This window comes from Bos indicus x Bos taurus, chromosome 11 (genome assembly GCF_003369695.1).
Source record: "Bos indicus x Bos taurus breed Angus x Brahman F1 hybrid chromosome 11, Bos_hybrid_MaternalHap_v2.0, whole genome shotgun sequence".
NCBI classification, from domain to species: Eukaryota; Metazoa; Chordata; class Mammalia; order Artiodactyla; family Bovidae; genus Bos; species Bos indicus x Bos taurus.
Genome location: NC_040086.1, coordinates 40,358,740 through 40,647,097, shown reverse-complemented (window position 1 = coordinate 40,647,097; position 288,358 = coordinate 40,358,740). Strand labels below are relative to the sequence as shown.

Here is a 288,358-nt window from a genome sequence, read left to right as displayed (position 1 = left end):
TGGTCACACTGAAAGTTAATCAAAATTAAAATGCACAGCTCTGAGTTCTCAGGCTATTGCTCAGCCCCTTGAGCTATGCCACTTTGCACTATAAATTGTCTGTATAATTTAAATATTTATAATGTCTCATCAATTTGCATATCTGAGTGTGAATTACAAACATTAAAATTGGCTACAACTCATCATCATCCAATTATTAACAAGAAGCACCTAAAAGGTCAAAATCATGAAAGACCAAAGTAAATGATAACTGTGCACCTTTTGCCAAACACTGTGCACACAATGCAACATGTATTCTTTGTTTTTCTGACACTGGGAGGTAATTCAAAACTTGGTTTATTCATAGTCATTGACTATGAATTATTAGAAGAAATCAAAATGGTATTCTAAAAATTATTTTAGTATGATTCAGACTTGATATCATCTTTAGATACCAAGTATTAGGGGTAAATACTTATGAACACACAAGTCACTAATAAGATATGCTCTGTCAAATTAAAATCAGCATAATTTTTAAAAAGCCAGTAATATATAAAAGAATTCTATATCAATATAACTTGTATTAGGCACTAATGAAATACATTGTGATTTAGAATTTCTTGATTTCTGTGGACATTTCCTATATAATGAGGAATTTTCCATTTTTCTACCATCAGCTGATGTTCCATTCTTTGTCCTGTTATGGTTCCATTGTTTGACATCTCACAGAACCAATTAACCATATAACATTGATAAGAATACCAACTCAAAAAGGGTGTCAAAAGAGCATGGAAAATTTAGGATCTTTTTTGAAGAGGTTGGTAGTCGCACTGAAAACTGTAATTAAAGAGTGTGTAATTCTGTTTGTGTGTTTGTTATACAATTCTACTAGTCTAGAGTTAAAGAAACATGGGACCGTACAGTGGATTACAATGAAAAAGAACTTTTATTCTCCAGTTGATGATAATAAAGCATAACTCCTTAGAGAGGGACTTTTTTCCCTATAGTATTTGTACCACCTGCTTTTAAAATGCTACTAAGTGTGAAATTAGTGTTGTCCCTCAAAGTGCATAAGATTAATTGTTAGTAATTGAACACAGTTTGGGGACTAATTATATAAAAATTGATATTAAAGAATATGACCAAACTGATTGAGTTTTACAGTTTGCATTTTGTTTTCAAATTACATGAGTTGAAAGGCAATGGTAAGAATAAAAATCCATTCAAAGCTGTGAAAGCAAATTAAGGTTTACTAGTCCTTTGAAAGACAAATGAGTCAAATGCTGTAATGTAGAGAGAGCAGTAAAAATGATTCTGAAATTAACTGTAGAATTAAAATATCAACTGTTCTAAGACTGCATGGTTGACCACATTCAAGGAGGTGACCTGCCTTTCCTTGTGTGTCTGGTTAATTGGGGTCTCAACGCTCTTCTTTGAAAATATAAATTACGATGATTTGGTTAGAGAATGGGGAAAAGTACATACAATTCATTGCCTCCCATTATTCCTTATTTATCTTTAAATTTTCAGCAAAAGACTCCTGCTTCCTGAAATATGGACTGAATGCCCTTTTCCCTATTTCTCCCACTATGTACAGTTAAAAATGCTGGACATTTATATAAAACAAATGTAAGACGACTCTGAAAGGCAGACAAACAGTCTAGGTAGGGAGCTGGTGATCAGAGGAACAACATGGTGATGAGTTCTTTGGGTTTTCTTTATGCCTCGTATATTCCAGACTGGGTGGAGAAATCCCTGAAAATGCCAATGAACGCAGAGCTACACCCACACCTAAAGCCTGATCTGTCTTGCCAAAGGAATAGAAAGAGACAGCCTAGCCAGGACAGAAATGTTTAGACAATGACTGCTCTACCACAGCAAATGTCACAGAAAAAAAATCCTTATCCCTTCCAGCAAAGGCCAAGTGGGGAGCCTAAATTTTAACACTTCCCTAGTTGTCCAGGGCACCCCAAGCTACCTTCCTGAGATTATCTGCCATTTCCTACTCCAGGGATCAAACCCATGTCTATAGCATCTCCTGCATTAGCAGGCAGTTCTTTACCACTGCACCATTTGGGAAGCACAGAATAAGATGAAAATCACATTAAATAAAATGGAATTAGCTTTACTATAAACAGAAAAAAAAAAATAAGGTTTAAGACTGTGCTGTGCTGTGCTTAGTCGCTCAGTCGTGTCTGACTCCTTGTGATCCCATGGACTGCAGCCCTGCAGGCTCCTTTGTTCATGGGGATTCTCCATGCAAGAATATTGCAGTGGGTTGCCATGACCTCCTCAAGGTTTAAGACTACAAAGAACCAAATCAATGACACGAAGGCTAAACTTGAGAAATATTCCCAGATACCTAAGTGGCCACATAAACAAAGAAAATGTGAATTAGAATCTAAAGAGTTATAAAGAACTGACTAAATGAATCAAAAACAGTAAGAAAAGATACAACAACAACAACAAAGATCTGACAAGATCTTTAAGCTTTTTAACAAAGCTAAATATGTAGCAGAGAAAAATTAGGAACAGAGATTAATACCTAGACATAGGCTGGTAAAACCTTAAACTTCTTGACTGACAAAAGAACTTGGTAAGTGATCAATGTACACATGCACACAGACACATTTGTGCCAGAAATAATGAAAATTAGACTGGCATCTGCAAAAAAAAATCAGGAGAAAATTCAGAAGTTCCTATAGAACTTTTAGAGAAAAGTCAATGTTCCAATAACTTTAAAATCAATTAAATTGCTTTTCATATGCAATGGTAACCAGAAGACATTCTCAGATACCAAAAGCCATAGAAAGAAGACATTCTCAGATACCAAAAGCCATAGAAAATTTATCAGCAAGGTATAATTTCTGAAAAGCTACTAAGAGATGTCCATGCGTGTGTGTTAAGTCACGTCAATCATGTCTGACTCTTTGTGACCCCACTCACTGTACTCCTCGTTCATGGGATTTTCCAGGCTAGAATACTGGAGTGGTTGCTATGCCCTCCTCCAGGGAATCTTTTCCTGACCCAGGGATCAAATCTGCATCTCTTACATCTCCCACATTTGCAGACGGGTTCTTTACCACTAGCACCACCTGGAAAGCCCCAAGACATGTTCTCACTTAAAAAAACGAGTCAACAGTAAATTGCGTCAGATAGGGATGAGAAACAAGAGGCAAAATCAATGAAAATTATAGCAGTAAGTGGAGAAAAGAAAAGTAATCAGGAAAGGGTTTATATTGTCACCACGGTTAAAAATAGAATTTAAAAATCAGATAAATGTGACATTTTTTAATGATGGTAAGTGTGGATTCAGATTAAATTAGCCAGGACTAGTAAAAAGAAAAAGCTTTAGAGTAGATTGCAAAAACACAAAATTCCTTGTCTCCCTAAAACAAAAAGTCATCAGTCATTATTTTAATTTTGCTAATAAGATAAATATGGGTTTAGCCTTAAGGCAATTAGTATATTTTAAAAGAAGGTGTTTATTTCACAAATCATTGACATATACAACAGAATATAGAATGACGCTGCACATACCACAAAGGAGCTTTTAACTGAATAATAAACAGTAAAAACCATAAAAATAGGAAAAAGTAAACAATCGTGTAAGTTTGGATAACATTTGCCACTGGAATAATTTCTAACATTTCAGTGTTTTTACATACTAGACGTCTGGTTTTTGCTCACAAAGCAATCCAGTGTGTATATTAGCAATAATCGGCTTCTCTGGTGGCTCAGCTGGTAAAGAATCTGCCTGCAATGTGGGAGACCTGGGTTTGATCCCTGGGTTGGGAAGATCCCCTGGAGAAAGGAAAGGCTACCCACTCCAGTATTCTGGCCTGGAGAATTCCATGGACTGCATAGTCCATTGGGTCAAAAAGAGTCGGACACAGCTAAGCGACTTTCATTTTCTTTCATTAGCAATAAAGGATGTAAGGGTTGCTGCATCTAGTCTTACAGGGGATTAGCTGGCAGGGTTCTGCCATCTTCAGTTTCAAATGTCACTCTCAGTACTGACCTCCAGCTACAATATGGGAAAAGAGTGAGGATAGAGAAAACACAGCCCCTCTGCTCACATTTATGACACACAAAGATTCAGCCTTGGGCTGAGGAGACTTTCAGGCAACAAGTCTACATTATAGGAGAGGGGCACCTATCTTCAGTGAACAGCTAGTGGTCTCCACCAAAACCGTAGATATATGGTTTCATTTAACTAAAAAGGGAAGATTCCCAAGTCGAATATTTTTTTTTGTCTAGTAGTTGTCTGGTTCCAAAGGACATGGCTTAAACAAAATAATACAGAGAGGCCAAGCATAAAGTAAAAGGAACTGAGATAAAACAAATTCAAGCAACTTGAAAGTGACAGTGTTAATTTCAAACAAAGTTGAATTTACAAGGTAAACTGAACTATAAGAATATTCCTTTTTTCCCATTTTTCCTTATGGGACAAATTGGGAGAGCAGGATTGATATATATACACTATTGTGCATAAAACAGATTTAGCCAGTGGGAAGCTACTGATTAGCACAGGGAGCTCAGCTTGGTGCTCTGTGACTACCTAGAGGGGTGATTTGTGGGGGGTGGGGAAGGGGGAGGGGTGGTGGGAGGGAGGCTCAAGAGGGAGGAGATATATGTATACATATAGCTGATTCACTTTGTTGTACAACAGAAACTAATACAACACTGTAAAGAAATTTTACTTCAATTTTTTTGGGAAAAAAAGTCTTCTCCATCATTCCAAAAAATAAATGTTTTTTTTTTTTTTTTTTTAAAGAAAGAAAATGAAACAAATTCAAACGAAAGTCAGGCCTTTCTTTTCCAACAGGTTTCTCAGCAGAGCAAGCTCAGTGTTTCTCCTCCCCGGTCTCTTGCTAATATCTTCTTGGTTCTACTGCATTCTTCTGAAGCTGCTCAAACTTCCTAACTTCATATTTTCTCTTATAAAACATACCAGCTCTCATGCCAGGCTACGTATTCTTTTGTATGCACCCCTTGCCCTCCCTGACCACCCACTCCATCCCTAGCCGCCTTTCTGTTCTAACAGCCTCAGCATCTCCCAGGGCTGTTGGCAGTATCATTCTTTCCTCATCAAAATATCTTCCCAGTCTTCTGCTGATTTCACATTTTCCGAGCATCCTATGGACCGGCCCCAAAGATGAATTTGGACCTACCTGAGCCAGTCATCACATGGGGACTCAGACTGAGTGCCAAATAACAGAGCCAGGATGATACGATACCTAAAGAAAAACATTGTCACCAAACCAAAAAGAGATGACCAGAAATACAATCATTTGAAGATATTTTAACATAGTGCTATCAGCCTAGGACAGGACAACTTGACTAAAATAAACAAGATCTTATAGAATCAAAGCAAAAATTAATAACTTAGAATTTCAGTGTGTGGAAAATCATATCACCCAAAGGCAATATAACTTTTCTCAGGATCTTCTAAAATAATACATTGGCAAGAGCATTTTTTTAATTCTGGGGGAAAAAATGTAATGAATGTATATCAGCCTTATTACAAATGAAAATATTTCTATACTAGTTAAAACAATAAAGTTCTGGTGTAAAAATAGATAGGTTAATGGAACAGAAAGAGAGCTTCCAAACAGAGTACAATATGTATAATAAGTTAATATACCATAAAAGTTTTATAAGTCAGTGGAGAAAAGTAATTTTACCAATGACAGTTTTTAGATAGTTGTCATCTTAAGAAGGATCAGCTTTTAATTTCTCTTTATACTACATACCAGTGCTTTTTAATTTACTTCTCGAAAACTAAGGACACTCTCAAATATAGGACCAAGATGAAAGCAAGAGAGATGGATCTGAGTATTGACCTAAATCATTCCATTTTCTCATTTTATCAATTAGATTTCCATGTAAGATTTTGCTTGAAGAAAGAATTTTCCACCAAAAAAGGATATAAAAAGTTTGAAAAGTTGTCATATACCAAACTACATTTAGAGGAGTAAAATGTTATTGAAAGCAAAACACGAAAAATACCAGGGAACACAATTAATTATAATAAATATTTTAAATGAGTAGAATTTTCCAAAGAGAGATGCAATAGAAAACAGGAGAGACTGGGAGATGACTAGATACAAGCATAACTTTCTTTACATCAAAATAAACCGAAGTAAAAAGATGATAAGGAAATATTTGTATCATATGAGAATTTTAATGTGTTGGTGGTGGTTTGGTCACTAAGTCATGTCTGACTTTTGTGACCCCATGTATCCCTCCAGACTCCTCTATCCATGGGATTTCCTGGGCAAGAATACTGGAGTATGTTGCCATTTCCTCTCCAGAGGATCTTCCAGACCTAGGGATAGAACCCAGGTCTCCTGCATTGTGGGTGGATTCTTTACCGACTGAGCTATCAGAGAAGCCCCTTAATGTGTTAACTCCTTAAATTTATAAAGTTTTTATATAAATGAATTAAAAATAGAAAGATCTCAAGTTCAGAATAAAAGCAAATTATTTTGACAGCAATATCCAAAAGTGAAAACCCTGATAAATATCACAACAATAAAGAGATTGTGGGTGAGAAATTTCAGCCCATTTTTGCAAAATGAAAGATGGGTAGAGGAATGTTGACTGGTGATAGAATGAAGAGAAAACAGGGCCTGACTGATGCAAAGCCCCACGGTTAGACTCAAACAAAAGGGAATGAGATTTGGAGCTGCAAAGAAAGGGCTGGTCGGCAGCACGAACACAAAATTCAGTCACTGCTCTCTCTCTGCACCCAGTCTCATTCCCTCCTGCATATACCTGAACACATGAACACAGGTGTAGCATCCCCAGAAGTCAAGAATTTATTGCCTGTTTTAAAAGCAAAACAAAAACAGAGTTGCCTTTTCCAAAAAAAATGAACCACTTCTCTGGGGGAGAATCAAGGGTGTGATGAAGCTGTGTGTGTGTGTGTGTGTGTGTGTGTGTGTGTTTATGTGTGTGTGTTAGTTGCCCAGTCATGTCCTACTCTTTGAGACCCCATGGACTGTAGCCCTCCAGGCTCCTCTGTCCATGGAATTCTCCTGGCAAGAATACTAGAATGGGTTGCCATTCCCTTCTCCAGGGGATCTTCTTGACTCAAGGATCAAACCAAGGTCTCCTGCATTGCAGGCAGATTCTTTACCATCTGAGCTATCAAGGAAATAATAGTGATGAGCTACCCAATAGCAACACGTTCTTTCCTTGCTTTAGGGCCTCCCAGCTCAATGGCTGGCTCTCAACCTACTCACCCTAAAGCAAAGCGTGATGATCAGTGGATAAACTTTTCTCCCATACACAAAGCACATAATCATTACATTTTTTGTCACATTCTTAAATACAAATAGGTAAAAAAGGATCACTTGGTAATGAGGGAAGCCAGTGATGTGAAAGAGAATGATCACGAAGTATGAACAGAAATGACCATCAAATAAAGGACCAAATTCAGACTAAAGAAAATAAATTAAGAAAAGTAATCTTTGATAATACCCCCTGAATATTTCGTGTAACACTGTATCCATAAAGCACGATTGGGATGCTATTAAAATAGGGTCAAGGGACTTCCCTGGTGGTCCAGTGGTTAAGACTCTGCCTTGCAAAGCAAGGGACATGAGTTTGATCCCTGTCAGGTAACTAAGATCCCACATTGCTGCAGAACAACTAAGCCCACATGCCCCAACTAAGAAATAAATATTAAAATAGATAAACAAATAAATAAAAGAACAAGAAAAACTCATGGAAATAAAAATAGGATAGCTGAATAAAGAACTATTGTACGACTAGTAAATATATGGGAAAATGAGCAGTACCACAAGTATGCAAATTATCCAGACTAACACAAAAATGACCAGCTTTGTTTCATTATTAAATTAACAAATGTCAAAGAAAGTTTTAACATAAAAGTACTCAATGCTTGGAGGGAATGTAGTAAATCTCTGCTTGTGGTGTTAAATAACTGTAAAACTCTTTGAAAATAATTTGGTAATATGTTTATAGAAAGAGACAGGAAAACTAACTTTTGACCTAGTTATTTTGTTTTGTTTCCATCTGAATGCAAGATATAAGGACACTTAAACAAAATACAGAAACAACGAAGGGACCAAATAGATTATCACAATGGTATTTAGCCGCATAAAATACTTCCTAGTAAAACCTCGCTCACTGAGGATGTTTAAAATCTCACCCCAAACTACCTTTGTAGTCTATCCTGGAAGTGAATCACTTTGGATTTTCTTCTTCTCACAATTACTGGTTAATAAAAGTTGTTGCTGGAAGGAACAATGTCTGGAATAGATGTTGAAAGATGAATAAGAGCTAAACAGAGCTTTTAAAAAAGAAAGTAATTAGCCTCAAATTAAAATAAATAAATTTAAATTAAAAAAAAAAGAAAGAATAGCACTTTGGGCCACAGAAAAAGCATGAGCATGTATGCAGAACATAAAATAATATAAAGTGCATGAAAAACTATAATCGGCTTAGACTTCCTAGTGCTTAAACCATTAAGCTGGGAGTGGTTAGAGATGAGATCAGGGAAGTACATAGGGGAGTGCCAGGTCAAGGAGAGCCTTATAATATAAGACTAAAAAGTTTGGACATAAGGTAATGAAGAGCCATGAAAGGGTTTACGTAGAGGAGTGACAACTGCAGATTGTGGGGATTTGGGGGTTTTTTGTTTGTTTTTGTTATTGGGGTTTAGTTGCTTTACAATATCGTGTTAGTTTCTGCTGTACAATGAAATGAATTAATTGTATATATACATATATCCCTTCCCTCATGAGCCTCCCTCCCCTCCCTCCATCACACCCTTCTAGGTCATCACAGAGTGGTGTGAGCCCATCACATACCAGACTGGGCTCCCTCTGTTATACAGCACTTCTCACCAGCTATCTATTTTACACATAATAGTGTATATATCCTGATGCTGCTTTCTCCATTCATCCCACTCTCTTCCCCCGTACTGTGACCTCAAGTTCATTTTCTACATCTGTATCCATTCCTTCCTTGTAAATAAGTTCATCAACAGACATTTCTCCAAAGAAGACATGCAGATGGCCAATAAACACATGAAAAGATGCTCAACATCACTAATTATTAGAGAAATCACATCAAACTGCAATTGGGTATCATCTCACATCAGTCAGAATGGCCACCATCAAAAAATCTACAAACAATAAATGCTGAAGAGGATATGGAGAAAAGGAAACACTCCTACACCATTGATGGAAATGTAAACTGATATAGTCTTTACTGAGAACAGTATGGAGATTCCTTTAAAAACTAGGAATAAATCTACACTTGATATTTTGATATACATTTCCAAGTAAAGTCAATACCCTCCAAACCGCCTGAGAAAAACTATTAGAATATTCAAAGTAATTCTCTGGTTAATGGTAGAATGCTGTGTGAGAAATGATAGAAATCAAAACATCTGTCATAGACAGATATGGATTAATTAAAGCATTATTAACTCAAATATCCAAGTCTCTCATTACTAGAAATTACATTAACTAAAACTAAAGATGTTTGGATTACACAAAGTTTTTTTTACCCTGAAAGAATGTTTTAGGGGAAAAAATGCTTATGTATCATTTTGTGCACTGGCATTAGCATTTGCTAGTTCAAATCTAATAAATTCTTCTCCATGAATGCTTCATTAATAAAAATCTTCAAAATGGCTTCTCTCAACATTTTCTTTTTGATTTTTCATGATTTAATTAGAAACATCTTTAAAAAGGCTGGTTTTACTATGGTAGTATCGTATCTGCATTTTCAGCAATATGCTGTTTAATCACAATGGGTTATAAAGCGAAACTCCCAGTACTTATTGTATTATCTAGTAGAACCCACACATTTCGTACTTTTAGTGCCCCTGAGTCATCATCTTATATTTGTTCATCAACATTTTAACTGCCCCTCTTTAAAAAATGTAATTTTGTAGTTAATTTTCTAAACTTGTTGTTCTTTTATTTCTTTTCAAAGTAATGACATTTCCTATGCCTTTGTTGCTGCATCTTATACCTGAACCTCGTTGCCTAATAAATCAAAAGTTATTTCTTTTTACCTTATACGAGTTTTGCAATTTTTGTTTAGAGACTTAATCAACTTAAATCCTTCTAAGCTTTCATGATCATCAATAAAAATGAATTAGCTATTTTACCACATTGTTGGATAGTTTTAGGATATACATAAACGTGATGACGGTGGTATTGGTGAGATTAAAGGTTTACTAAGAAAACAGGAGATCAGCCCTGGGATTTCTTTGGAAGGAATGATGCTAAAACTGAAACTCCAGTACTTTGGCCACCTCATGCGAAGAGTTGACTCATTGGAAAAGACTGTGATGCTGGGAGGGATTGGGGGCAGGAGGAGGGGACGACAGAGGATGAGATGGCTGGATGGCATCACTGACTCAATGGATGTGAGTCTGGGTGAACTCCGGGAGTTGGTGATGGACGGGGAGGCCTGGCGTGCTGCGATTCATGGGGTCGAAAAGAGTCAGACAGGACTGAGCGAATGAACTGAACTGAACTGAACTGAAGTATATATAGAGAGAGACATACATATATGCAAAGAATATGTTGGTTACTTTGACAGAAAAAAAATTTAAGTTACTTTCAAAAAAAAGATTTCTTTTTCTAATAAAGAATAACTCATATGTTTAATACTCAAATGATTTAAAAATTATGGATTAAATGATGATTTGAGACTTTTTCACTCATGTTGTTTGTCTGGAACAGAATCAAACATGAATAGAATGAATGGGTCACAAACCTGCTGATGAAGAACTAGGTGTTTCCCACCTCTCACCCTACCCTTGTCCCTTCCTTTCCTCTCTCTCCTCTTAAATTTCAGAGAAAAAGAGGGAGCAAGTTACTCAGAGGAGCTCCCTTCAAACCCTGTTCTTAGCACCTCCCTTGCCTCCTCCTAACACTGTCCTGTTGTCATTGCCTGTACTACTCAGAGTAATAATTTATAGCGTAGGTTCTGGAATCCAGTTGCCTTGACTTCAGTCTTGGATCTGTCTTTCTAGATCTGTGACTTTGGACAAGTTGCTAGACCTTCCTTTATTTTGAAATATAGTAGTACTATTAGTATTATTTTGGGCTCCTCAGGTGACTCAGAGGTTAAGAATCCACCTGCAATGCAGGAGATGCAGGAGACACGGGTTTGATCCCTGGGTTGGGAAGATCCCCTGGAGAAGGAAATGGCAACCCACTCCAGTATTCTTGCCTGGAGAATCTCAGGGACTGAGAAGCCTGGCAGGCTACAGTCGTGGGGCTGCAAAGAATTAGACATAATAAGGAGATCAGCCCTGGGATTTCTTTGGAAGGAATGATGCTAAAGCTGAAACTCCAGTACTTTGGCTATCTCATGCGAAGTGTTGATTCATTGGAAAAGACCCTGATGCTGGGAGAGATTGGGGGCAGGAGGAGAAGGGGACGACAGAGGATGAGATGGCTGGATGGCATGCTGACTTGATGGACGATGGACGTGAGTCTGAGTGAACTCCGGGAGTTGGTGATGGACAGGGAGGCCTGGCGTGCTGCGATTCATGGGGTCGAAAAGAGTCGGACACGACTGAGCGACTGATCTGATCTGATCTGAGCATGCATGTACTAGTAGTATTTCCCTTACAAGGCTGTATGAATTAAACACTACCATTAAAGCATTTAGAACTATTTCTAATACATAGCAAGAATTTAATCATTGTTAGCAACATTATTATTTCTTCTCTGTTTCATTGTGCTAAGAAGATAAATTCCTTTTCTTTTTAAAAATGTACTTATTTGACTCAAGCTGTTTTCTAAGTAATTTATTCATTAATTCATTCATATCTTTAACAAGTATTTTTTGAATACTTGCCATGTCCTAGGAACTATACTAGATTCTGATGCCTTAAGAGTAAGCAAGAAACACAAGGCCATATTTTCAGGCTTGAGAGTCAAGAAGGAGCTTCTCAATTAAACAAGCAATTACAACATAGTGTTAAGTGTTAGGATAGGAGTGGTGAGGAGTAGTATAGAGCTGGAAGGTGTACACCCAACCCATCTGGCAGAGAGTAGCTGGTGACAGAAATATCCCCTTATTGGAGAATACCATGCCACTCTCTCCTCAAACAGCCCTTCCTCATCTTAGCAAGTGTCAGTAGATTCACAAATTGGATTTATTTGGTCCCAAAGAAGAACAGACCTTAAGGAATCTGTATAGTTAGAAAGCATTCTAGTTGATTTTCATGCAAGAGTCTGAAGACGCCCTGCAACAAGTCTCAGGCAAAATGGGCAAGACAAGAAATACTGGAACAAAATCCCAGTGTGGCTGCAGTGAATCTCAACTGTAACAAATTGGTACATCTTTCCAGCAGTGCATTAAAGAAGGTCTTTCAGGTGTGATGCATTTCAAAGAGGTTTATCGTAGACAGAACAATTACTCAATGTCATCAACTTCTGTTCAGTGGTACTCATAAGCCATGCCTGAAAGACCCAAGTAGCCTATTTTAAAAGGGCTTCCCCAGTGGTTCAAGTGGTAAAGAATCCATCTGCAATGCAGGAGACACAGGAGATGCAAGCTTGATCCCTGGATGGAGAAGATCCCCTGGAGAAGGGCATGGCAACCCACTCCAGTATTCTTGCCTGGAAAATCCCATGAACAGAGGAGCCTGGCAGGTTACAATCCATAGATTGTCAAAGAGTTGCACACGACTGGTGTGACTGAGCAAGCACAGCCTATTTTAAAAGACTTGCAGGTAAGAGAATTCTGTAGCATGCCTTGATAACATTTGCTAATGATTATGATGAGTGTTTATTTGGGCTGTTTAATTACTAAGATAATTACTTTTCTAGTCCCCATCACTGTGTATGTGTTATCCTAGTTTGAGTGTATAACATGTGCTGAGCACTCTGCTCTGAGGTATGGGAGAGCAAGATGAAATTATCCACAATGGTTTTAAAAGCCAATTGTTACTCTTTATCCATGGCAGAATAATAATAATAATTGTCACCACTTAAATAGCTCCTTTCATTCTCAGACCTCAAGGCGCTCCAACGTTGTTCCTTCACATTATTTAAGTGAATTTCTTTTGGAAGACAGGGCAAACTGAGAGACACATAATACGTGGTTAGCTATGCTAATTTTGTTTTCTTTAACAAATGCAAAATAAATAGCCTACTAAAGAGCCAGATAATATCGTGACGATAAACCCTTTCTAAAGTAGGTTATTCTAAACAGATGTGCTTTGTTTTATATCAATGTTATTTTTGAAAATTTTATTCACATAGACATAATCCTAGATGTGATTAACTAATACTGATTTTTTTTTTTTGGCTCGTATTTTGTCAGAAAAATGGAAACAAGCAACTTGCTTGCACATACACAAAAAAATGGTTTTAATGAACAGTGAAACTACAGATTTTTAAAGCCTTGCTGCTTTCTAAATTTTATGAGTAAATTTTGTGGAAAACTGTGTAAATAGAGCATAATTGTTTTAAAAATAGAAGCCTTTGTTATTAGTCATCTAACTGTCACAGGTATACAAAGCAGCCTGCTGTATAGACAAAGAACCAGAAAAAAGTTACCTGCAGAGAGTTTTTGCTATTGAATAATAAAAACTAAAGCAATGAACTTTTGGTTCACGTTTGCAAATACTGAATGCTAAACCTAGCTGAGGGAAAATCACTTTAGCCTGATAACCGGATTACTTAGAACAAAAATAGAGAAAATTAAGAACTGAAAAGCAGAAAATTAAGGTGGAATGCAATTTAAAGAGTAAGTAGATGATGTAGGCTTTCATTTTCTTCCCCCCAGTGTCCAGCTAATTAAAATCACAATCAAAATGAAAGAGTCTAAATGTGTAAATATCTTTAGCTAATGATTTTGTTTTTTTTTAATCATCTTCACATTCAAAGTCTTCTTTTATTCATTTAGGTCTTTACAATAAAATAAAATTGTTTTTCCCCTGTAAAAGTCCTCCTTTTAATTTTCCTTATCTGCTTCTCTTTATATTATATAATTCTTCAGTTCTTTTTTCTCTGCCTCTCCTTATGCCATATTCTTTCAGCTTTTTCTTTAACTTTGAACCTACTTTACAGAAGGCAAAGTTGTATAGGTGTAGAGGTTATATTATTTTATGTTAGAATTTAACTGCTGATCCAAATACAGCTCTTTGAGGCTGCCTCACACACAAAGGAATAATTACTTGTGGCATAATATATACCTTATAAAATTATACTTTCAAAACTTAAGTGGATTCCAGTTTTCTTAGCAGAAAGATTTCTTCATTGCCTTTGCCACCAGGAATATCTTTTATATTGCCAAGTAAAATCACAGCTAAAGACATTACCAATCTACGGAAATTTTCCTTTGTATCTGTGTTTACAAATATATTGTGCTTCAAACTCTCCTAGGATCAGTGTTTGGGGACCCAGGAAATGAAAAAGTACCTAAGAAGCATGAAGTCAGCAACTATGGAACACTTTATTTATCAGTTTTAATGCACATTAATCAGGCACCCATGAACAGAGGAGCCTGGTGGGCTACAGTCCATGGGTTTGCAAGAGTCGGACACGACTTAGTGATTAAACAGCAATAATCAGGCACCACCAGCCATTCACCTTGTTGGAGGACTTGTTCCTAAACCTAGAGGTCAGATCGGGGCTTTGCATAGCATCACATCCATCTCTTGATCAAGCTCTGCTCTACTGTTTAGAGAAGTTTATTTTTATTATTATTATGGCTATTTTATTTTCTGCCTTGCTAGCCTGCCTATATAAGCTAAACTACTAATAAAGTGTGGGCAGCAGCATTCCCATATCCTGGGAACTTGTTGAAAATACAGAATCTTAGACAGTAGAGCAGATGTACCGAATCATCGTCTTAACAGGAACCCCAGGTTAATTTACAGACACACTAAAGTTGAGAAGTCCTCCTTGAAGTAGTCTCCTCTAAGCACTCTAGATCTCTGACTGATCCTTCTTTGCCCTTCTGTACTCCTTCAACACCCACCCATGAGTGGTGAACATATCATGTCTAAGATAGGAAAGGAAGGGATTGACTTTCATGCCTTGTCAACACAGGACCTAACTTAGAATGTCATTTCCCATGACCAGGGTCCCTTCATGATAAGCAGGCTAGAATGCCAGCAGGGTGGGGATTATGGGATGTCAATGAATAGTCAATTTGTCACTATCAGTGCCAGCCTCCTAGATAAAGAGACCAGCAGGAGCCATTCACATCCAAGGCTAAGCATGAGGGCAATGAGGGTATGTATTTGGGGGCTGGAATAGTGTATTTCGGGCTTCCCAGGTGGCTCAGAGGTTAAAGCATCTGCCTGCAATGCAGGAGACCTGGGTTCAATCCCTGGGTTGGGAAGATCCCTGGAGAAGGAAATGGCAACCCACTCTAGTATTCTTGCCTGGAGAATAACCATGGGTGGAGGAGCCTGGTGGGCTACTATCCACGGTATTGCAAAGAGTCAGACATGACTGAGCAACTTCACTTCACTATAGTGTATTTCTGCTTTCTACAGCCCAGGATGAATATACCCAGCAGATGCACTGCCAGGGGTCACTGGGTTCTGCTGATAAGGGAGGAATTCAGCACTATTTCCTCAGAACTCTCCTGCATTCATCTTCTCCATAAACATGTAGGCTGATGCTACTTGGTTTTCATCCCACCTCTCTGATAACTTATTTTCATTGCCTTTTGATGGCCCTTTCCTTTTAATTCAACCTTGAAATGTTTGAGCTCCTCAAGGCAGCCTCTTCGTTTCTTACTCAACATATTGACACTTGTCTGGACTCCCATTCTCTGTCCATTCCAATAGCTTCAATTACCATCAATGCACAAATACTCCCATCTATATCTCTAGCCCAGATTTCCTCCAAGCTTTGAGTCCATTTTATTTATCACTTGGATGTCTCACAGGTATACTGAACCTGCAATTCTTCGTCACTAATCAGTTCTTTCTCGTCCATGAGCCTAGTAAAAACTCAACTGTGCTTCCAATTAAGCCCATCTCACCTCATAGCCAATTAATCAGCAAGCCTTATTGATTCTCTTTTAGAATCCTCCCATTCTTCACATCTTCATCATTATGACTCCAGTCCAAGCATCCTCAAGCTTACCCAGATTATTTTAATAGCTCAACTGATCACTCCCTAACTACACTAATATATGCAAAAACGTGATTTAAAAGATAGCCCTAGGAAATCTCACTTCAGATTATTACTAGAGACAGTCAATGGCCTGGTGAGCAGTTAGCAAAGCAGTTGTCTAACTAGACTCTTAAATGATCTCTGCCTTCACTCTTCTATCATCAACAGCACTACAGCCACTAAGATTTTATATGCCAAGAAATATTATTAATTATACCCAGGATAATTTTTTCCCCTAAAAAACAGGTTCTAATTATATCTAATCATGTCAGACTCCTGCTTAAAATCCCACAAAATTCTGTTTGTGATAAAATAGAAAATTCCTTGCTTTGACTGTAAGGCATTCTAAGAACCATCTCCTACCTCACACATGAGAATCATTTTACTCCTCTCTACATTCCTATTCTTTATACTGTAGTTTCTTTTTTATTTTAATTTGGCTGCATTGGGTCTTAGTTGTGGCATGTGGTGTCTTTGTGTGTTATGTGGGAACTTAGTTGCAGTGCACAGACTCTCTAGTTGTGGTGCGCCATTTGCAGCACATAGACTTCTTTGCTCCATAGTATGTGGGATCATGGTTCCTAGACCAGGGATCAAACCCATGTCTCATGTATTGCAAGGTGAATATTTAACCATTGGGCCACCAGGGCCCAAAGGTTAAGGGAAGTCCCTATACTCCAGTTTCTTGAAAGTAGCATGTATCTTCCTACCTCAGACTGCCACATTTGTACATAAGATCCTCCTTTCTTTTGCCTGCTGCTGCTGCCGCGTCATTTCAGTCATGTCCGACTCTTCGTGACCCCATGGACTGCAGCCCACCAGGCTCCTCCGTCCATGGGACTTTCCAGGCAAGTAATGAATTCCTATCCATCTTTCACATCTCTGATCACTTCCTGTGAGACTCTATAGCTTATACCTCAAACTAGGTCAAATCCAGGTAACATACTTTCTTATCAACTTCTACTTCTCCTGGGTAATAGACATCATTATTGTATTATGCTATATCTACAACTCCAACTAGAACTATGCTCCATCCAAGCAAGGCCTGTGTTGGCTCTTGTTCACTACTTTAGCTCCAACCATGCCTTCTACAATTGGGTTCTCAAATATTTCAGAAAAAAGAAACAAAGTATGGAAGGAAGGAATGAGCATGCCAGGTGCTAGTAAAGCAAAAGAATCTGACAGGATGAGATTGTTTTGACCTCTGTCAACCCACTAATTAGAACCGGACATGGAACAACAGACTGGTTCCAAATAGGGAGAGGAGTACGTCAAGGCTGTATATTGTCACCCTGCTTATTTAACTTATATGCAGAGTACATCATGTGAAATGCTAGGCAAGATGAAGCACAAACTGGAATCAAGATTGCTGGGAAAAATATCAATAACCTCAGATATGCAGATGACATCACCCTTATGGCAGAAAGTGAAGAAGAACTAAAGAGCCTCTTGATAAAAGTGAAAGAGGAGACTGAAAAAGTTGGCTTAAAACTCATCATTTAAGAAACGAAGATCAGGGCATCCAGCCCCATCACTTCATGGGAAATAGATGGGGAAACAGTAGAAACAGTGAGAGACTTTATTTTTGGGGGCTCCAAAATCACTGCAGATGGTGACTGCAGCCATGAAATTAAAAGACACTTATTCCTTGGAGGAAAAGTTATGACCAACCTAGATAGCATATTCAAAAGCAGAGACATTACTTTGCCAACAAAGGTCTGTCTAGTCAAAGCTATGGTTTTTCCAGTAGTCATGTATGGATGTGAGAGTTGGACTATAAAGAAAGCTGAGTGCCTAAGAATTGATGCTTTTGAACTGTAGTGTTGGAGAAGACTCTTGAGAGTCCCTTGGACTGCAAGGAGATCCAACCAGTCCATCCTACAGGAAATCAGTCCTGAATATTCACTGGAAGGACTGATGTTGAAGCTGAAACTCCAATACTTTGGCCACCTGATGCAAAGAACTGACTCATTTGAAAAGACCCTGATGCTGGGAAAGATTGAAGGTGGGAGGAGAAGGGGATGACAGAGGATGAGACGGTTGGATGGCATCACCGACTCAATGGACATGAGTTGAAGTAAACTCCAGGAGTTGATGATGGACAAGGAGATCTCGCATGCTGCAGTCTATGGGGTCACAAAAAGTCGGACACAATTGAGCGAGTGAACTGAACTGAACTGAACTGAAACCCACTAATCACTAAGGTCGATTTGACTGGTGTGGCCTGATGTTATTCTCCTCCCCCACTGCTCCCTGTGAACTCTACCTAAACTATGGATTCTGGTATAAATAGAAGTGCATGTAGCCAGGACCTGTTTGTAAGTCCATGCAATAGCAGACTCTGATGTATTAAATAACTTTATCAGGTAATATGGTTAGTTAGTACTTTATCAAGTTAGTACAGTAGGCCCTGTTGCCAGTATCCACTAAGAATACTTTGTGATTAATTATATCTGACTAATAAATGCCTCTTGCTCCAAATCACCACCCATGACTCAGTAAAGGTAAGACTAGGAAATGTCCTTAACCTTCAAGAGATGAAGTGATGAAGTCCTCAGTCATGGTCACCTTCATCCAGCATTATTCCCCAGGGGTAATGACCTGGGTTCAGTTAATAACCATTAGACCTATATGATCCACTAAACTTACTTAGATCACTTAAATTCATTTTTGTCTGGATCTGGAGATTTATCTTAAAATTTTTTTTTAATTTATTTGGCTGTGTCACGTCTTAGTTTTGCCATGTGAGATCTTTCCTTGTGGCATATGGATTCTCCAGTTATGGTGCTCAGGCTCAGTAGTTGCAGAACATGGACTCTAGTGGTGCACAAGCGCCAGAGTGCTCAGGCTCAGTAGTACAGAACATGGACTCTAGTGGTGCACAAGCTCCAGAGTGCTCAGGCTCAGTGCTTGCAGAACATGGACTCTCTAGTGGTGCACAAGCTCCAGAGTGCTCAGGCTCAGTAGTTGCAGAACATGGACTCTAGTGGTGCACAAGCTCCAGAGTGCTCAGGCTCAGTAGTACAGAACATGGACTCTAGTGGTGCACAAGCTCCAGAGTGCTCAGGCTCAGTACTTGCAGAACATGGACTCTAGTGGTGCACAAGCTCCAGAGTGCTCAGGCTCAGTACTTGCAGAACATGGACTCTCTAGTGGTGCATAAGCTCCAGAGTGCTCAGGCTCAGTGCTTGCAGAACATGGACTCTCTAGTGGTGCACAAGCTCCAGAGTGCTCAGGCTCAGTAGTTGCAGAACATGGACTCTAGTGGTGCACAAGCTCCAGAGTGCTCAGGCTCAGTAGTACAGAACATGGACTCTAGTGGTGCACAAGCTCCAGAGTGCTCAGGCTCAGTACTTGCAGAACATGGACTCTAGTGGTGCACAAGCTCCAGAGTGCTCAGGCTCAGTAGTTGCAGAACATGGACTCTAGTGGTGCACAAGCTCCAGAGTGCTCAGGCTCAGTACTTGCAGAACATGGACTCTCTAGTGGTGCATAAGCTCCAGAGTGCTCAGGCTCAGTGCTTGCAGAACATGGACTCTCTAGTGGTGCACAAGCTCCAGAGTGCTCAGGCTCAGTAGTTGCAGAACATGGACTCTAGTGGTGCACAAGCTCCAGAGTGCTCAGGCTCAGTAGTACAGAACATGGACTCTAGTGGTGCACAAGCTCCAGAGTGCTCAGGCTCAGTACTTGCAGAACATGGACTCTAGTGGTGCACAAGCTCCAGAGTGCTCAGGCTCAGTACTTGCAGAACATGGACTCTCTAGTGGTGCATAAGCTCCAGAGTGCTCAGGCTCAGTGCTTGCAGAACATGGACTCTCTAGTGGTGCACAAGCTCCAGAGTGCTCAGGCTCAGTAGTTGTACTGCAACTGATAAAATTAAGGTAAAATTTGTGTATGTAACAGCTCATTCGACAGACAGTTATTTGACTTTCTATTATGTTCAGGGGACTAGTCTGAGTGCTGAGGATATGACAGAAAATAAAACAGAAAAAATATCCTATTTCTTGATGTTTATATACACTCTTGATGGGAAGAGACACACAATAAGCAAAATAAACAAGTGAAATTTATAGTTATTAGAAGATAATAAGTCTAGGGAAAATTTAAGTCAGGCTAAGTGATACAGGATGTAGTGGAGGTAGGCTACAATTTTAAACAGAGTTGGCCAAGAGGTTTTACTGAAAAGATATTTGGGAAAAGACTTGAATTTGGGGAAAGGGGAAGAAACCATGTGGGAAATAAACATTGCAGGCAACAGAAATAACAGTACAAGAAGGATGCCTTCTGAGATAGGAGGATGCCAGTTGTTCAAGAAAAAGCAAGATCAATGTGACTCGAGCAGTGAGCCAGAAGAATAGTAGAAGTAGGGATGAGAGAGAAAAAGGAGGTGTTAGGAGAAATCTGATGGGGCCTTGTAAACCAATGATGAGGACTTTGGCTTTTGCTTGATCAAAATGGGGAGCTATTGGAGGGATTTGATTCTTACAGTGACTTGATGTGATTTCCATTTAAAAAGGATCTTAAAGGCTTCTGTGTTGCTAATAGAGGGCCAAGGGTGGAAGCAGGGCTCAGTTGGGAGACTAGTTAGATAACTAGTTTCACTAAAACTAGGCTATTATATGTCTCCAGGAATAATTCTTCAGCATTATTGGCTGGGGCATAGACTTGGATTACTGTGATATTGAATGGTATTGCCTTGGAAATGAACTGAGATCATTCTGGTGTTTTGAGATTGCACCCAAGTACTGTATTTTGGACTCTTTCGTTGACTATGATGGCTACTCCATTTTTTCTAAGGGATTCTTGCCCACAGTAGTAGATATAATGGTCATCTCAATTAAATTCGCCCATTCCCTTCCACTTTAGTTCACTGATTCCTAAAAATGTTGATATTCACTCTTGCCAGCTCCTGTTTGACCACTTCCGATTTACCTCAATTCATGGACCTAACAGTCAAGGTTCCTATGTAATACTATTCTTTACCACATCGGACTTTATTTTCACCACCAGAAACATCCATAACTGGGTGTTGTTTTCACTTTGGCTCAGCCTCTTCATTTCTTGTGGAGCTTTTTCTCCATTCTTCGCCATTAGCATATTGGACACCTACTGATCCGGGGAGTTTATCTTTCGGTGTCGTATCTTTTTGCCTTTTCATACTGTTCATGGGGTTCTTAAGGCAAGAATCCTGAAAAGGTTTGCCATTCCCTTCTCCAGTAGACCATGTTTTGTCAGAACTCTCCAACATGACCCATCTGTCTTGAGTGGAAAAATGTCAGTTTTCATTTCAATTTCAAAGAAGGGCTATGCTAAAGAATGTTCAAACCACTGCACAATTGCACTCATTTCACATGCTAGTGAAGTAATGCTCAAAATCCTTCAAGCTAGGCTTCAACAGTATGTGAACTGAGAACTTCCATATGTACAAGCTGGATTTTAAAAAGTCAGAGGAACCAAAGATCAAATTGCCAACAGCTGTTGGATCATAGAAAAAGCAAGAGAATTCCAGACAAACATCTATTTCTGCTCAATTGACTATGTTAAAACCTTTGACTGTGTAGATCACAATAAACTGTGGAAAATTCTTAAAGAGATGGAAATACCAGACCACCTTACCTGCTTCCTGAGAAACCTGTATGCAGGTCAAGAAGCAACAGTTAGAACTGGACATGGAACAATGGACTGTTTTCAAATTGGGAAAGGAGTACAACAAGGCTGTATACTGTCACCCTGCTTATTTAACTTATATGCAGAGTACATCATGCAAAATGCCTGGCCTGGATGAAGTACAAACTGGAATCAAGATTGCCGGGAGAAATATCAATAACCTCAGATATACAGATGATACCACTTTAATGGCAGAAAGAGAAGAGGAACTAAAGAGCCTCTTGATGAAAGTGAAAGAGGAGAGTGGAAAAGCTGGCTTAAAACTCATCATTTAAGAAACGAAGATCAGGGCATCCAGCCCCATCACTTCATGGCAAATAGATGGAAAAACATGGAAACAGTGATAGACTTTATTTTGGGGGGCTCAAAAATCACTGCAGACAGTCATTGCAGCCAGCTTTTCCACTCTCCTGGAAGAAAAGCTATGATAGACCTAGACAGAGTACTGAAAAGCAGAGCCATTACTTTGCTGACAAGGTCCATATAGTCAAAGATATGGTTTTTCTAGTAGTCATGTATGGATGTGAGAGTCAGACCATAAAGAAGGCTGAACGCCAAAGAACTGATGGTTTCGAACTCTGGTGTTGGATAAGACTCGAGAGTCCCTTGGATTACAGGGATTGCAAACCAGTCAGTCCCTTGGATTACAAGGATTGCAAACCAGTCAATCCTAAAGGAAATCAAGCCTGAATGTTCGTTGGAACAACTGCTACTGAAGCTGAAACTCCAATACTGTGGCCACCTGATGCGAAGAACTGACTCATTGGAAAAGACCCTAATGCTGTAAAAGATTGAAGGCAGGAGGAGAAGTGTGAGACAGAGGAGTAAATGATTAGATGGTATCACTAACACAATGGACATGAGTTTGAGCAAATTCTGGGAGATAGTGATGGACAGGGAAGCCTGGCGTGCTGTAGTTCACGGGGTGTCTAAGGGTTGGACATAACTCAGCGACTGAAAAACAACATAGAATGAAATATACATGTTCCTAGCCTTTAGGAATATATTAATAATGTAATTTCATGATACATAATTAGAATAAGTATAATTTTTATATAGATAATTAAACTTACTAACTTATGATAACATTTATGATGTGATACAGTCTTGTTCCCTGAAAGTTGCTACAATCAGATTGTGTTTCAAGAGATAATTGTACTAGATTTCATGCCTAATTGATCTTTATATGTGGCAACAGAATTGACCTTCAGTGTAGATATAGATTGTTCTTGCAAAATAAAAGACACAGCAGTTAAAAAGTGTCTATTGTTAGCAGGTGAGATTAGAAATGCTCTTCGGGATATTTTCCTAAAAGTTAAATGAAAAACAAATAGGGCCTATACTAACAACCTAAAGTAGCAAGCTGCAACACTTTATCCTGAATTTCCAGACTTAAAATATAAGTCCTAAAATAACTTTAAATAGCTAAAATTTGATATAAAAGTCAATTTTAGTAGAAGGCAAATAGTGAGAATTTCTAAACTTTAATTGGCGGTTGGGGCTTCCCAGGTAGTGCCCCAGGAAGTGGTACAGAACCTGCTGCTGACACGAGACACAAGAGACACAGGTTCAATTCCTGGATCAGGAAGATCCCCTGGAGAAGGGCACGGCAAGCCACTCCTGTTTTCTGGCCTGGAGAATCCCATGGACAGAAGAGCCTGGCAGGCTATAGCCCATGGGATCGCAGAGTTAGACATGACTGAAGTGACTTAGCACCCATGCACTATGGTTATAGTGACTTCAGTTCAGTTCAGTTGCTCAGTCGTGTCCGACTCTTTGCGACCCCATGAATCGCAGCACGCCAGGCCTCCCTGTCCATCACCAACTCCCGGAGTTCACTCAGACTCACGTCCATCGAGTCAGTGATGCCATCCAGCCATCTCATCCTCTGTATAGTGACTTATTAATCTCATTTTTAGAATCTGTTGTAAAAATTTCATAATACGTACCAAATTATGTCATAAAATCAGTACATTGCCACATATAAATATGTATATTATACATGCAATACACACATACATGCATATCTGGAAGACCATAGCTTAACCTGGTATCATGATTCCTGTCCTGGTGTTTTGTCTCCCTCATTTATAGATTCCAGTAACAAAGAGATCAGCAGAAGTGTCTGTCTTGTCTAGTTTTCCCTTTAATGGAGAGTTCCCTCTATATAACCCATCACAAATGAATAATCCAGCTACAATTTACAAGTGAACATTTAAATTGTATTAAGTTTAAAAAGCTTAAACTATTATTCTAAATCAGACTTAAATGATCTACTTAGAACAGGTTCAAACGGACAGTTTCTTGAATGCTAGATTATTTTCAGATACATGTGTTGTTGGTGAACAAGTCTTTTTAAACGTAAGGCTCAGAATCTTTGATGCATCCCATAAGACATATAAGCCAAAAGCAAATAGCAAGTTATTTTGAGGGTTGTTTAAAATAATAGAGTTTATCAAACCCTGCCAAAATCTTTTATGAATGGAGTAAACAAAGTGATTTTTCTAAGAGAAATATTTTCTGTGACATTATAAACCAGCATTTGTCAAAATGAAATCTGTTCGAACTCAAGGGTTCAGTTTGTAAGAGGACCTTATAAAAAAAATTAGTAGTAAATTAACTAACATTGTTGACACTAAGAGAATAAAATAATTTATGGTACAAGTCTATTTTATTAGCACCTTAGATTAATTTACATTCTCCTCTTTAGTGACAGTTGCAGCATTTTTATCTATAATTTTTTAATTATGGATAAAATTTTCTTTAAAAAATGATTACCGTTATTCCTTCTGTGGTATAATCTTAATTGTATATTTTCATGCTCCTCTGCTGAATCTCAAGTTAGAGTAAAGCATTCTAAATGTGTATTCTATTGGTTCCAGTACTTCTGAGTTTTAAAGTTCACTGTTTTTGCCTCCTGGAAAAAATACCTTTGCAGAATGATTTAGTTTGTTTCATAAAACAGAAATACAAAATTAAAATTCAAACTTTTATTTTTCACTTCTTATAAAAATATAAAGTTTAAACTTATTAGTGAAATCTTGGATTTAACAATTCAGAACCTATCTATGTGAGTGAAATCAAATTAAATATATTTAATTATTTTAAAATCTCTTTAAATCAGTTTTCACTGGTAAATCCATTATGCCAGAGTACAAAAGAAAACAGAGAGTACTTGCAATTTTTTAGTTTGGATAGGGACACAAAACAAATGCACATGAAATAAGTGAAAAGTCTTTCAGAGAAACATCAACAAGTACTCGTTACTGTAATGCAGTCTTCAGATCACATGCTAGTAAAGTAATGCTCAAAATTCTCCAAGCCAGGCTTCAACAGTAAGTGAACCGTAAAATTCCAGATGTTCAAGCTGGATTTAGAAAAGGCAGAGGAATTAGAGATCAAATTGCCAACATCCATTGGATCACAGAAAAAGCAAGAGAGTTCCATAAAAACATCTATTTCTGCTTTATTGACTATGCCAAAGCCTTTGACTGTGTGGATCACAACAAACTGTGGAAAATTCTGAAAGAGATGGGAATACCAGATCACCTGACCTGTCTCCTGAGAAATCTGCATACTAGTCAAGAAGGAACAGTTAGAACTGGACATGGAACAACAGACTGGTTCCAAATAGGGAAAGGAGTACGTCAAGGCTTTTTATTGTCACCCTGCTTATTCAACTTATATGCAGAGTACATCATGTGAAACGCCAGGCTGGATGAAGCATAAACTGAAATCAAGATTGTCAGGAGAAATATTAGTAACCTCAGATATGCAGATGATACCACCCTTATAGCAGAAAGCGAAGATCTAAAGAGCCTCTTGATGAAAGTGAAGGAGGAGAGTGAAAAAGTTGCCTTAAAACTCAAAATTCACAAAACTAAGATCATGGCATTTGGTCCCATCACCTCATGGCAAATAGATGGGAAAACAATGGAAACAGTGACAGACTTTATTTTTTGAGGCTCCAAAATCACTGCAGATGGTGACTGCAGCCATGAAATTAAAAGATGCTTACTCCTTGGAAGAAAAGCTATGACCAAACTAGACAGCACATTAAAAAGGAGAGACATTACTTTGCCAACAAAGGTGAATCTAATCAGAGTTATGGCTTTTCCAGTAGTCATTTATGGATGTGAGAGTTGGACCATAAAGAAAGCTAAGTGCTGAAGAACTAATGCTTTTGAACTGCAGTGTTGGAGAAGACTCTTGAGAGTCTCTTGGACTGCAAGGAGGTCCAACGAGTCCATCCTAAAGGAAATCAGTCCTGAATGTTCATTGGAAGGACTGATGCTGAAGCTGAAACTCCAATATTTTGGCCACCTGATATGAAGAACTGACTCATTGGAAAAGACCCTGATGCTGGGAAAGATGGAAGGCAGGAGGAGAAGGGGATGACAGAGGATGAGATGGTTTGATGGCATCACTGACTCGATGGACATGAGTTTGAGTAAGCTCCAAAAGTTGGTGATGGACAGGGAAGCCTGGTGTGCTGCAGTCTATGGGGTCTCAAAGACTCAGATATGACTGAGTGACTGAACTGAACTGAGTCTTCAAATAGCACAAAATTGAGATGTAGATTAATGGTGGGCTAAAATTAAGATGTAATTAGGGTGCTTCAAAAGATACTTTTCACAGCTAAGTTTTGAAGGTTTTGAAAAAGTTGTAATATATGAATTTGCAGGTGGGGACCAGGATTTCAGTGAGAATAGGGCAAAGACATGGAAAGGAGCAATTATGAGTCAAGAAAATACTAAGGGCTGGAGGCAAGGTGAGTTGCAAAAACCATTTAGACCCCTGTACTCCCTTAATTTTAATCCCCTTTCTTTCAATCCATCATTTAACCACTTTTTTGCCCATTGGCTCAGAGGTTAAAGCATCTGCCTGGAATGTGGGAGACCCCGGTTTGGTAGCTGGGTCGGGAAGATCCCCTGGAGAAGGAAATGGCAACCCACTCCAGTACTGTTGCCTGGAGAATCCCATGGAGGGAGGAGCCTGGTGGGCTACAGTCCATGGGGTCGCAAAGACAGGATTGAGCTACTTCACTTTCACTTTCACTCCCTTAATCTTTTAATCCCCTTTCTTTCAATCCATCATTTAACCACTTCTTTGCCTATTCAGGGACTTCCCTGGTGGCTCAGATGGTAAAGCATCTGTCTACAATGCGGGAGACCCAGGTTCGATCCCTGGCTTGGGAAGACCCCCTGGAGAAGGAAATGGCAATCCAATCCAGGACTATTGCCTGGAAAATCCCATGGACAGAGGAACCTGGTAGGCTACAGTCTATGGGGTCACAAAGAGTCGGACACGACTGAGCGACTTCACTTTGCCTATTCAGGTTAGACTTCCTGGTGTATTACTGCAACCAACTGTGTCCAGAACTCTCAATGCCTTAGATCCTGTTCTGTTCTATTGCCAGCCCCCCTCCCTACCAGGGAATGGTTAATTTCAGAAATCAGGGGAACAAGCTTTGTAGTCAGACCTGGGCAGTGACTGCTAGTGAACTGAACAAGGGTGACAGGTCACTGTCTTGTCCTCACATTGCTTCCTCTTCATCTTTTCATCATAATTGCAACAAAAAAATTTGGAGGGAGATAAATTGTGTTGGAAAGCATAAAATTTTCTCAGGAAGAATAGCAATTCTCCAACTCCCTTTCTAACACCCTCTACAAGCCATACTTCCAATTATAACTACTGGTAAACCCCAAATTTGGATCAATTAGCTTTTCTGTTCTTAAATCCATGTTTAAGGATGTTGAACAAAAATTCATACCTGCTCATGTTGCAACTACATATCCATCATCTCTGGTTTCATCTGGGCTTTCAAAATCATTCAGCAAAAATTCTATGTTTCCTGTCTTTTGCAGTGCCTTTTTCCATTTTCCAGCTCTCCCTTCTAACTGCCCTCCTCACTTATCCCGCCCCAACATCACTCTGTTGATGAGATCACTGGCCAGCTCCTGAGTCAGAAGGTTATCCGGTCCACATGATTATTCAGGAGCTTCTTCTTCATTGTGGACCTTCTGTTTGAGTATTAGCTTGTGTGTATGTGTGCTCACTCACTCAGTTGTGTCCAACTCTTTGCGACTCTATGGACTATAGTGTGCCAGGATCCTCTGTCCATGGAATTCTCCAGGCAAGAGTACTGGAGTGGTCTGCCATGCCCTCCTCCAGCTGATCTTCCTGACCCATGGACCAAACCCATATCTCTTTTGTCTCCTGCATTGGCAGGCAGGTTCTACACCACTAGTGCCATCTGGGAAAAACCAAGTATTTGCCTGAGGCACAAGTGTTTCCAGGCTCTGGACTTTATTAAGAGATCCATCCCAATCATACACCCATTCTGTCAACTTGGTTTTTATCAATCCTATGAGAGTGAAAAAGTTGCCTTAAAGCCCAACATTCAGAAAACTAAGATCATGGCATCTGGTCCCATCACTTCATGGGAAATAGATGGGGAAACAGTGTAAACAGTGTCAGACTTTATTTTTGGGGGGCTCCAAAATCACTGCAGATGGTGACTGCAGCCATGAAATTAAAAGACACTTACTCCTTGGAAGGAAAGTTATGACCAACCTAGATAGCATATTCAAAAGCAGAGACATTAAATTACTTTGTCAACAAAGGTCCATCTAGTCAAGGCTATGATTTTTCCAGTGGTCATGTATGGATGCAAGAGTTGGACTATAAAGAAAGCTGAGAACCGAAGAATTTGATGCTTTTGAACTGTGGTGTTGGAGAAGACTCTTGAGAGTCCCTTGGACTGCAAGGAGATCCAATCAGTCCATCCTAAAGGAAATCAGTCCTGGGTGTTTATTGGAAGGACTGATGTTGAAGCTGAAACTCCAATATTTTGGCCACCTAATACGAAGAGCTGACTCATTAGAAAAGACTCATGCTGGGAGGGATTGGGGGCAGGAGGAGAAGAGGACAACAGAGGATGAGATGGTTAGATGGCATAACCTACTCAATGGACATGAGTTTGAGTAAACTCTGGGAGTTGGTGATGGACAGGGAGGCCTGGTGTGCTGCGGTCCATGGGGTTGCAAAGAGTCGGACACATCTGAGCGACTGAACTGAACTGAACTGATGATCTTGTCCTTCCAAATTCAAGAAAATTTATACCATTAGCCCCTGCCCAGGATCAAGATATATCTCAATCAGGCCAGATCTTCGATGAAAAGAGTCTAACGTGGAAATACAATTCTGCCTCCTAAAGAGATATCTATTCTTCATTGTGCTAGGAGCCAACAATCTTCTTCCATGTGATACAGGAATATTGTATGGAGTCATTCTTAAAACAAGATGCCCCAATACCTCCACTATTTAAATCAGAATACAAAATCAATTTTTACATCATCAATCAATTGCTTATGGGAAACTCCCTTTAGACTATAGAGTTGAAACAAGTGTAGCAGTTTGCAAAAGGCATAAGAATGTAGAACCTGTCCAGTTATTAAATTACTGGGCACCACAAACTTTATGGCTAGGTTGGTTCATCAACTGAAACTTGAGCCAAACAGAATGCCACAGTCAGTTTCCTCAAGAGCTAACAGTGTCAGGAAATTTTCCACAAAATGTAGATACAGAAGAGAGCATGGTCTTTGTCCAAATTTTAGGCTCCTCCTCTGTTAGCAAGAATCCTAACTTGGCTTCCTAAAAGGTGTAGATTTGGTGATTAATAAATGGCACCCCACTCCAGTACTCTTGCCTGGAAAATCCCATGGACGGAGGAGCCTGGTAGGCTGCAGTCCATGGGGTTGCTAAGAATCAGACACGACTGAGCAACTTCACTTTCACTTTTCACTTTCATGCATTGGAGAAGGCAATGGCAACCCACTCAGTGTTCTTTCCTGGAGATTCCCAGGGATAGGGGAGCCTGGTGGGCTGCCGTCTATGGGGTCACATAGAGTCGGAGATGACTGAAGGACTTAGCAGCAGGCTAGTTTGGCTTCTGTAACCTCATAGTTCTTGGAAAATGACAGTGGACTATTGGAAACAAAATCAGTGGAGGCGCCAGTTGTGGCTGTCATGGCAGTTTTTTTTTTTTTTTTTTTTCTCCTTGCTAAAATAAATGAATGTATCTGTTACCGTTTATTGTGCAGTTACTGATCTTGTCAAAATATTTTTTTATGTATCTTGGTGGGTAGGCACCATCAGCAGTTTGTCCTCATTGACATAAATACCAATAAATCTAGGATACTTCTAGAGTTAGCAAGCCCATTCAGTATCTCAATCTGCTAGAGAAAGTTCAAGCACCGTGAGAACTTCCAGGTCACAAGGACCAGTTGACAGTTACTTGCTGTAAAACCCTGAACCTAAGTTTTCCTTCACTATGGACCCCAATCATGGAAGGATAAAATTTAGATCATCTTGTCCATGGTCAGAGTAAGACATAAAAAGATGCTGCATCCAAAATTTAGGATATTCATTTTGAAAGGAGTAGCCTGGAATGCCACAGATCCTCAAACACTCAGGCCCTTTACTTTCGTATCAGAACTCTTTAGTCTTATACACTTTCACAGTTGCATATATGACTTACAACAGCATCCAGGAACATTTCTACTTTCTGATCTTCATGGCCTATCAGCATGAAGTTTTGTGTATATTGGATCAAAATGGTACCTTGATCAAAGACTCAGCAAATTAGACTGTAACACACAGCCAGAAAGCTTGTGTTTCCCTAAGGCAGGACAATAAAGATTTATTGGTGTTTATGTCTCTCAATGAAGACAAACTGCTCATGGTGCCTATGCACCAAGATACATAAAAAATATTTTGACAAGATCAGTAACTACACAGTAATTGTTAACAGATACATTCATTTATTCTACCAAGGAGGAATAAAGAAAAAAAACAAACTGCCATGGCAGCCACAACTGGAGCCTGCACTGATTTTGTTTCCAATAGTCCACTGTCATTCTCCAAGAGCTGTGAGGTTACAAAAGCCAAACCAGTCTATTAATCACCAAATCTACACCTTTCAGGAAGCAGCCTCCATGGTTGTAGGGTTCCTGTTCACTCCTTATTTTGGCTAGGGAAGAGAGTACCTAATGGCCTGTCATAAAATAACAGCTATGTCTTTAGAGGGGGAAGAAAGAAGTTGTGGGGTCTGCCAGTTTCCTAAAATACCCATTCCTACAACTCACTCAGGATCTGAGAAAATGAGCCCAGGATAGTTAGGGGAGTCCCACTCGGCCAACCATGAAATAAACCCAGGTCAGAACATCATTTATCACCTGGACTCCACAATGATCCCCGACTCTATCCAGCTGACTACAGTGGAATTATAAGTCCCCAGGAATCAATGATAACTTTGAGCCAATATCCAATATTTCCCAAGTTCAAGTATTTCCCCTTTCCACAGTGTACAAGTATGCAGGTTAAATGACTGCCAGCCCCATTAGCAAAGACAAGGCAGAAGGTTAAACGTGTAGGCTTGTGTAGTGTTACAGCAGTATCTTTCCTCCTGGGTACCAGCCTTCCCTTTCATTGGGTGATGCTGAGTCTGTGAACCCAAAATTCTCTAGCACGTTGGTTCCAGTGAGGCCTCTGTTCACCAGACTTAGAATAGCTTTGGTTAAATAAATCAAGACACACCTTAATTGGCTGTCTGTCTATTTCATTCCAGGGGACCCCATGATTAATTAACCACAGTCAGAGATTTCTGCTACTGAAGCCATTCCCTGATCCCTGAGTGTAGCATCTGGCTATTAAAACAACACCCACTTTGCTTCAGACTGTTAACAGTCATCACCTAGGCTAGGCCTCAGCTGGCTTCTCACATCCCCTGTGAGATCAGGAATACCATTTTCATTATAGCTCCTTCCACAAACATTCCCAACCCAGGAAAAAACAAAAAGTCAGTAAAGCATTTTAAAATACTTCGGGTATTTCCTTTTTTGCTGTATTTTTATTGGCAAGACAGAGGCGTCTTTAGGATCCTGTCAGGATATAGGGGTGAGAGACATGATCCATTTAATCTACTTTCTTGTCTCCCCAAATCTTTAAATGATTTCCTCTATGTTGTGCCAAGGACTTTCCAGCCTTTTATTTTACCAATAGAGACCAATTTGCTTTAGCAAACCCAGAAAAAAACTACAGCTAACTGCTTGAGCTACCACACTGAATGCAGTATGTCTTGTGAATAAACGTGTTCAGAAAAAAAGAAAAAACAACTTAGATTTTCTATAGTGGCTACACATTAAGAGAAAATGATATGAAGAGTTTTTAAAGATATGAGGCTTATCACCCTCCCCCCACCACCTGAGATTTAACTCAGAGTCTCCGGGCTTAGACCAAGCATCTCTGTCATCTCAAAATTGCCCCAGTGGTTTTGGTCCACAGTGCGATTCAAGGACCACTGCTCTAGAAGTTCTCATTCACTCCCAAGCTTCCTAATATCACTTATATGCTAATGATGTATATTTATAAAAGCTAAGACCAGCTAAGCTTCAGCCCACTTGACACAGTATTTCTCTCTTTGTCTCTTTCCCCCAGTTGTTGAAGAATCTGGAGATTTACACAATATAAAGGGATTATCAAATACTAGGGTCTTCCCAGGTGGCGCTAGTGGTAAAGAACCTACCTGCCAATGCAGGAGACATAAGAGATGCGGGTTCAGTCCCTCGGTCGGGAAGACCCCCTGGAGGAGGGCATGGCAACCCATTCCAATATTCTTGCCTGGAGAATACTTATGGACAGAGGAGCCTGATGGGCTACTGTCCAAAGTGTCATAAAGAGTTAGACATGACTGAAGCGACTTAGCACACATCAAATATTAGAGCTTACCGTACGCCAGGCCAAAGTAAACAAAGCAACCCTGGTCTCCACATTCCTTGTGTAGACATTTGATTGCCTCTCATGGGGTTTCTTAACCTCAGCAATATTGCCATTTTGAGCTGAATCATTCTTTATTGTGGGTGACTGTCTTATGCATGATCGTTCATTAGCCTCTACCTACTAGATTTCAGTAGTGCTGTACACCTTCCCAGGAGACAACAAAAAATGTTTCCAGGTATTGCCAAATGTCACCTGTGGGTCAAAAATTGCTCTTGGTTGAAAACAATTGGTCTATGGGCACCTCTATATAAAAGTTCCACAAGAACTTACATCTTAACATGTTATATACTAAAGTGAAAGTGAAGTCGCTCAGTTGTGTCCAACTCTTAGCCGACCCCATGGACTACAGCCCACCAGGCCCTCTGTCCATGGGATTTTCCAGGCAAGAGTACTGGAGTGGAGTGCCATTGCCTTCTCTGATAACAGCAGCAAGGCATATTATATTTACTTGGAGCTGGTATACTTGGTGACAGCTTTAGTGCCCTCGGACACGGCGTGCTTGGCCAGCTCCCCAGGTAGCAAGCACACAGCTGTCTGGATCTCCCTGGATGTGATAGTCGAGCGCTTGTTGTAATGCGCCAGGCGCGATGCCTCACCAGCGATGCACTAGAAAATATATAAAAGTTCCACAGGAACTTACATCTGAACATGTTATACACTAAATATACCAATTTTCTCTCTATTATGCTAGTCTTAGTTATTTGTACCATTATCAAGACTTAGGCCTCCCAGGTGGCACTAGTGGTAAAGAAGAGACATGGTTTGATACCTGGGTTGGGAAGATCCCTTGGAGGAGGGCATGGCAACCCACTCCAGTATCCTTGCCTAAAGAATCCCATGGACAGAGCAGCCTGCAGACTACAGTCCATGGGGCTGCAAAGAGTCAGACATGAATGAAGTGACTTAACATGCACATACTTCAAGACTTTACCAATTCAGAAATCTCTTTTTTCCAGGACCATTGCATATGCATGCACAATTGGTTTATTCAAATTACCATTCAAACAAAGTTTCAAATTGCTCTTAAGTGTTGTTTCTAAGTCTCTTTTTAAAATTGAACCATTTCTCCTCTTGCTTTTTTTCCCCCCATACCTTTGGGTGAAGAAATTGTATTAGTTGGCTTTGAGGACTTCCCTGGTGGCTCAGAAAGTAAAGAATCTGCCTGCAATGCAGGAGACGTGATTTTGATCCCCGAGTCAGGAAGATCCCCTGGAGAAGGGAATGGCTACCCACTTCAGTATTCTTGACTGAAGAATTCCATGGACAGAGGAGCCTGTCAGGCCACAGTCCACAAGGTTGCAAAGAGTTGGACATGACTAAGCAACTAACACTTTCACTCATACTTGGCCTTGTGAACTTGCCTGATCTTTTCCTTCTGATCTCATTCAACTTGTTTCTCTTTTTTTCTTTTTTATTTAACCAGTAAACTGGAAGTTACATCCAAAAGCTTGGTTAGATTTGTATCCAACACTTGGTGCTGTACTTCATATTGCAGTATCTCAACTCAATTCAGTTCAGTCGCTCAGTCGTGTCTGACTCTTTGCGACCCCATGAATCGCAGCACACCAGGCCTCCCTGTCCATCACCAACTCCCGGAGTTCACCCAGAATCATGTCCATCGAGTCAGTTATGCCATCCAGCCATCTCATCCTCTGTTGTCCTCTTCTCTTCCTGCCCCCAATCCCTCCCAGCATGAGTCTTTTCCAATGAGTCAACTCTTCACATGAGGTGGCCAAAGTACTGGAGTTTCAGCTTTAGCATCATTCCTTCCAAAGAAATCCCAGGGCTGATCTCCTTCAGGATGGACTGGTTGGATCTCCTTGCAGTCCAAGGGACTCTCAAGAGTCTTCTCCAACACCACAGTTCAAAAGCATCAATTCTCCGGCGCTCAGCTTTCTTCACAGTCCAACTCTCACATCCATACATGACCACAGGAAAAACCATAGCCTTGACTAGACGAACCTTTGTTGGCAAAGTAATGTCTCTGCTTTTGAATATGCTATCTAGGTTGGTCATAACTTTCCTTCCAAGGAGTAAGCATCTTTTAATTTCATGGCTGCAATCACCATCTGCAGTGATTTTGGAGCACAGAAAAATAAAGTCTGACACCGTTTCCACTGTTTCCCCATCTATTTCCCATGAAGAGATTGGACTGGATGCCATGATCTTCGTTTTCTGAATGTTGAGCTTTAGGCCAACTTTCTCAATCTCCATTTTCACTTTCATCAAGAGGCTTTTTACTTCTTCTTCACTTTCTGCCATAAGGGTGGTGTCATCTGCATATCTGAGCTTATCGATATTTCTCCCAGCAATCTTGATTCCAGCTTGTGTTTCTTCCAGTCCAGCATTTCTCATGATGTACTCTGCATATAAGTTAAATAAGCAGAGCGACAATATATAGCCTTGATGTACTCCTTTTCCTATTTGGAACCAGTCTGTTGTTCCATGTCCAGTTCTAACTGTTGCTTCCTGACCTGCATACAGATTTCTCAGGAGGCAGATCAGGTGGTCTGGTATTCCCATCTCTTTCAGAATTTTCCACAGTTTATTGTGATCCACACAGTCAAAGGCTTTGGCATAGTCAATAAAGCAGAAATAGATGTTTTTCTGGAACTCTTGCTTTTTCTATGATCCAGCGGATGTTGGCAATTTGATCTCTGGTTCCTCTGCCTTTTCTAAAACCAGCTTGAACATCAGGAAGTTCATGGTTCACATATTGCTAAAGCCTGGCTTGGAGAATTTTGAGCATTACTTTACTAGCGTGTGAGATGAGTGCAATTTTGTGGTAGTTTGAGCATTCTTTAGCATTGCCTTTCTTTGGGATTGGAATGAAAACGGACCTATTCCAGTCCTGTGGCCACTGCTGAGTTTTCCAAATTTGCTGGCATATTGAGTGCAGCACTTTCACAGCATCATCTTTCAGGATTTGAAATAGCTCCACTGGAATTCCATCACCTCCACTAGCTTTGTTCGTAGTGATGCTTTCTGAGGCCCATGTGACTTCACATTCCAGGATGTCTGGCTCTAGGTCAGTGATCACACCATCGTGATTATCTTGGTCATGAAGATCATTTTTGTACAGTTCTTCTGTGTATTCTTGCCACCTCTTCTTAATATCTTCTGCTTCTGTTAGGTCCATACCATTTCTGTCCTTTATCGAGCCCATCTTTGCATGAAATGTTCCCTTGGTATCTCTAATTTTCTTAAAGAGATCTCTAGTCTTTCCCATTCTGTTGTTTCCCTCTATTTCTTTGCATTGATCGCTGAGGAAGGCTTTCTTATCTCTTCTTGCTATTCTTTGGAACTCTGCATTCAGATGCTTATATCTTTCCTTTTCTCCTTTGCTTTTCGCTTCTCTTCTTTTCACAGCTATTTGTAAGGGCTCCCCAGACAGCCTGTATGGACTATGGCTTTTAGCTAAAGAGGTATCAGGCGGTGATGACTTGATTCCACCATTATAGATTTGAGACCTTAACCACTGGACCACCAGGGAAGCTGCTGGAGGTCCATATTTGACACATCAATTTGAGATGACAATTAGACGTCTAAAGTGGATAGATCATGCTGTCATTAGGGAGGCAAGTCTGAAGTCTGTGGTGAGAAAGATAAGTTTAGAAGTCGTCAGTATATGGAAAGACATTAACCTTCATAGACTAGATGGGAATCACTAAAGGGAGAGAGTATATGGCGAAGAGGGTCCAGATCAGATCAGATCAGTCGCTTAGTCGTGTCCGACTCTTTGCGACCCCATGAATCACAGCACGCCAGGCCTCCCTGTCCATCACCAACTCCCGGAGTTCACTCAGACTCACATCCATCGAGTCAGTGATGCCATCCAGCCATCTCATCCTCTGTCGTCCCCTTCTCCTCCTGCCCTCAATCCCTCCCAGCATCAGAGTCTTTTCCAATGAGTCAACTCTTCGCATGAGGTGGCCAAAGTACTGGAGTTTCAGCTTTAGCATCATTCCTTCCAAAGAAATCCCAGGGCTGATCTCCTTCAGGATGGACTGGTTGGATCTCCTTGCAGTCCAAGGGACTCTCAAGAGTCTTCTCCAACACCACAGTTCAAAAGCTTCAATTCTTCAGCGCTCAGCCTTCTTCACAGTCCAACTCTCACATCCATACATGACCACAGGAAAAACCATAGCCTTGACTAGACGAACCTTTGTTGGCAAAGTAATGTCTCTGTTTTTGAATATGCTATCTAGGTTGGTCATAACTTTCCTTCCAAGGAGTAAGCATCTTTTAATTTCATGGCTGCAGTCACCATCTGTAGTGATTTTGGAGCCCAGAAAAATAAAGTCTGACACTGTTTCCACTGTTTCCCCATCTATTTCCCATGAAGTGGTGAGACCGGATGCCATGATCTTCGTTTTCTGAATGTTGAGTTTTAAGCCAACTTTTTCACTCTCCACTTTCACTTTCATCAAGAGGCTTTTGAGTTCCTCTTCACTTTCTGCCATAAGGGTGGTGTCATCTGCATATCTGAGGTTATCGATATTTCTCCTGGCAATCTTGATTCCAGCTTGTGTTTCTTCCAGTCCAGCATTTCTCATGAGGTACTCCGCATATAAGTTAAATAAACAGGATGACAATATGCAGCCTTGACGAACTCTTTTTCCTATTTGGAACCAGTCTGTTTTTTCATGTCCAGTTCTCTCTGTTGCTTCCTGACCTGCATACAGATTTCTCAAGAGGCAGATCAGGTGGTCTGGTATTCCCATCTCTTTCAGAATTTTCCACAGTTTATTGTGATCCACACAGTCAAAGGCTTTGGCATAGTCAATAAAGCAGAAATAGATGTTTTTCTGGAACTCTTGCTTTTTCTATGATCCAGAGGATGTTGGCAATTTGATCTCTGGTTCCTCTGCCTTTTCTAAAACCAGCCTGAATATCAGGAAGTTCATGGTTCACATATTGCTGAAGCCTGGCTTGGAGAATTTTGAGCATTACTTTACTAGCGTGTGAGATGAGTGCAATTTTGTGGTAGTTTGAGCATTCTTTGGCATTGCCTTTCTTTGGGATTGGAATGAAAACGGACCTTTTCCAGGCCTGTGGCCACTGCTGAGTTTTCCAAATTTGCTGGCATATTGAGTGCAGCACTTTCACAGCATCATTTTTCAGGATTGGAATTGCTCCACTGGAATTCCATCACCTCCACTAGCTTTGTTCGTAGTGATGCTTTCTGAGGCCCATGTGACTTCACATTCCAGGATGTCTGGCTCTAGGTCAGTGATCACACCATCGTGATTATCTGGGTCGTGAGCAAAGAACTGCCCCAGCTATTATAACTGGATGAAGAGAAGGAGCTAAAAGATTTCCAAGAGGCAGGATCTACCTCATTAAACATGCGTTCTCATAACTTTTTCCTCAGCACCTTCCCTGTACTGTGATAATCATCTCCTACATGATATTACTGCATCTAGTTCTGCGTCTTCTAATTCATGTTCCATAGCACTCTCTGATAAATGTTTCTTTTTTTTGTTTGTTTTTGATAAGTGTTTCTAAAAGTGAAGTTTATTAGTTTCCAGACTAAAAGCTTTTAATAGCTCTGCTTTGTTTTTAGGATCAATCCCAAATTCCTACTCATGTGTTTCTTTCCTACCTGCTCAGCCTTACATCATGCCAATCCCCATCCCTTACCTGTAAGCATCTCATGGCAGTTTCTCAGATATTCTAAGCTGTTTGTTTCTGTAACTTTTATTCAGCTTCTTTGCAGGATAATTTATTTCACTTGGTGGACACATAACTCCAGGATTATGTGCATGAGTACATGCTCAGTTGCTCGATTGTGTCAAACTCTTGCTATCCCATGGGCTGTAGCCCACCAGACTCTTCATCCATGAATTTCCCAGGTAAGAATACTGGAGTAGGTTGCCATTTCCTCCTCCAGGGGATCTTCCCAACCCAGGTATTGAACCCTCATCTCTTGCATCTCCTGATTGGCAGGTGGATTCTGGAAGACCTAACATTCATAGTTTAGGACTGATCTAAAAGTAACTCTCTTATTAAGCCTTTACTGACACCAGTGAGGAGGAATTGATCACTATTATTCTGCCCCCACTGAAGTGTGTGTGTGTTTCAAAATGTGATCTTAATGCACTGCTCCACAAGCTGAGCACAAATATAATCACTTATTTCCAATGAATTACCAAAAGTAGGTAATTCTCTGGTAGATCAGACAGTAAAGAATCTGCCTGCTGTGTGGGAGCCCTGGGTTCGATCCCTGGGTTGGGAAGATCCCCTGGAGGAGGGCATGGCAACCCACTCCAGTATTCTTGCCTGGAGAATCCCCATGGACAGAAGAGCCTGGTGAACTATAGTCCATGGGGTCACAAAGAGTCAGACACGACTGAGCGACTAAGCACCAAGTAGACCTTAAATGCCATATTAGGGGGAAAAAAGCATTTTGCACTCTATCCCTCCCTCAAATTTTCCAAGGTTCTACAGGTTAACATAATCTAAAAAGAATAATCAGAAGGATATTCACTGTGTGATAATCAATAGAACTGTTGAAAAAATCCTGGTTCTGCTTCCACACACGTAGTGAGCATACACTTTTCTGCTCCCTTGAAGAAAGAGGTGTCCATGTTATTTGCTTTGGCCAATGAAATGTGAAATGACGTGATTCACTCCTTGCAGGAGACTTTAAGTTCTGGTATCTGTCTTTACCTTCCCTCTGCTGCAGTGACTATGCAAGCACATGGTGAAATAGTTTTCATCAGCCTGGGTCCCTGCTGTGATAAGCATTTCAACCTGTGTTGGAATGTAGCATGAGCAGGGAATAAGCTTTTTTTTTTTATTTAGCCACAGAGATTTCGGAAGTGTTTGTTCCAGGGAATAATATAGCAAATTCAGTGATATGTACACTAAGCAGGGAGAGTCTGAAAATTCTAGTAAATAAGGCATTAAAAAAAAACATTTAATGCCTCTGGAAATTGTCCTAAGGGAATACATTACAGGAAGAAATAGTTATTCAAAAATATCAACTTGAGCCATGATTTGCTTTCTCTCTCTGTCCCAGCTTCCTTAGCTCAATATGATGGTATCTCCAGTTTGGATGGTATTATTGTTGCAGAAACCAGTACTCAAGAAACCAAGCACCACACTCAGAGAGTTGGAGAACTCAGGTTTATTTCGCCCGTGGGCCCAGAGGAGTTAACACTCCAAGTTCTGAGCCCCGAACAAAAGGGTTAGAGTTTTTATACACGGACAGGCATGATTAAGTGGTTTGTGGGTTTGCAGGAGCTGGGCGATTGCAAAGAGCAGGACAAGAGTGAGTGAGATAAACTCCAATTCCTAGTATTTTGAGTCCCCACTTTCTGAGACCTATGTGATCCAGACTCTGCAAGGAGCAAGCTGAGTTACAAAGGCAGAAGGAGCAGGAGGTTATGTAAAATTTTAACTTTTCCTCTTCATTACCAGGAAGACAGGGCTCCTTTTCCCCTCAGCTCACTGTCAAGGGATACAATATCTCACAGAGAGGTCAGTTCAGTTCAGTTCAGTTGCTCAGTCGTGTCCGACTCTTCGCAACCCCATGAATTGCAGCACGCCAGGCCTCCCTGTCCATCACCAACTCCCGGAGTTCACTCAGAGTCACGTCCATCAAGTCAGTGATGCCATCCAGCCATCTCATCCTCTGTCGTCCCCTTCTCCTCCTGCCCCCAATCCCTCCCAGCATCAGAGTCTTTTCCAATGAGTCAACTCTTTGCCTGAGGTGGCCAAAGTACTGGAGTTTCAGCTTCAGCACCATTCCATCCAAAGAAATCCCAGGGCTGATCTCCTTCAGAATGAACTGGTTGGATCTCCTTGCAGTCCAAGGGACTCTCAAGAGTCTTCTCCAACACCACAGTTGGAGAATCAGCATCAATTCTTCGGCGCTCAGCCTTCTTCACAGTCCAACTCTTACATCCATACATGACCACTGGAAAAACCATAGCCTTGACTAGACGGACCTTTGTTGGCAAAGTAATGTCTCTGCCTTTGGATATGCTATCTAGGTTGATCATAACTTTCCTTCCAAGGAGCAAGTGTCTTTTAATTTCATGGCTGCAGTCACCATCTGCAGTGATTTTGGAGCCCAAAAAATAAAGTCTGACACTACTCATCTATAGCCCACCACTTACTTCCTCTGACTCTGAGTTGCAGAGGCTAAATTCTGTCAAGTGTAGCCAGGAAGTCACAAGCTCCCTACTTCCACACACCCCGACTCATAGGGTGGAGGTTACACCCTAGGCTCAGCATGGCCCAAAATACAGGGGCTTCCGATCACCTTCACCCCAGCTTGTTTGTGGTGTGGCAGTCCCATGCTGGGAACCAGAAAATGGGGAAAAAATGATATACAAATGGTGAATTAAGCACATGAAAAGATGCTCAATATCATTAGTCATAGGGAAAATGCAAATAAACCACAATGAGATACCACTTCACACCCACTAGGAGGACTATGGTGAAATAGGAATATAATAACACGTGTTGGAGAGAATGTGGAGAAATTGGAACTCTTATACACTGCTGGTGAGAATGTAAAATGGTGTATTTTAGATAAGAGGCTGGTGATTTTTTTCAAATTCTAAGAATCTCTAGAATTACCATGCTACTAAGTCGCTTCAGTCATGTCTGACTCTGTGCGACCCCATAGACAGCAGGCCACCAGGCTCCACCGTCCCTGGGATTCTCCAGGCAAGAACACCGGAGTGGGTTGCCATTTCCTCCTCCAATGCATGAAAGTGAAAAGTGAAAGTGAAGTTGCTCAGTCGTGTCTGACTCTTAGCGACGCCATGGATGGCAGCCTACCAGATTCCTCCATCCATGGGATTTTCCAGGCAAGAGTACTGGAGTGGGGTGCCATTGTCTTCTCCCATATGACTCAGCAATTCCACTTGTCTACACACCTGAAAGAAATGAGAACATATATGTATATATAATGTGATACATGAATGTTCATAGTAGTACTATGTTTAATAGTCGAAAAATGGAGACAACCCAGGTGCCCATCAACTGATTACTGGGTAAATAAACAAAATGAGGCCATTCCATACAATGGAGTAATACTCAGCCATAACTGAAGTACTGATAGACGCTACATTGTGGATAAATCTTGAAAATTAGGTTAAATGAAAGGAGCTAGGTACAAAGGACCACATATTGTACAATTCCACCCATATGAAATATCCAGAACAGGTAAATAGATAGTGGCAGAAAGTGAATTTGTGGTTTCCTAGGAGTGGGGTTGGGAGTGGCTTTCTTGGTGGCTCAGACAGTAAAGAACCCACCTGAAATGTGGGAGACCTGGATTCAATTATTGGGTGGGGAAGATCCCCTGGAGGAGGGCATGGCAACCGACTCCAGTATTATTACCTGGAGAATCCCCACGGACAGAGGAGCCTGGTGGGCTACAGTCCATAGGGTCATTAAGAGCCAGATATGACTGAGCAACAAACACACACAGCTGGTGGATATGGAATTGCACAATTTAAATTGGTGAGTTATGCATGAATTATATCTCAGTAAAGCTGTTTATGGAATTTAAAAATATTCAGCAAAACCTAAAAGTTGAAAGTAATGTTTTATTCAGTGGGAAGTTTTAGGACTTCAAGTAATCCTGAGAGAACTGCTCTGAGGAGGCAAGAGGAGGAGCCAAGTTACTTAGAAGTTTTGCAACAAAGGGCAGGTAGTCTGAACATCAAAAGATTGTTGTTAAGTAAAGAAAACCAGGTATCTCAAGTTAAGGAATTTAGCACTTTACTATGTATGGGCTCTTAGTTTTCTGAATGTTGAGCTTTAAGCCAACTTTTTCATTCTCTTCTTTCACTTTTATCAAGAGGCTTTTTAGTTCCTCTTCACTTTCTGCCATAAGGGTGGTGTCATCTGCATATCTGAGGTGATTGATATTTCTCCCAGCAATCTTGATTCCAGCTTGTGCTTCTTCCAGCCCAGTGTTTCTCATGATGTACTCTGCATGTAAGTTAAATAAGCAGGGTGACAATATACAGCCTTGACGTAATCCTTTTCCTATTTGGAACCAGTATGTTGTTCCATGTCCAGTTCTATCTGTTGCTTCCTGACCTGCATATAGGTTTCTCAAGAGGCAGGTCAGGTGGTCTGGTATTCACATCTCTTTCAGAATTTTCCACAGTTTATTATGATCCAAACAAAGGCTTTGGCGTAGTCAATAAAGCAGAAATAGATGTTTTTCTGGAACTCTCTTGCTTTTTTCGATGATCCAGCGGATGTTGGCAATTTGATCTCTGGTTCCTCTGCCTTTTCTAAAACCAGCTTGAACATCTGGAAGTTCATGGTTCACGTATTGCTGAAGCCTGGCTTGGAGAATTTTGAGCATTACTTTACCAGCGTGTGAGATGAGTGCATTTGTGCGGTAGTTTGAGCATTCTTTGGCATTGCCTTTCTTTGGGATTGGAATGAAAACGGACCTTTTCCAGGCCTGTAGCCACTGCTGAGTTTTCCAAATTTGCTGGCATATTGAGTGCAGCACTTTCACAGCATCATCTTTCAGGATTTGAAAGAACTCAACTGGAATTCCATCACCTCCACTAGCTTTGTTCATAGTGATGCTTTCTGAGGCCCACTTGACTTCACATTCCAGGATGTCTGGCTCTAAGTCAGTGATCACACCATCGTGATTATCTTGGTCATGAATATCTTTTTTGTACAGTTCTGTGTATTCTTGCCACCTCTTCTTAATATCTTCTGCTTCTGTTAGGTCCATACCATTTCTGTCCTTTATCAAGCCCATCTTTGCATGAAATGTTCCCTTGGTATCTCTAATTTTCTTGAAGAGATCTCTAGTCTTTCCCATTCTGTCATTTTCCTCTATTTCTTTGCATTGATTGCTGAGGAAGGCTTTCTTTTCTCTCCTTGTTATTCTTTGGAACTCTGCATTCAGATGCTTATATCTTTCTTTTTCTCCTTTGCTTTTCACCTCTCTTCTTTTCACAGCTATTTGTAAGGCCTCCCCAGACGGCCATTTTGCTTTTTTGCATTTCTTTTCCATGGGGATGGTCTTGATTCCTGTCTCCTGTACAATGTCACGAACGTCCATCCATGGTTCATCAGGCATGCTATCTATCAGATCTAGTCCTTTAATCTATTTCTCACTTCTATTTCTCACTTCCACTGTATTATCATAAGGAATTTGATTTAGGTCATACCTGAATGGTCTAGTGGTTTTTCCTACTTTCTTCAATTTAAGTCTGAATTTGGCAATAAGGAGTTCATGATCTGAGCCACAGTCAGCTCCCGGTCTTGTTTTTGCTGATTGTATAGAGCTTCTCTGTCTTTGCCTGCAAAGAATATAATCAATCTGATTTCGGTGTTGACCAGCTGGTGATGTCCATGTGTAGCGTCTTCTCTTGTGTTGTTGGAAGAGGGTGTTTCCTATGACCAGTGCGTTCTCTTGGCAAAACTCTATTAGACTTTGCCCTGCTTTATGGGAAATCACTTCATGGAAAATAGATGGGGAAACAGTGGAAACAGTGTCAGACTATTTTTTTGGGCTCCAAAATCACTGTAGATAGTGATTGCAGCCATGAAATTAAAAAACACTTACTCCTTGGAAGGAAAGTTATGACCAACCTAGATAGCATATTCAAAAGCAGAGACATTACTTTGCCAACAAAGGTCTGTCTAGTCAAGGCTATGGTTTTTCCAGTGGTCATTTATGGATGTGAAAGTTGGACTGTGAAGAAAGCTGAGTGCCGAACAATTGATGCTTTTGAGCTGTGGTGTTGGAGAAGAGTCTTGAGAGTCCCTTGACTGCAAGGAGATCCCACCATTCATTCTAAAGGAGATCAGTCCTGGGTGTTCCTTGGAGGGACTGATGCTAAAGCTGAAACTCCAATACTTTGGCCATCTCATGCGAAGAGTTGACTCGTTAGAAAAGACTCTGATGCTGGGACAGATTGGGGGCAGGAGGAGAAGGGGACAACAAAGAATGAGATGGCTGGATAGCATCACTAACTCGATGGACGTGAGTTTGGGTGAACTCCGGGAGTTGGTGATGGACAGGGAGGCCTGGCGTGCTGCGATTCATGGGGTCGCAAAGAGACACAACTGAGCGACTGAACTAAACTGAACTGATGTATGGGCTCACTGAAATCATTCTTTTGATATGCACCTCAGCTATCTGGGGCTGATTTCCTGTTTTCACATCCCGAATTTCCTCAGGGCTCACCAGCTCACCATCTGTGGTGGCTGCAATTGCTGAAATTGCAATTGGTAACTGTGACATCATTTGTTTACTGATATGTCAGGAGCGACTTGGGTTTGATTCCTGGGTTTGGAAGATCCCCTGGAGGAGGGTATGGCAACCCACCCTAGTATTCTTGCCTGGAGAATTCCCATGGACAGAGGAGCCTTGTTGGCTACAGTCCATAGGCTTCCAGAGTCAGACATGTCTGAGCAACTAAGCACAGCACACAGCATTCCATTTCTCATGTTATAAATTATAATCAGTATTATAGCATCTTCCCATACTAGATAGTAAATCCTTAAGAGGAGGAGCCATGTCTCATTCATTTATCTTCTTCATTTATCAGAAAGACCTATTTTGAGTGTGAAGAGTATACTTTTGGTATTAGGACAACCTCAGTTTTGTAGGCTTGAGAAAATTATTTCAGCTCCCAAAGCATCAGTTTCCTCAGCTGCATAATGGAAATGATAGAACGAACATTGTAAAGTTTTCACAGGGGTCCACTGAGATAACACATAAAAAGCATTTACTTCAGTCCCTGACACATAGTGGGTTCTTAATAAATGTTATGTTTCATTTATAGCAGATACTTGAGACACATATTTTGAAAGGACAAAAGAAGGTAAAATAATGTATGCATGGCCTTGGGATTTGGGGGATAAGAGCTTGGGAAAATCTGAATATGTTGATGGTGTTGAATTTCACACTGCCAGGAAGACAAGTTGGGAAATATAACAAATTCTGAGAAGCAGTTTTATAGCAATTATGAATAAGAATCTTTTAGAGAAGTGGTAATATATGCAATGAAGCAAACTAGAAGAAAACATGAATTATAACTGCTGTCTGGAATCAAGAAGTCATTTCTCCCCAAGTATCTGTTTATAAAGCTATAATACGTGGATAGTAATCCTTGTCCCAGATACCTCACAGAATTACCGGGAAGCCCCATTGAGAGAACAGATATGAATGGGGTTTGAAAACGATGCAAATGAAAGTACTCTCCTTTATTAAATGATTAGTTCTTTACAACAGTTGCAGCAATCCTGCATACATAATTATTCAGGTATTAATTGATGATGGCCACAGGTTGGGTTCCCCACGAAGCAGATGATGAGGGGAAAATTTCTTAGGAGGAAGTTTTTTAGAGAGTTGTCGGGGGATCAGCACTTACGGGGAATGGAAGGAAGGCGGACTGGGTGGAGGGAAACAGGCTTGCGTGCTCAGTCATGTCCAACTCTTTGTGACCCCAGGGACAATACTCTGCCAGGCTCCTCTGCCCATGGGTTTCACCAGGCAATAATATTGGAGTGGGTTGCCATTTTCTCCTGAAGAGGATCTTCCAGAACCAGAGACTGAACCCACATCTCCTGTGTCTCCTGCATTGCAGGTGGATTCTTTATCACTTGAGTCACCTGGGAAATCAGCTGGAGGGAGAAGTGGGAATGTAATTCAGGCACAAAGAGTCCTCAGCTGATGACAGGGGGAGCTCTGAAGCTGAGCTTGCCCTTCAGAGTGTCCCTCACTGTGGAAAGAGAGAGGAGCCTTCTGTACCCCTGCATTATCAACCTGGGAACAAGTACGACCTTGGGCCAGTCAGCTCACTTTTCAGCAGAGGGCAATTTGCAGAAAGGGCTGACAGTTAAGAGCTGTCCAACCTTCTCAATTGGCTGAGGAACATCAGCTGGTCCTACAGGAAATTTTGACTAGCACAACACATCATCCACAATGACAAAGTAGGGAGTTGATAGTCAGTGAGTGCCGTGCTGCACTGTTCTTTGTCGTTCAGTGGTATCTGACTCTTTGTGACTCCATGGACTCTAGTCTGCCAGGCTCCTCTGTCCATAGGGATTCTCCAGGCAAGAATACTGGAGTGGGTTGCCAGGCCCTCTTCCAGGGGACCTTCCCAACTCAGGGATCGAACCCAGGTTTCCCACATTGCAGGCGGATTCTTTACCATCTGAGTCACCAGAGAAGCCCAAGAATACCGGAGTGGATAGCCTATCCCTTCTCCAGCAGGTCTTCCTGACCCAGGAACTGAACTGCAGTCTCCTGCATTGCAGGCAGACTTTTTACCAGCTGAGCTACCAGGGAAGCCTTGTCAATGAATACAATCTACCAAATGATTTCCAGTTTGGATAAATTAGGCCAGTTGTGTTATGTGTGCCTTGGCTATTTAAATTAAAAACACACACACACTTTTCTTTTTGCCTCAATGACAAAGAAAAATCAGCTCTGTCCATAATTGACAGTTTCTAATAGAAATAGTTTTGGTAATCAGGATTATTAAGAAAATAAGAATTCAAAATGTCTAAATATTACATCATTTTAGTTGGTTAAAAAAAAAAAGAATTTCTTTTTATGGAGTAAGTTCATTAGGAAGGTCTGGGGACAGAGAAATTATTGATTACATCAAAGATACATTTTACTGCCATTAAGTTAATGTTGATGTTAAAACATTGCATACAAAATAATCTTTATAACCATTAGAACAGCAAAACAATGCTGATTTCAAAATGTTTTGATAAAGAACCAAATATATCAAGACACATGCAAAATTGTCTGACTACATCATGAGAAAAATTGTTATTTTTGACACAAGTCTTTTACCAGATTTCTTGAAGAGTAAAAATATGCTAACATTTTTTGTCCATTGGAATCATACATTACAACTGCTATTTGAAAGATTTTAAAAGCTGGTTTAAAATTTATTTTTTCCTCAAAGCTTAAGACCTTATTCTTGAAAAACTTTTCACCTTTTAATGACTTTTTTCCTCATGATATTTTTAAATGTCCAGAATTATTGCCATTAGAGGTAAAAAAAAAAAATGTAAGAACACATTTATGTACAATAAATTGTTACTGAAATTTAGGATGAATTTGTTACTAATCTGTAGTGCTAGCTATTCTTAAAGATATTCAATTTTATTATTCCCCAGTAAGAAGAAGCTGATAAAATGTTTCAAATAGAAGTTTAGCAGAAAAAATATTTGATAAATAGATAAAATGGTTTATGGTTGTTTATTCCAGGATAGGTATTTCAGATTTGTTGAATGTGTTTAAGTGTAGATTCTTACTCTACATAATATCACCTGGGCTTTATCACAGAAGTTAAGTGAAGAAAAATAGTGGAGTTTCAGAGAAGTGGTCTTCATATTTTCAACTCAAATATTACCCAGATTAAAATTTTTAATTGCACATATTTCTGACATCTAAAAATTTTCATTATGTTTAAATAGATCCTGAGATATAATTTTAGCATGTTATAAATGTTGGACTTTTTACAATATAGCTCTTGCTGTACTCCTTTAAATGATGAAATGAAATCTAAATACCATAGCGATTTGCTCTCCACTGTATTAGAATAACGTGTGCTACATGCTAGTGTAACAAATGAACCCCACAATTTCAGTGCCTTAACTATAACATGGTTTATTTCTCTTCCATATGAAGTCAATTGGAAGACATTTCAGATACAGCTTCTTTCTACCTCATGCCTCCATCATTCCTGAGGGCTTCAGAATCCTTTGATTCAAGCCAGTGGACAGGAAAATAGAATGTTGAATCATGCATAGAAGGTTCCATTGACTACAACTCAGTCACTTGGCCACGTCAAATAGCAAAAGGGACTGGAAATGTTTAGTTACAGGCCCAGGAGAAAGAGGAAATGGGTTTGGTGAGTCCTCAGTGGTCTCCGATATAGTTTGCTCTTCTGATCACCAAATATCCTTCCTCTTCTCAAGCAAAAGGCATATTCATCACCTCCCCCAAGGGAACACCCAAAGTTTCATCTGTCATTGCAGTCATCTCAAATTCCAGGATCTCTCAGTGGTATATAACTTCTCTATTAGAATCTGGAGTTAGATTTCTCAGTCACTGCCACCACCCCTTGCCACTTCAACACACACACACACACACACACACACACACACAAAACACAGTGGTGAAGCAGGGACAGGTAAATATATTAAATTTACTCATTTGGCAAAGGGAATAGAAGATAATAGAAGATAACTGTGTTCATAGAGTTTAGGAAATCTTGCAAGTTAGGTACTGTAAGGAGCCCCTACTCTGACAGAAGGAAAATTTTCTGGGTTTTGATTGGGTTTTGATTCTGCTTATCAAGTCCAGTGATTTCTGTGGCTTCTGCCTCTACACAGATTCATTTTTATCCATTTTTCATGGATAAAAATGGATAGTCACATTTGACATGGGCATAGCTTCATTTAGATGGCTGAAGGACTATGGGCTTTAGCTCAATATATTCTATACAGCATATACAGTTGTATTTGACTGAAATGAGGTTAGTTGAAATTTAACTAACTAAAGCTATTTAAGACTATTCTGGCAGAGGGGTTATCTGTAGGGCTTTATGGTTGTTGGATGAATTTCTTTGCTGTCAATTTTTATATTCTTCTGAGTTTGCATCTATTTTTCAGAGTATCAGGACAGCCGAGGAAGAGAGAATAATTTCAGTGGTGACTTCCACCAAATCATGCACAGTAAAGTAACAGAAGATACTTTTCAAAATACTGAACAAATTTTAAATACAGAAAATACTTCTACACTATTACAATTTATAAGAAATGTACAAAGTACATTTACAGTACAGAGCTGTAAGTATACTTATATTAATCTATAAGTCTTGTGAATAATAATCTAAAGAGTTCTACAAATTTGTATGATTTCATCTCTTGTCAGTCAGGTTTTCATGTGAAGTCCCAGCTTTAAAACTTTGACTTCACCAACCTCAACATGTGACACCTTTTCCTTTGTGCCTTTTCGCTTTCACAATGTCCTTTCTTTTGTACCTTTTTTAGGCTATAAAGAAAAATCACATTAAAATGAATCTTCTTCAGATGGACTATTTGAAGGTTTTAACTATTTTACAAGAAACAATTTTATATATATACTTGAGAGGATTTTGAAGTTACTTAAAATGTTTTTGTCATTTTGAAATAATATATATATATATATATATATATATATATAGTTACTATATATATATAATTGGAGAAGGAAATGGCAACCCACTCCAGTGTTCTTGTCTGGAGAATCCCAGGGATGGCGGAGCCTGGTGGGCAGCTGTCTATGGGGTCGCACAGAGTTGGACACGACTGAAGCAACTTAGCAGCATATATAATTACCCCGTATTTTGGAACGATGCTATATAATCATTTCTGAATGATAAGCACCTACAAATGGGGAAATTATCTACATCTGCCCTGATAAGGTTTATGTGTGTAATTTGAACATGATCATCTTAAGGATTTGGCGAATTCTTAATTCATCAAATAAAATAATTACTATGTAAAGATGTTTTGCTATAACTCTTTGTTGCAGCTCAGTCTAGACTGAACATGAACTTCACCCCCTGTTGCAATAATTGGTTCATAACTTTTCATCATTTCCTGAAAGCATTTATTGTCCACCTGAAAATATGCAAAATTATCTTCTTAATTGTTGACAAAATAGTAAAAACATCCAATTTCAGTATTCTACTTTAGATTTCAGAAACATATTCTTAATTAGGCAGATAATTCACAATATGAATAAGATTTTTAAAGTTTTTTTCAGGTTTATTATTCAGATAACCCATATTTGACTGTGTGTGTAGGTTTTATTTTTTAACCCATTCATTTCTTACAAATCCACTTTCAGAATTGCAAAAGACCTTAGAGATCATTATGTGATTTATACAAAAGCAAGCCTTTGAAGTTTCTTGACTCTCTTTTCATTATACTATGTTTCCTCCAACTTGATAGATGACTTTATACCTGATAATATTTACATTTATAAAAATATTTGCTAATACCTTCTTTTAAAAAATTTTATGGTACTGTTAAGTAACTGACTTCACAAAGAAAAATGAAGAATCTTTTATTTTTAAAATATCAACTAATTATGCAAGTTCCTTCTTTTTCTCTTGACACTGATTTGCTCTTTGATATACTGGGATTTCATATACACTTTTTATATATTAATATTCTCTACATGGGTTTACCTGGTGGCTAGGTGGTAAAGAATCCGCTTGTCAATGCAGGAGACATGGGTTTGATCCCTGGGTCAGGAAGATCCCCTGCAAAAGGAAATGGCAACCCACTCCAGCATTCTTGTCAGGGAAATTCCACAGACAGAGGAGCCTGGGAGCTACAGACTATGTGGTCACAAAAGAGACCCACATGATTTAGTAACTAAACAACAACAATTGTATACCCAAACACACATATACATGCAATTTTAATGACCTTTAGACATTCTATTGTTTTATATAACAACCATTTCCAACTTACTGGACATTAGGTCATCTCCTAGTTCTATAAACTTTTAAAAGTTATTTTCTTAGGATATACTCCCATAAATGGTACTTGCTCAAAAGAAAATAATTTTATGGTTCTTGCTACATATAAGTAAGTTTTTTTTTAGAAACAGTTTGCAAATTATACCTACTGTCAGAAATATATCATTCTAGGCTTCCCCATAGATCTGCTAACATTGATGATTTTGAATATTAAGATTTTGAAGAATAAAGTATTACTATTTTTTTTATTAAGACAGTTGAAATTATTTTAGTTTGAAATGACCTACGTGTAAAATCACTTATGAATTTTAGGGTGATTCTAATTTAGTTTTGTTATTTCTCAGAATTTTGTAAAATTAGCTATTTTCACATTACAGATAATTCAGGTTACTTTATTTACTCTATTTGTCTGCTAATAAAGCAAGCAACATTAACTAGAAACCAAATTACTATTTTAGTAAATCCTATTCTATCAACAAAGGAGTCTTTAAAGGAATAGCATGAACCACACCATATAATATACTTTCATAGTTCTTTTATTCTATGTGTAGCATATTTCATTACTGTATAGTTCACACATAAATTTACAAAAATGAAGTTCTGTATTGCTTCTTAACTGATATTCAGTTAGTAAATAAGATATAAATTAATTTTAGTATTCTTTTGAAAAATCAACTTATAAAATTTTAAAAAATACAGGAAAACATACTGTTAGATCTTTGGAAATACACTTATTTATAATGGACCTTCAGGTTGAAAGTTTGTTGTATGAAGTATGCATTTCATTAAAAATTAGAAGCCGGTAAAGTTCAAATCAGGCTACCCAGGCAGCGCTAGTGGTAAAGAACCTGCCTGCCAATGCAGGAGAACTAAGAGACTCAGGTTTTATCCCTGGGTTGGGAAGATCCCCAGGAGAAGGGCATGGCAACCCACTCCAGTGTTCTTGCTTAGAGAAGCCCCATGGACAGAGGAGTCTGGCGGGCTACAGTCCATAGGGTCGGAAAAAGTCGGACATGACTGAAACCTATTTAGCACACACAAATGCACACAAAATTCAAATCATTTTTGTTGTTGGAGGATTCAGTGTTGCAAAAATGAGAAATGGCTCATCTCAACCATTCTCTTTTATTCTAACAGAATTCTAAGCAATGTGTTAGCTGAAAAACTGTACTTTCCAGACCTTTTGCATATAAGATGGCCAATCTGATGTAAGATTGTTCAAACAGGCCTCTGGGAAAGCTCTCATGGCCCTTCCATCTAATGATGTCAAGAGTTCTGGCAGTGATTTTGGGACCATGAGAAAAAAGCCAAGAAAGTTTCAGCTCCCTAATATTGATATCAGACCCAAGTTGGGACTAATCTTTCACCTTTAAAATATGTACGTTTCTATATATTTCTGTTACAGTTATTAAAATTATCTCTGTATGAAGAGGGTCATTTAAATATTGGTTTGACACTAACAAACTATGTTTTCTTCTTTAGCTAATATCCTCTAAGCCTTAACTATGTAGCCAGCTAACTGTGAGTGTGGAACTGTAAAACGTCTGTCTGAACAATTATTTGTTTGATTAGTGCAGTGACTTCAACTGGCTGCACAATAGTTCAGTTGCTCAGTCAGTCCAACTCTTTGCGACCCCACGAACCGCAGCATGCCAGGCCTCCCTGTCCATCACCAACTCCCAGAGTCCACCCAAAGCCATGTCCGTTGAGTCGGTGATGCCATCCAAACATCTCATCCTCTGTCGTCCCCTTCTCCTCCTGCCCTCAATCTTTCCCAGCATCAGGGTCTTTTCAAATGAGTCAGCACTTTGCATCAGGTGGCCAGGGTACTGGAGTTTCAGCTTCAACATCAGTCCTTCCAGTGAATACCCAGGACTGATTTCCTTTAGGATGGACTGGTTGGATCTCCTTGCAGTCCAAGGGACTCTCAAGAGTCTTCTCCAAGACCACAGTTCAAAAGCATCAATTTTTCTGCACTCGGCTTTCTTTAGAGTCCGACTCTCACATCCATACATGACCACTGGAAAAACCATAGCCTTGACTAGACGGACCTTTTTGACGAAGTAATGTCTCTGCTTTTTAATATGCTGTCTAGGTGGTCATAGCTTTCCTTCCAAGGAGTAAGCGTCTTTCAATTTCATGGTGCAATCAACATCTGCAGTGATTTTGGAGCCCCAAAATAAAGTCAGCCACTGTTTCCCCATCTATTTCCCATGAAGTGATGGGACCAAATGCCTTGATGTTAGTTTTCTGAAGGTTGAGCTTTAAGCCAACTTTTTAACTCCCCTCTTTCAGTTTCATCAAGAGGCTTTTTAGTTCCTCTTCACTTTCTGCCATAAGGGTGGTGTCATCTGCATATCTGAGGTTATTGATATTTCTCCCAGCAATCTAGATTCCAATTGTGCTTCTTCCAGTCCAGCACTTCTCATGATGTACTCTGCATATAAGTTAAATTAACAGGGTGACAATATACAGCCTTGACGAACTCCTTTTCCTATTTGGAACCAGTCTGTTGCTCCATGTCCAGTTCTAACTGTTGCTTCCTGACCTGCATATAGGTTTCTCAAGAGGCAGGTCAGGTGGTCTGGTATTCCCATCTCTTTCAGAATTTTCCACAGTTTATTGTGATCCACACAGTCAAAGGCTTTGGCATAGATAATAAAGCAGAAATAGATATTTTTCTGGAACTCTCTTGTTTTTTCGATCATCCAACGGATGTTGGCAATTTGATCTCTGGTCCTCTGCCTTTTCTAAATCCACCTTGAAATCTGGAAGTTCACGGTTCATGTATTGCTGAAGCGTGGCTTGGAGAATTTTGAGCATTACTATACTAGCGTGTGAGATGAGTGCAATTGTGCGGTAGTTTGAGCATTCTTTGGCATTGCCTTTCTTTGGGACTGGAATGAAAACTGACCTTTTCCAGGCCTGTGGCCACTGCTGAGTTTTCCAAATTTGCTGCCATGTTGAATGCAACACTTTCACAGCATCATCTTTTAGGACTTGAAAGAGCTCAACTGGAATTCCATCATCTCCACTAGCTTTGTTCGTAGTGATGCTTTCTAAGGCCCACTTGACTTCATATTCCAGGATGTCTGGCTCTAGGTGAGTGAGTGATCATACCTTTGTGATTAACTGGGTCGTGAAGATCTTTTTTGTACAGCCCTTCTGTGTATTCTTGCCACTTCTTTTTAATAGCTTCTGCTTCTGTTAGGTTCATACCATTTCTGTCCTTTATCAAGCCCATCTTTGCATGAAATGTTCCCTTGGTATCTCTAATTTTCTTGAAGAGATCTCTAGTCTTTCCCATTCTATTGTTTTCATCTATTTTTTTGCACTGATCGCTGAGGAAGGCTTTCTTATCTCTCCTTGCTATTCTTTGGAACTCTGCATTCAAATGGGTATATCTTTGCTTTTCTTCTTTGCTTTTCACTTCCCTTCTTTTCACAGCTATTTGTAAGGCCTCTTGAGACAGTCATTTTGCTCTTTTGCATTTCTTTTTCTCGGGGATGGTCTTGATTCCTGTCTCCTGTTCAATGTCATGAACCTCTGTCCATAGTTCATCAAGCACTCTGTCTTTCAGATCTAGTTCCTTAAATCTATTTCTCACTTCCACTGTATAGTCATAAGGGATTTGATTTAGGTCATACGTGAATGGTCTAGTGGTTTTCCACACTTTCTTCAATGTAAGTCTGAATTTGGCAATAAGGAGTTCATGATCTGAGCCACAGTCAGCTCCCGGTCTTGTTTTTGCTGCCTATATAGACCTTCTTCATCTTTGGCTGCAAAGAGTATAATCAATCTGATTTCAGTGTTGACCATCTGGTGATGTCCATGCGTACAGTCTTCTCTTGTGTTGTTGGAAGATAGTGTTTGCTATGACCAGTGTGTTCTCTTAGCCTTTATCCTGCTTCCTTCTGTACTCCAAGGCCAAATTTGCCTGTTACCCAAGGTGTTTCTTGACTTCCTACCCTGGCATTCCAGTGCCCTGTATTAAAAGGACATCTTTTTTGGGAGTTAACTGTAGAAGGTCTTGTAGGTCTTCATAGAAGTGTTCATCTTCAGCTTCTTCAGCGTTATTGGTCGGGGCATTGACTTGGATTACTGTGATATTGAGTGGTTTGCCTTGGAAACGAACAGAGATCATTCTGTCGTTTTGGAGATTGCATCCAAATCCTGCATTTCGGACTCTTTGTTGACTATGATGGCCACTCCATTTCTTTTAAGAGTTTCTTGCCCACAGTAGTAGATGTAATGGTTGTCTGAGTTAAATTCACCCATTCCAGTCCATCTTAGTTCACTGATTCCTAGAATGTTGATGTTCACTCTTGCCATCTCCTGTTTGACCACTTCCAATTTGCCTTGATTCATGGACCTAACATTCCACATTCCTATGCAATATTGCTCCTTAGAGCATCAAACCTTGCTTCTATCACCAGTCCCATCCACAACTGGGTATTGTTTTTGTTTTGGCTCCTTGCCTTTATTCTTTCTGGAGTTATTTCTCCACTGATCTCCAGTAGCATATTGGGCACCTACCAACCTGAGGAGTTTCTCTTTCAGTATCCTATCTTTTTGCCTTTTCATACTGTTCATGGGGTTCTCAAGGCAAGAACACTGAAGTGGTTTGCCATTCCCTTCTCCAGTGGACCACATTCTGTCAGACCTCTCCACCATGACCTGCCCATCTTGGGTGGCCCCACATGGCATGGTTTAGTTTCATTGAGTGAGACAAGGCTGTGGTCCGTGTGATCAGATTGGCTGGTTTTCTGTGATTGTGGTTTCAGTCTGTCTGCCCTCTGATACCCTCTCTCAGTGCCTACCGTCTTACTTGGTTTCTCTTACCTTGGATGTGGGGTATCTCTTCATGGCTGCTCCAGGAAAGCACAGCCACTGCTCCTTACCTTGGACATGGGGTAGCTCCTCTCAGCTGCTGCCGCTGACCTCGGGTGTGAAGTAGCTCCTCTCAGCCACTGTCCCTGACCTCGGACGTGTCAGCTGCACAGTAGATTCGTATGTAAAATGTAGATTCACTAAGTCCAGGGCAATGGAATCAGAATCGAATGTGAAAAAATAAATTTGTTAATCACTGTTGAGCTTGTCTCCCAGATTTAAGAGATTCAACAGGTCTGGAATGACATGTTCCCAGGGGATGCAGGTCCAAGGACGAAACATTGAGAAACACTAGTTGAGGATAAACCTGCACACCTGTGTATTAAAATAATTTAATATGATTCAGTTCAGTTCAGTTACTCAGTCATGTCCGAGTCCTTGTGACCTCATGAACTGCAGCACACCAGACCTCCCTGTCTATCACCAACTCCTGGAGCTTGCTCAAACTCATGTCCATTGAGTCGGTGATGCCATCCAACCATCTCATCCTCTGTCATCTTCTTCTCCTCCTGCCTTCAATCTTTCCCAGCATCAGGGTCTTTTCCAATGAGTCAGTTCTTCGCATCAGATGGCCAAAGTATTGGAGTTTCAGCTTCAGCATCAGTCCTTCCAGTGAATATTCACGACTGATTTTTGTTTAGGATTGGCTGGTTAGATCTCCTTATAGTCCAAGGGACTCAAGAGTCTTCTCCAACACCACAGTTCAAAAGCATCAATTCTTCACTGCTCAGCTTTATTTATGGTCCAACTCACATCCATACATGATTACTGGAAAAACCATAGCTTTTACTAGACAGACCTTTGTCAGCAAAGTAATGTCTGCTGTCTAGTTTGGTCATTGCTTTTCTTCCAAGGAGCAAGCGTTTTTTTTAATTTCAAGAATGCACTCACCATCTGCAGTGATTTTGGAGCACAAGAAAATAAAGCTTGTCACTGTTTCCATTGTTTCCCCATCTATTTGCCATGAAGCCATGGGACAGTATGCCATGATCTTCGTTTTTTTAATGTTGAGTTTTAAGCCAACTTTTTCACTCTCTTTCACTTTCATGAAGAGGCTCTTTAGTTCCTCTTCACTTTCTACCTTAAGGGTGGTGTCATCTGCATATCTGAGGTTATTGATATTTCTCCAGGTAATCTTGATTCTAACTTGTGCTTCATCCAGTCCAGCATTTCTCATGATGTACACTGCATATAAATTAAATAAGCAGGGTGACAACATACAGCCTAGACATATTCCTTTCCTAATTTGGAACCAGTCTGTTCTTCCATCACCAGTTCTAACTGTTGCTTCTTGACCTGCATACAGGCTTCTTAGGAGGCCGATAACGTGGTGTGGTATTCCCATCTCTTGAAGAATTTTCCAGTTTGTTGTGATCCACACAGATAAAAGCTTTGGTGTAGTCAAAGAAGCAGTAGATGTTTTTCTGGGATTCTCTTGCTTTTTCTATGATCCAATGGATGTTGGCAATTTAATCTCTGGTTCCTCTGCCTTATCTAAATCCAGCTGGAACATCTGGAAGTTCTCCATTCATGTAGGCTTGAAGCTTAGCTTGGTGAATTTTAAGTATTACTTTGCTAGCATGTAAGATGAGTGCAATTGTGTGGTAGTTTGAACATTCTTTGGCATTGCCTTTCTGTGGGATTGGAATGAAAACTGACCTTTTCCAAACCTGTGGCCTTTGCTGTGTTTTCCAAATTTGCTGGCATATTGAATGCAGCACTTTCACAGAATCATCTTTTGGGATTTGAAATAGCTCAACTGGAATTTCATGACTTCCACTATCTTTGTTCGTAGTGATGCTTCCTAAGGCTCACTTGACTTCGCATTCTAGTATGTCTGGCTCTAGGTGAGTGATCACACCATGATGGTTTTCTGGGTCATGAAGATATTTTTTGTATAGTTTTTTTTGTGTATTCTTGCCACCTCTTCTTAATTATTTTCTGCTTCTGTTAGTTTCATACCGTTTCTGTCCTTTATTGTGTCCATCTTTGCATGAAATACTCCATTGGTATCTCTAATTTTCTCGAAAATATCTCTAGTCTTTCCCATTCTATTTTTTCCTTCTATTTCTTTGCACTGATCCCTTAGGAAGGCTTTCTTCTCTCTCCTTGCTGTTCTTTGGAACTCTGCATTCAGATGGATATATGTTTCCTTTTCTCCTTTGCCTTTCTCTTCTTTTCTCAAAAACCATAATTGAGAACCCAGATCACAAAGAGTCAGACACAACTGAGCGACTGAACAACAATAAAAAGATCACAACTGTTCCCTCAAGTCGTGCCTGCTAAGTCACTTCAGTTGTGTCTGACTCTGTGTGACCCTATGGAGTATACCTTTCCAGGCTCCTCTATCCAAGGGGATTCTCAAGGCAAGAATACTGGAGTGGTAATACTGGAGTTGGGATCTTCCCAACCCAGGGATCGAATTCCAGTCTACGTTTCCTGCATTGGCAGAAGGATTCTTTACCACCAGCACCACCTGGGAAGCCCATCCCCTCTCACCCCCTTTTATTTCTCAGCTTCAGTTTTCCAGAATAAAAGTGAGGACTTTGTGAATCTTCTCTTTGTGTGCACTTTTTTCGCCCTCCTTTGGTTTTTCATTGAGTATTTTTTCATGATCTATTGGACATTTGTTTATTTTCTTTAGGAAAATGTCAGTTCAGGACTCTGTCCATTTTCTAATTGGGTTGTTTGTTTTTGTTGTTTTGATGTTGAGTTGTATATGTTCTTTTTGTATTTTGGATGTTAAACCCTTATTGGATGTATTGTTTGCAAATATCTCCTCCCATTCACTAGGTGGCCTAATAAGGTTGCTGATAGTTTCCCCTCACAGTGTAAAAGCTTTTGTTTGATGTAGTCCCATTTGTTTATTTTTGGTTTTGTTTGCCTTGCCCGAAGAGACATATAAAACAAATGTTTCTAAGACCAATATCAAAGAATTTACTGTCTACATTTCCTTCTAGGTGTTATATAGCCTTAGCTCTCACAAGTAAGACTTTAATCCATTTTGAATTTATTTCTGTGCATGGTGTGAAAGAGTAGCACAGTTTGATACTTTCTCATGAAGCTGTCTAGTTTTTCCAACACCATTTTTGAAGAGGGCTGTCTTTTCTCCATCGCATTTTCTTGCCTCCTTTGTCATAGATTAATTGACCATATATGTATGAGTTTATTTCAGGCTCTGCCAACAAAGGTTCATCTAGTCAAGGCTATGGTTTTTCCTGTGGCCATGTATAGATGTGAGAGTTGGACTGTGAAGAAGGCTGAGCGCCGAAGAATTGATGCTTTTGAACTGTGGTGTTGGAGAAGACTCTTGAGAGTCCCTAGGACTGCAAGGAGATCCAACCAGTCCATTCTGAAGGAGATCAGCCCTGGAATTTCTTTGGAAGGAATGATGCTAAAGGTGAAACTCCAGTACTTTGGCCACCTCATGCGAAGAGTTGACTCATTGGAAAAGACTCTGATGCTGAGAGAGAAGGGGACGACAGAGGATGGGATGGCTGGATGGCATCACTGACTCGATGGACGTGAGTCTGAGTGAACTCCGGGAGTTGGTGATGGACAGGGAGGCCTGGCGTGCTGCGATTCATGGGGTCACAAAGAGTCGGACACGACTGAGTGACTGATCTGATCTGATTCTGTTCCATTGATCCATGTGTCTGTTTTCATGCTGGCACTATACTGTTTTGATTACTGTAGCCTTGTAGTATATTTAAAAATCAGGGTGCATTATACTTCCAGATTTGTTATTCTTCCTCAACATTGTTTTGGCTACTCAGGGTCTTTTATGTTCCACACATATTTTAGAATTATTTGTTTTAGTTCTATGAGAAATGCCATTGGTATATTTGATAGAGATTGCATTGAATCTGTAGATTGACACAATCCCAGAGGTCTCTTAAACTATCCTCCTTTTAAAAAATTCTTTTTCCTTTTTTCTGTTCAGCTGGGACAATTTCCACTACCCTATTTTCTAGTTCAGTGATTGTCAAATCCATTCCTTTGTATCATCTAATCTACTGTTGAGTCTTTCTAATGTATTATTTATTTGTTATTGTGTTCCTCTGCTCTGTTTAGTTCTTCTTTATATTTTTGAACTTTTTGCTTATCTTTTCACTGAGTTCATCCATCCTTGATTTATGATTATAAAGATCAATGTTCATCCATTAAGCATATTTATAATCATTCCCTTGGACTTCTTATTGGGTGTATTGCTTATCTTCATTTAGTTCTTCTGAAGTATTGTTTTTTTGTTTTAAACACATTCCTGTCTCTCCTCATTTTACCTGATTTTCTGTGTTTATTTCTCCTGATCTTAGAGAAATGGACTCATGTTGGAGAGGTTTTATGCGGCCCAAAAGCTCACTCCATTTTTACTAGAGGTGTCCCCTGTGCTTCAGAGGTGCCCCATTTGTGTGGGCTGTGTGGCCCCCTTCTCTTGTGGTGGGGCCAAAAACTGTGAGCACAATGGTAAGCAGTGCCAACCTTAAGCCTATCTGGCTGCCAGTGTGCTGCCTTATGTGGTAGCTGCTTGCTTGCTGGTGGGCAGGGATGGGTCTCTGCACAGCTGACATCTTGAACCAGGGGGTCTGAGGACTGACAGTGACTCACTGGTGGATGCATAAGCTTTTGGCACTAACAGGCTAGAGGAAGGACTCCAAAATGGTGCTTGCCAGCATCAGCATCCTTGTGGTAGAACATACTCCCTCAAATGCTCTCACCAGCATCAGTGTCCCCAGGGCAAATCCCAGTTGACTCTTGCCTCTCTGAAAGCCTCTCCAAGATCAGCAAATGTGTCTGATAGGATCCTTTCAAATTACTGCCTTTGTGCAGGAACTTGGAGCCTGTGAGAATCTGTGTCCACCTTTTAAGAGCAGAGTCTCTATTTCCCTACAGTCCTCTGGCACTTCCCTATGCATGCCCTGTTGGCTTTCAATGGCAGATGTTTTGGGGTTCCATGTTCTCAGGTCAGGACTCCTGGGCTGAGGAGCTCAATGTGGGACTTGGACCACTTGTTCCTTATAGAGAACTCTGCAGTTGTGATTATCTTCCTATTTATGAGTGATATCTATCGACCCAGGGTATGTGTGTATTAATACATGAGTATATCCCTCTACCTGTCTCACGGTGGTTCCTTATATGTTTAGCTATGGAAATGCTTTTCTGCTAGTTTTCAGGTTGTTCTAGTAGGAAATCGCTCTGTAAATACATGTCATTTTTGTGTGCCCATGGGAGGATATAAACTCAGGGTCTTTCTACTCCATCATCTTTGCCAACAACCTAGAGGGCTCTTCCACATGGCTGCTCTACCCCATTCTTCCTTAATGTTGGCATTTACCAACATTCTTACTATCTTTCTTCAATAATCTCAAATAAACTCTCCCATATTATTCTCACTAATGTCAATGGTTGGCAGCCTACTTCTATATTGATAGGAACTGGGAGAAGAAACATGTGGGACAAAGCTGAAAATTTGGGCAATAAAATAGTGTTAGACCCGAATTAGAATGGTACAAGTACTTAAAGTTCAGTTCAGTTCAGTTCAGTTGCTCAGTCCTGTCCAACTCTTTGCAACCCCATGAACTGCAGTACGCCAGGCTTCCGTGTCCATCACCAACTCCCTGAGTCCACCCAAACCCATGTCCATTGTGTCAGTGATGCCATCCAGCCATCTCATTCTCTGTCATCCCCTTCTCCTCCGGCCCTCAAACTTTCGCAGCATTGGGGTCTTTTCAAATGAGTCAACTCTCCACATCAGGTGGCCAAAGTACTGCAGTTTCAGCTTCAACATCAGTCCCTGAAATGAACACCCAGGACTGGTCTTCTTTAGGATGCACTGGTTGGATCTCCTTGCAGTCCAAGGGTCTCTCAAGAGTCTTCTCCAACACCACAGTTCAAAAGCATCAATTCTTCGGTGCTCAGCTTTCTTCATAGTCCAACTCTCACATCCATACATGACCACTGGGAAAACCATAGCCTTGACTAGACGAACCTTTGTTGGCAAAGTAATGTCTCTGCTTTTGAATATGCTGTCTAGGTTGGTCATAACTTTCCTTCCAAGGAGTAAGCGTCTTTTAATTTCATGGCTGCACTCACCATCTGCAGTGATTTTGGAGCCCCCAAAAATAGTCTGCCACTGTTTCCCCATCTATTTGCCATGAAGTGATAGGACAGGATGTCATGATGTTAGTTTTCTGAATGTTGAGCTTTAAGCCAACTTTTTCACTCTCTTCTTTCACTTTCATCAAGAGGCTTTTTAGTTCTTCACTTTCTGCCATAAGGGTGGTGTCATCTGCATATCTGAGGTTATTGATATTTCTCCCGGCAATCTAGATTCCAGCTTGTGCTTCTTCCAGCCCAGTATTTCTCATGATGTACTCTACAAATAAGTTAAATAAGCAGGGTGACAATATACAGCCTTGACGTACTCCTTTTCCTATTTGGAACCAGTCTGTTGTTCCATGTCCAGTTCTAACTGTTGCTTCCTGACCTGCATACATGTTTCTCAAGAGGCAGGTCAGGTGGTCTGGTATTCACATCTCTTTCAGAATTTTCCACAGTTTATTGTGATCCACACAGTCAAAGGCTTTGGCATAGTCAATAAAGCAGAAATAGATGTTTTTATGGAACTTTCTTGCTCTTTAGATGATTCAGCAGATGTTGGCAATTTGATCTCTGGTTACTCTGCCTTTTCTAAAACCAGCTTGAACATCTGGAAGTTCATGGTTCACATATTGCTGAAGCCTGGCTTGGAGAATTTTGAGCATTACTTTACTAGCACGTGAGATGAGTGCAATTGTGCTGTAGTTTGAGCATTCTTTGGGATTGGAATGAAAACTGAACTTTTGCAGGCCTGTGGCCACTGCTGAGTGTTCCAAATTTGCTGACATATTGAGTGCAGCACTTTCACAGCATAATCTTTTAGGATTTGAAATAGCTCAACTGGAATTCCATCACCTCCACTAGCTTTGTTCGTAGTGATGCTTCCTAAGGCCCACGTGACTTCACATGCCAGGATGTCCAGCTCTAGGTGAGTGGGAGTGATCACACCTTCATGATTATCTAGGTCGTGAAGATCTTTTTTGTATAGTTCTTCTGTGTATTCTTAATATCTTCTGCTTAAAACTTAAGACAAAATTTTAACTTAAAAATTTAAAGGTTTTTTAAATATTACAGATAAGGTGAAAGTCTCCCCAGGCACCCCCATTCCTTGTCTCCTATCTCTTGCCCCAAAAGTAACCATTGCTAAAAACACACTGTGAGTTTATTTAAACATAAATGGTATAGTAGTAAACATGTTATTCTGGAACTTGTACTTTTCAGTCATGAGAATGTTTTCAGATTTTTTCTATGTTAGGACATATAGTTCTTCCCTAAGAAATAGCATTTAACTACTAACTCTTGCAGCAGAATATATAAGAAGTCACAACCCACTCCATTATTCTTGTCTGGGAAATTCCATGGACAAAGTAACCTGGAGGGCTATAGTCCTTGGGGTTGCAAAGAGTTGGGCACGACTTACCTACTAAGCATGATGTAAAAGAAGTCATGCCTAGACATCTTGAAGAGCCTGAACTTTGGTGAGGGTCTGTGTGAAGTTTGTTAGAGTGATAATTCACTGTCTTTCTGATTTTTAAACATACTGAGTATACCCTGTGAATTTGAGGGTGGCTGTTTTAGACTGGGCTATATGATACCCCACATTCAAGGTAAGAGAAACAAAAGATAGGTGTTGCTAGAGGCATCAGAGGGCAGACACACAAACCATAATCACAGAAAACTAGTCAATCTAATCACACGGACCACAGCCTTGTCTAACTCAATGAAACTAAGCCATGCCGTGTGGGTCTACCCAAGATGGGTGGGTCATGGTGGAGAGGTCTGACAGAATGTGGTTCACTGGAGAAGGGAATGGCAAACCACTTGAGTTTCTTGTCTTGAGAACCCCATGAACAGTATGAAAAGGCAAAAAGATAGGATACTGAAAGAGAAACTCCCCAGGTCAATAGGTGCCCAATATGCTACGGGAGATCAGTGGAAAAATAAATCCAGAAAGAATAAAGGGATGCAGCCAAAGCAAAAACAATATCCAGTTGTGGATGGGACTGGTGATAGAAGCAAGGTCCGATGCTGTAAAGACCAATATTGCATAGGAACCTGGAATGTTAGGTCCATAAATCAAGGCAAATTGAAAGTAGTGAAATAGGAGATGGCAAGAGTGAACGTTGGCATTCTAGGAAACAGCGAACTAAAATGGACTGGAATGGGTGAATATAACTCAGATGACCATTATATCTACTACTGTGTGCAGGAATCCCTTAGAAGAAATGGAATAGCCATCATGGTCAACAAAAGAGTCCAAAATGCAGTACTTGGATACAGTCTCCAAAACGATAGAATGATCTCTGTTTGTTTCCAAGGCAAATCATTCAATATCGCAGTAATCCAAGTCTATGCCAAACCAGTAAGCTGAAAAAGCTGAAGTTGAACGGTTTTATGAAGACCTACAAGACCTTTTAGAACTAACACCCAAAAAAGATGTCCTTTTCATTATAGGGAACTGGAATGCAAAACTAGGAAATCAAGAAACACCTGGGGTAACAGGCAAATTTGGCCTTGGGTACGGAATGAAGCAGGGCAAAGACTAATAGAGTATTGCCAAAGGAACGCACTGGTCATAGCAAACACCCTCTTCCAACAACACAAGAGAAGACTCTACACATGGACATCACCAGATGGTCAACATCAAAATCAGATTGATTATATTCTTTGCAGCCAAAGATGGAGAAGCCCTATACAGTCAGCAAAAACAAGACCAGGAGCTGACTGTGGTTCAGATCATGAACTCCTTATTGCCAAATTCAGACTTAAATTGAAGAAAGTAGGGAAAACCAGTAGACCATTCAGGTATGACCTAAATGAAATTCCTTATGATTATACAGTGGAAGTGAGAAATAGATTTAAGGGACTAGATCTGATAGACAGAATGCCTGATGAACTATGGATGGAGGTTCTTGACATTGTACAGGAGACAGGAATCAAGACCATCCCTGTGGAAAAGAAATGCAAAATAGCAAAATGGCTCTCTGGGGAGGCCTTACAAATAGCTGTGAAAAGAAGAGAAGAGAAAAGCAAAGGAGAAAAGGAAAGATACATGCATCTGAATGAAGAGCTCCAAAGAATAGCAAGGAGACATAAGAAAGCCTTCCTCAGTGATCAATGCAAACAAATAGAGGAAAGCAACAGAATGGGAAAGACTAGAGATCTCTTCAAGAAAATTAGAGATACCAAGGGAACATTTCATGCAAAGGTGGGCTCGATAAAGGACAGAAATGGTATGGACCTAACAGAAGCAGAAGATATTAAGAAGAGGTGCCAAGAATACACAGAAGAACTGTACAAAAAAGATCTTCATGACCAAGATAATCACGATGGTGTGATCACTGACTTAGAGCCAGACATCCTGGAATGTGAAGTCAAATGGGCCCTAGAAAGCATCACTACGAACAAAGCTAGTGGAGGTGATGGAATTCCAGTTGAGCTATTTCAAATTCTGGAAGATGATCCTGTAAAAGTGCTGCACTCAATATGCCAGCAAATTTGGAAAACTCAGCAGTGGCCACAGGCCTGGAAAAGGTCAGTTTTCATTCCAGTCCCAAAGAAAGGCAATGCCAAAGAATGCTCAAACTACCGCACAAATGCACTCATCTCACACGCTAGTAAAGTAATGCTCAAAACTCTCCAAGCCAGGCTTCAGCAATACGTGAACTTCCAGACGTTCAAGCTGGTTTTAGAGAAGGCAGAGGAACCGGAGACCAAATTGCCAACATCTGCTGGATCATGGAAAAAGGAATCGAGTTCCAGAAAAACATCTACTTCTGCTTTATTGACTATGCCAAAGCCTTTGACTGTGTGGATCACAATAAACTGTGGAAAATTCTGAAAGAGATGGGAATACCAGACCACCTGACCTGCCTCTTGAGAAACCTATATGCAGGTCAGGAAGCAACAGTTAGAACTGGACATGGAACAACAGACTGGTTCCAAATAGGAAAAGGAGCACATCAAGGCTGTATATTGTCACCCTGCTTATTTAACTTATATGCAGAGTACATCATGAGAAACGCTGGGCTGGAGGAAGCACAAGCTGGAATCAAGATTGCTGGGAGAAATATCAATAACCTCAGACAGGCAGATGATACCACCCTTATGGCAGAAAGTGAAGAAGAACTAAAAAGCCTCTTGAAAGTGAAAGAGGAGAGCGAAAAAGTTGGCTTAAAGCTCAACATTCAGAAAACGAAGATCATGGCATCTGGTCACATCACTTCATGGGAAATAGATGGGGAAACAGTGGAAACAGTGTCAGACTTTATTTTTTTGGGCTCCAAAATCACTGCAGATGGTGATTGCAGCCATGAAATTAAAAGACGCTTACTCCTTGAAGGAAAGTTATGACCAACCTAGATAGCATATTCAAAAGCAGAGACATTACTTTGCCAACAAATGTCTGTCTAGGCAAGGCTATGGTTTTTACAGTGGTCATGTATGGATGTGAAAGTTGGACTGTGAAGAAAGCTGAGCGCCGGAGAATTGATGCTTTTGAACTGTGGTGTTGGAGAAGACTCTTAGAGTCCTTTGGACTGCAGGGAGATCCTATTCAGTGCATTGTAAAGGAGATCAATCCTGGGTGTTCTTTGGAAGGACTGATGCAAAAGCTGAAACTCCAATACTTTGGCCACCTTATGCTAAGAGTTGACTCATTGGAAAATACCCTGATGCTGGGAGGGATTGGGGGCAGGAGGAGAAGGGGACAACAGAGGATGAGATGGCTGGATGGCATCACTGACTTGATGGACATGAATTTGGCTGAACTCTGGGAATTGGTGATGGACAGGGAGGGCTGGCGTGCTGCAATTCATGGTGTTGCAATGACTCAGACAAGACTGAGCTACTGAACTGACCTGACCTGAACTTAATAAATAAAATATAATAACTTAGGACAGTACATTTTCTGGACTTCATTTCTCTAATCTGTGAAATGACGGTGCTGTAGTATAAACTCTCCAAGGCTGCTTTAATGGAAAAACTTTAGTTTCTAATGAACCTGTTGGACAAAATGTTCTTAGGATATTTTCTCACATATGAGGATTGTAGGTAGAAAATGTTATGATTATATTCAGAAGAAATATAGTATTTTTGTAAATCCATTATCAACTATCAAAATTAAATTCCTGAAACCCCACAGCTAGCATGAGTCATTAACAACTTTAGATTAACTTCCTCTGAGTTACATGATGGGCAGTGCATCTGTGCTGATTTAATAGAAATTTTATTGAATCTAAAATTTAGAACACTGGAATTTAATCATTATACAAGTCACTAAGTTACTATATTAAACAACTTATTTAATATCATTAAATCTCAGTTTACTCTTATACAAAACAGACACTATGATGCTGAAGCTGAAACTCCAGTACTTTGGCCACCTCATGCCAAGAGTTGACTCATTGGAAAAGACTCTGATGCTGGGAGGGATTGGGGGCAGGAGGAGAAGGGGACGACAGAGGATGAGATGGCTGGATGGCATCACTGACTCGATGGACGTGGGTCTGGGTGAACTCCGGGAGTTGGTGATGGACAGGAAGGCCTGGCGTGCTGCGATTCATGGGGTCGCAAAGAGTCGGACACAACTGAGCGACTGAACTGAACTGAAAGAACACTATCACAAAATATGAATATATATGAAAGTCCTTTACACATGCTAGTTTTAGTATAATTTAAATAAATCAGATAAAGTCTATAATATTGCTATGCAGCACTATTATGATTATTATGATATAATGGAAACCAACTTAAATATCTTGTGAAAAGTTCCTTAATTCTTCTGAATTGTCACAAGACTTATTTGTAATCTGCCTATAGGACTGCTGCTGTTGCTGCTGCTGCTGCTAAGTCACTTCAGTCGTGTCTGACTGTGGGACCGCATAGATGGCAGCCCACAGGGCTCCCCCGTCCCTGGGATTCTCCAGGTAAGAACACTGGAGTGGGTTGCCATTTCCTTCTCCAATTCGTGAAAGTGAAAAGTGAAAGTCAAGTCGCTCAATCGTGTCTGACTCCTAGTAACCCCATGGACTGCAGCCTACCAGGCGCCTCTGTCCATGGGATTTTCCAGGCAAGATTACTGGAGTGGGTTGCCATTGCCTTCTCCGGCATATAGAACTGCTGGATATTAATTAACATTCTAGTAAATAGTTAATGAACACCAACAATGTACCAAGAAATATAGCAAGTGATTAGTGAAAGCAATAATTTTCATCAATTAAGAAAAGGTTTCTAAAAAGAGGTAGCAGTTCAGAAAGCCTTGAAGGAAGGGGCGAAGTTCCATGGGGAACTGATAGTGGGGGTGGTGGACAAGTTTGAAATACTGGAAACAGCCAATTAAAAAAAAAATTATTTATTTACTTATTTGGCTGCTTTGGGCCTTAGTTGAAGCATGTGGGATCTAGCTCCTTGATCAGAAATCCGGATTGAACCTAACCCTAACCCTGCAATGGGAGGGAGTAGTCTCAGCCACTGGACCATCAGGGAAATCCTTGGTAACAGCAAGTGTTTTAACTCATAAGTCCTTGAAGGCAGTGTCTATACGTGTTTATAATCTTTGTGTTGGTCCTACTGTTTTAACGACCTTCACTTTATGCCCCTCACAAAACTTGTAGCCTGTCATCTTTAATAAACGAATTGCATAACTTGAGTGGAGGCATGCCATGCCTCTGGGGAGATTGTCTAACTTTAGCCTTTGCAACATAGTACCTCGAGGGCTTGTTGTAACACAGATGATTGGGCGTCACTCTCAGAGTTTGGGACTCCCTAGGTCTGAGACAGAAGGCAATGGCATCCCACTCCAGTACTCTAGCCTGGAAAATCCCATTGGATGGAGGAGCCTGGTAGGCTGCAGTCCATGGGGTCGAGAAGAGTCGGACACGACTGAGCGACTTCACTTTCACTTTTCATTTTCATGCATTGGAGAAGGAAATGGCAACCCACTCCAGTGTTCTTGCCTGGAGAATCCCAAGGATGGTGGAGCCTGGTGGGCTGCCGTCTATGGGGTCGCACAGAGTTGGACATGACTGAAGCGACTTAGCAGCAGCAGCAGCTGGTCTGAGACAGAGGGGTGAGAATTTGCCTTTCTGTAAAGGTGATGTAAAATTTCCCAGGTTATGCGAATGGATCCAGGATCTTTGGAAAGCCACTGCTTTAGAGTAATTTATATTTACATTGCTAACGTTTTCTCTAAGCATCCAGAAAACTTACAATTCTTGTCAAACTAAGAGTCTTGAAAAAGTGTCATCCGATTTTGAGGGCAATCAAAACGTTTGGGTGTGAATCTTACTCATTTTTGCACAACCTGTAGCCTACTGCAATGACGTTTAGCAAATACAAGGGTTCAAAAATACAATATTTAATACTGAATTGACTGAATATTGATTGTATTGATTGCAATATTGAATATTGCATTGAATATTGATTGAAATCAAATGTGCAGTAAATATTAAGTTCCTTAATTAATCACCCCTTAGTAAAAATAAAAAAAAAGAAGGAATGGATAAGTACCATTCCTGAGTTAGAAATATGTATACCAGTATCCTTGCCTGGCGAATCCCAGGGACAGAGAAGCCTGGCTGGCCACAGTCCATAGGGTCACATAATCTTTGTGTTAGTCCTACTTAAGTGGCACGACTTAAGTGGCTTAGCACGGCACATAGAAAGGATTGTTAAAGAAAAATTAAATTCGGTTCCTCAAGTCCATTAGCAATTTCCCCTCCTGTTTTGCCTTAGATATTCGCAAGTGTAACCCACTAGAAGCCTGGTGTTGAGCCTTGAGTTTGGATTAATATAAACATCCAACACGGTTCTTGGGACAATCAAAGCTAGAATGATCAGGTTCGGTCAGGTTCAGAAAACAATCTTTCCTCCTGCCTCGCGTTGGGTTCAATGCTGCCTCCTGCTGAGCCGAATTTACTCTGGCTGGAGCTGAGCCCAGGCATCCCGACTACCACCGGACCTTGATTTTTGCCCAGGGAAAGCTCGAGACTTCCCGCCAAACGCGCGGATGTACGTCTCTCGGAGCCCAAGGCGCAGGCAAGACTGCGCATGTGCAGGACCAGCGGCCGCCAGTACCCCAACGTTGCCACGGACCGCGAGCTATGGCGGAGACGGAAGCGACCCTGCTGCGCCAGTTTCCGCTCTTTCTGCCCCAGAACCGGTCGAAAACCGTGTATGAAGGCTTCATTTCGGCTCAGGTATTCGCCCGGCTGATGCTCTTTCGTTCGGAGAGCTTTCCTTCGGCGGCGCAGCCCGGGCGGTGGAAGTCTGTGACCTGAAGGGTTAGGGGAATCGGACTTGCGGTTTTTGAGAAGGGTGGCCCGCGAGGGCTCCTCGGAGAGTAGAAGTTTGAGAATTGTGGGCTGTTGCTGGAAATCCGTTCCTCGCCGCCGTTTGCACTCCTGGGCCGGGGTAACCGCCTACAGGAGACGCCAACAGTTCCGCGCGCGCGAGGAGAGTGGAGCGTTGGGGGCGGGGGGGAAACCGGCTGCGGGCCACGCCCCCTCGTCCCCGCCCCTCTCTGCCCGGCTCCTAAGTTAGCGTTGGTCGCACGTTTCACGTTTTGAAAAAATTGGTCAGTTTTTGCTTGCCGCGATAGTTAACATTCGCCCAGCCCCGCGAAGGTTGGAGGCCATTCAGAGGGGTGTCTGCGCTCTCTCATTATATTGGTATTTCCTGCAGAAAGAACATTTTTGGGGAGAACCTCATTTTAGCTCTCTGCCAAATCCAGTGTACCAGAGCACATCCAGTTGCGGTATTTTGTAGGAACTCACGACAACGGCGGAGAAGGCAATGCACCCCACTCCAGTACTCTTGCCTGGAAAATCCCATGGACGGAGGAGCCTGGTAGGCTGCAGTCCATGGGGTCTAGAAGTCAGACCCGACTGAGCGACTTCACTTTCACTTTTCACTTTCATGCATTGGAGAAGGAAATGGCAACCCACTCCAGTGTTCTTGCCTGGAGAATCCCAGGGATGGGGAAGCCTGCTGGGCTGCCGTCTATGGGGTCGCACAGAGTCGGACACGACTAAAGCGACTTAGCAGCAGCAGCAGCAGCATGACAACCGAATTACCTTTGCCGATTCCAGGTGGCCTCTCTTGTAGAGTTTATTACACATAGTAAACACGTGTAGGGCTTTGAAGTTTTACAAAGCGCTTTCCAGCTACAATATCTCGCCTAATCCTCAGTCTTTTGAAGCAGAAAAAAAAATTTTTTTTTTCTCGTTTTATTGTTGAGTAAATCACGGCATGGGGAATTGGGGGGGATTAAGTTACTTGTCCTTGATCGCAACAGACTCCTTTAAACTCAGTATATCTAATGCCACTCGTAGGTTTTCCTCCTCTACTAAGCTACCTTAGGTTAGAATTCTGAGTATCGACTTTGCTTTCTGGACAAATTGGCCCTCTCCCCAACTAGCGCACGTATTTTTTTGAGGATAGGGGCCATGTTCTAGCAATTACCACATGTTTCGAAGTTTCCTCAAAACACAATCAAGAATATTGAGTGAATTATTTAAATTCACATGCTAAATGAAGATTTTACCTATTCCTAAGAATATTAGCTGTAGTTCAGTTCAGTCGCTCAGTCGTGTCCGACTGCGACCCCAAGATTAAGAAAAGATTATAGACCACACACTTGAACTTCATTTGTTTTCAAATTCATTGTGACCATCACAGAAAGTAGTTTTCATCACGAAAGGTTAAATTTCGTTGTTACTTCTGGAATAAAGTTAATCCACCTTTTCCTTCCCCAGTTGGAAGTATTGGTCTTGAATTACCGAGTTGAAAACTTTCACAACATTTAGAAAAGTTGAAGAGATATTGCTTGTATCTGCTGAAGCTTCTTAGAAAACATGTAGCCATCAGTAGTCAGATTAGATGAAATTTTATTAGGATCCTTGCTACAATTTTCATTTTACTTGGCTTAAGCAGCTTGTTGAACTCCTAACCTGAAGATCTTATTTAACATTGTTTTGGTGAAGCATGGTTTTTCTAAAAATGTTTGTCTTGTGTATAATTTCAAATTTACAGAAAAATAGCAAGGATGTAGGAAAAATTTGTGTATACATGTGAGGAGATTCACTATTTTCTATTTGTGTCATTTGATTTATTCTGAGTCTGTGTATGTGGGTGGGTGTGTACACACATTATTTCCCTGAACAGTTTGAGATTAAGTTGCAGACACAGTGCTCCTGTATTCCTAAATACTTAAGTGTGTATTTCATGACAAGGACACACCCATAACATAGCCTCAGTACCATTATCAAAATCAGGAAATTTTATCATCATATAATACCATTATCTAATCTGGAGTCCAAATTCAGATTTTTTTTACTCTTGCCAGTTATGTTTTTTATACCCCTTCCCAGCCCCTAACCATCTGATGTAAAATGTCACATTATATTTAGTTGTCCTGTCTCTTTAATCTGGAGTAGTTCCTTAGTCTTCCTTTGTTTTCCATGAACTTGACATTTTTGGGGTACAGGCTGGTCATTAGGTAGAATGTCCCTCAGTTTAGATTTGACTCTTTTCCTCATCGTTAAATTCAGGTTATGCAGTTCTGACACACATGCCACAGAAAGAATATCGTATCCTTTTTAGGGCGTGGGATGTCAGCAGGTCTCATTATTGATGATGTTATCTCTGATCACAGGTTTAAGGTGGCATCTGCCAGATTTTCCTCTTGTAATTATTAAGGACTTAGAGGAAGCTACTTTGAGACATCAAACTCTTTTCCCTCCCCACCACCTCCATTGTAGCAGCCATTGACTCTTGTTCCAGTCAGTTAATTGATGTTTCCCAATGATGATTTTCTTCTATATTTATTAATTGGCGTTCTGTGATAGAGTGACTTTCCCTTTACCATTTATTTATATCAGGCTTATGGATTTAAAAAGTAATTTATCTAATGGATTATAATCCTTTCTTTCCTATTTGATGTTTAAATTATTCCAGATTTGGCCAGTGAGAGAATATTTTTCTTGATGTGTTTTTAACAATCTGCATTTTCCCCTCATTACCGTTTTAAAGGTATCCTGTAGATGCTAACATGTATGTTTTATTTTTTAGAACTTAATTTTAATTTGTAGTTCCCCTGCACCTGGGAGTTATTTAATAGAAGATCTAAAATTTTTCTCATGGAATTTTTTTTTTCATTTTAATTTGCTATTTCTGGTTTTATTGCATTGTGAATAAACAGTGACGATTGTAAAAATAAGATTTTATTTATTTGTGGGTGATCTGTGTGTGATTAAAAGGTGTTTTCTCTGTTATCAGATTCTTTATCTCCCCTTGAGTAAGCTTTGGTAGTTTGTTTCCTTTGAAGATTTTCATCTAGATTTTTGAATTTATTGGTTTAAAAGTTTATGATATTTTCTTATTATCCTTTTAATGGCTTTGGGATCTGTAATGATGCTCCCTATTTTGGTTGCCTTTTGCTGTATATGACTGTTCCACACCTTAGTGCTTTAAAACAACAGACATTAAATTATCTCACCTTTTCTGTGGATAAGGAATTTTTGTGGATCAATGACTCAGCTGGATGACAGAGAAGGTTATGGCACCCTACTCCAGTACTCTTGCCTGGAAAATCCCATGGACGGAGGAGCCTGGTAGGCTGCGGTCCATGGGGTCTCGAAGAGTCAGACACGACTGAGCTACCTCACTTTCACTTTTCACTTTCATTCATTGGAGAAGGAAATGGCACCCCACTCCAGTGTTCTTGCCTGGAGAATCCTAGGGGTGGGGGAGCCTAGTGGGCTGCCATCTACGGGGTTGCACAGAGTTGGACATGGCTGAAGTGACTTAGCAGCAGCAGCAGCTGGATGATCTTGGATCAGTGTTTCTCCTGAGATTGCAGTGAAGATGTTGGCCAGGATGTCTGTTATCTAAAAACTTGACTAGAGCTAGAAAATTTTGCTGCCAAGTTTGTTTATTCACACAGCTATAGATTCAGTTCAGTTCAGTGCAGTCGCTCAGTCGTGTCGGACTCTTTGCGACTCCATGAATCGTAGCATGCCAGGCCTCCCTGTCCATCACCAACTCCCGGCGTTCACCCACACTCATGTCCATCCAGTCAGTGATGCCATGCAGCCATCTCATCCTCTGTCATCCCCTTTTCCTCCTGCCCCCAATCCCTCCCAGCATCAGAGTTTTTTCCAATGAGCCAACTCTTTGCATGAAGTGGCCAAAATATTGGAGTTTCAGCTTTAGCATCATTCCTTCTAAAGAACACGAGGACTGATCTCCTTCAGAATGGACTGATTGGATCTCCTTGCAGTCCAAGGGACTCTCAAGAGTCTTCTTTAGCACCATAATTCAAAAGCATCAATTCTTCGGCGCTCAGCTTTCTTCACAGTCCAACTTTCACATCCATACATGTGGATGTATGAAAAAACCATAGCCTTGACTAGTTATAGATTAGAGGCCTCAGTTTTTTACTGCTGTTGATAGAGGCCTCAGTTCCTCACATGTGGACCTCTCATAGTGTTGTTTGACTGTCATCACAACAGGGCAGCTGTCTTCCCCCTGAGTGACTGATAGAGAAGTTAAGCAGAAAGCTGCACCTTGCTTTTTCTCTCCCAGCCTCTAAAGTTACACATTTATTTCTGTTTTATTCTGTTTGTTAGAAGCAAGGTCTCAAATCTGATTCATATTAAAAGGAGATGAGGCACCAATGCTTTAAGGTAGAAGTGGCAAAGAAATTATGAATATACTATATAGATAGCTCTCATGTCCATTCCTGATATTGGTATTTTGTGTGTGTCTCTCTTCTTTTTCCTGATGGATTTGGATATCTGTAAGTCTTACTGATTTCTTCAGAGAACCTTCTTTGATTTTTTATTTTTCTCTGATATTTTCTGTTTCTGTTTCGTTGATTCCTGATCTTAAATTTCCTAATTTGTTTAGGTGGAAGATTAGGTCTTTGATAATGAGACCTTTTTCTTTTGTAGTGTAGATACAATATTATTTATATAATATGAATTCTGTTAAATTTAATAATAATTGGATCGCACTTTATGGTGTAGAATATGGTTTATTTTGGTAAATGTTCTGTGTATACTTGGAAAGATGTATATTATGCTGCTGTTGGGTAGAGTGTTCTATAAATGTCAGGTCAGATTGGTTCATAATGCTATTCAAGTTTTGTATCTCCTTACTGAGTTTCTGTAGTTGCTCAGTTAATAAAAGAGGGCATTGAAATTTCCAACTGCATTCAGTTTGTTTAGTTGCTCAGTCTTGTCCAACTCTTTGCAACCCATGAAGCACAGCACGCCAGGTCTCCCTGTCCATCAGCAGCTCCCGGAATTTACCCAAACTCATGTCCATCGAGTTGGTGATGCCATCCAGCCATCTCATCCTCTGTCATCCCCTTCTCCTCCTGCCCTCAATCCTTCCCAGCATCAGAGTCTTTTTAAATTACTCAGCTCTTCACATTAGGTGGCCAAAGGAGTTTAAGCTTCAACATCAGTCCTTCCAGTGAACACCCAGGACTGATCTCCTTTAGGATGGACTGGTTGGATCTCCTTGCAGTGCAGGGGACTCTCAAGAGTCGTCTCCAACACCACAGTTCAAAAGCATCAGTTCCTTGGCCCTCAGCTTGCTTTATAGAGCAACTCTCAAATCCATACATGACTACTGGAAAAACCATAGCCTTGACTAGATGGACCTTTGTTGACAAAGTGATGTCTCTGCTTTTTAACATGCTGTCTAGGTTGGTTCCTTCCAAGGAGTAGGCATCTTTTAATTTCATGGCTGCAATCACCATCTGCAGTGATCTTGGAGCTCCCCAAAATAAAGTCTGCCACTGTTTCCATTGTTTCCCCATCTATTTGCCATGAAGTGATGGCACTGAATGCTATGATCTTACTTTTCTGAATGTTGAGCTTTAAGCCAACTTTGTCATTCTCCTCTTTCACTTTTATCAAGAGGCCCTTTAGTTCTTCTTCACTTTCTGCCATAAGAGTGGTGTCATCTGCATATCTGAGGTTATTGATATTTCTCCTGACAATCTTGATTCCAGTTTGTGCTTCCTCCAGCTCAGCATTTCACATGATGTACTCTGTATATAAGTTAAATAAGCAGAATGACAATATATAGCCTTGACTTACTCCTTTTCCTGTTTGAAACAGTCTTTTGTTCCATGTCCACTTTTAGCTATTGCTTCTTGACCTGCATTCACATTTCTCAGGAGGCAGGTCAGATGATCTGGTATTCCCATCTCTTTCAGAATTTTCCACAGGTTCTTGTGATCCACACAGTCAAAGGCTTTGGCATAGTCAATAAAGCAAAAATAGATTTTTTCTGGAACTCTCTTGCTTCTTTGATGATCCGGCAGATGTTGGCAATTTGATCTCTGGTTCCTCTGCCTTTTCTAAAACCAACTTGAACATCTGGAAGTTCACATTTCACGTACTGTTGAAGCCTGGCTTGGAGAATTTTGAGCATTACTTTACTAGCGTGTGAGATGAGTGCAATTGTGTGCTAGTTTGAGCATTCTTTGGCATTGCTCTTTGGGATTGAAATGAAAACTGACCTTTTCCAGTCCTGTGGCCACTGCTGAGTTTTCCAAATGTGCTAACATATTGAGTGAAGCCCTTTCACACAGTCATCTTTTAGGACTTGAAATAGCTCAACTGGAATTCCATCACCTCCACTAGCTTTGTTCATAGTGATGCTTTCTGAGGCCCACTTGACTTCACATTCCGGGATGTCTTGCTCTAGGTGAGTAATCACACAATGGTGATTATCTGGGTCATGAAAATCTTTTTTGTATAGTTCTTCTGTGTATTCTTGCCACCTCTTCTTAATATCTTCTGCTTCTGTTAGGTCCATACCATTTCTGTCTTTTATTGAGCCCATTTTTGCATGAAATGTTCCCTTGGTATCTCTAATTTTCTTAAAGAGATCTCTAGTCTTTCCCATTTTATTGTTTTCCTCTATTTCTTTGCATTGCTTGATGAGAAAGGCTTTCTTATCTCTCCTTGCTATTCTTTGGAACTCTGCATTCAAATGGGTATATCTTTCCTTTTCTCTTTTGCTTTTTGCTTCTCCTCTTTTCACAGCTATTTGTAAGTACTTCTCAGACAGCCATTTTGTTTTTTTGCATTTTTTGGGGGGGATGGTCTTGAGCCCTGTTTCCTGTACAATGTCACGAACCTATGTCCATAGTTCATCAGGTACTCTGTCTATTGGATCTAGTCCCTTAAATCTATTTCTCACTTCCTGTTAGGGAATTGATTTAGCGCATACCTGAGTGGTCTAGTTGTTTTCCCTACTTTCTTCAATTTAAGTCTGAATTTGGCAATAAGCAGTTCATGATCTGAGCCACAGTCAGCTCCCGGTCTTGTTTTTGGTGACTGTATAAAGCTTCTGCATCTTTGGCTGCAAAGAATCTAATCAGTCTGATTTCGGTTTTGGCTATCTGGTGATGTCCACGTGTAGAGTCGTCTTTTGTGTTGTCCTTCCAATGAATATTTAGAACTGATTTCCTTTAGGATGGACTGGTTGGATATCCTTGCAGTCCAAGAGACTCTCAAGAGTCTTCTCCAACACCATAGTTCAAAAGCATCAATTCTTCAGCCACCAGCTTTCTTCATAGTCCAATTCTCACATTCACACATGACTACTGGAAAAACCATAGCTTTGACTAGGTGGACCTTTGTCGGCAATGTAATGTCTCTGCTTTTTAATATGTTGTCTAGATTTGTCATAGGTTTTCTTCCAAGGAGCAGGTGTCTTTTAATTTCATGGCTGCAGTCACCAAGTGCAGTGATTTTGAAGCCCCCCAAAATAAAGTCTCTCACTGTTTCCAATGTTTCCCCATTTATTTGCCATGAAGGCTTCTCTGAGCTGATAATTTCTTAGACCTTCCTTGTCTTTGATGACTCTGACTCCTTTATGATTATGAAATGACCCTTTGAGGAATTCTAGTCAAGTTTATTGTAGGACACTGCTCTACTAGGATTTGCCTTTTTTTCTCATGATTAGGCTTTATGGGTTTTTGAGAGAAACATCGTGAAGTTTAGATACCATTTCATCACATCATATTAGGGGTACATATTGTCAACATGATTTATGACTGTTGATGTTGACTTTGATCACTTGGCTGAAGTTGTGTTTGTAGGTTTCTCTACTGGGAAGTCACTTTTTTTCCCACCCCTTTCCATACTGTATTCTTTGGAAGAAGTCACTAAGAGCAGCCCTTACACCTGTGGTGGATTCATGTTGATGTATGGCAAAACCAATATAATATTGTAAAATAATTAGCCTCCAATTAAAACAAATAAAAAGAAAAAAGAAAAAAAAAAGTGGGGAATTATACTGCCTCCCTTTTCAAGTGGAGTATCTATATACAGTTGACCCTTGAATAACGCAAAGCTTAAGTGTGCTAAACCTTGTGGGCTTGAAAATCCATCTGTGAAATCAGCCAAGTGCAGATTGTATAGTACTACAGTATGTAGTTACTGTAAAAAAAAAAAAAAAATCTATGTATAAGTGGGCCTGAACAATTCAAACTCATGTTGTTCAAGAGTCAGTTGTAATTTATCTGGAATTTTTCTGTATGGGAGATTAATTTCTCCATTTCTTAATTCAATCATTTATATCAGTATGGACATACAGATATTTTATATTTTGAATTATATTCTAGCACTACATTATTTGTTGCTTAAGTTATTCCAGCTTTGGCACAATTAATTATGCTTTAAAGAGATTTTAAAAAATAAGAAAAAAGTCTTTTATATTTATCTATATATTTACTGTTTCTGATACTCTTTGTTCTGTATCCAGATTTCCATCTTGTTTTATTCTGTCGTTATTGTTGTTCAGTCACTCAGTCATGTCCAAGCCCTTGCTACCAGTGGACTCATTTACTTTCTTCCTAAACTTGTTCCTTTAACATTTCTTATAGTGCCTGTCTGCTAGTCATGAATTCTTTAGCTGTTTTATGTCTCAAAAATTGTTTATTTGGCCTTTTGAAAGATACTTTCACTGGGTATAAAGTTCTAGGTTGACTTTTCGTTTTAGTGCTTTGGCAGTTTTGTTTCATTGTCTTGTTTTATTGTGTATGAGAAATCTGTACTTTTTATCTTTGATCCTCTGTAAGTATATTGTTTTTCTTTGGCTGTTAACATTTTTCTCACTGGTTTCTGTCAATTTGTGATGTTCCTTGGTGTAGTTTTCTTCATGTTTTTCCTTCATAGGGTTTATTGTGCTTTTTGGATCTGTATTTTCATTTAATTTGGAAAAACTTCAGCCATTATTTCTTCAAAGTTTTTTGTTCCTTCATGCTTCCTATGTTGGGGATTCCAAATACATGCACATTAAGCCACTCTAAGTTTTTCCATAATTTGTTGATTTTTTTTTTTTTTTTTCTTTTTTTCAGTCAGTTTCTCTGCTTTCTTTGGATGTTCTACTTCTGTGTTTTCAGGTACACAAATATATTTTTTTCAATGTTTAATCTGCTGTTAATAACTGCATTGTAACATATTTTTCATCTCAGACATTGTATTTTTCATCTCTTCAACTTGAGTCTTTTTGGGGTTTTTTTGTGTTTGTTTAGCATACTGATGCTTTCCTCTACCTTCTTGAACATACATAATACAGTTATAACTGCTTAAGTATGGGAGGGGAAGCTCTATTATCTGCCATTTTTATATTTGTTTCTCTTGATTTTTCTCTTTTTAATCTTATTTTCTTGCTTCTTTGCATACCTGGTATGTTTTGATTGGTTGACATACATTGTGCATTCCACTGGTTGTATGAAGTTTTTTGTTCTCTTAAATATTCTTGATTTCAAAGAACCAACTCATTGTAAAAGACCTTGATGCTGGGAAAGATTGAGAGCAGGAAGAGACAGGGGCAACAAGTAGAGATGGTTGGATGGCATCACCGACTCAGTGGACGTGAGTTTGAGCAAATTTTGGAAGATAGTGAAAGACAGGTAAGCCTGGCATGTTGTAGTTCATGGGGTTGCAAGGAGTTGGGCACAACTTAGTGACTCAATGACAACCATTAAATTACTTGGAAACAGCAAATCTTTCCAAGGTTTACTTTTAAGCTTTGTTAAGCTGAAACAGAACAGACTTGAGCCTAGAGATTTGGTTGTACCACTGAGACAACAGTCTTAAGAGTACTGTTTAGTAGCTCTTATAGTACAAGATTTTCCACTCTGGTTGGTTAGAACATGATTTCTTTTAGCTTTGTGTGAGTGCCTCGAGGTATTCTCTTATCTCTCCGTCTTTAGGTAGTCTCACATCCTGTGGCAATCAGTACTCAGCGGAAGAACACTTTTTAGGAATTCTCTGAAGTTCTGTAGAATTATTCTCTGTGTAATTTTTCTCCATGTATTTCTCTCCTCTTTTGTACTGTATCTTGTAAACTCTACATGCCTTGGCCTCCCCTTACTCAGGCCTGTCTTCTCAAATAATAGAAAATGTTAGGCTCTATTTGGTTCTTCGTCCTTGCTGTGCAGCCTGAAAATTCTCCAGGCTGGCCAATTACAGAGACTTTTCTCCTTTGTTTCCCTTCTTTCAGGGGTCATTGTCCTGTGCTGCCTGTTGTTTGATGTCTAAAAATCATTGTTTCAGATATTTTGTCCAATCTTTTGGTTAACATGGGAAGGTAAATCCTTCCCTGTTGTTCCATTGTATAAACTAAAGGGCATTCCCTTTCAGTTTCTCAAAGGAATACTGAATTATATATTATTAAGTGAGCATTTTCACTCACATTATTAAAAGTTTGTTCCACTGTGGCTTTTTAAAGTCTTGTTTTAAGATGTCTGGTGCCAGTATTATTCTATTTCCCATATGTTATTTGATCTTTTTCTTATTGGTTTTTTTTTTTTTTTTTTTTTTGCTTGTGTTCCGCTTCAGTTGCTGCTCTCAGGTGGTCTTTAATTTTTTCTCATTTGGTCATTTTCTTACTTTTTTGTCTTGAAAGGTAAGAAATTTTAATTTTACTCTATTCTTCTTTGAACAGCTCTTAATTTATCCTTCCATTTTAATATTATTTTGTCTTTTTTTTCTCTTCAGTTTCTGTTATGAGGTTTTAAAATTTCTGAATCTGGGTGCAAATAGTCACCAAATAACGTTTAATTCAGTATTGTAATTTGTTTATGCCTTGTGGTTTTTGTTTACGTTGAGGGATTGTCATCACCTGAAATGTCTCAGTTCTTATTTTTTAAAAATTTATATATTTATTTTATTTGGAGGACAACTACTTTACAGTATTGTGATGGTTTTTGCCATACATCAGTGTGAATCAGCCATAGGTATACATAATGTCCCCTCCATCCTGAATCCCCCTCCCACCTCTCTCTCCACATTTTGTTTTTGTCTCATAGTAGCTTAGCAGGTCATAGTAGTATGCAGGTCAAGAAGCAACAGTTAGAACTGGACATGGAATAACAGACTGGTTCCAAATAGGAAAAGGAGCACATCAAGGCTGTATATTGTCACCCTGCTTATTTAACTTATATGCAGAGTACATCATATGAAATGCTGGACTGGATGAGGCACAACCTGGAATCAAAGATTGCTGGGAGAAATAGCAATAACTTCAGATATGCAGATGACACCACCCTTATGGCAGAAAGCAAAGAACTAAAGAGCCTCTTGATGAAAGTGAAAGAGAAGAATGAAAAAGTTGGCTTCAAACTCAGCATTCAGAAAACTAAGATCATGGCATCTGGTCCCATCACTTTGTGGCAAATAGATGGGGAAACAGTGGAAACAGTGGCAGACTTTATTTTTTTGGGCTCCAAAATCACTGCAGATGGTGACTGCAGCCATGAAATCAAAAGACGCTTGCTCCTTGGAAGAAAAGCTATGACAAACCTAGACAGCATCTTAAAAAGTAGAGGCATTACTTGCCAACACAGGTCCATCTAGTCAAAGCCATGGTTTTTCTAGTAGTCATGTATGGATGTGAGAGTTGGATTATAAACTTTGGCTGAGTGCCGAAGAATCGATGCTTTTGAACTGTGGTGTTGGAGAAGACTCTTGATAGTCTCTTGGACTGCAAGGAGATCCAACCAGTCCATCCCAGAGGAAATCATTCCTGAATTTTCATTGGAAGGACTGATGCTGAAGCTGAAACTACAATATTTTGGCCACCTGATGCAAAGAACTGACTCACTGGAAAAGATCCTGATGCTGGGAAGGATTAAAGGCAGTAGGAGAAGGGGATGACAGAGGATGAGATGGTTGGATGGCATCATCAAGTCAATGAACATGAGTTTGAGCAAGCTCTGGGGATTGGTGATGGGGTAGCAAAGAGTCAAACATGACTGAGCTACTGAACTAAACTGAGCTTATCATTGATGGAGACATTATCTTTGTGTTTGTCAACCGTTGGCTGCAGTAATTTGTTAAATTCCTCAAGAATACCCTCTTTTGACCTACATAGCAAGGAAATCAAAAAAGAAGGAATATATGTGTATGTATGGCTGATTCATTTTGCTGTACAGCAGAAACTGATACAGCAGTGTAAAGCAACTATACTCTAATTAAAAAAAGTATTCTCTTCTGTCTGCAAAATGTAGTTTACTTGATGGATGGTTTTTTTTTGGTAGTGTTGTAGGAAGAATCCAGCATTTTTAATGTTATGTAAGACCCTCAGTTTCCCATAGTTGGTACTTTTTCCTCCTAACACTGTTTCCAAAGGATAGCCCTTTTACCATCTTCTGCTTTTACAGTTCTTATCCAAGATGAGATCCTTGACTTTTATGTTGCTAATTCTTTATTTTTCACACATAATCTAATCCCTTCTTCTGTTTTCTGTTTTTTTTTTTTTTTTAATTTCCTGAATCCCCTAGCTCTCTCAAAGGACTTGATGTAGGAGCCCCAGGATGGAAGGCACTGGAAAGTGGTTTGTATTTTTCTTCTTAGAGGCAGTTTTGAAGTTTATACTGTTCTCTTTCTTCTGCCTCTGCCTAAGACAGGGGATTTTTGTGGTTCTATTTGCTCTTAATTTTGATGTACATATTTTTTGGGAATGGTATGTAGAGAGATTCAGATTTAGACAACTGTCGATACTTTTGTTTGCTGTAAATTTGGAAATTCTTCATGAGAGCAGTTGACGTATTTTTTTTTCTATGATTTAACTAAAAAAAGATAATTTTAAAGTATTATGGCATGTGACATGGCATTTGACTTTTAAAATGGTTGGATTTTGCAAATTAGGGACTTTGGAATTTTATTATTTTACGTAACTATTTTTCATGTAAATTTTGAGTTCCAGATTGTTCTTACACCTATGTGTGGGATGTCTATAAAGTTAGGTTAAGGTTACTACATAATACTTTTTAGTGGTTTAATGAAATAGTGAATTATTGTTACTTGACCTTTTGAAAAGGTCAGTAGTACATTTTGTTTCATTTTTTTAAAGGACATTTAAATGTAATGAAAGTCAGAACTGCAGTATTACCATGAAAGTAAAGGTTATGGGGTACATTTAATTGTGTTCCTCTATTTTTGAAACTGCTTTGAGGGAGATTCTGATAAAATTCTCGTGGTAATTGTTTTTCAAGAATTTTATTACTCTTTTTCATTTTATACTGTTGGAGTAAAAGATTATATTTCTGTTTGTCTTTTTCTGCTTACCTTTGCTTAGATTTCATGTGTATTATGCTATTTAAGGTACAAAGTTTAAGCTGCTTTCCCATTCACTTTCTCAAGAAAGTAGAACAGTATATTTCTCAGAGAACTGTCCTTTGTTCCTTAGAAAGACTTTTAAGTAAAATTTAGTTTTTTCAGATTATAGTTAATGAATATTTAAATTAAAATAAGTAACAGTGTTTCAAGGATTTTATTTATTAAAGGTCTGCAAGTGTGGGAGAACTAAATATACTCTGATTTATGAAAATATTTCTCTGATGTTTGTATATTAAGATTATTTAAATATATTTTCACTTTATTAAAATTTGGAACACTACAAATATGGGGTATGTCATGTTTTTTCCTTCTATATTCAGATCAGTTTGAAGGAATTTCTTTTTTCTTGAATTTTTTCCCTGAGAAATAACATTTAACTTTCTCCTTTATGTCTGCATAACAATTTGTTAGTATTTCTTATTTATGTGAATGACTTTTTCTTTAAAAACAAAATCCTGTCTCAGTGTTTTGATTACCCAGTAATCACAAAAGTTTCTGACATATTTTTGAGTTATTTTCCCTTAAATGCACTGTTTTGTTGCTTATATTTTAACAAGTATTTGAATAAAGTTGATACCTTTTAGAAAATACAGGAAAATGTTGCCTTTTTTATGTGACTCTGATTGACTTCTCTTAATTTGAGTTCACACCTTTTTAATATTTTCCACAGGGAAGAGATTTCCACCTGAGACTATTGCTGCCCAAAGATTTGCAGCTGAGGAATGCCAGGTAATATGGTGTTTTGTTATATACTCTACAGGCATCTTGGCGGGATGGGCAGTCACATCTGTATAAGCTGATTCTGTTTGTTAGAGTTCTGTTTATTAATTAGTTAACCAGAAGCATTTCTGATTTTTGCCAATCAGTGTGCTTTTTAAATGATTTTCTGTGGTGTTGAAGTGCTCTTCAACAGCAAAACAGTCTAATTTACTTTTTATTTAAATCAGTAAACAACAAGTGAAAATATTTGGAGAATAGAAAATAATTAGAAAACTTTGTTTCCAACTTTTGACTGATGTTAATTATGTGTATGTTCAGGCATGGGAAGCCCCACAGCATCAGTTCTGCCCTGATAGAAATTAGGTGTCAACATGGGCTATAGGTATTGACAGCCCTTCAAGGAATGTCAAGAGATGAGAATAGAAATTTAGGTAGCACCCAAAATCTAATTTCTGCTCCAAAATTTTTCTGAGGGTAGGAAGGGAAGAAGAATCCAGAGACAGTTATGAGTAGAACTGACAGGATTTTGTGACTGATCAGAAGTGGGAGATAAGAGGGGGAGAGGAGTGGAGGATTCTTTGCAAATTCCTAACTCAGATCACTAAACTAGAGAAGAAGTCACAGATGGAAGAAGTTGAAGGGGAATTGTTTTAAGGCATATCAGATGTGAAGTATGAAGAGGAGATTTTAGTAGGTAGCAGTGTTTTGGTTGGAGAAGGAAATGGCAACCCACTCCGGTGTTCTTGCCTGGAGAATCCCAGGGACGGAGGAGCCTGGTGGGCTGCTGTCTATGGGGTCGCACAGAGTTGGACACGACTGAAGCGACTTAGCAGCAGCAGCAGCAGCAGCAGCAGCAGTAGCAGTGTTTTGGTGGGGAACTTAAGCATGAAGCTTGGAGTGGAGATGTGTGTAGAAGTCACAGTAGGCATGGGATTTAGGGCCATGAATGTGGATAGGTTTTCCTGCATGGATAGAGTGAGAAGAGAAAGCTAGTAACATAATCTTGAGGGCATAACAATATTTAAAGGTGTGGTAAATAAAGAAGACCTTGAAAGAAGACGAAGTATTGACCAGATTTAACAGGAAAACCTGGACAGTTATTTCTGAAATCAAAGAAAGAGCAGCTTAAAAGTCAGTGGTTAACAGTGCTTAGTGTTGCAAAGGGGTCAGGTTAGATTGCACGTTTCATGTAGTGGTTGAAGTCGGCTTGTACTGGGGTTTTTGGAGTGGGTAGAAAGGAAATGTAAACAGTAAAAACTACTTGAAGAACAGGAGTGGCTATAGAAAGGTGTGCAGTCAAGGAAGAGTTATAATTATGTGTTTTCTTAAAAAGAAGATTTGCTCAAACAAGTTACAGAGGAAAAAATGCTAGCGGAGAGTAAGGATACCACAGTAAAGGAGTAATTAGTGAATTGATGTGACTGAGTTGGTGGCAGGAGGTGGAAAGTATATTTGAAGATGGGGTTTCCCATGGGCAGTCGAATGAGCTATTCTGCCCCTGTGATAGGAGATAGCAGAGAGGATGCAGGTTAGCAGACCAGAAAAGGACAGTCATGATGGTTTGAAAAGACCATGGTTGAGAAAACTCAGACTTTCTACTTCTAGGTAGTAAAAGCATTTCTAGAAGAGTTACCTAACAGTGTTAAGAATGCAGCTGAGGGTGAGCCGGTAGATAGATGAACATTATTTATCACTACTTACACAGTTAAAAGTATGTATGTCCTTAATCTGGAATTTAAGATTAGATTGTTATAATGGACACAGGAGCCTATGGGGCTACAGTTCACGAAGTCTCGAAGAGTCAGACACGACTAAGCCAGAGCAAACACAGATTGTTATAATGCATTTGGTTTCTCAAATACAAGTTCTGTAAATTATGATCAAAACTATTGGTTTTATTTAACCTACCTTGGAAAAGAATCCAGTTCAAGAAAACATTGCTTTGGATATGTTAAAATTAAAAAAAACGTACTGTATGTTTGCATGTCATTTGCTGATTGCAGTCATTTATATTTTGAAATAAAGTTAGTACCAACAGTTTGAAGACATGAGTTTCAACAGTACTAGCGGTAAAAATTTTATTAACTTGTCAGAATTATGTTTATGTCATTCTTTTGTATGTATGTACATATTAGAGTTGGCATACAAATGTTTTTTCCTTTTAATTCTAAACAGTGAACAAACCATTTTGTTCCATTAAAATTTTAGATTACTATGTAGTTGGCAGCTGAAAACAGCACTTAATGGATATCATCACATAGTACAACAGGTAAGTCCTTTTTGTTAAAAGCTTTGTTTTAAGTGAGGGCAGTTACTTAATCTGATCACATGGACCACAGCCTTGTCTAACTCATGAGCCATGCTGTGTAGGGCCACCCAAGATGGATGGGTCATGGTGGAGAGTTCTGAAAAAATGTGGTCCACTGGAGAAGGGAATGGCAAACCACTTCAGTATTTTTGCCTTGAGACCCCAAGATCAGTATGAAAAAGCAAAAAGATAGGACACTGAAAGATGAACTCCCCAGGTCGGTAGGTGCCCAATATGCTTTTGAAGGTCAGTGGAGAAGTAACTCCAGAAAGAATGAAGAGACGGAGTCAAAGCAAAAACACCACTCAGTTGTGGATGTGACTGGTGATGGAAGTAAAGTCTTATGCTGTAAAGAGCAATATTGATAGGAACCTGGAATGTTAGGTCCATGAATCAAGGCAAATTGGAAGTGGTCAAACAGGAGATGGCAAGAGTGAACCTCGGGAATCAGTGAACTAAAATAGACTGGAATGGGTGAATTTAACTCAGATCATTATATCTACTACTGTGGGCAAGAATCCCTTAGAAGAAATGGAGTAGCCATCATAGTCAACAAGAGTCTGAAATGCAGTATTTGGATGCATTCTCAAAAACGACAGAATGAAATCTGTTCGTTTCCAAGGCAAACCATTCAGTATCACAGTAATCCAAGTCTATGCCCCAACCAGTTATGCTAAAGAAGCTGAAGTTGAATGGTTCTATGAAGACCAACAAGACCTTCTAGAAATAACACCCAAAAAGGATGTCCTTTTCATTATAGGAGACTGGAATACAAAAGTAGGAAGTTAAGAGAGTAACAGGCAAATTTGTCCTTGGAGTACAGAATGAAGCAGGGTAAAGGCTAATAGAGTTTTGCCAAGAGAACACACTGGTCATAGCAAACACCCTCTTCCAAAAACACAAGACAAAACTCTACACATGGATGTCACCAGATGGTCAATACCAAAAACAGATTGATTATATACTTTGCAGCCAAAGATGGAGAAGCCCTTATACAGTCAGCAAAAAAGACCGGAAGCTGTGGCTCAGATCATGAACTCCTTATTGCCAAATTCAGACTTAAATTGAAGAAAGAAGGGAAAACCTTTAAACCATTCAGGTATGACCTAAATCAAATCCCCAACAGTTATACAGTGGAAGTGAGAAATAGATTCAAGGGATTAGATCTGAAGGACAGAGAGACCGAAAAACTATGGTGAAGATTCGTGACATTGTACAGAAGGCAGAAATCAAGACGATCCCCAAGAAAAAGAATTGCAAAAAGGCAAAATGGTTGTCTGAGGAGGCCTTACAAATAGCTGTGAAAAGAAGAGAAGCGAAAAGCAAAGGAGAAAAGGAAAGATATACCCATTTGAATGCAGAGTTCCAAAGAATAGCAAGGAGAGATCAGAAAGCCTTCCTCAGTGATCAGTGCAAAGAAATAGAGGGAAACAATAGAATGGAGAAGACTTGAGATCTCTTCAAGAAAATTAGAGATACCAAGGGAACATTCCATGCAAAGATGGGCACAATAAAGGACAGAAATGGTATGGACCTAACAGAAGCAGAAGCTATTAAAAAGAGGTGGTAAGAATACACAGAAGAACTGTATGAAAAAGATCTTCACGACCCAGATAACCACGTTGATGGGATCACTCACCTAGAGCCACACATCCTGGCATGTGAACTGAAGTGGATCTTAGGAAGATCACTACAAACAAAGCTAGTGGAGGTGATGGAATTCCAGGTGAGCTATTTCAAATCCTACAAGATGATGCTGTGAAAGGGCTGCACTCAATACACCAGCAGATTTGGAAAACTCAGCAGTGGCCACAGTACTGGAAAAGGTCAGTTTTCATTCCAATCCCAAAGAAAGGCAATGCCAAAGAATGTTCAAACTACCTCACAATTGACCCTCATCTCAAGCGCTAGCAAAGTAATGCTCAAAATTCTCCAAGCCAGGCTTCAGCAATACGTGAACTGTGAACTTCCAGATGTTCAAGCTGGTTTTAGAAAAGGCAGAAGAACCGGAGATCAAATTGCCAACATCCACTTGATCATAGAAAAGGCAAGAGAGTTCCTAAAAGACGTCTACTCCTGCCTTATTGACTATGCCAAGGCCTTTGACTGTGTGGATCACTTTCATCAAGAGGGTCTTTAGTTCTTTACTTTCTGCAATAAGGGTGCTGTCATTGGCATATCTGAGGTTATTGAAATTTCTCCCGGAAATCTTGATTCCAGTTTGTGCTTCATCCAGTCCAATGTCTCTCATGATGTACTTTGCATATAAGTTAAATAAGCAGGGTGACAGTATACAGCCTTGACATACTCCTTTCCTGATTTGGAACCAGTCTGTTGTTCCATGTCCAGTTCTAACTGTTGCTTCTTAACCTGCATACAGATTTCTCAAGAGGCAGGTAAGGTGGTCTGGTATTCCCATCTCTTTCAGAATTTTCCACAGTTTGTTGTGATCCACACAGTCAAAAGGTTTGGCATAGTCAATAAAGCAGAAGTAGATGTTTTTCTGGAACTCTTTTTCTTTTTCTATGATCCAACGCATGTTGGCAATATGATCTCTTGTTGCTCTGCCTTTTCTAAAACCAGCTGAACATCTGGATGTTCGTGGTTCATGTACTGTTAAAGCCTGGCTTGGCAAATTTTGAGCATTACTTTGCTGGCGTGTGAGATGAGGGCAATTGTGAGGTAGTTTGAACATTCTTTGGCATTGCCTTTTTTTGGGATTGGAATGAAAACTGACTTTTTCCAGTACTGTGGCCACTGCTGGGGTTTTCAAATTTGCTGGTATATTGAGTGCAGCACTTTGACAGCATCATCTTTTAGAATTTGAAATAGCTCACCTGGAATTCCATCACCTCCACTAGCTTTGTTCGTAGTGATGCTTCCTAAGGCCTGCTTGACTTCACATTCCAGGAAGTGTGGCTCTGGGTGAGTGAGCCCACCATCATGGTTATCTTGGTCATGAAGATCTTTTTTGTATAGTTCTTCTGTGTATTCCTGCCATCTCTTCTTAATAGCTTCTGCTTCTGTTAGGTCCATACCATTTCTGTCCTTTATTGTGCCCATCTTTGCATGAAATGTTCCCTTGGTATCTAATTTTCTTGAAGAGATCTCAAGTCTTCCCCATTCTATTGTTTTCCTCTATTTCTTTGCACTGATCCCTTTGGAAGGCTTTCTGATCTCTCCTTGCTGTTCTTTGGAACTCTGCATTCAAATGGGTATATCTTTCCTTTTCTCCTTTGCCTTTCGCTTCTCATCTTTTGTCAGCCATTTTTAAGGCCTTTCCAGACAACCATTTTGCCAAGTGAGGTTAGGAAGTTACTAAATATGCTCTTTTTAAAACCTATTTTGCAAAGTGTTATATAACACACTGGTTTAGTTGTTGCTGAATTCTGTAGGCTTTTTCTCTATCAAGCATTTTAAGGAGCCATATTTTATGTAAAATATTTTCTGTCTAAAATCCTCAGCACATTTCCCGGTAGCATTTGTGTTGAAACTTTATTTCCATGCTTGGAACTTCAGGGCCTTCAAATGCATTCACTCTCTCTTCCTGAATAGCAGTGATACCAAAATTATCCCAGGACTCATTTAGGAGTTGTAGGTTATCTGTGGCAAAAATGTGATTGTAGTTCAAGATTAGCTACAAAAAAGTGGGGTGGAAATCACTTAGGATCATGTATGCGTAGGTAATAAGAGTAGATGTAAAGGCAGCATAGATGAAATATAGGCAGGATTTATTTAGTTACTTTTTATTTATTTTTTTAATTTATAAGTTTATGCTTTTGACACCCTTCACCCACTTTATCCACATCCCCACCCAAATTCAGTTATTCGTAATGTTTAGGTTCCTCTACCTGAAAATTCTTTTAAAGATTAGAGAAACAAGCAAATCAGTTACTGAAGCAATTGAAAATAATGAAAAACCTCTCGTAGAAAAGTAGATGTAAATAGAACTGCCTTTCTTTTAATGGTTTATTAATTTGTGTGTTTTTCCTGATCTGTTTTCTCTATCTTAAAGCAGGTTATTATCTATGGTAAATGACAATGACAGTTACTCTCACTTAAAGCAGTACTGAACCACAAAGAAATACAGGAAATTGTTTGATTTGTAGAAAGTAGACTGTCATTGCTGGCAATATAATTTACAGCATATGTTTAAGGGAATGTTTAAATGATTTCTCTTTGTGTTCTCTCCACCGTCCCCTCCCGTTTCACTGAGACTATGTTGTATGCTAAAGTTTAAGAAATGAATCTAATGAGGTAGCTAAATAGCTGGAAGAAAAACTCTTAATGAAGACTTAAGATTCCTAAGTTTTTCTCCACAAATTCACCAAGAGAGTTCCTAGAAAAAGTCCCAATTATGTATCTCCCCCCCTGCCCTCCAATACTGTAGAACCCAGTATTAGTTTTAGTCTTTGTTTTATTCCAAAGTCCAGGTGAACGTTACTATTCTTTCCTGGTATCATTTTTAACTTCATTAAATGTGAGTCAAAGTGGGAGGTGTGGTCAGCAGTCTTTTCTATGAAGGGCCAGGTAGTAAATTTTACAGGTGTGTGGACCCTAAGATCTCAGTTATGACTACATAGCTCTGCCCTTGTAGCACAGAGCAGCTTTGACAAGAGGTAGATGAATAGGCGTGGCTGCATTTCATTACAACTCTATAAAAACAGCTATTGGGCTGGATTTAGCCTCTGAGCTGTAGTTTGCACACTTTTGGTATAATTTATTACTCATCACTAGTCAACTACAGGGGAAATATATAGAAGGGAAAGTCAAAGATTTGTTCTGCAAACATGTGCCCTACCAAGCTACATTAAGGTATGAATCATATGCCTCGTGTATTGTTGAATACTTTAGATTATTATTTTTCTCCTCTAAAAACTGAGATTTACATATACGCTTTAGAACTGTGTGGTGGTAGTGCAGTGCATTAGAAAAAGTAGCAAAAATAACATTATTTTGATTTCAAGCAGAGAAATGATGTAGATTTATTTAATAGAGCAATTTTAATGAGAATTTTTTTGCTTTTATTTTATAATAATTTTCTTTTAAGAATCAAAGATTTCTAGGAAATGGAGCCCTGACACTTTAACATTGTACTTCAGAAGTTATTTCCTTTTTGTCATATTACTGTAACTGTTTTACCTTATTGAAAGATTGACTCCTTTTGAATTAATACAGGTTAGTTGTGAAAGGACAAAATTAACAACTATAGGCAGTCTTTAAGGTCAAAGAAAAAATTAAAATAGACAGTATTATTGATTAGTTAATTCATTGTTCTAACTAGATTTAATTGTATAGATTTGCCTGATTTTTATATTTTATACTCCTCTTGACATTGTCATACTATTTTTTTTAATAGTGCTGTGGTTTGCTAGATTTGCTAAACTTGACAGTAGTCAGTGCTGAAGAAATAGAGTCATGTGTGAGATTATAAGTGCCATGCTTACGTAATTCAGCATATCTCACCAAATTAGATTTGAGGGCTTTAATTACTCTTTCAGAATGAAAGTGGTAGAAATAATACTGTTGATGACCAATAATTCAATTCTTATACTTTTAAGATAGTTAATTTTTTTTATATCTATATGGACTTAAGTTTCCATTTCCAGTTCATGGAGTATTCATTGTACACTGAAATTAATTAAAAATATGTTTTGGTCTAGAGAATGCAGCAGTCTCCTGATCTAGTGAGTTTTATGATGGAGTTGAAGATGGTTTTGGTAAGAATTTGTTTTCTAACACTGTCATTATACTCTGTAAATCTGGTGTGTTTTTGTAATTCCTTTAAAAACTAACATTAGAATTTAAAACTTCTCAACTCTCAGTCATTTAATGTTTTATTTTACTAGTGCATAAATGTGGATGGTACTTTTCTGGAACTGCAAGAGGAATAGAACTGTGTGTAAGAACCAATTTGATGGGTACACTTGACGCTAGATTTGGACAGGTGGTGAAGAAATAAAGTGTACTTCTGGTCTGTTAGAGAATGTAACATCAACAGAGATTAAAAAATCACTCTTAAAGATACAGTACAATGTAGAAATAATTTCATATACAGTTACAGATTTCTGAAAAACTTGTTAAGCTTCATTACATATATACAGTTATGTACAATTGATTATTCAGTTAACTGTGCATAAATTGGCTTCCTAGGTGGCGCTAGTGAGAAAGAACCTGTCTGCCAATGCAGGAGACATAAGAGACATGGGTTGGGAAAATCCCCTGGAGGAAGGCATGGCAACCCACTCCAGTATTCTTGCCTGGAGAATTCCCATGGACAGAGGAACCTGGCAGGCTACAGTCCATGGGATCACAAAGAGTTGGACATGATTGAAACGAATTAGCATGCATGGATACATAAGATACTTGATTAGCAAAGGAAGGATGACTACAGTAAATACCCATGGACCCATGAGCAAAATTCAAAGTTTTGCCTAAGATATTTCTTTACCTACCTACTTTTTTAGGAGAAGGGGACTGGAGCATTTTAAAAGGTTTCCTACATTCTGAATTTGGTTCATTAGATATTCATGCTATCTCTTATCATATTCTACTTTTTTTTTTTTTTTTTTTGTAATCTGGCAGTTAAATCTAGAGGTCTGAATGAAGTTGCATGCATTTCTCCTGATAATAATAATTTATGCTCTATACTTCTTACTCTGCATAGGAGGTACATGGTGTGTGGTAGTTCCTCATTTAATAGAGTTAAGATTAGTCAGTAGGTTTAGATCCATCCAATATAAAGTTTCTGATCAGCCTATCACCTACTGATTTTAGCTTCCAGTGATGGTCATTAACTACATCCACTGTTTTGTTAGGGGTTGCAAATGGTGATTTTTAAAAATCCATCGTCTACATTAATTAGCTGAAAATTTTACAGAAAAGAAGTTCCCCTCATCATTTATTTGGTAAATTTGAGATCTTGCCCATACTGGAATGAGGATAAGTGCTTGATTTTTTTTCCTTTTTTTTTTAAAATCAATTTTAAGAATAATGAGTTGGTACCTAGGAATTCAAAGGGAACTAATGATTTTTTTAATATTATGAACCCGTGTATTTTAAAGTATTTGACTAACTTTAGTCCATTGCGATTATTATTCTTTTTAATGCTTAAATTTTACCAGTTTTGGTCAATATAAGTCCTTTCATGTTGGCTGCTGAGTTCTTTTAACACAATATAAGCTTCGCTTTGTGGCACCAGTTGCCCCAGTTTCATTCACTTATCCTGTTTTACCAAAGAGATATGGTTTCTTTGTAGAAAATGGTATTTGGATGCCACAGTCTTGAAACTGGCATGTTCATTGCTATTTGTTGTTCAGGCACTAAGTCATGTCTGACTCTTCAGACATGGACTCTTCAGTCCATGGTGATCCCATGGACTGTAACACCCCAGGCTTCCCTGTCCTTCACTATTTGCCAGAGTTTGCTCAAACTCAGGTCCGTTGAGTTGGTGATGCCATCCAACCATCTTATCCTCTGTCACCTTCTTCTCCCCCTGCCCTTAATCTTTCCCATCATCAGGATCTTTTCCAATGAGTCTGCTCTTCACATCACCCGCCCAAAATATCTTCAGCATCAGTCCTTCCAGTGAATAGTCAGGGTTGATTTCCTTTAGGATTGACTGGTTTGATTTCCTTACTGTTTAAGGGATTCTCAGAAGTCTTCTCCAGCACCACAATTTGAAAGCATCAGTTCTTCAGCACTCAGCACTCCCTTCTTTATGGTCCACCTCTCACATCCGTACGTGATTACTGGAGAAACCATAGCTTTGACTATTCAGACCTTTGCTATTACCTGTGTTCATTTCAGTATTTTCAATTCACATCTGGCATAGGGGTTTTATTTGTTTGACTTTTATGCTTGTATCTCTTTCCTCTTAAATCTGAGTTTTCATTTCTAGTATTTCTTTTGAAGTACTGTTGATTTACAGTGTTGTGCCAGTTTCTGATGTACAGCAGAGTGACTCAGTTATGCACATATATACATTCTTTTTAATATTCTTTTCCATTATGGTTAATCACAGGATATTGTATATAGTTCCCTGTGCTGTATAGTAGGACCTCGTTTGTCCATTCTAAATGTAATCGTTTGTATCTACCAAACCCAAACTCCCAGGCCATCTCCCCCTCCTCCCCTCTTCCTTGGCGAGCACAAATCTGTTCTCTATGTCTATGAGTCTGTTTCCATTTTGTAGATGGGTTCATTTTGGCCAGCTTGTAGATTGCACGTACAAATGATATCATACAGTATTTGTCTTTCTCTTTCTTAGACTTCACTTAATGTGATAATCTCTATTTGCAGCCATGTTGCTGTGAATGGCATTATTATTATTTTTTAATAGTTGAGTAGTACTCCATTTTATACATGTACCACATCTTCTGTATCCATTCATCTGTTGATGGACATTTAGGTTGTTTCTATGTTTTGGCTGTTGTGAACAGTGCTGCTATGAAAATAGGGTGCTTGTGTCTTTTTGAGTTAATTTTGTCTGGTTAAATTCCCAGGAGTAGGATTGTTGGATCATGTGGTAATTCTATTTTTAGTTTTTCTTTTCCATTTTGAGTATTAACATAGTTATAATTTTATGTTTTACTTATGCATTTCTCACATCTATAAAATATTTCTTGTATTTGTTTTATAAAATTACAATGCCACTATATTTCTACTAACAACTGAAAGCATTTTGTTATTTCTTTGTGGTTCTGTTTTCTCTTTATTGTTAGCAGCAGCTGCCACATATTGAGAACTTAATTTGCTTGCTAGATTTGTTCTGAATTCTTTTTTTTAATATTCATGACAGAGGCTTTGGTGAAAAGTTTGGGATCAAATGAAAGTATTTAAAAAGTCACTTTCTAAAGTTTAAATTTTGACTTATAAATTTGTAAACTGTAGTTACGAGGGTTATCAAAGTTCATTGTAAATTTTGTCAAAGGCTACAACATGATAACCTTAAAAAGGTTGAGGTAGTGAAACATTTTGGTTTGCGTCTCCTTGACATTGGACAAAAGTTGAAAAAGTTTCTTTTGGCTTTTTATCATAATTTCGATAAGCTACACAAATAGGACTAAGAGAACCAGAGTAAAACTATGTGGCCCATTAGGCTTTACTGTGAAGCTAATTTAAGCTCTCACGGTCATTTAATTTTGAAGAAATACTCATTGGTTTAAAATAGTGTGATTGATCTCTAATTCACAGTAATCTGTTTAGTACATTTGTTTTTGCTTTCCTAAATGAGATCCTGTACTTTAACTCTCTAAAATTGTGGACAGGGTTGGTAATACTGTTGTACATTTGTGGCAGTCTACCTAAAGATGTAAGAATTATTAGTTTATTTATTGGGTTGTATTATTAGTAATAGGGTTAACCTAATATAATCCCTGGTGAAAATATTGAGAATGTTGCCCAAATGAAATCAGTAGCTGTTGAACTTATTTCAGGACATTTTGTTAAATTTCTCTTGGAGTTTCCTAGTGCTAACTAGGCGTGTAGTAGGAGTTTGATACATATTTATTAAATGAACAATTATATTTTAAAAGAACTCAACAGGTAGGTTATTTTATTCCTTTTTTAGAGCTGAGTCACTGAGTGCCTAAGGCCTCAAAACTTAATTGTTTAAAGTTAGGATCTAAACTCCTGGTTTGTGAAGCCTGTGTTCTTTCTTCTAAGTACCTTTGCTTCATTCTCCACAAGAACACTTTGCTTCTCTGTCTTTGCACTTTTCTCTGTTACAGTTCTAGAATAGGAATAACTTGTCTGACCCAAAGTAGAAGGCAGAGTTAGCAAATGCCATAAATCTAGGATTAAAGTACTCTTTTATCCCAGTAAATTATTATCCAAGTTTGTTTTTATCTTCAGTATATATTAATAACAGTAATTAATATTTTTGAATTGAAAAAAATTTCCAAAGAAATACTGTGTACTCTTACATGTTTGTAAGTACAGGAACTATACTGACTCCTCTTAGTCGTATTTGTAACAGGAGAATCTTAATACTAATTTTGTGGACCACAGGTTGTTTATATATAGCACTAAGTAGTTTATGAAAAGGCAGTATACTTTTTGTCTTCTAGGAGCTTCCTTTCTAATTCAAATTGACATTCTAGCCCTTACTAACCAGCTTTCAGGGTTTTGTTTGTTGGTTTTTATCTTAAAGCAGATTTAGAACTGTATTTAAGTAGTTTCAGTTAGCAGTCCTGATTTTTGAAATGCTGTTTTGTAAAAGTCTAGTCTTTTGTAGTGTTAATTTAGTAGCCTTCTATCCATGTTAATAAACATATTTAAGTGAATAAAAATGTATACTTTTTATTAAGGTTACCAGAAATCTTTATAATTTTATACTTGTTCTTATGTTTTTTTGTTATTATATCTGTTTTTTAAATTTTTTATTTCTTTAATTTTTATAATGTGCTTAGTCATGTCTGTTTGCAACCCCATGGACTGTAGCCAGCCAGGCTCATCTGTACATGGGATTTCCCAGGCAAGAATACTGGAGTGGGTTGTCATTTCCTTCTCCATGGGTTGTCATTTCCTTCTCCAGGGGATCTTCCAGACCCAGGGATTGAACTCTGGGTCTCTTGTGTCTCCTGCATTGGCAGGTGGATTCTTTATCACTGAGCCATCTGGGAAGCCTGTTTTTTATAATACCTTTTAATAACCCAAACAGTATGAACCTCTGTGTAATTCATATGTACATTTCTTTTTTACTTTCCAAGTAAGATACTGTCCAGGTTAACACCTTTGAAGTAATTGGTAATTTTCAGCCTCAGCAACTCTAGTGATGCTTGTATTGCTTGTAAAAAATGTAAATTTTAGTTTTGTTCAGGGGAACATAAATCATCTTAAAGATGTCATAGGTAGGTTTAGTGGAGAAAGAAGCTGTGATCTAACCAGATAGATGGCAAAATGCTTTGCTGGTCTGGGAGTAATACAGCGTGGAAGTCAGTAAAGGAAATTAACAGGTTAACTATTTATTGTGATAAAGAAGGATTTTTGTTTGTAAGAATGTGATTCATAATGGTGTACAAATATGTCGGTCTAGGCCATGTACATAGAATTCAGGCTTTTTTTTAAAGGTACATGTTTCTTTCTATCAAACATTATATCCACAGGGGTAGAAAAATAGTAAAGCCTTGAGGATGAGGATTTTGCTTTGTTTTTTGGTGATCCTTTTTCATCTGTGATAGACATGATAGTTTAGGAGAATATTAGACTTAAGTTTGTATGGTATAATAATTGACATTTTTACGCTACCTTTGGTACAGTCCTTTACCCCTTTTTTGTCTTTTTTTTTTTTTTTTTATGAGGAGGGAAATCAGCTGGATTTGCTATAAAAATAATGGACATGTTAATGAGGTGCAAGAGTTGTGTTTTGTAGTCAGGTACTAATAATTCATTGTGTAGCATTCCACAGCTGATTCACATTTTTTCTTTTAAACAGGAAGCTGCTTTAAAGAATAAAAAAGAACCATATGTACTACCTTCTCCTCCCAAGTTCTACTCAAGCCTTATTGGAGAAATAAGAACTCTTGGTTGGGATAAGTATGTCTATTTTAAAATATGTTTTAGAAATGCGTATTTCTTAACACATTTCAATTTGATATATTTGCAGCTTTAGCAGTTTATGTTTTTAGTCAAAGTATTTCATTGTAGTTAGAGTATCTGATCCTTTTTGTGAATATGAATTAAAGGTGTGTCAGCATAAAAAATTGACTTACAAGGTAAAATACTAAATATAATTTGGAAAAAATAACCTTTTTATGTACACAGTAAGCTAAGAAGTTATCAATGTTACTTTGTTTTCTTTTAGTTGTAGTGAGATATGATTGACAAATAAAATGTTAACATAGTTAAAGTGCACTGTGTGGTGGTTTGATATACCTGTACATTGCGAGAGGATTCCCACAGTTGCATTAATTAGCATATCCCTCACCTCATATGGGCTTCCCTTGTGACTCAGTAAAGAATCTGCCTGCAATGCTGGAGACCTGGGTTTGATCCCTGGTTTGGAAAGATCCCCTGGAGAAGGGAAAGGCTACCTCTTCCAGTATTCTGGCCTGGAGAATTCCATGGACAGAGGAGCCTGGTGGGCTACAGTCCATGGGGTCACAAAGAGTCGGACATGACTGAGCGACTTTCACTCACTCATCTTGTATACTTACTTTTTTGCTGAAATTTTTGGGTCAATTTCTTGTTGCTACTGTATGAGAGGAGAATTTTAGGAGCTTCCGACTGCCATTGACTGACATCACCCAATTTGCTTAGTTTTATATCTACTATCTTGCTGCATGTTTTCTGTTTGTCTCATATATTTTGTGTTTTTCTCTTGATCTGCCTTTATTTGAATTAATCACAATTTTTATTATATTTTTCTATTAACTTGTTAGGTATATACTTTTTTATTCTTTTAGAGGTTACCTTAAAGATTACAATAGACACATAGCAAAATGTATATTGTTATCTTTACCAGTTTTCTTATGTTGTGAGGATCTAAAACTCTATTGCAGTTTCTCCCCCTGTTGTTGTTGTTATAATGCATTTTAATTCTATATTTAAATTTGACAAACATTATTATTGTTTTTAAAGTCAGTGTTTATACATACACACACAATTATTTCTCCCAGTGTTCTTTATTCCTTCCTTACTGCATTTTTATCATATCTGGAATAATTTTCCTTCTGACTAAAGAACTGCTTTTAATATTTTTTTATTGAGGTATACTTGACTGTATACTAGTTTCAGGTGTACAACGTAATGAACTTCTCAGGTGGTTCAGTGGTAAAGAATCTGCCTACCAGTGCAGCGAGAGAGTTCAATCTCTGGGTCAGGAAGATCCCTTGTAGTAGGAGGTGGTAACCTCCTTCAGTATTTTTGCCTGGAAAGTTGAATGGACAGAGGAAACTGCTGGGCTACAGTCCACGGGGTTGTAAAAGGCAGACACAACAGAGTGACTGAACTCATACACGTGTACAGCATTCAGTGTGTCTATGCATTATGAAATGATTGCCACAAGAAGTCTAGATAACATCTGTAAGCATACATACATATTTTTTTTTTCTTATGATGAGAACTTGGAAGATTTACTTTTAGCAGCTTTGAAATCTACGATACAGTTGACCCTTGAACATCACAGGTTCTTATATGCAGATTTTTTTCAGTGAATGTTACTGCAGTACTGTCTGATCTACCGTTGGTTTAATGCATGGATGTGGAACTGCAGCAATGGAGGGCCTACTGTAAAGTTATAGGTGGATTTTCGACTGTGTTGAAGGTTGGTGCATCTAACCCCCATGTTGTTCAAGGGTCATCTGTTCAATATTATAAGCTACAGTCACTATATAAGCTGTAATGTATATAAGCAATTACACTCCGATTAATTATTTTCTAACTGGAAGTTTGTACCTGATGATTTCTTTTCACTCATTGCACTCACCTTCCACAGCCATCTCTGGCAACCCCCAGTCTTTTCTCTGTATCTATGAATTTAGTATTTTAGGATACTTTTTAGATGCCACATATAAGTGACATCATGCCTTTTTCTGTTTGTCTTATTTCATTTAGCATAGTGCGCATTAGAGGTCATCCATGTTGTTGCAAATGGTAGAATGTCCTTTTTTATGGTTGAAAAATATTCCATGGTGTATGTATATATATACACACACAGACCACATTTTATTTATCCATTCATCTGTCCGTGGGCACTTGGGTTGTTTCCGTGTTGGCTGTTGTAAATAATGCTGCATTGATGGGTGTGCAGGTATCTCTTTGACATTGTGATTTGTTTCAGACATATACTCAGAAATGGAATTGCTGAATCATATTGAAGTTCTGTTTTTAATTTTAGAGTGCATATAGATTTATAATTGCTGCATCTTCCTTGTGATTTTCCCTTATCATTAAATGTTTCTTTATGTATCTAGTAATATTTCTTACCTTAATGTCTACTTTGTTGGGTATTAGTATAACTCTATTAGATTTTAATGCTCTATTGAAATCCTCTTATTTTTTCTCTATATTTTCATAGTTTAAAATTTTTCCTACCTACTCCCATAATCTAGATCCACTTGAGTCTATTTTTAATTTATTTATTTTTGTGTGATTTTCTGTCAATATAGTCCTGGATCTTGGCATTCCTGGTACTTTTATTAATTTTTGTTAATAGACTTGTTTTTTTAAGAGTAATTTTGGGGTCATCACAAAATTAGGAGGGTACGGAGATTTTCCATATGCTTTCTTCCCCCAAATAAACCCTTAGATTCCCCCATTATCAGCATCCTCTGTCAGAGTGGTACATTGGTTACAGTGGATGAACCCACACTGACATATTGTTATCACCCCCAAACCACAGTTTACGGTAGCATATACTCTTAGTCATATGCTTTCTCTCGTTTTGGACAAATGTATAAAAACATGTATCTGCTACTATTATACGGTACACAGTAATTTCACTACCTCCAAAATACCTTATGTTCTACCTACTCATCCCTTCTTCTGCTCTGACCCCTGGCAACTACTGCTCTGTTCACTCTCTCCAAAAGTTTTGCCTTTTCCAAAATATCATGTGATTGGAATCATACATTATGAAGTCTTTTCATGTTGACTTATTTCACTGGTACTATGTATTTCAATTTCTTCTCAATCTTTTCATAGCTCATTTGTTTTTAGCACTGAATAATATTTCATTGTCTGGGTGAACCACAGTTTATCCATTCACAAGCTGAAGGACATCTTGCTTGCTTCCAAGTTTTGGCAGTTATGAAAGCTGCTGTAAACAGCTGTGTGCAGGTTTTTCATGTGGATGTTATTTTTTAACTCTGTTAGGTAAATACCAAGACCTAGACTTTTTTTTTAAGAGCAAAAAGTAAAGGTTTTCCTTTATTGTCACAATTGATTCACTACAAAGTTGAATATTGTATAACAACAACAAAAAATGTAAAATGTTGTCTCCCTGTTTCTGCTTAGTAACATGATTGAAAAGTGAAAGTGTTAGTCGCTCTGTCATGTCCAACTCTTTCTCCTTTGTTCATGGGATTCTCCAGGCAAGAACACTGGAGTGGGTTGCTGTTTCCTTCTCCAGGGGATCTTCCCAACCCAAGGATCGAACCCAGACCTCCGGCATTGCAGGCACATTTTTTACCATCTGAGCCAAAAAAAAAAAAGGCAAAAAGAGGAGAAATGAGGAAGCTGTCTTAATTTCTATGCATTCTAGCTAATGCCCCCTTTTTCCTTTTTTACTATCCTGCTGGCTGTTCTTCAGTGTTTTGCCCTTGGCCATTCAGGCTTCATTGCTATGCCTGATAATCTTTTGTTGAGTGTTGCAAATTGTGTATTAAAAAACGTAGAGGCTCCAGATGATATTTTCTTCTACAAAGGGTTTACTTTTTTTTTTTGCTAGGAAAATAAAGTGGGGGCAAGCTGCCATAGAGACTGCAGTGATTCAGGATGGGTTGTAGTTTTTGCAGGGTTCTCATTGTCCCCTCTCCACCCCCAGGCTATAACCCTCCAGAGCTTTCAAGCAGGAGCCAAGTGTGTTCATTTGGATTTCTCCCTTGGTAGACCCTAAACTCTAATCTTTGTCTTTGTAAGGCTTGTTTACCTCTCCATTAGAGTCTGGGCTCCATTTGGGGCAGTGCTTCATATGCATCTTGTTTACTTTGCTTTTATAGTTAGCCCTCCAGGGATTCCCACTGAGAGCATGGTATTCACTGGGACTTTTCCCCACTGGTGGGTTCTAAATTCTAATTAATTTCTCTTCAATATTATGAGATTTCTAAATACTACACTTTGTTTTTCATTGGCTTTCTGCTTGGCTTTTTATCCTCTTACACCTTGCAGTTTATGAAAAGTTTTGATGAAAAATTGCCAGAATATTAGGCCCCAGTCTCTGACCCTAACTTTTCACCAGATTCTGGGTAAGTCTCTTATTTTTATTCCTCTATTCTCATGAGATTGCCAGAAATGCTGCTGCGTTGGTTTTTGTTCTTTTGTTTCTGTTTGTTTGTTTGGCTACTTGTAACTCTCTGCTTGCCCCATTTCCTCAGATCCTCCTTTTCTTCCCCTGGGGGAATTGCTAGATACCGTGAGGGAAAAATGGCTGAAGCGTTGTCTTACCTCTCCTCTGTTCCCCCTTCTTCAGGACCTTGGTCTGTCAAGTCCTGGTTGCCTTAGCAATTTTCTGACACCTTGAAACTTTCTTTTTCTTTTCCTTGTCATCAGGCTGCTTTAGTTGTTCTCGTTGGAAGTTGTGGTCTAAGGTACTCCATTTTTTATCCAGAAATGGATGTTATGTATAATTTTAAAGGTACCATTATGGTGAAATTGAGAACTGGTTAGTGCATATTCATGAAATTAACCTTATCTGATAAGGTGTCATTCCTGAATAGGATTTGGGATAGAGACAGAGAAGACAAGTAATGCATTGAGGTGCACTTTTAACAATCCTGCTGAAGTTAAAAAGATTTTTCTTCAAGCATTGATGTCCTGAAAGTGAAAGTTGCTCAGGCATGTCCTACTGTTTGCAGCCCCATGGAACTGTAGACCCGGCTTCTCTGTCCATGGAGTTCTCTTGGCAAGAATATTGGAGTGGGTAGCCATTCCCTTCTCCAGGGTATCTTTCTGACCCACGGATCGAACCCAGGTCTCCTGCATTGCAGGCAGATTCTTTAACATCTGAGCCATTGATGTCATGGACGTGATTATTCTTTGGATTTGAATTGATAGAAGAGAAAAATTACTTTGACTTATTTTCTGATGCTTAAATATTAAGATTTTAGTGTTTAGAAGATAGGGATGTAGGAAGGCCTTGGAAAGGGAAGAAGCAATGTTCTTGTTTTATTTCTGTTATTTTGATAGTTTGAGGCAATTTCTAAGTAGATGTCACATTATTGGGAGAACTCCAATAATGAGTATTAGTTGAAGCATTGAGTATGCGAATATCAGATTTTTGAATAATTTAGTTTTTTCCACCTATTGTTTATCAGATGCCTATAATATAAGGCAGTGAAGATACACAGTCAAGACTTAAGATGCCTCATGGAACTTACATCTAGTAGAAGACTCAGAATTTAAGTAGATGATTCCAGTAGTACTTAATTCTAACCCAGGTAGATACTATGGAATATACTTAAAGGATTTTTTGAGATCTGTTAGCAACAAAGTTAGAAGTAGTGCAAGTATATAAAATATTTTATGGAATAAGTGTTTTTATAGATACATAGAAAGTACTGACTTTTGCTTTGCTTTATATATATTCTTCTGATATGGGAGGAAAAAAGAAATAGGTTTCTAACTCAGATAATAGATGAAAGCCAAGGTAAGGATATGAATACTCTGCTGTAGCATTCATCACAGTATTAGTGTTTGTCTTCTCTTTAGACTAAGGTTATTATATATAGGAAATTCCAATTATAAGTTCCTGCTAGCTACTTTATGCTGCTTCTAAGTCACTTCAGTCATGTCCGACTCTGTGCGACCCCATAGACGGCAGCCCACCAGGCTTCCCCGTCGCTGGGATTCTCCAGGCAAGAACACTGGAGTGGGTTGCCATTTCCTTCTCCAATGCATGAAAGTGAAAAGTGAAAGTGAAGTCGCTCAGTCGTGTCCGACTCTGTGCGACCCCATGGACTGCCGCCTACCAGGTTCCTCCGTCCATGGGATTTTCCAGGCAAGAGTACTGGAGTGGGGTGCCGTTCCTATTTAATTCTCCGAAAAAGTTTCAAGATGTATATTTTTATCCCCAACTTTGCTTATAAGATGCGTGTACATGGCCAAGGCTGGCTGCATAACAGTGCTCTGGTATTTGGCTTGATGATGCTTCTTGGAGTTGTGCTCTGGAGATGGCTCTGATATGGAGCCTTTAGTAAAGCTCCCTCAAGTAATTGGACATAGATTTTATTAGTTTCAGCCTCAAAGTGTGACTCTCCTTATGGAAAAAATTTGCCATGTGAAAAAAATGATAGTTTTCAAATCTGTTGCTTAGATTTATGAAAAATCATAGTTTAATTATAGTAATTAGGATGCATGATTGAATTAGAATATACCTGCTGTTACCTAATCATTTGTTTCATAGTCTTTACAAATAATGTGTAGCAGAAGAGAAGTTATCTGCATGGATTGTGAGAAGCCATATAGTAAGGTTTTGTCAGTATTTATCCACCACTGTCTGGCAAAGCAAAAACATCTTTCAATTTTATTTTTGTGAGTTAATTCTTAAATCAGGCCTAGTACACTTGAGACACTGACACTACTGGATTTCAGGACCCATGGAGTTAAAAATGAGACCTGAACCACTGTCTTCATGCTTTTTTGAGGCCCTGCCTGAGCCGCTGGCCAACTTCTTAATTTAAAATATTTTTAAAAATAACATACATAATTATTTGCATGACAAATGGATATAAATGGATTTTCAAACTCTCATGATTCCTCGACCATGTCAATACAGTCTATATTTTACTTCCACTCTAAATAATAATCTTGTAGATTTGTTAGTGGAATAGTAAAATCCAATCATAAAAGAAGGATTTTTTTTTAAGGTAAGGAAAACTTAGTTGTGTTTTTAAATTACATACTTGACATATGTAATCAACTCTATAGGATCAGGTTTTGTGGAAAAAAAACAAAAAACAAAAAACTAAAGTTAGAAAAAAGGAAATATTTAAAATATGATTGAAATCTTTCCTTTACTCTCTATATTTGTGTACCTTTCTAATAGAAACACAGTGAGAAATAGTGCTGATCTTAAGTTTGATTGCTATTGTTATAATTTCTATACTTGCTTCAACTTTCATAAGAACACACGAAAAACACAAGTTGTCCTAGGGTAAAATGAAGTTGTGGATAATTTTGGGTTTTATAACTGGCTCAAAAAACTGAGTGATGCAAAAAAGTGTCATGATAGCTTTCTGTTAACTTTTGCTTGTGTTGTGTTATAGAATGGCTCATTAAAACAGTAAGAATTAAGCAGAATCCTTAGGGTTTAACAGGATTTTCTGCTTGGTATTAAGGATGTCCTGAAGTTGAAAGCATTGTTTGCTTTTCATTATGTTGGTGCAAAAATAATTGCGGTTTTGCACTGTTGAAGTTTGACATTTGATATTAAAATACATTTAATGTGGTTAAGTTATACATCATTTTAATTTACATTTCTCACTTTACATTTTTTTTTTGCTAATGACATTCAGTTCAGTTCAGTTCAGTTAGTCACTCAGTCATGTCTGACTCTTTGCGACCCCATGAATTGCAGCACACCAGGCCTCCCTGTCCTTCACCAACTCCCAGAGTTCACCCAACTCACGTCCATCGAGTCAGTGATGCTATCCAGCCATCTCATCCTCTGTCGTCCCCTTCTCCTCCTGCCCCCAATCCCTCCCGGCATCACAGTCTTTTCCAAGTCAACTCTTCACATGAGGTGGCCAAAGTATTGGAGTTTCAGCTTTAGCATCATTCCTTCCAAAGAAATCCCAGGGCTGATCTCCTTCAGAATGGACTGGTTGGATCTCCTTGCAGTCCAAGGGACTCTAAAGAGTCTTCTCCAACACCACAGTTCAAAAGCATCAATTCTTTGGCGCTCAGCCTTCTTCACAGTCCAATTCTCACATCTATACATGACCACTGGAAAAACCATAGCCTTGACTAGACGAACCTTTGTTGGCAAAGTAATGTCTCTGCTTTTGAATATGCTGTGTAGGTTGGTCATAACTTTCCTTCCAAGGAGTAAGCATCTTTTAATTTCATGGCTGCAGTCACCATCTGCACTGATTTTGGAGCCCCAAAAAATAAAGTCTGACACTGTTTCCACTGTTTCCCCATCTATTTCCCATGAAGTGATAGGATCAGATGCCATGATCTTCATTTTCTGAATGTTGAGCTTTAAGCCAACTTTTTCACTCTCCACTTTCACTTTCATCAAGAGGCTTTTGAGTTCCTCTTCACTTTCTGCCATAAAGGTGGTGTCATCTGCATATCTGAGGTTATTGATATTTCTACCGACAATCTTGATTCCAGCTTGTGCTTCTTCCAGCCCAGCGTTTCTCATGATGTACTCTGCATATAAGTTAAATAAGCAGGGTGACAATATACAGCCTTGAAGTACTCCTTTTCCTATTTGGAACCAGTCTGTTGTTCCATGTCCAGTTCTAACTGTTGCTTCCTGACCTGCATACAAATTTCTCAAGAGGCAGGTCAGGTGGTCTGGTATTCCCATCTCTAGAAGAATTTTCCACAGTTTATTGTGATCCACACAGTCAAAGGCTTTGGCATAGTCAATAAAGCAGAAATAGATGTTTTTCTGGAACTCTCTTGCTTTTTCCATGATCCAGCGGATGTTGGCAATTTGATCTCTGGTTCCTCTGCCTTTTTTAAAACCAGCTTGAACATCAGGAAGTTCATGGTTCACATATTGCTGAAGCCTGGCTTGGAGAATTTTGAGCATTACTTTACTAGCGTGTGAGATGAGTGCAATTGTGTGAAAGTTTGAGTATTCTTTGGCATTGCCTTTCTTTGGTATTGGAATAAAAAGTGACCTTTTCCAGGCCTGTGGCCACTGCTGAGTTTTCCAAATTTGCTGGCATATTGAGTGTAGCACTTTCACAGCATCATCTTCCAGGATTTGAAACAGCTCAACTGGAATTCCATCACCTCCACTAGCTTTGTTCATAGTGATGCTTCCTAAGGCCCACTTGACTTCACATTCCAGGATGTCTGGCTCTAGGTCAGTGATCACACCATGGTGATTATCTGGGTCATGAAGATCTTGTTTGTACAGTTCTTCTGTGTATTCTTGCCACCTCTTCTTAATATCTTCTGCTTCTGTTAGGTCCATACCATTTCTGTCCTTTATTGTGCCCATCTTTGCATGAAATGTTCCCTTGATATCTCTAATTTTCTTGAAGAGATCTCTAGTCTTTCCCATTCTGTTGTTTTCCTCTATTTCTTTGCATTGATCGCTGAAGAAGGCTTTCTTATCTCTTCTTGCTATTCTTTGGAACTCTGCATTCAGATGCTTATATCTTTGCTTTTCGCTTCTCTTCTTTTCACAGCTATTTGTAAGGCCTCCCCAGATTGCCATTTTGCTTTTTTGCATTTCTTTTCCATGGGGATAGTCTTGATCCCTGTCTCCTGTGCAGTGTCACGAACCTCAGTCCATAGTTCATCAGGCACTCTATCTATTAGATCTAGGCCCTTAAATCTATTTCTCACTTCCACTGTATAATCATAAGGGATTTGATTTCAGTCATACCTGAATGGTCTAGTGGTTTTCCCTACTTTCTTCAGTTTAAGTCTGAATTTGGCAATAAGGAGTTTATGATCTGAGCCACAGTCAGCTCCTGGTTTTGTTTTTGCTGACTGTATAGGGCTTCTCCATCTTTGGCTGCAAAGAATATAATCAGTCTGATTTCGGTGTTGACCATCTGGTGATATCCATATGTAGAGTCTTCTCCTATGTTGTTGGAAGAGAGTGTTTGCTATGACCAGTGTATTCCCCTGGCAAAACTCTACTAGCCTTTGCCCTGCTTCATTCTGTATTCCAAGGCCAAATTTGCCTGTTACTCCAGGTGTTTCTTGACTTCCTGCTTTTGCATTCCAGTGCCCTATAATGAAAGGGACTTCTTTTGGGGGGTGTTATTTCTAGAAGGTCTTGTAGGTCTTCATAGAACTGTTCAACTTCAGCTTTTTCAGCATTACTGGTTGGGGCATAGACTTAGATTACTGTGATATTGAATGGTTTTGCCTTGGAAATGAACAGAGATCATTCTGTCATTTTTGAGATTGCATCCAAGTACTGCATTTCAGACTCTTTTGTTGACCATGATGGCTACTCCATTTCTTCTGAGGTATTCCTGCCCACAGTAGTAGATATAATGGTCATCTGAGTTAAATTCACCCATTCCAGTCCATTTTAGTTCGTTGATTCCTAGACTGTCGACATTCACTCTTGCCATCTCTTGTTTGACCACTTCCAATTTGCCTTGATGCATGGACCTGACATTCCAGGTTCCTATGCAATATTGCTCTTTATAGCATCGGACCTTGCTTCTATCACCAGTCACATCCACAGCTGGGTATTCTTTTTGCTTTGGCTCCATCCCTTCATTCTTTCTGGAGTTATTTCTCCACTGATCTCCAGTAGCATATTGGGCACCTACTGACCTGGGGAGTTCCTCTTTCAGTATCCTATCATTTTGCCTTTTCATACTTTTCATGGGGTTCTCAAGGCAAGAATACTGAAGTGGTTTGCCATTTCCTTCTCCAGTGGACCACATTCTGTCAGGTCTCTCCACCATGACCCGCCCATCTTGGGTTGCCCCACGGGCATGGCTTAGTTTCATTGAGTTAGACAAGGCTGTGGTCCTAGTGTGATTAGATTGACTAGTTTTCTGTGAGTATGGTTTCAGTGTGTCTGCCCTCTGATGCCCTCTTGCAACACCTACCGTCTTACTTGGGTTTCTCTTACTTTGGGTGTGGGGTATCTCTTCATGGCTGCTGTTTATTTTAGACCATGGAAATGATGTTAGACAAAAAGAAATTCGAGTGATTTTCTTATTTGAGTTCAAAATGGGCCATAAAGCAGGGGAAACAACTCACAACATCAAAAATGCATTTGGCCAAGAAAATGCTAACTGAACATGTAGTGCAGTGGAAGTTCAAAAAGGTTTGCAAAGGAGATAATAGCCTTGAAGATGAGTGTAGTGGCAGGCCATCGGAAGTTGACAGCAACCAGTTGAGAGCATCATTGAAGCTGATCCTCTTACAACTACATGAGAAGTTGCTGAAGAACTCAACATCAACCATTCTACAGTCATGAGGCATTTGAAGAAAATTGGAAAGGTGAGAAAACTCAATAAGTGGGTGCATCATGAGCTGACCACAGATTAAAAAAAATCATCATTTTGAAGTGTGGTCTTCTCTTATTCTGTGCATCAACAATGAACCATTTCTCCATCAGATTGTGACATGTGACAAAAAGTGGATTTTATATGACAACTGGTGATGACCAGCTCCACGGTTGGACTGAGAAGAAGCTCCAAAGCACTTCCCAAGGCCAAACTTCCACCCAAAAAAGGTCTCGGTCAGTGTTTGATGGTTGTTTGGTGGTCTGCTGACAGTCTGATTCAGTACAAGTTTCTGAATCGTAGTGAAACCACTGTATCTGAGAAGTATGCTCAGCAAATCAATAACTGTGGAAAACTTCAATGCTTTCAGCTGGCATTGATTAACAGGACCCAGTTTTTGAGCAAGTTGCACAACCAATGCTTCAAAAGTTGCATTAATTGGGTTACGAGGTTTTGCCTCATCCTCCATATTCACCTGACCTCTTGCCAACCAACCATTTCTTCAAGCAACTTTTTGTAGGGAAAACGCTTCTACAACCAGCAAGAGGCAGAACATGCTTTCCAAGAGTTGATCGAATCCCGAGGCATGGCCTTTTGCACTACAGGAATAAACAAAGTTATTTTTCCTTGACAAAAATGTGTTGATTGTAATGATTCCCTATTTTGATGAATAAAAATGTGTTTGAGCCTAGTTAAAATTATTTAAAATTCACTGTCCAAAACTGTAATTAAATTTGCACCAACATAATAGAATGGTTGATTTGTATCTCACTTTACCTAGGATTGGAGAAGGTGATGGCACCCCACTCCAGTACTCTTGCCTGGAAAATCCCATGGATGGAGGAGCCTGGTAGGCTACAGTCCATGGGGTCGCTAAGAGTTGGACACGACTGAGCAACTTCCCTTTCACTTTTCACTTTCATGCATTGGAGAAGGAAATGGCAACCCACTCCAGTGTTCTTGCCTGGAGAATCCCAGGGGCAAGAGAGCCTGGTGGGCTGACGTCTATGGGGTCACACAGAGTCGGACACGACTGAAGTGACTTAGCAGTAGCAGTTACCTAGGATAATCCTAACTAATTCCTTTTATCTTGGCCGATTTTAGTCTCAAATGTGTCCCAGTACAGTTCAGTTCAGTTGCTCAGTCATGTCCGACTCTACAACCCCATGGACTGCAGCATGCCAGGTCTCCCTGTCCATCAACAACTCCCAGAGTTTACTCAGACTCATGTCCGTTGAGTTGGTGATGCCATCCAACCGTCTCATCCTCTGTCATCCCTTTCTCCTGCCGCCTTCAATCATTCCCAGTATCAGGGTCTTTTCCAGTGAGTCAGTTCTTTGCATCAGGTGGCCAAAGTATTTCAGTTTCAGCTTCAGCATCAGTCCTCCAATGAATATTCAGGACTGATTTCCTTTAGGATGGACTGGTTGGATCTCCTTGAAGTCCAAGGGACTCTCAAAAGTCTTCTCCAACACCACAGTTCAAAAGCATCAATTCTTCAGCGCTCAGCTTTCCTTATAGTGCAACTGTCACATCCATGCATGACTACTGGAAAAACCATAGCCTTGACTAGATGGACCTTTGTTGCAAGGTAATGTCTCTGCATTTTAATATGCTGTCTAGGTTGGACATAACTTTTCTTCCAAGGAGCAAGTGTCTTTTAATTTCATGGCTGCAGTCACCATCTGCAGTGATTCTGGAGCCCAAAAAAATAAAGTCTGTCACTGTTTCCATTGTTTTCCCATCTGTTTGCCATGAGGTGATGGGATCAGATGCCATGGTCTTAGTTTTCTAAATGTTGAGTTTTAAGCCAACTTTTTCAGTCTCCTCTTTCACTTTCATCAAGAGGCTCTTTAGTTCTTCTTCACTTTCTGCCATGCAGGTGTCATCTGCATATCTGAGGTTATTGATATTTCTCCTGTAAATCTTTGATTCCGGGTTATGCTTCATCCAGTCCAGCATTTCTCATAATGTACTCTGCGTATAAGTTAAATAAGCAGGGTGACAGTATACAGCTTTGACGTACTCCTTTCCCTATTTGGAACCAGGCTGTAGTTTCGTGTCCAGTTCTAACTGTTGCTTCTTGATCTGCATATGGTTTTCTCAAGAGGCAGGTAAGGTGGTCTGGTATTCCTATCTCTTGAATAATTTTCCACAGTCTATTGTGATCCACACAGTGAAAGGCTTTGGCATAGTCAATAAAGCAGAAATAGATGTTTTTCTGGAACTCGGTTGCTTTTTCAGTGATCCAGTGGATGTTGGCAATTTGATCTCTGGTTCCTCTGCCTTTTCTAAAACCAACTTGAACATCTGGAAGTTCACATTTCACGTACTGTTGAAGCCTGGCTTGGAGAATTTTGAGCATTACTTTGGTAGCGTGTTAGATGAGTGCAATTGTGCGGTAGTTTGAGCATTCTTTGGCATTGCCTTTCTTTAGGATTGGAATGAAAACTGACCTTTTCCAGTCCTGTGGCCACTGCTGAGTTTTTCAAATTTGCTGGCATATTGAGTGCAGCCCTTTCACAGTATCATCTTTCAGGATTTGAAACAGCTCAACTGGAATTCCATCACCTTCACTAGCTTTGTTCATAGTAATGCTTCCTACAGCTCACTTGACTTCACATTCCAGGATGCCTGGCTCTAGGTGAGTGATTTCACCATCGTGATTATCTTGGTCATGAAGATCTTTTTTGTACAGTTCTTCTGTGTATTCTTTCCAACTCTTTATAATATCTTCTGCTTCTGTTAGGTCCATACCATTTCTGTCCTTATTGAGCCCATCTTTGCATGAAATGTTCCCTTGATATCTCTTATTTTCTTGAAGAGATCTCTAGTCTTTCCCATTCCATTGTTTCCCTCTATTTCTTTGCATTTTTCATTGAGGAAGGCTTTCTTACCTCTCCTTGCTATTCTTTGGAACTTTGCATTCAAATGGGTATATCTTTACTTTTCTCCTTTGCCTTTCACTTCTCTTCTTTTCACAGCTATTTTTAAGGCCTCCTCAGACAACCATTTTGACTTTTTTCATTTTCTTTTTCTTAGGGATGGTCTTGATCTCTGCCTCCTGTACAATGTCACAAACCTCCATCCATAGTTTTTCAGGTACTCTGTCTATCAGATCTAATCTCTTGAATCTATTTCTTACTTCCACTGTATAATCATAAGGGATTTGATTTAGGTCCTACCTGAATGGTCTAGTGGTTTTCCCTTCTTTCTTCAGTTTAAGTCTGATTTGGCAATAAGAAGTTCATGATCTGAGCCACGGTCAGCTTCTGGTCTTGTTTTTGCTGACTGTATAGGGCTTCTTCATCTTTGGCTGCAAAGAATATAATCAGTCTGATTTCAGTGTTGACCATCTGGTGATGTCCATGTGTTGAGTCTTCTCCTATGTTGTTGGAAGAGAGTGTTTGCTATGACCAGTGTATTCTCTTGGCAAAACTCTACTAGCCTTTGCCCTGCTTCATTCTGTACTCCAAGGCCAAATTTGCCTGTTACTCCAGGTGTTTCTTGACTTCCTGCTTTTGCATTCCAGTGCCCTATAATGAAAGGGACTTCTTTTTGGGGGTGTTATTTCTAGAAGGTCTTGTAGGTCTTCATAGAACTGTTCAACTTCAGCTTTTTAGCATTACTGGTTGGGGCATAGACTTAGATTACTGTGATATTGAATGGTTTTGCCTTGGACATGAACAGAGATCATTCTGTCATTTTTGAGATTGCATCCAAGTACTGCATTTCAGAGTCTTGACTATGATGGCTACTCCATTTCTTCTAAGGGATTCTTGCCCACAGTAGTAGATATAATGATCATGTGAGTTAAATTCACCCATTCCAGTCCATTTTAGTTCTCTTGATGAACATCCTAAGATGTTGATGTTCACTCTTGTCATCTCCTGTTTGACCACATCCAGTTTGCCTTGATTCATGGGCCTAACATTCCAGATTCCTATGCAGTATTGCTCTTCACGGTATCAGACTTTACCTCATGGGACTGGGGAAACAGACGCTTGGAGGGCACAAACAGAACCTTGAGTCCACCAGGAGAAAGTAGCAGTGACCCCATAAGACTGACCCAGACTTGCTCATGTGTGTCCAGGAGTCTCTGGTGGAGGTATGGGTTGGCGGTGGCCTGCTGTAGGGTTAGGGTCAGTGAGTGTAGCAGTGTGTGCATGGGACTTTCTGAAAGAGGTCACCATTATCTTCATTACTTCCACCATAGTTTGGCCTCAGGTCAAATAACAGGGAGGGAACACATCCCTGCCCATGGACAGGGAATTGGATTAAAGATTTACTGAGCATGGCTCTGCCCATCAGAAGAAGAACCAGTTTCCCCCTCAGTCAGTCTCTCTCATCAGCTGCTTATCCTTCTCCATCAAAGGGCAGACAGACTGAAAACCATAATCATGGAAAACTAAGCACTCTGATCACAGGGACCACAGTCTTGTCTAACTCAATGAAACTAAGCACCATGACTCATCAAGATGGATTAGTCATGGTGGAGAGTTCTAACAAAACATGGTCCACTGGAGAAGGGTATGGCAATCTACTTCAGTATTCTTGCCTTGAGAATCCTATGATCGGTATGAAAAGGCAAATGTGTCCCAGTTTGAAAGAAATGCAGTCATTTTGTATAGACTACCTTATGTTTAGCTATGGTTTTTCTGATAGCTTCCCTGATAGCTCAGTTGGTAAAGAAGCTGCCTGCAATTCAGGAAACCCCAGTTCGATTCCTGGGTGGGGAAGATCCTCTGGAAAAAGGATAGGCTACCCACTCCAGTATTCTTGGGCTTTCCTTGTGGCTCAGCTGGTAAAGAATCCACCTGCAGTGCCAGAGACTTGGGTTCAATCCCTGGGTTGTGAAGATCCCCTGGAGAAGGAAGAGGCTACCCACTCTAGTATTCTGGTCTTGACAATCCCATGGAACATTTAGTCCATGGGGTCACAAAGAGTTGGACATGACTGAGCGACTTTCACTTTCACTTTCATGGTTTTTCTAGTAGTCATGTACAGGTGTGAGAGTTCGGCCATAAAGAAGGCTGAGTGCTGAAGAATTGATGCTTTTGAATTGTGGTGCTGGAGAAGACTCTTGAGAGTCCCTTGGACAGCAGGGTGATCAAACCAGTCAGTCCGAAAGGAATTCAATCCTAAATATTCATTGGAATGACTTGATGCTAAAGCTGAAGCTCTGGTACTTTGGCCAACTGATGTGAGAAGCCTACTCATTGGAAAAGACCCTGATGCTGGGAATGATGGAAGGCAGGAGAAGTGGGTGACAGAGGATGAGATGGTTGGATGGCATCATCAACACCACGGATATGAGTTTGACCGAACCACAGGAGATAGTGAAGGACAGGGAAGCCTGACGTGCTACATTCCACGTGGTCGTAAAGAGGTGGACATGAGTTAGCAACTGAACAACAACAATGTTTGTTTTAGTAATCACATGACCCTAGAAAATTCAGAGATTAAATGATTCAGACAGGAGGTATGATCTGATGTTTTTGTCCCTTCTGGACAATATTATTTATCATTTAGAGTGAGTAAAATTAAACTATTTAGCCTTTCAAATTTGTTTTGGTAAAGAGTTAAATTTTAGTAAATTTGTTGTAATGCTGAAATATTGTCAACATATATTGAATTATATTTTTAGTTAAGTCCAGTGTTTTTGCAATAGACTTAATTCATTGATGGTGATATTTTCTGTAATTATCAGTGCATTTAAAAGAATTTTATAACATATTGGAAGAAATGGAGATACTTGTTAAGACTAAATTAATTACAGTAATTAGACAAGGCTTTAATTCTGGCTTATCAGCTGTGTGATCTTGGGCAAGTAACAACCTCTCAGAACCACAAAGTTTTCATTTTTTAAATGAAACCAATGATATTTAGTAATAAGGGTTGAAAAGAAATATAAGTTATGTGACTCAAATAATTCCTTCTGTAAAGTAAGTTTAAATTTCTTGAGAATGTAGTTCACCAAAAAGGTCCAACTACATGTGAGTTTTACAGCATATAGTTAGTGTCATGATTTAATTATCACAATAATTTTGTTGCATAACGCATAAGAACATAGATGTTAAAAGTATGACTTTGTTTCTGAATTACCTTTATAGAGTGCTTTTACCTCAAACGTATATCCAAATCACTGAACGCGAATTATTTGATACTGAAAAATTGTCTTTCTAAATTGGTAATATGTTTAGTGTATCTAAACAGAATTTGCTTTTATTGTATAAGACTTACATATGAATCAGTAAATATGAACCAGTCTGACAGCAACTTGTTTATGTTATTTGATACATAAAACATTGATACATCCATAGGTAAATATTAATAAAACTTAAATATTCCTTATTTTAAAAAAGTTACTTGATTGGAAGGCAAAACTTCCATGAAAAGGAGCTGTATGGTAGTTTTGAGAGAGGTGAAGTGTTTTTTCACTACAGATAATTTAGGAAGGTTCTTAGAGGAGGTGAACATTGGGAAAGTGTGGAAGGAATATAGAAAGCCTTAAAAGGGTGGGAATGGAGGAAAGAAGGCAGAGGTGATGGAAATGGGCAATTCATTTTTGGACTTCAGAGTGGATTGGTTGGTTGTGTAAGAGGATTAATATCAGGGTCAGACTGAAAGGTCTTAACTATTAAACTAAGGATTCTTTATATGCCAGGCGATGGGGACTCACTGGATTTTTTTGAGTAAATGGTTGATATGTCAATAAGATACTTGGAAAGATTATTTAGCAGAAGGCAGGATAGAGGTGTGGGGCTTCCAAGGTGGTGCAGTGGTAAAGCATCTGCCTGCCAATGCAGGAGACACAAGAGATGTTGGTTTGATCCCTGGGTTGGGAAGATTCCCTGGAGAAGGAAATGACAGCCCACTCCATTATCCTTGTCTGGAAAATCCCATAGACAGAGAAGCCTGGCATGCTACAGTCTCTGGGGGTCTCAAACAGTTGTACACAACTGAGTGAGCACACACACACAGAAAATATAGGAAGTTAAAATGTCAATTAGGGAAGTGATTTTTTGAAAAAGTTAATACTTAAGAATGGAAACAAATTGTGATGCTTTATTAAAACATGCAAGTCTTCAGTCTCCCTTTTGGTGTTATTACTTCATAAATGCATCTAGATATTTAAAGAAACTATAAAACAAGCTTTTGGTCAAAATAAATACCAAGTATTTCAAGAGATATAAAGCACATTCTTTTTGTTTTTCTGTATTGATAACATTCACCTATTAATCAGAACAACAAAAACCTCTCTAAAGTTTAAGTATCCCTTTCAAATGTTTAAAAAACTTAACTCTTTAAGTTTTAGTACCATTTACTTATTGTAAGCAGTAACTTATAAAGAAATGCAGCAAATGATAAATGGAAATTCAAGTGCAAAAAGTATAGTGTTTTCTTTGGATTTTATATTTTTGTTTTTATATTTTCTTAGTCAATTTTAGAATATGTCTAGCTAAGTAGTAGATACCTAGACTCCTTCTAAATATAAATTTTAAATATGATTTTATAGCTTCTCAAAAAAGTGAGTTTTCCAATAAAGTTCCCCAAATGTATTATTTAAATGAGTAGAAATTATTTCATATTGTTTAAATTGAGCTATCCAATTTAACAGTAAAATAGAACATTTAAAATAACTTTTTTAAAGAAAAACTGATTTTAATTTTATTTGTAAGAGCTTATTACTGCTTTTTCCTGTTTAACATCTATTCTGTAGGCCAAACATTAAGATATTCTTTTCTGTTGTGAATAGATAGAGATATATATTATGCTAGTTAAGGCACAGGCTGAGTTGCTGTTCACAAAAAACTCCAAATCCTTAGAGTTTCACACAAAACAAGTCATGTCCGACTCTTTGCAATCCCAGGGACTGCAGCCAGGCCTCTGTCTTCCTCACCATCTCCCACAGTTTGCCCAAGTTCATGTCCAGCCATCTCATCCTCTGTCACCCTCTTCTCCTTCTGCCTTCAATCTTTCCCAGCATCAGGGTCTTTTCCAATGAGTTGGCTAATATTGATATTTATATTAGCTACGTTTTAAGTCTTCCATAGCTACAGGTGTTTAATGGCCAGTCTTTGGACAGTGCAGATACCATCATCACAGAAAGTTCTGTTGGTCAGAGCTGTGTTAAGAGGTTGTTCTTAAAAATTCCATTTTTTGTTATGTTAGTAGAGAGAAGATATAAATACATACACTCTTCTCAGCATCTTGAATCTGGAATGTTGATGTCTTCAGGAAGTCAAAGTCTAAATGGAGTTTGATGGGTCATATTAGCCTAAGTTCTACACTGTCGGAAGAGAGAATGGGAGGGGTGGTGGGAGGTACAGCCACTATTTGGTTACAAATGATCTGAACGGTGTACATATCACTTCTGCTTGTAGTACATTGGCCAGAATTTAATGATATGCTGATACCCAAGGGCAGCTGGAAAGGTTACTAGCTGGATGGAGTGTACTCAGCCAAAACTTGGTTTAGCTGGGAGTGGAGGCAGGGATCCTATTACCAAATGAAAGAAGCTAAGAATAATACTAGAGGACACTTGACAATCTAGGTCACATGTATTTAATATGATGATCACATTTAGTTTTCTCCATTTTCCTCAAAGTAGAATCATTGTGGGTAACCTGTTTCATTTTAAGTGACCTTGATGAGATTAACCTGAAATTGTTATTTTTTAAAGTTTGAATTATGTTTTACAGTTCAATGGAATTAACCTTATAATCCTTTTGATTCAGGGCAATACTTTGAGCATGAACCTGTTTTTCTCTAATGTATTATTTCTACATCTTAAACTTTGTGGCAAGATAATCTTTTGTTCCTGTGATTGCAAACAAAAGACTAGAACTTTAGTTTATTTCTGTCTTTTTTAATAGACGTTCTATAATTTTGAACATGTTGATGCCGAGCAGCAATGAGGAGTATGAAAAGTACTAGTTGGTGATTTAGTTTTTCCTTCTGTCTCCATGTTCCTTCTTGCTTTCTCTATGTGTATATATTCATCATGCTTCTAAACAATTTAGGGTTTATAATGGAAAGCAACAGGCTTTTTCCACACCACTTCCCATCCCTGGTCTTATTCTTTGAGACACTCTGAAATGTTCATGTTTATAAGTAACTTCTATATTTTTAAAAAATATCCCTATATTCAGCATTACTTGATTTATCAGAATTACATACTGATTAATTACTGTAATAAAAATAAACTTAGTTCATATACTGCCTTCTCTCTCCCTTCATCACTATTCTTTTATTCTTCTATTAGCTTTACTATTTCTTAAACTTCTTACGTGTCTGCTTAAAGATGGTATCTCTTACTCTCAAATTAGCAATTACAAAATTCAGTGTTTCTAATCTTCCCTCCTCATATCTTTCCCCTTTCTACTTCTTAGTTTTTGTCGTCTCTCTTTTAAATTGCAATGATCAAATATATTTACATTCATTTCTGTAACTATAATTAAGTCTGCTAGCTTTGTCTATTGCTGAATTCTAAAAATTGTAATTAGTAAGCAGTTTAATTTTTTATGACTACATAAATATTTTTCACTGAAAAGCTAATGGTAGAGCAATTACCATTTTTAACATAGCTTTTATTGTTTATAATTGAGTTCAAAATTTCCTCTTCCCATTTTGGTTTCTTATATTTTTAAAAAATTTTCTTAATTTTTTCCCATATAAAAGCAATACCCTCTATTCTGTAGACTTTCTATTTTGGCCAGCCAGCTCCCTTCTAGAGTCTTATTTTTCTGTCTTCTGATCTGTTTTGTCAGTCAGTGCACTTCTGACCACTTTACATTTTTATAAAGTTTGTTGAAAATTTGCTTTGGTTGGTGCTTTTTGTAACTGTGGGTTTATGTATGTCTCTTTGAAATTCCACTTTTTGTATATGAGTAGAGAAGATGTAAATACATACATTCTTCTCAACATCTTGAATCTGGAGTGTTGATGTCTTCAAAGAGTCAGATGCCCATGTATCTAACCCTGACAGTCATATTGATAAAACATGCGATAAAGTCCTATGTTCTAAATTTTGGAGGGGAGGGGAATTTGTGATGTTTACAGATAAAGCTGAAAGAAAATAATGATTATCTATATAAATTCATTGATACTTTTATGTAAGTAGTCATTTCTAGAATAATTTTAGCTTCATTTGTTTTCTAAGACCTAGAGTTTTCATAGATTATGATAAATTTTTTTTCTGTTGATAAGGATTTTCTGTTTTACTTTTTATTCTATTATTCAAGATTTGTATTTTCAGTTTGAGATCTTTTCATTACAGATAGTATTCCACAGTTCTACTGCCCAGAATTTCTTGAAATTGACCTATTTTACTATTATATCTGGCCAGTGACTTAACAGCACAGAGTGTTTAAAAAAAAATGATTCTTGGGTTAGGAGGCTAATGTTAGTGTTGAACTCTAATAGGTTTTGCCATCAGTCTCGGTGATAAGTTGTACAATACTCTTAGGCTACTTTTTATCTTTACAAGAGAATGGTATTGTAAAAATGTCAAAAAAAATATCCACATGCCCAGTTCACCAGTAAATATACTGCTAAATTTGATCCTTTTTGGCAGTAGCTTATGCTACTCAAGGGACTGTATTTTTACAGAATGACATATTTCAAAGGGTATCGGTTTCCATTTGAGAAAATTCATGCATTTAGAGCAACTTAAAGCCAAAACAATTGTGCTTGTGCTATATGTTTAAAATATTAGTCATCTTGAATACATGCCCAGGTTAAATGTCAGAAGCTATATATTGCACAACAAGAAAATTTATTGTTGGGAGACCAGGTGGTACCTGTGCTTATACAGCACTTTCCTGAGAGGATCAGTTTGAGTATATGAACTAATATTAGCCAGGTGTTTGTACAGTAACATTATTGATAATAAAGGAGAAGTTCATTGAGGAGAAAAACAAATAAAGGAAGCATAAAAGTCTCATACTGTATAAAACTACAGAAATGGATCAAAGAGTTTGACAGGAAGTTTAATGTGTACATAAGTAGAGTCTGACAGGAACATGCTGTGTGTGCCAAAGGTTCCAGTGATGGAAAACCGAAACATAGTGCTCACTGACCACAGCATGAGCCTTGACACACGTTGTAAATAATCCGGAGATCTATGACTGCATTAGGCACTGGGCTGGTGTATTAACGGCAGTAAATCTATAGCAGCATAATGGGATGGCATGCAGAAATTCCTCTGATTAATTTTTGTAATGGATTAATAGGAATATAGCAAATATTTTCAATTCCTACCATCCCCCAACCTCTTCCTTCCCCCAGCCTCACCCTCCCCATTGTGATCTTTTTTTATTTCCTTCTACTCACCAGGCTTGTGTTTGTGGATCCTTGCTTTAGTACCATCAAGTTAAAAGCAGATGTTTCTGGTAGAGAGCATCTAATCACTGTCAAGTTGAAGGCGAAGGTATGTGCTTCGTTAGACTGTTACTCTGACCAGGAAATACCTTGTGAAGTGAATTCTGAAAATGTTTTTAATGTAAACAAGGTCTAGTTGCTTCTAAAAAAATGTATATATGACCCCTAAAGAAATTATTTTGGAATGCCTCTGATTTATTCATTAAGTTTCCCAAAGCCTAGATATAATTTCATGTCCCTGTTTTAGTTCAGATTTGATCAAATAAGGCTTGGCAGCTTCACAGTACCATAATGTTATGTTTGTAACACCCTATGTAGAAAAGAGTTGGAAGTTTCTGCTATTCCAAGTTCTACTGAAGAAGTCTTTTGTCTTCAACTTTTATTTTTTGATGAATTACCTTTGTTCTTATTTCTGACTTCCCACCACACCCCAAACACAGACCCATACATATGGATACTTTTTATTTTCTTGGCTGAAATTTTTTTACTTCTGGTTTTAAAAATTTTGCAGAGGTTATATACCTCTATTTATAGAGCCCTTACAGGCTTGTGATCTATAACTACTAATTTTATTGGCATAATGCATAGCTATTTTGTCATTTTTTAATTATACATTGTGAATTTTGAGAAATAAGTAGAACAAGCAAGTTCAGGATATTAATCATATACTTAGTAATCACTGGAGAAACATTAGAATTTGAGAAAACCAGGTCATCTAACTTTTTTTTTGTTCTTACAAGTCATCAATCAACTCTATTTCAGAAGATTATAGTGATGAAAAGATCAATTGTGTTTGTCCTTTTTAAAAATGTGTCTGGCATTTAAGCTTTTCATGAGAGAATTAATATATAAAGCTGCGCTGGGGTGACACAGAAAAGTTGATATCTTATAGTGCCTCTATATCAAACAAATTGAGAAACGACTCATTCTTTTCTTACACACTGAATGTTTATAGTTTTAAGATTCATATGTGATAAGTTTTGAGAAAATATTAGTGGGATATAAATATTAATTGTAAAATAAGTTCCATGAATATTTTTATTAAATGAAAGTGAAAACATTTCCTTTTTAATTAAAAAAAAATTTTTTTTTAAATCAAGGAGAAATCTGCCTTTATCCTTCCAAAGGTCACATACTGCCAGTGGCAAGGTTCTGTCAGTTTCTTCAGAGTTTTATTTGTTTTTTGTTTTTTTTTTTTTTAAATATTCTAGTATTTTGTACATTGAAAAAAGTTGCTGCTATGAAGACCAAAATGAAGAATTTAAAATACATCCTATCCTGATTCTGTTTTTTCTGATAGCCTCATTTCTTGCCATCTTTTCTACTGAGAATGATGTAAATCTTACATCTATAAGATTTTATTATTAATTCTAATTAATGATATTTTTGATAGTATTCAGAGGGAGGATGTGTAGCCACTAGAATGGTCCATCCTCTCTGCTTTTTCTTAAAATTTTTCAAAGTAGATAAAGGTGACCCTTCTAATATTCCTCTGGAGAATATTTTCAGGTGTGAATTTCTGCAGCACCAATAGCTATAAAGCACTATTATGGATGCTCTGGCAAGAAAGAAGAGAAAGCTTTGAGTTTTTAAGAAATTAGGAAGAAAAATAATCTGCATTTTTTTAAAAAGTCAGAAACTAAATGAACTTATATTGGTATGACTTATTAGTCTTAATTTGTCCATTTAGTTCAACTTTCATAGAGACCAAAGTTGTCTTTCAGGTGTGGTAATTTTATTTCTTAAGAATATTTGGGATTGTCAGTTAAAAACAGTGAAAGCTAAAACTTACATGTTAAAGGGTCCTTAATACAATGCAAAATCTTAATCCAAACTGAATTTTATAGTGTCAGGCTTATTTTTTTGACAAACCTTGCAACATGGTTATTTTTGTAAATACACAAACCTGTTTCTTTTATCTGGTACTTTTTGATATCTAGTAATATGTTTGTTTTTATTCTTGAATACAACTCTACCAGTTCTGGCCCTCTGCCTCACTGTCTCCAAAAACCCACAAAGAAAATAATATAAATTCTGTCCAGACTTCCTCTATGAAAAGTGAACGTATAATCAAAAATAAATACCATAAGGAAATCAGTTGAATTTGGCATTTTTATGTGTATTTTTAATGCAGTATTTACAGTTCATCCTAAACCATAGTCTTTTCTTTATAAAAGAGGTAGCCCAGAGCTTCCTTAGCTTTGGTCAAGATCAGAACTGCTTGAAAAACAAATCATAGATGTTTCTGAGACTGGGCACTCTGATGACTATTTTTATAAATAGTCTGCTGCAATTTTATGTATTATTCTGCCAGGGAGTCCAGTCATGAATTGAGTTGGGTTAAATTTTTCCTTAGGAACGTATGCTATAGAGTCTAATAAATATTGTTTGTTATGAAAGTATATACTCAATATTATATAATTATATTCTCTTATAGTTATTAATTTGATTGAATTGTTTCAAGTGAGACTTGAAAAACTATATTAATTACTGTACCTATTTTTCAGTTTCTTTGTGTGGAGCTTTAGTTATTATTGTTAACTAGATTTCTAAAGTAAAACTTTGACAATCTCTAGTGGCTTGAAAAATACTGAATTTGATAGTCATTTTACAGTATCATACTTGGCTATATATATTATGGTTAGTGTTACTCAGTGGACATGAGTTTGAGTAAGCTCTGGGAGACGGTGAAGGAGAGGGAATCCTGGTGTGTTGTAGTCCATGGGGTTGCAAAGAGTCAGACATGACTGAGCGACTGATAACAATATAGACAACTCCAAAAATGAGTATCTAGGGATGCTACTGCATGAGTCATGTTAAATCATCCAGAATTATATAAATTCGTGCCTTTTAGGTTTGATACAGTTATGTAGTATTTATTATATAAACAGAATTGATCTTGAATGTGAATATAGTACAATATTTATACATTGACTTGGTAAAGCCAACTATTTATAGATCAGTCTAATTTATTGTATACATATTTGTATGTTTGCATAAATGTACCTAAATATATATCTGAATGTTATCTCATATATGTGGAATCATATTTATTTTAACCTGCTTTTTATTTAACTCCTTGTGGATCTCTCTTTTGTTTAATTCCTTGTGGCTCTCTTTATTAGTACATATGTGCCATTTAGTACCCTGAGCCCTATTTGAATGTAGGATCATAATTCTCTTTTAATATAATGTGCCATATATGCTTAATGATTTCCAAAGTTACAGGTACTTTTTACTGGGTTTATCTATTCTGTATACAGTAAACATTAAGTTCTTAACCTTGATTGATGATTGTTTAAATTAAAGAGTTGATATTGTTCATTGTCAGCCAAATAGACAAATAGCAGCAACTCAAGGTAAATTAAATGTTCCATTTTTGACCCAAGGAGGTTTTAAGTTTGTATTTTTTTTTTGGCAGAAAATTCACATTTTAGAGGGAAAAGAGATTTTACAATGCTTTTGGTTGTGTTCTATTATTTTTACATATAAAACAGCCAGAGAAGTTAAATGACTTGTCCAAGGTCAGGAGTTAATTAGCAGAACCATAAACCAAAGAAAGCTAAGATCTCTGCCTGCATTTACTTTGAGATAATCACATGACTTGTAAAAATTGCATGCAAATTGTTTTTCTAGTGATTGCAGCAGTTATAATCAGAAGAACATCATCTCATAGTTTGAATTGTCTGAAGTAGGGCTTCTTCTGTAATCTCAGCCAGATCTTCCTTTCTTCCCCCACAAGTTAGAGCATAGTTATATGTTTATATGGTTTCCTTGTATTTACCTTTGTGATATCAGTTCTGCATAGCCAGATTCCATCAGTCAGAGCATACAATGACAGGTTTATTTTTAGCCAGCCTGTCAAAATTAAATGTTAATTCTTTTTGAAGCATTGATTTCAAATGGGTTGATGTTTGTAACAAATACTGTTGTGATCATTTTTTGTGCCCTTTTGCTATGCAGAGAAGTAGTTAAAAATAAAAGGTTGAAAAAAGTGAAAGTCTAAAACTTAGGTTATTTTGTCAAATGAGAGAAAAGAGTTTTCCTAAAATGAGTTTTCTTTTTAGTAAATTTAGCTTTTTAAAGAAAAGAAGTGAGCATTTTAAAAATTAAATATGACTTTTAAGAATCCAAACTGAATCTTAGAGAAATCATATACTAGAATTCTCTAATAACAAAATTGAGTTTAAGGAAGCTATCTTTTGTCTTTGTTAATTTAGAATTGTGGTTAGTCCTTTGGCTGTCACTTCTTGTATAAAACTATTGGGGGATTAGTTTTCTGTTTATCAACCATGAAAAGATTTTTCTTAAAACTAATATTTTTTTTCCTTCTTTTTATTTGTCTTCTTGCTAAAATTAAATGCAACATTTGTTGTGGAAAATACTTTAATTGATAACTATATGTGTTCATTTTGTGCATTTCTTGATTCTTTTAACAAGTATTGCCTCTTTAAATAGTGACTGAGGCTGTTTGAGGTTAAATTTTAGACTGAAAAGAAATGAAATATCAACCATTTTGATTTTTCATTTTAAAGATAAAGAAACTGAGATTCAGTGTGGTTTGCCCCTCAAATCACATTAGCAGCTGCCCAGAAACTGACTTAATTCATTACTCTGTGTTCAAAACTGATTGGTTTGGCATCCCCACATCACTACACTTTGTACCTCTTGAGCTTGTTGACTGTTTATCGGCTCTTAACACCTTTATAATAGTAGATCCAAAATATATATGATACATTTGCATTTATAGAAATACTTTTCCTAATATATACAGTTTTCCTAAAATATTTATGTGAAATTGTCACAGTGAAACAAAAAGGACCCTAATTTTATGCTTTTTTAGTACCCTGCTGAATCACCAGATTGTGTTGTGGATTTTCCTGTTCCATTTTCTGTTTCCTGGACACCACAGGTAAATTCTTAAATTTATTTTAAGTAGCTAAAAAGCATTTTAAGTGGCCATTATAAAGTGGTTTTTTCAGTTTTCTTTAAACATTTATGAATAAACAGGATTTTGAGAGTGCTGCTTTCATATTTCCTAGCAGTTGATGTCCATTCTCCCTGCCCTCTGACTCTCCCCGCCTCCTTCCTCATCCTCCAAACACACCCACACAGACACCCCATTCAGCCTTTACATCTTTATGCTTCATTTTAAATAAACATGAAAAAGCTCTGTTGACAGAAATTGTCCTTTAATTTTAAATCTGAAGGAGCTCTTTTATAAAGCAGTGAGCAGTAGGTTAAAAATTGGGTGAAATTTTCCAGACATAATATCAGAGAATCTTTTTCAGAGGACAATGAGTTAAGACTGAAAATATAAATCCTGCCATTTCTATTCAGTTTTTATTGTTTTAAAGTATTTGTCCTTTGTTTGTCCTTGAACTTATACTATATTCTTTTTGCATATGCTTTGGAATATTCTTACTTTGATTCTTTCTCCTGCTCCTGTCAGTTTAATTTCTCAATACATTGGTGATATCTAACAAGTTAATGTATTTAAGAGTGCACTGTAAATTGTACCATTATGTAGATAAAACGTGGTATGATTATCAATAGTTCTGTCATCAACATTGACATGTGTGACTTTTAAACATCTGGCAGGATGGTGGTTAGGTTCAAAGAGAAATCTAATGACAGGTAATCTAATGTCTCACCAAGTAAGTCGATACCAAAATGAAGAGAATCTTTCTATTCTTATGCAAAGTGAAAAAAATTCCTAGTGACATTTAACAAATACTCTCTGAGTAGAGGCTACCCTTATTTTTGTTATGAAATTTTGGTAGGTTCAAGTGAAAATTTATGCTTACATTTAAATTCTAATATATAGAGTAAAGTAATTGTCTTGTTAGTTTAAAAAAAAAAAAAAAAAAGCCTAACAGCATTTACATTGTTTTATGAGGTTTCAAATATTAAATTATACCATCTACATTTAAAATATATTTTTGTCATTTTCTTCTTTAAAAACAAAACAGTCTCCCTCCTTCCAATAGAAATCAAGAAAACACAGCAAAATATAGGTGATGAAAAACACTATGATTTGCTTTTGGTATTGTGATATATGTTATAAATACATAAGAAATACTGTGGTTTTTTTTTTAAGAATTGGAATTGTACATAAATTGAATAGTTTTTGAAAAATATGACTATACATTTTCAGTTTTCCTCTATAAATTTTATATATTATGTGAGATCATGAGATAACATTGTACCTAGATTGTATTACTCTTTCCATATGTTATCTCTAGATTATAATTTAATATTTATCAAAATCCCAAGGTTGAAGAATGTTTTTGATTAATTTCCTAGTTTTCTTTTTTAACATGTTTAATCATGCAAGTTTTCCCCAGACTTTAATCTGCAAAGAAGTTCACATCTCCACAAAAGGACTGTTAGCAGTTACCTTATCCTGCCATTTAACAAAATTAGTTTGTGACTCTAACACTACAAAATCTTAAGAGCAATTTCTTCTAAATTTTGTGTCCCTCCTTAACACCAGCTAAGTACCTTGCACATACAAGCATGGAATAAGTGTTTATAATATTAATTCAAATCCAGATTTAGATTTAATTGTGTCATACGTCAGGTTTTCTATTTTGTATTAGTTCTAAGAATACACAATTAATTAGTAGTAACTGGAATTGCATCTTTTTTTTTTTTAATTAAAAGAACATATTAAAATTCTTAGTATAGTACAGATAAAAATTTAGATATCATTTTAACCACAACTCACATTTGACATGTTTAATATTTATCACATTTGTTTCAGATATATTTTTGTCTCTCTTTTAGGAATAAAATGTTCTGGGACTTAAAATTTTGTTCCTCTTCTACTCTCCTTTCCTTTCTTTCCTTCTGTCCCTTTCTAGAGGAAAATCTTTTGCCTGGAATTGATGTGTATGATATCCATGCATACTCTTTTGCTACATTTGTTTATGCCATATTCTATAGTATTTTCAGTCTTTTTTAAACAACGTTGTTTCTGAGATTCACCCATGATCTGTGCCTGTATAGTACATTTTAAGTGCTTTATATCATTTCATTATATGAATCCATCAGTTAGTTTATTCAGTGTCCTAATGATGTGGTTGATCATAATTTCTTGCACAATTTCTTACTAAACAGTGCTGCTGTAAACATCTTTCTATGTTTCCTTTTATACATGTGACACTTTTAGAATGGTTTATGCTTTGAAGTGGAAATGCTGGATTGTAAGGAGTGTACCTCTTTGAGATTACTAAACATTGCCAAGTTATTTTCCCAAATTTGTTGTATAGCTTTATACTCCTACCCAGCAATGCATAGTAATTTCTACTTTCCCACACCCTTTCTAAGTCATTCTGATTTTACTCTGATCCTAATTGCTATCAAGAACTGATACTCTTTATTGTTGTGTTTATAATCTTTGCCTACTTAAATTTTTGTCTTTTATTATAAGCAATCCTTACATACTTTGGATACTAATTATGTATTGGTTATATGGGATATAAGTGTCTTATCCCTGTGGCATGCTTTTTAACTTTGATATATTTTGTCAATCAGAAGTTTAATATTCAATGTGGTCACATTTATCAGTCTCTTCGTTGTGATTTCTGCTTTATGTGTCTTGAATGAGAAAATTTTTTGTATCTTGTTTTAAAAAGATATTCATTGAAAGTTTATTGTAAAAGTTATACTTTCTTCACATTTAAATATGAGATAGGAATTATATTTACACTTGCCTTTTTTACATATGCTTATAAAATTTGGATGTATCTTCATTTGTGGAGGTCTGATTTTATTTTTCTTTTCCATGTACTACTAAAATTGTCCATTGTTAGAGTTTAGCTGTACATTGTTAAGCATTTTGCTGCTATTTCCAGATGAACTCTTGAGTGTTTTAGACATGATGAAAGTGTTGGCAGTGTTAGTTTATGTTTGAAAGTGTGAAGCAACATCAAACTTCTTTGCTGTGTGTGATCTTTTTTCATTGACCTATTGGAAACAATTCTGCTTGTGAGAATTACTATCTTTTTCCTTTTTTAAAACAATTTTTAAACAGTTGTGGTTCTTAAAGAATTGTAGTATTGTAGTCTAATGGCAAACTTACATTTAAAAGATTGTAAGCAGGTGCCAGATAATTGATTTTAAAAAATTCCCTGTCTCCTTTTTGTACATTTCCTATTTGGATTCAGTGTTTCTGGACTTTAAACTTGGAAGCTCTTTATTTTCCTTTCTTCTGTAAAATAATAGGCATGACTTTGTGGCATCCATATTAAAAATGGGTAATTTTCCTTATGGTCCCTGTCTTCCTGCTGGGTTGATAATGTTTTGATGTATTTTTCTTTTGCTCTGATGAGAGGTCTGCTGCTGCTGCTCTGACATATCCATTTGGATGAATAATTATAACTTGCACAATGTCAAGCTGAAGATGGTGGGGTTTTGTGCGTCATGACAAGCCTAGTAGCCAGTGCAGGTGTCTCACAGCATGATCAGCAACAGCCAGTGTATTCTGGCTCCGAGGAGGCATTTAGAGTGGGAAGAAATGAGCACCAAGGGCAAGGCTGCTGCTTCTACTGCTGCCGCGCTATGTGCCAAAGAAACACAAAGTGCTTCTCAAAGACAAGTGACTGCACACCTCTTCTCACATATTTACTTTGTTTACCCAGTCAGCTTTCTTTTACAGATTTCAGCGTAGGAATGTAAGAGCATGTCACGATTTTTATCTTATTCTACTTCCCAACATCACAAACTCTCTAAAATGTATCTAATCTGCTGCCCTTTGGACTTGTATATCTAGATCATATATATGAATCATGTTGACTGATAAGACCATAGGATGCTCTAATGTAAGATTTTACATGCATTGACATTAGTGATTCTGTAAAAACATAATTACTTTTCTCCAGGTCGCTGATCAACCCAAAATAGATGCTACAGTTATCTGTAAATATGCCATCAAGTGTAGACTTCAGTGCACTAGCCTCGTCATGCTGACTGGAATTTTCAGAGGTTGGATATGATATAGTAAACAGTGGTCATTATATTTTTTTATCATGTAAATATCATATTCTTGGGAGTAATGCCATAAATATAAGAAGAGCAAAACTAATGATAAAGCCTGTGGCTGATAATCTAATGGTGAATGAAGAAATTGTAATTAAAGGAAAACAGTCCTATTACATAGCAGTGAGCATGATCCATTAGTTAGAGCAACAAACTAGCAGTTGGGTATCCTTGGTTCTGTTTACAGTTCAGCTATTGACTTAATTATATAATCTCAAACAAATCACAAGGCTGTTCTTTGCCTCAGTTCGTATGTATATGGAAATAGTGAACTTTTTGTAAGAGATGTTAAGAAAATAAATTTCAGATCAGATCAGTCACTCAGTTGTGTCCGACTCTTTGCGACCCCATGAATCACAGCACGCCAGGCCTCCCTGTCCATCACCAACTCCCGGAGTTCACCCAAACTCATGTCCATCCAGTCAGTGATGCCATGCAGCCATGTCATCCTCTGTCATCCCCTTCTCCTCCTGCCCCCAATCCCTCCCAGCATCAGAGTCTTTTCCAGTGAGTCAACTCTTTGCATGAGGTGGCCAAAGTGTTGTAGTTTCAGCTTTAGCATCATTCCTTCCAAAGAAATCCCAGGGCTGATCTCCTTCAGAATGGACTGGTTGGATCTCCTTGCAGTCCAAGGGACTCTCAAGAGTCTTCTCCAACACCACAGTTCAAAAGCATCAATTCTTCGGCGCTCAGCTGGTTTAAAACAAATGGAGTGATAGATGGAGAAAACACTCAGTATCATACTGTATGGATCCTAAAGATACTCTGCTTTTTTGATCTACTGGATTATCTTTCTTTCCATTTTTTCTCTGCTGTCCTTGTTGGAGAACTCATAGAACTGGATTTTTGTTCATTCTTTAATTGGTTAATTAAATATACTTTTGGTTTCTTGGCCATCTTATTGTTGCTACAGTGGTATGGATAAAAAGACATCAACGGAATCATAACAAAGAAACTTAGTTCATTACTGAGACTATGTGATGTGATTGACCTGTGTGATATGGTATCCTATTGAACTCAGTAACTTGCTAACTGCTTCTCTTTCTTTTTCAAAAATAACATGTATTTTAAAAGTACCCCTACATTGATTCTAAAAAAAAAGAAAATAAAAGCAAGCAAAATTTTAAAAATGTGAAATCACCTTTAATGCCTTCATTTATAGAGTTGGGATGTCACTGGTTAATCTGAACCTGTGCTTATCACTTAACAAAATATTTCATTTTTTGGAAATATTATTGATAATGCTGTGCATTTATTATTCCAGATAATCTTTAGGACAATTTAGTTTTTAGTTATAATCGGGTTTACATTTATCCATACAATTAAGAACTAATATATTCACAGTCTAGGAACTGATTAGCTCTACATTTATTTAGGTCCCCCAGTTAAGTAGCTATAGTTTCTTAATCCACATCTTGTACATTTTTGTTGAGTTTATTCCTACTTATAGTATAGTTTTTGTTGCTATTGCCTATTTGGTCTTTTTTTAAAATCGTGTTTTCTAGTTTATAATAGGGAAAGCTATTGATTTTTTTTAAACTGTATACTCTAATAAAAGTAGTATATGAACATAGTTTAAAGAGTTAGATTTACAAGGTTTTTTTTTTGTTGCTGTTGTTTTCTTTTCAGACAAAACAGCATGACCTAGCATCCTTCCCACCTTTTTCTCCCTCTCCAGGGCCAACCATTTTTAATTGCTAGCTGATCCTTTTGGTGTTACAATGTAATTTGTATTATTACATGCTCTTGTAATTATACTACCTTTTGTTTGTTGGTTTGGTTTGGCCATTATCTGTTAACTTACCACTGTAGGTAATGAGGAATTTGCTATTTCATTTTGTTATTTCTTCTGCCTTTCCCCCACTCCAAACACATATAAATACTTCCTGTGTTCTTTTTCTTCTCAGATGGTTATCTTGTAATTTTGATTATCAATATTCTGTTTACATTATTATGGTGAGCATATACGTATACTATGCGGAGATAAGCTTTCTTGGTGGCTCAGAGGTTAAAGCGTCTGCCTGCGATGTGGGAGACCTGGGTTCGATCCCTGGGTTGGGAAGATCCCCTGGAGAAGGAAATGGCAACCCACTCCAGTATTCTTGCCTGGAGAATCCCATGGGTGGAGGAGCCTGGTGGGCTACAGTCCACAGGGTTGCAAAGAGTCCGAAACGACTGAGCGACTTCACTTGGACGCAGAGATAAACCATGTAGTTAATTAGTATTCAATATTATTTTTCCTTTGTTGCCCCAGTTTTTGTTACCACCTAGAGTTAACAATCGGAGAAGGCGATGGCACCCCACTCCAGTACTCTTGCTTGGAAAATCCCATGGCCGGAAGAGCCTGGTAGGCTGCAGTCCATGGGGTCGCTAAGAGTTGGACACGACTGAGCAACTTCACTTTCACTTCTCACTTTCATGCATTGGAGAAGGAAATGGCACCCCACTCCAGTACTCTTGCCTGGAGAATCCCAGGGATGAGGGAGCCTAGTGGGCTGCTGTCTATGGGGTCGCACAGAGTCGGACATGACTGAAGCAACTTAGCAGCAGCAGCAGAGTTAATTAACAATGGTCTATTTCATTTTCTTAGTTTTCTGTGTATTTAAAACTCATTCAATCCACAATTTTCCATCAGTTGTCTAAATCTACTCTTAATCATCTACATGGGGTTTCCTATTAGCTTTACTTTCTGGTAAATTTCATCAATGTTTTCTGGTAACCTTCCTTTTGAGTTTTTTTTTTTTTTTTTAATACAGTCATGTTAATTTCTAAGAGTTTACTTCATTGATATATCTTCTTTTGTCCCCAGAGATACTAATAATATATATCTTTTTTCCCATCTGAATAGTTTCTGTTTCCTTGAGTTGCTTTTTCTTACCGTCTGTGGTTATTTGCTCATGATTAAAAGTCAGCTATTATAAACTACTTGAAGGCTCTAAGTACATGACTGGGGGCTTGTCAATTGTGAACCTCATTGTAGAATCACCTGAGTAGATCTCAGAATAGATTACCCCAGATGTCAATATTTTAGGTCTTTTTGATTGATTGGTCAGATTTGTTGAAGAAGACTCTTTTATTTAGCCTTCTGCCTACAAAAGTTACTGAGCAAACAGAAGATGCTCCCTTATGGCAAGAGTGGACCAACACTGCTGGGCAAGCAGCAGCAGTCTAGGTTAGTAACAGTTAAGCCGCTTTCAATATACATTTACATTATGTTGTATAATTGTATAAACACACCCACATCCATGTGTGACAAGTAATTGGTATCTCTCTCTTTGTATGTTGAGCTACATATACTCTATAAAGACAGTATTTCTATTTATATGCAATAGTCAGGAAGTATTCTGGTGTTGAAAAATGAAATAGAGATGATTAATGCAAAACAACCACCATCCTCACCAGGCTCTCTGGTTGTGGTAGATGACTATATATACATTGTAACATAAGTAACAAACTAACATAACATATACCAAGTAATATATATATACATTGTAACAATATTTCTCAACAGAAATATTGAGAAATACTGTTTGGTCTTACAGTGTGCTGGTTAATGTATTACTAATACTTGGACTATAGTTTGGAGGAAACCAATAAAATATTCTTATATAGCAAGTGTCCTAGGTAAAAGAAAATACATAAGTATCAGTCTCCAAATGGCTTCTTAACATTGTGATTTATATTTTAAAATGCTTTTGGATAAAAAGGATTGTCTTAGCTTATCAGGAAAGCAATTTTATTTCAACACAAACACAATTTTTTAACATTCTCTACCTCATATTTTGTCACTGTCAGGGACTCTAGAAAATTAATATACTATGTCTTTGTACTTTTTTTTTTTAATCCAAGGGCTATTTTAAAATATGTGAATATTGGTATATATATGTGTGTGTGTGTTTTAAGCCATCCGTTTGGAAGAACAGATACCCGTATTGAAAATAGAGTTCCAGTAGACAGAAGACAGAAATGATAATTCAAATATGAAAGATGCTAATTCAAGTGTGATCTGCTAGAATCACTGATTAATACTCTTAGCTATATATACTTACTCTCATCCTCTTTTTGTGCTTAAAAAAAATGTTGAATATGAGAAGCCAAACTAACTTAGCAGATGGATATAATGAAGCAAACCAGAATTTTGGAGTTGGTAGATAGCAGAGGCAATGGAACAGTATTTGTTTTCTTTTTTTTTAAGTGATGTTCCTGTTAGCATGTAGTTCCCTGGCTCTGGCTGTGAAGGTAACATTGATAGCCAACAACACACACATTTTATTAGTCTTGACCTTCTTGAAAGCAAAGATTTTTGTGAACATTTATTTCCTTATTTTGTTGTTTTTAGTGTGAATAATAACAATTAGATATAGTCAACTTTTTGATGAGGGTAGAGTAGAACCTTTTTGTGGTATGTCCTACCTAGAACAAAAAGCTAAACTAGTTTGCTTTTTTCTGATTGGCTTAATTTTTTTTTTTTATGTGGAACTTTATTTTAATACAAAGTAAAGGAAGTTAAAAACAGTTAACATGGAATATTAGAAATGTATTTGAACCAAATAGTAAGGGGTCTTAAGTAGCATTGTACAAGACGTGGTTTTTCTCAGAGTTAACAATCAGAGATATAAATGGATAAACAGCTACAGGGGTTTGTTCATCAGTCAGGCTCAGGCTGTCATGGTATTGTAGGCCTATCCTGGCATTCTTAGCATCTTTATTATTTTTTAAAGTTGTGATAAGAAACACAAAATTTACTATCTTAACCATTCTTAAAGGTGCAGTTCAATGGTATAAAATACATTCATCAAGTTGTTGGTGACCTTTACTACCATTCATCTCCAGAACTCTTTTCAAATCTTGTAAAACTGAAACACTATACCCATTAAACAGTAACTCCCCTTCTCCTCTTCACCAGTGTCTAGCAGCCACCATTCTAGTTTCTAACTCTGTAGTTTGACTTGTTAAGTACCTTACGTAAGTGGAATCATGCTGCATTTGTCTTTTTTGACTGGCTTATTTCACTGAGCATAATATGCTCAAGGTTCATACAAGTTGTAGCATATGTCAGAATTTCCTTCCTTTTTAAGATTGAAAATATGCCATTACATGTATATAACCACATTTTGTTTATCCTTCCTCCACTGATGGACTTAAATTGCTTTCACATTTTAGCTCATGGGAATAATGCTGCAAGTGAACATGGATGTGCATATATAGCTCTATGAGTTCCCACTTTTAATTGGTAACTAAATTACCAATAATTAATTGGTAATTTTATCTTTAATTTTTTGAGAAACTGCTATACTGCTTTCCAGAGCTCCTGTACCATTTTACATTCCTACAACAGTGTACAAGAGTTTCAGTTTCTCCACATCCTCCTAAACACTTACTTTCTGTTAATGAGTGTGAGTGAAATGATCTTATAACAGTTTTGACTTGCATTTCCCTAAGAGATATTGAGTGTCTTTTCATGTACTTATTGGCCATTTCTGTATCTTCTTTGGATAAATGTCTTAGTCAGCCCTTTGCCCAGTTTTATTTATTTTTTTTTAATTTTATTTTATTTTTTAACTTTACAGTATTGTATCGGTTTTGCCATATATCAAAATGAATCCGCCACAGGTGTACATGTGTTCCCCATCCTGAACCCTCCTCCCTCCTCCCTCCCCGTACCATCCCTCTGGGTCATCCCAGTGCACCAGCCCCAAGCATCCAGTATTGTGCATCGAACCTGGACTGGCGACTCGTTTCATATATGATATTATACATATTTCAATGCCATTCTCCCAAATCATCCCACCCTCTCCCTCTCCCACAGAGTCCAAAAGACTGTTCTATACATCAGTGTCTCTTTTGCTATCTCGTATACAGGGTTATTGTTACCATCTTTCTAAATTCCATATATATGCGTTAGTATACTGTATTGGTGTTTTTCTTTCTGGCTTACTTCACTCTGTGTAATAGGTTCCAGTTTCATCCACCTCATTAGAACTGATTCAAATGTATTCTTTTTAAAATAGATTGTTTTTGTTGTTGAGTTTTAAGAGTTCTCCATATTCAAAAGCAGAGACATTACTTTGCCAACAAAGTTCGTCTAGTCAAGGCTATGGTTTTTCCTGTGGTCATGTATGGATGTGAGAGTTGGACTGTGAAGAAGGCTGAGCGCCGAAGAATTGATGCTTTTGAACTGTGGTGTTGGAGAAGACTCTTGAGAGTCCCTTGGACTGTAAGGAGATTCATCCAGTCCATTCTGAAGGAGATCAGCCCTGGGATTTCTTTGGAAGGAATGATGCTGAAGCTGAAACTCCAGTACTTTGGCCACCTCATGTGAAGAGTTGACTCATTGGAAAAGACTCCGATGCTGGGAGGGATTGGGGGCAAGAGGAGAAGGGGACGACAGAGGATGAGATGGCTGGATGGTATCACTGACTCAATGGACGTGAGTCTGAGTGAACTCCAGGAGTTGATGATGGACAGGGAGGCCTGGTGTGCTGCGATTCATGGGGTCGCAGAGTTGGACACGACTGAGCGACTGATCTGATCTGATCTGATATATTCTAGATATTTATCCTTTATCACATACATGATTTGCAAGTGTTTCTCCCATTCTGTGTGTTGTCTTTTTACTCTGTTGCTGTTGTCTTCTGATGCACAAAAATTGAAAATTTTCATCAAGTCTAACTTTTCTTATTGTTGCCAGTGCCCTTGGTTCTATACTGAAGAAATCATTGCCGGATCCAGTGTCATAGAGCTTCTGCCCTCCTGTGTTTTTTCTGAGAGTTTTATACTTAAACAGCTCTTAAATCTATGTCTTTGATCCATTTTAAGTTACTTTTTGTATATGGTACTAGATAAGGGGCCAACTTAATTATTTTGCATATTGATATCCAGTTTTCCTAGCTCCATTAGTTGAAAAGATTGTTCTTTTCTCATTGAATGATCTTGACACTTTGTCAGAAATGATTTGATCATGTATATGAGTGTATATTTCTAGGCTCTCTCCTGCTCCCTTTGTATTTTATCTGTCTGTATGCTAGTATCACATTGTTTTGATTCCTGTAGCTTTACAGGAAGTTTTGAAATCAGAAAATGTGATTTCCACTTTGTCCTTTCCACTGTTTTCCTCCATGTTTGTTATTCTTTTTCAAGATTGTATGGCTATCCAGGGTTTCCTAAGATTCTATCAGTTTTAAGATGGGGTTTTCTGTTTGTGCCCCCAAAAAATGTCATTGGGATTTTGATAAGGATTGCATTGTCTTCCAGTTCATGAATGTGGGTTGAGATTCCTTTTATTGATGTCTTCTGTTAATTTTTATCAGGAGTGATATAACCATTTGTGTTTTCATTTTATGTCCTTAACCTTCTTGGTTAATTACTAAGGCTTTTTTTGTTTTGTTCTGTTTTTTGATGATATTGTAAGTGAAATTGTTTTCTTAATTTCTTTTTTGGGTTGTTTATTATTGGTGTTTGGAAATGTAACTAGTGGTCAAAGAGGTATCCTGGCCCTTTGCTGAATTAACTTCTTAGTTGCAAAGAGTCGGACGTGACTGAGCGACTGAACTGACTGACTGAAAGACAGCCTCTTTATACTTACCTAAAAATTAGTTAGGAAGTATTTTACCCTTATCAGTTTTTTTGGAGAAGTCTGAGAAGTATTGGTGGTTGTGGTTGTCGTTCAGTCAATAAGTCAAGTCCAACTCTTTGTGACCCCAGGACTGCAGCACTCAAGGCTTCCCTGTCTTTCACTATCTTCCAGAGTTTGCTCAAATTATGTCCATTGAGTCGGTGATGCCACCTAACCATCTCATCTTGTGTCACCGTCTTCTTCCCCCCACTCTCAATCTTTCCCAGGACCAGGGTCTTTTCCAGTGAGTCAGTTCTTTGCATCAGGTGGTCGAAAGTATTGGAGCTTCAGCTTCAGCATCAGTCCTTCCAATGAATATTCAGGGTTGATTTCCTTTGGGATTGACTGGTTAGATCTCCTTACTGTCCAAGGGAGTCTCAGGAGTCTCTCTAGCACCATATTTTGAAAGCATCAGTCTCTGGCGCTCAGCCTTATGGTCCAAGTCTCACATATGTACATGACTACTAGAAAAACCATAGCTTTGACTATATGGACCTTTGTCAGAAGACTGATGTCTTTGCTTTTTAATATGCTAACTTTGTCATACGTTTCCTTCCAAAGAGCAAACATCTTCTGCAATCACTGTCCACAGTGATTTTGGAGCCTAAGAAAATGAAATCTGTCATTGTGTCCACTTTTCCCCCTTCTATCTACCATAAAGTGATAAGACTGGATGCATGATCTTAGTTTTTTGAATGTTGAGTTTTAAGCCAGCTTTTTCACTCTCGTCTTTTCACCCTCATCAAGAGGCTCTTTAGTTCCTCTTTGCTTTCTGCCATTAGAGTGGTATCATCTGCATATCTGAGGTTGATGATATTTTGTTAAGTTCTTTAAAATGTTTGGTATAATTCATCGATGACACTATCAAGTCCAGGACTTCTCTGTTGAGATCTTTTGAATACTGATTCAGTCTCCTTACTCCTCATTATTCTATTCAGATTCTCTATTTATTTGTGGTTTAATCTTGGAAAGTTTTGTGTTTCTAGGAATTTATTCATCAAGGCTATGCAATTTGTTGGTATATAATTTTTCATGAAATTTTTTCATAAAATTTCATGAAATTTTTCTGTCTTATAATTCCTGTTTTTGTAGAATGGTAGTAATACCCTACTGATATTTGATTCTAATAATTTGAATTCTCTTTTTTTCTTAGTCAATTTATCTAAAAATTTGTCTACTTTTTGAACTTTTAAAAGAATCAGCCTTTGGTTTCATTGATTTTTCTGTTGTCTTTCATTCTCTATTTTACGTATCTCTTCTCTAATCCTTTCTTTCTGCTAGCTTTGAGTTTAAGTTAGGTTGTTGATGGTGAACTTTTTCTTGTTTTTTAATGTATGTATTTATAACTATAAATATCCTCTTTACTACTACTTTTGCTACATTCTGTAAGTTTTAAATGCTGTGTTTTCATTTTTTGTCTCTTTTTTCTAATCGGGCTTCCCTTGGCTCAGTGGTAAAGAATCTGCCAGCCAATTCAGGAGACGTGGGTTCGATCCCTGGGTCAGGAAAATCTCCTCCAGAAGGAAATAGCAACCCACTCCAGTATTCTTGCCTGGGAAATTCCACAGAGAAGCCTGGTGGGCTACAGTCCTTGGTGTAAACAACAACAACAGTCAATTTTCTGATTACACTGTGATTTCTTATTTGATCCATTGATCAAGAGTATGTTGTTCAATTTCCATAAATTTGTGGATTTTCCAGTTTTCTATTACTGATTTATAACTACATTCAGTTGTGGTTGGAAAAGATACTTTATATGGTGTCTTTTTTCAGATGTGTTCATATCTGTTTTATAGCTTGGAACATGATATGTGCATTTGGGAAATATGTACTTTTGTTACTGTGTGGAATATTCAATATATGTCTGTTAGATCTTGTTGGTTTGTTGTGTTGCTCAAGTACTCTGTTTCCTTATTTATCTTTCTGGTTGTTCTGTTGTTGAGAGCAGGGTATGGATGTCTCCCAAATATTATTGTACAACTATTTCTCTTCAGTTCTATTAATTTTTGTTTCATGTTTTGATGGCTGTTATGAGCTGCATCAAAGTTTGTAATTCTTATAAATTTGTGCTGAATAGAACCTTTTATTAATACATAATATTCTTCTTTGTTTCTTATAATCTATTTTGATTTAAAGTCTATTTTGTCTCATATTAGTATAGCCACTCCTGTTTCTTTTGGTGATTGTTTACATGGAATATCTTTTTTCATTTTTTCAGTTTCAGCTCATTTGTGTCTGTGGATCTAAAGTGAGAATGTTATCGATAGCATGTAGTTGTATACCCACCCGGCCAATATGTCTTTTGATTAGAGAGTTCAATCCATTTACATTTATAGTTTAATACTGATAAGGAGGCACTTAACCTGTCATTTTGCTTTAGAGTTCAATTGATTTTTTTGGAGGTTAAACATTTAAATTCCTTTTGTCATATATTGTCCTGGATATTCTATATTTCCTCTATGGTTACTGTTAGGATTACATTTAACATCCTGAAGTTATAATCCTCTGATTTATACCAGCTTAACTTCAATAATACACAAACTTTGGTCCTTTACAGCTCTATACTGACCCTTATCAATTGTCAAAAATTACATATTTACATAGCGTGTGTTCAAAACCATAAACTAATAATTCTTTTAAATGCATTTGTCTCTTAAATTATGTAGGAAATGAAGTGTGAAGTTACAAACCAAAGTTCCTGTTACATTAGCTTTGAGTAGAATAATTCTTAGTTTTAAAACATACGTTAAACTCTTAAATCATGTACCAAAGAAGGAGTGGGGTTAACAATCATTTTTATAATAATACTGCTTTTATTATTTGCCTCATGTACTTACCTTTACCGAGATCTTTAAATCCTCATAGGGCTCGTGTTACTGTCTAGTGTCCTTTCATTTCCACTCACAAGACTTTTTTTTTTAACATTCCTTAAAGGACAGGTCTAATGGTAGCAGACTCCTTTTGTGTATCTGGGAATGGCTTCATTTCTCACTACATTGATGGGTAATTTTGCCAGCTTTAGGATTTTTTGTGAATTTAAAAAAAATTTTAGCACTTTGAATACATCACCCACTGTTTTCTGCTCATCAAATTTCTGATGAGAAATCTGCTGATAGTTTTTGAGAATCCCTTGTATGTGATGAGTCACATCTCAGTCTCTTTGAAGGCTGTCTTTTGAAAGCTTGATTTTAATGTGTCTTTTGTGGATCTCTTGGAGTTCATTGAGCTTCTTTGATGTGTATATTTATGTACGTCACCAAATTTGGGGATTTTTTAGTCATTATTTCTTCAAATATTCTTTCTGCCATTTTTTCTTCTTCTTCTGGGATCCCACAATCCACATATTGGTTAACTTGATGGTGTTGTACAGTCTCCTTAAACTCTGTGCACTTTTCTTCCATCTTTTTCTTCCTACTTCTCAGACATAGTAACTTCTGTTGTCCTGTCTTTATTTTCACAGATTTTTTTTTTGTCTGTTCAAACTCATCTTTGGATTCTCTTAGTGAATTTTTCATTTTAGTTATTGTTATTTTCTTTTTATGTTTTTTTCAAGGTTTTCTTTTTCTGTATTTTTTATACATTGGTTCTCTACATGTTACTTTAAAGCATATGTATCAGTTGTTTCAACTTTTTTGTCTAGTGGAGATACTCTCAGGTCTATTTTTGGGAGCTGTTTGTTTTTTCTGTTAATTTATGTTTTTCCTTTGAGTCAGGGCTACACTTTGTTTTTGATGCCCTGTGATTTTGTTGTTGTTGAAAACTGGAAATTTTAATCATATAATGTGGTAACTATAGAAATTGGATTGTCCCCTCTCCCCAGGGAGGAAAGATCAAATTCTCTCCTGTTTTTTGTCAATTTTTGTGTGTGTGTGTGTGTGTGCGTGTGTGTGTGCGTGTGTGTTCTTGATTGTTGTAGGCCATCTTCTTGTCTAGGATCAGCCTGAGGTATAAACTTAGGGTCTTTTTTGAACCTGTACCTTTCCCTGGGCATGCAGAGTGACTTCCTAAATTTTCCTGTAATGGGAGTTGCCTTTTTTTTCTTTCAGTTGTGTTCCAATACAGTTGACATATTGCACTGGGTAAGTGTGAGCTGTATAGCATATTGATTTGACGTATATGCATCATGAAATGAATAGCAGAATAAGTTTAGTGACTGTCCATCTCATATAGATAAAAAAAAGGCAAAAATTATTTTTTCTTGTGATGAGAACTTTTAGAATTTACTTTTAACAAGTTTCATATACAAGTGTTAATTATATCAATCATGTATATTACATCTCTAGTATTTACTATAACTGAAATTGGAAGTTTGTACCTTTTGACCACCTTCATCTGATTCTTCTACCCTCCACCCTGCCCCCTCCTCTAGTAACCACAAATATGATCTCTTTTTCTGAGTTTGTTGTTTGAAGTATAATTGACCTACAACACTTTGTTAATTTCTAGTGCACAATATACAGTGATTCAGTATTTCTGTACATTTCAAAAACATCACCATTGTAAATCTAGTTTGCCATCTGTCCACATACAAAGATACTACAATAATATTGACTATATTCCCCACATTGTACATTTCACCCCCATGACTCATTTATTTTGTAACTGGAAGTTTATAGGTCTTAATTTTCCTCACCTATTTTCACTGATCCCAGTTGAGTTGCTTTGAATGTTAGTCTTTAATACCTGACACTCAGAAGAGGAAAAAGAAAAATGAAAAGGGGGGAAGGGGCAGTGACTCACAGTACTCTGCAAGTCACTTTTGCAGGAGATTGAAGGAAGTGAAGGAAGAACAGTTGAAGGAAGTGCAACAGCGATATCCAGCTGCTTCTTTGTCTTTTCCTCTGAGATGAGAAGTGGCAACCAGTCATCAGATCACAGACACGTGATATTTGGAGGACACATCCTGTTCTTACCCTGACTCATGTAGACTGTGTGCAAGGTGCTCATGTAGTGTGTGCAGAGCTGCCTGTCAGGGAGCAGGGTGACGGGTAGCCCCTGTGAAGCTGAGCTGAAATTGACCAGAGTTGCAAGCCTTCAGTGGACTTGAGAGTTCCAGAATAGTTTCTGACAGTGCATTTGTTGTCTAGGTGGGGAGACGGATTCCTACTTTGCTTTCTACTTTGTAGTCTACCCAGAATCCTCATCTAATTAGCTTTACTTTTTTTTTTCTTTTTTGATGGTCTACAATATAGGATAGCTTTGGACTACATTGGAAGTGCCTATACATTTTCAACACACACCTGACAGAATTTATTTGCTTCTCTTTCCCTGTCTCCCTTATCTTTTTTATAAGCAGAGTTGCTACATTCTGTAATGGCTACACATGGAGTGAGTATGTTTCATTAGATTTTGGGCATATATACTCCACATGTCTTAAGAATAGTAGCAAGCGGTCAGTTATAGTAAAAGTAAACTATAAGAAGAGTTGATGTGTGCCGTATGGATTATATGCCAGAGAACAGTATTTGATTAAATAGATTTAGTTATACCTACAGAAAGAGTTGAGAACATCAATGAAGCTTGCAAATAAGAGCAAATGAACTGATATTTAAGAGATTTATCATCTCTTTAAAGATATTGGGAATATTGCAATTAATATTAAAATTAAATTTCTCTAAAAGTTTAATCTCTTGATATTTCCTTATTCTGTTGAAGCTTTTTGAATCCCTCAGAGATAAAGACAAAAATGATTATTAGAGGATTTATCTGCATGTATTATAGGAAAGTATAAAAAAATCAGAATGGAAAGCAACTGTTGCAAGTACCAGAAAATTATGCTATTAATTTAAGTGTCATCAGAGCACAAAAGATCACATTCCAGGACTGTGAGAAAATTATTAAAATACTGGAAATAATAGTACTTAAGATGAAGATATTATACTCTAAGATCTGGTTAAGTGACTGACATTATTATATCACTTCAGGTATTATAAAAGTAACAAAATGCTTTTAAAGATAATAAGCGTTACATTTTGAGATTGGCAGTGTTCACACTTTTCTGCTAAAGTGCTTTCCTAGTTTAACATAATTTAATAACAGTTATGAGGGAATAGCTAACATCTTGGTTCCCATATATATCCTTTCTCCTTTCTTGTTCAATATATACATATACAAGTGATAAAACTTTATTCTCTAAATGGTGGGTTAATGAACAGTTACTCTTCTGCCTTTGTCCTTGGTGTTAGAAATTTGGCTGTTTTGTAAATTGCTATTTTGTAAATTGTTTAGCTCCTAAATGTTGAGAAATATACTACAAATCTGTTGCAAAGAAGGTACTGCTACATAGAGCCATTACTATCCAGAAATCAGATGAGTGTTTTTTAAAACAGCCTGGTGCGTGCATGCTGAGTCATATAGTCATGTCCAACTCGTTGAGACACTATGTCCTGGGTCCATCAGGCTCCTCCATCCATAGATTTTCCAGGCAAGAATACTGGCGTGGATTGCCATTTCCTTCTCCATTTAAATAGTTTTTTTTGAGGTATAATTGATATACATTAAGCTGAATGTATTTAACGTGTATGATCTGGTGATCATTGAGAAATGTTTACATGGGTGAAGTCAACCCCACAATCAAGATAATAAACATTTCCACAGCAACCAAGTTTCCCTTCCCCTTTTGTCCCTCTTGTCCCTCCTCCTGATCCCCAGGCAACTACTGCTCTCCTCTCTAGAGTTTTATGTAATTCTATGTACTTTTCTATGTTAGGTTTCTTTCCTCAGCATAATTAGAGATTTGTCAGTGTCATAGCATGTACTAATAATTCCTTCTTTTTATGCTGAGTAGTACTCCTTTGTATGAATGTAATCACATACTGTTTGTTTACCTATGATGGACCTGTAGGTTGTTTCCAAGATGTTACTGTTATAAATAAGGTACTATGAACATTATATGAATATCATTATATGAATATATGCTTTCATTTCCTTTCAGAAAATACCTAGAGTTAGAATGGCTAGATCACATAGGAGATGTACAGTTTTTTTTTTTTTCCTTCTTGAAAAATACTGTTAAGAGAGCAAAAAGACAAGCTATAGACTAGGAGAAAATATTTGCAAGACATATAGATAATGCACATGTGCTTAGAATATACAAAGAGCTCTGAAAGCTCAGTAATAAGACAACAGCCCCAAATAGGCAGAATTTATATACACACACAGACATATGTATACATGCAATTTGAAATAATCCCTTTTATTACTATTAAAGCTTTATATAAATCAATTTTAAGAGGAAAGTTTATTCAAAATAGGCATATTTAACTCTTGGAGAATTGACCATATGTCAATATGTCACTTCCCTTTTTGGGACATGGCTAAGACTTAGATAATCCTTGCTCCCTACTTCACTTCCTTTGCATCCACTTTTTACTCAGCCTCATTGGTTCAGTTCATTTCATGATTGTGTATCTTGACAAAGCACCTCACCTCAGCTCTACCAACGCTCTTACCCCAGAGCTCTTCTAATGCTGGGACCAGTGATGCCTGTGTGAGCCACCAGGCGTACGTATGTATGCGGATCTGGAATGTGAGAGAATGTGTAACCCCACTTAGAGCAACACGACCAGTCAGGAATGGAAGCCAGTGAATAAATGCTCCTGAATTGTTTCTTGGGTGGCAATTCTGAGGAACTTTCTCCAGAACTTCTCACAGAGCCACCGTTGACCACAGTGACCATCTTGAAAGTACCTCCTTACTTTAGCTTTCTCTCTTCTCTTGTACTCTTTCCAGTCCCTACTCCCTCAGTCCCTAAGATTACTTTGAATAACCTATCTGTACTGCCAGCCCTTGCCTCAGGCTTTGCTTTTTGGGGGAGATTTCCAAGTTAAAATTACCATTGCATATATCACTTAATGTTAGAGCTACAAATAAAGATGATGTAGGACAGTGGTCCAAACACACCAGTTAAACTTATGGCCCACAAATTTACCTTCCTGAAAAAATCCTGGTGTTTGCCTTTTGTGTGTTTCATTTGTTCTTCAAGATTGAACAAAACCTTTGCAGCTCTATGTGACCTTCTAAGCAATATAACTTGACAATTCTTTTAAAAACTCAATTTATTTTAATTCAAAGAGTATACTAATCTCTCAAATGATGTCCTTACCCCTACAGAACTTTTTCTCTACAGTTGTTATCAGCTTCCTTTGACTTGTCACCACTATTTGAAAAATTTTATACACCTTCTATATAATAATGGGTCACAGCCACTAACTTCTTAGCTTATACTTGTTAACCAGTTTCTTTGTCAAACATAAAAAAGAGATCATTAACCTTTCAGTAATCAGGACTAGCATGTTTTGAAGAGTTTAGACTTTAGCATATAAACCACTCAGTGAGTGGTGCCAGTGGAAACCAGAGCACCAATTCCTTTCACTAAATATAGCATTTTCATCTCCTTCCTTATTTGTTGGCAGTATGTCATGAGAAAAGGTGATATCCTTTAGGATTTCCGATATAATCTAGTTTTCTGATGGTTTATTTATTAAACATAAAACAAGAATAACCAACTTTACCTTCCTCTGCTTAATTGTTGGGGCACTTGATTAATCACACTTCCCTGCGATAAAAATTGGCAAGCATTTCCAAAATGACTGTTTCAGTAATATAAATAACTAGTCAGGAGACAGAATATGCCTTTTAATTTTTTTGGTAAGGCCATAATTTGCTGACATTTGCCCAGAATGGTTCATGATCTAAAGGTTTAAATGCCAAATCTGTCATACCCAACAAACTGTTCAGAATTGTGTTTATTCAGAAATTTTTAGTGCATCAACACAGGGATCTCGCATACAGTTCACCTGTATACACAATGGTCCAGGTATCCTAATTTCAGTGCAGAGGATTTCGTTAAATGCCTTAGGTGAACCCAATGTGAAATTGATCTCTTAATATCTTTATGCCTGCTCTTTTCAAATCACGTCAAGATGTCTTTTTTCTTTGAGATTAATACATTTTTTTAAATATTCTGACCATTGCTTTTCACACAAGATTGGTCTCCATCTCAGAGACTCTCTTCCCTGTTAAACCTAGCTCTTGAGCTCCCAATGCATGGAATGTTACAGATATAGTTTTCCAATGTCTGGTGGTTAGTCTGTTGTCTTTTTTTTTTTTTTGCCTGTCACTGCCCTACCCCACATAAAAATAGAATGAAAAATACATAGATAAAATAATATGGTTGGTATGCCATTGAAATGGTGTGCTACTAATCTTTGGAGTAGGTAGAGAATATAGAATGTGCTCTTCTCATCTTGTTTGATATTTTTTAACTTTCTCAGGACTTCTATTTTAATTTGAAAAATGCTTTAAGAACAAGAGGTTGTTTAGCCTCACATCCTCTCCCCACCATAGCACGGCTTACGTGAGAAGCTTCTACATCATAATCTTGGTTACTGGGGTACTTTTCTTCTCTGTAACAATTTATTGCTTTTGGGACACTAAGCCTTTTCTGTTTAATTAATTGTTTTATTTTGCTAACTTCTTTTGTCTTCCGCCTACAGCTTTTTCCCTCTATTTCTTTTAATCAGGTGTATGTGCAAAAACGATTGACATTTTCCTTTAATTAATGAAACTAATCAGTTGCAGTGTTCCATATGTAATTTTTGGATGTTCATATTTATTTATTTTATATTTCTGCTAGAAATTTATGATTTTATAAATTATTTCAAAACTCAAAGAGTTTTAGAAGACTGAAATCTTGTCCCTATATTTTAGAAAATAATAGCAATTGTATAATGCATTTTTGACTTCTCTCCTTAAATATGTGAGGATAGAAAATGTAATCCAAATATTTTTATCCTGGTATAACAGTTATTTTAATTAAAGAGGAAATGTTTGTTCTATAGTGAATCCTAAGTTATTTATAATGTAAAAGAGAAAATGTTTATAAACATAATTTGGAAATAAATGGGAGTATTTATAATAACTGGCATTTTGAAAGAAAATATATGTACTTTTGAGTGGACAGAATCTTCTATTTTATGAATTTTCAAAGTTATATTTGAATTCTTGACTTTAGATCGGAAAGTCACCTTAAAAGTTATCTATGCTTTTGATTCTATGGCACACTCACATTTATAGACATAATATTAAGGCTTCAAGAGGCTGAGTATGTCTTGATCAGATACTTTGTTACCCTACAAGATTAGAATGGTGATATCTTTGTGAACTGGGTTCTTTTACCTTGGTATTGGAGATCCTAACATAGTCCTGATGCATGGTTGAAATATTAGTTTCATAAAACTTAGTACATTTTTCACTATACACATCATGAAATGATAGTGGACAGACCTTTTATTTCTGTTTCTATCTGTGCTCTTTTGTGATTATACAAATAATATATAATATTGTGGGGAGCCTGGACAAGTACAAAGAAAATAAAAATTGTCATTAAAAGAGTAGTCTTAAAAACCATACTACTTAGCGACAAATGAAGCCCTGAATCAGAATCATTGGTGTTGAATCATAACAAAGCCATTATTATATAATGGATTAAGGGCCTATACCATGGTCCCATAGAATTTTCAAAATGCTCACATCTTCAGTGGCGTTCTGTAATAAAGCAGTGACTAGTAATGGGAGGGCTGTAAGAAAGAAGCCATACCATGGAATTGAGCTATCTAGTTATTGAAAGAAAAGCTACTTTGGGAAAGCAGACTCACCCCCACCCCCCAATCCAGTATACCTTGTTTTTTGTACCATCCTCTTAAATCGGAGGCTTTGCTCATCTCTGAAACTTTGCACTTTACTTCATCATACCTGAAACTCTGCACTTAGAAATAATGTCTAAACTTATGAGGTGAAGTATTTTTTAAATGATTATGTGAAGTTTTTCTCTGGGAAACTTTATCCCCTATTCTTTAATATGTATGTATGTATTTTGAAAGTTGATTTTCAGTAAGTAACCTTTTATATTAAGGGTGTTAATCCTTTGTCTAATGTGGTGCAGATCTTTCTGATTTGATAGGTTGTGAATTTCTCTAGGTCAGGGACCATGTGTACAAGATAGTTTACAATGCAAGTAGTATGCATTTTACAATTTGTTGAGGGTAGATCTCATGTTCTTTGTTAAGAAAACCCCAAAAGGACATAAGGAAACTTTGGAAAGTGTTGGCTGTATCTATTACCTTGATTGTGGTGATGGTATTATGGATATATGCATATGCCCAAAGTCATCAACTTGAACACACGGAATATGTGCAGTTCTTTGTATGGCAAGTATACCTCAGTAAAACTATTAAAAATCCCAACATACTGTCTAGCAAATGGTTTATTGTATTTGCATCTAATGGTTAATGTCTTTTATTGTAAGCAAATATATTACAGTATTAGATTTACAGAGTACAAAAGTCCATTACAGTAGGAGGGCTATATCTAAAGGAAGAAAATTCAGTTAGAAGGTTGTTTTAGTAATCTACTTAAAACTATGCTTAGATTCCTGGCTTAGGTAGTAGGAAAAGTAGTAGTCCCTTCACTAAGAAAAAACAAAACAGGAAGGGAATTCTTCTTTGGGAAGATGATGACCATCTCAGTAGGGTGTGCAAGTTGGACAGCCATATAGATATCATCAATATAGAAATGGCTAAGTAGTTTTGGATTCTCTATCTGGGCTAAATAAGTTTGTGAATCATCATAGAGAATGTGGTTATTGAAGCTTGGAGTAGTAAATATACCCACAGAAAGTATTTCATTTTATTTTATATAAACATATCTTTGTATGCATATTGAACAATATTAACTAAGTCATGATAAAGAACTGGTTTTAATCACTGATAACATAAAACATACTTTGCAAGCTACTTGTAAATAATGGTAATCCTAATAAATAGAATGATGAAGGTCATCAGTGGTTATAGTTTAATGTCAAATAGTTTAGTTCAATTTAAACAAATATTTATTGAACAGTTTTTAGAATTTGTGTTGCTTTTATTCCATGGTAGTATCACAAGGACAAAAACATCACTTTGAGAAGAACTGCACTTAATGTGTAATGTAAACCAGGAAATCATAGTATCAGGTTTGTAGAATACAAAAATCAATTGCAATGTAAATGGTGGGCTTTAGGGAAATATAACTAGAGGGGAAAAAAATCCAGTTGGAATGTTGACTTACATGGTTTTAAGAGAGGGACTGATATGTTCAAGGCTTTATTTTAAATAGGGTACCCTGCAGGAAGGTAGATGAAGTCAAGGATGGCAAATCTAGATATGGAAATAAGAATAATGGATTATTTTGATAGTATAGAATACTAAGATAATTACCAAGAAATGGTAATATGGTAAATGGTAATATGGACTTACGTCTCATATTAGCTTTTGAACTTATTAGGTGATAAGACCAGAAATCTACAAGGGTCAAAACTGGTTTCTTAGTTGGGTATATAAAGAATTATGGTGTGTTCAGTGAAAGAGGAAATAAAGGACATCTCATAGTTTAAAAAAAAAAAAATACTTCGGAGTCTGTGGTTTTCTGATTTCTGGATTCTGGCATTTAAACTTGTAGATAAGTATGCTATACTAGAAGAGAACAGACATCCTACCCTCAAATTCCTAAAAGGTTATTTTTGGACATTACGTTCTAGTTCCTACTCTTTTTTTCTGTGTATAGAAGGTTAGAAGAGTTGAAACTACCTTTGTGAATCTGAGCTATGAAATCCATCTACATGTAAAACCCTGCTGAAGTGAGATGAAATAGATTTTTCTTAAGTACATAAGTATAAAATACATTTTTAAAGGAGTTATTTCTTTTCTTTTTTTTTTCTTTTTTTTATTTTATAAAAATTTAGAAGAAATTTACACGTGCTCCCCATCCTGAACCCTCCTCCCTCCCCCCTCCCCATACCATCCCCCTGGGCCATCCCAGCACACCAGCCCCAAGCATCCAGCATCGTGCACTGAACCTGGACTGGCATCTCGTTTCATACATGACATTTCACATGTTTCAATGCCATTCTCCCAAATCTTCCCACCCTCTCCCTCTCCCACAGAGTCCATAAGACTGTTCTATACATCAGTGTCTCTTTTGCTGTCTCGTATACAGGGTTATCGTTACCATCTTTCTAAATTCCATATATATGCGTTAGTATACTATATTTATGTTTTTCCTTCTGGCTTACTTCACTCTGTATAATAGGCTCCAGTTTCATCCACCTCATTAGAACTGATTCAAATGTATTCTTTTTAATGGCTGAGTAATACTCCATTGTGTATATGTACCACAGCTTTCTTATCCATTCATCTGCTGATGGACATCTAGGTTGCTTCCATGTCCTGGCTATTATAAACAGTGCTGCGATGAACATTGGGGTACACGTGTCTCTTTCCCTTCTGGTTTCCTCAGTGTGTATGCCCAGCAGTGGGATTGCTGGATCATAAGGCAGTTCTATTTTCAGTTTTTTAAGGAATCTCCACACTGTTCTCCATAGTGGCTGTACTAGTTTGCATTCCCACCAACAGTGTAAGAGGGTTCCCTTTTCTCCACACCCTCTCCAGCATTTATTATTTGTAGACTTTTGGATCGCAGCCATTCTGACTGGTGTGAAATGGTACCTCATAGTGGTTTTGATTTGCATTTCTCTGATAATGAGTGATGTTGAGCATCTTTTCATGTTTGTTAGCCATCTGTATGTCTTCTTTGGAGAAATGTCTATTTAGATCTTTGGCCCATTTTTTGATTGGGTCATTTATTTTTCTGAAGTTGAGCTGTAGGAGTTGCTTGTATATTTTTGAGATTAGTTGTTTGTCGGTTGCTTCATTTGCTATTATTTTCTCCCATTCTGAAGGCTGTCTTTTCACCTTGCTAATAGTTTCCTTTGATGTGTAGAAGCTTTTAAGTTTAATTAGGTCCCATTTGTTTATTTTTGCTTTTATTTCCAATATTCTGGGAGGTGGGTCATAGAGGATCCTGCTGTGATGTATGTCAGAGAGTGTTTTGCCTATGTTCTCCTCTAGGAGTTTTATAGTTTCTGGTCTTACGTTGAGATCTTTAATCCATTTTGAGTTTATTTTTGTGTATGGTGTTAGAAAGTGTTCTAGTTTCATTCTTTTACAAGTGATTGACCAGATTTCCCAGCACCACTTGTTAAAGAGATTGTCTTTAATCCACTGTATATTCTTGCCTCCTTTGTCAAAGATAAGGTGTCCATATGTGCATGGATTTATCTCTGGGCTTTCTATTTTGTTCCATTGATCTATATTTCTGTCTTTGTGCCAGTACCATACTGTCTTGATAACTGTGGCTTTGTAGTAGAGCCTGAAGTCAGGTAGGTTGATTCCTTCATCTTACTCAGGGTGTATCATATTTTTAAATTATTGGCTTGTATCAGTTATTTTGGATGAGTACATTTGCAATGTTTTTGGTGACTTTTTTTTTATTTGAAACAATAAATAAAATCCCTAATTCTTTAATGGTTTTAGTTTTGATTGCTTTTTATATAAAATATTTAGTAAATAGTTGTATCTTTTTAATCATACATTATTTTATGAGAAACTCCTGACTTTGAATTATGAATTGATTTTTAAAGTCAGTGACAGCTTTAATTCTTGTTATGTAGTGAAATGTATTTAATTCCCATAAAGGATTAATGCCTGAAATACTGAATTTAGAGACTGGCTAAAAATTTAACATCAAAAGATATCTTGTAATTTCTGTTTGAATTCTTTAAAAATGAGGAAAGCCTTTTCATAATCTATGTCTAATTAAGTCTGCAGAGTTACTTATTAATAGTGTATAAAGGAGCACTGTAAACACAATGCTTGATAACTGGGTAAAATTTTTCATATTAAAAATTGTGTAGACTGCTGAATATATATTATATACATTAGTAGTTTAAATATACTTTGTATTAATTACTTTTCCATACATATAGTACAAAATTAATCATAATAAAAAGAAATATGGTTTTTAAAACGTTTACTTGGTAAGTGCACAGTTCAGTGACAGTCAAAGAAGTATTCTGTTAATACTAATAGTGGTGAAGAGATACGAAGCAGGGAGAGTTAACTTGTTTACTAGAGCCTAGTTTTAGCTGAAATGAAACAGAGCTTAAAACTTGTAAACTGAGTTGTAAATGGAAGATTATCTGCTATTGATAGTCATGCAACTTACTCAGCTTTCACTTGTCTTTTCACAGAGCTCCTTAATAAGCATTTATACTCAGTTTTTGGCAGCACTGGAATCACTGAAGACATTCTGGGATGTTATGGATGAAATTGATGAGAAGACTTGGGTACTTGAGCCAGAAAAACCCACACGGAGTGCTACAGCACGCAGAATTGTATTAGGTAGGGTAAAAGAGGATTAAGGAAGTTTGGTTTTTTTTTTTTTTTTTTTAAAGATGTTTGAGTGTATTTTGTATTACTCTGGAAAAGGAATCTAAGATGACATTGGATTTTAGATGAGACTTTTTTGTATGAGGGATGAACTATGATTTATTAGTACATATTTAAATGTAAATATTTTAAGTAGAAAGGACAAGTACTGAGGTGTTTCATTATAAAAGGTGATGATCTAATCCATGGATGTAGCATTCAGATAGTGTTTAATTAGCTTTTAGTTAGCATGGAAATTGTGGAGTAGATTTTTTTTTTTAAACTTCCATTACTTGGGAAAAAGCTGTTAGAAATAATGAAGTCTTCATTTGTGAAACTAGACAAGATTAGTACGAACAAGTCTGGGAATATTTTCTAACAGGAATGTAGAGGAGGATAAAAGAACCTGAAGTGGGCCATGCATGCCATTGAAGAGTAAAAAGAAAGCTTTACAAAATAATAATTGAATATATTTTAAGTATTGTACTACTTATTATTAATACTAATATAATTAATATATAATACTTAGTACTAATTAAATATTATAATAGATTTTCTTTACTATAAATATATGAAATTAATAAGATAAGGAATAACCATAAATATCCTGGCAATATTACCATATTCTATTTACTGTGAAATTACTGTTTTATATATTATCATTATGAGCAAGCAATACATGAAATCAGTTTTAAAGTTCAGCCTTTCAAGATTTTAGATGTTTTAAAACTATATTTGAGATCACAGTAAATAAACTATAGTTTTAAGAAGGATATTTTGATGTGAATCATATCCAAATTACTGAGCAGTTTGCATAGTTTCTACCTAGGCATAATAGATTATCTAGGTGGGGAAAGGGATATGTTACTACGAGAAGTAAGAGAAGTGCAGCAGTTCTACAAATAGTACTGTTACTTACTGAGTTTGAAAAAGTCTTAACAGTATTTAATTTAGAATAATTAACCAAGTTACAGTATATTTGTGAACAAGTATATATTAAAATGAAAATATTGTCTCCAAAGAAGTATAGTATTAATGGCCCCATTATATAATTATTTCTCCAGGTTATGGTTAAATACACTTTTTACTTTATTTTTCAAGGTTCAGCATAAACAACCTTGGTTTTATTCACTTTCTTTATATATTTACGTTTTAGCTACTGTTTTTTTTGCTTCAGGCATTGGTTTGGCTTTCTAGGACCAAGTTTTCAGCAAATTAATCAAAAGATTCGATGGTATGACCATTGTTGTTAAGTGAAGTGAAAGTAGTTTCTGCAGCCATTAGCAGATGATATTGCTAAAGGCTAACGTGAAATTTGTGTTCGTGGTAAAAAATGCATTAAACAGTGAGATTATAAGTTAACTTTGTAATTTTGTTTTTCTTATTGAATTACTGTACTCATTTTTTATTTTACTTGATTATCTCTTTTTGTCAGATCTGTAATAATTGTATTTATATTGTTGCCAACCTTAGCCAAAGGATTATGCTATAGTGTATAGAATTTATCAAGACATTTTTACCATAAAAATGAAATCCAAATTAACCTTAAACAATTACACTATATGTACCTTCAATAAAAGCAATAACATTTCTGAAATTTGTACTATAGTATAGTTAAAATTTATTGAAGAATGTAGTGTCAAGTAGAAATTGCTTACTTCTTAGATTTCATGAACTGTTAGTTATTTTTGATATTAAATGAACAGTTTCCAAACATTTAATATGAATTGAACCCTTTGTTAGCCTACATAGGAAATCTTCACATGGAGAAACAATGTTTGTATAAAATTCAAATCTTAAACATTTATTTTTACCATTTATTGTATTTTTAGTCCTTTATGTTCAAAAAAGTTATAGAAGTCATTTAGAGTATTTTTCAGTTTGTAACTTGTAATTTTTTATATTAAAGATCTTTATTACTTCATAGAAAATTGTAATTCAAACTTTAATAGAATTCCAACCAGAATTCAGGTGGCTCAGTGGTAAAGAATCCACCTGCCGATGTAGGAGATGTGGGTTCAATCCCTGGGTTGGAAATATCCCCTGGAGGAGGAAATGGCAACCACCCCACTGTTCTTGCCTGGAAAATCCCATGGACAGAGGGACCCAGCAGGGTCTTCCAGGGAGGGTCGCAAAAAGTCAGACACAACTGAGCAACTGGGCGCACACACACAGCTTATGAATTGGCACTGTTTTTTGAAACTCAGGATCCCAAATCTTTAGTCATGATCAAAGTTTTAAAATTACTTCACTTCTTTTAAATTATGAATTAGTAATGTATTTACTTTTGTAAAAAACCATATAAAACAATCTTTCCTTGGATATACAATGAACTAAGTACCCAGACAAATTACTCCTTTATATTTTTTTTATGAACCGTTCTAATTCTAAAAGCTTTAATATTCTTTTATTCTAGGGAATAACGTTTCAATAAATATAGAGGTAGACCCCAGGCATCCCACCATGCTTCCTGAGTGCTGTTTTCTTGGAGCTGACCATGGTATGAGATCTCAGGTTTAAATGTTTTTAACAGAATCATAAAATCCTTGTCCACTACTGTAATAATTAAATATTCTAATGTATTAATATACTAATGGTAAATAAATGAAAATGTCTCATCGTGAACTCTACTTCTGTGTGTGTGTGTATATATATATATATATATATGATTTAGATTTTCTAATCAAATAGTTAGGAAACGAAATCCTGTAATTAACAAATACTATGTATTTTTCAAATTTTGTAACTGCATGATGGTAGACGTTAACTAAACTTGTGATAATCATTTTGCAAAATACAGATTCCAAATCATTATGCTGTATACCTAAATATATAATATAGTGTTATCAGTTATATAGCTCAATAAACAGACAAATTCTGTGCCAAATGTGACTTTAAAAATGAAAGCAGCAAACCCTAAATTGACATTTTTTTTTTCTTTTTAAAAAAAAAAATCTAAAGTGGTAAAACCCCTGGGAATTAGGCTGAGCAGAAACATACATTTGTGGTAGGTATCTTTGCAATACAATTTTTACTTTTTTCTATGATTAAACAAATTTAATAACATTTTTTTTTCATACTTTCAGGGATCCAGAAAACAGTCTGTTACAAAATTTGAAAGATGTTTTAGAAATTGACTTTCCAGCTCGTGCTATCCTGGAAAAATCGGTAAGTTTTGTCAGTGCTTTGATATTCCAAATGGTATTGCATAATGAAACTTAAATGTTCTTTTAGGCACCAGAGAAAAATGAGGCTGAGAGGGAAGGAACTGGAAGAATATTACAACAGATTTCTGACCTGCAAGCAACAGTTCCATCAAAGAACTTATTAACCTTTGATTGGTGTTATAAGTGTACTTTTTTCATGGTCTTCAAGCAGTAAAGTGATTAATGACATCTTTATTATTAAAAATAGGGGGAAAGTTCCAGTATAGCTAATGAGATGTTTGGATTGTCTATACTGTCTACTTATGGCTTACTGAAATAAAGTTCTAATTAGTTTGAAAGAAGTCTTTGTGAAAGATGGCAGTATAGTTTTTTAAAACTGAATAGATACTACTACATTGCAAAAATAATAGAAGTGATTTATGATGAACGTGGACTACTAAATTGGTGGTATGTTTTTGTCTTTTTCCTTTAGTTATGTACTTTTGAAGTTTAGTATAATCACAAACTGATGTCAATTCTTGTTTTTGCATTCTATCGTGGCATTATATTGATGTACAAACTAGAAAAATTACTTAAGCCCAAACATCTAGTGAGCCAGAAGTAGAACCTGTTTTTTAGTATATCTGTGTTTATTATTTACTGGATGAAAAAGGAAGCCTTCTCTTGCAAATAGCTTTTCTAAGGTGTTAAACAGTGATGTGACTGTATTTTCTATAACATAGCAATATAGTTACCTTTATAAAAATGTTATAAAAATTTAACTTTATCTAACACCATATTCATTCTTTACTTCACCTTGTGCATTCTTATTTCTTTTTTCCTCCCACCCATCCCCAAATATTTCTTTTCTTTTGAAGGATTTTTCTATGGATTGTGGGATTTGTTATGCCTATCAACTTGATGGTGCCATTCCTGATCAAGTGTGTGATAATTCACAATGTGGCCAGTCTTTCCATTATATATGCTTATATGAGGTAAAAATAAAAATATCAGCAAGACTTGACAGCGTAGGAAATACACATGTGAAATCTAAAATAAAATCTGTTTAGTCAATAGTGATCACCTTTTTTGCCATTAGCTCCTTTACCATTCATTCCAAATGCCCTGTTTCACTTCTTCATGGTTACTGATGAACTTAGAAATGTTCTAAAGTATCCAAGAAGGGGGGACATGTATCTAGACTATATTCATGGATTTTTCACTGATGTACAACAAATTAAAGATTCTGATGGAACATTGGAATCTTGGTGTAAATATCTCATGTAACCACAGTGTAGACTCAAACAAGTAGGACTAATGGTGGCAATAAAGTGAAAGGGAGCTAGTACTACAGAGTACCTGTTACTTTTCAGGCTATATTTAAGTATAGAATAAATGTTAATCCTACTTTTGATATTAAGAATGCATTTTGTGATGTGAATATCTCACAACACTTAGTCAGTGACACTTACTGTTTATTGTATGTTAAGTCTGCTTTCACTCCTGTCTGCAGCCGCTTGCTCTCCAGCATTTATCTTAGGGCACAGTGGACATACAGTTAACTATGTGTGCCTCTGTCGACAGAAACAGCCTGGCATTGCATAGTGCTTTCACTGTTCAAAGACTTCCTTAAAATCACCTCATGATTTTTGTGATTAGTTTAGTGGCTGGTGCTATCTGCAGTTTAACAGTGGAGAATTAGGTAGGGATGTCAATTTACCTTATATAAAATCATAAAATATGAGGTCTAATTATAGAGATACTCTTAAGGGAACATATGCTTTCTTTTGTAATAATGAAAATTCATTTACTTTTTAAAAATGGGTTGCCTCCTGCTTGTAATTAATGGGTTGAGAATTAACCCCACTATTGGTGATTAAGATCAGAATTAATACCTAAATTTTAAGAGCCTATAAAAGTACCTTTTATAGCAGGAGTTCTTAATTTGTGATTCATGGATTTAGGTTAGGTCTGTGAACTCCATGGATTTGAACACACACTTTTTGTGTACAGCTGTGGTAGGGTAGAGAAGGTGCATGCATTTTATCAGGTTCTTAAAGGGGCCTGTAATTTGATTATAAATCAGTGGTACAGACCTTAAAATCCATACTGGTTTCCCCTTGTTTTTTAGCATTTTAGTAGTTTGGTATTGGCTCAGAAAATGCTTCTCTTACTCTTGCAAAAGAAAATTAAGAAGGCAAATCTTCTGACATAAAAATATAATGTACTCAAAAAGAATGAAATGATATTTGGAGTACCTGTAATCATGTTGACATTCCTCCTCTTTTCTTCTCTGTTCAAAATTTTCAGTGGTTGAGAGGACTACTGACTAGTAGACAGAGTTTTAACATCATATTTGGTGAATGTCCATATTGTAGTAAGGTAAGCAAATTATTTGTCACATTTCATAAAACTGTACCTAGCTTTCAGTAATGTGTTTTAGAAGATTTATTTATATAGTATAGAAGATTTATATATATATACATGTAGTATATAATTTTATATCAGTATATATAAAACTTTTAAAACATTTAGGTCAATTTATTTAAAAAAAAACTTCTAAGATAAATTTGCCTCTATTAATATTTTAATTTAAAGATCTCTGTTTTGATCAAAAATAGGTTAACCCCTTTTCTAGTTTTCCTAGATCTGAATCTTAAGTATTTTATCTTATTTATTCTTACCTATCATTACATTTCTAATATAAAGTATTCCTCTCTTTCTATAAGCCAATTACCTTGAAAATGTCTGGGAGAAAAGCCTGAAATAAGAATGCAGCATTCCTGTGAAGAGCTAGAAACTTAAATTATCAAAAGGATTTTATTTGATAACTTCAGAGAAAATATAAAGCAAGACATACTAATATCAAAAGAAAAATAATGGTGAAGCTATAATAATATATATCTAGTTTCATCTCTTCGCTAAATGTAAACTGGGACACTGTAAGCCAAAATCCTGTAGAACTGTCTAATTCTGTGACCTCCATACCAGTTGTAGAAGTGTTTGTGTACCAAGATGGAGAGCTTGACTTGTTGAACATATCTGGATTGGTAAAATCTTGATGGGGTTCATAAAATGAATTTGGGAATTGTATACAGCTGGATTCGTGTGGAGAACTTTTTACATCATTTTGAAATTCTTGAGACTCACAATATTTTTGTCTTCTTCTTGTGCTTTCCTATGAGAAAATACATATTTATTATGTGTTAGGTTTGAGTTACCCAAGTATTTTAGTGTACTCTTTTAAGAATGCTAAATAAAATGTGTTACATAAGATCAAGTTTTTGTGTGCTTTTTCATTTTTCCTGAGAAGTTATTTTTAGGTTCTGGATTTTAAGTATTTATAAAGCATCAAACAATCAATCTGGTTAATTTGATTGGATCTTTTAAACCAAGAAGTAGGCTATTTCTTAAATAATTTATAATCTAAAAATAGGATAGCATATGAAAATAATGATTTTTTTGGCAAGAAAAAAACCAGGCTTAATCTTATGGGGATAAGAGAAGTCATCATTAGAAGGCTTTTTGGTCAGTAATAATTAAAGATGCTGGAAGCACTGGAGCACGATGGTCCTTGTGTACTGGGCACCCACATAGAGTGGTATCAGCCAGTGGCCTGTCCACTGTAGCTTCCTGCCCAAGCACCCTTATCTTCCCATAACAGACCTCAAGAAGACAGCTGGTAAAAATCTATTTGTTCAGAAATTGACCTAAGATGCTCACTCTAATCCTCTGCAAAAAGGAATCAGTCTATACAAGTTAGTTTTACCATGCCCAAAGAGATGTCTTGAAGGCTCTTCAGCTTTTCCATTAAGAAATTACTGAGATAACTATAAACTGCTGCCTAAGAGCTAAGAAAGTCACACAAATGAAAGTTTCCTAAAGTTTTGTCAGTTTAATTCACTAAAAAGGCAAAATGAGTTAATAGTAGGCCAATAAAGCATAGTTCTTTCACAAAGAAATATACCATCAAATCGTATTTCTAAAGGATAAGAGCCACAGGTAAGCTAACTTAAACTGTATTTACATACAACTTAACTTACATGTAGAAACGAATGATCTAGTTAGTCCCCATCTAGGTAAAAATAGAAGTCGACTATTGAAATTTCAAGACAGTCCTCTCCTGTGTGACCTATATATACCTTGTCTCTCCTTAAGCAACAACAGATGATGTCAAATGGGAAAGCACTCATGGAAGGATTTAACCCTCAGCTGTCTTCCTGAGAGCTCTGATTGGGAAAGACAGTCTATGGTAGGACTGGATAAGTGGCTCACTGACTGCCTGTTTATGAGTAAAGTTTTATTGGTACACAGCCCTACCGACCACCACTACTTTGCATTAAGCAAGGGATAGCAAACAGGCAGTATCTCACATCCTCCTTACTAGAAAACATTGCTTTTAGTAATTAACTGAGAACTACTAGACATGGCAAAAGGCAAAAAAACTGGAAGAAACTCACATGTTCTTCAACACTACATCCATACCTCAGAATACCACCTAGCAATAAGAAAAGAATGAACTATCAATGAATGCAAAATTTGGATGGATCTCACACACATTATGGGGAAAGAAATAAAGCCAATCTGAAGTTACATAGTGTATAATTTGGTTTATACTGACATACTCAAAAGGACAACATTACAGTGATGCAGAACAGACCAATGCTTTCCAGGGTTTGGGAACTGGGGAGACCATGTCACTGTAAAGCATCATGAATTCAGTTATCATTACCAGGATACTGAAGATGTTAAAAGTATAAAAGAATATTAGGAACTACACAGTGCTGACAGATTTGACAAGTTACATGAAATGGACAAATTCCTTGAAAGATCAATTATAAAAATTGACATAAGAATAAAAAGAAAATCTAATAATCATGTGACAGAGAGTAAATTCATAATTTAAAATTTTACAACAAAACTATAGACCTAGATAGTTTTCTTGCTAAACTCTCATTCATGAAAGACAAATCTTATTGAAACATTTTCTGAAAATAGATACTTCCCTCTAATGTAACTTGCACAGTGACTGAAAAACAAAATCACACAAGGATACGGAAACAAAAAATTACAGACCACTATCTCTCATCAATAGAAATATAAAAATCTATAATGGAAAAACAACAAATTGAATTCAGTATGACAACACATCACAACTAAGTGGAGTTTATTATACTAGTAAAGATCAAAAATTATATGATCTGAACACATCCCAAAAAACAATACCCATTCCTGACTAAAATTTATTCTTCAGTAAACTATAAATACAATGAAATTTCCTCAGCCTGATAATAAAAGGCATTTAGGAAAAATCTACAGCTAACATCATACTTATGGTGAAAGAATGAATGCTTTCCCCCTAAAATGAGGAATATAAAGTTGGATGCCCACTCATTACTACATTGAATTGTCAACATAGTATTAGAGGTCCCAGCAGGTGTAATAAGACATGAAAGAAATGAAAGACATGAACATTAGGAAGAAAACTTTCAGAAAACATGATTGATTATGTAAAAAATCCTAAGCATACAAAAGAACTACTAGAACTAATGAAGTGAATTGCAGGAAGATCTCAAGACACAAGGCCATTAAAATTTCATTTCTACATACCAGCAACAAATAACTGGAATATGAAGTTTCTGAAAAATGACATTTACGATAGGATTAAAAACCAAAATACTGAGACATCATTTTAATGGAAGCAGTGTAGGCTATCTACACTAAAAAATGTTTAAAGAAACAAATGGAGACAAGTGTCAAGTTCTTGCATTGGAGAATTCAATGTTGTTGGGATTTCAGTTCCCTTTAGACTGATCTTTAGATTCAGTGTAGTCCCAATTAAAATCCCACTCTGCTGTTTAGTGGAAATTGACAAGATGATTCTTAAATTTTTAATGGAGGGGACCAGGATCTAAAATGGCCATGGCATCTTTGGAGAAAAGAAAGGGGCTGAAGGACTACCTGATTTCAGAACTAAGGATAAACAAATAAATTGATCGAAAAGAGAGTCTAGAAATAGACCCATGTTTATATAGTCAGCTGACTTCTGAAAAGGGCTCCAAAGAAATTAGAAAAATCTTTTTAAGTATGGTACTCTGGGACTTCCCTGGTGGCCCACTGGCTAAGATCCTGTGCTTCCAAAGCAGGAGGCCTCGGTTTGCTCCCTGGTCAGGAAACTAGATCCCATATGCCACAGCTAAGACCCAGTGCAGCCAAATAAATAAATATTAAAGAAACGGTGCTGGGATAACTGGCTTACAACATTGAAAAAATGAACGTCAGCCTCTGTGTCACTCACACCATACCCAATTGATCTGAGATGGCTCATAGACCCAAATATGAAAGATAAAACTATAGACCTAAAAGATACCAAAATAACTTTGTGATCTTCAAGTAGTAGGCAAATTGATACACTGAATTTCAAATAAAAACAGTTTCTGTGCATAAAAGACTAAATAAATAGGCAGGATGCACACAAGGAGAACATTTCTGCAATATAGATATTGAACAGGGGACAGGGAAAATACAGAGAATTCCTATAACTTAAAAACAATTATCCAAATAAAAGATAAAAACACTTGAAAGGGCACTTCACAAAGGAAGATGTATCAGTGGATAGCACAGGAAAAGGTGCTCACCATGATTAGTTATCAGGTAAATGATAACTAGAATGACTATGAGATACTAATACACACAACGCTATAATGGCTAGAAAGACTTACAAACACCAAGTAGTGCAGAGGGAGGATGTGGAATGGCTGGAACTTGCATACATTATTGGTGGGAGTATAAAATGGCAAGTATCTGTTAGCTTTTTATAATGTTGAACATACATCTCTCCTGTTATCCAGCAATTCCAGTTCTCAGGACAAACAGAACACATCCATAGAAGGACTTGTGTCATAACTGCAGACAGTGACTGGCCATGAAATTAAGATGCTTGCTGCTTGGAAGGAAAACTATGATAAACTCAGCATATTAAAAAGCAGAGACATCACTTTGCTAACAAAAGTCCATATAGTTAAGCTGTGGTTTTCTCAGTAGTCATGTATGGATGTGAGAGTTGTACCGTAAAGAAGGCTGAGTGCCAAAGAATTGATGCTTTTGAACTGTGGTGCTGGATAATACTCTTGAGAATCCCTTAGACAGCAAGGAGATCAAAGCAGTCAGTCCTAAAAGAAATCAATCCTGAATGTTCATTGGAAGGACTGATGCTGAAGCTGAAACTCCAGTACTTTGGCCACCTTATGCGAAGAGCTGACTCATTGGAAAAGTCCCTGATGCTGGGAAAGATCAGGAAGAGGGCGGGAGGAGAAGGGGGCCACAGAGGATGAGATGGTGAGATAGCATCACCGACTCAATTTCATGAATTTGAGCAAACTCCGGGAGATAGTGAAGGACAGAGGAGCCTCGGGTGCTGCAGTCCATGGGGTCAGAGTCTGATACTACTTAGGAACTGAACGACAACAAGAAGGGTCAGGGGCAGCCCAGGTGCCCACTGATAGGAGAACGTATATGTGAATTATGGTGTAACTATACAGTGGAGTATTACTCAACACGAAAAAGAACAAATTACTGGTGGGTGCAATAATATGGAGAAATTTCAAGAAACCATGCTGAGTAGAAGCTAGAAAAGAGGGCATACGACTACATGTTTGTGAGGGGCTTCCCTGGTTGCTCAGATGGTAAAGAATCTGCCTGCAATGCAGGAGACCCAGATTTAAACAAAACTAAATTTAGCGACAAAAATCAGAATATAAATTGCCCCTGAGGGAAGGGGACTGACTGACAAAAGGAACAAAGAACTTTCAGGAGTGATAAAATCTATACACACCTATCGCATTACCATCCCAATTAAAACAAATCCATTTCTTTTCTTGGAATGTGGGCATCAGTATTTTTATATCCCTCTCTACTACATACTCAGGTGATACCAGTGCCCATTAAGGGTTGAAAAAGAGCATTCAAGAATCTCTAAACTTTGTCACTGAGTAATATTTGTCTTTAATTTTATAAATGGGAACTATAAAGCTATAAAATTTTATAAATGGGAACTTCTGTTCATTTGAAGTAGATTATCAATTTAAAAAGAAAACAGAAAACAAATGATGCTACCATTGTTTATAACAATAAATGTAAAAGACTCCTATTAGTACTAAAAAGCATCTCTCTCTCGATACACTTGTATGCTTGCTGGTTACATGAGAAATGCCTACCTAGTATGCTTCTGATTTGCTCACTTTAGCAATTAACATCCCAGTTGGCTGATTAACCAATTTGTTTTTCTTTCTTTGGGTGGGGAAGAAATAGAAGGAGGGGGCATTAAATTATTTTGTTTCATATTGTAAACTACCTCAAGTCATTTGGGGGAAATGATGTTATTTAAATAATAAAATGTTGGCTGTTCTGGGAAAAAATGTTTTGACTGCAGATATAAATACCTTGTATGCCTCTTGTCAAAAAAGGTTAAATTAGGAAAGATTTGCTGTTGCTTGAATGAGTCATCTGCTAGAGGTGAGTCACTAGCCAAAGAAATGATTGGATGATATAAAAAATATGTCATTTAAAAATACAACTGGACTTCTCTGGTGGTCCAGTGGTTAAGAATCTGCCTGCCAATACAGGGGTTCAGTCTCTGGTCCAGTAAGATTCCACATGCCGTGAGGAAACTGAGCCGGTGTGCCCTAGAGCCTGTGAACCACAATGAGAAGCCACCACGATGAGAAGCCCACAGGTCATCAGGACTAGAGAGCAATCCCTACTCACTGCACTAGAAAAAGCTTGCACACAGCAAGGACGACCCAGTGCAGCCAAAAATAAGTAAAGAAAGAAGAGTAAATACAACCACGGTGACAGGGACACTCTCACACCTGCTGATGAGCTGGACATTGGAGGAGTCTATGTAAAAGTGTGGAATACGGTGAGTCCCTCAAGGATCACAGACAGCATAACAAACTCCAGTGCATTTCATTACATTCTCAGGCTGAAGAAAGAATCAGATCTGCAGGCAAAGGTGCTCACTGTCATTCTGTTCTGTGATAACTGGTGTTGGCTGCTTTGGTTTTATCTGCCGGATAGGATATTTTGTCCTTTCTTTTTTAGCGCAACTGTACAACCTTGGTCCTCAGGAGAAAATAAAAGGCTTTATTCCCAAAGGGCATATTCTAATGTAACCTTAAGGAAGACAACGAGAGAACACCTCTTACCTGCACTGTTTCACTGTTACGCACTCCAGTCAGCTTCTCCTCCTCTTGCACTTTTCTCCGTGGTGTACGGGACTCAGCACTTCTGTCACTGTGGCCTTTTTTTCCTACTAACATATTCTGCACCTGATAGGCTTGTTTTGCCTCAGCCTTCCGTGAATCAACCTGTTGACACACAAGAAGTAATGACATACACAGTGAAAACTTTTGACATTTGTAAAAGAAAACTGCATTCAGGTCCAGATTCTTGAAAACTCTATACTTGCCAATCTTTGAAAAAAGGAAGAAATAAAGAGTAAACCAACAAATGGAAGTTACAGAAAAATACAGTAGTTGGCAAGATCCAGGCCTATTCTCTTCAATAGGACAAGACCAATTAAAATTAGTGTCAGTGTTGTGCACTCTTTAGAAATTATCTCTACAGATAACTTGCTTATTGAAAACGGCATTTTTTACAGAAAACTGTCACATTTTAAAACTGCACATGAATTCATTATTAACCTTTGCTGGGAGTGGATCCAGCACATCTTTTCAGTTTAAATTCTTATTAATTAGAATCTTAGTTTCCTATCATTGAAGTGAGCCTAATTAATGTGAACATATAAAAGGAGCTTATGATATTGCTTACTTTTTTATACAGGTAATTTAACCTTTGAACAGATGAATAACAGTCCATGTCATCTAATTCTGTGTACCAGTATCAGAGGTTAAATTCTATAACAAGCTTGCTGTCTCTAAGGTTTCTTTTTCACACCATGCTGTTATCTGGGGGGATGACTGACTCTCAATAACCTTGAAGGAGACACGGAAATAGAAGGGCAGCTCCCACAATACAGTTGGAAGATTGAAAGCCACAGTGAAGATCCTTATGTGAAGTATTTGTTCAGCAGCTTCATGTTTACAGCAGCTGAAAGTGCCATCACCTTTGTTTCATGGGTTAAATAGGGGGCAGAAGATAGGAACAGTACAAGGGGAAATAATGGAGTAGCCAGTGCCAAACTAGAGAATGAATTACATTGGCTGGGCAAGCAGAGCCTTAATTTGTAGTCTCCCAATTTTTGGCTTCTGTTGCCAAATGTGTTCACTCTTTCCCTTTAAAATATGCTGGTGTTTTGTGGCTAGGTTTAAGCTGTCACAACACCATTCTTTATTCACCCCTCCTCCCGGATCCCAGGTTCTCAAAGGGTAGCAAAGCCACTGCTTCTCAGTAACCTGAAAATTGGAATTGCTGTCTGATCTCTCAGGGGTTCTTTATTTCTATCACTCAACTCTCTCCAACTCCTAGGAAAATTCATGTGTAACCACCTTCTGAGCCAGTTGTCCATTGAAGTCGTCTTGGTAATAAATGCCCATCATACCACGAGTGTGAAACAAAGGGTTTCCCAAGGCCGCTCTACACAGTTCTATCCTAATAAAATGCCGACATGCCAATCATCATGAAATGTGTTCTGTGACATAAAGGATTAGTTGAGATATTAATTGATGATTTTGGTGTCTCTTGTATGCTAGGCACTTTAGATATGACAGTTTGGGGCCCAGAAGCCTCTGATGCACAAACAAAATTTGTTCTAATATATTCAGTCCTCTGTGAGGCCTCCTGGAAGAGAGTGCCTTCCTGGATCTGCTGTCTGTTGGCTGGATGGTTAAGTTGTGCTGCCGTGAGCACTTCTAGCTGATAAAATGATATCCAGTTTATGGAAAATTTCTATTTCTAGGGAAACTTTCAGAGAAGAGAATGGCACCCCACTCCAGTACTCTTGCCTGGAAAATCCCATGGATGGAGGAGCCTGGTAGGCTGTAGTCCATGGGGTTGCTAAGAGTCGGACACAACTGGGCAACTTCCCTTTCTGGGCAACTTCCCTTTCACTTTTCACTTCCATGCATTGGAGAAGGAAATGGCAACCCACTCCAGTGTTCTTGCCTGGAGAATCCCAAGGACGGGGGAGCCTGGTAGGCTTCCATCTATGGGGTCGCACAGAGTTGGACATGACTGAAGCGACTTAGCAGCAGCAGGGAAACTTTTAAAATCGAAAGAGCGAAGTGGGATCATGAAGTTTAATCCTTAATTGTGAACAGAGTAAAACTTATTCTCAAAGATATAAAACTAAGTATAGAAAACACTCTGGATATCTCACATAATCAAATAGAAGGACACTATCCAAATGTGTGTCACTTTCCAGAAAGTGCCTATTCAAATGAGGTAATTTTTATTTAATTTTCCATTGACCCTTCACATTATTTTACAAAATAAGGAATACTTTTATACTCCTAAAATTAAATAAGCAAAAATATGCTTATAATTAAGAATGTATATGCTACTTTTTCTCACACAGAAAATGAATATGAAGACAAGTTTAACAGAATTATTTTGGGATGTAAAGCTCAAGAAAGATCTGTAGACTTTTAAGGTCAATACAAAGACTACTACTACCCATAATAATTTATTCACCCCTGCATTTGCTATGCAAACCTCAGATTTAGGGTGAAAGAAGGAACAAACTTTTTCTTGCCTGAAATGTCAGATAGCTTGAATATTTTAAACTATGACCTATAGCTACTCCCTGCCTCCATAAGCATTCTTACTGAATATGGTTTCCTTCAGTGAATTCTGGACATGACATCCCAATGGATGGCATAAATAGACTGAGGTGGCCCTGATCATAGATTCTTCTAATTCAACTCTAGTCTCTTCACAACTATCAGAGAGTATTTCAGATAGCCTACTGCCACCTTGATTGAGGCATATACCCCCAAAGATTTGCTTTTCAGGACAAAATATCAATATCTCCACCACCTTCACAAAAGTTTCAGTTCAGTTCAGTTCCGCCGCTCAGTCATGTCCGACTCTTTGCGATCCCATGAATCACAGCACGCCAGGCCTCCCTGTCCATCACCAACTCCCGGACTTTACCCAAACTCATGTCCATCGAGTCAGTGATGCCATCCAGCCATCTCATCCTCTGTCGTCCCCTTCTCCTCCTGCCCCCAATCCCTCCCAGCATCAGGGTCTTTTCCAAGGAGTCAACTCTTCGCATGAGGTGGCCAAAGTACTGGAGTTTCAGCTTTAGCATCAGTCCTTCCAATGAACACCCAGGACTGATCTCCATTAGAATGGACTGGTTGGATCTCCTTGCAGTCCAAGGGACTTTCAAGAGTCTTCTCCAAAACCACAGTTCAAAAGCATCAATTCTTCGGCACTCACCTTTCTTCACAGTCCAACTCTCACATCCATACATGACCACTGGGAAAACCATAGCCTTTACTAGATGGACCTTTGTTGGCAAAGTAATGTCTCTGCTTTTGAATATGCCATCTAGGTTGGTCAAAACTTTCCTTCCAAGGAATAAGCATCTTTTAATTTCATGACTGAAATCACCATCTGCAATGATTTTGGAGCCCAAAAAAATAAAAGTCTGACACTGTTTCCACTGATTCCCCATCTATTTGACATGAAGTTATGGGACCAGATGCCATGATCTTAGTTTTCTGAATGTTGACCTTTAGGCCAACTTTTCACTCTCTTCTTTCACTTTCATCAAGAGGGTCTTTAGTTCCTCTTCACTTTCTGCCATAAGGGTGGTGTCATTTGCATATCTGAGGTTATTGATATTTCTCCTGGCAATCTTGATTCCAGCTTGTGCTTCTTCCAGCCCAGCATTTCTCATGATGTACTCAGCACGTAAGTTAAATAAGCAGGGTGACAATATACAGCCTTGACATACTCCTTTTCCTATTTGGAACCAGTCTGTTGTTCCATGTCCAGTTCTAACTGTTGATTCCTGACCTGCATATAGGTTTCTCAAGAGGCAGGTCAGGTGGTCTGGTATTCCCATCTCTTTCAGAATTTTCCACAGTTTATTGTGATCCACAGAGTCAAAGGCTTTGGCGTAGTCAATAAAGCAGAAATAGATGTTTTTCTGGAACTCTCTTGCTTTTTCCATGATCCAGCAGATGTTAACAATTTGATCTCTGGTTACTCTGCCATTTCTAAAACCAGCTTGAACATCTGGAAGTTCATGGTTCATGTATTGCTGAAGCCTGGCTTAGAGAATTTTGAGCATTACTTTACTAGTGTGTGAGATGAGTGCAATTGTGTGGTAGTTTGAGCATTCTTTGGCATTGTCTTTCTTTGGGATTGGAATGAAAACTGACCTTTTCCAGTCCTGTGGCCACTGCTGAGTTTTCCAAATTTGCTGGCATATTGAGTGCAGCACTTTCACAGCATCATTTTTCAGGATTTGAAATAGCTCAACTGGAATGCCATCACCTCCACTAGTTTTGTTCGTAGTGATGCTTTCTAAGGCCCACTTGACTTCACATTCCAGGATGTCTGGCTCTAGGTGAGTGATCACACCATCCTGATTATCTGGGTCGTGAAGATATTTTTTGTACAGTTCTTCTGTGTATTCTTGCCACCTCTTCTTAATATCTTCTACTTCTGTTAGGTCCATACCATTTCTGTCCTTTATCGAGCCCATCTTTGCATGAAATGTCCCCTTGGTGTCTCTAATTTTCTTGCAGAGATCTCTAGTCTTTCCCATTCTGTTGCTTTCCTCTATTTCTTTGCATTGATCACTGAGGAAGGTTTTCTCCTTGCTATTCTTTGGAACTCTGCATTCAGGTGCTTATATCTTTCCTTTTCTCCTTTGCTTTTTGCTTCTCTTTTCACAGCTATTTGTAAGGCCTCCTCAGACAGCCATTTTGCTTTTTTTCATCTCCTTTTCTTGGGGAAGGTCTTGATCCCTGTCTCCTGTATAATGTCAAGAACCTCTGTCCATAGTTCATCATGCACTCTGTCTATCATATCTAGTCCCTTATATCTATTTCTCACTTCCACTGTATAATCATAAGGGATTTGATTTAGGTCATACCTGAATGGTCTAGTGGTTTTCCCTACTTTCTTCAACTTAAGTCTAAATTTGGCAATAAGGAGTTCATGATCTGAACCACAGTCAGCTCCCGGTCTTGTTTTTGCTGACTGTATAGAGCTTCTCCATCTTTGGCTGCAAAGAATATAATCAAGCTGATTTCGGTGTTGACCATCTGGTGATGGCCATGTGTAGAGTCTTCTCCTGTGTTGTTGGAAGAGGGTGTTTGCTATGACCAGTGCATTCTCTTGGCAAAACTCTATTAGCCTTTTAGCCTTTGCCTTGCTTCATTCTGTACTTCAAGGCCAAATTTGCCTGTTAGTCCAGGTGTTTCTTGACTTCCTACTTTTGCATTCCAGTCCCCTATAATGAAAAGGACATCTTTTTTGGGTGTCAGTTCTAAAAGGTCTTGTAGGTCTTCATAGAACCGTTCAACTTCAGCTTCTTCAGTGTTACTGGCTGGGGCATAGGCTTGATTACCGTGATATTGAATGGTTTACTTTGGAAACGAACAGAGATCATTCTGTCATTTTTGAGATTGCATCCAAATACTGCATTTTGGACTCTTTTGTTGATCATGATGTGCTGGGAGCCAGTGTGAGGAACTCCGCCTGTGGCAAAGGTCATGAGGAAGGAGGCTCAGCATACGCAAAGGTGGGATTGAGCCTCAGGAGTCCCCATGGAAATTCTCAAGCACCTACCCCCAAAACCAGAGTCTGCCTACTTTACTGCTTTGTGCTCTCACCTACACCTCTGACTTTATGGGCGGCTGTCCCCCACCACCTCTATCCGAAAAAGAGTTAACTTACAGCTCCAGTTAATAAAGTTCCTGGGCGTGACAAGAGTGTTTCAACCTACAAACTCTTTGGAAGTCCTCTAGCCTGCCTGAATAGGTTCTTCCGGCCACATGTGATTGTTCAGAGCCTCCCAACCGTGAGAGGCATGAGATGTTCTAAACTGTCTAAATACAGATTCCTTTGAGCAGTTAAAAGATTGATTAGAAATTGTATTGGTGAAGGGTTTTTCACTTGTTGGGCCAATGTTTGCTGCTAAGTTTCCATATCCCTTACTTACTGTGTCCCTGGCAGTGTATTGATTACTATAATTGGTGTATAGGAATGTAAGTAGTAGCTTTAATGTTTGTAACCTTGGACCCTTGAGTTAATTCTTTTCTTGTTATAGCCCACCACACCTTTGCCCTATAGGAATGCAACTTTATCTAATGCTTTTGGAGGGTGGCGCCTGATTTTAGACCTCACCTTCCGGCTGAATTCCCATCTTGAGCGTGGAGGCTCGTCAAGCCTACTAATTATGCCTGGGCTTCTAAGATCTGACCGGGGAGGCCTTAGTGTCTCCTCTCCTTCGGGAGAATGGGAGGACGCCTGTGGCCTAGGTAGGTGATGCAAATTCCTTATTTTGGAATTTTATTAGCTTTCCACGTAAACCAAGTTATTCAGCCTTTTTTCTCCACTGAATTTTCTCACTGAGCTAGCCTTATTTAACCACTCTTTATATCTTTAATTCTATTGTATCCTGATCGCTGAAGCCGTCTCCCCTTCGAATTCCCTGGATCAAAACCGGGGCTGGACCCTGGCAATGATGGCTACTCCATTTCTTCTATGGGATTCCTGCCCATAGTAGTAGATATAATGGTCATCTGAGTTAAATTCACCCATTCCAGTCCATTTTAGTTCTCTGATTCCTAAAATGTCAACGTTCACTCTTGCCATCTCTTGTTTCACTTCCAATTTGCCTTGATTCATGGACCTAACATTCCAGGTTCCTATGCAATATTGCTCTTTACAGCATCAGACCTTGCTTCTATCACCAGTCACATCCACAGCTGGGTATTCTTTTTGCTTTGGCTCCATCCCTTCATTCTTTCTGGAGTTATTTCTCCACTGATCTCCAGTAGCATATTGGGCACCTACTGACCTGGGGAGTTCCTCTTTCAGTATCCTGTCATTTTGCCTTTTCATACTGTTCATGGGGTTCTCAAGGCAAGAATACTGAAGTGGTTTGCCATTCCCTTCTCCAGTGGACCACATTTTGTCAGACCTCTCCACCATGACCCGTCTGTCTTGGGTGGCCCCACACGGCATGGCTTAGTTTCATTGAGTTAGACAAGGCTGTGATCTGTGTGATCAGATTGGCTAGTTTTCTGTGAGTATGGTTTCAGTGTGTCTGCCCTCTGATGCCCTCTTGCAACACCTACCATCTTACTTGGGTTTCTCTTACCTTGGATGTGGGGTATCTCTTCAAGGCTGCTCCAGCAAAGCGCAGCCGCTGCTCCTTACCTTGGACCAAGGGTATCTCTTCAGGGTCGCCCCTCCTGACCTAAGTAAACAAACGTTTACTTCCAGTTATTTCCATTAATAGTATTTGAGGATTTCAAGAAGGCAGCTCAGTTTACCGCAAACAGTTTATGATGCCTAATATTGGTAAAATCCTTCCCTTCTTTTTTTTTCAAAAAGATGCTATAAGTTTCTAAGATTCTTATGGTGATATGCTATCTTCCAATGCCTAAACAAAACATTTTTGTTATAGCTACTAAATTTAAAGGTACAACTGTGACCTCCCTGATCATCCAGTGGTTAAGAGTTCCCCCTTCCAATGCAGGGAATGTGGGTCTGAACCTTGGTCAGAGAACTAAGATCCCACATGCCTTCAGGGGAACTAAGCCTGCACGCTGCAACTACTGAGCCTGTGCACCTCGCTAGAGAGCCTGCGTGCCGTGGAGCCCACAGACCCTGGAGCCCACACAACACAACTTGAGAGAAACCCTGCAGCCCTACTGAAGAGCCCGCAAAGATTCCTCATGCCACAAATAAGAACTGATGTCGCCAAAAATAAATATTTAAAAAATAAAAAAAAGGCGCAAAGCAAGCTGAGGGAAATAACATTTAAAAATTAAATATTCATAACTTTCGTTTGAAGACTGAATTAGAAACATTTTATTTATCTAATTATATATGTTTCCTTGTCTACTGACTTCTTTTTTTCAAGAATCTTTGTCCAAAAAGCACAAATCTGGAGTTCATTATTTATTCTGTTAAACAATTAGGTCCACGAATAGAGAAACAAGAAATGTTATTAGCTGCTAACAAGGGAATTCTGTCTAAAAAGAGAGAAATTTTGGGCCATGTGATTGATATTCATTCTGGACTTAAAAATGATTTTTGTTACGGAAGCAATGAACTGTGGAAACTATCCTGTACTTGATCATTCAGGAGAACTGAGTTCAGGACAGTTTATATTATCATACTGTGTTTTTGATCATCTTCAAGTCTGGGTTTTGCAGCATTTCAAAATCTGTAAACTTAATTTAAAAATAAAAAGATACTTAAGGTGTGGTCACATATGGTGAATCTATATACTATAATTATTAAATATATTCAGTTCAGTTCAGTTCAGTTCAGTCACTCAGTCGTGTCCGACTCTTTGTGACCCCATGAACCACAGCACGCCAGGCCTCCCTGTCCATCGCCAACTCCTGGAGTCCACCCAAACCCCTATCGATGGAGTCAATGATGCCATCCAACTATCTCATCCTCTGTCGTCCCCTTCTCCTCCTGCCCTCAATCTTTCCCAGCATCAGGGTCTTTTCAAATGAGTCAGCTCTTCACATCAGGTGCCCAAAGTATTGGACTTTCAGCTCTAACATTAGTCCCTCCAATCAACACCCAGGCCTGACCTGCTTTAGGATAGACTGGTTGGATCTTCTTACAGTCCAAGGAACTCTCAAGAGTCTTCTCCAAAACCACAGTTCAAAAGCATCAATTCTTTGGCACTCAGCTTTCTTTATAGTTCAACTCTCACAACCATACATGACCACTGGAAAAACCATAGCCTTGACTAGATGGACCTTTGTGGACAAAGTAATGTCTTTGCTTTTTAATATGCTGTCTAGGTGGGTCATATCTTTCCTTCCAAGGAGTAAGTGTCTTTTAATTTCATGGCTGCAATCACTATCTGCAGTGATTTTGGAGCTCAGAAAAATAAAGTCAGCCACTGTTTCCACTATTCTCAAAATACTAGAGAAATAAAGTCAATGTTCAATAAATATTGATCTGCTATGAAGTATATCCTGATTCATCTCAATTTCTATATACTGAGGCTGATCCAACAGAAATTAACTAAAGTCTTAAGAATGCATATTATTCTTAATGTTTTCTTTTTACTCATAATCAAAATGCTCTAATAAAAAGGGAAATACAATATTTTTGATTGAGGCTCATTGGAAAAAAATGTTTTATGTTCTATCTCTGCATATACAAAATGGTTTCACAGCAAACCACTGAATTTGATGAAACTGAAAATTCTGGTGGATAATAATTAGAATTTTATATCAGAGGATATAGCTATCAGTTTTTTAAATGGCTTCTTTTATATTTCCATTAAGTTTATGAAACTGAAAAACTACAAAAAAGGAAAAAATCTACTTAAATTAGTGTAGATTAAGTGGTGACCATTATTGCAAGGGAAATACTATGTCAAGGAAATGGCTCTTTGTTTTGTTGCAAAAGTGATAAAAACACAAAAGTCAATAAAACTGTTAAAATAAGTCTCAGTAATTACCAAGATCAAAATCCAGTGGCTTTTTATTAAACATGAACTTTTGTTCTGCCTTCTGCAATACGTAAATAGTGCTGACAATTGGTTTGTGAGGCACTTGCTACAATAAAATGTAATTGTATCATGAGAGAAAGGTGACAATCAGGAGATCATGAAAAAATTACATATTCTCACTGGTAGTTAATTAGCCATGCAAAACCTCCTCAAACAGATATTCTCTTCTATTAGGAATGATTACTATGCAGGCCTACAGATGTCAATACCACAGTCATTCAAATACTTCTTTCCCTACTAATTGAAGGTTGTAAAGCTCTGGTGCCAAGGTTTTGCTTCCAAAGAGCTAATTTATGACTAGAAGGATATTTTATGTCTTCAGTTGCAGCAGCTACAAAATTCAGCAAATCAGAACCATCTGTGCACTGATACTTGACTCACCATTCATCGAGCAGCCTATCAGTCACATTAGTTTGCATCTTGCATTCTTGGCTTGTGAACACTTATGATGATCCAAAGTTCAGAAGAAATATTAAAAATGAATGGCATCCTGACCCTACCCCAATGTACATGCATCAGGAAACAAAGCCCTCCCCATTTTTTTTGCACATGAGCAGTGTCACGGCAGGGCTGAACATCTAGCTGCCTGTCCAGTAATGTTGATAGCAGTCTCAGGTTTCCCTCATCCTCTTAAAAATATTTCAAGTTTTAATTCTTTTCTGTTCTTTCTAGTTCTAATTCTTTTCTTAATTTTTAGTGCTGCTGTGAGGGAGTCAGTTGGAAGATAAAGTGGAAGGCAAAACTTTAAAAAATAACTTATTTCAAAAATTGTTTTTACACATTGAAATATCAACACATACAAATAACCTGGTAAAATCTAAGAATATTATTATTACCACCAAATTATGGCCGAACAAGTAAGCAAAAGCAGAGGGATGACTAAAGAAAATCTGAAGGAAAACAGAAAAAAAAAATATTTTTCATGAATAAAGTTGGATTAGCCTTTAATATCTTACTCTAGTCCTATCTCTATGATATTAGTGACTGCTTTATTTATTTAATAATATACAACGGGGCACACAGGTTATACTATTTTTCTCTAAAAGACAAGTCAAAGGGACCTTCAACAAAATTTCTTGGAGCTCAGTTAGGGGATACAGGAATTAGAAATTATAAGTAAGAAACAGGACTGTCAGACTCATTCTGACACCTAAAATAACTTCATTTGGTAGATAAGCTTCACAGAAGGTCATCATTGGATTGCAGGCACTGTTACTTACCTTTTGATTGTCTGGAGCATGTGTATTTAAGCTGTCTCCTTTAGTGTAAAACTCCAGTGGTCCTAAAGGTATTCCACTTGGGTTCAGAATTTTCTTGAGCATTTGATAGTCTGGCTTTTCATCATATGCTAAATTATGAGCACATACCAAATACTGGGCTATTTCACCTGTGAAGTGTTAAGTTTTTTAAATATGTCATTCATAATAAGCAAAAGTTGTCAAGACTTCAGTATTCTCAAAATCTCGGTTGTTTTTCTCTTACACCAGAACGTGCATGTGCACACATACATCCTCTATGAAGAATCTAAGAGTGAACAACTCAATGCAAAGTACTTTTAAATGATATCCAAACTTGACTGACATAAACTGACCTACAAATTTGACAGGATGGAGAAACAGGTGGGCTTTTATTTACATGTCTTTGTTGATAAAGTTTGTAATTCACTCATCAAAGGAAGCCATTGAAAAACTATAGTTAGTGATTTGAATTTATGGGGTGCAACTACTAAGAATTACATGAATAATAGACTAGCCATGCTTCACACTTTTTTCCTAACATTTTCAAAATTCAGTTAAAAATAAGTTTTTTTTTGAAGTTTTAAAAATTCAGTTAGGAATACTTACTATCGACCTCCTTAAAGGAAAAAAAAAAAAATCACTGAAAATTTTAATTAAGGCTTTGATTTTGAGAATACAACAGTACATTTAGAAATGACCTTGAATTCTATGGTTTTAGCCATGACTGACTTTAGGATTTGCCGATATCAGGTCTCCCATACCAATCTAGACCAGTGCAATCACAGCATAATCTTTCTGATATAGAGCACAAGGATGAGAAGTTGCCATCTTTTATTTCTTCTCTTCCCCAGAACAGTGTAGTAATCTCCCCACGAGAAAAAAAGCTGCCAACTACAAACTTTTAAATACATTCAGCACAAACAGAATCCGTAACCAAAATGACGAATACAACCACTGTAAAACAAACGTAGTTTGCATTTTTGCTTCAGGTGGAGGTTCAGTCTGAGATACAAGTAAGTGATAATACCATACACTATCTAAAAACTGGCATGTTTTCATTTGTTCAAAGATGTTTACACTCCATAAACTAGTTTTTACAAGGCTTTCCTCTTCAAAAACTTATTACTAACCCAGACACAAGGAGCTCTTACTTTCTCACTAAGTTGTTTATATCCTATGGTGGGGAAGTTGGGGAAGCTTTGTGAGTTGGAAGAAATAACTGCCTAAAATTTTGCTCCCCTCCAGGTCTACCTCCTTTCAAGCAGGGAACTGCAGAGACACTGGGTATCACTCCCGACAGGGAAAAATTCGAAAAGAACAGTCATCATCTCTCCCCGCAAGGAATGTCAGAGAGTGACCATTTTACACCATATTGTCCACAACTATTTTCTAGGAGCAGAAGGCTACTATGGATAAACTGAAAACTCTTGTCTCCAGAGTTTGTTTTTTTTTGGCATTTTGGAAACTGTGGCAATTCTGCAACATCCTTTTTTCCTCTTGAATGTATAAGATGTCAAAATTCTGTTACCTACCATTTGCTCAACCAGGATCTATAACTAGCAAGTGCTACAGCTTCATCAAAGTTATATCTCATGTTTCCAGAAGCCCTTTAGGGGGCATCCGATTCTTGAAGAGATGAACAAAACAAAAAAAGATTAAATTATATTCACTACCATTTTAATATAAATATTAATGTAAATATTCTGCTGTTCTTTAAGATTCGTAAGCCTGGTTTGGTATGCTGTGCTTAGTCGCTCAGTTGTGTCTGACTCTTTAAGTCCCCATGGACTATAGCCTGCCAGGCTCCTCTGTCCATGGGGATTCTTCAGGAAAGAATACTGGAGTGGGTTGCCATGCCCTCCTCCAGGGAATCTTCCTGACACAGGAATTGAACCAGGGTTTCCCGCATTGCAGGCGGATTCTTTACCAGCTGAGCTACCAGGGAAGCCCTACAATGCTATCAACCAGAATATCCCAAATGGAGAAGAGAGCTGAATATGTGAATATGCTGGGCATAGTTTTCACAAATCATTGTTAGAAGACATGGAAGACTCCTGGTGCTCTACCAGTTGACTGCAGCTGTGCTGGAAAGCCTTCGTGGATCTGGGCTTTAAAAAAATGAGGTACCATGAGGTAGGAGAGGAAGAAAAAGAGAAGAGCCACCTCTGTTACGAATTTATTATGATAAACCTGATGCTCAGACAATTGTGATATAGTACTGGTTTTAAATGTTAGCGTTTCAAGATCTAGATTTATTATATTAGGTACACCTTTTAATTTACTAGCATATTTCCAGAGCTATAAAACAAAATGCTTTGAGTAGTATGAAATTATGATATTCTTGAATCATCTGCTTTTTAAGCTAGTGAAATATTAAGTATCATTAGTATCATTTCAAGAGACAGAAACTTTTGAAACTATTATTATTACACTGAGTGGGACATGCATGCTGCAAACTTCTCAGCTGTTTTATATCATAAAATGTCTTAGTAGCAAACCTTTTGTAAATCAGATTAATTCTCATGCTAGTAATACCCACTTCTCCTAAGCACAAACAACTTGAGACTTTCAGTTAATCATAAAGTTTCAACATTTTGTGCTTTAAAAATAGAAATCTGCATTTTATAAAATAACTATATAGACTCAAACAAATGGTTTGTACTGAAAAAGAGGAGCCTGGCACTCCTCCTCCTGTTTCTCATCGTTCAAATCTCATCTCTAGTAACAGCAGTGTCCCAGAATACACACTGGTCCATAGGCATTTATTGTGTATGATCCAGGGCACCTGGGCTTTCTTTTCTAATCCTAAACTCAACAGTTTACTTTTTAGGCAGGAGGGACAATAAAAGACAGATACACAATTAAATTTTTTTTTTTTTAACATTTCATCTCTCATTTTGCTGTCTTATTGAGTAAAATGAAAGCTGTACGATTTGGTAAAAATGCCAATAAGAATATTAGCCAAAAATGAATATTGGCATATTGACTGAGTTACTCAGTGGAGTTACGTTACATAAACAAAAAGCTTTCATCTTGCAGCCCATCCCCACCAATGAGAATACTACTGTCCCATTTGAGTGAAGCAGCAGCAAGACTCATACGGGGCAGACTTATGGGACTTGGGAAATAGAAGTGGGAAAGCACGGCTGGTTTATTTGTTTCCTATGGAAATGAAAATTCTGGTTTCTGGTCAAAGAAGGGCTGTAAGTATAAGTTTAAAATGATTTAACTCTACTTTCAAACTCTCATGTGGAAACTGATACTATTTGACCTTCTCTAGACAGTCAGTGTACATATTTGCTTTCATAAGTCAGCTAAAAGCTAACTGAAATTGCCCGATACAAATAGAGATCAAGATTCACTCTGCTTATCTTCTCGGAAAGAAAGCAAACCGGACGGCAGAAGCAGGCTCTGTTCTGTGAGGCAATCTAACTCGGCTGTTAAATTGGGGCTGAACAATGTGCCATGCAGCACTTGGGTAATTCTGAATCGCCTTGCTATTTTTACTGACAGTGCTACCAATTAAAGAATTCCAAAATGGTCTATACTAACATGAAAGAGAAACCCGTTTAATGAAATATACTTTGAATCCCCAGGTCACATGCCTTGCCAAACCAAAAAAAAAATTTTTTTCAGGTTGCTGGGTCAGACTATAATCCAGGTCTAAACAGCATTCAAATGTTTAATAGTTTGCTTTTTTAAATTATTAATTGAAAGCAGTCTTTCCTTAGATCAACTTTATCTTCAGAGAAACAAAACCAGAAAGTCCACTCTAGAAATACCAGATATAGTAGGCCATTGAACTTGTGCACAATTCCCCAAGCATACATCTGAAAGAAAGCGGTGCCATCAGCAAAGCTGAGAACACTCCCTGAGCAAGTTCTTGCAGCATTCTTGTGTCCTAATGAAAAGAGGATCTAAAAGTTCTCTTCTCTAGCCACCTATTTGGAACCCTGCGGGGTTTCTTCCCACCACTGTGGGAAGGGGATTGGGTGCAGAAAAAGTGACAAGTGACACATGCAGTGACCTGGAAATCCTACAGGGGGAGATAGAAGTTATCATTTGACTTACGGCAGCTGCTTCCGGAAGGAGCCCATTGAAGTACCGACTCAGGGAGCTCATCCAACAGACTGAAACAGAGGAGAGTAAGGCACAGTGAATTTTGTTTGCAATCCTGTGACATGCTGTTTTGATCAGAAAACAAAACTTGTTGATGGGTCACTAATAGTGTGACTTTCCATACTTTTTTTTCCTACCCACCTGTACGGGATAAGGGAAATCCCTCAAATCTCACTAATCAATTTTATATCAATCACCTAGAAACTAAACATAGAAATACAGTATAAATGCTTTAATACAAGGTCTGTATATGCAAATGTAGAAGTAGGGATACATGGTTTTTTTGTAAAAATCTCAAGAAAAAGATATGTGGAAAAATTTTACCTGGATTTACAAAATATTTTTCCTCATGTATTTACCACTGGGAAGGGGTAAATTATTTCCTTTTTATGTATATTGTTCTTCACTGGGCAGTTTTTATGCTATGCTATCCCTGGTGGCTCAGACAGTAAAGAATCCATCTGCAATGCGGGAGACTCTGGGTTGGGAAGATACCCTGGAGCAGGGCATGGCAACCCACTCCAGTATTCTTGCCTGGAGAATCCCCATGGACAGAGGAGCCTGGCGGGCTACAATCTTTGCGGGGTCACAAAGAATTGAACATAGAACTGAGCAATGAAGCACAAGATTAAACAGATTAATAAGAAACAGCCCCCCCAAAACCCATTATTCTAAGACTTTTCAGTGTTTTAGACTGAACAAGTACAAATCTCTTAAGTTGCTTCAGCCACAAATATATAAACACTCAACTAAAATTACTTATATGAACAATTCACTAACTCAGGCATAGGCACAATTGCAACAGTAAATGTACTGATCTAATATTACCTGATGTCAGGAACATAAAGGACGGAAGGGAAATACAATATGGTTGAATATGCAAGCCTGCCCTTATTGGGAAATTATGCCTTCTCAGCAAGTTGAATAAATTATGATTATGTACTATATAAGAAGTTTGAATATATTTATATCATAATTGAATATATATCTTATTAATATACATATATATGCCTTAATTATAAACTTCATAATACTAGCTTTACTGGTCAATAGCTTTATGCTATTAATCAGGCCAAAATAAATATATTAACACAGGCAAGGGATCTAAAAATATAAATGGGGATTATATTTATTAGTATTATGTTTTATTATTTATATGATACCCTATTACCTTCAAATATATACATGCAGGCATATTCATTAAAGAGATCTACAATGAACACATCTATACATGCATATTGATAAAAGACCAAAAAAAAATCTGTAAGTCTGTGAATATCTGTAAGTCTTGTGAAAAGAAAAACATATATATTATCATTAGAATTAATATGCTAGTTTTTTTAATAAAGCATTTTATTTAAATTAGATAAACTGAGGTGAGAAATTGGAAACCAAGACTGCTTACATGTGCCCATTACTGTGCTTTGACCCTGACTCACATATTGAAGAGCATTAGTTACCTGAGGGTGAGATGCACACATGAGTCACTGCAGTAAATAACTGACGAGATCGTTCTAATGCTGACATACAAACGTGTTAGTTGGGCTAAGGGACTAGAATGATCAAGACTGAAGTGGAGAGATATATCTTACAATATATGTCAGTATTTACAAATGCAATCTGTACTACTCTCTATCTGAGGGTTAGCTTCCCTCTCTGTTAAGAACTGATGTCACACTGAATTTGAAAGACTGATTTCTAAGGATTAGTTACCCCTTCGGTAAACTTCTGTTGTGACTTGTCTTATTTAAAATACAGCAGCTTTTTCCAATCATGATATTATATCTGTACATAACTACTGTTGAGAATATCTTGGTACGTAATGAAAAATTGACTATGCTGTGTTATAAGCAATTGACTTTTTCTTAGGCCTGATCAAAAGGCCTAAGAAAAAAAGTGAGAAGAACAGTAGAAGAGTAACCCACTCTGCTCTTAGTCTAACCTATTTCTCATGCTAATAGAGGTTAGGTGATAAAAATTGGATGTGGAATATTATAAATGTTTATGTGGCTGCAAAATGATCTCTTGGATAAACATCTCATATACAAATTTTGTTTGTTTCTTCCTTAAGAAACCGAACATTCTCCCTCCCAAAACACAGGATTAAAAAGAAGTATGTTCTTCTCACTTGAAAAAATAAGTCCTGTTTGTCCCACTCCACCCTGTTGCTTTGCACAGTTAATATCAATCACACCAAGCTACCAAGCTCACACTAACTCCATGTACTTGTACAATGATAATTTGAAAATTCTCTTTCTTGAAAATACCACCACCTAGAATCTAAGCTTTGGAAAACACCCTGTGAAGTAACAAATATTTCACTTTATATTTTGCATTACAACTCAATAGATGTGTTTTCATAGGTGTTAGCTTAATGGAGTGTATGTCTGTAAGCTGTTTGGTTTTTTTAAAATATTTTTCAAATTTAAGAAATTTGCTTTGGCTATCATGTTAGTTGAATGGCAGTCTTTTCTGGGATATTAACTTGCTTTAGTGTATCCTTTCAGCCCTGGTGCTGTAAATGATGGAATACTTGAAAATATGTACTTTGTTTTCGCAGCCTGGACAGCTACAGGGTCCTGCAGGTTCCTTTCCCAGGGCAGTCTCCCACATAACCACCGCAGCAGGCAGTAGCCGAGGATCTCAAGGTCACTTCGTCTGGACAGGGCTATAGGAATAAGCATTAAGACAGAAAGATGAGGGATAAGCAAGTTTTGAGAAATAGAGAAATCACTGAATGAACTACCACTGATGAAATATGAAAAAGCCAAATGGGCGATGTGTTTTGTTTGTTCAGCTGGAGAAAAGCTTAAACGCCCAGGCATTTGGCCCCAGTCCACAGACAGGCAGTGACTTGTTGCTGTTGAAAGTAAGGGTCAGTTTCCTCACCTCCTCCAACTTCATCCTTCCTTAGTCTGGCCTGTCACATGAACTTGATCTCCATGGCCTCTGACATGATCCAGACAACCCATAACCTGGCACCAACACTTTCTCAAAGAGCCAAGCAGTAAAACAAAGAAATAAATGTCTGCAGCTAAATTGCTAACATATGTTCCAGGAAGTCCATGGGGTCTGCATTGGTCATGCAGAGACCCTTCGAGTGCAGACTAAACATTGATGGCCTTTCCTGTTCCACTCGAACTAGTAGCCTTTGAAATTGGAAGAATATGACAAAACTGCCATCTAGTGTGCAGTATTAAAATACAGGTCTTTCTTAAGACTTTTCAATTAAATGAGAGTACAGGAAAAATACGCCTGTTTTGTGGGTACACAGATCTAGAATTTTATGAATATAATTTTAGATATAAGCAGTGCTATGGTGAAATTCTGGTCAAACATCCTGAAAAAAAAAAGGTAAAGCAATAGAGTGCGTGAAGGATGAAGGTGGAGGTGATGGGAAGTAGATTTTAAAGCAAAATAGAGGCTTCCAGAATTTAATATAAGATGGCTTTTCATTTAAAAAATACAGTAAAAGAATACTTTGAGGTCACTGTAAAATCATTTATGTAAAATTACTAAATGACAGACTAATTTCATGATAATTTTATGTGTTTTTTTTTAAGTAGCTGATTTCAAAAGAAGGACAATGAAATCTAGTAAAATATCAAAATGTAAAAAATATTACTGAAATAATGATCAAAACATTAACAAAGTCCCACAAAATAAACTCATTTTTATAACCATTCCAAATTGTTATAAAACAATAGGTCGGCTTAGATTTCTACCATGATTTGAATGTTCACCTGTGTAGGGATATAAAATCTCCTAAATGTAATTCATGGCTGCTAAACCTGCTGTAAACAGGTATCCTGTTTTATTATCTTTCATTAAATATACTCTGAAAAGTCACTCAGTAAACTCAGTTTTTAATTTTAAAAGTCGTCTACTAAGAACAATGTTGCTAGCACACCGTAACTACTTTTGGTCACCATACATAAGTTATTATAAAAGCAGAAGACAAGATTAGCTCTCACACATACTCTATCTTAACTGCTATTAGAGTACTGGATTATTAAAGGCCCTTCAATCGAGTAGAATGCAACAGTCCCATGGGTATCATTTCCTTTCTGCACAGCTTCAACAATGTCCTAATGCAAGACTTGGCTCCCCTATTAAAATAAAAACACAATCTCTACCATGCTGTTTTGCAGTGATTTCTTCAGTAATAAATCTCCCATTAATAATGGAATGGTTCCATTTGTACAGATGTGTTCACAAGTCCCTTTCCCATTATGGCAATTTCTGATTACTACTACTTAAAAAAATTCACATCCTCTAATTTTCAAAAAATTATATTCTGGCACCTGTTTGGACAATATAGGCTACACACAAGAGACCCTCTGAGGAAAAACAACCAGAATTAAAATAGAATGAACATTTCCAGCCACTTCCCCCAACCCTCCAACTGAGGGATTAATTGATATGAAGCTGTAAGTAATGACAAGTCATTTAGATTCCTGAAGCCAATCTTTCATAAACTGGTCTTCATTTGAAATAGCCCTTTGAGAATTAACTTTACTTCACTAGTATAGTTCAGTCTTACCTAATTAAACTATGGCATCACACTTTTCAAACTTTTATTTACTTTTACTACATATATACATTAATAACTATGGTTAGGTAAATGTTTTACCACTGTTTCCACTAAGTTCTACAGATATGCACGTAATGTTAAAGAAAAAATTCTACAGTAACTCTTTCCCACCATTGAACGGTGAGATGACAGGATTAAAAATGCTTCCAAGCACACACCTCTCCCTGAAAACTCCGTCTCAGGGAAACAAACTGCAAAGTGTGATGTGTTTACTTGAGAATCTAAACTCTAAGACCGTACCAACGACTATGTCATCTCTCCATCTACTACATACAGAAGAGCATTTTTAACACTGGTTAAATTAATTAAAATATTTTGGATGACAATATTAGCATCTATGAGTGGGTATGTAATTAACACAGTAAATGGATCATATATCTAAATTTAATGTAGATGTACTTTAAACAAAAGATAGATAATATAATATCTGTTGAATCTAGGAATCGAACATTTGGATATTTACTGTATTATTCTGTTATTTCCTGTATATCTGACAACAAAATGCTGAAAATTAAAAAAACAAGAGTTGATCACCGCTGAAGAAGACAATATCTAACTATGAAAATATTTTTTAATTTGAAAGCTGAAACATATGTTATGGATTATTTTATTTCTGTATAATTTATATTTCTGTATAATTTATTATAATACATAAAGTTTATCAGGTGCACTTGATAGTTAATATAATCATTAACAGCATATTTTCATATATATTTCCTATATGTAAAGTCATACTTTTACTTATGGTATTACTGCTTGGAAATATAGGAAAATTTAGTTATTAATATTTTTCTTCTACATTCTCATGTCACTTTCTAAATATAAATTAGCATCCAATTTTTACTTTGCTTTTTAATATGGTGGTGTTCTCAGTTGCTCAACATTTCTAAATGATTATTGCCAAGAGAAACACCCCCCAAAAAATGTACAGGTGGAATGGGACTTGAATTCTATTTCCCTAGAAAGCAGATACCAGAAACAGCTGACACTAGAATACATAACTAAAATAAAAACAATCCATGTGATTTATGAAGCTGCTACTGTGCCAGACACTCTAACTGCTTTTATCTTATTTAATCATCTTAATAATAACATGAGGTAAGTATCATTAACCTTGTTGACAAATAAGAAAACAGAGTCTCAGAGAGGTTAAACAACTCGCTCAGTATCACAGAGCAAATATTCACAGAGCTCTGCACTGAAATCCAAAGTGTTCAGAATCCAAAGCCAACACTCAAATCTGCCAATTACTTTGCCTCCCTTGTTAGTTTTAACACCATTTAGACAACATTATATATACTGCTTCTATAGTTAGGGAAGTATTTGAAGCAGGCATTTTAACTTAAAACACCAAAAGATACACTGACCAAAGACAGGTGTACTGGCAAGGAAGAAATAAGCAGCAGATCGAGGTCTAAGCTGCAGCACTAACAAAATTTTTCATGCAACCAAACTTTCATGAAACTATTTGTTTAAAACTACTTCATTCTGATGAAAAAGACTGCCTAGTTAAAACATTAATTTATAAAGTGTTAAATGGTTCTTCCAAGCTGGAACAGAAACAACAAAGAAATCACACTGGAGAACTGGTCCTTACTATGAAGATAAACTGCAGTAAACTTATCTGGGTGAGATTCACCAAATGGAATGAAAGAATTGGGAGAAAAAGAAAAATATCAGTGTTAATCCCCAAATGGATCTGATTATTTGCCTAACATGTTTTCTATATAGACAACAGTTTTTTTCTTATATAGAGTAACATTATAAAGTAGGAGGAAAAACAAGTTTTTGTAGGAAATAATAAAATGAACCTGAAAACTTCTGCCTTAAGCAAACAGGGTTTAATTGCTCAAAATACTAGTTTATATATTCAGAAATGACAATAGGAAAGCAGAAAACATCTCAGTAAGACGCTTATCTGAGAAGTGAATTGTGACTATATGCAGAACAAATTTAAAGGTTACTCTTGTTTATCCAACTAGTAACCTCTGTTATTTTTTATTTATTTTTTAACCTATGTTATTTAGTAGTTTTTCCAATTCAGATATAAAAAGAGCTAGGGAACTTTAAGGTGGCTCCAATTTACTGCAATTAGGATATTAGGAAAGTAGAATGCAATGTGTCACATTTCAAATAAATAAAATCAGGGCTCTCATTTCTTCAGTACCTTTTAAATCCTAGGCCTTAGTTTTTGATGAAACACTACTGTGTGATCTCAGGAGAAGTTATTCAACAGAACAAAGGTATCTTACATTTGGCCAATGTGTATTCTTAACCCAACCAAACAGTTTAAGATCTATGCCAGGACTTTGAAAGTCTTGTCTAAATGTCAAAATTGGGTTATGCCACATAGAGGGAATAGTGCCTTCATTAACATTTATTTGTACATCAACCAAGGAGTATTTATAGCAGTGAAATTTACTTAAAAATAAAAATCAACAGTATGTTTTTCTGACTACTAGTAGATTCAATAGTAACTTGAAGGTTTACCTTAATATCTTATAATTGAAAAATGGGTTCCCTTTTTTGAATTATTGTTTAGGAAGTTAAATATTGTGTAAACCATGTCATTTCCCCAAGTTTGGTAGCATGAAAACACATTCGCAGTTTATCTCACATATATTTTGTAAGTTGGAGTGCCATATTAGAGTGAAATGCAGCCATGCAGGAAATAACACAAGACTTGGATTTCATAAACTGTAGCAATTGGCAAAAAAATTTAAAAGTATGCAATATAGTTCTTTCCTTGATACTGAATATATCATATAAACAAACGGACATTTAAAATGCAATTTAGATATCACATTGTATGGTCATCAATGATGTCAAATTAAAACAGGTATTATACACTCAATGCACAGGTCTGAAGTATTTAAAAAAGCTCAATATGTTAAGTGCAGTATATCTCTAGAGAAATTAGGTATTGACTGCATGCCTCAGTGAGCAGAAAAATCTACAAAAATCCATACCACACATTGATCCCAATATTGCTTTTTAACATTACTAAGAATGTAACAAATTTTAAAATAGTGTATTTGACACAGATATAATTCCCTTTAATTATCAGGCAACAAGCCCAAAAATATGTCAATGTTTATACATGTTGGTTTTTATGAATAAAAGATTAATAATAGATGAGATAAGCCCAACATGTATTACTCTAATTTTACACTAAATGAAGCACTTCAGCCACTCAAAAAACACTTCTAGGTCATATAAGAGAACTGAGTTTAGAAGAATGATTACAATTTGAAAAAATACAGATATATACATGTACAATAGCTCAAGAATAGTTATCTATCCATTCACCCATCTGTTCATTCACCTTTATATATCTCTATTCATATTTTTACTTATAATAATACAAGCTACCCTCCTTTTACACAGTTGAACTAAAAATGCTTATATAAAACTGATGACTGGCACCTTATACAAATTTATTATGAAAACCCAACTATTAATAATCCACAGAAACATGAGAGTTAGCTTCAGTTTCTGAATAACCACTACCAAGGTAACAGACCAGACAGTCTGACCAGGTTAGCAATATATCTGTTAAGTGTCTAATCCATAAGTCAGTCTTACATTGAAGGCTGGACATTTCCCAGGGCCTGATCAAGCCAAGATAAACCTAAAACATAACAAATGCTCTGACAACTAGAGATTCTATTTTCTAGTGATAACTTGTTTTGCTCTTTATGTTTTCCCTTGCATTATCTGTCTCAGTATTTATTTGATCTCATAGCTGCACTGGTATAGAAAAGATTTTTCTGAGATTAAACTACATAATGTATACTGAAAGTAAACACATTAATATTTATGAATCTGACCTTCTGCATTTACCTACAGGATTTATGGCCTTGTTTATACTAGTTTCTAGATAGGACTAAATGATTACTTCATTTTGAATAAAATCCTAAAGTGAAATGTTTTATTTTGGAAAATTAAATCTAAAACATTAGGAATGAATAGTATTCAAATATTTCAGCAAATGTGTGTACATGCACATCTATGCATCTGTGTGTGGAAGTATATATGTGTGTACACATATATGTGAAGGCATATGCATATATATGTATACCTATATATGTAAATACAGATATGGTGAGAACTTTACTGTATACTCTATTTTTAATGCATTAAGGGAATCTAATTTTTATAGAAATCTTTTTAAACCTGTGGTAAAAATGAATATTCACTCCAGGTTATAACTTTTCAGCAAATCCCAAAAATAGGTAGTGGAGGTTCCAACCTGAGTAGCCTTCCCAAAGAGGTAATATCTTTCTATTACTATTCTCAGTTCATTCTTCTCTCCAAAGACCTAGCATGGTGAAATCTACCCAGCTCATCAACATGTACTATTATTTAGGGAGCAAAAAACTTAAATACACTACAGAATAAAATATTGTTCAAATCTTTCATGAAGGTAGCATAATGAAAATATTTACCTAAACTATGGAATAACTGAGGAGGACTTTCAGAATTACCACAGTCCAAACAGTGATCAGACCAACATCCATCAACTCCACTTTCCCATTCCACAATCACAGTTATATTTATAATGGTCAAAATCTAATCACATCAGTATTAGAGCTATTGGTTGAACTTGGTGGCCCAATCATAAGTTAACATCGTCAATAATGTAATTGGACCAATGCTTAAGAGTCTGTATGATGAATTTCCAGTTATACTACTATCAAAAAGTACTTTCAGGTCTCTAAATATTCTTTCATACTAATACATCTTGCAATAGTAAAGAACAAAATTCACTGAGAACTTTAAAAAAATAAAACAAAACATTATCAGTGAACACTTGACTTTTACATTCCTTGTCCTTAATCGCTCGGTCTTGTCTGAATCTTTGCGACCCCGTGGACTACAGCCCACCAGGCTCCTCTGTCCATGGGGTTTTCCAGGCAAGAACACTGGAGAGGGTTGCCACTCCCTTCTCCAGAGGATCTTCCCAATCCAGGGATCAAACCCAGGTCTCCTGCACCGCAGGTGGATTTTTTTACCGTCTGAGTCACCAGGGAAGCCCTTAATTAAAGCCAGTGTCCCATTTATATCATTTTTAAAAGGCCATTTATTCATTAACAATGTTAATGGTGAAAAATAATACAATATTATTAAATTTCTGAGTGAAATCATTACTTTTTTAACCAAACTATCTTTGAAAAAAAATGCAGTGATTTCTCTTACTCTGATCAGGAGTTATATGAGCTAATTTCCAACCCCCCCAAATTTAACCTATGATTCTTCCTGAAAGGAAGAAGGTATACAACTGACACCCTTGTTCCACTTTTTCAGTGGCCAACCAGTCCATTCTGAAGGAGATCAGCCCTGGGATTTCTTTGGAAGGACTGATGCTAAAGCTGAAACTCCAGTACTTTGGCCACCTCATGCCAAGAGTTGACTCATTGGAAAAGACTCTGATGCTGGGAGGGATTGGGGGCAGGAGGAGAAGGGGACGACAGAGGATGAGATGGCTGGATGGCATCACTGACTCGATGGACATGAGTCTGAGTGAACTGTGGGAGTTGGTGATGGACAGGGAGGCCTGGCGTGCTGCGATTCATGGGGTCGCAAAGAGTAGGACACGACTGAGTGACTGAACTGACTGACTGACCTTAAACTACAGTGGGTTTTAAATGCCCTCGAAAATTATCAAGACCCTCTACATTACATGGTCAATGGTCCTTTTAATAGAAAAGGCAATGATATACAGTTGTTTGCACCAACAAAAACTTGTTAGAAAGTATCAGTTTAGGGTAACAGTTCAACAGCCATTAACAAGTGCAAATATCTAACTGCCTTTTAGTGAAAATGCGGTCCATTTGAAGCTGTTTAAAAATTATTTGTGTGGTTTAGTACATTTGAAAATACTTTTGTAAACAAAGTTTATGAATAATATAATTTTGAAAGCCAAAGTTTTTCAAGTCACCATTTTTTTTTTTACTAGCATAACATTAGAATTGACTTTTTGTCTTGCTGACAGAGCAACTAAGAAAGTACAGTTGCATTGACCATATTGATTGTGAACAAAGCAACCATCAGGGGGGACTCTGCACCATATATTTTCAATATTGAACTCCTACTTCCTTTTCCATGGCTTTCTGGGTCGGCTATTGGATTTGGACTGCAGTGTAATAAACAGCTAAGGTTTAATTAATGGTAAATGAATACAAGACATAGGTTATGACTTTAACTAATTAGGGAATTGTTGAATTAAGTCTGCCTTGGAATGCAAGGCAGTACAATCAATATCCAATAAAAGGACTATGTATGTAATTTACCTGCAAATGTGTTTCCAATACCATCAAAGTGAGTTTAAATAAGTAAGATATATGAAAGGTGACTAGGAGAGATTTCCACAAGTTAACACTTCATAGTTTCAGAAAAGACTTCCTTATTGTTGAGATGGTATCTTCTAAATCTCTGGTGAGAGCACAATGAAAAATATGAATCATTCTTCACACATGTACCTGCACCAAACCCGAAAGAGTTTCTAAAGCATAAAAATTCAGTTGTTAACTTTCAAGTTTAACGTAAACAACTAGTACTTTAGGCTGCTCCAAATGAGCAACAAATTTTGCTTATTTGACATCTTTTATTCTTTTTTCACTTGTCAAAAGTCTGTATCTCTTCTCTCAGTTAGAAGAGTATTTGTTGACATACAGGAATTCACTACTTTTGATAAAAATCTCACCACTGTTCTCATTCTTCAAACTGACCAGGCAAAAAGGTCATTTCATGGAGCCTTAGGACTTTGTTCTAATTATTCTGAAATAAAAAAAAGAAACCTACCTACTCCCTTGTGGGCATCCAAGCTGGTAAACTCTATTGTCCCATTATGGCCTTTTTTAGGATTTTCCTGATACTGTTTGTGGTTCCCATTGGGACAATATCTGTAGGAAAGTCCATAATCTGCAAGATAAACCTGGAAGATGTGAACAGACAAATGAATAATGTTTTTGTCCTTTGAAAATTTAACCTTTATAATTAAGTCTTAAGAAACTGATAGGTTAAGAGAACCTCAGATCTGTATTTTATTAAACCAAACGGTGCCTTCAGATAAAATATATACAACTGGGGGCCATAACAATGAACTGTCTAACTTAAATCCTTACTTCAACATAGGCATATCTTGTTTCTGAGTTGACTTAGATTTTCATTCTTTTTATTCTGCTCTTAAATTCCCTTCCCTCCAGGTGGGCATGTAGATGTCATAAACCACAATATGTCTTTTTATCTATATTCATACAGCTTATGGGGATCAGCCTTTTTTCTTAGTAACCCCTCCCTGTAACATAAAACTATTTCAACAGGGAGGGGAGATGAGAACAATCTAAAAATAGTAAGCTAATATTACAGGAATCTCCATTAACAGGAAGCATAAAAACAGTGAACAGACTATAAGAGATAACTGTCAAAATTAAAAAAAAAACAAAAACAAAAAAAAACCCAGCATCATGTTGTACGTATTTCAGAATGGAACATCAATGCAGTACTTTTGGTCTTTCAGACCAATCTATATCATCACTGTTATCTTTGTAAGTCAGTCAGAATCTAAGCAGGGTATCCAAACAGAATATAGATTGTTGAAAAGTCAGATGGTAACTCAAGTGAATTTTCCTAAGGTTACTTTTGGAGAGAGAAAGAAGGGAGGGGAGAAGTAGTTTTACAGATAGACCATACACTGAATAGGGATATGTTATGATTAGACGTTTATTCTAACATATATCAGATGGTAAAGAGTCAGTCTGCATGCAGAACACCTGGGTTCAATCCCTGGGTTGGGAAGATCTCCTGGAGAAGGGAATGGCACCAACTCCAGTGTTCTTGCCTGGAAAATCCCACAGACAGAGGTGCCTGGCAGGCTACAGTCCAAAGTGGTGCTAAGAGTCATACACAACTGAAGAGACAGCATGCACGCACGTCAGCATATTATACTTTCCACATACATGTTACCATGATCCTCTCCCCTCTAAACCACTGGAAAAGAAAGCAGCTTCAACTTTTAAAATGGATTGTTTCACATGTATTTCTTTAAAATTTAGGGAATAAGGCAACACTTCACAATGTTCAGCTTTAAGACAATAGAGTATTAATATTATAATACAACTGGAATTTTAAAAGATACCTATTAAAAGAAAATTAAATTTTAATTGAAGTTGTTGGTTTCAGGACAGCCTAAGTAGAAGATATTCTGAACTTCAAAATATAAACAACACAGTTTCCTTCATTTGCTGAAGAACATAGCTTGCTAGATTGTATGAAAACATGATATTTCAGTTTTGTCTCTCACTCACAGATGCCATTTCTCAACATGGCTTCAGGAGTAACTGCCCAAAGTAACTGCACTTCAGAATCAGATGTAAAACTGGTTGCTTGCTTTCACTATTTATGATGCATTTTTATCTTTATTTGAGAACTAAATAGACTTCACTTTGCAAAGTAGACATCCTGAGAATGTAGATATTGATAGCAAATGGAAAGGCTCTCATTCAGTTCAACAGAGATATCAAAAGCTTTACAGATGAGAAAAAGCTAAGAGAATTCAGCATCTCCAAACCAGCTTTACAATAAATGCTAAAGGATCTTCTCTAGGTGGGAAACACAGAGAAGAAAAAGACCCTCAAAAACAAACCCAAAACAATTCAGAAAATGGCTATAGGAACATTCATATTGATAATTATCTTAAATGTAAATGAACTAAATGCTCCAACCAAAACACATAGACTGGCTGAATGGATACAAAAACAAGTCCTATATATATACAAGAGACCCACTTCAGATCTAGAGACACATACAACCTGAAAGTGAGGGGAGAGAAATAGATATACCATGCAAATGGAAATTAGAAGAAAGCTGGAGTAGCAATACTTGTACCAGATAAAAAAGACTTTACAAAGTAAAGACTGTTACTAGAGATAAGGAAGCACACCACATAATGATCAAGGGTTCAATCCAAGAAAATACAACAATTATAAATATTTATGCACCAAACATAGGAGCACCTTAATACATAAGGCAAATGCTAACAGCTATAAAAGGGGAAACTGAAAATAACACTTTAATAGTGGGGGACTTTAACACCCCACTTACATTAGTGGACAGAAAATACATGGACAGACCACCCAGAAAGAAAAAAACAAAAAAGAAAACACAAGCTTTAAATGACACCATAGACCAGATAGATTTAACTGCTATTTATAGGACATTCCACCTGAAAGCAGCAGAATACACTTTTTTTCTCCAGTGCACACAGAACATTCTCCAGCATAGATCATATACTGGGTCACAAATCAAGCCTTAGAAAGTTTAAGAAAATTGAAATTTCATCAAGTATCATTTCCATAATGCTATGAGATTAGAAATCAATTACAGGAGAAAAAAAAAAAAAACCTGTAAAAAAAATCACAAACACACGGCAAAAAAAACACACAGCATTAAATAACTAAGAGATCACTGAGGAAATTAAAGAGGAAATAAAAAAACTACATAGAAAAAAATGACAACAAAAACACAATGACCCAAATCTATGGGGTGCAGCAAAAGCAGTTATAAAAGGGAATTTTATAGCAATTCAATCTCATTTCAAGAAACATCTCAAATAAACAATCTAGCCTTACACCTAAAGCAAGCAGAAAAAGATGAACAGACAAAACTTAAAGTCAGTAGAAGAAATCATAATGATCAGAGCAGAAATAAACAGAAATGAAGAAATCAAGAGCAAAGATCAATAAAACTCAAAGTTGGTCCTTAGAGAAGATAAACAAAATTGATAAACTTTTAGCCAAACTATCAAGAAAAAAAGGGAGAGGACTCAAATCAATAAAATTAGAAATGAAAAAGAAAATACAACTGACACTGCAGAAATACAAAGGATCATAAGAGACTAACAAGCAACTATATGCCAATAAAATGGACAACCTGGAAGAAACAGGCAAATTAATGGAAAGGTACAACTCTGCAAGACTAAACCAGGAAGAATTAGAAAATGTAAAGAGATCAATCGCAAGTAATGAAATCGAAACTATAATTAAAAATCTTCTAAGAAACAGCAGTCCAGGACCAGATGGCTTCACAGGTAAATTCTACCAAACATTTTAAGAGCTAACATCAATCCTTCTCAAACTCTTCCAAAAAATTACAGAAGGAGGAACACTCTCAAATTCATTCTGTGAGGCTACCATTAGCCAGACACCAAAACCAGACAAAGATATCATGAAAAAAGAAAATTACAGACCAGTATCACCTCATGCGAAGAGTTGACTCATTGGAAAAGACTCTGATGCTAGGAGGGATTGGGGGCAAGAGGAGAAGGGGATGACAGAGGATGAGATGGCTGGATGGCATCACTGACTCGATGGACATGAGTCTCAGTGAACTCCGGGAGTTGGTGATGGACAGGGAGGCCTGGCATGATGCGATTCATGGGGTCGCAAAGAGTCGGACACAACTGAGCGACTGATCTGATCTGATCTGATCACTGATGAACATAAGACACAAAAATCCTCAACAAAATATTAGCAGACAGAATCCAAGAGCACATTAAAAGGATCATACACCATGATCAAGTGGGATCTATCCCAGGAATGCAAGGATTCTTCAATATACACAAAGCAATCAATGTTAACACCATATTAACAAATTAGAGAATAAAAAAGCAATCTTCTCAACAGATGCAGGAAAAACTTCTGACAAAATTCAACACACGTTTATGATAAAAACTCTCCAGAAAGTGGGCACAGAGGGAATCTACCTCAACATAATAAAGGCCATATATGACAAACCCACAGTAAACATCATTTTCAATGGTGAAAAACTGAAAGCATTTCCACTAGGATCAGGAATAAGACAAGGATGTCCACTCTTGCCACTCATATTCACCATAGTTTTAGGAGTCCTAGTCATGGCAATCAGAGAAGAAACAGAAATAAAAGGAATATAAACTGGAAAATTAGAAATAAAACTGTTACTATTTGCAGATGACATGATACTGTACATGGACAATTCTAAAATCCTAAAAATGCCACTAGAAAACTACTAGAACTAATCTATGAATTTAGTAAAGCTGCAGGATACAAAATTAATGCACAGAAATGTCTTGCTTTCCTATACAATAACAATGGAAGATCAGAAAGAGAAATTAAGGAAACAATTCCATTCACCACTGCAACAAAAAGAATAAAATATTTAGGAATAAATGTACCTAAGGAAGCAAAAGAACTATACTCAAGAAAACTATAAAACACTAATGAAAGAAATCAGAGATGACACAAACAGATAGACAGATATACCATGTTCTTGGATTGGAAGAATCAACACTGTCAAAATGAATGTACTACTCACAGCAATCTATAGATTCCATGCAATCCCTATTATATTGCTAACGGCATTCTTCACAGAATTAGAAGAAAAATTTTTACAATTTTTATGGAAACACAAAAGACACCAAATAGCCAAAGCAATCTTGAAAAAGAAACACAGAGGCAGAGGAATTAGGCTCCCCAATTCTGAACTATAGTACAAAGCTACAGTAACCAAGACAGTATGGTATTGGCACAAAAGCAGAAATGTAGACTAATGGCACAGGATAAAAAGTCCAGAGATAAACCCAGGCAGCTATGGTCACCTAATCTATGACAAAAGAGGCAAAAATGTACAACAGAGAAAAGACAGCCTCTTCAGTAAGTGGTTCTGTGAAAACTGGACAGTTACATGTAAAAAAAAATGAAATTAGAACATCACCAAACACCATGCTGCTGCTGCTGCTGCTGCTGCTAAGTCGCTTCAGTCATGTCTGACTCTGTGTGACCCCAGAGACAGCAGCCCACCAGGCTCTCCCGTCCCTGGGATTCTCCAGGCAGGAACACCGGAGTGGGTTGCCATTTCCTTCTCCAATGCATGAAAGTGAAAAGTGAAAGTGAAGTCACTCAGTCATGTCTGACTCTTAGCGACCCCATGGACTGCAGCCTACCAGGCTCCTCCATTCATGGGATTTGCCAGGCAAGAGTACTGGAGTGGGTTGCCATTGCCTTCTCCGACCAAACACCATACACAAAAATAAACTAAAAATGCATTAAAGACCTAAGCGTAAGACTAGACATTATATAACTCTTAGAGGAAAACCGAGGAAAAAGACTGTGACATAAACTATAGCAAGATCTTTTTTGACCTATCTCCTAATAAAAACAAAAATAAACAAATGGGACCTAATAAAACATAGAATATTTTGCACAGCAAAGGAAACCATAAACAAGAGGAAAACACAGCCCTTAGAATGGGAGAAAATATTTGCAAATGAAGCAATGGACAAAGGATTAATCTCAAAAATATACAAACAACTCATGGAGCTCAATACAAAAAAGCTGCCCAGGTGGCACAAGTGATAAAGAAGCCACCTGCCAATGCAGGAGACTTTTAAGAGACGTGGGCTTGAACCCTGGGTTGGGAAGATCCTTTGGAGGAGGGCATGGAAATCCACTCCAGTATTCTTGCCTGGAGAATCCCAGGGACAGGGGAGCCTGGTGGGCTGCCGTCTCTGGGGTTGCACAGAGTTGGACATGACTGAAGCGACTTCGCAGCAGCAGTAGCAAAGCAACTAAAGCAACTCAGCATACAGCATGCACATAGAGATCAACACAAAAAACCAACAACCCAAGCAGAAAATGGGCCTAAGATCTAAACAGGCATCTCTTCAAAGAAGACATACAGATGGCAGAGGGACATGGAAAGATGTTCAACATCACTAATTATTAGAAAAATACACATCAAAACTACAAAGAGCACTTCAAACTGATCAGAATGGTCATCATCAAAAAATCTACAAACAGTCCATGGAATTTATAAATTCTATATAAAATGTACAAAATCTATACAGTCCATGCAATTTTCCAGGCCAGAATACTGGAGTGGGTAGCTTTTCCCTTCTCCAGGGTATCTTCTTAATCCAGGGATCAAACCCAGGTCACCCGCATTACAGGCAGATTCTTTACCAGCTGAGCCACAAGGGAAGCCCAATTAATAGAAAAATACCAGTCAAAACTACAATGAGGTATCACCTCACACTGGTCAGAATGGCCATCATCAAAAAATCTACAGACAATAAAATGCTGGACAGAGTGTGGAGAAAAGGGAACCCTCTTGCACTGCTGGTGGAAATGTAGATTGATACAGTCACTGTAGAGAACAGTATGGAGGTTCCTTAAAACACTAAAAATAGAACTACCACATGACCCAGCAATCCCACTACTGGGCATATACCTTGAGAAAACCATAATTCAAAAGGACACATGTACCCCAATGTTCATAGCAGCACTATTTACAATAGCCAGGACATGGAAACAATCTAAATATCCATCTAAAGATTAATGGATAAAGATGTGGTACATATATACAATAGAGTATTACTCAGCCACCAAAAGAAACAATAAAGGGTCATATGTAGAGACATGAATGGACCTAGAGTTTGTCATACAGAGTGAAGTAAGTTGGAAAGAGATAAACAAGTATCTTATATTAACACATACATGTGGAATCTACAAGAACAGTGCTGATGAAACTATTTCCAGGGTAGGAATAGAGACACAGATGTAGAGAACAGACATGTGAGCACATGGCAGACAGGGAAGGGGATAGTGGGATGAACTGAGAAATTAGGATTGACATGTGTAAAACAGATAGCTAGTGGGAACCTTTAAAAAACACAAGACACTCAGCTTGGTGCTCGGTGGTGACCTAGATGGGTGTGATGGAGGTCCAAAAGGGAGGAGATATATTTATACATAGAGCTGATTCACTTCATTGTACAGCAGAAGATAATATAGCATTGTAAAGCAATTATATTCCTTCTTGCTAGGTAGAGTAATCTTGGTTGGTTTTTCCCTTTCATCACTTTTAATACATCCTGCCATTCCCTTCTGGCCTACAGAGTTTTTGCTGAAAAATCAGCTAATAGCCTTAATGGGGATTCCCTTGTATGTTATTCAGTTTTGTTTTGTTCTCTTACAACCTTGTGAGACAGGTAGGGAAGATGTATCACTATACACATTTAACAGATGAAAAATAATATGATACACCCAAATAATGCAAGTCATCCAACACTCACTAAATTCAGCTTCTACAAAACATTTTATTGCTTTAGTGAATTTTTCGGCTGTACCCTCCCCCTCAAAAAACATCTAATCTACACTAATACTTTCAAGGACTTTCAATTTTAATATTTTATTATTAAAAAGGTAGTATAGTAGCCATGGAGACACAACCTCATTAAGAAAGAACTGGTCTTTCACCTGTGAGGAGTGCAATACTCTGACAACCTCCAGAGGCAGCACCACTAGGAACCAGCACAGCAAGTGAGCCAAAACCACACTCTCCCCTGGCAGCTCCTACTGAAGAATGATCACGGTGGGAAAGCTGTGTGGCCATTTTTACCCAAATGGAGACTCTTCAAAGGGGACCCGTTAGCTCTGGTCATCCCTAATTGGCCAAGATTTTTTCGGAACTGTATCACAGTCGGAGCTCTCCCTGCCCAATCTTCCTGTTTCCTTTTCTTTCATAGGTGTCATTGCAACATCTCACTCTGAAAGCTTTCCTTGTCCAAGCACACTTCCTCTCCTTTTATCTTTCTATTGTGCTGTGCTAAGTCACTTCAGTTGTGTCTGACTCTGCGATCCTATGGACTCCAGCCCACCAGGCTCCTCTGTCCATCTGATTCTCCAGGCAAGAATACTGGAGGGGACTGCCATGCCTTCCTCCAGGGGATCTTTCAGATCCAGGGATTGAACCTGTGTCTCTTATGTCTCCTGCATTGGCAGGCGGGTTCTTTACTGCTAGTGCTTTTCTCCTATACAGGTACTATACTCCCTCGCCTCAATAAAGAGCTTGTACTCCTAATGCTGTCTCCACATCTGTGTCTCTGAAAAATGAATTTGACACAGATAGTAAATTATAGCCCTGATTAAAAGCACTAAACTAATAAAGATGAAAAACAAATTAGCTTTTGATGACCGTGAAAATCATAACTTTTCCTATACTAAATAGATCTGCCTCAAAAACCAACTTCCTACTTTACCTAGCCAAATTTACAACCACAGAGCTAGGTTCGGGTTTCCCTGATAGCTCAGCTGGTAAAGAATACAGGTGCAATGCAGGAAACCCCAGTTCGATTCCTGGGTCGGGAAGATGCCCTGGAAAAGGGATAGGCTACCCACTCCAGTATTCTTGGGCTTCCCTGGTGCCTTAGATGGTAAAGAACCCACCTGCATTGTGGGAGACCTGGGTTTGATCCCTGTGTTGGGAAGATCCCTTGGAGAAGGGAAAGGTTACCCACTCCAGTATTCTGGCCTGGAAAATTCCACGGACTGTATAGTTGAGGCCAGGTTCTCAAGTTCTTCATTTAACTAAATCTTTCCTTCCCTCTCCCTGCTTTCTTATGCTTGTGGGATCTTGTAACACTTTGTTTTTCCAAATGGACGAAAGAAAGGAATGATTTAAAGAGCAGTGTGTGATAACTCTTCCTTGCAGTGAATCACACTGGAAGGGCCTTTGTCTTCAGTTCAGCACCCCTCCAGGAACACCCCAAGGGCTCTTCTCCACTTCCTACCATACCTCCTGGATTGACACCTCACACTTCCAAGATCCACCACTCACACCTGAATCCTATTCTGATAAGTAGACCCTTTTAAACACAAGGCTACTCGTTGGGTTTTCATTTGTGTTCAGATGGATTTACTATTTAAAAATGTACAAAGTTATTTAGCTTTTATTTATGCCTTAGTTTCACATGTATAGGCTATAAACTCCTATAGGACAATGATAATGATATATACATTTTTATATCCATGACAGCACCTACTCTGAGGTCTTCTGCACAGGAAGCTTAAATGAAATTTTATTGATCTGACTTGATAGTAATAATTGGACAAATAGAAATAAATCCCTTTCAACAGCCACCTGAGTGCCAAGCATGATCAAATATGAAGAATCATACATTTTTAAAAGGAAAGAAAAACAAAATGAATGCATATGATTGAATACTTGCTATGCAAAGGCAATATGCGCTTTACAGAAGTCAAATTATTTAACCCTCATGACCCTAAGAGCAAGCTATTTTAAGATACCTTGAGGATGAGAAAAGACGATAAGTGAGTTTAGGTTCTCTGTGCAAAACAAATAAACCTACAGTAACTGGCAAAGTTGAGATCAGAATCTAAATCAGCCTAACCAGAAGACTGAGGTTTTTCCAATGTCCCACACAGAGAAGGGAGGGGTGACACCAGCACATCTAGAAGTGACATCCACTGTGAAAAAAGCCTAACAGATTTTAAAATAATAATATTTTAGAGTAGGGGTGGAGACAGGTTATTTCCTAATTGGGGAACTCAAAGAACAAAGTGACATTGAGTTGGGCCTTGAAAAATATCTAAGATTTTCACGAACGGAGATAGGGAAGAGGAGATAAAACAAGGAAAACCAGGGCTGGATTAGTGTCTGCTGGGAATGTAGAGGTTATTAGAAACACATTACAAGCCAGGAAAAAAAAAAACAAAAAACAGTTATAATGGGTTTATAGGAAGCTTTGAAAACCATGCTAAGAAGCTGGGACACAATTTCTGCATGCAGAAAGAAGTCACCAAAGTTTTTCGGCAAGGAATAATATTATCAGTGCTGGCAGCATCATAATGGGGAAATGAAAGCAGAGAATCCATTTAGGAAAATATGATAATAGTCCAGGCAAGAGACAATGAGAGGCTGGAGTAGGGCACTAGTGAACAAAGAAAGAAGACAAAGAAGAGAACAGTAAGAGGGTTGAGAGTCAAAAGTAACTCTAAAAACAGCGTGGCTAGTTGAGTTAGGATTCAATGACCTGGCAAAGAGAAAAGGAGGAAAAAGAGAAAATTCAGAAAGAAAATGATTTACCCATCTTTCTATCAAAAGCAAACTGATTGACTGATGGCTAACACACTAATTCCACTAGTTTCTGCTTCTCTTAGTTTATGCAGAGCTGAGTGATAGATTCACGGATGATGGAAAACATAAAGGACCTCCTTCCCATCAAGAGTCGAATCTGCTGCCTTCCTGCTCCTCAAGCAACCAGGAAACCTAAGTACCAGGCAGCCAGAACAGCTCATACAGAAGCATTTCTCAACACCTCCATGACAGACAGCCAAGTGTGAGGTGGAGAAGTGGGTGCAAGAGATAACAGAGCTGGAACAGAAAAAAAGATGTTCATGTGGACAAATGCCATTGCTTATTGAGATGTGACCACTCACTAAATCATATTACGACTTAACCTCCACTTTGTAGATTCACATTAAAGAGATGTGGATACAGTCCCAAAATGTGATTCACTTTTCAAGAACTTAAATCTCTCCTGTTGTAAAATCTAATCACCTTATCATAATTTAGACTATTTTATACAATTAAAGTCTTTTAAGTAGCATATCCTGTTGTAGCAAGAAATGCGTCTTAAACTCTCATCAGAGACTGATGGAAATTATACTGTGGAGGGAGATAGTCACTATTCATGACTTTGTTTAATCGCAATTTAGAAAACACTTTCAAAACTGCAGGAAAATATATAGACTTATTCAGCAACTTTAGAGGCTCTTATAAAAAAAGGCAGCATTTATCTTATTTCAATAGCACATAATATTTTCCTATTCTCTCAACAAGATACCATAATGTGAAAATCTTCACAATAAACTAAATGCTTACTGACTAATGGAAACCACTATATGCCAAAAGGGGAATGAAGCATGGAATGAATAAGCAGCATGTTTACGTTCACAGAAGTCATTCCTATCTACCAGAAACCTATATGCAGCCTCATAGATGCTACTACATTTTGATATAAATCTGCTCTTTTTATTCTTTTTTTATACGGTACTTTTTTGTTTTTCCTCAACTTCCCTATCTTCCTTTTGCCATTAACACAACATTGCAGATGACACTGTGTCCTATTAATAACAGCCTAGACAACAGAATATGACTTTTAAAAGGTGCCAGGTTACTTTTCAAACATGGGATTTATTAGAATAAATATTAAGGTATATTTTTCAAAGCTATAGTTTGATCTTATATACTGTTTACATTTACTGTATATGTTGGGTTTTTCTTTTCTCCTCCTATATCTCACAACTATTTACTGGAATTTTATCTTTTTTTTCCTTTATATTTAATATTCACTGTGATTAAGAGACTTAAAGACACATCCATGAAGATATCATGTGAAGAAAAAGCAGAAAGGTGTGCCTTTTCACTATCTCTTCACTCCATCTATTGTTCCATGACACCCAAGTCTATGACTCCTTGAAATGGTGCCATAAATTCAAGTATCATAACAAAATACTGAGTTATATTTAGAGATTTTGACCCTATAACCTATTATATTCCAACGTGCTCTCCTATTCCAACCTGGTTCTTCAAGCAATATCTGGAAGCCTATTTGATCCAAGATGGTTGGGCTATAACTTAATATGTTTTCCAGACTTTGGGGGGAAATTCCCTCAATAATACATAGGTTAACAATTGCCTCTTTACTAAAAACGCCACATTTACAAAATGAAATTTTTTCAATTACAGTCAATTTCCAATTCATTCTTCTGACACAAGTTCTCAATTAAATGAAAGAACCTACAATACCTTCTCTTTCTGATTTCCAATTGATATGAAAGTGCTTGTGTTTGTCCTTAAACAAAATAAACAAAGAGGATAATCTGAATTGCATCCAATTTACAATCCTCCTCTTTGTCTAAATCAAACAGAAGCTTAAGACTTTGCAATATGTTGGTAAGCAGGCAAACATTATTATCAGGCTGGTGGGATCTGATTTCAGAATTTCACAAGACAGGGGGAAACAGACTTCTGGAAGGCACAAAATCTTGTGTGCACCAGGACCCAAGGGAAAGGACCAGTGATCCCACAGGAGATTGAGCCAGCCCAGCTGGTGAGTGTTTGAGGGTCTCCTGTGGAGGTGTGGGTTGGTAGTGTTCTGCTTTAAGGACAGGGGCACTGGCAGGAGCAGTCCTGGGAGGCGTGTGTTGGCATACGTCCTCTGAGGTTGCCATTAGCCCTACCACAGAGCTTAAAGACTCCAGGACTAGGTGGCCTCAGGCCAAACAACTAACAGGGAGGGAGCAGGGCCTCACCCATCAGAAAACTGTATTAAAGATTTACTGAGCATGGGTCAGACCTTTTAGAACTAACACCCAAAAAAGATGTCCTTTTCATTATAGGGGACTGGAATGCAAAAGTAGGAAGTCAAGAAACACCTAGAGTAACAGGAAAATTTGGCCTTGGAACACGGAATGAAGCAGGGCAAAGTCTAATAGAGTTTTGCCAAGAAAATGCACTGGTCATAGCAAACACCCTCTTTCAACAACACAAGGGAAGACTCTACACATGGACATCACCAGATGGTCAACACCGAATTCAGATTGATTATATTCTTTGCAGCCAAAGATGGAGAAGCTCTATATAGTCAACAAAAACAAAACCAGGAGCTGACTGTAGCTCAGATCATGAACTCCTTATTGCCAAATTCAGACTTAAATTGAAGAAAGTAGGGAAAACCACTAGACCATTCAGGTATGACCTAAATCAAATCCCTTATGATTATACAGTGGAAGTGAGAAATAGATTTAAGGAACTAGATCTGATAGACTGCCTGATGAACTATGGACTGAGGTTCGTGACATTGTACAGGAGACAAGGCTCAAGACCATCTGGAAGAAAAAGAAATGCAAAAAAGCAAAACGGCTGTCTGGGGAGGCCTTACAAATAGCTGTGAAAAGAAGAGAAGCAAAAAATAAAGGAGAAAGGGAAAGATACAAGCATCTGAATGCAGAGTTCCAAAGAATAGCAAGAAGAGATAAGAAAGCCTTCCTCAGCGATCAATGCAAAGAAATAGAGGAAAACAACAGAATGGGAAAGACTAGAGATCTCTTCAAGAAAATCAGAGATACCAAGGGAGCATTTCACGCAAAGATGGGCTCGATAAAGGAGAGAAATGGTACGGACCTAACAGAAGCAGAAGATATTAAGAAGAGGTGGCAAGAACACACAGAAGAACTGTACAAAAAAGATCTTCACGACCCAGATAATCATGACGGTGCAATCACTCACCTAGAGCCAGACATCCTGGAATGTGAAGTCAAGTGGGCCTTAGAAAGCATCACTATGAACAAAGCTAGTGGAGGTGATGGAATTCCAGTTGAGCTGTTTCAAATCCTGGAAGATGATGCTGTGAAAGTGCTACACTCAATATGCCAGCAAATTTGGAAAACTCAGCAGTGGCCACAGGACTGGAAAAGGTCCGTTTTCATTCCAATCCCAAAGAAAGGCAATGCCAAAGAATGCTCAAACTACTGCACAATTGCACTCATCTCACACACTAGTAAAGTAATGCTCAAAATTCTCCAAGCCAGGCTTCAGCAATACGTGAACTGTGAACTTCCAGATGTTCAAGGTGGATTTAGAAAAGGCAGAGGAACCAGAGATCAAATTGCCAACATCCGCTGGATCATGGAAAAAGCCAGAGAGTTCCAGAAAAGCATCTATTTCTGCTTTATTGACTATGCCAAAGCCTTTGACTGTGTGGATCACAAGAAACTGTGGAAAATTCTGAAAGAGATGGGCATACCAGACCACCTGACCTGCCTCTTGAGAAATCTGTATGCAGGTCAGGAAGCAACAGTTAGAACTGGACATGGAACAACAGACTGGTTCCAAATAGGAAAAGGAGTACGTCAAGGCTGTATATTGTCACCCTGCTTATTTAACTTATATGCAGAGTACATCATGAGAAACGCTGGGCTGGAGGGAGCACAAGTTGGAATCAATTGCCAGGAGAAATATCAATAACCTCAGATATGCAGATGACACTACCCTTATGGCAGAAAGTGAAGAGGAACTAAAGACCCTCTTGATGAAAGTGAAAGTGGAGAGTGAAAAGTTGGCTTAAAGCTCAACATTCAGAAAATGAAGATCATGGCATCAGGTCCCATCACTTCATGGCAAATAGATGGGGAAACAGTGGAAACAGTGTCAGACTTTATTTTTCTAGGCTCCAAAATCACTGCACATGGTGATTGCAGCCATGAAATTAAAAGGCACTTACTCCTTGGAAGAAAACTTATGACCAACCTAGACAGCGTATTCAAAAGCAGAGACATTACTTTGCCAACAAAGGTCCATCTAGTCAAGGCTATGGTTTTTCCAGTGGTCATGTATGGATGTGAGAGTTGGACTGTGAAGAAGGCTGAGCGCTGAAGAATTGAAGCTTTTGAACTGTGGTGTTGGAGAAGACTCTTGAGAGTCCCTTGGACTGCAAGGAGATCCAACCAGTCCATTCTGAAGGAGATCAGCCCTGGGATTTCTTTGGAAGGAATGATGCTAAAGCTGAAACTCCAGTACTTTGGCCACCTCATGCCAAGAGTTGACTCATTGGAAAAGACTCTGATGCTAGGACAGATTGGGGGCAGGAGGAGAAGGGGACGACAGAGGATGAGATGGCTGGATGGCATCATTGACTTGATGGACGTGAGTCTGAGTGAACTCCAGGAGGTGGTGATGGACAGGGAGGCCTGGCGTGCTGCGATTCATGGGGTCACAAAGAGTCGGACACGACTGAGCGACTGAACTGAACTGAGCATGGGTCTGCCCACCAGAGCAAGACCCAGTTTTCCCCACAGCCAGTCCCTCCCATCAGGAAGCTTGCATAAACCCACAGCCTACAGAATGAAAACCACAATTACAGAAAGCTAACCAAAATGATCATGTGGGCCACAGCCTTGTGTAACTCGATGAAGCTATGGGCCATGCCATGCAGAGCTACCTAAAATGGACAGGTCATGGTAGAGAGTTCTGACAAAACATTTACTGGAGAAGGGAATGGCAAACCACTCCAGTATTCTTGCCTTGAGAATCCCGTGAACAGTATGAAAAGGCAAAAAGACATGACACCCGAAGATGAGACCCCAAGTCAGTAGGTGTCCAAAATGCACTGGGGACGAGTGGAAAAATAGCTCCAGAAAGAAAGGGAGGCTGGGCCAAAGCAGAAACGATGCTCAGTTGTGGATGTGTCTGGTAGTGAAAGAAAAGTTTGATGCTGTAAAGAACAATATTGCACAGGAACCTGGAATATTAGGTCCATCAGTGCAGTTCAGTCGCTCAGTTGTGTCTGACTCTTTGTGACCCCGTGGATTGCAGCACACCAGGCTTCCCTGTCCATCACCAACTCCCAGAGCTTGCTCAAACTCACATTCATAGAGTCAGTGATGCCATCCAACTATCTCATCCTCTGCCGTCGCCTTCTCCTCCTACCTTCAATCTTTCCCAGCATGAGGGTCTTTTCCAATGAGTCAGTTCTTTGCATCAGGGAGCCAAAATACTGTAGCTTCAGCTTCAGCATCAGTCCTTGCAATGAATATATTCAGGACTGATTTCCTTTAGGATTGACTGGTTTAATCTCCTTGCAGTCCAAGGAACTCTCAAGAGTCTTCTCCAACACCACAGTTCAAAAGCATCAATTCTTCGGCGTTAGGTACATGGTTCAGGTTAGGTCCATGAATCAAGGTAAACTGGACATGCTCAAGCAGGAGACGGCAAGTGTGAACATCGCCAGTTTAAGAATCAGTGAACTAAAGTGGAAGGGAATGGGTGAATTTGATACCGATGATCATTATATTTACTACTGTTGGGCAAGAATCCCTTAGAAGAAATGGAGTAGCCCTCATAGTCAAAAAAAAATAAGAGCCTGAAATACAGTATTTGGGTAGAGTTTCAAAAATAACAGAATGATCTCGGTTTGCTTCCAAGGCAAACCATTCAACATCATAGTATCATAAATCCAAGTTTATGCCCAACCACTAATACTGAAGAAGTTGAACGGTTGTTCTATGAAGAACTATAAGACCTTCTAGAATTAACACACACACACACACACACACACACACACACACATACACACACACACAGATGTCCTTTTTATCATAGGGGATTGGAATGCAAAAGTAGGAAGTCAAGAAATACCTGGAGTAACAGGCAAGTTTGGCCTTGGAGTACAAGATGAAGCAGGGCAAAGGCTAACATTCTCTTTGCCAAGAGAATACACTGGTCATAGCAAACACCCACTTTCAACAACACAAGAGACAGCTCTACATATGGACACCATCAGATCGCAAATACCAAAATCAGATTGATTATATTCTTTGCAGCCAAAGATGAAGAAGCTCTATACAGTTAACAAAAACAAGACCTGGAGCTGTGGCTCAGATCATCAGTTCCTTATGGTAAAATTCAGGCTTAAATTGAAAAAAATAGGGAAAAGCACTAAGCCATTCAGGTATGCCCTATATTAAATCCCTTATGACTATACAGTAGAAACGACAAATAGATTCAAGGGATTAGATCTGGTAGACAAAGTGCCTGAAGAACTATGGATGCAGGTTCATAACAATGAACAGGAGGCAGCGACCAAAACCATCCCAAAGAAAAAGAAATGCAAGAAGGCAAAGTCGTGTCTGAGGAGGCCTAACAAGTAGCTGAGAAAGGAAGAGTAACAAAAGGTAAAGGAGAAAGGGAAGGATATACCCAACTGAATGCAGAGTTCCAGAGAATAGCAGAGAGATAAGAAACCGTTACTAAGTGAACATTGCAAAGAAACAGAAGAAAACAACTAGAGATACAAAGGAATATTTCATGGAAGCTAAGTTGCTTCAGTCGTGTCTGACTCTATGCAACCCCATGTACAGCAGCCCACCAGGCTCCCCTGTCCACAGAATTCTCCAGGCAAGAGTACTGGAGTGGGTTGCCATTTCCTTCTCCAAAAAAAAGATGGGCACAATGAAGGACAGAAATAGCAAGGACCTAACAGAGGCAGAAGAGATTAAGAAGAGGTAGCAAGAATATATAGAAGAACTATACAAAAAAGGTCTTAATGACCTGGATAACCACATGGTGTGGGCACTATCTAGAGCTAGGCATCATGGAGTGTGAAGTCAAGTTGGCATTACTTAAGCATTACTATGAACAAAGCTAGTGGAGGCAATGGAATTCTAGCTGAGCTATTCCAAATTCTAAAAAGAGGATGCTGTTAAAGTGTTGCACTAAGATGCCAATAAATCTGGAAAACTCAGCAGTGGCCACAGGACTGGAAAAGGTCAGTTTTCATTCCAATTCCAAAGAAACGCAATGCCAGAAAACGTTCAAGTGAAAGTCGCTCAGTCGTGTCCAACTCTGCGACCCCATGACTGTAGCCTGCAGGCTTCTCTGTCCATGGAATTCTCCAGGCTAGTATACTGGAGTGGGTAGCTATTCCCTTCTCCAGGGGTTCTTCCCAAACCAAGGATCGAACCCAGGTCTCCCATATTGCAGGTGTATTCTTACCATCTGAGCCACTAGGGAAGCCAAAGAATACTGAGTAGGTAGTCTATCCCTTCTCCAGCATATCTCTCAACCCAGGAATCAAACTGGGGTCTCCTTCATTGCAGGCAGATTCTTTACCAGCTGAGCTACCAGGGAGGCCTGAAGAATGTTCAAACTACTGTCCAATTGCACTCATTTCACATGCTCAGAAGGTAATAAAATCTTTCAAGTTAGGCTTCAGCAATATGTGAACCAAGAACTTCCAGATGTACAAGCTAGATTTAGAAAAGGCAGAGGAAATCATCAATATCACTGGATCACAGAAAAAGCAAGGGAATTCCCAAAAAACATCTACTTTTGCTTCATTGACTACACTAAAGACTTTTGTGGATCACAACAAACTGTGGAAAATTCTGAAAGAGATGGGAATACCAGACCACCTTACCTGCCTCCTGAGAAACCTGGATACTGATCAAGAAGCACAAGTTAGAACCGACATGGAACAACAGACTGGTTCAAAATTGAGAAAGGAGTATGACAAGGCTATATATTATTTCCCTGCTTATTTAACGCATATGTAGAGTGCATCCTGAAAAATGCTGGACTGGATGAATCACATATTGGAATTAAGACTGCCGGGAGAAATATCAACAACCTCAGATATGCAGATGATACCACTCTAGTGACAGAAAGTGAAAGGGAACTGAAGAGCCTCTTGATGAACATGGAGAGTAAAAAAGTTGACTAAAAACTCAACAGTCAAAAAATGAAGATCATGGCATCTGATCCCATTACTTCATGGCAAATAGTGAAAAAAGTGGGAGCAGTGGCAGATTTTATTTTCTTGGTTTCCAAAATCACTATGGACAGTGACTGCAGCCACAGAATTAAGAGACACTTGTTCCTTGGAAGAAAAGCTATGACAAACCTAGACAGTGGATTAAAAAGCAGAGACATTACTTTGCCAACAAAGGTCTGTCTAGTCAAAGCTACGGTTTTTCCATTAGTCATGTATGGATGTGAGAGTTGGATCATAAAGAAGGCTGCACACTGAAGAATTGCTGCTTTTGAACTGTGGAGCTGGAGAAGACTCTTGAGAATCCCTTGGACAGCAAGGAGATCAAGTCATTCCTAAAGAAAATCAATCCTGACTACTCATTGGAAGGACTACTGCTGAAGCTGAAGCTCCAATACTCTGACCACCTGATGCAAACAGCCAACTCATTGGAAAAGACTCTGATGCTGGGAAAGACTGAGAGCAGGAGGACAAAAGGGTGACAGAGGATGAGATGGTTGGATGGTATTCAAGGGACATCAGTCTGAGCAAACTCCAGGAGATAGTGAAGAACAGGGAAGCCTGAAGTGCTGTAGTCCATGGGTCACAAAGAGTTGGACATGACTTAGTGACTGAACAACAAAGCATTATCAGAGCTTGTATCTTTAACAGAAGATACAAAATAATAGCTGATATAATTTGACTCTGATTATTATATTATAAAAAGTTTCACTTTATAAAGTAAGTTGTGTTTACATAAAACATAGTTACCTAAACATTCAAAAACATCTCCTTGCTCTACATTAACTACAAATTCTATTCATTTCCAAGACAATGTTGAAATTGTCCGCAATCACGCCATTCTTATGTGTATTTCCCCTTGGGGGGTCCACAGTTGTTGTTTCTGTGATGTCATGAAGCATGTTGTTGTTCAGTCGCTCAGTCATGTTCAACTCTTTGTGACCCCATGGACTTCAACAAGCCAGGCCTCCCTGTCCCATTTCCCAGGGTTTGCCCAAATTCATGTTCACTGCATCGTTCGATGCCATCCAATCGTCTCATCCTCTGTCACCCTCTTCTGCCTTCAATCTTTCCCAGCATCAAGGACTTTCCCAACAAGACAGCTGTTCCCATTAGGTGGTCAATGTATTGGAGTTTCAGCTTCAGCATCAGTCCTTTCAATGAGTATGCAGGGTTGATTTCCTTTAAGAATGACTGGTTTGATCTCCTTGCTGTCCAAGGGACTCTCAAGAATCTTCACCAACACCACAGTTCAAAAGCATCAATTCTTCGATGCTCTGCTGTTACAGTTCATCTCTCACAACCGCACATAACTACTGGAAAGACCATAGCCTTAACTATAAGGAGCTTTGTTGGAGCTTTGTTGGCAAAGTAACGTCTTTGCTTTTTAACACACTGTCTAGGGCCCTTGTAACTCAGCTGGTAAAGAATCTTCCTGCAATGCGGGAGACCTGCAGTATTCTGGCCTGGAGAATTCCATGGACTGTATAGTCCATGGGGCTGCAAAGAGACACAACTAAGCGACTGTCACTCACTAGGTTTGTCACAGCATTCCAGCCAAGAAGTAATCATCTAATTTCATGGCCATGCAGCACATGGAATTTTAGTTCCCCAACCAGTGATTGAACTACGGCTCTTACAGCGAAAGTGCCAAGTCCTAACCACTGGACCACCAGGAAATTTCCAGTCCACCATTTTTTAACAGCCCCTAAACCCTGGTGGCTCAGTCAGTAAAGAATCCACCTGCAGTGTGGGAGATCTGGGTTCAATCCCTGGGTTGGGAAGATCCCCTGGAGGAGGGCATGGCAACCCATTCCAGTACTCTTGCCTGGAGAATCTCCATGGACAGAGGAGCCTGGGGGCTACAATCCATGGGGTTGCAGAGTCAGACACAACTGAGCACAGCACAGCAAAAACAGGCATGCCTCTTAATCCATCCAGTTTATACAGTTCAATGAGTTAACTTAGAATGCAGAAATGCCACTTTTCCATATTAACTGGTAAATAAAACCATATATAGCCCTTAATGGGTTCTCAAGAGTCTCAGTACTGGGAAATAAGCTTTATAAAAGATTAATTTTAAATATGGATACCATGGCTTTCAAATTATATTATGATGTTTTTCTTCAATAATTTCCCACCCATCATCACCCTCCAATAATGACTCCAGTAGTCTATATTCCTATAGCTGTCATTTGGAAAGTATTTTGAAATAAGAATTTTTATATGGAGCTAATCTGATTCAAATCAGACATCTTATAATACACACATGTACAGAAATTTTAATTATAGGAACACTATTAAATATCAGATAAGAAAGCTAGAAATACATTTGATTACTTAAATAATTATAAAGTAATAAATTGGAGTATAGTAAAACTTGGTAGTATTCACACACTACAGAATGTTAGACGGAAACAAAATTTGGAGCTATTTGACAAGTCATTCTGAAAGGATTCCAAGACAGAAAGTTTTTAGAAATGATCTATGAATAGCAGATACATGCAACCTGTTAAATCTAAAACAATATATCCATATGACAAATAATTACACCGAGATAAAATGCCAATGAAAGTGTATATTTTTAAAATAATTCTATTAATATAAAACTCATAAAATATTAATTTTCAAAGTTCAAATACCTAAAATCATAGCAACAATTTTCAAAGTCTTATTGCTCAACTGAAAAAATATAGCAGAAACTCACTAGGAAGAAAATAACACACACATTATTCTATGCTTTAAGTGACTATAAACACTACCATGTTATTTAATCTGCAGCATAACTCTATACATGCAATATCAAAATATTTTAAAGTAGCTTTGCCAGCTGTACCATCTAGCAATATTATGGTATTATCAAGCTAAGATCATATAATGCTACTCTGGAAATAATAAAATACAGAGGTATGTTATGAAAGGTTGTTGTTGTATCACGCGAATACACTGGGATTCTTGGCCCCTGGAGGAGAAGAATTCAATCCGGGGCCAGAGACGAGGCTTGATCGCTCAGAGCTTTTGTGTAATAAAGTTTTATTAAAGTATAAAGGAGATAGAGAAAGCTTCTGACATAGGCATCAGAAGGGGGTAGAAAGAGTACCCGCTTGCTAGTGTTAACAATGAAGTTATATAATCCAAAGAATATCTGGAGGTTGTAAAGACCTCATCAGACCTACTCCCATAATTTACATTTTAAGATAACACTGTCCTCAGGCAAGATACATCCTTGTAAAGACCAGGTCTACTCCCATAATTAACATTTTAAGATAACAGAAGGTTGAATCCAAAGACTGTCCTGAGGCAGGATACATTATTGTTATATAATCCTAAGGAATGTGGAGAAAGAAAAAAAGTTTGTCTTTTCTTCCTCCTTGAGAATTCCAGACCCCTCTCTCCTTGGGGACCCCTAGACTCCCTATCAACCTGCCTAGGATATGACTCTCTCAGTTATCAGGACTATATACGTTCCACAAAGGAAATGCTCTCTCTAAATGGTAACCAGATTGGCATGCAAAATTCTTACAAACACAAATTCACACTCCATCTTATAAGTAACCGTGATTGATAAATAGATTATGTTAGAATCCCCTCTAGCAAACAGTGAACAAGCAGCTTTAATGAGGCTTATGACCCTATCCTATGGATATCCTAGAGAATCTGAAAGCGAGCATTCTGCCAGCAGACACAGGTCAGGTGCTACAATTCCTGCTCCCACATCATTAAATTATTTTTCTAAATTTGAACTTTTTAACTTCTTTACCCACACAACAGCAAGCAACACACATTGAAAACAGTTCAAGAAACATCACCTTTGGCAATAAGTATTAAGCACTTGGAAAAAACATTTTCAGAGAATCACAGCCTTTTACAGCAAGAAGAAACTTTTGAGTTCACTTAGCCAGACCTCCATGTTTTACAGAGAAAAAAGCCAAAATCCACACAGGTGAAATAATTTTCTGAAACCTGGAATTCTGCTCAAGTGTCAGAGCTGGGACCAGAACCTGGTCTCCTGACTTTCAGTCCAACATAAATCCCAGTAATCAAACAAGTGTTTATAAAAATCCCAAGTATCCTATGGTATATTTATCACTCCAGATGCTGACATGAAGAATTGTTTCCCTCTACCAATGAGGGCCATCCCCTTCGATTTAGTAGGATCTCCGTAGCAGAAACACATGGGGCATGGTGAGGTCAAGGAGCTGAATAATCAAGTACCACTTAGTCCTAACTAAATGAGAGGTATCAGCCTCCTGACTTAAGAAGTCAATGAAGTATTTCTTGAAGGGTTATTAATAAAGGAATACTAACCTAGGTGCTGTAAGGAATTCAAAAGAAGGAAGAAAAGTATACCTTCCTAAATACAAACCTCAAGCCTCCTCATCATTCTTGTTCAGAATATAAGACAAAACAAGACAAGTGAGATTTTACTTAAACACTTGCTCATTTAAAATACACATTAGAAGATAAAGGAAATTAGAAATGGAGATCAGTGCAGAAGAATCATTAAGAAAGTCTTTAGGTAAGAGCTGGGATGTAAGCTTTGCCTGAAAAAAATAATGTGGTTCTGTGGCCTTTCATACATGAGGAGCGCATCAGCACCAATGAAATAAAAAGATGGGCACAAACCATCATTTAAGCTAAAATGCTTCAACTTCCTTCACTAGTGATGCTGGGAGATGCAGCCAAATGAATAGTTCAGTTCAGTTAATAGTTAAGTAGTTCAGTTAATAAGTTAAATAGTTCAGTTCAGTTCAGGTCGCTCAGTCGTCTCTTTGCGACCCCATGAATCGCAGCACGCCAGGCTTCCCTGTCCATCACCAACTCCCCGAGTTCACCCAAACTCATGTCCATCGAGTCGGTGATACAATCTAGCCATCTCATCCTCTGTCGTCCCCTTCTCCTCCTGCCTCCAATCCCTCCCAGCATCAGGGTCTTTTCCAATGAGTCAACTCTTCACATGAGGTGGCCAAAATACTGAAGTTTCAGCTTTAGCATCAGTCCTTCCAATGAACACCCAGGACTGGTCTCCTTTAGGATGGACTGGTTGGATCTCCTTGCAGTCCTAGGGACTCTCAAGAGTCTTCTCCAACACCATCGTTCAAAAGCATCAATTCTTCAGTGCTCAGCTTTCTTTATAGTCCAACTCTCACATCCATACATGACCAATGGAAAAACCATAGCCTTGACTAGACGGACTTTTATTGGCAAAGTAACGTCTCTGCTTTTTAATATGTTGTCTAGGTGGGTCATAACTTTCCTTCCAAGGAGCAAGCATTTTTTAATTTCATGGCTGCAATCACAATCAGCAGTGATTTTGGAGCCCAGAAAAATAAAGTCAGCCACCGTTTCCACTGTTTCCCTATCTATTGCATGAAGTGACGGGACCAGATGCCATGATCTTAGTTTTCTGAATGTTGAGCTTTAAGCCAACTTTTTCACTCTCTTCTTTCACTTTCATCTAGAGGATCTTTAGTTTTTCTTCACTTTCTGCCATAAGGGTGGTGTCATCTGAGGTTATTGATATTTCTCCCGGCAATCTTGATTCCAGCTTGTGCTTCCTCCAGCCCAACATTTCTCATGATGTACTCTGCATATAAGTTAAATAAGCAGGGTGACAATATACAGTCTTGACATACTCCTTTTCCTATTTGGAACCAGTCTGTTGTTCCATGTCCAGTTCTAACTGTTGCTTCCTGATCTGTATACAGGTTTCTCAAGAGGCAAGTCATGGTCTGGTATTCCCATCTCTTTCAGAATTTTCCACAGTTTATTGTGATCCACACAGTCAAAGGCTTTGGCGTAGTCAATAAAGCAGAAATAGATGTTTTTCTGGAACTCTCTTGCTTTTTCCACGATCCAGTGGATGTTGGCAATTTGATCTCTGGTTCCTCTGCCTTTTCTAAAACCACCTTGAACATTAGGAAGTTCACGGTTCACATATTGCTGAAGCCTGGCCTAGAGAATTTTGAGCATTACTTTACTAGCATGTGAGATGAGTGCAACTGTGCGGTAGTTTGAGCAGTCTTTGGCATTGCCTTTCTTTGGGACTGGAATGAAAACGGACCTTTTCCAGTCCTGTGGCCACTGCTGAGTTTTCCAAATGTGCTGGCATATTGAGTGCAGCACTTTCACAGCATTGTCTTTCAGGATTTGGAATAGCTCAATTGGAATTCCATCACCTCCACTAGTTTGTTCATAGTGATGATTTCTAAGGCCCACTTGACTTCACATTCCAGGATGTCTGGCTCTAGGTGAGTGTGAGTGATCACACCTTCGTGATTATCTGGGTCACGAAGATCTTTTTTGTACAGTTCTTCTGTGTATTCTTGCCACCTCTTCTTAATATTTCTGCTTCTGTTAGGTCCATACCATTTCTGTCCTTTATTGAGCCCATCTTTGCATGAAATGTTCCCTTGGTAGCTCTAATTTTCTAGAAGAGATCTCTAGTCTTTCCCATTCTATTGTTTTCCTCTATTTCTTTGCATTGATTGTTGAGGAAGGCTTTCTTATCTCTCCTTGCTATTCTTTGGAACTCTGCATTCAGATGCTTATATCTTTCCTTTTCTCCTTTGTTTTTTGCTTCTCTTCTTTTCACAGCTATTTGTAAGGCCACCCCAGACAGCCATTTTGCTTTTTTGCATTTCTTTTTCTTGGGGATGGTCTTGCTCCCTGTCTCCTGTACAATGTCACGAACCTCAGTCCATAGTTCATTAGGCACTCTATCTATCAGATCTAGTCCCTTAAAATCTATTTCTCACTTCCACTGTATAGTCATAAGGGATTTGATTTAGGTCATACCTGAATGATTAGACATTATTAATAAAGGAAAAAGTCCTAAAGACAGGATGGCAAAAAGGACTAATAACATACAATAGTAAGAATTAAACTGGCAGCAGACTTATTGAAAGCAAACACCAACAAGGCAAAAAGAGATCAGTATTTTCAAGAAATTCAAGGGGAAAACTGTGAACTATATATTTTAAATCTACCCAAGGTATCCTTTAGGCATTAATACTATTGAGAAACATTTTATACATGCAAGGGAATGCTATATCCATCAGCACTTCTTGAACAATCTACTAGAAGATTAGCTTCAATTAATCAAAAGGTGAGTAACTTTGGCAAAAAGACAGAAGGGTGAGCACTTAATATGTTATCGCTAAGACTAAAAAACAAGGGAGGGATAAATGAAGAATATACAAATAACATATGTTCTGACAAAGTAGTATGACTTCAAGACAACAGTAAGGAAAGGAAAAAAGTAAAATATGGTAACTGATAGTGAACTTACTAAAGTTGTGGTTAAAAAAAAATGCCACAAAAGACTATCAGAGGAGTACTAAAAAGTTAAATAGAGAGGAGTGACTCAAAGCATCTTTAAAAGGTATAAACACCAAGACTATGATAATAACAAAAGTACAAACTTTCATAGACTCCTCCCTGAAAAAAAACTTAAATGGATAGTTCAGTTCAGTTCAGTTGCTTAGTCACGTCCTACTCTTTGCAACTCCATGGACTGTAGCACACCAGGCCTCCCTGTCCATCACCAACTCCCAGAGTTTAAGACCAAAGAAAATATAGAAGAAACACAGAAAACATAATTATTTACCAAATAGTACAGCAATGATCCTTATAAAACAGAATTTATTAGAGAATCAAGGAGACAAACACACACTGAAGGCTTAAATAACACAGTACAAAACAGATCAAGTGGACAAAAACTAAGATACAGATCACATGAATAATATAGTCAATAGGGAGATCTTCTGGATAGATACTAAACTTTACACTATAAAAACAGAGACTATCTCTTTTTCTAGAAAACAGGGAAGACTGACAAAAATTGATCCTGTTCTAAGTTGTGATAAAAGCTTCAGTGCACTTCAAAGAATAAAATTACTAAAAATAATACTCTGACCATCTTGTTAAAAGTAAACCAAAAATTTTTAAGAGGTTTTTCTATATGAAAATTTAAAATTCTTCTACTGAACTGTTTTGGTGAAGGAGAAATATAACCTTCTAAAAAATAAAGACAATAAAAACACTACATATCAAAATCCATGAGGTACAATACAAAGCAGGAACCAGAGGAAAAATTGTGGCCTTAAACACCTACAGAAGTGAAAAATGTAAAAATGAAAATAAATGAATTAGATCCCAAATTGAAGGAGGACAAGAAAAAGAACAAAAAGGTCAAATTAAAAGAGCAGGAGATACAACAAAGGCAAAGTCAGAAATTAATGATAGAAAACAACAATATATCTCATTAATAAGTCAAAATCCAATTTTGTTGAAAAATTAATATAATGGACAAACTAGCTATTTTCATCAAGGGGAAAAAAAAGAGAAAGCAAGAATTAAAAAAAAAAAAAAAAAAAAAACAGAAGGAAACAACCACTGAAGTAGAAATTTAAAAGCCATGAACAATGACAATGCAGACCACCACAGAAATTAATTTGAAAAACTAGACAAAACTGAAAACTACTAAAATTGACCCAAGTAGAGATAAAGAGCTTAACAACCAATTTCCATAGGGAAAAAAATCAAAAGTAACAAGCAATATCCTCAGTAGAACCAGACAATTTCACATTAAAAAAGCAAATGGTATCAATGTAATAGAAATAGTCCTAGAACACAGAAAATGAAGAGAAATCTCAAATTCTTTTTATGAAGTCTTTTTATGATACCTGAATATGATAAAACAGATAATTACAGGCCAGTATCACTTACAAATACCAATATAAATAAAAACTACATAAAATATTAGTGAACAAACTTCATTTCCATATTTAGTAAATAACATACAACAACAAATGAGATTTATCTCTGGAAAGTAAGGTTGGTTCACTATTAGAAGAAAGGCCATATTATATTATGGCATAATATATTATGCCATATTAACTGACCTGAGAAAACCATGATCATTTCAATACATGATAAACAATCATTTGACAAAATTTAATACTCATTCCATAAAAACAAAACACCCATTCAAGAACAGAGAAACAGGTGATTATTTCCTTCAGTTCAGTTCAGTAGTTCAGTTGTGTCTGACTCTCTGCGACCCCATAGACTGCAGCACACCAGGCCTCCCTGTCCATCACCAACTCCCAGAACCTACTCAAACTCACGTCCATCGAGTCCTTGATGCCATTCAACATCTTATCCTCTGTCGCCCCCTTTTCCTCCCGCCTTCAATCTTTCCCAACTCTTTTCAAATGAGTCAGTTCTTCACATCAGGTGGCCAAAAGATTGGAGTTTCAGCTTCAATATCAGTCCATCCAATGAATATTCAGGACTGATTTCCTTTAGGATTCAATGGTTGGATCTCCTTGCTGTCCAAGGGACTCTCAAGAGTCGTCTCCAACACCACAGTTCAAAAGCATCAATTCTTCAGCACTCAGCTTTCTTTATAGTTCAACTCTCACATCCATACATGACCACTGGAAAAACCATAGCTTTGGCTAGACGGACCTTTGTTGGCAAAGTTAGGTCTCTGCTTTTTAATATGCTGTCTAAGTTGGTCATAACTTTTCTTCTAAGGAGCAAGCATCTTTTAATTTCATGGCTGCAGTCACCATCTGCAGTGATTTTGGAGCCCTCAAAAATAAAGTCTGTCCCTGTTTCCACTGATTATTTCCTTATTATAGCCATAAAGACATACACACACACTCACATGCACACCTTAGTCCTAAAGCCAGTATCGTATTTAATGAGGTACTACTTTTAGGCATTTCACTAAGATCAAGAAGAGAAAAAGATGATCATGACTTTTACTACAATTTACCATATACTGGATCCATGTTAGGCAAAACAAATCAGAAACATAAGAACTGGAAAGGAAGGAAAATTACATTTAGTTGCATATGATACAACAATTTCCCAAGAAAACCCTGGACAATCACTACTAAAACCACCTCCAACAAATTTAGTAAATTAACAGAATATACCATGAATGCTCAAAAATCAGTATCTTCCATATATACAAACAATAATCACTCAGAAGAAACAAATGCAAAAACTGATGGAATTCAAAAACATTCTTTGTTATTGAATAGAACATCTATACATCATAAAGATGTCAGGTATTCCCTAAATTAATTTTAAAAGTTTTAACAAAATTTCAATGAGAACACCAACAAGTATTTTTTCAAATGAAGCTACACAACAGAACATAGAAAAATATGAATAGCTAGACTAACACTGAAAAAGAAACTCTACAAGGCACTATCAGACCTACTGGATATTAAAATACATTACAAAGCCTCAGAAATTAATGCACTAGTATGGGAATGAAGCACAGACATCAAATCAGAAAGATCCAATGGAAGTACATGAATAAACTCAAGTACATATGGAAATTTAGTATATAACAAAGGCGGTATCTAACATCACTGAAGCAAAGTTTTGCTTTTTAAAAATAGCTTATAGTTTATAGAACTATTATAAAATAGTTCCAAGTTTTTGAAAACTTGGAAAATCATTTAGGAAAAGATAACATGGGGTTGACACCTCCTGTCATGTAAAAGAATAAACTCTAAGTGAATAAGTGATTTAAATGTAAAAAATGAAACCATATAATAAAATTCATATAAACCTGTTTGTAGAACAAGATGGGCTTCCCTGGTGGCTCAATCGTAAAGAACCCACCTGCCAATGCAGGAGACTCAAGAGACACATGCTCGATCTGTGGGTTAGGAAGATCCCCTGGAAAAGGAAATGGAAAAGCACTCCAGTACTCTTGCCTGGGAAATCCCATTGATCAAGGAGCCTGGTAGGCTACAGTCCATGGGGTCGCAAAAGAGTCGGACACAATTTAGCAACTAAGCAGCAAGAACAAGGTTACTAACCATGACTCAACATCCTTAGTAATGAATGACTGGTAAATTTGACCACTAAAAATTTTAAAATTCATCTTCTACATGGAAATAAAACAACATAAGTATAATCAAAGAGCAAAAATCAAATTGGGAGAAAATATCTGCAAAATATGGAATAGATGAAAGCTGATATAATTCACATCTAAAGAACTCTTCAAAATCAAGGACTAAAGACAAAAACATATCAGAAAAATGGGCAAAAGACATGAGCAAACTATTCACAATAAATAAATAAATTTTAAAAACTGGTCCTTTTTATTTATGGCAAAGTGAAAGTAAAAGTCGCTCAGTCCTGCCTGACTCTTTGTGACCCCATGGACTATACAGTCCATGGAATTCTCCAGGCCCGAATACTGGAGAGGGTAGCCTTTCCCTTCTCCAGAGGATCTTCCCAACCCAGGGATTGAACCTAAGTCCCCTACATTGCAGGTGGATTCTTTACCAGCTAAGCCACAAGAGAAGCTGACTTAGGGCAAAGTGGGAATAAAATGGCTGGATTTACACTCCCACTGTAGGTGGGATAAATAAAATAACAACTTAAAAAAAACCCTGCTACTAGGGGACGTTTCTCATGGTCCAGTGGTTGAGAATGTACCTACCTATGCATGATGTGTGTTTGATCCATGGTCTGGAAACTAAGATCCCACATGCCGGAGGGCAGCTGAGCCCCCATGTCACAACTACTGCAACGTGTGCAACCTAGAGCCTGTGCTTCACAACAAGAGAAGCCACTGCAGTGAAAAACCCACACACCGCAATAAAGAGTAGCCTATAGGCAGCAGCTTCTGCTTCTGTTAGGTGCCTACCATTTCTGCCCTTTATTGAGCCCATCTTTGCATGAAATGTTCCCTTGGTAGCTCTAATTTTCTTGAAGAGATCTCCAGTCTTTCCCATTCTGTTCTTTTCCTCTATTTCTTTTCATTGATTGCTGAGGAAGGCTTTCTTATCTCTCCTTACTATTCTTTGGAACTCTGAATTCAAATGGGTATATCTTTCCTTTTCTCCTTTGCTTTTTGCTTCTCTTCTTTTCACAGCTATTTGTAAGGCTTACTCGGACAGACATTTTGCTTTTTTGCATTTCTTTTTCTTGGGGATGGTCTTGATTCCTGTCTCCTGTACAATATCATGAACCTCTGTCCATAGTTCATCAGGCACTCTATCAGATCTAGTCCCTTAAATCTATTTCTCACTTCCACTGTATAGTCATAAGGGATTTGATTTAGGTCATACCTGAATGGTCTAGTGGTTTTCCCCACTTTCTTCAAATCAGTCTGAATATCAATAACCTCAGATATGCAGATGATACCATCCTTATGGCAGAAAGTGAAGAAGAACTAAGGGCCTCTTGATCAAAGTGAAAGAGGAGAGTGAAAAAGTTGGCTTAAAGCTCAACATTCAGAAAACTAAGATCATGGCATCTGGTCACATCACTTCATGGCAAATAGATGGGGAAACAGTGGCTGACTTTATTTTTCTGGGCTCCAAAATCACTGCGGATGGTGATTGCAGCCATGAAATTAAAAGACGCTTACTCCTTGGAAGGAAAGTTATGACCAACCTAGATAACATTAAAAAGCAGAGACATTAATTTGTCAACAAAGGTCCATCTGGTCAAGGCTATGGTTTTTCAAGTGGTCATGTATGGATGTGAGAGTTGGACTATAAAGAAAGTTGAGCACTGAAGAATTGATGCTTCTGAACTGTGGTTGTGGAGATGACTCTTGAGAGTCCCTTGGACTGCAAGGAGATCCAACCAGTCCATCCTAAAGGAGATCAGTCCTGGGTGTTCATTGGAAGGACTGATGTTGAAGCTGAAACTCCAATATTTTGGCCACCTGATGCAAAGAGCTGACTTATATGAAAAGACCCTGATGCTGGGAAAGATTGAGGGCAGGAGAAGGGGACAACAGAAGATGAGATGGTTGGATGGCATCACCGACTCAATGGACATGGGTTTGGGTGGACTCCAGGACTGGTGATGGACATGGAGGCCTGGTGTGCTGCGGTTCATGGGGTCGCAGAGTCAGACTCGACTGAGTTACTGAACTGAACTGAACTGATAGGCAGCAGCAAAGACCAAGCATCACCAAAAATAAATAAATAACCTACTATAACCTAAATAACCTTCAATATAACCACACATCTACTATAATGGCTTAAATTTTTACAACTAATGAAGCCCAAATGGTGGCATGTAATAGAACAGCTGGAATTATCTACATTGCCTTTGGGAATATATTATGGTACAATCACTCTGGAAAACAATGTGGCTATTTCTTTTAAAGTCATACATACACATTCACATGGGGCTTCCCAGGTGGCACTGGTGGTAAAGAACCCAACTGCCAATGCAGGAGACTCAAGAGGCACAGGTTTGATCCCTGGATTGGGAAGATCCCCTGGAGGAGGGCATGGCAATCCACTCCAGTATCCTTGCCTGGAAAATACCATGAACAGAACAGCCTGCTGGGCTATGTTCCATAGGGTCACAAAGAGCTGGATACCACTGAAGCGATTTAGCACACATACACGTTGACATAGTCTGAAAATTCCATGCCTAGTTATTTACCCAGAAGAAGTTAAAATATATAACCTATACAAAAACCTGTACGTAAGTGTTTATACACCCTCATTCACAAATTTATACATCCTCATTCTCAAAAACTGGAAACAACACAAATATCTATCCAGAAGTAAACAGGAAAGAAACTGCAATAGTTTTTAATGGACTACTACCTATCATTAAAGAGGAAGAAACTACTAACGAACTACAGCATGGATCAACCTCAGAAATATGCTAAGTAAAGGAAACCAGACACAAAGAGTAAAAACCTGTAAGTCCATTTATATGGCATTGCTAAAAACGTAGGGGAAAAAAAGCCTGAAATCATTGCCTCGGTGAGAGAAGGGGACTGACTGAGGATGATAGAAATGCTCTATGTCTTGTGGTGCTGGTTATACAATATACATGTGTAAATACACACCACACTATATACTTAAGGTGGATTTTATTGTTTATAAATTATATTTCAATAAATCTAACCTTAAAAAAGCAGGCACACTTTTAAAGGCTTTTAATATATATTTCCAAATTGTACTTCCATTAACTTGATTTTATCTCCTACTCTCATTTAATTTACATTCCCACTGGCATTCTACAAGTGCCTGTATGCTCATCAGCCTGAATGTCATCGGATTATTATTTTAGACTTTTCCTATTTGGTAAGTCTTGTGAAATGTTGCCTCACTGTTTTGATTTGTACATCTCAGTTGTTAGTGATGGGGAACTTTTTTTCATCTATTTCTCAAACAGTTCTATTTCTTCTATGTTGTTCATTCTTTTTAATCATTGTTTTAAGAAACTGTTGTTTTTTATTTTAATTTTTTTAAACTTGCTATATATCCTAAAGTTTGTCTGTCATAAATACTTCTCAGCTTTTCATTTGCCTTTCCTTTTCCAATTTTTTAAAATATACAGACATCTTAAAACTTGAAATTTCTCCATATTTTCTAAGATTTTAGGGGTATTTTTATTAAGAAATTTCTCTCTTCGTGTACAGTTCAGTTAAACACCCAGCTAAATGCTATTTTTTTATACACTCCATTTTTTAACTTTTTAAATCTCTGCTGATGCATTGGCTGTTAGCGACATGTGGCTTATAAATTTAAATCAATTAAAATTAAGCTGCCTCCCTAGGTTTCTTCTAGATGTACAGTTTCAAGTCTTCCAATTAAGTCTTTGAAAAATTTTGAGCTTATTCTTGTATATGGTATAAGAATCCAAGTCCACTCTTTTGCATGTATATATCCCATTTTCCCACCACCATTTATTGATGAAACTATCTCTGCCCCATTGAATATTCCTGGCACCCTTGTCAAAGATTAACTGATCATATATGCATTACTCTCAATTCTGTTCCATTGTGCTGGGTCTGCTTTTATGCCAATAGTATACTGCTTTGATTACTAGAGCACAGCAATATAGTTCGAATCATGACGTATAATGCCTCCAGATTTGTTCTTTCTCCAGAGTGCTTTGGCTTTTCAGGGTCTTTTTTGCTTCCATACACATTTGAGGACTGGGTTTTTATTTCTGTGAAAAATATCACTGGACCTTTGGGAAGGACTGCACTGAATCTATAGACTGCTTTGGGTTCAGTTCAGTTCAGTTCAGTTGCTCAGTTGTGTGAAACTCTTTGCGACCCCATGAATTGCAGCACGCCAGGCCTCCCTGTCCATCACCAACTCCTGGAGTTCATCCAAACTCATGTGCATGCTTTGGGCAGTATAGACATTTTAACAGTGTTAATTCTTCCAATCCATGAGCACTGGTTTTGGCAATGATTTTTTTGCAACTGAAACCAAAGGTATAGGTAAACAAAACCAAAAATATACAAGTAGGACTACATCAAACGAAAATGATCCCCCACAGCCAAGGAAATCATCAACAAAATGAAAAGGCAACCGATGGGATGGGAGAGAATACCTGCAAACCACATATCTGCTAAGGGTTAACATCCAAAATATATAAGAACCCATAAAACTCACTTGCAAAACAAAATAAATCAATTAAAACACAGACAAGGGAACCTAGAGAGACATTTTTTCCAAAGAAGACATACAAATGGTCAATAAGTGTATGAAAAAATGCTCAACATTATTAATTATCAGGGAAACGAAAAATCAAAACCATAATGAGACATCACCTCATACCTGTTAGAAGGCTATTACAGACAGCAAATGTTAGTGAGGGTTTGGAGAAAAGGGAGCCCCTGGACAACTGTTGGTGGGAATGTAAACCGGTACAGTCATTACGGAAAACAGTATGTGTGTGCGTGCATGCGTGCTCAGTCCTCTCTGATTCTTGCAACCCCATGGACTGCAGCCCACCAGGCTCCTTTGTCCACGGAATTTTCCTGAAATAATATTGGAATGTATTGCTATTTCCTACTCCAAGAGATCTTCTCGACCCAGGATCAAACCTGCAGGTTTGCGTTTCCTGCATTGCCAGGCAGATTATTTACCCACAGTGCCACCTGGGAAGCACAGAAAACAGTATGGAGCGTCTTCAGAAAAAAAAAAAAATAAACATTAAAAACTGAATTACCATATGACCCAGCAAACCACTTCTGGATATATATCCAAAGGAAAAGAAATCATTATCTTGAAGTAATATCTGTATTCCCCTGTTATTGCAGCATTATTAAAAGTAGCCAAGACATATAAACAACCTTAGTGTCTACTGATGGATAAACAGATAAAGAAAATGTGCTATATACATGTACAATCAATCATAAAAAGGATAGAAATACACAACTTGCAACAACATGGATGAACCCAGAGGACATAATGCTAAGTGAAATAAGACACACTGCAAGACAACACTGCATGATCTCACTAACATGTGGCATATACAAAAGGTAACTTATAGAACCAGAGTGTAGAACAGTAGTGCTAGGGGCTGGTGGGGGGAGGGAGCTGGAAGAAATGGAGAGAGTTGGTCAAAGAGTACAAACTTTTAGTTAGAAGATGAGTAAGTTCTGGGGATCTAATGCCCAACACGGTGACGATGTACTTCAAATTTTTTGAAAGAGTACATCTTATGTGTTCTCACCATAAAACAAAACAAAAAGCAACTATTTGAAGTGATCGATGTGTTAATTTGATTAACCATTTCACAATACATATGTATAATAAATCATCACTTTGTGTACCTTAAAAATTCATGTTGTGCAACTTAAACATATGCAATTTTTGTCAATTAAACCTCAGTAAAGCTGGGGAATACCAGACCACCTGACCTGCCTCTTAAGAAACCTATATGCGGGTCAGGAAGCAACACTTAGAACTGGACATGGAACAACAGACTGGTTCCAAATAGGAAAAGGAGTACATCAAGGCTGTATATTGTCACCCTGCTTATTTAACTTATATGCAGAGTACATCATGAGAAACGCTGGGCTGGAAGAAGCACAAGCTGGAATCAAGATTGCCAAGAGAAATATCAATAACCTCAGATATGCAGATGACACCACTCTTATGGCAGAAAGTGAAGAGGAACTAAAAAGCCTCTTGATGAAAGTGAAAGAGGAGAGTGAAAAAGTTGGCTTAAAGTTCAACATTCAGAAAATGTCCCATCCGGTCCCATCACTTCATGGCAAATAGATGGGGAAACAGTGGAAACAGTGTCAGACTTTATTTTTTTAGGCTCCAAAATCACTGCAGATGGTGATCACAGCCATGAAATTAAAAGACGCCTGCTCCTTGGAAGGAAAGTTATGACCAACCTAGATAGCATATTCAAAAGCAGAGACATTACTTTGCCAACAAAGGTCCGTCTAGTCAAGGCTATGGTTTTTCCAGTGGTCATGTATGGATGTGAGAGTTGGACTATAAAGAAAGCTGAGCACTGGAGAATTGATGCTTTTGAACGGTGGTGTTGGAGAAGACTCTTGAGAGTCCCTTGGACGCCAAGGAGATCCAATCAGTCCATCCTAAAGGAGACCAGTCCTGGGTGTTCATTGGAAAGACTGATGATGAAGCTGAAACTCCAGTACTTTGGCCACCTCATGCGAAAAGTTGACTCCTTGGAAAAGACCCTGATGCTGGGAGGGATTGGAGGCAGGAGGAGAAGGGGATGACAGAGGATGAGATGGCTGGATGGTATCACCAACTTGATGGACACGAGCTTGAGTAAGCTCCGGGAATTGGTGATGGGAATTGGTGACAGGGAAGCCTGGCGTGCTGCAGTCCATCAGGTCACAAAGAGTTGGAGACGACTGAGTGACTGAACTGAACTGAACCAGGTCTCAGTTTCCTCATATTAGTTCAAAAAGTGAAAGTTGCTCAGTTGTGTCTGACTCTTTGCAACCCCACTGACTAGCCTGCCAGGCCCCTCTGTCAATGGAATTCTCCAGGCAAGAATACTGCAGTGGGTTGCCATTTCCACCTCCAGGGGATCTTCCCAACCCAGGGATTGAAGCTGAAATCTTCTGCACTGCAGGCAGATTCTTTAACATTTGAGCCACCAGGGAAGCCCTACTTATTAGTTTAGTGCATTAAATTAGATAAGCAAGATAAGATAAATTATAACACTCATCATGTTAAGTCCTCATTTGCAAACTCTTCCCAGTTAGGAGTTTGTTTTCTGAATATCTGTCTCAGTATAGTACTTTGAGGATCCTTACTGAAGGCAACAGTTTAATACTGTATTTACCCGATCTGGATTTCTGTAACCCAAGAGTAGATTTGCCGCTTTTATATCACCGTGAACATATTCATTTTCATGTATATACTCCAGAACATCCAACTGTGAAAAGAAATATATACAGTTATACTGATGTCAATTTAGAACTCATGATCAACCTGAGCATTTTGAATAGAAAATAACACATTTTTTTTCATATTAACAATGACAAAGTGATGTATTTCCCAATTGTGCATTTATCTATTCTAAAATTATCACATGTTCTGGTCGTGCATCCTGGGGAAAAGTTGCATAAAAGGATCCTTGAACACCAAATGTTTTAATGTTTTAAGGGCACCTCTGATGGAAAGGAAGCCAAGACTCAGCAATACCCCCGACAGTCTGACGCCCAAATCTTCTGTCCAAAGAGGAGAAACATGGCAAAATCGGAGAACTGAAGTGAAATAATCATGACGCCCACTCAGCAAAACACCGTGTCCATTACCACAGAGAAAGCCATTCTCCCTCTGTAGAGCAACAGAAAACATCTGTGTTTCCTCTCTGAAGCCCTTGCGACTTGCATGTTACCTACACCTAGTGCTCAAAAAACACTTGTTGGCTGGCTAGAGGACGAGTGGGGAAATTAATGAACTCTATTTGCCACATCCCAACCTGGCAGGGGCAGTCACATTCTATCTAAATTGGAAAAAATAAAATGAAGTTTAGGCAAACCAAACACCCACAAGATAAGACAAATTTGTGGTATAAACAAAATGTGTGCATGGGTGCTAGTAAGATTTCATTGCTTCTTACTTGGGAAAGTATACACTGATATTATTCACGGCCACGTTAATGACTACCAACATCCCAAACTCATAATAAAAACTTTACAGCACCCCCTTATCACATGTGTAGTTTGGAAAATAATATATTTTGCCATACTTTGCATAGTCATAAAAATAACTGACAAAGAGAGGTTATTCTTATAGCAATGCAAGCTTGTCCTGGTATGTAAAACAAAGCTGTGAGGAAAAAAAAAAAATCAGACAGTAGAACCAAAGCCTAATTGAGTTTGTAGTGCCAAACACAGCACATTCTGTCACTTACAGAGCCCACTGTTATCAATTTCACCAAAATAGCGTCTACTCTCAATAACTGACATTTCTAGGGCAATAATCCTTCATTCTCTGATAATTCCACAAAGGGCAACAATTTGTATGTTGTAACAAATAAATAATCTGAAAATGGAGCATGGGAAATGAGTCATTCTTTCTTACCATTCGGATACCTAGCTGCAAGACAGTTGACTTTTTAAAAGTACCATTCTGGTCTGAGATCTTCTGCAAATCTATTCCCAGTCTTTCCATTACCATAAATCTGTAACTATAAGAAGGAGAAGTCAAAAGGAGATGTTAAAACGGCAATGCAGAAACGGTCCATTTACGAATTTGAAACAATGGAAAAATGCCCCCAACCTAACAGTGAAGAATGATCCAATCTGAACTAACTGAGAATGAATGCATATTAATAATCTTGGCCTTTTGCAGAAACACATTACTAAGTATTTACTTTGCAGATAGTTTCCAAGTAGAAGAGCAAGCTGTGCTGAGCCACTTACACGGTCTTAGATCATGAAAAGAGGAGCCCTTCTAAATTAGTCTTGAACTTAATTTATTTTGATTCTACTACCTTCTTGACATATGGCCTTGAGCAAATTATTTTCCCATACAGAATATTTTATTTACATTTGTTTCTTGACCTTATAAAATCATATTTACTTTCTCTATAAATTTATAAACTTGTGTTTTTTTAAAAAATGCACTTCTTCCTTTTCTTTTCTGTTTGAGACCTCCTCCTCTTCTTCACTTCCCTTCACTTACATACTCACATCAGCCCCTGTTCTGTATCTATGTAGCCACACACAAAGGCATATAGAAATTTTTACATCTGTTTTACAAAAATGTGATCTTCTTATAAGAACTTTTTTGCATCACACTTTTTTCAATAATACCTCATTGAAATCCTTCCAAATCAACTGGTAGTGCTCTAATTGATTTCTTTAATGGGCTGCACAGTATTATATGGTATGGATGCACCATTAAGAAAGGGGAAATGATGGGATATCACTTCTAAAATAAGATTACATAAGGACTGTGACTTTCTTCTTGGCTGTATACTCTCGTGTGTGCTCTGTCCTCTCTTTCAATTACTGGAAGCTGGCTGCTATGTCTTTTTGACACTCAAGCAGCCAACAGAGAGACCTACATAGTGAGGAAGTGAGGCCTGCCAACAATCATGAGTGAATTTAGAATCAGATCTTCTTAGGCCTGCCAATAGCCACATGAATGAGCTTCCTCAGTCAAAATGACTAGAGCCAGAAGACATCTGACTACATCCTCATGAGAAGTCCTGAGCCAGAACTATCTAGGGAAGCCATTTTTATATAGATAACTGACCCACAGAAACTAAGATAATATTAGTTTGTCATTATAACCCACTACATTTTAGGTAACTAGCTATATAGCTACAAATAACTAACAGACCATATAAGAGATAGTTACAGGACAATATCTGATTATAGTAATTCCATTTTACCTTTTTCCCTTGAATTCAGTTATGCCAGATCCATAAAACAGAGGAATTCCCAAATAATCAAGCTTTTTGAGTTCTATCCATTTTTTGACTGTAAAGACAAATTTAATAGGAAAAAAGTATGTATTTTTAGAAAGGTATTTCTTACACTTGTGTAGATGCTTAAATTTATTTAGCTAACAAATAGAAATTAGACCTTCCTAAAAATATTTTTTTAAAAATCAAATATATCTAGCTAACAGTTTCAAATTCTATTTATTGCAATAATTAACAGATAATATTAAATACATAATACAGATTTCTAACATTTAAAAAGTCATAATCACTATACTCAATACTCTAATAATCTATATGTAAAAAGAATCTAAAGAAAGTACAGAAGAAATGAATACAATATTGTATATTAAATATACTCCAAAAAAATAATAGTAAATAAATAAATATGCAACAAAAACAAAAATAGTCATAGTCATAAAATTCACCAATATCATTTATTGCTTCTCACCCTTTTAGCTAAGATCAAGTGTAGTATGGGGGCTTCTCAGGTGGAACAGTGGTAAAGAATCTGTCTGCAATGCAGGAGACACAAGAGACACAGGTTTGATCCCTGAGTCAGGAAGATCCCCTGGAGCAGAAAATGGCAACCCACTACAGTATTCATGCCTGAAAAATTCCATGGACAAAGGAGCTTGGTGGGCTAGTCCATGGGGCTCTCAGTCGGACACGACTGAGAAACTGAGGACACACTATTTATCCAAATGTTTCTATCCATTTGGAGAAGGCAATGGCACCCCACTCCAGTACTCTTGCCTGGAAAATGCCATGGACGGAGGAGCCTGGTAGGCTGCAGTCCATGGGGTCGCTAAGAGTTGGGCACGACTGAGCGACTTCACTTTCACTTTTTTTTTTTTTTTTTTAAATTTTTAAACTTTACATAATTGTATTAGTTTTGCTGAATAGCCAAAGCAATCTTGAGAAAGAAGAATGGAACTGGAGGAGTCAACCTACCTGACTTCAGGCTCTACTACAAAGCCACAGTTATCAAGACAGTATGGTAGTGGCACAAAGACAGAAATATAGATCAATGGAACAAAATAGAAAGCCTAGAGATAAATCCACGCACATATGGACACCTTATCTTTGACAAAGGAGGCAAGAATATACAATGGATTAAAGACAATCTCTTTAACAAGTGGTGCTGGGAAATCTGGTCAACCACTTGTAAAAGAATGAAACTAGAACACTTTCTAACACCATACACAAAAATAAACTCAAAATGGATTAAAGATCTAAACGTAAGACCAGAAACTATAAAACACTTTCACTTTTCACGTCATGCATTGGAGAAGGAAATGGCAACCCAGAGAGTTCTTGCCTGGAGAATCCCAGGGACGGGGGAGCCTGGTGGGCTGCTGTCTATGGGGTCGCACAGAGTCGGACACGACTGAAGTGACTTAGCAGTAGCAGTTCTATTCATTAACAAAATTCATTCCCTTATATGCTTGTTAAATTTTTAAATTAAAAAAATATGATAACTACCAAAGGAGCAGTAGAAAGACAGCTTTTTCTTTCTTATTACTAAAAACCTAAAACCAGAGTAGCAAAAAAAAAAAAAAGGGGCTTCACTGGTCACTCAGTGGGAAAGAATCCACCTGCCAATGCAGCAGACACAGGTTCAATCCCTGGTCCGGGAAGATTGCACATTACTGCAGAGCAACTGAGCCCCTGCCTCACAACTACTCAGCCCATGTGCCCCAGAGCTTATGTTCGGCAACAAGAGAAACCACAATAAGAAGCCTGTGCTGTGCACCGCAACTAGAGAGTAGCCCCTGCTCACTACAACTAGAGAAAAGCCCAAGCAGCAACAAAGACATGGCAGAGCCAAATATTAATAAGATTTTTTTAAAAAATAGAAATTGGTCAGGAGAATCATCTTACTCTGAAACTATATTGTACAGAAACTGTTTTGATTAAATTTTGTTTAAAAAAAAAAACAAATCCACTTAAAAATCAGGCAGCTTATTTAATTTTTCACTTTTCTACCAAATATGCTTAATGTTTAAGACAGCTCTACTGATAAACAATGACGTTTAATGGATTCTATTTGTCACTCTGACATAGTTTAAGCAGTTAGTAAAGACTACAGTCTTGATGTTCAGAAGGTTTTATTAAAGAAAACAAAGTTAATTATTGATGTGAGACTCATCATTCTTTTTCCTAAACATAATGTAAATGACCTTGATTATACAGGCATTACTCATATCAATTTCCTTCAAGCTTTACAAATCCATCTGTATCATATAGTTTTTACAAAATGCTTTTATTCTTCTTAGCCTTGCTCATATTTACTTCATAGTCTAATCCTCTAACTAATAGTTCTTACATCTGATATTCAGCTCCAATTAATTTCCCAACATAAAAATTTTCAATATTTTTACCTTATTTTCTAAATCATTTTAATGTTTATAATCATTTTCATATGCTTTGGCCTAATCTATTCTATGGTCATTCCTTTAATTTATAATCTACTGCCCATTTTAATGTTTTTTCTTTATATCCTTTCCATCCAAATGGTTTTTTGCAAAAGAAATAATTTCATTCCATCTTTTACACGTGAAGAACTCTTGGTGGCTTCGATCAACAATCCAACATTTTATGTAAGGTAACAAATAACTTCGATTTGAAATATATAACCCATTATGTACATAATATCACTATTTATATACCTCTGTCGTTTTTACATAACAATTAACTGTATCATTTTACAATAAAATTTTCTAATTGAAAAAAATTTTCCATAAGGCCAGAAAAAGACAAAAATACTAACTCCCACTTAGCAAACATATATATAGAAGTAGCTTACTTTACTTATTTTACTTACTACAGTCTTTTTTTGCTGCTCTTTGATAAAATTTAAGTTCTGAAAATAATGGGCCATTTTCTTGATATTCCTATAAAAGAAAAGAACAATTGATTTTATTAGAAAAAAAGTTTTAAAGATGGAATTGGTATTTCAAATGTGAAAATACGAATATACATATATAATAAATAATAGTACCTGAATCACAAAAATCTCAAGATTTTCTCACTAAATAAAGAATCTCATTTTTAACATTTTGTAATGGTATCACTATATAGTCTTACACATGGAAGCAGTCTTCTTATGGAAAGAACTTACTAAAAACACTGAGAATTGTACACATACACAGACACTCATGTGTTCAGTTCAGTTCAGTTCAGTCGCTCAGTCGTGTCCGACTCTTTGTGACCCCATGAATCACAGCACACCAGGCCTCCCTGTCCATCACCAACTCCCGGAGTTCACTCAGACTCACGTCCATCGAGTCAGTGATGCCATCCAGCCATCTCATCCTCTGTCATCCCCTTCTCCTCCTGCCCCCAATCCCTCCCAGCATCAGAGTCTTTTCCAATGAGTCAACTCTTGGCATGAGGTGGCCAAAGTACTGGAGTTTCAGCTTTAGCATCATTCCTTCCAAAGAAATCCCAGGGCTGATCTCCTTCAGAATGGACTGGTTGGATCTCCTTGCAGTCCAAGGGACTCTCAAGAGTCTTCTCCAACACCACAGTTCAAAAACATCAATTCTTTGGCGCTCAGCTTTCTTCACAGTCCAACTCTCACATCCATACGTGACCACAGGAAAAACCATAGCCTTGACTAGACGGACCTTTGTTGGCAAAGTAATGTCTCTGCTTTTGAATATGCTGTCTAGGTTGGTCATAAGTTGTCTTCCAAGGAGTAAGCGTCTTTTAATTTCATGGCTGCAGTCACCATCTGCAGTGATTTTGGAGCCCCCAAAAATAAAGTCTGCCACTGTTTCCACTGTATCCCCATCTATTTCCCATGAAGTGATGGGACCAGATGCCATGATCTTCGTTTTCTGAATGTTGAGTTTTAAGCCAACTTTTTCACTCTCCTCTTTCACCTTCATCAAGAGAATTGTACACATACACAGACATTCATGTGTACTAACATGCAAAACAGTGGATACACTGCAAACTACCTTGGTGGTTCATTCATACATGATACTTTTACTGAGTTTCTCCTATATTTCATTAATTATACTAGGCACAGGGGGTGCAATCACAAATAAAACCTCATTCCTGCCATTATGGACTTCACCATCTAGAACAGAGAGGAAAAGAGAAGGAGAAAATAGATATCTAGATAAGATACAAGGATGATAAATGTCAATGAAGAACGTCAATGAAGAACAACAAAATTCCCTAGTCTTTAAATTTTTATAATGTAAAAATATGTAATAATGTTTGTTGTGTTGATCATAAAATCATGAAGACTAAGATGAGAAACATTTTTACAAAAATGAAATAAAACAGAAAATAAAAAAGTCAAATGTATGTGAAACATAAATTTAAGAGTAATACTTACCACTTTTATTACATGCCTTGCATCTTTATCTGGTTTATTTGTGGGGAAAGCTGCAAAACAAACAGTGAAGGGAAAAAATGGTTGTTTCCAATTCCTGATTGTTTACTATGTCCCCAGACACTGTGCTAAGAACCTCTTATGGTACCATCTCTGTTTTATACAAGATCCTTCTTAAGGTTTAACAAGTTGAATAATCTGCTCACTAAGTAGCAGACTGGGGAATGAAATTCAAATCTGACACCATAGCCTATACTCTTTACCATAAGCCATATTCAAATATGCAAACATGGAAACCAGTAGATTATATTAATCATATAGATCCAAATGCAGGAGAAACTATTTTCTAGATATACAGCATTACACCCCAAAATGATATACAGTATAATCTATTCACTCTATTTTGCTAAATTAAAATCTATGATAATTCAAAGTGAAAACTGATTCATTTTAAGTAGAAACTTCAAAACAACTTTTACTTGGCAAAATTCTAAAGTAAATCAAGTTTGAAGAGAATAAAGCCTTTAAAAAGAATCATCTCCTGAATGTAGCAATCAACTATTCTTAAATTAAAGAGTATGTATCTCATTATATAAGCTCATTTCAAATTCAAGTTATCTTACTTCATTTTATTACTATTTGCATTTTAGATATAGTAATCCAACTTATGAAAAGTTCACTGTTGAAATTCTTAAACCAAATCAAACATTTCATCTACATTATCTAAATTAAAAGATTATTTTGTTTTCAAATCTTAATAAGAGAAGTTGACATGTATATTTATTTGTATTGTGAAGGTTTAGAATTTTGTCATTCATCTATTTACTCTTCATTGATCCCTTTATTCATTCAACTAACAAATATTTATTTATCAAGAGGCTAGCATATTAGGAAAGTAAAGGTAAAAAGGTCAAACTAGTATTAAAAACTTAGATTGAGAATAAGATTAAATTTTTCAGGTGAATTTTCAGTGTATTTACCAAAATGCTATGTCCTTTCATTACTACTAACATTAACCCCTTTCTCCTACCTATCACCTTGTCTTTTCTCTACTGTATTACTTAATACACGCAAAAAATGTTATAAATTTACTAAATCTCTTTCACAATTAAGCCAACTCATGCACAATTTTCTTAATCAATCTCCAAAAACTTTGATGTTAGCAATGCTATTACTCAGTTGAAGAAATTATTTCAATTTTAGTTAAACTGTGAAGCCATACCTCTTCACAGTAACAAAGAAACTAAACTTATTTACATCTTTATTCACATAAAAGTCATTACATTTTCACCCATGCAGTAGTCCCAAGGGAAACACAGGAAGAATGAATTATCCATACCTAGGAAACAAAATAGTGAAGAAAGTCTGTAAAGGGGTCCAGTCCTGACAGAAGAAAAGATGAGGAAACCCCTTCCTCCTCCCACCCTAGGGCAAACTATTTTTACCAGTACGGTCCCCAAGCCTGAAGAGAAGTAATTCTGCCCTAACCCTGGTCCACTCAATACAGTAATTGAAACTAGGCAATGGTCTTTAAAACAAGACCAGGAGCTGACTATGGCTCAGATCATGAACTCCTTATTGCCAAATTCAGACTTAAATTGAAGAAAGAAGGGAAAACCGCTAGACCATTCAGGTATGACCTAAATTAAATCCCTTATGATTATACAGTCAATGTAAGAAATAGATTTAAGGGACTAGATCTGATAGATAGAGTGCCTGATGAACTATATATAGAGGTTTGTGACATTGTACAGGAGACAGGGATCAAGACCATCACCATGGAAAAGAAATGCAAAAAAGCAAAACAGCTGTCTGGGGAGGCCTTACAAATAGCTGTGAAAAGAAGAGAAGCAAAAAGCAAAGGAGAAAAGGAAAGATATAAGCACCTGAATGCAGAGTTCCAAAGAATAGCAAGGAGAGATAAGAAAGCCTTCCTCAGCAATCAGTGCAAAGAAATAGAGGAAAACAACAGAATGGGAAAGACTAGAGATCTCTTCAAGAAAATTAGAGATACCAAGGGAATATTTCATGCAAAGATGAGCTCAATAAAGGACAGAAATGGTATGGACCTAACAGAAGCAGAAGATATAAAGAAGAGGTGGCAAGAATACACAGAAGACCTGTACAAAAAAGATCTTCAAGACCCAGATAATCACGATGGTGTGATCACTCACCTAGAGCCAGACATCCTGGAATGTGAAGTCAAGTGGGCCTTAGAAAGCATCACTACGAACAAAGCTAGTGGAGGTGATGGCATTCCAGTTGAGCTCTTTCAAATCCTGAAAGATGATGCTGTGAAAGTGGTGCACTGAATATGCCAGCAAATTTGGAAAACTCAGCAGTGGCCACAGGATTGGAAAAGGTCAGTTTTCATTCCAATCCCAAAGAAAGGCAATGCCAAAGAATGCTCAAACAATCGCACAATTGCACTCATCTCACACGCTAGTAAAGTAATGCTCAAAATTCTCCAAGCCAGGCTTCAGCAATACGTGAACCGTGAACTTCCAGATGTTCAAGCTGGTTTTAGGAAAGGCAGAGGAACCAGAGATCAAATTGCCAACATCCGCTGGATCATGGAAAAAGCAAGAGAGTTCCAGAAAAACATCTATTTCTGCTTTATTGACTACGCCAAAGCCTTTGACTGTGTGGATCACAACAAACTGGAAAATTCTGAAAGAGATGGGAATAGCTGACCACCTGACCTGCCTCTTGAGAAACCTATATGCAGATCAGGAAACTACAGTTAGAACTGAACATGGAACAACAGACTGGTTCCAAATAGGAAAAGGAGTACGTCAAGGCTGTATATTGTCACCCTGCTTATTTAACTTATATGCAGATTACATCATGAGAAATGCTGGGCTGGAAAAAGCACAAGCTGGAATCAAGATTGCTGGGAGAAATACCAATAACCTCAGATATGCAGATGACATCACCCTTATGACAGGAAGTGAAGAGGAACAAAAAAGCCTCTTGATGAAAGTGAAAATGGAGAGTGAAAAAGTTGGCTTAAAGTTCAACGTTCAGAAAACTAAGATAATGGCATCTGATCCCATCATTTCATGGCAAATAGATGGGGAAACAGTGGAAACAGTGGCAGACTTTATTTTGGGGGGCTGTAAAATCACTGTAGATGGTCATTGCAACTATGAAATTAAAAGACGCTTACTCCTTGGAAGGAAAGTTATGACCAACCTAGATAGCATATTCAAAAGCAGAGACATGAGTTTGCCAACAAATGTCCATCTAGTCATGTATGGATGTGAGAGTTAGACTGTGAAGAAATCTGAGCACCAAAGAATTGATACTTTTGGACTGTGGTGCTGGAGAAGACTCTTGAGAGTCCCTTGGACTGCAAGGAGATCCAACCAGTCCATTCTAAAGGAGATCAGTCCTGGGTCTTCTTTGGAAGGAATGATGCTAAAGCTGAAACTCCAATACTTTGGACACTTCATGCGAAGAGCTGACTCATTGGAAAAGACCCTGATGCTGGGAGGGATTGGGGGCAGGAGGAGAAGGGGATGACAGAGGATGAGATGGCTGAATGGCATCACCGACTCAATGGACATGAGTCTGAGTAAACTCTGGGAGTTGGTGATGGACAGGGAGGCCTGGTGTGCTGCAATTCATAGGGTCGCAAAAAGTCGGACACGACTGAGTGACTGAACTGAACTGAATGGTCTTTGCTTCCTGAGGTAGAAGCTGGTAGAGACTCCCTGCTTCTATTCTGAAAGCAAGTGGCCAGAAAAGCAGAATATAAGAAACATAAAAGCCCAAAAAGAAAACGAGAGTTTTAATTCGATATGTAACTTATTACATTGCAAGTAGGGGAAAAGATATCCAACCAGTCCAATGTCTTTCTCTTTGCTGATTTCAATCCATATACCTTTTCCACTCTATAATCTGAATCTTCTCTTCGTATGATTTCACATGAACATAATCACGTGTTGACATACACTTGAATCATTCCCACACTTGTCATTTGATAGCTATACAATATTCTCTATAAAGTTCCAAGTCAGATTATATTGGAGGGCCTAAATTCAAAATCAATTGACCAGAAGGCTCATGGAGATGGACAGTGAACAAATAAATTGTCCTAGTGATCAAGGAGGTCTCGTTATAATAATCAGTTAATTAATTAAACAATTCTACTGTAAACTTCCCTGGTGGCTCAAATGGTAAAACATCTGCCTACAATGTGGGAGATTCAGATTCTATCCCTGGGTTGGGAGGATCCTCTGGAGAAGGCAATGGCAACCCACTCCAGTACTCTTGCCTGGAAAATCCCATGGACGGAGAAGCCTGGTAGGCTGCAGTCCATGGGGTCGCTAGGAGTCGGACACGACTGAGCAACTTCACTTTCACTTTTCACTTTGATGCATTGGAGAAGGAAATGGCAACCCACTCCAGCGTTCTTGCCTGGAGAATCCCAGGGATGGGGGAGCCTGGTGGGCTGCCGTCTATGGGGTCGCACAGAGTCAGACACGACTGAAGTGACTTAGCAGTATATTAATCTTTTATCTATCTTCTTTGTGAATTGTAACTTTTATCATTAAAAATATTCATCTTTGTTTCATTTAAAGATAAATAAAATTTAATTTAAAAAAAAAGTAGTTTCACATCTTTATTTAAATTTCTGAAGAGGTGTCTGATGACCTGAAAAGGGATGCATTGTACACATACATGGTATTTGCCTTCCTAGCATCTCTTTTCTATCCACTGGAAACTTTCCCTGATTTTCCCTTTGAGGAACCCAACCTCAAACTATCTGTGTAGACCTAGTAGGGCTGCGATCATAGTGCATCCTCCCTTACATTCCAGAGTTGGGCACATGACCAAGCCTGGCGATCTAGAATGTACAAGCCCACTGGCCACCATAACTAGTTCAGAAAAAGCAAAGTGCTCAACTAGGCAGAAGAGTCTTCCATAGCAGCTGATGTAACTAAGTAACACAAGACAGATGATAAACTTTAAGGATACCAAAATCTTAGAAATATCAGGGATCACTTTTCTCCAGTAAATGGAAAATAAAGCCTGAAAATAAAATCCAGAACTGAGAAAAGTAGGGTTAAGACACAGAGAGAGAAAGAGCCCTAGTGACACTGCATAAGCCCTGGAGTCACTCATACCTAAAGCCAAAAAAGTCCTGTACTTCTCACTTACAAGAGTTAATAAATCTCTCTTTTAGTTAAATTCATTTGAGATTCTGAAATTGGCAACCAAAGACTTACACAGCCTGCAACAATTGAGTGTTCCATATGTAAGATTATTTTAAAGGTACTGTGTCATAGTTTAATGGGCAGTGTCAGGCATTACATATACAGTAGATCTTAAATAAACAAAAATAATTCATGAGGAAGACAATTATGAACTTTCAAGCACCTAGTAGAGACTTAGGGTTTCCCAGGTGGTGCTAATGGTAAAAGAGCTGCTTGCCAATGCAGGAGACATGAGACATGAGTTCAATCCCTGGGTCAGAAAGATTCCCTGGAGGCAGGCATGGCCACTCGCTCCAGTATCCTTGCCTGGAGAACGCCATGGACAGAAGAGCCTGGTGGGCCACAGTACACATGGCTACAAAGTATCAGACACGACTGAAGCAACTTAGCAGCACACACAGTGGAGACTTAACATACATATATAAAATGATGATGTACATTATAATCAATAACATCTTTGATTTTTTAAAAATGTCAATAATAATAATAAATTTGAGTAGATTAAGCTCACCAGCTAAAGAAACTTTAAGGTTGTTAAAAAATAAATACATGTATACTATTTATAAGACAACTAAAACATAGTGATACAGAGAAACAAAATAAAAAGATAAGAAACTAATTAGCTGAAATTAACTGAAAGAAAGCTGGAAAAACCATGAAAGATTTTAATACAATTTCATAATGTATAGGCAACCAACAAAAATAAATTGAAACAATACAATTAACAGTTTTTATCTAAAGGCCACATTAAAAAAAAGAATATATTTTCTTTTCAACCTGACATAAAACATTTTTTTAACTGCCCATACTTTTACCAAGAAAGCAGGCTTCATCAACCAATCAAAAGACAGGGTGATTGAATGTATAAAAAAATAAAAAGGACCCAACTATATGACATCTACAAGAGATTTGTTTCTGATTCAAAGACATACAAGACTGAAAGTGAAGGGGTGGAAAAAGATGTTCTATGTAAATGGAAACCAAAAGAAAGCAAAGGAAACTACACTTATGTCAAACAAAATATATTTTAAACCAAAAACTATAACAAGAGACAAGTAAGATCATTATATAATGATAAAGGGATCACTTCATCAAGAGGATATCACAATTGTAAATATCTATGTACCCAAGATAGGTGAACCTAAATATGTAAAGCAAATATTAACAGATCTAAAGGGGGGAATAGCAATAAAATAGTATAGGGCTTCAATACCCTACTTTCAACAATGGATAGATCATCCAGATAGGAAATTAATGGGGAAATAATGGATGTAAACTAAACATTATATAAGAGAAATCTAATAGACATACACAGAAGAGTCCAACAACAGCAGCAGAATATATTCTTCTTAAGTACACAGGGAAGATATTTTCAGGCTAGATCATGTTAGGTGATGAAGCAAGTTGTAACAAACTTAAGAAAAATGAAATCATATAAAGTATTACCAAGTACCTTTTTGGACCACAATGATACAAAATTAGATATCAATTACAAGAGAAAAACTAGCAAATTCACAAATATATGGAAACTGGAACAATATACTCTTGAACAATCACTGGCTCAAAGAACAACTTTTCAAAAATCAAGAAATAACTTGAGACAAATGAAAATGGAAACAAAACGTATCAGTACTTATGGGTTACAGTTCTAAGAAGGAATTTGTAACAATAAAGTTTTATACTATGAAAAATGAAAAATCCAATATATATTCTAACTTTACATATCAAAGAACTAGAAATAGGAAGCTCAACATTAGTAGAAAAAGGAAATAAAGACCAGAATGGAAATAAATGAAATAGAACTAGAAGGACAATGGAAACGATCAATTCAGACAAAGACTACATGAAAATTACAGACTAGTATCTCTGATGTGGAAAATTCTGAAAAAGATGGGAATACCAGACCACCTGATCTGCCTCTTGAGAAATTTGTATGCAGGTTAGGAAGCAACAGTTAGAACTGGACATGGAACAACAGACTGGTTCCAAATAGGAAAAGGAGTTCATCAAGGCTGTATATTGTCACCCTGCTTATTTAACTTATATGCAGAGTACATCATGAGAAACGCTGGACTGGAAGAAACACAAGCTGGAATAAAGATTGCCAGGAGAAATATCAATCACCTCAGATATGCAGATGACACCACCCTTATGGCAGAAAGTGAAGAGGAACTCAAAAGCCTCTTGATGAAAGTGAAAGTGGAGAGTGAAAAAGTTGGCTTAAAGCTCAACAACATTCAGAAAACGAAGATCATGGCATCCAGTCCCATCACTTCATCGGAAATACATGGGGATACAGTGGAAACAGTGTCAGACTTTATTTTTCTGGGCTCCAAAATCACTGCACATAGTGATTGCAGCCATGAAATTAAAAGATGCTTACTCCTTGGAAGGAAAGTTATGACCAACCTAGACAGCATATTCAAAAGCAGAGACATTGTTTTGCCAACAAAGGTTCGTCTAGTCAAGGCTATGGTTTTTCTGTGGTCATGTATGGATGTGAGAGTTGGACTGTGAAGAAGGCTGAGCGCCAAAGAATTGATGCTTTTGAACTGTGGTGTTGGAGAAGACTCTTGAGAGTCTCTCCAAGGGACTGCAAGGAGATCCAACCAGTCCATTCTGAAGGAGATCAGCCCTGGGATTTCTTTGGAAGGAATGATGCTAAAGCTGAAACTCCAGTACTTTGGCCACCTCATGCCAAGAGTTGACTCATTGGAAAAGACTCTGATGCTGGGAGGGATTGGGGGCAAGAGGAGAAGGGGACGACAGAGGATGAGATGAGATGGCTGGATGGCATCACTGACTCGATGGACGTGAGTCTGAGTGAACTCCGGGAGTTGGTGATGGACAGGGTGGCCTGGGGCATGCGGCGATTCGTGGGGTCGCAAAGAGTCGGACACAACTGAGCAACTGATCTGATCTGATCTCTGATGAACATACATGCAAAAGTACTCAACAAATCATTAGCCAATTGAATTCAACAGTACATTAAAGACTCATACACCATGATCAAGTGGGATTTATTTTGGGGATCCAAGGATGGTTCAATATGCAAATCAATTAACATGATAAACTACATTAACAAAATGAAGGATAGAAACCTTAAGATCATTTTAATAGATACAGAAAAAGCATTTGACAAATTCAAAATCCTTTCACGATCAAAAATTCTCAAAAACTGAGTAATGAAAGAACATACCCAAACCTAACAAAGGCTAATTATGAGAAACCCACATCCAACATCGTAACCAAGTAAAAGGCTGAAAGCTTTTCCTTTAAGATCAGGAACAAGACAAGGATCCCCACTCTTGCAACTTTTATTCAACATAGTACTTACTGAAAGTCCTAGCCAGAGAAGTCAGGCAATAAAAAGAAATAAAAGACATCCAAATTGGGAAGAAAGAAAGTAAAATTATCTGTTTATAGATGACACCTATGGAGAAAATCCTTATGACTCCAGCCTACAAACAATAGTGGCAAAAAGAATCCATTACTTATGAATAAATTTAACCAAGGATATGAAAACTATGTACACAGAGGACTTTAAAACACTGACAAAAGAAAACACAATGAATGGAACGATATTATGTGCTCATGGATCAAAAGAATAGTGTTAAAATATGCAAACTAGTCAAACAATATACAGATTCAATGTAATCTCTACCAAAATTCTAGTGGTATTTTTCATAGAAATTGTTTTAAAATCTACATGGAACCACAAAACATCCTGAATAGCCAAAGTATACACAGCAAGTAAAACAAAGCTGGAAGCATCACATTCCATGATTTCAAACCAGATTACAAAGCTGTAATAATCAAAACAGGATGGTACTGGTATAAAAGCAGACATCAATCAATGGTACAGAACAGACAGCCCAGAAATAAACCTATAAATTCATGGTCAATGAATTGACAGTGAAGTCAAGAATACACAATGGGGAAAGGACAGGCTCTTCAGTAAATGGTGCTAGGAACACTAGACGGCCACATGCAAAACAATTAAACTGGACCCCTATGTTATCCTGTATATAAAAATCAACTCAGAATGGATTTAAAGACTTGTGAGTAAGACCTAAAATCATAAAAGATCTAGAAGAAAACATAGGGGGTAGGTTCCTTCATATTTGTCTTGGTAATGACTCTTGTGGATCTAACACCAAAAACAAAGGCAATAAAAGCAAAAATATTTACACAGGTGAGACTAACTAAAAAACTAAAAACTTCTGCATAGCAAAGGAAACCATCAACAAAATGAGAAGGCAACCTATGGAATAAGAAAATATTTGCAAATCACATATCCAGTATCAAAACATACAAAAATGATACAACTCAATACCCAAAAAAAGATAAATAACCCAATTTTTAAATGGATAAAGGCTATTTTTAATAGATTTTTTTCCAAAGAAAACATTCAAATGGCAATAGGTGCATGAAATAGTGTTCACCATAACTGATTACCAGGGAAATGCAAATTAAACTCTGAGATATTACCTCACACCTGTTAGCATGGCTATTATCAAAAAGACAAGTAATAACAAATGCTGGTAAGGATGTAGAGAAAATGAAACCCTTTGAAGGAATATAAACTTGTATAACCACTATGGAAAACAGTGTGGAGGTTCTTCAGAAAATTAAAAATAGAACTATCATGTGATCTAGCAATTCCACTTCTGGATATATTCAAAGGAAACAAAAGCTGGTTTGAAACAGTTATGTAATGTAGATTTCAACCATATGCCATTCTGAAACAGGGGTCAGAAGGATGAATTAGTAGAACACAGGAGAAACTTCAGGCAGAGAAACTACTCTGCATGATACTATAATGGTCGATACATGACATCATGCATTTGTCAAAACCCATAAAACTTTACTATATAAGTGAACACTAAATGTAAATGATGGACTTTAGTTAATAAATTGTAACAAAACCACCACACTAATTCAAGACATCAATGCCAAAATTACACAAAACTGGGGACTATCTGATAAAGACTTCAAAGAAACTATAATAAAAATGTTCCAGAAAGTAACAGCAAACACTTTTGGAATAAATGGAAAAGACAGATTAGTGTAGCAAAGACATAGAATATACAAAGAAAAAATTAAATAACACTTTTAGAACTGAAAAATACAATGACCAAAACAAAATTTTTTAAACACATGATTGGGTTCAATATGATCACAGAGATGACATGTGAGTCATGGAACTTGATGATGGATCAATAAAAATATACCAACCCGAAAAATAGCAAAATAGAACATGAAAAAAATTGAACAGAATCTCAGGCAATAACAGAACATTTAACAATTCTTCATGATACTGCAGTTCCTGAAGAAGAAAAGTAAAGAGTGTGGTGCAGAAAAATATTTGATAAATAATGGCTGAAATGTCCCAAATTTTATAGATACATAAACCTACAGTTCAGTAAATTCTCCACTGGAATAAACCCAAATAAATCAACGCCCAGACACATACACACAAACTGCTGAAAACTAAAAGAAAAACCTTGAAAGGAGCTAGAGTAAAATAGTTAGTTACAGGGTAAAATGACTCATATTACTGTGAATTTCGCATCAGAAACCCTGAAGACCAGAGGGAAGAGTCACAACCTATTTGAAGTGCTGAAAATAACAGTCAATCCAATATCCAGCAAAAACATCTTTCTGGAATTAAATAAAGACATTCTCAAGTGAGGAGTACTAAGAGTAGCCATAGCCAGCAGATCTGCTATATAAGAATTGCTAAACAAAGATATTCAAAAAAGAAAAGAAAATCATACAAGGAAATGTAGACTACCAGGAATAAAAGAGAAAAAATAGTAAATATTGGGAAAATGCAATGGATTATTCCTTTCTTCAGTTAAAATGTATTTCATAGTTGAAGCAAAAATTATAATATGGTCTGGAGGAATTTAAATTAGTCTAGATGTAATATATAAGACAACTACAACATATCAAAATGTGTGTGGTTCTGCCAAAGAAGGACTTAGAAACAAATTTAGCACTGAATACTTATACTACAAAAGAAAAATTCAAATAAGTACGTTTCCATCTGACGGAAAAAAGGAAAGAACAAACCAAACCCAAAGCAAATGGAAGAAAGGAGATAAAAACAGAAATCAGTGAAATTGAAAACCGAAAAATACAGTAAAGCCACAAAACCAAGAGCTGTTTCTTTGAAATGACCAATAAAATGATATCAAGACTAACAAAAGAGGAAACAGAGAAAAATGATCCTATACTAGGAATGAAAACAGAATGTCACTATAGAAAACTAGTATTAAAAGTATAATACACAAGTATTATGAACACTCTATGGACAGAAATTTGACAACTTAGATGAAATGAAACTGCTTAAAAATCACAAACTACTAAAAGTTACCTGAAATGAAACAAATTAACCAAACAAGTCCCAGGTGAAATCAAGTTTTAAAACAAACACTGTTCAGAAAAAAAGATATCTCTAACCCCAGATGGCTTCACTGTAAAATTCTACAAAACACATGGAAAAGAAGTAACATCAATTCTGTATACTCTTTTCCAAAAAGCAAAAATGGAGGGAATAATTCACAACTCATTTTATGAAGCCAGCATTACCCATAAAACCAAAACCAGACAGAGATAGTAGAGGGGAAAAAAAAGCATAAAGAAAGAAAGAAAAAGAAAACTACTCAGACCAATAGCCTCCTCTCATGTTGATGCAAAATAAAAAATAAAATAAAATAAGTTAGAAATTAATGTCACCTACCATATTAAGAATGTAAAAAAAAAAAACCCAAATGATCACATCAATTGATGCAGAAAAAGTATTTGACAAAATCTATCCATTCAAGATAAAAACTCTCGGACAGTAAAGGACAGCTTCCTCAACTTGAAAAAGAATATCTAGAAACAACATATAGCTAGTATTATTATAAATGATGATAGGCTGAATGTTTTCTCCCTTAAACTGGGAACAGCCAAGGATGTCCACTCTCACCATTCCTACTCAATAAAGTGCTGGAAATCCTAGCTAGTGCAAAACATCAGGAAACAAAAAGTACACACACTGGAAAGGAAGAAATAAAGTGGTCCCTACTCCCAGATGATATGATTAACTATATAGAAAATTCCAAAGAATCTGAAAAAAAAATCCTAGAACTAATAAGCAAGCTTACCAAGATGAGGTCAACAAGCAAAAATCAATTGTATTTTTATACACTAATAATACATAATTGGAAAACAAAATTACAAAAGCAGTATCATTTTCAATAGCATTAAACATTTCAAAAGAAAAGAGAAAAACATATATACAAACATTACATGTACAGGATTGATATGCTAGAAGCCAAAACGGTGATGAAAGAAATCAAAGACCTACAGAAATGGAGAAAGATACTGTATTTCTGAATTGAAAACTCAACATATCTTCAATGTAAACTCTCCAAAATTTTGTCTCTGACAAAAGAGAGGCAAAAATATTATTGAAAACAAGTACAAAAAATATACAACTCTGGCAGAAAATGTGAAAAAGGAAAACAATAGACTTCAAGGGGGAAGGGAACTTCAAATAAACACAATTTGAATACACAGAAACTGTGGAGACAGAATGCAGGTTATAAGAGAATAACAAAGCTAGCAAGATGATCAGATCAGATCAGTCGCTCAGTCGTGTCTGACTCTTAGCGACCCCATGAATCGCAGCACGCCAGGCCTCCCTGTCCATCACCAACTCCCGGAGTTCACTGAGACTTACTGGTATATATTTTCACCATTGTGTCCAAGACTATGGCATATACAAATTCTGATTTTTTTTAATTTACTAAAATCACCACACACAAAAGGAGTTCTTATACGATTAGGGAAAAAATCTTATTCTGGATAATGCTGTTAAATCCCTTCCAAATATAAATTCTTGTTAATTGCATATTCAACTTTCACTTCAGTTCAGTTCAGGTCGCTCAGTCATATCTGACTCTTTGCGACCCCATGAACTGCAGCACGCCAGGCTTCCCTCTCCATAACCAACTCCCGGAGTCCAACCAAACCAATGTCCATTGAGTTGGTGATGCCATCCAACCATCTCATCCTCTGTCGTCCCCTTCTCCTCCTGCCCTCAATCTTTCTCAACATCAGGGTCTTTTCAAATGAGTCAGTTCTTCACATCAGGTGCCCAAAATATTAGAGTTTCAGCTTCAAAATCAGTCCTACCAATGAACACCCAGGACTGATCTTTAGGATAGACTGGTTGGATCTCCTTGCAGTCCAAAGGACTCTCAAGAGTCTTCTCCAATACAAAAGTTCAAAAGCATCAATTATTCGGCACTCAGCTTTCTTTATAGTCCAACTCTAACACCCACACATGACCACTGGAAAAACCATAACCTTGGCTAGACAGACCTTTGTTGACAAAGTAAATGACTCTGCTTTTTAATATGCTGTCTAGGTTGGTCATAACTTTCCTTCCAAGGAGTAAGCGTCTTTTAATTTCATGGCTACAGTCACCATCTGCAGTGATATTGGAGCCCAGAAAAATTAAGTCTGACACTGTTTCCACTGTTTCCCCATCTATTTGCCATGAAGTGATGGGACCAGATGCCATGATGTTAGTTTTCTGAATGTTGAGCTTTAAGCCAACTTCTTCACTCTCCTCTTTCACTTTCATCAAGAGGCTTTTTAGTTCCTCTTCACTTTCTGCCATAAGGTGGTGTCATCTGCATATCTGAGGTTATTGATATTTCTCCCGGCAATCTTGATTCCAGCTTGTGCTTCCTCCAGCCCAGCGTTTCTCATGATGTACTCTGCATATAAGTTAAACAAGCAGGGTGACAATATACAGCCTTGACGTACTCCTTTTCCTATTTGGAACTAGTCTGTTGTTCCATGTCCAGTTCTAACTGTCGCTTCCTGATCTGCATACAGGTTTCTTAAGAGGCAGGTCAGGTGGTCTGCTATTCCCATCTCTTTTAGAATTTTCCACAGTTTATTATGATCCACACAGTCAAAGGCTTTGGCATAGTCAATAAAAAGCAGAAATAGATGTTTTTCTGGAACTCTCTTGCTTTTTTGATGATTCAGCAGATGTTGGCAATTTGATCTCTGGTTCCTCTGCCTTTCCTAAAACCAGCTTGAACATCTGGAAGTTCACGGTTCACGTATTGCTGAAGCGTGGCTTGGAGAATTTGAGCATTACTTTACTAGCATGTGAGATGAGTGCAATTGTGCGGTAGTTTGAGCATTCTTTGGCACTGCCTTTCTTTGGGAGCTTTACTTTGGAGCTTACTAATTATTAGAGTATAATCAGTTATCTTCAAACTCTTTTAGTAATGAAATGTTTCTTTTCAGCCTGATAAAAAGATTAGAACAATGCAGAATGCTCAGGTTGAAACATGGGTGGAGGGACCAGAGCCCCTACTCCATTGACCTGTATATTTGGGTTCCATAGAGACCAGTATGAAGACCTAACAGGTGACTGATTAGTCATTTCCTGACTTTGTTTATAATACCTCTAGTTATATTTGTAACATGTTCTTGAATATCTGCTAGATTTTCTTTTTTTTTTTTTTCTCTCTTTTCTCTAAGGAAAAAAAACACAACACTAGCAATCTGGCCGTATCAAATTCTATCGTTTTATTTTCACTTGGTTTTATCTTGTCTAGTTCTCGTAATGATATTTTACTGTAGAAAATAAGATAATTTTTTGAAATGCTCATCTTACTCTTTGCTTACACGTGCATGAAAAAACTTGATTCTTTAATATCTTAATATTTTATTGTTTTCAAGTATTTCTCTTTTGGCAAGTAGTTATGGGGTTTTGGTCAATGATATTTTTTAATAGATTTCAGACAGTTTTTTGTCTAGTGTGGTAACTGGCAATTGTACTGCAGTCCATGGGGTCACAAAGAGTCGGATACAACTGAGCGACTGAACTGAACTGTACTGAACTGTACTGAACTGATTATAATACAATTATGATATGAGGACAAGATGGTTGGACAGCATCACCAACTCAATGGACTTGAGTTTAAGCAACCTCTGGAAGATGGGAAACGACAGGGAAGCCTGGCATGCTGCAGTCCCTAGAGTCTGCAAAGAGTCGGACACGACTGAACAACAAATAACAAGTTATAATACAACACTCTGCAAATTTATATTATTGTTATTCTTTTCTGCTCCCCTTCACTAATTATTTACTGGTTGTGGTATATATTACACATTTTATCTTATAATAGACTATCTTTCAATCCATTTATTTCTCACTCCACACTGATATACTCTAATTCAGATGTTTTCCTTATTATTAACTAAATACATTTTGAGCTTGCCTGATGAGTTGATACATAACAACTTTTCTGTTTAACTCGTAATCCTGTAAGTCCTAACCACAGTTCTTGAATCTATTTTAGAAATGCAAAATGTATTATAAAATTATGTCCATAACTCCAGTTTTCACTCAACTTTTTACTTTGTATCATCAATCTTTTCTCAATATTGTAATTCATTTATCTCTTGGAAGTCTTATTCACTTACATACTTTCAAGTCTACTTTATCTTTGTGGTAATCTATTATAAAATCATTTCAGACTTCCTAAATCCTCAAATGTTTCCTTCTCTCTTAAGAGGAATTCAGTTTGGCCAAATAGTATACTGGAATGATAGCCATATTTCTCTTAGCTCTCTTTCTATTGTCAGTCTATGAATTAAGGGCTGAAGTAGTTATTGAACTCCCTTCCTGAAATTATATATTTTATGTTTAAAAAGCTACTATGTAAGAGTTTTGGCTCCACTCTCACTTTTTGAAACACTAATATTCATGATGAAATTAGGTTTCAAATAAGGGAAATCTTCCTTATATCATTCCACATGGTCTCTATTTTGCAAGTCTTTACATTTTCATATAATATTCTTATTCTCCAAAAACATACTAAATAAACAGATAATAGAACCATTATGTTTTTCTTCTTGATAATCTCTTTACATCATTTTTCTGTGGCTTAGATTTATTTTGCTTGCTTATTAATAGCAGAACTAACTCTTTGTTCAGCTGGGTCAATTCTTTCCTTAAAGCCTTTATCCATGTTTTAGTATCTCTCACCATCTTTCAGGATTTCACAGATTCTCAGGGTCAGAAGGAATTTAAACGTCCTTCCCCAACCAAAAACCTCTTATTTTTAACATAGATTCCATAATGCATTCAATTTAAAGTAGTTAATTTCAGAACATCTGTACTTGCTCAAATGTTTTCTACTAGAATGAAAATTCTAGTCTCATGGAAGTCTTACAGCTTTTCTTCTTCCCCTTTTCATCACACAACAATGGTCTGTTAGATATGCAACTTTGTTTGACTTTCTTTTTTTTTTCTTGAACCTTTTTTTTTTTCAGTTTTATTTATTTATTTATTTTACTTTACAATATTGTATTGGTTTTGCCATACATTGACATGAATCCGCCATGGGTGTACATGTGTTCCCCATCCTGAACTCACCCCCCCACCACCTCCCTCCCCATCTCATCCCTCTGGGTCATCCCAGTGCACCAGCCCCAAGCACCCTGTATCATGCGTCAAACCTGGACTGGCAATTCATTTCACATGTGATAATTCACATGTTTCAATGCCATTCTTCCATATCATCCCGCCCTCACCTTCTCCCACAGAGTCCAAAGGACTGTTTTATACATCTGTGTCTCTTTTGCTGTCTCGCATACAGGGTTATAGTTACCATCTTTCTAAATTCCATATATATGTGTTAGTATACTGAATTGGTGTTTTTCTTTCTGGCTTACTTCATTCTGTCTAATAGGCTCCAGTTTCATCCACCTTACTAGAACTGATTCAAATGTATTTTTTTAATGGCTGAGTAATATTCCATTGTTTATGTATCACAGCTTTCTTATCCATTCGTCTGCTGATGGCATCTAGGTTGCTTCCATGTCCTGGCTATTCTATGGCTTTCTTTTCATTTGTCTTGAGGTGTATTGTGTGGGGATTGTTCAGTGGGTTTTACTACTTTTCCTTCTACCATCCTCCTAACACTTTGTAAGACAGAAGGTTTATATAACTAATATTCCATCCTCAACTGTAATACAGTACTCACATTTGATACTGGAAATCTATGTCAGAAGTGTAACACATAATCCTTTAATAGAAACATGATGAAGTGTAATGAAGAGCATTTTTCTTCACATTCTCCAGAAACTGAAATTAATAACTATCACCAAAAGTGCTCAGTAACATGCCCTCTAATGCAATATTATACTTCGTTCATTCTTTTCCTTGCTATGTATATACTGGCAAGAAAAAAGTATCAAAGCATGAAACTAGCATTACAATATCTAATAAGTATCACTTCTCCATTAAAAACATAAAGATTTGCCTGTACATGAAATGTTATAGTTTTTTCATAAAATCATCTATGGGTACATGATAAATATTGGTGTATAATAATATGTTGGTGATGGACAGGGAGGCCTGGTATGCTGCAATTCATGGGGTCACAAAGAGTCGGACACGACTGAGCGACTGATCTGATCTGATCTGATAATAATATGTTGACTGAATAATTTTTTTAAACTATACTTATATTATAAATATTTTGGTATATGAACAAATTCTATAAAGAAACATATTCTTTATCAACATTTCACTTATCCAAGTATTTGGGTTTTTTTTAATTTTCTTAAAAGACTTAGTTTCCTAAATAGTATATCTTTTAATTATTACCCAATGGAAAAAAGACATGCCAAAAACAATTCAATATTTGTAAAAAAAATCTATTTTCACATGATGCTTATTAAAGTCTGTCATAGGGATTTAAAGAGGCTTCTTTTGATCTCCTTGTTGCTTATTACCCTCAAAACAAATGCATAATATCCCCATAAACTCGACATACTTATTTTTTTTTGACATACTTATTTTTAAAAAGCAGAAAAATCTAATCTTTCCCATCAGTTTGTATGCACTACTGATTGATTATTCTCACGTTTTTTTTTCATAAAAATATTGTTTGTTCTAGGTACATTTTTAGTATATGTATTTTTTCCAGTTCTTAACATTAGATTTACTATAAATATCAGATGTACTTTCACAGATTTTGTGAAAATATTAAAAACATATCACGAATGCTCTACACCTCAAGTTGTCAATCTGAATGAAAATGACACTATTATCAGCATCAGTGCTAACATATTTCTTAAATTAGCTGCCAATACTATCAATTAAATATTTCAGTTACTTTAGAAATGAGCATGTCACAGGCATGTCATTTGTCACTATTTTCTCTGGCTAGTAATAAATTCAGAGTGTTCTTTGACAAAAGACACCAACCAGGAGAGCAGAGAGACCCGAGTTCAAATGGAGATGGAAGACAATTAGACAAATTACTTAAAATTCCTAGGCCTCAAAACTGCCTTGTCAAGCTGCTGGGAGAATTAAATGAAATAATCCATATGAAGCATTTAACACAGAGCTTGGCACACACTGAGTAAAAGATTCTATTAGTAGTGGATGAGGATGAAGATTTCCTAAAAAAGGTTTCAGAAACTATGCCTGGCAGCATGCCCCAGACACATATGACTCATCTGCTAGTCTTTACCAGGGATTCTTGCTTTCATTCCTTTTCACTGCTCTGTGTCTTGTGTTCACGGCCTCCACAGTGAGGCTTTGGTTAACACCACCTCTGTGAATTTCATTAGGTGGCCTTCAGAACAGCTACAATGGATGCTAAGCTAAGCCTTCCACGAGCCTCTTTCACACATGTTGTAGCTTCCGATTGCTCTTGCTTGATATAAATTGCGGGAAGCTGCCTTTACTCCACACTAAGCATAGGAGAGAAAAATGGCCAGTGTCTCTGGGGAATAATTAACAAAAGACAGTTTGTTTCATCTTCATGATAAAATACAGCATTCCTATTAAAAGGCAAATTCATCATTCCCAAAAGTTAAATAGAATGGCACTTTAAAAGTAATTCCAGCTGATTAAATTTAGGGTTCTGAAAAAAAATTAATTCATGAATATACTCTGAATCTTTCATTTGATTTTAAAATGTATAAATGTTCATTTAACTTTGAGCCCTTGCCTCTCAGTGTTCTATTCTGAGCTAGTCAAACAAGTGGTAGCAGGCATGCTGGGCTCAATAATACTGCCTCTCATATTTAAATACTCTTTTTCACTTGGATTGCAAATTAAAGACAGTCTCCTGAACACTGACACATTTTCAATGATTGATTTTGCAAAACGTGTTGATTTTTCCTACACTGTTTTGCCTCTGTGTGTGTCAACTTTGGCCTTCTTTTCTTGCTCCTTTGCAGCACTGCTGTCTCTTTGAAGCCATTGTCTGTCTGATATTAAAAATGTACATTAAACCTCATGACTAATTACACAGAAAATTCCTGATCTCAAACATAAAACACCCATGCCCAGAAACTATAACAAAAGCTTCTGACTACGTACAAAACTCTTAATCAAATCTTTCATTCACTTGGATTAATAGAAATACCAACAATTTATTTTCCATTAAAGTTGTGTTTACATTCTTTGAAAAGTAGATTTTTGAAATATATTTACATGCCTATAAGTCAATCCATTTAACATTAAACCCCATCTATTTTCTCCACAAAAGTTTATACTTGCTGTTAAGGCTACTTCAATTAAGTGCTACTCTGTAGAACTGTTTCATTCTAAACACAAAACTTAATGTTTAATCTTAATGTCCATTTTTTTTTTAACTCTCTCTGTGCTGTGCATTAGCAAAGTAGACTCCCTCAGTAAATCCTATAATCTATGGATTAAGTACATGGCTTCTTATATTTAAAAAACATACTTGGAAAGAGAATGAACAGAAACTTATATCCCCTCAAGCTCCCCAAGATAAATAAAATAAGGCCTCTAACTCTAAAAACACAGAACCTTACACACATGCCACATGTTATAATACCAACAGCACAAAATTTCATCACAGATAAGTCAACTGTTGGGAAAATCATTTTTCCCCAACAGACTAGTTTTAATTTAACCAATCATTTTTTAAGCTATTATGTATCGGGCCTTGTCGAAGCATTCTGAGAGAAGGCCTACAAGGAGTTTATAATCTAGTATTGGTGGAGGGTCAACAGTTTACAAATGGCAATCACAGGAAATAAGATAAGCACTGCGAAAGGACGTATTACAGGAAGGAACAAAGAGCAAGCAAGAAAAGTGGTGGCTACTCCCCTGCTTGCCTCGTTAGTGTGTTAGAATTTTCATAAGGCCTACCAGCCATCATTTGTTTCCACCAGTGATCCTAGCAACAGACTCCCCTAGCTCTCAGTCTACTCAGTCTATGGACTCTGCTCAATTCGGCTGCTGTTTGCCTTTTTGTAAGACCAACTCGCCTCCGTCCCTAGTTGTTCATCTCATGCAGTTACCAACTGCAGTAAATGCATCACATGCCACCACATGACTATTTTAGGAAATCCTGCAGTGTACCAACTGGCTAGGGCAACCCTGGGCATGAAATTTTAGTTGCCTGAAAACGATGTTTCCGAATGGAAGGATGAGAGGAGGAGGAGAAGGGAAGTAGCCATACTCCTCTTCCATGGCCATGATACCTAAGCAGAGCAAGTTGGAGTAAGGTCTGCACGAGCCAAAGCTTAGAATTTCATTGCTTTTGTTGGCTCATGTCACTTCTTTAATTAATGTCACTTTCTCTGGTTTAATATCAGAGCAAGTGACAAGAGTGCTTCTGGATGAATTGTGTTTTCTGAGGACTGTATGGCATACTCTCCCGCAGTCTGACGGAGGGACGTGCCAGCTTTACTTGGCAGTTACAATGCACCAGCTTTAGTTTTAGTAGTTTAATTTGTGGCAGTTATATGTTTTGAATACGTTGAAGTATTCACAATGGTCTCATGGAATCTGCTCCATAGATAAAGTTTACACAGTGGAAAAGAAAAAGCAATGGCTATAAGGCGATTACAAAAAGCTTCTCTTGGCCACAGCTGGTCTTATAGGCATTCTTGTAAATTTAAGAGCATTTAGAGAATACAATTAAAGTGATCACAAGAAATGATGCCCTTTTTTTTTCATTTTTGCCCAGTTCTGTAGCTGGTGTGAGACGATCATAAGGAATATGATATTTAGAACTCAATTTTATGCAAAATCCATTATTCAAGAAGGGAAGTTTATATACATGATAGACATGCAATGAAATAAATGTTAGAATAGGAAGCTTTGTTACTTATGCATTAAGTCGGTTCTAACGTTTTGGTAAACTAACTTTTTATTGATATAAAATTCAAAAAATTTTCTGCATTTAGAGAAAGGACTAAACTTTTCCCTTTATTAAAGATCTTTCTGTTTCAGATTGAAGTAATCTGAAGGTTTTTAATTTGGAGTTTTTCCCTCATCTCCTTTATACACTTTTGTGAAGCCTCATCGGCTCATGGTGAGAGCTGCCACCAAGGAGTTCTTCCAAACTTTACCTGCCCTTTCTAAATTTAGGGTTCTTTACTGCAGCAGGTTGAAGATCTGGCTTTGAATGCACCTGGCTCTGCTGGAGAACAGAAATATTCATCTCCACTGAATGCATGCTGCTTAAGTGCTGGAGGCACTTGCAGGAGAGTAACTCTCACTGGAAACTTCATTACAATACTTTTCTCTTCCCTACATGATGTAGTAATTCTCATTCACCAAAGATAGAATTTTGCTTGACACTGCCACAGGAGCTCCTGTTTGACTTTCAAAATTAATCAACCTCTAAGCTGGAGTAGAAATGGCATGTCCTTTAACCTTAAGCACAAAAAGCTCTCAACAGACTGCAGTTTTTATATCCCTGGATGGGAGTTTGGGCCCCTGATACTTAAACTTGATGCACATACTGGGTTTCTGGCATGCTTTTGCCCATACCCATCTGCTTGGCTGGCACTGTGCCCATTCAGAAGGTGTGATGCCAGTTTCAATAGGGCATAGGTGCCAATCAAAGATGGGCTTGGAGGGGCAGCATGCAGAACGCAGCAAAAGTCAGCTCTTCTGCCAGAAGATCCTCCTGTTATCATATAATGCCAATGAAGGGCCACATGCCTCATTGCCTAGGATCACACTGCATCTGTAGATGTTTCTGGCCTTCAATGGATATCTTTCTACAGAATCTTTTCCCTCAAGTATTACTTGATTCGAGATGTTAAAGCAAAGTCTTCCTGACTAAATGAAGTCAGGACGACTGTCTTTTTCCCTTTTAAAAGAATGGAAACCTTCAAAAATTTTCTTGAAATAATTGCTGAGTTTTATGTCCTTCCTCTTAAAATGCCCTTTCATGTAGAAAATTGCATAATATACTCAGTTCATGTAATGGAGTTACAAGGGACAAACATTCTGAAGATGCACGAACTGCAAAACCAAGTATGTAAGCAGTATAGGATCCATGAACATTTTTGAATCATCGTTAAGTGAGGAGGGTGAACAAATTTTCATCATCCAAATAGCTAGTTTCTAGTGAATACTCCTATTTAGAGCTTTAGAGTTTCTTAATTTTCTTCTCATTTATTTTATAAACATAGATATTCCTGTTTCTTAAAGAAGACTACTTCTTACTCTTCTTCCATACCTAAAGAAAAAAGCCTAAAACACTTCAGAAGCTAAACTCCATTCATATTTCATAAGGAAGCCAGAAGCTCCCGAAAGCTGAGAGTTTTGTGTGTGTGTGTGTGTGTGACAATACAGGTGAACTCATTTCATGAAGAAGAAACTTCCCTATAGCGATAGGCTTCAAATTTAAAAACCTTGACCACTGAAACCATTGTAAGATAGTAACAGGTGCAGTGGAAGAGACATAATGCATAAATTATTGAAGAACAGAGCAGTTTGTAAATCTTCCCTTAAAGCAAAAGAGTTTGACAGTAGAATGCTGAGAATGAAGACCCATAATATAAAATATGTTAAAAAGATCGGACACTTACAAAAATGAAAAAGACAAGCAAAGACTAAGTGAACCTTAGGAGAATGCTTCCTTTTTATACAAAGAATCCAAACGTTTGCAGGTATTTAGATTCCTTAGCCGGAGAAGGCAATGGTACCCCACTCCAGTACTCTTGCCTAGAAAATCCCATGGACAGAGGAGCCTGGTAGGCTGCAGTCCCTGGGGTCTTGAAGAGTCAGACACGACTGAGCGACTTCACTTTCACTTTTCACTTTCATGTATTGGAGAAGGAAATGGCAACCCACTCCAGTGTTCTTGCCTGGAGAATCCCAGGGACGGGGGAGCCTGGTGGGGGGCAGTCCATGAGGTCGCAGAGTCAGACACGACTGAAGCGACTTAGCAGCAGTAGCAGCAGCAGATTTCTTAGCTGGTAATTAAATGAACACTGTGCTTTTAAAACTCAAAATTAACAGCCAATGGTCAGCACATACAAAATTAAAATACAACTTCTAGGAAATTTAAATTCTTATGAAAGGTACAACACATTTATTAAATTCACAAAATCCCAAGCAATCTCTTCATCTGTTGAGATTATACCAACTGCTGCTGCTGCTGGTAAGTCGCTTCAGTCGTGTCCGACTCTGTGCGACCCCATAAACAGCAGCCTACTAGGCTCCCCCATCCCTGGGATTCTCCAGGCAAGAAGACTGGAGTGGGTTGCCATTTCCTTCTCCAATGCATGAAAGTGAAAAGTGAAAATGAAGTCACTCAGTCATGTCCGACTCTTCAAGACCCCATGGACTGCAGCCTACCAGGCTCCTCTGTCCATGGGATTTTCCAGGCAAGAGTACTGGAGTGGGGTGCCATTGCCTTCTCAGGATTATACCAACTATTACCTCTTAAACCTTCAGCTGGGAACTAATTTATCTTATATACAACAGTTTCTAGTACAAGTTATCCTTATTTCATATTTATTTCCTTCTTCTCACCTCCAGGGTATCATCTGCAAAATTTCCTAGTAACTATTGTGGTGGGGGGAGAAGGCAATGGCACCCCACTCCAGTACTCTTGCCCAGAAAATTCCATGGGCAGAGGAGCCTGGTGGGCTGCAGTCCATGGGGTCGCTAAGAGTCAGACACGACTGAGCGACTTCACTCTCACTTTTCACTTTCATGCATTGGAGAAGGAAATGGCAACCCACTCCAGTACTCTTGCCTGGAGAATCCCAGGGATGGGGGAGCCCGGTGGGCTGCCGTCCATGCGGTAGCACAGAGTCAGACACGACTGCAGCGACTTAGCAGCAGCAGCACTGTGGTGGGACCACAATGTTGCACTGTGTTAGGTCAGATTAACTGCCTATCTCAAAGTGTTCTCTATAACACACTGCCAAAATAACATTTAACACAGCAATATATTATGAAGCAATGCATGTTTTAGTAACTTTATTTTGTTGCTGGCATTATCGTTAGGCTCTTCAGAACATAACTCAGCATACCTTAAAAATCAATCCATTCTAGCTGACTAGAAAGTTGTTATTGTTTAGTCACTAAGTCGTGTCTGACTCTTTGCGACCCCATGGACTGTAGCCCGCTAGGCTCCTCTGTCCATGGGATTTCCTAGGCAAGAATACTGGACTGGGCTGCCATTTCCCTCTCCAGGGGAGCTTCCCGACCCAGGGATCAAACCAGCATCTCCCACACTGGAAGGCAGATTCTTTACCACTGAGCCACCAAACAAGAAAATACAATAAATAAAAACCACACATAAAAATGTTTTTCTATTTAGATAGAAGTCTATTTCTTCATCGATAAGTGAGTTAAACTTTGACAATATCTACAACTCTCAGTTACTCTATTTTCTCTCTGCCCCACCCCACAAAGATTTCTTCTATTTTTAAAGAACAAAATTGAGCTAATCTGAGAGGATTACCCAAGAAATGTATGGCAGTCACTTGATCTAAACATTTATCCATGAATAAATGATTGATCTTAATGCTTCAAGAATTATTTTTAGTTATAATATTATTTATAAAATATAATGCTCTTGATTTACTGTCAATAAAGCATATACAGATTTTATAGTTAATTTGTCTCAAGTTTTTATGACTAAGAGTGTTATGTTTAAGATTACAGGCTGGAGTTAAGGGTGACATCTATAATTATGGGAAAAAAAGCAAACTGGCTTGCGTGGGTTTAGTGGTCCAACTTCAGTCTCAATCTCTGAGGCAAATAACTGGTAAACATATAGCCTGTGCTAATGGTCATGGCTCTGCTCAAATTCTAAAAAATAAAACTACAGATAATCATTCTATCATTTGTTACTTCCTCCTCCAGGGGATCTTCCCAACCCAGGGGTCAAACCCATCTCTCCTGCATTGGTAGGCAGATTCTTTACTACTGAGCCACCTGGGAAAGCCATATAAGAAGACTTTAAAGGAATTTGGCTAAAGTTTATTAGCTACAGTTCTGTTTTTCTAGATTTTTGACTAATTCTGAAACATAGTACCTTTCATATCTGAAACATAAGACACAGCTTATGTGAGAACTTTTCACTATGTCATCATGGCTACTACTGTAAATTGAAATGGGAAAAACATACACTTTGGCAAGTAAAATGTTATAGACTTCCACTGACATTCTCTGTTTCTCAGTTTTACCACATTTAGTAGCTAAGCCCATCACAGTCCATGGGAGGACAAATGGAAAAACCCTCCCATACATGTCTTAGTCACCGTGCTAATCTGAGCACCAGACACCGAATTTCGAGTTCAGCCATCACTGAGAATGAGACGTTCTAAATAAATAAATCAATTCCAGTGAACTGCTTATCAAGTTCCGAATTCTTTAAAAATATTACCTTAATCATTCCAAGTATTACTACCTCAATCCTAGAGGATAGAAACAGAGATTCCTGAGTAGATGAAAGTCACTCAGTTTGCAAAAGGCTCAGGTCAAAATCTTAAGCTGTAATTTATGAAATTCCCCAGTTTGCTTGGTTCTGTGTTATACCTAGCACTAAAGTAAAATTCAAAATCTTAGTTCTGTCTCCTGAAGTTTTAGAACTTTTTTTTTCACTTATTTGATCCTGAGGTTACTGCAAGCTTTCTCATTCCCTGAAACAGTTTCCTTTCTTCCTTTTCCCCTCCTCTCTTTTCAAATGCAAAGGAAGAACTTTGTTTTATGTTCAGACTTTCTTTTCCCTCTTATTACTACTTCTGTTACTGCTACAGGAACATTATTTCTCCAAGTTGAGAGTAAACACAAAACATCTCTGCCCCTTCCCCTTTACTTCTTGCTGACTACTGAAAGGCTTTGGCTATTGATCTCAAAACTACAGGACAGTTGCACATGCACAGATGAGTCAGTCAGGGCGGTTAGTCTCTTCTCAGCCTTAGGTGACAAGTGCTGATGAAGTGTCTGCTCAAAGTGTATCCGGAAAATATAATGCTTAACAATGTAGCTGGACACGAAGGTATTAGGGAAATCTGAACTGGCAGGCTACTTCATCTATACAGGAAATGATGAGAACCATGCTAAAATGCAAAACATGATATAATTTCATATGGATTGTCTCAGCTTGAAAATAATACGTAAAAACTAATTTTAACAAACTTATTGCTGACAGCAACTCACTGAAGAGCTGAGATTATAATTTATGAGTGCCACTTTTGATAGAACAGTAACAACATTTGCAACACACAACTTTTCCTCAAAATAGCTAAACATTTCTTTAAAATCTTACGCCAGTCACATACATTTGCTCATATATCCAGGATCCAGGTTCTAAAATTAGTAGTGGGTACTTCATAACTATGAAATCTTGAAAACTGTTGCAAACTAAATATTATTGAGAAAAATTAAGTAAAAAATATGTGCATCACTTAGATTGAAAGAAGCAAGGTTTTTTCTATATTTCAATAGGGGCAAACAAATCACATGACTAAGCCTAAATTCCTAATTCCACATGCCTAAATTCCTTTTTCACAACAGGAAACACACAAGTAACATGTATACACATATATGTATGCATACACACACATTAAACATGCTGTTAAATTTAAATACATATTAACACATATAGTATTTACATTTAAAAAGAGAAAAGAAATAAGACTAAATTAATACTTTTCTGTAGTTCTTTGAAATTACTCAAAATAATTCAAACATTAGAATAACTGATAAGCTGTGCAATCCAAGGCTACATCCAAGCCACATCAGAAATAACTTATTCAACTCCATTTCTCTGACCATGAGTCAAGACAATATACTAGAGATCTTAACGCTCATCTATACAAGAGAATTCATCAATTCAGAGTTTCAACCAACAATTAATTCTTCAAAGAATATACTCTCTGTAGACTCCAAGTCCTCTCAGGGTCTTTATCTGCAACATTCAACATGGAAGCCACTACCTATAGGTAGTTACTGGGCCCCTAAAATGGGACTAGACATATCCTGGTTTAGTCCCACTTAACTACAGAAGTGAAATATTTCCCTTTTTTAATATTAATAATGTGTTGGAATTATACTTTAGATATATCACATTAAATAATACATATTATTTAAATAAATTTCAGCTGCTTTTTTTAATGTGGCTCCTAGACAATTTTACATTCCATATGTGGCTTGCATTACATTTCTGTTAAACAGTGCTGCTTGTGTCACTAAATCTAGTACTTAACATTTTCCAAGCAAGTTCAAACCCTTTAAATAGGGAAGTTGTTCTTTATCTAACCCACACTATACTTTTGTGTTGGTCTTATCTTCCCAACTAGATTAGACACTCAGGTAATTAATAAGAAGTTACTTATTCACTGTATTTCACCCATTTATTCAATACTACAAACTCAGCTTCATTAGAAGAGGAGCTTAATCCTTCAAGATCCATGAAACACATTTGCATGAGAAGGGTGGCAGAATCAGTTCAGTCGCTAAGTCGTGTCCGACTCTTTGCGACCCCGTGAACTGAATGCAGCACACCAGGCCTCCCTGCCATCACCAACTCCCGGAGTTCACTCAAACTCAAGTCCATCGAGTCCGTGATGCCGTCCAGCCATCTCATCCTCTGTCGTCCCCAATCCCTCCCAGCATCAGTCTTTTCCAATGAGTCAACTCTTCGCATGAGGTGGCCCAAGTATTGGAGTTTCAGCTTTAACATCAGTCCTTCCAAAGAACATCCAGGACTGATCTCCTTTAGAATGGACTGGTTGGATCTCCTTGCAGTCCAAGGGATTCTCAAGAGTCTTCTCCAACACCACAGTTCAAAAAGGTCACCGTAAAATATGCCTGTTTGGCCAAAGGATTATTTTGAACTGAAGGCACTTGAAAAATAACAAATGCAGGGAAAGGCTTTCTCTGAACTCCCTTTATTTGGCTAAAGACAAGAACCCAACCCTCTCACCAAAAAAAAAAAAAAAAAAAAAACCACAACTCAACTGTTTTAAATTACATCTAGGAGAGCTTCATTAACCAGGAAAGACTGACTCATCACAGAAGAGATTAGAAATTGACATCACTCCCAAACTTTGTTACAGACTATCACATCACAGCCCCCATCTACTCTTCTACAGACCTAGTAATGTCTCTTAAAAATCATGTACTGTTCCTTATTAAGATGGCATGTAAGCTCTCAAATCTTACCATGCTTTAGGATATTTATTCAACTATTTTTCCCCCTGTAATATTACTGTGCACATAACATCAAAAAATTAATATATTTGTATACATTTTCTCCTGTTAATCTTCCTTCTATCAGTTTATTTCATAAACCCAGATATTAAACTTAGGAGAGCAAAAGGAATGTCTTTCCTCCCCTGTACTCTAAAATATTTAATAAGGAACCCAAGATTCTTCCAAAGAAGGCTTTTTTACCAACTTCTTAAACGCCTCCAGACACAGATGTAATAAGTCAATATGTTTAGAATTTCTCCTTGAGAGGATTTTTTTTTAATCACTAATATTCATCTTATTAATTAAATCTCACCTTGTAATGGATATCCCTCGATCCTTAAAATTATAGATAAAAGTTTTTTATCTATAAAAAACTTTTGTTATCCCTGAACAATCCTTTTAAAGTCAATGTGATTTAAAATTTTTTTAATGTAGTATAAAAACACTCAACTTAGGTTCCTTACTTGTACCAAAAAACACAGAAACTATATTTAAGTGTCTGTTAATTATCCTAAAGATAGCATATAACTAGTACCAATCTAGATGTACAAGAGAGAAGTTAATTCATTCCACGCAATAGATGGCCTTGGAGTATTAAGACCCAGTTCTCTAGTGAGACCTAGTGAAGAAATGACCAAAACCTTACACTACTTCAACATTAATGATTAAGATTCACAAATGGAAAATGTTCATAATCATAGAGTTGTGTTCTCTTGAGTCATAAAAACCGATGTTTCCAAGAAAACACACTCTCAAAACAGAACATTAACCATTTGTCTGGCAGACTGTATAACTGTGCTCTGAAAAGACTTTCTAAGAGTCATTTAGAAAGACATGGACAAGAAGAGACTAGGGTCAGTAATATCTTGAACCTAGCATAGACATTCTACTAAACACTACCTATCTTCATATAACTTACATTTATGAATTCTATTTTATTTCAATTTTCAAAATATTAAGAAGTCACAGTCACATACATAAAGAGCATCTGGTGATTTATACTTTACCTAAATATATCAAACCAAATCCTCCAGAGCCAACCAGCTTGCCCAGCACCCACTGTTTTCCTTCCATGTCATCCAGGACTGTGCCTTCCGGAAGTGGAATAGGAAGCTTGTATTTCTCTTTTCTTCTTGGTGGCATCACTTCTGTTGACAGAAGGGGTGAGGCTGTGATTAAAAATAAAAACAACAACAAAGAAACCTCCACTTAAATACGTTTCTCAAAATGTCTTCTATGGGGCACGTTCCCAGAAATTAGGATTCTGAAGTCAACTGGGGTTGGGAAAGCCCACATATTATATTCAAACTGGAGATTCACCAACATTACAATATTGAAATCGAAGAGACACTGATACTGAAAAAAAAAACAAAGTGTGTTGAACCTCACTTAACATTTCCAAAATTCAGTTAGGGGGTCAAAATACCTATTAATCATTCAGAACACACCTTAAATGAGTTAATTTCAAACTACAAAGAGAAAATAAATTTCATATATATGAAAATACTCCTTTCATTGAGAATGCTAAATGTCAAAGATGAAAAGCTCTTCAGTCACTAGAAAAAAAAAAAAAAAAATACAGCTCTTGGCTGAGATAACATGGACAATGGCAACGTACGTCATTATCAAATCCAGCAACTGATACAACTCAGTAAATATTGGTTAAATAAGCCCAGGATTTTCATGGATGTGTAACTAAGCAGAGCACTAGGCCATTGTGCAGTTACTTTTAAGGCTACCACACTACTGTTTCAACTTCTTTCTGCTTCTCTCTACCCTGTCCCTTCCCCATTATCACCGAAGTGAAAACTGCCCTGCCTTAGAAATTTATGCAGCACTACCAAAAACAGTGTAGAAACGCCATAGTGATAGCCACACAACTTTAACCAATTAACTGTAATTGTACATAGGTTAGTGAAAACTAGAGATTTTTGAGTAGGACTAGAAAATTTCTTAGGGAAAACAAAACACACACACAGCATGTAAGCCTGGAACCAAGTGTGAAGGTAACCACAATCCTCCAAATAGTTTCAAAGAATTTTTTTTAAACCCGGTGAGTGCCTTCGAAATGAAAGTAGTCTTCGTTGTATAATCTATCCATCTTCTGAATGAAGTTTCTGTTCCTTCCAGTAGGCTTTCCCTGCTTCACTTATATTAACCCAATGCCCTATCTTACTCAGCAGCAACACCTGGGTACAGCAATATTCACTTGTCCTCCTAACTCGAACATAAAAGAAGCTGGGAATTCATATGAACAGTGCCCAAAAGAAGGAAAAGTTCTGACCAGTACTTTATACTGGGGGCTTCTCTGGGGACTCAGACAATAAAGAATCTGCCTCCAATGCAGGAGACCTGGGCTGGATCCCAGGGTCAGGCAGATCCCCTGGAGAAGGGAATGGAAACCCACTCCAATATTCTTGCCCCATGGACAGGGTGGCCTTGTGGGCTACAGACCATGGGGTTGCAGAGTCACACAATTGACTGACATTTTCACTTTATATATACTGACCAATATCTTGACTTTAAATACTGGTGAAGTGAAGTGAAGTCGCTCAGCCGTGTCCGACTCTTTGCGACCCCGTGGACTGTAGCCCACCAGGCTCCTCTGTCCATGGGATTCTCCAGGCAAGAATACTGGATGGGTTGCCATTTCATTCTCCAACACTTATTTGCTGATTTAAAACCTTAAGTCTTCAGATAACAACTTTTCAGCAGGGCATACATTCTCCATCAGTATGAAAAAGATAAAAACCGTTTGGGGCAAGTCCGTGGCACCATAACTTGAGGCCTGAAAGGTGTCTATACAATGAACACCCGCGGCATGGATCCAGGGTTCAACGCACAGGAGGAAGCGCCAACCTCCTCTCAAGGCAAGTCCCAGACAAGCTAGTCCCTGCTGTTTCAGGGCCCTCCCCGCTAGGATGAAAAGTGCTTAACCTGAGTTTCCTAAGACAAACCGGTACCCAAAGGCCTGAACCCGAGGCGTGGGGCGGCCTCGGAGAAGGATCGTGACGGCGGGGCCAAGGGCGGGTCAGCGCGCCCCACCGCCCGCCTGACCCCTCGGCCGTCCAAGACACCCCCTTTGGCTTCCTACCCACCCGACTCCCCACTTCCTGTCACGCCCAGGGCCGGCCCGAACCACCGGAAGCCCGCCGGCGTCCGGACTCTCACTCTAGCCCCTCTAGGCCGGTGGAAAAAGAAACCCAATCCCTTTTCCCGCCTAACTTCCCCGCCCCGCGTTCTGGGCAAACGCGTGGGGAAGGGGCGCCAGGATTTCGCGCTGAGTTTTTAAAAAGTCAGAACCCACCGCGTAAGCAGAGAACCCTCCCGGCCCGGCGTCTCACTCCGACGGCAGCCCCTTCCCGGCCTAGAACGCCGCACGGGCGGGGCAAGCGGGACGCGGAAGTGCGGGGTCTCGCCGCGACTCTCGGGACCCGGGGACGAGGGGAGGCTTGCCAGGCTCTCGGCCTGCCCGGCGCCTCCCTTGGGCCTCGCGAGGCCGGGCGGGGCGGCAGGCCTCCAATCCCGCGGGGAGGCGGGCCCGGAGTCGGCGGGGCCCTCGGTAGGGGCCAAACTAACTTTCTGTGCCTGGGTTCGCATCGCTCACCCAGGGCGGAGACGCCGGCCCGGGGTTCCGCGGAGCCTAGCCCGAGCCCAGGCCTGGGGGCAACCGTAATTACTTTAAAACTTCAAAAACATTTTCTAATTTTTTTTGTCTGTGAAGTGGAAATAAGCCTCCTGCTGCTGCTAAGTCGCTTCAGTCGTGTCCGACTCTGTGTGACCCCATGGACGGCAGCCCACCAGGCTCCCCCGTCCCTGGGATTCTCCAGGCAAGAACACTGGAGTGGGTTGCCACTACCTTCTCCAATGGATGAAAGTGAAAAGTGAAAATGAAGTCGCTCTGTCGTGTCCGACTCTTGGCGACCCCATGGACTGCAGCCCACCAGTCTCCTCCCTCCATGGGATTTTCCAGGCAAGAGTACTAGAGTCGGGTTTAGGTTAATAAAATTTGTTAAATTAAAAAAATTATTCTGGCATTTCTTAAAATGATAAGGAAGACTTTATTAAAAACTCTTGCAATAGAATGCAACCATTCTACCTACCCCCCAACCCCCTCCCCGCCCCCAATCCCGGCTGGCACAGAGCATTGTAACATTGAGCATGGATACCTGTGTATGTATTGCTGAGTCCTTTCGGTGTTCACCTGAAACTACCACAACTTTGTTAACTGGCTATAGTGAAGTGAAGTGAAGTCGCTCAGTCGTGCCCGACTCTTTGCGAGCCCATGGACTGTAGCCTACCAGGCTCCTTCCTCCATGAGATTCTCCATGCAAGAGTACTGGAGTGGGTTGCCCTTTCCTTCTCCAGGGAATCTTCCCAACCCAGGGATCGAACCCAGGTCTCTCACATTGTAGACAGACGCTTTACCGTCTGAGCCACCAGCGAACCCCCATACAAAATAAAAGGTTTAAAAGTTTGAAAAAAGAACTCTTGAAATAGAAATAGCTTTGCTCAATTCCAATTATCTACAGAAAACAAAAGTGGGAATTTATGGACAAGGAACAGGTGGGGGTCAGTGGATAGAAAATTATTAAGAGGAAATATCAGGGCAAAGAGTTGTTCAGTCGCCCAGTTCAGTCCCACTCTTTGCGACCCCATGAACTGTAGCATGCCAAGCCTCACTGTCCCTCACCATCTCCTGGAGTTTGCCTAAGTTCATGTTCATTGTATTGGTGATACCCTCCATCCATCTTCTCCTCTGTCGCCCTCTTCTCCTTCTGCCCTCAATCTTTCCTAGCATCAGGGACTTTTCCAATAAGTCTGTTCACATCAGATGACCAAAATACTGGAGCTTCAGCTTCAGTGTCAGTCCTTCCAGTGAATATTCAGGGTTAATCTCCCTTAAGACTGACTAGTTTGATCTCCTTGCTGTCCAAGGGATTTTCAGGAGCCGTCTCCAGTACCACAGTTGAAAGGCATCAATTCTTTGGAATTCTGTCTTCTTTATGGTGTCCAGCTCTCACAACCATACGTGACCACTGGGAGGACCACAGCCTTGACTATATGGACCTTTGTCTGCATAGTAATGTCTCTGCTTTTCAACACACTGTCTATGTTATCGCTTTCCTGCCAAGAAGCAATCATTTGGTTTCATTGCTACAGTCACTATCCACAGTATTTTGGAGCCCAAGAAGAGGGAATCTGTCACTACTTCCACCTTGTCCCCTTCTATTTGCCATGCAGTAATGGGGCCGGATGCCATGATATTTACTACGAGGAAATATCAGGGGTTAAAGAGAGTACTTGCTAAATAGTGCTAACAGAATTCTTGCCCGAGGCAGGTCCGGGTAATCAGACATCACCTGCGGGATGGTAGAAGCTGAGGAACTGAATCCTCCAATGGAGGATTGAGAGATGCTGGCTAAACTTAGCATTGGGAGATGCTTACTGATATTGGACAGTATGGAGAAACCATATAAGTCCAAAAGTGAACACCTATTTGGGAAAGAGTTCAGGTGAGCCTAAGTAGACTTTGGTCAAGGAAAGGATCTTTGTCAGTTTATTGGTTACAAGATTATGGTAATAAGTAAATAAGAGGGAAAAATAAGCTGTTTTCTAATATAGAATGAGGACTCATAGCTTGTAATATTTTCAGTTAGTTCAATTCAGTCTCTCAGTCATGTCTGACTCTGCGAACCCATGGACTGCAGCAGGCCAGGCTTCCCTGTCCATCACAAATACCCGGAGCTTGCTCAAACTCATGTCCATCAAGTCGGTGATGTCAACCAACCATCTCATCCTCTGTCATCTTCTTCTCCTCCTAAAATATAATATTTTAGGGTAGGCAAAACAAATGCCCAGAAAGAAATTATTAAACAATACATCAACATCTTCTATAGGAAGTCAATAATTGCTTGGGATGCAAATACTGAAAGGAAAGTCAAGATCTTTTAATGACTTTGATGGAATAGAGTTTTAGGACTTCCTACACCTATCAAAATATCGCCAAATTAAAAATGGCATGAGAAGACACTTCTTAAAAAAAAATTTCATGTTGTGGATATAAAAGCATTTTAAAAAGAAACTCAATAATCTGTGTGCAGAATAATTGTGTGCTTTAAGATACTCATTCATTAATGTAACATCCATTCTTATTTCCATAAGATACATATGTAACATGTTATTTGTTTCCTGGCCAAACATTTATTTGGGCATTAAATCTCCCATTCTAAATTTGTTCAGTTTTCTATCCACTCCCCAGGCTCCAGCACCAGGCACAACAGATTATTCTTAAGGCGTCATACATAGCTCCTCTCTTCCATACCTATATATGCCTACTTGTGTTGGTGTCATAGCCCTTTCCTGTTGCTATAATAGAATACCATAGACTAGGTGGTTTTAAACAACAAAAATGCATTTCCCACAGTTCTGAGGCTGAGAAGTTCATGACTCAGTCACCTCCTAAAAGCCTCCACCTCCAAATACCATCACGCTGGGAATTACATTTCAACATGCAAATTTTAGGAGGGCACAAACATTTAGCCCATGACAGTAAATCCTGTGAGCTCAACCTTCAAAATGTACCCACAATCCATCACTTACTACTGCCCCTACTTCTGTCTTTCTGGTCGAAACCACGTCTTTGCTGCAGACTGATAGTACCATCCTAAAAGCAATCCTATTTCTCACCCTTCCACCCCTTCAGTCCCTTCACAACAAACAGCCACATGGTCTTTTTTTAAAAGCTTAGATCACTCCTCTGCTCAAAACACTTCAGTGTCATTCTAATTCAGTCATTGTTAGCCCGTCCTTACTATGACCTAAAACAGTGTTTTTCAACCTTGGTGCTATTGACGCTTGCTCCAGACAACTCCTTGTTAACAAAGAAAAGAACCTCAACACTTAACTTACATGCCACAGAAAAATTAACTTGAAATTGATCATAAACCTAAATCTAAGTACAAGAGTTAAAGCTATAAAACTTTTGGAAGAAAACCTGGGAGAAAGATTTTTATCTTGGAACAGGTAAATCTTTGTAATCTTTGAATTTGTGTAATGAGAATATACCTGGGGCAGGGGGAAAGCTGAAAACCTAAATAAAGATATTCATAAATTAACTTCATAATTATTAAAAACTTTTGCTCTTCAGAAAGCACTAAGACACCAAGTTTTAGTGTGCATGTGGAGTAACTAGAACTCTCTTAAACTCCTGGTAGGGATCCAAAATAGCACAGCTACTTTGGAAAACAGTTTGTCAGTTTTTTATAATGTTAAACATATAATTAGCATATGACCCAGTATTCATGTTCCTAAATATTTACCCAAGAGAAATATGAACCTATATCTACACAGTGACTTGTATGTGAATGTTTATAACAACTTCCTAGCCAACAACTGGAAACAATTCAAATTCCCATCATCTAGTGAATGGGTATACAAATTATGGTATGCAATATATCTCCTACACAATGAACCATCACTCAGCATAAAAAGGAACAAATTATTGATCCAAGCAACAACCTGGATGGATCTCAAAAGCATGATGCTTTGTTAAGATAAGAAGACACAAAAAGACTACATACTGTATAATTCCATTGAAATTGCCAGGGACTAGGTGGAGAAGGCACTGGCACCCCACTCCAGTACTCTTTCTTGGAAAATTCCATGGACGGAGGAGCCTAGTAGGCTGCAGTCCATGGGGTCGCTGAGGGTCGGACATGACTGAGTGACTTCACTTTCACTTTTCACTTTTCACTTTTCTGCATTGGAGAAGGAAATGGCAACCCATTCCAGTGTTCTTGCCTGGAGAATCCCAGGGACTGCGGGGCCTGGTGGGCTGCCGTCTATGGGGTCCCACAGAGTCGGACACGAGTGAAGCGACTTAGCAGCAGCAGCAGCAGATTGGGGGGATGCAATTGATTACAAAAGGGCTAGTGAAACTTTTTGGAATTCTTGATTGTGGCAGTGATTACATGATTATACATTTGTCAAAACTCGTTTAATTGTACACTTAAAATTCATGAATTGTATTGTTTGTAAGTTATGCTTCAACAAAACTGTTAAAAAAGAAAGAATGACTGAAGAGAAAGACAGGAGGAACCTGAATCCTTGAGACCATTATTCCTTATGTTGCTGCTGCTGCTAAGTTGCTTCAGTCGTGTCCGACTCTGTGCGACCCCATAGACGGCAGCCCACCAGGCTTCCCCGTCCCTGGGATTCTCCAGGCAAGAACACTGGAGTGGGTTGACATTTCCTTCTCCAATGCATGAAAGTGAAAAGTGAAAGTGAAGTCACTCAGTCATGTCCGACCCTCAGCGACCCCATGGACTGCAGCCTATCAGGCTCCTCCGTCCATGGGATTTTCCAGGCAAGAGTACTGGAGTGGGGTGCCATTGCCTTCTCCGATTCCTTATGTTAGGTAGTTAGAATAGGGAAAAGGAGTCCAAAATGGCAGTGGTTAAAATACAAGGAAGGAAAAAGCCCGCAAAAATAGAACAGAGGAAGATCAAAGGAAGGTCCGAGGACCAGAGTGAGGACTTCAGGTAGAATGGCACTCCTGGCTAAGCCCAACTTGCATAGGACAGGCCCAGGGGGAAGAAAAAAACATATAAAAAGATGGAGCCAAAGGGCTCGCTCACTCTCTCTCTCTCTCTCTCTCTCTCTCTCTCGCTCTCTCGCACTCTCTCTCTCTCCCCCTCGCGCTGGGCTGCTCTTCTCTTCGAGTCTATGGATCAACATGCCCTCACGCCTCAAAGATGGATTTTCCTGCTATCTTCAAAATAAAATAGAGCTGTAACACTGAGCTGTAACACTGATTTGTCTAAGAGCTATAACACGGTCCGTTCGAGTCCTGAAAGCTATAACACGATCTGTCCAAGACCCGAGAGCTGTGACACACCGAGGGGGCTTTAATGTCCGTCACTCCAAATCTTTGTTGTGACTAGACAAAACCCGAGGGCATACACTCGCCTGACATCTATGGTGCCGTGACCCGGTTTTAACCTGGCTGAACAACCTCTGTGCGGAAGAGGCCAAGTACAGCAGGAGCCCAATTCAGTGAAGCTCCTGCAGGAGAAGCTGAACACGAAGAAAACCCAGCGCAGGGGAGGGCCCATCGTGCTGGAAACCGGGACAGCGAAAAACGAACTCAGCAGAAAGTTCATGTGGCTCAGCCTCAGATTCCAGAAAACCTCCGGTTAAGATGGGAAATAACCAATCCACTTCCCGGCAGACGCCCCTGAGATGCATCTTTGATAACTGGAAGCTGTTCGATCCTCTAACTCTGAGGAGTCGCTTAAAATTCTTTTGTGCCACTGCGTGGCCACAATATCCACTGGGGGATGAGGAACACTGGCCTGAGGATGGGAGTTTAAATTACAATACCATCCTGCAGCTAGAATTATTCTGCAGAAGACAAGGAAAATGGACAGAGATTCCCTATGTCCAAATTTTCTTCCGACTAAGAGATATGAAGGAACTATGTCTTAAGTATGGGATTGTTGTATGCCCTAAAAGTGAGCCTACTAGGCATATGGTGTTAGGCACAGGCAACCGAGAAGGACCCCCCCCCCAAAAAAAAAAAGGCTCATCTCCCATGCCTCCAAAGAGACTGGAGCCTCCCATATCTCTCGAATTGTCTGGTGCTTCTTCAGACAATTATCCAAACATTTATCCAATTCAGACATGTATCCAAAAATGCCTCCATATCCAGGAGCACCCCCTCCACAAAAGCCAGCTCGAGTATGTCCCTTAGTTGAAACTGGAGAAGAATTCAGACCAACCCGGGTCCATAAGCCCTTTTCCCTCTTAGAACTAAGATCAAACAAGACCTGGGAAGCTATACAGATCACCCAGGCAAATATATAGATACGTTCCAACATATTACCTTGGCCTTTGACTTGACGTGGAAGGACATCATGGTCATATTTAGTCAAACTTTATCTGATCCTGAACATACCAGGGTCTTAAAGGAAGCCCGGAGGTATGTAACAGGGCTTCACATGTCAAGTGATAGATACCTAGTAGGGGAAACTGCAGTCCCCTCCTCTGATCCTCATTGGAATTATAATGACCCTGAGCACATCTGGGAAAGAGATCATTTTCTAATCTGTGTGAAGGCAGGACTAAAAGCAGCCCAACAAAAGTAATCAGCTATGCCCAGGTCTCAGCAATAACTCAGGAGCCCAACGAGAACCCCATTGCCTTTCTGGAAAGGCTAAAAGAGGCCCTCCAAAAGTTTACCAATTGGGACCTAGACTCTTACAGGGACAGGTGATTTTAAATGACAAATTGCTGTCCCAGTGTGCATCAGATATCAGAATTAAGTTACAACAGCTACAGCAGCAGGACCCTGCTGCCTCTTTAGATGAGATGATCCAGACAGCCACCAATACCTTTTATAACAGAGAACAGGAGAAGGAGGCCAAGACCCAGGAGAGGGAGAGAAGGAAAGAGACAAGGTATGCCCAGACACTGGCTGCCCTCCAGAGACGCCCTATGGTACACCATGAGTCCTTGAAGGACAAGGCATGAGGCAAATGCCTAATCTGTAGACAGGCGGCACATTGGGCCAAAGAGTGTCCAATCCATGACAAGTCTCCTAGAATGGCTTCCCACAAATGCCATCAACTGGGAGATTGGGCGGCACTCTGCCCTCGGGACCCAAGAGCCTCAAGGTCAAGTGCCAAGCCTACCCTCATGATGGTTCAAGAGGACTGAAGCAGCCTGCTCCAGCCAGCCCGCCTGTCACAGATAACCATCATGGGGCTGGAGCCAAGGGTGCAACTGGATGTGGTAGGTAGGTCTGAGAATTTCTTGGTTGACACAGCAGCTACCTACTCTGTCTTGATCTCCTACTCTGGAGTCTTCTCCTCCCAAACCTGTGCCATTTTGGGTGCTACAGGAAAAACAACTACTAAAAGATTCACCCGAGCACTTCTTTGTTGCTGGGATGGACAAATATTTTTCCACCAGTTTCTGGTGGTCCCTGGGTGTCCTACTCCCTTACTGGGAAGAGATATACTCGCTAAATTGGGGACCACCTTTGTGATGGGAAGCTTTTCAGCCCCTAGAGCTCTACAGATCCTGGTTACTACTAACCCATTACACCTTCTTCAATAGAGGGACCAAAAACTATGGAAAGACAAAATTAACCCCCAGATGTGGGACCAGGGAATTCCTGGACGAGCCCACCAAGCTGAACTTGTCATCATTGTCCTCCGAGATCCCACTGGGTTTCCTAACCGGAAACAATATCCCCTCAAAAGAGAGGCTTGGGAAGGCCTATAGCCTTAAATAAATAAATTCCTTGCTTGTGGGCTATTGGTCCCCACCAATTTGCCATGTAACACCCCAATCCTCTCAGTAAAGAAAAAGGACGGAACCTGGCAAATGGTTCAAGATCTCTTGATCATAAATGAAGCTATAGTCCCCCTCCATCCCACAGTACCCAATCCCTATGTAATCTTGGGAGAAATCCCACCCAGTGCCAAGTGGTTTATAGTCTTGGATCTCAAAGATGCATTTTTTTGCATACCATTGGCTAAAGAATCCCAATATCTTTTTGCTTTTGAGTGGGAGGCCCCAGGAGAAAAACACCAACAGATGACTGGATAGTATTACCTCAGGGGTTCAGAGATAGCCCCCACTCGTTTGGACAGGCCCTTAGCCGGGATCTCTTAGATCTGGACCTGGGACCTAATGGGAAATATTACAATATGTAGATGGCCTACTGATCTGCTCTCCAGAAGAGGAAAATACCCAACAACATGCAATTCAGGTTCTAAACTTTTTGGTAAGGCACAGATGGTCGAGACAAAAATCACTTACCTGAGAGTTCAGATTACACATGGGTCTAGGAGGCTGTCCTCTGATGGGTACAAGGAATCCTCCAGGTGCCCTCCCCCACAACTCGAAAACAATTGCGAGCTTTCCTGGGGCTAACTGGGTATTGTAGAATCCGGATACCAACAATGGTCTAATTGCCCAGCCCTTTTATGAAAGCTTAAAGGGACGACATGATTCAATCCTACTGATGTGGGGAACTCCTCAAAAGAAGGCAGAGGCTACACTAAAACAGGCCTTAACTCAGGCACCTGCCTTGAGGTTGCCAGACCCAGAAAAAGCATTCCAACTTTATGTCCATGAAAGAGAGGGAATAGCCTTGGGAGTGTTAACTCAAAGGTTGGGATCTGAGCCCCAGCCTGTAGCTTACTGATCCAAGAGACTCGATCTAACCACCCGAGACTGGCCCCCCTGCCTTCGAAATCTTGCAGCTATTGCAATCATGATAGAAGATGCTTTAAAACTCTCCTTTGGAGGCAAACTATTTTTACCAGCCACCAAGTAAAACAACTCCTAAATGGGAGAGGCCATTTATGGATGTCTGATCAAAGAATCCTCAGATATCAAGTAATGCTGATGGAAAATCCAGGCCTCACTATATCCCCTTGTGAGGTTCTTAACCCAGGCACCCTCCTCCTTACCCCCAAGGGCTCTCTCCCTTTTCACTCTTGTCTATAAACCTTGGACCACTGGACAAAACCCCGAGAGGGATTGTCAGAAGGTCCTCTGATCAATCCTGAGAACCAATACTTTCTACCGGTCTGACCAATTCAGACCATAGGGCTAAGCCTCTGCCACCAGGTACTTCAGCCCAATTAGCTGAGCTCATAGCCCTGACTTGAGCTTTAGAGCTAGGAAAAGGAAAAAGAATAGCCATTTACACTGACTCCAAGTATGCCTTTCTGGTGTTACAGGCACATGCTGCTATTTGGAAAGAAAGGGGCCACTTGACCACCCGAGGGTCCCCAATCAAATATGGTGATCAAATTCTTAGACTCTTGGAGGCAGTCCATCTGCCCACTGAGGTTTCAGTCTCCCACTGTAAAGGACACCAAAAAGGGAGCATGAAAGTGGCACGAGGGAACCAAGCAGCTGATCGGGCAGCTAAGAGAGCAGCATTACAGAACCATGACATAATAGGGATTGCCACCTTAGTTCCACAGACTAATTTGCCAGAAACTCCTTCATATACTGAAGGTGAGACTCTTAAAGCTAAGAGTGAGGGCTTTCAAGAAGATCATATAGAGGGTTCCAAAAGGAGGGACTCCTCTTTCTTCCTGGGAACCTCCAATGGAAGTTGGTTAACCCCTTACATGCCACCACTCACTTAGGGGAAAAGGCTCTCCAAAGATTACTAGAAAGGTCCTTCAGAGGAACAGGCTTCCAAACAACTATAAGACAAGTGGTCTCCTCCTGCCCCACTTGCCAATTAAACAATCCCCAAGGAGCTTGAAGACCCCAGCTGGCCCAGCCCATCCAATGACGTGGGACCTATCCAGGAGAAGACTGGCAGATGGACTTCACCCAGATGCCAGTTTCTCAAGGGTATAAGTAACTATTAGTCATGATAGATACATCCACAGGATGGATTGAAGGCTTTCCCACCCGGATTGAGAAGGCTGACGAGGTGGTAAAAAAAACTGCTCCATGAAATCATTCCAAGATTTGGTCTGCCCAGGTCATTACAAAGTGACAATGGGACATCATTTACTTCTAAGGTCACCCAAGGGGTCTCTAAAACATTGGGCATTACTTATTATCTCCATTGTGCCTGGAGGCCTCAGTCTTCAGGAAAAGTAGAAAGAGCCAACCAATTCTTAAAATCAGCAATAAAAAAGATAACCCAGGAGACCTCCCTGGGATGGAAGGAGTCTTTACCAATAGCTCTCCTCTGCACCCTTATTGCCCCTAAGGAGCAGGTTGGTCTTAGTCCTTATGAGATGCTATATGGGAGACCTTTTGTTTATGTCAACGACCTCTTCTAGATCCAGAGGTTCAGACCCTCCAGTCTTATACGGCCATTGGACAATTCCAACAGGATAAACGCTTGTGGGGTATGAACCAGGACCCAAAAGATTCTAAGGAGTCACCACTATATGCTCCAGGGACTCAAGTCCTAATTAAAGTCTGGAAAATGGGTCCCCAAAGGCTCAACTCCAGCCCACGTGGAAGGGCCCCTACCCTGTAATACTTTCTACCCCCATAGCAGTTAAGGTGCCAGGACATGACTCCTGGATTCACTACTCACGAGTCAAGCCGTGGAAGAAAACAGAAGAGGACACTCAATACACCTGTGAGCCCCTGGGAGATCTCAGATACCTATTCAGCACTACAAATGAGTGCCATTCAAATGAACACACCCAAAATCCGGTTTCTGGGGATAAGATTTCTCAGGATAGCTCTAAAGAGCCAACACAGCTTGACAGAGGTTGTACTCCAAAACAGACAGGAGATAGATCTTCTGACCCCTGAGCAAGTAGGGACTTGAACTATCCTGGCGATGTGAATTTATAATTGGCTAATGCCCCTACTAGTCCTTGTTATGCTGTATTGCTGCTTATGATTGCTCCATGTACTGTCAATTGTCTAACCTGTTTTGTCTCTGACCAGGTCAACAAGCTACAACATGCAGTGCCAGTTCAACAAAAATATAAAACTACAGCCGACCACGGAAAGTATCACTCACCCATAGATGGACATTGCTATAAGGACTCTGAGGCTTGAGACTAGCAAGAGGGGGAGGCCCAATACCCCTTGCCATTCCAGTTCAGCAGGAAGTAGCCAGAAAGACCTCGACACCCCTATTCCCAAAGAATTGGGCCTCCCTGTCTTGAGGGGGGGAATGTTAGGTAGTTAGAATAGGGAAAAAGGAGTCCAAAATGGCAGTGGCTAAAAGACAAGGAAGGAAAAAAACCCGCAAAAATAGAACAGAGGAAGGTCAAAGGAAGGTCCAAGGACCAGAATGAGGACTTCAGGTAGAATGGCACTCCTGGCTAAGCCCAACTTGCATAGGACAGGCCCAGGGGGAAGAAAAAAACATATAAAAAGAGGAGCCAAAGGGCTCGCTCTCTCTCTCTCTCTCTCTCTCCCACGCGCTGGGGTGCTCTTCTCTTCGTGTCTTTGGATCAACGTGCCCTCACACCTCAAAGATGGATTTTCCTGCTATCTTCTAAATAAAATAGAGCTGTAACACTGATTTGTCTAAGAGCTATAACACGGTCCGTTCGCGACCCAAGAGCTGTGACACACCGAGGGGGCTTTAATGTCCGTCACTCCAAATCTTTGTTGTGATGAGACAAAAACCGAGGAGCATACACTCGCCTGACACTTACTCACCTAACCTTGAGGCCACCATGCTTTTCATATTCATGCATGAAGTATCAACAGAAGTATCCTTACTGTTAAAGCCACTTAGCATTTGTTCTATGTTTCTCGCACTCAAAATCTTCTTAACAGATAAAGTTTCAAGCGCTAATGAAATTAAAATGCTAATAAATTTGTACTAAATAAAAATGAGAACAGAAGTGCAGGTAAACCTGTGTTGAGAATATGTGGGATGTTTTTAAGTGTTAGTATTTAATGCAGAATTTTATAATTCAGAGCATATTGCTGTGTGTATGTTTCAAGATGAAAACTGACAGAATATAGAAATACAAATTTTGAAACTACTGAAAGAACATCTTCTGAATGAACATGATGAGAAACAAGAAAGAAAAGAGAATCTAGACATGAAAGCAATGAAGTATGAATCATCAGAAGAAAAAAAGTAGGGAAAAACAAGGTTTTCAAACAACACTATTTTGATAGATCTCATAGAGTATGAATGATTTACCACAAACACACACAAACAAAAGGACTTTCTTGGCAGTGTGCCAGCCTGTAGGTATGGCATGGGTTCTGGTTTTCAAAGAACCAGGTGCTATAGAAATACTTGCATTGGTTCAAAGAAAAAAGAAAACCCTCAGCATTTAGCTAGCATACTTTACAAGGCCAAGATCATTTCAAATCAATTAAAGTGTTAAAGATGTTGCATAGACAAGACATTTACAAAAGTCCAATCTTTGTGATTTAATGTGAGAAAAGGAGATCACTTCACTGGAAACATTTTGCCTGCCAAACAAGCTAGTTCTGTTTTATAAAAATCAGGAGGCCATTTTCACTCACAAATGCACAATCCCTGGAGCACTAAGCAGTTACTGATATAGAAATTTTGAAAATAATAGTATTCAGATAAATGGAATCTCAAAGCTATCAGATAAACAATTGGACCAAATGTCCTTAGCATTCTTCACATACAAGACCATTACAAAGTACGAACTTGTTTGTCCAAAAGACATAATCTTGATTGTCCATATAAATGAAAGACAAGGACACAATAAAATGTCTTTCTGTCATTTGTCAGTGTGTCAGTCCCTCAGTCACGTCCGACTCTTTGTGACCCCATGATGCCAGGCCTCCCTGTCCATCACCAACCCTTGGAGCTTGCTCAAACTCATGTCAATTGAGTCGGTGATGCCATAGAACCATCTCATCCTCTGGCATCCCCTTCTCCCCCTGCCTTCAATCTTTCCCAGCATTAGGGTCTTTTCTAATGAGTCATTTCTTCACATCAGGTGGTCAAAGTATTTGAGTTTCAGCTTCAGCATCAGTCCTTCCAATGAATATTCAGGACTGATTTCCTTTAGGATAGACTGGCTGGATCTCCTTGTAGTCCAAGGGACTCTTAAGAGTCTTCTCCAACACCACAGTTCAAAAGCATCAACTCTTTGCCACTCAGCTTTCTTTATAGTCCAACTCTTACATCCATCCATAAGTGACTACTGGAAAAGCTATAGCTTTGACTAGATGGGCCTTTGTCAGCAAAGTAATGTCTCTGCTTTTTAATATGCTGTCTAGGTTGGTCATAGCTTTTCTTCGGAGGATAAAGTGTCTTTTAGTTTCAAGGCTGCAGTCACCATCTGCAGTGATTTTGGAGCCCAAGAAAATAAAGTCTGTCAGTGTTTCCATTGTTTCCCCATCTATTTGCCATGAAATGATGGGATTGGATGCCATGATCTTAGTTTTCTGAATGTTGAGCTTAAGCCAACTTTTTTGCTCTTCTCTTTCACTTTCATCAAGAGGCTCTTTAGTTCTTCTTCGCTTTCTACCATAAGGGTGGTGTCATCTGCATATCCGAGGTTATTGATATTTCTCCCGGCAATCATGATTCCAGCTTGTGCTTCATCCAGCCCAGCATTTTGCATATACTCTGCATATAAGTTAAATAAGCAGGGTGATGATATACAACCTTGAAGTACTCCTTTCCCTATTTGGAACCAGTTTGTTGTTCCATGTCTAGTTCTAACTGTTGCTTCTTGAAGTGCATGCAGATTTCTCAGGAGGCAGGTCAGGTATTTCCATCTATTTCAGAATTTTCCAGTTTTTTGTGATCCACAGAGTCAAAGGCTTTGGGTCAATTAAGCAGAAATAGATGTTTTTCTCGAACTCTCTTGCTTTTTCTATGATTCAAAGGATGTTGGCAATTTGATCTCTGGTTTCTCTGCCTTTTCTAAATCCAGCCTGAACATCCAGAAGTTCATGGTTCATGTACTGTTGAAGCCTGGCTTGGAGAATTTTGAGCATTACTTTGCTAGTATGTCAATGACTCCATAAAATATTTTCCAGAGATATTAATCAGTACAGCCCTGCTGCTAAACAACTGGAAGGAAGTACGTATTGAATTATCTCTCAAACAACTGAATGTAATAAAACCTAATATTGGCTAGTCAAAAGTGTGCTTCTTAGTCCTACTGTATCCATTCCCCAATACAACCATCTTAAAGGTTAAGTAAGTAAGTGTTAGTCTCCCAGTCATGTCCGACTCTTTGCAACCCCATAGGCTATAGGGGTCGCACCCCACCAGACTCTTCTGTCCACAAGATTTTCCAGGCAAAGATACTGGAGTGGGTTGCCATTTCCTTCTCCAAGGGATCTTCCTGACCCAGGGATCGAACCCAGGTCTCTTGCACTGCAGGCATATTCTTTACTGACTGAGCTACAAGGGAAGAACCATAAAAGGCTAATTAATCATAAAACTGCATTTACACTTTACATCCTCTTTCTCCCCACCAATATGCCTGCAATAAGCAAAAACATGAATTGGAAAAGGAGGAAGGGGAACTTGCTGAATGATTTTTAAGTGGAAGCTGTGCTTTCAATAGGAATTAAGCTGATGATATATTCAAAGTAGAGGTAAGAGCAGTTTTCCCTTGTGTCCTGCAGTCCACACTTTTAGGCTTTCCTTTCCCATATTTGCAGCACCACTGTCTTTCTGTTTTTAATTCTAAGGCCCTATAGGTCTTGATCTAAGGTTGTCTGAGATAAAATGATGGAGGATCTTAAATGCTTGATAAGAAATCTGGGTTTGATGTTACAGATCTGTGCTGTCCAGTACACTAGTTATAAAACACTTATGACCATTTACATTTCAATTAACTGAAACTCAGCACAATTTAAAATTCAGTACCTTAGTGTCACAAGCCATGTCTCAAATGCTCAATAGCCACGTGTAGCTTGTAGCTACCTCATTGGATAGAACAGGTTATGGAACATTTCTGTGATCATAGAAAGTTTTGTTGGACAGAACTACTACAGACAATGGAGAATCAATGGAAACTTGAGCAGGAGGCTGACACTAACTGCTCATGTGTGATAGCCCCACAGAATATAGAGTGGTGTGTATGTGACAGGTCTGCTCCTCAGCCAACATCATATTCTTTTGATTACAGTAATTTTATGACAGATTTAATTTCTTTTTATATTGTCTTGGGTATTTTCATATTATGTGCACATATTCTATTTGTATAAACAGAAAATAATGTGGAAGATAGACATTATTCTGATACTGGTTACGTTGGGTTCTGTCAGCATGTGGAACTGGAAAGCTGGGATTGGATTAATATTTTATTTTAGATCTCTGAAATGTTTTACTTACTATGACAAAGAAAAACACATGAGTGTTATTTCTATAAAACAAAATAAATGATATACTCATTGCCTCACCACATTTGTTCTTTTAAAAAAGTTCTCAGGGAAGATAATTAGGTACCCAGTTGAATGTAGATACTTTATAGTTTAAAGGGGTATATATTCTTTTTTTCAATATAAAGGGTCCAAAATAATATTATTATATCAAATAAACTCCCTTTCTTAGTGGACAATGAAATACAAGGTTACTTATATTCCACTTTCTGTGAATGAACTATATTAGATGAAAAAAAATCAGATAATTGGGGTCACTTCAGGAAACAATTGGATAAAATTAATGATCTATTGTGTTGGTCTCAGTTCTGGAAGGACCATGCTTTATTTAGCCACGTCAAGCACACAAGAGAAAAATTCTTCTTATTCAAGTATATTTAAGAGAATATTTATAAGCCATTCTTAGGAAATCATTCTAATGGATTACAGCCATAACTAGTATTAGAAGTTCTTCTTTCCAAGATTATTTTCCAATAATGCAGTTCAAAAGAACAACTTTATTTGTGGATAGTAATCTCATTTTCTGTCTGAATGTTATCCACACCTTAGTGTTTCATATCCTCACACATATGTGATTGAGTTTCATCTGATGCCACTTTAATTCACTTCTAAAATGGAGGAATTCTAGCACTCTTTCATACCTCATGGAGCTTTCTCTTTTCTCTTCTGCCAGGTTATGGAGAAGAAGGCTACAAAAATCCATTCCCTAGAAGTGAAGTTAGTAATGCTGAATTGATTTGATAGGGGTGATGAACATTCAAATGCCAGTATATTGGAGTGAATCAACAGAGTGAAGTATTCTTGACAGTGCTCATTCATTTCACAAGGTACTCAATCAACTATGAAATGCAAATGTTACTAGAGTCATGAATTTTTCCTGTGAAGCAATCGGGACAATCTATTACAGGATATTTCACGCTATATGGATACTCCTGAGTTTTTAATATACATAGTAATTTCCTAGAATGCAGTACCTACCCATAACAAAAATAAACTGATAAATAGACAACCGAAAGATAGAGGGTAAGGAAAACAGAGCTTGGTAAAGAAATCATTGCCAGCTTCTGGGCAAGATAATGACAAAGGCAGACTTTTATCTTCCAGCTTTCAAATTCTGATTGTGATGCCCAATACCATATTTGTTTTAAATGGGAAAGAGGAAAAAATTCCACATTAGCAATAAAAAGTAAAGATGCATACTGGCCATATGCAAGATACTTTTTGATGCATTTCTGTTAAAAGTAATACAGATAGAATGGTATCAAAGGAAGTCATGGAGTGCCAATGTCAAATATCCTCTTTTAAAAGAGCAATGTATTCATAATGCAGTAAAGAAAACAGTGATCAATTACTAACACCATCCTCTGAAATTCAGAAATATTAGGGTTAAACTTGAACTCCAGGCATTGTATCATTAGGAGCATTACCTCATGTACATGGACCAAAACATTTGGACCATATCAAGGGTGCAACATATTATAGAACTATGAGCAGCCAACACTGCATCTTGTTCCCTACACCAATAAAGAAAAACATTTAGAATAGTGCCCAGTGCAAATAGTTTGAATGAACACATGAAATTTAAAAATAGAAACAAACCTGCAACCTGGCATCAGCCTTCCTTTAGCACTGACTTGGGGACTGAAAAACAAAGATGAGAGGTGATGTTCATGCTCTGTGGCTAAGAAAGATTAACAAAATAGAGCAGAGGATGAAATGCAATGGCCAGAAATCACCATGGAGAGACCAGAAACAGCAATTCAGATTCAGTCACTTACTCAAATATTACTTGTACTTGGCTCTGGAGGTAGACTGTAACAAAAGACATAGTCTTTGCCTTCTTAAAACTTATTGCCTTTTAGAGGGGACAGGCATTAAATAATCACTGAAAGAATTTATAGAATCTATTAGCAGCTGTAACAGGAGGAGCTAATTTTAACTGGCAGGCAAGGTCATGGGAAACCTTTGAGAGACTGACACTTATAATGAGACCTGAAGGATGAAGAGTTGTTAGGAGGCAGACCAGGTGGGGAGAAAAAACATTTCATGGAGGAAAGGATTTATGCAAAGTCCTGAGCTAGGAAGAAACTTGATGTATTTAAGGCCCCAAAAGGACGACAGTGAGAGATGACAGAGACAGCTGATCCTGGAGAGGTAGGCGCAGGACAGATAATGTTGAGGTCTGTGAGTTTAAAGATTTTTTTTTTCGTTTTTCCAAAGTGAAATGAGGAGCCACTGAAGAATTTAAACAAGGGAGTGACATGATACTATCTACATTTTAGGATTACTCTGAGTAATCATTGTCTTAATAATTCATAGTGGGAAATGGCAAATGGTTATTAAAATTTGTAAGCACTCACTGAGACCTCAGAAATTATTTGGGCAACAACTACACTACCTTCACTCGCATTGAATGGGAGCCTGAATTACTTCATTTCTATGATGGAGGAGTTGATTCAAAACCCTTGAGATTTGGGAAGACATCAGAGTTACACTATTAATTGTAACTTTTTCATTTATTACTTGATCTATACAGGAGATATTAGTGAGAAAATCGTATCTATTTTGATTTAGCCTAAAACTAAGAAAGTACAGACAGTCATCTGTGGATGACCAAACATAGAAAAATTACCACACTCAAGGAAAGAAGCTCTAATTTACACTATATTCCTTTTTTGAAAAATCAAAACTACCTATTTCAAATAATAAAATTCCTACAATAAGCAGAAAATGATTCTAAAATTTTCTTGAGTCATGTGCAAAATAAAAGAAGCCATTTTTACTATGAAACTAATAGTAGTATGTATTAAATTCTTATTCCTGTTTAATAAATTAGCACAAAATTATGACTTAAGCAACACAAATTTATCTTCTTATAGAGTGGAGGTTAGAAATCCTAAAATCAAGATGAGAGTAGGTTGTGTTCCTCTGGACACTGTAGGGGAGGGTCAATTTCCTTGAGTTTTCTAGCTTCTACGGGCTGCCTGCACTCTTTGGCCTGTGGTTCCATGTTCTGCTTTTAGAGCCCAGCAGTGTAGCATCTTCCAGTACTCCTCTCTGGTTCTGACTTTCCTGATCTCTCTTATACGGACTTTTGATAATACATTGCTCCGACCCAGATAATCCAGAATGATGTTTCCTTCTCAAGATCCTTAACATCATCACGTCTACAAGGTCTTTTGCCATGTAAAGTAACATTCACAGTTTCCAGGGATCAGAACATGGACATCTTCAGTGGGTGTGCAGCAGTGGTGTGTCATTATTCTAACTACCACAAAGCATTCTAGAAAAAAATTCTCATGGATCAAGGATAAAAGAAATTAAAAACACATAACATAATTCTAAATTACAAAGCAAAGCTGAAAGTAACCCAAGTTGTTACATCTGAAAAGGCAACATTAGTAATGTAGAAGATAAACTTACAAAAATATTTTAGAATTCAAAAGAAAGGATAATAAGCTTCAGAGATAAGGGAAAACATCCATAATATGGCAGGACAAAAATCTACTTACCAGCGATTAAATGGGCCTCAAAGATTACTCTCTAAGACTCTAAATAAAAGAAAAAAGGAATCGACCACAGAGATATAAATAAAATGATTGTGACTTAAGAATGCTAAACACAGTCAAGTTATTCTTACACATGATGACACAAATGGAGATATCATCAAATAAGTAAAAGTCAGAATATATACTAGCAAATTGACTTGAATAACGTGTCTATGGACATGGAGGAAAAAAATACTAAAATAAGTCAAAAGTAAGAACAAAGTTTTTTTTTCTATCTATTCATAACTGTACCACCACCAATGGAAGAAGATTTCATTGGCTGGACAACTTGAAGGGAAAACTGCTCTCTAGAATTAAGAAAAATATGAAGTTCTTAGAGATTTACAGGAGTAAGAGAGGAGTAAGAAAGAACATGAAAACCAGAGAGATGGTATTAAGCTGGATATTGAATGAAGTAAGAGATCATTATGGAGACGTTGGCTATAGGAGATCGTTCAAGAATGATAATGTCTATTGTTTCACTTAAAGTTGTTTGAGTTGCTGTGATTTCAACTTCTCTTTTACCCTCCTCCCATTTGTTTCCCAGTTTGTGCAAGTGTGTAAATTGAAGAATTCATGTCTACATCTGAGCAAATGTGACTCAAATCAGAAATGGCACATGAAGAAGCAACATACCAGAAGTAGCTATGAGAATGAAAGCCCCTAAAAATCCATAGAAATTTTAAAGGGTAGATCTGGAAAGACTGGAAAGCACATGGTTATCATTTCAACTGCATATAAATTGCAAAATTTACAGTTGGAATATAATGGTAGTAGCCATTGATGATTTGAACTCCAAATAAGTGTTTTAAATATCATTTTAAATGTATTTAAAAGATTTCTTTATTTGACCTCTCAACTTTAGCAATTTTTTCCTCCACTCCTACTGAAGTCAAGTCAACTGAAGTCAGTTACTCTGAAGGGAGGTAGGAAATCGGCAATCATACCTTTGGCCCCATCACCAAAAAATGCATCCTTTCCAATCTCAGGTCTCTTCCTTGGGCTTCCATGATATCAGTGATCTCCTGGGGCTTCTTCTAGACTACTGGCTATTCACTCTAAATGTACTTTGCTTAATCTGTCTCAACTCAGCCTTTATTCAGGGCTCAGACACTGATCATCTTTTATTCTATCTAGTACCAAAGCTTTAAATGCAATGTATATGTTGTAGACTCCAAAATTTATATCCTCAGCTGTTTCAGTTACCATTTGGAGTGATAAACAATCCAAAGTTAGTGGCATAAAACAAGGGCTATCTTACTAAGCTCACATATTCTGTGTGTCAGAAACTTAGAGAGGATGGCATGCCCTTGTTGGGTGATTTTCAGGTAGGGTGACCTACAGCCTGGGTGCTAGCACCATCTGAAGGTCTGATCACTCAGGTGTTTGGACTAGAAGACCTGACTGATGACTCTAGAGCTCAAATAATATTCTACAAGGATAAATACAATGATTAAGTGTCTTGTGAGACGTTTGTCTTGGAACATCAGAAAGCATTGTTAGCAGCCAGAAGAATGTGACTTCTTCTAGATACTCAAGAAAAGTTGGATGACTATAAAAGGTAACAATTACCAGTCAAAGATAACTGCAGACCAGGAGTTAAACACATCTCAGAGCCTAAGTGTCCATTCTGATACAAAATCAAAGTGAAAACTCTTAAGGACCTCAATATGACAAGAAAAGCAGCCTATGTCTGCCTTAGCCTAGCGATTTGAACAATCAAGTCATGAGAAAAGACTGTGGCTAAGAAAAGAATATAGGGGAAGATCTTGCAAACCAGCCATACTACTAGCTCCTGGTTAAGTCTACATTTGGTTAGTATAGAATTACTTAACTTTCTTCCTAAATGTTAGTACAAATTTCTTTCATAACATCAGTTTCTACTTGAACTGATGCAAAGCACAAAGTTCCCATCTGAACAACATTAGAAAGGGAAATCAGAGACTTTTAGAGCTGAAGTCCAAAGTGCCTGTGAGGAAACCAGTCTAAAAACAAAATAATTGTGGATGCTGGCCAAATAGGTGAAGGATATGGAAGGTGGAGAAAAATTTGAGATTAAGTTATATAGATCACTTCATGCCCAGAGGTTTCCCTTTTATTTTTTCCCCTCTACCTTCTTTGTAATAGAAATAGAAAGCAGTGCATCAGCTTCCATAGAGCTCT

The 288,358-nt window shown here is 38.0% G+C and overlaps 2 protein-coding genes and 1 non-coding gene across 14 annotated transcripts; 2 read left to right on the top strand and 1 right to left on the bottom strand.

Moving 5' to 3' along the window:
* The first annotated feature begins 26,920 nt into the window (after positions 1 to 26,920).
* TRNAC-ACA lies at positions 26,921 to 26,992 on the top strand. Its single transcript has one exon. It is a non-coding gene; the product is annotated as a tRNA-Cys (tRNA).
* A 42,692-nt stretch (positions 26,993 to 69,684) lies between these two features.
* FANCL (FA complementation group L) lies at positions 69,685 to 159,417 on the top strand. 6 transcript variants are annotated; one of them, XM_027555361.1, is made up of 16 exons: positions 70,243 to 70,332; positions 82,953 to 83,005; positions 84,461 to 84,519; positions 86,719 to 86,779; positions 92,482 to 92,538; positions 98,256 to 98,356; positions 120,985 to 121,078; positions 125,873 to 125,941; positions 141,733 to 141,765; positions 152,814 to 152,964; positions 155,408 to 155,491; positions 155,953 to 155,998; positions 156,078 to 156,159; positions 157,016 to 157,132; positions 158,448 to 158,519; positions 158,867 to 159,417. In XM_027555361.1, exons 5-16 carry the CDS (start codon positions 92,485 to 92,487, stop codon positions 158,900 to 158,902), a joined length of 939 nt encoding a protein of 312 aa, XP_027411162.1. In that variant the 5' UTR covers positions 70,243 to 70,332; positions 82,953 to 83,005; positions 84,461 to 84,519; positions 86,719 to 86,779; positions 92,482 to 92,484; the 3' UTR covers positions 158,903 to 159,417. The 6 variants fall into 6 exon arrangements, with proteins under 6 accessions (XP_027411163.1, XP_027411161.1, XP_027411158.1 ...); XM_027555357.1 differs by lacking the exon at positions 82,953 to 83,005 and having other exon boundaries at positions 70,173 to 70,332; XM_027555360.1 differs by lacking the exons at positions 82,953 to 83,005; positions 157,016 to 157,132 and having other exon boundaries at positions 70,172 to 70,332; positions 158,867 to 159,090.
* Positions 156,375 to 267,229, bottom strand: VRK2 (VRK serine/threonine kinase 2). Of its 7 annotated transcripts, XM_027555356.1 has the most exons (15): positions 267,091 to 267,229; positions 264,791 to 264,931; positions 235,026 to 235,075; positions 233,499 to 233,568; positions 230,621 to 230,708; positions 229,303 to 229,408; positions 228,056 to 228,148; positions 191,593 to 191,725; positions 182,742 to 182,862; positions 180,147 to 180,205; positions 176,058 to 176,224; positions 172,447 to 172,545; positions 165,344 to 165,505; positions 160,598 to 160,635; positions 156,375 to 159,315 (listed from the first exon to the last, which is right to left on the bottom strand). In XM_027555356.1, exons 2-14 carry the CDS (start codon positions 264,924 to 264,926, stop codon positions 160,624 to 160,626), a joined length of 1,296 nt encoding a protein of 431 aa, XP_027411157.1. In that variant the 5' UTR covers positions 264,927 to 264,931; positions 267,091 to 267,229; the 3' UTR covers positions 156,375 to 159,315; positions 160,598 to 160,623. The 7 variants fall into 7 exon arrangements, with proteins under 7 accessions (XP_027411157.1, XP_027411151.1, XP_027411152.1 ...); XM_027555350.1 differs by lacking the exon at positions 160,598 to 160,635 and having other exon boundaries at positions 158,939 to 159,315; positions 267,091 to 267,173; XM_027555351.1 differs by lacking the exon at positions 160,598 to 160,635 and having other exon boundaries at positions 158,939 to 159,315; positions 264,791 to 264,952; positions 267,091 to 267,172.
* Positions 267,230 to 288,358: the final 21,129 nt, after the last annotated feature.

What these genes read in the sequence shown, in the direction of transcription:
- FANCL (XM_027555357.1), top strand. Translation starts at nt 70,237, where the DNA reads ATGGCGGAGACGGAAGCGACCCTGCTGCGCCAGTTTCCGCTCTTTCTG. An exon ending in AAGGCTTCATTTCGGCTCAG is followed by an intron (nt 70,333 to 84,460) that starts GTATTCGCCCGG and finishes TATTTTCCACAG; the next exon opens with GGAAGAGATTTCCACCTGAG. An exon ending in TTGCAGCTGAGGAATGCCAG is followed by an intron (nt 84,520 to 86,718) that starts GTAATATGGTGT and finishes TTAAAATTTTAG; the next exon opens with ATTACTATGTAGTTGGCAGC.
- VRK2 (XM_027555350.1), bottom strand. Translation starts at nt 264,926, where the DNA reads ATGCCACCAAGAAGAAAAGAGAAATACAAGCTTCCTATTCCACTTCCG. An exon ending in GTCCAGGCTGCGAAAACAAA is followed by an intron (nt 180,206 to 182,741) that starts GTACATATTTTC and finishes CCTCTGTTTCAG; the next exon opens with TCTGTTGGATGAGCTCCCTG. An exon ending in GTAACAGTGAAACAGTGCAG is followed by an intron (nt 159,316 to 165,343) that starts GTAAGAGGTGTT and finishes ATTTTCTCATAG; the next exon opens with GAAAGCACAAGAAGAAGACA.